This window comes from Xiphophorus couchianus, chromosome 5 (assembly GCF_001444195.1).
Source record: "Xiphophorus couchianus chromosome 5, X_couchianus-1.0, whole genome shotgun sequence".
NCBI lineage: Eukaryota > Metazoa > Chordata > Actinopteri > Cyprinodontiformes > Poeciliidae > Xiphophorus > Xiphophorus couchianus.
Window position 1 is genome coordinate 9,548,127 of NC_040232.1, and position 282,128 is coordinate 9,830,254.

Genomic DNA, 282,128 nt, shown 5'->3' on the forward strand with positions numbered 1-282,128 from the left:
ATCAGTTTTGGAGCAAACCGTTTTGCACTTGGTGAAAAGCAGATCTTCTGTGAAAGAGTTGAACATCATTTAAATCTACTTAAAGAATTGTGATTGTCACTTTTTTATTGTTACTTGGTAGAGATTTTAATGTTTTCTATATGATTGTATTTTATAAATTGATGAAGGATTTTCCTGCACTTATTTTATTTCTTAATATCTTCTATCTGCATTTTAATTGTGTAAAATACACTAAGCCAATTTTTCCTCTAAATGCAGTAATCTGACAGTGGGACTAGTATTTTATTGTCAATATTAAGGAATTATTGACTTAAACAAGCTCCTTTATCTCGCAGAAAAGTTACTTCTAAGTCAGTTTTGTCTTATTTTTAGTGTACTAGAATATTTGCACTGGAAACTGGACTGAAATATTTGGTAAGACTTTGTGTTTTTGCAGTGAAATAACCGTATGTTTCTTTAAAAGTGCCTTAGACACTAAATAGGAACATTACCAAATAAAAGCATTAATAAAATGCTAAGCACACACTTTTCCTCTGTTTTTGTTGCTGTGTTTTGAGTCATATCACAGTGCATCAGCATCAGTATCACAGTATTAACCAACATGCCGAACTCTCCCCGTTCGCCCTGCAGGTTTATGGCTTCACTCCTGGTGAGAATCAGGATTTCGTTTGGTTGGAAGCTTTAACTTCTTCCTCTTCTTCTCCTCCCGTCATTATTCAGTTCGTTCGACTGCGAATTCTCTCGTTTCTTCTTGTATATCTTGTATTTCTAGACGGTAATTTTTTGCCCCCCCCTTTCTGTTTTGTAAAAGGAAAAATAAAGCATAGTCATTGTAACTGTGATGCCGTTCTGTTTTTATTTTTTCCTCTCAACCATCAGACGGATTTAATTGATTACCAAAGACACTAAAAAAACAAGAATTTAGTGACAGTAGCTTGTATTAAAGAGGACGTATTACACAAAGTTAACTTTTTGTACGTATCTGTGTTTATATTTATGTCCCAGCTTGCTTTGAAAACCAGCTCAAACACTAAAAAATGAAAAACTCTTCTTGCTTTGCAAGAAGTCAGTGGTTTTTGCTATTCAAAAAGCCACATTTAACAGGCGCTGTGCCGTTACCTAGCAACCCCAGCAAAGCTACCCTGTTGCCTAGTAACCCAAACTAAATTCCAGGAATGTTTGATCAGCTGGTTTCACCTCTGTATGTGCTGTACAATGGCTGCTGGAACAGAAAAGTGTTTTGTTGATTTACTATCCGGAAACCACTTGCTGCATTCTTGTTCATTGAGCAGGAGGCTCCACTTCTGCTGTTCAAATATGGATGGTTGTATAAATATATTTCATTTTTTGCAGCCATTTTGACTTGAATTTAGACATTGAATTGGGGGCGTGGCCAGCAGCAGCTTATTTGGATTTAAAGTGATAAGAGGCTCAAAATAGAATTGATCAGAATATAATCTCATTATGAAAAGATTATTTTATGCAAAATGTAACAAACATGTTTCGTTTTCCTAGCCAGTTCAATGAAGAACAATATGTCACCTTTAATGTGCAGTAAATATATGCTTGGTACCCACCTGGACATGTCGGGTTGCCATGTTCTACTGAAGATAAACACCATAATCAGGCTGAAATTGTTGGTTTGAATAAAGTTTGAGTCGCACCGTCTCATGAAAATCATCTGTTTTAATTTCATCATAGACACAAAAATAAGCTACAAAAAAGACTAAATTAAGTAACCAGATGAACACAGACCGCCATTCTTTCCCCAAAAAAGCACAATGTAGAAGAATGTCAGCCACAGCTCCGGTCACATGAAGTCACATCAAGGGTCAAGGGTCACACAGACACGCGGTGGGTTCACATGGAAATGTGAGAACAGTCACAGAGGTACAGTCAGACCAGCAGCACCCCATCACAACGAGATACAACACAACAATCTTTGGCGTCTTTCTTGGTGCGGCTGGTCTCTCTCACACACACACACACACACACACACACACACACACGATGGGCAGGGTGGGACAGAGTGAGCAGACAGTCAGGAAGAACGTTTATTTTGTAAACGGAGGTATTCATCTGAGGGAAGGTTTTGCTACCAGTGTTCAGAGAAAGCAAAGTGAAGTTTAATCCTGCGAGCCTCAATAAAAATAAAAATCTAAATAAGACAAATTCGTACCTCATTTAAGGTCAAAGTTCATGATTCAGCAAGACAGACACTTGATTAAAAAAAAAAAAAAAAAAGCGTAGTTAGAAACATTTCAAAGCCGAAAACTTTAGAAAATTAATCTGAAGATTGACCGGACCAAAGCTAAATTTGTTCAAATTGTCTCGTGTTGCATCTGGTTTAAAATTGACAGCTTTGAAAAAATAACAAAAAACTCACAAACTGTGAAATATGTTTGCTTGGGTCCTGAAGTCTGGGCTTCAGGACCCTGAAACCTGGCTTTTATTTGCCAGCAGTGCAGCTGAAACATTCAGATTAATCTAGATGAATCGATTAGAGAAATAATCAACTAATTTAGTCATTGATTAATTGTTAACTGAAGTATTTAGACTCTAAAGGCCATTTGAGCAGCAATAAAGTCAAAACTACAGAATATTATATATATACATTTTGCATTTAAAATAAAGACCTTTGGTTTTCCCGCGAATCAAATAGCATCGTTTAGCTTCACCTGGTTCAAATTCTTACAAATTTATTTTTAAAAACCTGTTCAGTATCTTTTACTATCCAATTAATAACCAGTTAATAAAGTAATTAATGAACCGATCAGTTCTAAACTGTATTACTGTTGAGTCGAGCAGAAATGGTTGGGTTTTTCACATGTTGATGTTAGAAATATTTTTTAACTGCAGATGCATCCTTTACTACAAATGATTAAACGTTCACTAGAGGAACGCTGTTGTTGCATTTTAGGTAATAAAATGTTTATTTTCTTTGCTCTTGTCAGCAAAATATCTGACCTTTAGTCGCCTGTCATGTTACATTTTGATGGACAATAAATTGTCCCAGAAATTATTGCCATATAGGATAATATTGTCATTTTGAAACTATTTTTAGTTTCAAAATTAAATTAGTTATTTCTAACTAATATAGTGATAATAATAATAATAATAATAATAATGGCATATTAATGTGAGTACGCCCTCATAAAGATAAAAATTATTTTAATTTGTAAAGAACATTTAACTGGAAAACATTTTAAATATTCCAAATAAACAAAACAACAATATTAAAATGGATTATGAAGTTTCTGAAACCAAAACTGGATTAAAAAAAACAATTATTCAGTTTCGACAGGGAAAACAGGCAAAAGAGGCAGGCAGTGCAAACCAACGTCTTCACCATTCTCAAAATGCCGACTTTTCCACCATATTAAAAACTAGCATCTCTACCGACTCATTTTAATTTATCATGCGATTAATTGATTTATTGCTTATTGTGACATTAGTTTGCAGCTTAAAGTTCAAGTGTCTTGGGGCTATGCAGTGGTCTAGTCAAAGTCTGGACTTAAATCTGATTGAGATATTGCAGCATGACACAAAGAACACTAATTCCTCCACAACAATCTGATAACACTCATCACCAAGGCAAGATGGCAGGTGTTAGCAGGGTTAGCATGTAGCTAATATATAAACACATGGAGGCTAACTGTTAAAGTATTGAAAAGTTACTTTTAAACTGTAAACTTCACTTTGTTTTCCATGTGAACACGCCAGAAAGAAACAGTGTCGTGTAAAACAATCCCACCGCCGACGAGCTGAGTAGATTGAAAGCCACGCGACGACTTGCACTTTGCATTGAGCTTTTTCAGTCCTGCATAGATCTTTTTCATACTTATTCGATACAAACTAAGGCGTTTTGTTATAGTAAGTTGGTTTGAGTAAGTAAGCAGTGAAACATTAAAAACAAAAGATTCAAGTAGGCTACAATCCTGTTTCCTCCGCGCGCTCACAGGCGTGAACACAAAGAAAAAAAAAACATTTTCCTCCGCTCAGAGAGGATCGTTAAACTTTCTCAATTCAAGTTTTTGTCGTCTTCTTCTTGTTTAGTAATCCAGGAAAAAAAAAAGGTCCAGTGTGACTAAACAGCACCAAAAACACGCTGAGCAAAGAGACGGCCGTCAACCTTCGCTTGCTCGTCACTGTGAAAGGGGAACGAGTCCTTAGATGATAATCTGGATAGAAATTAACAGTATTATATGCTCTTCTTCTATGTACAAACACACATTCAAGTCAACCTCAGCACTCACACTCATGGTTTTGTCCCTGTGAATTAAAAAATAATTTATCAGTATTAATTTAAGCTACTACTTAACAGTCATCAGTGGGAGCAGAGAAACGGACACGACGATTCCCACGATCAACAGAAGAAAAAACAGAAAAACTTACATCATTTCCTGCTCTTCTTGTTTTGTTTTCCTTTGTGATAAGAAGCGTCCTGTAATACTACATATTCCTTAAATATAAATCATAAAATGGAGCGTACCGCTGCTCTACGCCGTTTCACACTCATTCCACAGTGATCGAGGTCAGTCATATGTAAACATGTCGACAAAAATAAAAACTCAACAAAAGGAAGCGCTCTCCTCATTCACTCGGTCTAGGTTCGCCGCCGCCGCCGCCGCCGCCGCCACCGCTCGTAGGGAGGAGAAACTCAACCTCCTTCAGGTTTGTAACCAAGGAGACGCTGGAGCTCCGCCCCCTCCCTTCCTCCTGGCAGTCCATCGGAGCGGAGGCTTCCGATTGGTCAGCATGTGACGTCGCCCATCGCCTCCTGCGCTCTTATTGGTCAGTGGGTTTTCCGCTTCTGGCTTTGGTTCGAGTCTGGGAGGAAGGAGCAAAGATTTTAACTCAGCAGAAACATTAAAGCTGCACTATAAAATTTTATTTTACAATTACATATTGTTTACATATTAAAAGTGTCACCATGTTGTGGGAAAAATAATCTGTGCAAATATTGAACTCCTCCTCCCTGCACTGTTATTGTCGTCTCAAAAAAAATTAACAGCTCCTGGTCAAGAATAACCAATCAGAGGCAGGAGGAGGGGCTTAGCGCTGTCAATCATCCTGATGAACACGCTGCTAATGATGGAGAAACAACTTGCAGTTACAGGAAAACTGTTTATCTGCTTGAAATAAAACAAAGCTAACTTACAAGTAACTTTTCAGCAAGGAATGATCACTTGTTTTAAGCAAATAAATCCTTAATATTAATGAAAAAGTACTAGTTCCATTGGCGGATTATTTTGCTGTTAAAAGCAGAAAAATGTCTTGTTATAAGTGAAATAATTACCTAGTGAAACCAGTACAGTACAAGGTTCATACTGTGTTTTTTCCCACAGTGAAAATCAAACACATTTCAAGCATTTTCAAGGTAAGTTTCAAATTTTTCCAGCACCTCATTTGGAGATAAAAATAATACAAATTAACTACAGAGACAGTTCCAACTCACTATTATATGATATAATTGATTAATAATGCTTTGTGATTGTATTGTACACCAGGTAAACCAAGATCAACTAAAATATTACACTGTGTGTTTCTCTTACCCTGACCGGTTTAATTTAACAACAAAAGAAATCCCACAATTTCAATAACTTTGTTTAACACATAAAATGTAAGATAACCTTTATTTATGTTACACAGGTCAGTAAGTCAGTTATTAGGAATAATAAACATGAATTACTTTGAAACAATACAAACAAATTATGTTAAGGTAAATGACTTTCCTGTTCAAATTAAAAGCTTAAACATTATTCAAAGAAAGTTACAAAAAAAATCTCTAAAGAATATTCTTGCTAAGTTTTCAGACATTTAGAAAATAGAAATCATTTTCGTAATTCCAACTAAGCAAAAACAAAAAGAGTTTCGTCTAATTTAACTTTGGGGAGTGAGAAAAAAAATTTCTGTTTTTATTAAGTGAATAAAAATATCTGGTTTCAACTGTTAAACATTTTCTACATTTAGACTTTTAATCAAGCACTTTCCAACCGAATTGAAATTCAAGCATTTTCAAGGATTTCAAGCACCTGTACGAACTGTGATAAATACTTCTGCAACGTTTAACATGCTGAGAATCAAAACAGCAGCAGGCTGATTCGACACCGACAGACGGGGACCAGAGGTGGTAGGATTAAAAAATAGGAGGCAGATTACCTGAAAAAGCAAGCTGCAAGTGAGGAGGTAGGGCAGCCTGCGACCCTGACTGGAGGCTCTTATACAGATCTGAGGAGGGAAGGGAGGACAAATGAAAAGAAAGAACCACAGCGTGTGAAAGATGAAAACACATTAAACAACATAAAGCTGTGGCTCAAAGCCAGATGGAGTTTAGGGTTGATGTGATAAATGGGTGGAAAGTTGCAGCACAGAGTGGAAGCACTTCTGCAAAAAATAAACGGAGACCGAGAGTATTGTCAAGTTATCAAATATGAAAGTTATTACCATTTTATGACCCAATTCTCAGTTAATTTGAGGTAAACTCAGGTTATTTTATAGGAATAATGCCTCGCAGACGACTAAACATCCTGTTTGATGCTTAACATGACACGTTGCATGTTATTGTTTACATCCGGAAATTTCGCGCATGCGCACAACGCTAAAGGGCAAAAGGACGATTCTCAAAACAACTCCGTCCACTTATTGAAACCTGGAGATGTAGGAGTTACTAATTCAGCGCCTCAGCAAAGACATAAATAATGCAGAAAACCGTTAAAGTAAAACTCAAAACCAATTATTTTCCGCTCTGTGCGTCAGTTACGCTACACGCAGACTCGTTGCCATAGAAACTGACAACAACGCCACTTTATGTATCGGTATTCAACACACACACACACACACACACACAAACAAACACTCAAACACTCAAACATTTCCCACAGAAAGGACATAACATTCAGTACGTTGCAGTATTATGTTTTTCGGCTTGATGTTTATTTTGTGAATATTAATAAGTGATAGTTGTGGTAGATTAGCTACCGCTGCTATTAGCTAACTCGGTAATTAGATTAGCTTCCGCTGCTATTAGCTAACTCGGTAATTAGATTAGCTACCGCTGCTATTAGCTAACTCGGTAATTAAATCAGCTACCGCTGCTATTAGCTAACTCGGTAATTAAATCAGCTACCGCTGCTATTAGCTAACTCTGTAATTAAATTAGCTACCGCTGCTATTAGCTAACTCGGTAATTAGATTAGCTACCGCTGCTATTAGCTAACTCGGTAATTAGATTAGGTTCCGCTGCTATTAGCTAACTCGGTACTTAGATTAGCTTCCGCTGCTATTAGCTAAGCTAACACTGCGGTGGTAGATTAGCCAATTTAAACACCTGCGTTACTGATGATCTGTCAGAGTTGGTGTTTGGGTCGCCTTTTTTAACATTTTGTAAGTGAACCGTAACAAACCGGATTCCACATCGCATCTACATGTTACGGTTGTCAAAATCAAGCTAGTATAACTGAACTACTCCCCTCTTCCTCGCTATTTTTACTTAACTAAAACGTTTTCCTGATCCTCCGTAGTGTTGACAATCAGTAGAAAAAGACGGCGTCCCTTTTTCTTTTATACATAAGGCGGACATTTAAGGTTCACCGTGTTATACTGAGAACTTAACAGCTAAAACCCATTATGCTAATCATCGTTTTTACTCTGCCAGCAGCTTTTTGCCCTCCAGCAGGCGTGACATCACGCAAGACCGAGTATCAAAGGTATTTGGGTTCTGATCTTAAACCGGTACTTGCAGGAAAAACAGATGTTGTCTTTGTTCATCCACCTACTCAGCTGCAGCCGCTCAGTCTGCAGATGGAGCAGCTGCTAACATCAACACATCTACGCTGCTTGTTAAGCAACTAATTAGTCCCACTTATACACATTCTCTGCATTACACCCCCAACTCATGGAAAATTGTACATTTAAAAGCAGAATGTACATCGTTAGTTTCACAGGTATCATCATCATATGGATAATAATTTCTGCTTGTTAAGAAGCGATCATTTAGTCTGTTTTTGATTACATTCATCCATTAGAAACTGAATAATTTGATCAAATTATTGTCAGCAGCAGCAGGACATCAGATTTTGAAAAAGTATTACTGATTAAACGGTAGCTTTATTAGCATAAAGCTACATAATTTTTGACGTTTAATCAGTAATACTTTTATAACAAATTTATGTCAGGTCATGATTTCTTGGTTAATGACAAGTTGTCATAACAAAGACATGCTGAATAATGTCAACTTTGCCCCTGCTGGGCATGTAGAGAACTGCAGATGGCTTTGTTTCTACAGGATCTTCCTTTCTGGACAGATTCGCCCTTAGGAGGATCCTTTATTATGATAATGTCTCCACGCATTTTCATTCATTCATATTTTCAGTAATAGATCCATTTTTATTGACTTTTATCAGCTGAGCATTCACTCACCCATTAGGTCGCTCTGTGCTAGAGGGTATCCTGAGTTGGAGCTGGGGGTTGAGCCCATGCTAGCTGCACTTGCAGCTCCAGGAGCGCTGAAATTTAGTAACGGGGGAAACTGGAAGGGCAGAGAGACGGGAACCAGACCTCCCATCATGCCGAAGCCCAGAGGGAGAGCAGAGTGGTTGGTGAGGAGAGGAGAGCCTGCAGCAGATACCTGGTAGATAAAGAAAAATGTTGTGTGTGTTTGTGTGTATTTCTTTCAATGTAATTTTAAAGGTAACTAATTGTGCTTTTTTGTATAGGTCTGTGGGCTTAAAAAAACATGTTTATAAAATTTTTTTGCACAAAATCATTCTTAAATAAAGAGGTTTTAGTCTGATCAGTTCAGCCTATTTTGAGCTGTTTTAAGGCCTCCTGTCACTTTAAATCCAAGTAAGCTCCTGCCACGCAATTTTTACTCTGAAAATGGATGCAAAGTGCTTTAAAAAGTCATTTTTTGGCAATAAACTAATGTTTTTTGTTGTGTGGAGAATCAGCGGTTTCAAAATCCTACCGATTCAGTCACAATTAGCAGGTACTATGCGATTTCCTAACAAACTAATCTAAGCTCCAGGATGTTCAGTCAGCTGGTTTTTCCGCTGTACAATGGCTGCTGGAAAAGAAAAGTGTTTTGTTGTTGACTTACCATCCACAAACCACTTGCTGAGTTCTCGTTGGTTGTGCAGGAGATTCTACTAATGCTTTGCAAAGATGTACAGTTGTTTAATTGTGCATCTGTTTGCAGCCATTTTCACGTGTAAGCGTCAATGTTAGGGGGCGTGGCCAGCAGCAGATTATTTGGATTTAAAGTGAAAGGAGGCCCTAAAACAGCTCAAAATAGGGATAACTGAGCAGACTGAAACCTCTTTATCTGAGAATGATTTTGTGCAAAAAATGAAATGATCATGTTTTGTTTAAGCCCAAAAACCTCTCCTAACTTGTTCAAGGCAGTATAACAGTATAACTTATTGCCAAAAAATGGCTGGTTGTTTACTTTTTTCATTGCTTCAGCTGGTTTTAGAAGTAGCTTATTCCCAAAAACGTGCAAAAAATGAACTTTAATTATAAAATCAATAAAATATATGAACAACCTTCTAATTTTTTGTCATTTTAATGTTTGACTGGTTTAAAAACTGACCTGTGAGAGATGCGACGTTGTAGCAGACGTAGCCAGAGTGCCTGAAGGTGCCCAGCCATTTCCCGCCTTAGAGCTCTGGATGACCCCGCCCACCGAGACCCTCTGCCTCTGATTGGCCGAGACAGAAGCTGTGGAAGAGGGCGGAGTTTTATCTCCCTTACTGTTGGCGCTGCTGCTGGGCGGCGGCTGAGGCTTCTGGATGAAGCTGCAGCTGACAGGCGGCACCGGCTTCACCGGGCCGCCGCCCGACACGCTGAAGGGAGTCCGGAAGGTTTTGGGGGTTTTGGAAGCGTACTGGTGTTGCTGATGGGAGAGTTGGTGTGACGGCGAGGATGATGGGGACGGGGAGGAAGACGGGGGCGGCGTGGGCACAGGGGGCCGAGGGGTGAGCTTGATGATGGGGGACGAGTTGCTGCTGAGGGACGACTTGGTGAGAGTGGCCTGCATGGGCGTGATGAAGTTGGCCTGGTGGTGATGGTGCGACTGGGGTTTACTCTGGGAGGTGGGGGACGGCGAGGAGGAGGGGGCCGGGGACGGCGGGTGGAACGACTGCGGGACGTGGTGGGATGTAGAGTTGGAGCGCGACAAAGGCGAGGAGGAGGAAGGCGGCTGGACGGGGCCGCTCAGGGTGCCGCCGCCGTTGCTGCTGCTGACGCCGCCGCTGGGTTTGACGGTGCTCTTGGAAACGCCTCCCAGTGTTCCCAATGTTCCCAGTATCCCTGCTGGGCAGGTGAAGCCTTTCTGGTGAGGGGGCAGCAGAGGGGAAGCAGTGGGCGGAGGCCGCTGCTTCGGAGGCGAAGGAGAAGGATGCGGGTGCATCTTCCCCATTGCTGCAGCTGGCCTGTGACTGGGCGTTGCCATGGTAACGTGTCTCTGAGTCTGAGCCAGGCAGCCCTTCACCACCTGCCCATAGTGACAATCTGCAGTCCTGGAGGCCAACGAGAGGCCGGGGGTGTGCAAGCGAACCATGGAGGAGACAACAGGAGGAGTAGAAGAAGAGGAGGAGGTAGAGGAAGATGTTCCTGATACATTCCCAACAGAGGCAGCCGGAGGAGGAGGAAGAGGAGTGGGGTCCGCCTTCACCAGGGAATGCTGCTGCAACGTGGATGCAGCCGAGGTGGCCAACTGGGAGACGGCGGGGTAGTGAGGGGCGACGGGCGGCGGCGAGGAGGTGGGCATCTGGAGGGGGGGCGGTGACATGGGGCTGTCGGCCAGGCCCAGGCCCTTGGAGGCGTTGCTAAGCAACGCCAGAGCGTGGGAGATGGAATCCAGAGACGGAGCGGTCAGGTCCTCGTCCAGAGAGTCCGACAGACATATAGGCTCCGGGGGCGACGCCATGAGGAGGGGCTGGCGGGCAGAGGTCACAGCAAGGTTAGAGGTCATAGTGAGAGGCAGCTTGTTGATCCACAAACCGTCCTACAGGAGAAGGAGAAGAAACTCAAAGCCTGAAGCAGCCAATCAGTCTGAACTGGTCCTTTAAAGTGATGGTGTTAAATGTTTTTCAGCCAAATATAATAATGTTTAGCACAAAAAAATAATTACATTACCTTCAGTTATAAAAATGCCACATATATTAAACATGACTTCATAATTTAACGCCTCTGTCTTTTTATCGCTGAAGTTTGTAACTTTTACATAAATGTATTTTTGACATGTTTGTTGAAACTGTAACCATGTCGTGATGGTACAAAATGAGACAACCAATTAGAGCCAGGAGGCGGGTCTTAGCGCTGTCAATCATGCCTGTGTGACAATGTTCTTCTCCCCACCCTATTTCCCATCATTACGTTCTGCTAGTTAGCATAGCCATCGATGATGACGGATAAACGATTTTCCAGAAACAATAAGTTGCTTCTCTGCCATTTGCACATTGAGCAGCGAGTATATGAGGTTGATTGACAGTGCTAAGGCCCTCCTCCTGGCTCTGATTGGTTGTTTTTGATTGGGAGCGATGCATTTCTTCAGGGAGGACTTGGAGGTGATCAATCTTTTCACAGATCATCTGTCTCAAACTGTCACGACATGGTAAGCGTTTTAACAAATATGTTAAAAAAAATATTTTTACAAAACTTTTACTACGACTTTAAAAATTCCTGCTCTCTCTGAATCTCCGCCTTCAGGAAGTCATCACAACATGGCTCCTCTATCGAGCCTTTAACAACGCTTTTACCAGCGTTTCACCGAGAAGGAGCTTGAGTAATGAGCTGATGTGCAGTTCTTCCCGGTGTTTACTAATTGCTGCTGGCTAGTCTGAAGGAGCTGATCGTTGAAGTTTCCACTCTCAAAGGCGGTGCTAAGTTCACGCAGGTGATTTACACAGGTTGCCATGGAGATTAAAGGATTTCTCAAACATCAATAAAAGAATCAAAGCATCCCTCCAGGTATGTTTTGATGAGGGAATAACATAATTATAACATGAGGTAAAGTTAAAAAAAAAGTTGATTTTACATAGCACTGCCCCTTTAAGGGTCCAACACGGCCAAACCGAAGTCAAACTGTTGCTTTCACACCAACATTTCACGTTTCACAAGAAAACACCGGCGTGATTTGACGTAAAGAGCAGAATGGCCGCTCACCTTGGCTTTGGCCTTGGGTCCTGGCACCACTCTCCTTCTGACTCTACATAAAGAAATAAAAATAAAAACATCAAAGAAGCCTACATTTTTTACTCACACTGTCTGAAGTGACGCAGTGAATACTTACAGGTTTCCAGTGAGGTGACCATGAACTGCAAGGCTTTCCTTGAGCAAAATTCTAAAAAACACAAACAAAAAAGACAAATAAAGCTAAAAAAAGTGAAAAACTTCAAGTTTCACAAAACCTCAAGTTGAAACTAATACAAGAAGATTGACAATTTTCTATAATAGCACCAAAACTTTCAAACAAAATGCCTTTAAATGTTAGGCATCCTCACTTCCTGGTTTTCAGTTTTAAAGGCCTGTTTTAAAAATTAAACCTTTTCTCCGTTGCTCTTTTGTTATTTTTGTTTTATTTTGACTCGTAAATGTTTGTTGGATGTTTGTGTTTTATTCAAAAGTTGTTGTTTTTAAATATGCTTTATAGATCAACTGGATTTGTAAGATAAAATGTAAAAAAAAACCACACGTGACGTGAACATCACAATGAAAATTGGATAAATCTTTTGCTGCTTATTACCAATATAAACTATTTATATCTGATAATTTCCTCCATTTACAGTGAGTTACAGTGTTTTACACTGAAGCACATCTTTATTTGCATCAAAATGAGAAAACTAAATGTTGGAAAGTTAATTTCTTTCTACAACACATTCTCTGAACTGGTCGCTAAGTGGTTGTTAGCACCAGTTGTTGCCATTTTCATGCTTTACCTTAGCATACTGCTAACTTGGAAACTACAGTCATCCAAAATCTGCACTGATTGTGCTTTGAATTAAAAACAACAACAAAGCAACTATGAGGAATAAACAATGAGATTGTAGACAATGACACTTTAACATGGAGAGAAGATTAAACATACCGTCTCAACAAGTGAAGGGACAAAGTTCAAACGGAGATTTGTGGGTTTTTATGTAAAAATAAAAAGCAAGCAGCTAAAACACAGCTTAAGCAGCTGCATGTTTGTCCATTTATCAAATAATTAAAAGTTGTTACAAGTGAAATTATCTACAAAGTAAATTAACCAATAAAACAGAGGAAACATGCTAACATTAGCCTAGCACTTTCATGCTTGAGCAGCATATTATGTCTGACCAGCCAATAAACCGAGCGATCAAAGAAAAAAACAAAAAAACTAATGAAGAAAGTTCAGTGGAAGAAGAATCACACTACTGATGTCGCAAATGTAACACCCAATAAAATGCATTGTGTTAATTAATCAGCACATTTAAAGTAATTTTATAACATCCATGGCAACGACTTTAATGTCGTATCAGTCTGTTTATTGATTCAGATCGTTATCAGGGACAAAAAGTGATCAAGACATCCTTACTACAACTCAGATTGAGTTAAAATAGATTAAAATATGTATTTTGAATATTTACCAGAGCTGTAATTTGTTTGTTTTTAAAGTAAGTCCAAAAAACTGTCAGTAAATTGGTGAAATATCTACCAGGTTAAAGGATTTGCAGAGTTACAAACATGTTAGCATTCGTTTACACGCAGACTTTCAGACCTGGTCTGCATCCAGCCTTTGGGCCACAGTGGTTTGACCTCGTTCTCCAAGAAGGCCTTGAGGTAGTCCTCCACTGACAGAGTGCACTGGTTCTCCATCTCATAGCAGCTCAGCTTGACACGGACCAGGTTGCACAGCAGCGTCCTGCACAAACAAGGCCGTCACATTCAAATCAACGTTCAAGGTTTTAGTTTCATTACATGATGACAGAGGCGGCACAGATTTTCAATGAAGGCAAGGTTCACAAAATGAAAAATTACAATAGAGGTATGAAAACAGGTCAAATTATTTTGTTTTTCCCACTTTATCCACATTCAAATGTTTTGGATTTATAATCACAAAGTCTGCAAATGCTTAAAACAAGCTTACATTAAAAATCTATCGGATAAACGTCAACATTTTTTAAAAAGAAACAGCAAACGGGTGTAAAGGTAAAAAGAGAAGCGCTCGCTGCAAAAACACAAAATCTTATCAAGTATTTTTGGGTGGTTTCTAGTGAAAATATCTTATTACACTTACAATAAAACATAAAACAAAATCTATGAATACACTGCAAAAATACAAAATAGTTAAAAGTACTTTTGTCTAGTTTCTGGTGCAAACATCTTAGCACACTTGCAAAAAAATATGTAACACACAAGCAACTTTTCAGCAAAATATAGAAGCTTGTTTTGAGCAAATAATCCATTAATATTGGTGAAAAAATACCAGTTCCACCAGCAGATTATTTCACTTATAAAATGGGAAAAATGTCTTGTTATAAGTGAAATAATCTGCCAGCGGAACTAGGACTTTTTCCTCAATATTAAAAAATTATTTACTTGAAATAAGCTCCTAAATCTTGTTGAAAAGTTACTTATAAGTTAGATTTGTCCTATTGCAAGTGTGCTAAGATATTTGCACCAGAAACTAGACAAAATACTTGGAAGGATTTTGTGTTTTTGCAGCGTATTCGTGGATTTTTAACTGGAAAACATCAGTTCATAATTTCTGCTTTTCTTTCTTTCCCCACACAGCAGATCTGAATCACATTCATAATGAGCGCAGACGAGACAGATCAGGAAATAGAGGCTGACTAACAAAATGTGGAACAAATAAAGCATAAAGTTAAACGTGGATCAGGACACAGCGGATGTGAGACGATGTCCGATCATTACCTGAGCATGTCGTCCCAGATAAACTTCTTTCTAGGTCCCATCACTCGTTTTCCAGGTTTCTCGTCATCTTCCTCTTCTGAGCCGTTCCTATCCCCCTCCCCCGACTGATGCCTGTAAAACACGGACGGGACAAATTTTTAGCAAGTTGGCTTCAAGAAGGTTTGTTAGAAAAGGCACCTGGTGGGGCTGATGTTACGTTTAAACAGAAAAATAAAATTAAAAAACGCATCACCACTAAGAGGCATCTGTTAATCTGGTAGCCTCCAGTTGCAAAGGACAAATAGTTATTAATGCTTGTAAAAACCATTTAGACGTAGTTTTATGATTTCATTCATGAGCAGAAAACACTAAAATCAGACCAATATAGCAACAAATAATCAAACTTTGTGGAATTATGTAATAGTAATAAATTTAAAATAAATTCATTTGTACTGTTAAGAAAAACAACATAAAGCCTATTCCTTTTCAATCATGAAGTCAGGAATTTCAGAAAAAAAAAATCATAAAAAAATACACCTAAACTGGTGATAGTTGAATTTACACCCATTTCTTACAAAGTGATACAATTAAAGAATTTAATTTCTTTAATTTAGATAACTTAAATTAAAGAATTACATTTAAATAAAATTAGTTTAATTAAATTAAATTAATTTAAATTAAATTAAAAGGCCAGATATACAGTACAGACCAAAAGTTTGGACACACCTTTTAATTCAATGAGTTTCCTTTATTTTCATGACTATTGACATTGTAGATTCACACCGAAGGCATCAAAACTATAAATAACACATGTGGAAATATGCACTAAACAAAAAAGTGTAAAACAACTGAAAATACCCCTTATATTCTAGTTTCTTCAAAGTAGCAACCTTTTGCTGTGATTACTGCTTTGCACATACTCTGCATTTTCTTGATGAGCTTCAAGAGGTAGTCACCTGAAATGGTTTTCACTTCATAGGTCAACCTGCCCTGTCAGGTTAATAAGTGGGATTTCTTGCCTTATAAATAGTCATGAAAATAAAGAAAACCCATTGAATTAGAAGGTGTGTCCAAACTTTTGGTCTGTACTGTATGTGTCTTTTGGATTTTCGTGGCAGTATTTTATGTGTCTGGAGCTGAAAACACTCAAATTATCTCTGAAGTGTTTTGTGTGTGCACAAATAAAAGATTCATCTTAATGCAGTGTCGTGGCCATTTATGCTAAGGTTTTGTAATTTATAATTTCTACCAATTTTGTTTTGTTCTTTGGGTAGTTGGAATATATTTAAGTTAATTTAGAATCAAAATTTGTAATTAATTTTTATATTTGGAATTGTTTAGTTTACTTTGTTAATTGTTAGACCCTCCCACCAATTTGAGTAATTAAGAACACACCGGGTGCTTGGTGCTGGGTGGATTGTTTGGTGGATGTCTGGTTTGGACGGGAGGTTTTGGTAGAATGATTTTTTGACCACTTGAACACTTATTTACACTTGTTTTGTTTACACCTTCAAACATTAAATTGAGATTATTTTTCATTTCAACTAAGTTACAAGACCTTTATTTCTACTTTTGCAATAAATGAATCAAGTCAAAGTGCATACAAATCCCAAGCCACCTGTTACCACCCACAGCCTTTCTTGGAGTTTTATTTTTCGCTTTTTTGGAACGAAAGGCTGCGACATGCAGATTAACAGGAATTCTGAAAGAGATTACAATTCAATATTTCTTAAGCCACAAACCTCAGATTTTTTTTTACAATGAACTAAAAACGGTCAACGCTTTTATTACTATTATTACTTCATTATCAGGAAGAACAATAACATTAAGTTTATATATTAGAGCTCTGACTGGTCCAACAGAACCTATTCCAAACCAGTTGTTCATCTTTTCAAACAGCACAAAATGGAGATTTCTTTCAGTTAAAAGGGAGTTGTTTCTTTCCACCATCACCATGTGCATGTTCAGTAAGAATGACAGCTGGAAAGTCGTCAACTTAGCTTAGCATTATATTAAAATTAGATTCTAATTCAGCTTCATCTCAAATTATTTACACACTTCTTTAAATATATATCTATATATATCACATAAATTACTTTACTATTTATTTTATTTTATTTGTGTAAAACATTTCTTAATCTGGGACCCGAGTCCAAATTGCGTACCACAAACAAGAAAATAAAAAATCCTTGAATCCTTAAATTTAATTAAATTTAATCTACCATTATGATTACATTAATTTAATTAAACAAATTTAATTTGTCAGTCTTGTTTAATCCAGGTTAAACAAGGTGACATTTGAAAACAAAAAAAAGAACTTAACTGAATTAAAATCCCTTAAAACTATGAGAAAATGTGAAATATTAGCAGATATTAAATAAATCAAACAGCAGCAAGTGTTTCCCTGATTTCTTTCAGATTTAAATCTGTTAATAAGCCTCAATTTAGTGGCTTTTAATTGTGTTTTATTTCTGTTTTGAAGCATAAATGATCTAAATTTACTTAATTTAAATGTACTTGTGGATAATTTAAAATATGTCAAAGTCAAAAGCTGATAGAAAATGAGCTGCAGAGGAGTTTTAGCAAAGATAAACAAGAAAATGTAACAAATCAGAAATGTTCAGTAACTTCCCTCCATCAAGCACAAACCCCAATATTTCAGTTCACCTAAATAAAATGCAGTGGAAGTAGAGTAACTCAAAATTGCCCCAGAAAACGAAGTTCCTAAAAAAGGTTTAGTGGCAACAAACCAATGAATGGGATTTACTTCAGCTCAAAATGAATAAAATAAAACTCATGAAGTCGGGGCTGCACATCATCTGAAACCAGAGAGATTTACTTACTTTGCAACTTTGGCCATGCACTCCATGTTATATTTTGCAATCTGTTCAGGCATCGCGCTACAAACAGCCAATTTCAGCTTCAGCAGAGGCGCGCGCAGCCGGTCGTCCTGACATACAGAGAACGAGAGAAAACAGCAAAAGGTGACAAAGGAGAAGCAGAAGGTGCATGGAGGAAGAAAGAGGAAAACTAATGATGCGTTAGGAACGTCGTCATGTAGCCTGGTTGCAGAGCCACTTCCTGCTCCTTACATACAACAAACAGGGAACATGGCGGAGGAGCAGGAAGCTGCACAAAACGGCAACAAGGACGAGGAGAACCGAGAAGTTTGGAATCAGCAGGTACCAAAATAAAGCTGTGGAAAACACTGAAGAGCCCACTGCACTGAATCTGTTATTGAAATTAATCGTCAGCTAATTTAAAAATGTACTAATTGTTAACTAGTGTATACAAAATCAAAAAAGGCTAATTGCTCAAAGAACAACAAGTAATTGAGTCCAAACTGTACAAACAAATATATATACAGCTCTGGAAAAAACTAAGAGACCCCTTAAAATGATCAGTTTCTCTGATTTTACTTTTTATAGGTTTATGTTTGAGTAAACCTCATATTCATTTAGAAACAACAATATTAATGTTTTAACTCAGGAAGAGTTCAGAAATCAATAATTGGTGGAAAAACCAGGAGGCTTTCAATGCTTTTCAGTGCAGTGGACTTTTTTTCAAAACATTTTAAATTTTTTACATTATACATTTTCTATTCAAGTTAGAAAAACAAACTTCTGACTGCAAATATCTTCTCAAGTGGCATCGTTTTGGCTAAAGGAATGGTATACTATTGTATTTTCATTGCATTTTTAATGTTAAATGAAAAATTTGTGGTATGTAGTAAATTATGAACAACCCTGACCATCATCTTCATGAAACTGTCTTCAGTCAGAGGCTTAGATCCATTTGTTGCTGCTTTAAGCAGCAGCAACAAATCTTTTACTTCTACTTATTTTTTCTACGTGACGGCCAAGCTGATTTTATTTTTAAGAATCTGTTAAAACAAAAAATAACTTCAACCAGCTTATTATGACAATTTTCAATATGAGTTTCATTAATACATTTTACTTAAATGCAAAAATGTCATTCAATATGCTCTTATAGCAGCTGCAGTCTTTTTTAATCCAGTTTTTAGACAACACCAGGCTTTCACAAAGGCTGCGGTGTGAACAACCGACTGCTAATCACATTCTGGATCCGAAAATGTCCGGGGACTTTGCACAATCTTCCTTCTGCTCACCTGGATGTTGAGGCTGAGCTTCTTCAGGCGCTTGAGAAGCGCCTCTTTGTTGCACGGCACAAACGCCTCCATGTGCGAATAGATGTCTGAGCGAATCCCAGGAGGCTGCTCCTGGACCTGCAGCTCAATACTGACAGAAAGTCAAGGTGGTTAGAAAGAGAACAAAAACTAAAAAACAGAGAGATGAAGAGGTGGATGAGGGAAGAACGACTGGAGGTGGTAGAGGAGGATGAACGGAGAGACATAATAAGTCATTACCACAGACAATAAGAGACAGAGAGAAAACAAAACACTTGAAGACAGCAGGAGAGGCGGCGGGGGAAATCTGCTGGAAATGACTGAGAGGGACTGATAAAAGGGGAAGGAGAGGAAAGCTGCAATTGGACTCGACGGTGATTTAAAAGCTGTCCTACTCACTCCAGGAGGATGTTATTCATGTCCAGGGTGAAAAATTTCTTCCTGCCCTCCTGATCAAACTGCCGCGAGGCCTGTGGTGGAAAAGCCCGAGTCAGCACACAGCACTACTGTTTACATTTTAAGCACACAGTCGTATCAGGAAACGCGCTTCACGTGACACGTTTCAAATAATGAACCTCTGAATAGTCACCGGTAAAGTGGACAGGCCTTGAGTTTGACACGTGATTAAAACGATCAGATGACTACTATCCCATGAAAATAACTCACTTTTAAGACAATAATTCCTTAACATTGATTAATTAATCTGCCATTAATTAAAGGCAGATTATTTTACTTGTAACATGGAAAAAATTTCGTTATAATCTAAAGAAATTATCGATATAAAATAATCTCCTATATCTAGGTGAAAAGTTACGTAAGTTAGTTATGTCTTATTTCAACTGTACCAAAATATTTATCTTGGTACAATATATATTATTGCACAAATGAATATTTATTTTGGTACAAATATGCATTTATTTTTATTCAGTACTTTAAGTTTCAGATTTCCTCTTGAAATTTTATTTCATTTCTGTATTGTAGTTTCTTAACTCTATCTCAAAAAAGATTTTGTTTTGATTTGCTTTAAAAAATTATTTTTTTTAACTTTATTTAGGAATTTGTTAGGAAAAAACAACACAAGCTTTTTCCGTCTTGTTATTGTTTGTCATTTTAACGTGTTATGTAGACACATATAAACTTTGTCCAAATTCAAACAAAGAAAAAAAGGATAGAAATTTTATGATAAATCAAACTTTGATCAAAAAAGTACCAGTATCAGCAATACTGGCCCTGTATTTACTTGGTAGTGGATCAATACCAAAATATTCTGTGCTTCATGGCTCTTCTGCTGTAACCCCATGTTGATGTTTAGCAGCTTTGTTGATTTATTTAGTGACTTTTCAGAGAGAAAAAATATTAGGTATTAGGGCTGGACAATAAATCAATAACAAATATTGTGAGAGACATGTGATCAATATCAATAGATAATACTTCTGATAGAGTATCAGGAAAATAGAGGGAAGACTTTAGCCGCTCAACCTCTCAAAGTCAGCTAACTAAAGTTAGTGGAATCAACTAAAGCCACTCATTCTTTGGTTACCTAGCAACTCACTCGTTCTTTGGTTGCCTAGCAACAATCTGTTGAGTGACTGACACAGCAGCAGTTTGAGGTTTCGCTTCATAACTGCTTATAAATGAAAAGTGTGGTATGGAGTGAAAACTGTGGATGAAACAGGAAAAGTCACACCACAAGTTTGGGAGTATTTCAGATGCATAAACCGAGAAACTAATCGATAATTATCTATATTGGTTTTTATATCAAGTTTTGTTTTTTCAGCCGCATTGTCTGTATCGGCAGGTGAGATTGTGAGAGGACAAAGACGCAACACTGTTGTGGAATATCTGCAATCATATGGTCCAGTTTCTAAATATAAACGTGGTCGGACAAAGAAAAATAATTGCAATAATGCTATTTATATGAGGAGCACTTTTCCTCTGTAAGCACAAAAGAATTTATAACCAAAACAATGCCGACTGAAAAACTCTGAATTTTTTAATTCGCCCTCCTCGCACCATTTCTTTTTCACCTCTGTCTCTTTTCTCTGTGAATCCTTCGCCTACATCTAAAAAAGGATGCGAGGATCTAGGAGAGAGCATAACTCCTCCGTGAGGCGCAGAGAGTCCTCGCTTAGTTACATAAAACCCCGAAGGGCTTCAGCTTTAAGCCCTATTTTCCTGATACTTCACAGGAGATTATTCCCACTGGAATAAACAGCAACAATGAACATTCTGAGAATCTCTGAGAGCCGAGTGGCATTTCGGTTCAACTCCACAGAGGAGGCTTCATGGGTAATTGCAGCCGCCCACCAGAAGACCGAAGCTGACTCACCGCCCGCAGGTCCTCGATGCGTTTAATTAGAGGAGCAGGAAGTCCGTCAGGCAGCGGAGAAAACAACCCGCCCGAAGACGCCAGGCTTCGTCCTTGGCCGCTTCCTCCCACTGCTTTTGAGGAGGGAACTCCAATACCCATAATGCCGTTCTCCCTGGCTGTCACCACGGCATGCTGCTGGTCAGTGTCCAACAAGCTAAAGTCTAGATCTCCCAGGAGATCCTGCAGCTCCTTCTCGTTGGCGGAGCCCAGCAGTGACATCACGGCGGGGTCAGAGGTGAGGTCAGTGAGCGGTAGGTTGCCGGTGGACGCACCGCCCTGAAGGTGGGTGGAGTTGGAGGCTAACGGGAGTTGGGTGGCGTTGCCGGGGTTTGGGGGTTTGCTGGCAGTACCGGCTGCCAAACGGAGATGATCTATGCTGGGATTTCGCTTCTTTATCTCTTCTTTTTCCCGGGTGAAACGGCGAAGCATGGCCGCCAGGTACAGCGAGTCCTTCATCAGTTTCTTTCTCTTCTTCTTCTCTGGTCGTTGGAGGTTGAGAGTCGTCACTCTGTGAAATTTTAAAAAATGTAAAACGTTGTTTTTAGCAGTATGATAAATAAATTATTTGAGAAAAATACCAACAGATTTTTTCATATTTCATTTTTTTTTTTACATATTTGTTGACACTGTGACCATGTTGTGATAGTATAATTATGAGACTAACAGTCTGTGAAACAAATCAAGTTCTTCCGCCTTATCCCAATGCTAACGAGAAACCAATTAGAGCCAGGAGGCGGGTCTTAACGCCGTCAATCACCCTCTGTGTGTAGCTGCTCATTTTTTTTTCCTTTACTCTATGCTATGTTGCAGCTAGCAGAGACTGCTAGGCTATGCTCAATGCTAGGCTATGCTCAAGGTAGTTAGCATAGCCACCGATGGTGGCGGATAAATGGTAAGTTGTTTCTCCGCCTTCTGTATATTGAGCAGCGAGTACATGAGTTTGATTGACATGGTAATAGTTTTAACAAATATGTATTTTAAAAAAATTTTATTTTATAAACGTTACTGAAGCTTTAAGTGTGCTTTACAATCAGTTTTTCGATAAATAAAATAACACTTGAATGCTTGTGTTTGTAAACCTGTCAATACATTTTTCTGGGCGATAAATTGTCTGAATAATTATTGCGATAAACGATAATATTGTTGTTTTGAGACCATTTTCAAGTATTATATTGATGATTGCATAATAATGCAAGTTCATCCTCTCAAAGACCAGTAAACTTTAAATTTGTAAAGAACACTTAAGACTAGAACTGGAAGATATTTTAAAAATCTCAAATAAAAAAGAAATAAAAACCACACACAACGGAAACCATATTTAATTTTGGCTTTATTTAATTTCAGTAAAATGATCAGTAAAATATTTTTGAATTTGAATAAATAAAGTGGATTACAGCATCTCTTTAAGAAGAATTGCCATTCAAAAAGTACTAATCATCAGAATAGAAATTGAGCTCATTTTAATTTATTGTTCAGTTAATTGATTTCTCATTGTGACAGGCTTACATATTTCCACTAAAGAATACTCTGCTGTTAGTTGCAGCTATCTTTATATTATTAATCAAAACAATAGTTTGGTTGTTTAGGAACTGGTGGCTGTGTTCAACAAAATGCTAAACATAAAAAAAAAAAAACAGTAAAAAAAAAAAAAAAAAAAACAACACTTAAAAGACCATAAAATTAAAGAAGGTAGTTAGTGAAACAGGATAAAAACCATATAACATTAATGGAAATAAAATAAAAAGTATACACTCAAATTAAATTAAATGAAAAGCTAAAGAAACAGTAAAAGTTCAATGCTGCCTAATATGCTGAGGTAACTGATTCTATAATTAAAGTAGCGGAGAGAAAGACACTGTTTTTAGAGAACAAGTGTGATTGTGCTTCAATTGCAAACTGCATATTGCCACCGCAGCTATGAGGAGAGATGTATTTTATTAAACTGGAGTCAACAGCAGGGGAGCTGAAACTTTAACAATCCACAGTATGACAGTATAAAGGTCAAACTGAGGCCTTACACACACAGCTGGGTCTTTATAAAAAACACTTCCACATTGTTTACAATAAAACTAACAGACTGGTTTCAGAAAAGTTTTCTTTGACATGAACTCGCTCATAGACGCACCTCAGCGTTGTGTTAAGCATGCCAAACCCATAGGGGCAGTGTAGCGCAAAGCTAGAAGCTATGTCAGCCAATCAGATTGCTTCAAAACAACCAGAACTTCCTGTTAGGAATTAAACATGATGCCAGGAAGTTTATTTGTGTGGACAGATAAATAGTTTAAACTACTTTTCCCTAGTGTATTAAAATATAAAATTATTAACACATAAGACAATGCCAGTTGGAAAAACACAAAATCTTACCAAGTATTTTTGGTCTAGTTTCTAGTGCAAATATTTTGGTAACTTTGAAATGAGACAAACTAATTTAAAAGTAACTTTTCATCAAGATACAGAGGCTTTTGTTAAGTAAATAATTCATTAAAATTGATGATAAAGTGCTTGATTTATTAGCAGATAAATTAACTTACATATGGGAAAAATGTTAAATAATCTGCCAGTACTTTTTCATTAATATTAATGAATTATTTACTGAAAACAAGCCTCTGTATCTTGCTAAAAAGTTACTTTTCAGGTAGTTTTGTCTTATTTCAAGTGTACTAAGATATTTGCACTAGAAACCAGACTAAAAATACTTGGTAAGATTTTGTGTTTTTGCAGTCTATATCAGCGCATTATTTATTCCAGGCTGTAAAGAAAAAGACCCTGAATCTTAATTTCCCCATCTATAGAGGCAAAGTTTCTCAAATCTTCACTTTGGTCTGAGTTTTTATAAATAATCGTTTTTAGTTATATTAAACTGAGTTTTAGTATGGATGTAAAACCAAAATGCACAGAAATTTTCCCAGATATCTGGCTACACGTAGACAAAGTGTAGAGATTTTTTTAACAAAGAGTCATAATATTAGCAGAATACAGACAATATTGTCAGGATAAATTCATACAAATACAAGAGCTTTATAATAAAATCATATCAATTTTAAACAAACATTTAACTCAAGAGGTAAAAATGCCTCCAGAGAAACTAAACTGTTTCCTACAAAATGTTCCTTTAATGGAAACGCCCGATCTCTCCACCGTGCTTCATGACCTTTTACCATCTCAGCTACTAAAAATATGCTAGCTGTGATGCTATCGGGTGTGAGCATTAAAGGCAGTGAGAGTCCTTCCAACTCACTAAATATACGTGCAGCATGAATGCTTGGCACTTGAAACACAATATCTCTCCAAATACTAAGTCCAACCCATCTTCTTTTGCTTTTGAGATTTTAACAAGACAATTACAAACATTCAGCAGCTATTCAGTGACAGAAACAGATGTGTTATGGTAGCATACAGGCCAGAAGCTGAATGTTTTGGGAAGTTAAAGGCTGTAAACAATGACATGATGAAGCAATGCTAAATCAGATATAGATGAGGTCACACAGATGCTGCAGAAGACGGTGCTGGAAAGTGTTGAGTCTTTAAGTTTTAATTAATTTGAGTTAGTATTTTAAAAAAACGTACATATGGCTGCAACTAACTATTACTTTAGTTATCGATTAATCAATTATTCTGACGATTAATCGGATAAAACAATTTTTTTTCTTTTAACTACTAAAGATAATGTTATACAATATTAGGAATGTGTAAAAATGCAAAATAAATGATTCTTTTTTTAAGGAAGAAAACAAACATTTTACTTTCTAAAATGCTGTATTATTGCATTTAATGTAGGCTTGATCATTTGTAGCATAAAAATACTTCTAAGATCAACATATGAAAAGATTATCTGTTTCTGATTGACTTAATACAGTCAAACAGAAACAGTGTAGGGCTGATCTTTTTTTATTATTTTTGGTAGTAATACTACAAGTATTTTTGGGATTAATACTTAGACCGTTTTAAGTATTAATACTCTGGGTAGAACTTATTTACAGACAAAGATTTTTTTTCTTAAGTTAAATATAAAATGTTTGCACAGTTTTGACTGTGTTATTTCAGAAATTTGTCTTTTTTTGAGTCTGTATTTTCCAGTTAACATTTAATGGATTACTAAATTTGTTGACTGTCATGATTAATCATTTCAGCCCTACTTTTATGCAATATTTTGTTCAAAATTTATGCCTAAACGTGGAGCAGTTGTCTCATTAATTTATGCTGATGTGTTAATTTTTATGTACAAAAGGCAGAAAGCTGTCAAACCGGATCTTAACTCCATTTAAAAAGTTAAGTTTCCTGCTGAAAACACCCACAAGTGAGCAACACCAAGCCCCATTTCAATCCCTGAGCAAACCATGATATCTGAGTGGCTATTGTGAAGTCTGACAACCGAGTTGCTGCAGTTTTCCTTGTGAAATTTTAACAAATACACCAGCTGACCTCAGACGTCCTGATAAGAAAGGAGCGTGTGCACCGAGAACTCAACACGCGCTGACAAAAGCAACCGAGAGGAAAGCAGAGAGCTACTGGGAATGTGGGGGATTAGCGTGCAGCTCGCTTTCAAATATCCATCTCTCTGACACACACATATATAATATCATCTGTTTCATAATGGCACAACCACAATGGCTGCTGCTATTTTTAGAAGATGTTTTCAGAGTGTTGACGTCTCAGAGTATTCAGCATATTTAAGTGTGGATAATAGAGAATTTTCCTGAAGGTGGCTGGCTTGTCACAGCAGCTCAGAGCGAGCCTCAGTCAGCATTCATGAGCGGCAGAGGACCAAGTCAGAGAGCATCGGGTCAAAAGAACCAACCAAAGGAACCATGTGTATCTGCACTGGCCCACATAACATTCAGAGTTTCAAAAAAAATGGTCCATTTAAGGGAAAAAATTAATGATAATGTGAAGCATTCTGAGACAAAAAAAAATAAAAAAACAAACAGTTTTCTAGTTATTTCAACAAGCTGTTTTAGCTAAACAAACATTCTCATTAGGCAAAGGTTTCATAATGTTTCTACTGCAGCTGAAGCAATTAATTGGATTAATTGTGATTTATCAATATTGAAATAATTGTCAACTAAATTAGTAATTAATTAGTTATTAAGTGGACTGTACAGACTCAAAAAATGCCATTTGTTGCAAGAATAACACACTTAGAGCAGTAATTAAGCTAAAACTGTACATATACAGATCTGGAAAAACATTAAAAGATCATTTAAAACTATCAGTTTCTCTGATTTTACTTATTATAGGTTTATGTTTGAGTAAAATGAACTTTGTAGTTTTATTCTATAAACTACTGACAGCATGTCTCTGGAATTTCTAGCAAAAATTTTGTATTTATTAGCAGAAAATTAGAAATGGTCAAAATAATGAAAAAGATGCAGTGCTTTCAGACCTCAAATACTGTAATGCAAAGAAAATAAGCTTATATTCATTTAGAAACAACAATACTAATGTTTTAACTCAGTAAGAGTTCAGAAATCAGTATTTGGTTTAATGACCAGGAGGTTTTCAATGGGGTTCAGTGGAGCGGACTCTTAATTTTTTACAGAGCTGTATACATTTTGCATTTAAGATTTAAAAACTATTTGTAACTGTGTTCAACCAAGAACTCGTATAGTTTTAGCTTCACCTGGTTCAAATTCTGTAAAATAAAAAACAATGTCCTTGTTTTTTGGATTAACCAGTAAATCCAAAAAGCAAACAGATTATCTCCGAACTGTATTGATGTTAAGTTAAATAGAAAGGGCTGCCATGTTCACATGCTGAAAATCTACAAAAACTGATGTTTTCTTAGCTGCAGATCCACCTTTTGCTATAAATGATCAAGAAATTGTTGCCAAAGATAAACCAGACAATTCTCTTCCCGATATCTTGACTTGTTTATTTCAAATTTCCAACCGTGAGAAACCAGAAAATGCTGTGTTCCAGATGTGACCTTAAAATGCATCCACAGGTGTGCCTCCAATTGACTCAAATGCGTCAATTAACCTATCAGAAGTTTCTAAAGTGATGACATCATCATCATCTGGGCTTTCCCTCGCTGTTTAAAGAGACAGCAGTCATTCTGTATATAAACTTCTGGTTCTGAAGAAAGCTACAAAAAATATAGGAAAAAGACATTCTCGTCAAGTTTTCCAGCAATAAAAATAATAATTTTGATAATTCTGACTGACCTAAAACAAGAAAAGTTTGGTTTGATTAAACTTCAGGCAGTGAGAAAAAAAACATGTGCGTCTTTTTATTCTGGACTAATTTTCCAGGCCCTTTTCCACTGTGGCTACATTTGAAGACACAAATCGGCAACAAAAAGAAATAAACTAACTTATGAGATGGTTCACAGACTCCCCAAGCTTCCTTCATTGATTTTTTGATAAACATTATCCCATCACTTATAAGCATTTGTCATTTATAAGACATAAATATAAATTTAAAATGTATATCTAATTTTTTAAACACCAAGAGCATTTGGTCCCTATGATGTCCTGTTTGAACAACACATTAGATAAATAGTTCTTACCCTTGTTTCGTTACTTTATTCATCGTCAGGTTCTTCTCTTCCACACAGTTCACTTCAATCTTCTTCCTCTTCTTCATCGCCTGCTCCTTGTCATTGTTCAGCTTCTGGAACAGATAAATGACATATTTATGTATAGTGAAGAGAAGAAAGTGGAGGATTAAATCTCCACTGTCCTTCTTTTCTTTGACTCGACACAGATGGAAGTGATTCATAACAATATTGAATAAAATGAGTGCAAATCAAATTGCAAACACACTCCAGTCCCCCGTCTTAAAATCTGGGACCACTAACCCAATCTGCCACACAACAGGCCCACAATAACCAGACTTTACGGCTGGGCGATTAATTGATTTTATCTATTAATTTTATCCATTAATCTGGATTTTTTTTTTTTCCACCAATGCTCTCCATGGGTTTCCATAGCTGAGATTGATTACCTTACTGCTATTTATTTGAACTTTCAACTCAAGCCAACTCTACAACAAAGTTTTTTTTTAAGATGTACGATGACAATAAAGTAGAAAAAATACAAGAATACGGTCATAACATTACCATAATAAAAGTTATAATGTTAAGAGAATAAAGATGTAATCAAATGAGAACTCCAAAAATTTAAATAAGGAACGCTGAGCATTTTGTGAATTTTCTTTGTTATAGGTTTTACATTTATTGTAAAACCAGGCATTTATTATATCATTTATCAGGTATTGTGATAAAATTCTTATCCTGATGAGAATTTTGATTTGTTATTGTCCTGATAAACTCCAATTAGTGATATTCTTTTGGTCAAGACAGTTAATTTGATTATTTTTCCACTGTTCATGCAATAAGAGCACCAATAAATGTCAATATATTGAAAATATGATTAAATGCAGTTACTGTGAGCAGTCTAGTGATACAAATCACACAGTTTTTATGTGACTGGTGTCCTAAAGAAGAATATTACAAATGGGAATGTTTTTCTAGAGCAGTTATTTGTGTTTGTGGAGCTTTGTTCGCTGTGACACAGTCATAAACAGTTACCAAAAAAGAAGGAATAAATAGTGCATATCATCATTTTTATTACAATAGAACAGCAAAATATTGTGATTAAAAAAAGAATGAAGCACACAGACAGAGCTGCTTACATCAGACTGTAATATCTACTGAAGCTTTTTTCTAATTAAAACGACATTTTTCCTCTTAATTTAAGATGTTCTTCTTGTAAAATTGCATAATTTTGAGACTATTTTTGTAACTAAACTAAAATTCTCGTTAAATGACCTTAATATTCATTTGTAATTTCTTTTTCAGAAAAGAAGGCAATAAAAAAAGAAAGGGAAATCTAATAAAATCAGATCTTGTATGAAAAAATATGAGATTTTATTTTCGCGCCATGTTGCCCAGACCTAACAGAGTCTTTAGCACATGTGTCAAACTTAAGGCTCAGGGGCCAAATCCGGCCCACCGCTTTTTAAGTGGCCTTTTAGACTCCAAATGACATCAATAAGTTCCTCCATTTTTTTCACAAATCTGCAAAATTCACACAAAATCAACACATGGCCACATTTTTTCTGATTATACTGAAATTTTTCTCAAAATTGGTCAAAAACTTTGGGTTTAAGTGACTGCTGCCTCAGCTCAACTGGATGGCAAGTTATATTCTGTGACCGATACAGCGATTAATAAAACGTTACATATGTAAGCGCAAATATTGTACAAAGTCCTTACAAATATTTCTAAATTAACACCACAAAATCTGTGATTTTGATTGCAGAAAAACCACAACAACAATCGCAAAATCCTGGATGGACTGGTCAGTTTGAAAAGATGTTCAATATTTTACTTTAAGAAACCTTTATTGAATCCTGAAGCAGCTATTTATTTATATTTCAGCAATTTCATGGGTTTTATTTATACATTCTGACACAAAGGGCCCTTTGAGAACATTCAGATTTTTGATACGGCCCAAAATGAAACAGAGTTTGACCCCCCTGATCTACAGCATGCGAGGCTGAACTTCATCCACATCTGGCTTCCTGCCACTGGGCGGCGTTTTAACTACCTCTGCCACAGTGACGCCATCCCACTGCGTCCAATTATATGGCGAAACCCGACAATTAAAACACCATGTACTTCCTTTCACCATTATTTTATTCTCCTGTCACATGCATATCAAACAAACAAACCGGGTTTCCAGAACAACTGCTCTGAATTCTTCACGTACAGCTAAGCTTGTGTTTGACTTGTCTCACCTTGTCCTCCTCTCCCTCTGAGTCAGAGGCCGCTCTGAACTGCAACGTGCCCGTGTTGATGTAAAACCCGCCGAGCTTTGTGGTCAGGGAGGCAGGCACCAGCTCATCATACTGGGAAGAATAACAATGGAAGACAGTTTGTGGCGTTAAGTTCACAGGACTGCAGAAAACAAAACCCCCACTTACACAACAAACACTGAAACGCTGTTTGCAGATTTAAAAACATCGGAGTAACTGATAATGTGTTTTGTTAACATCTCACAAAAGCATCCTCTGCTCCTCTGCTGGTCAGCAAAAATGAATGGAGCAGCAGAGTAAATAAAGATCTGACATGGATTATAACATCTCCAGGCTACATGCAAAAACATTTCCCCCATCATGAATCAGAACAAAGAAAATCTGAGACGAAAAGGTGCTGACAATTTGCGAACGCAGATAAAATACCTAAACAAACCTCATTTAATGGCACAGACTCGATGGATGTGGAATAATTTCAGCTATTACAGCTGAATACTGAGCATAAAACACTGTCAGGGGAAAGAAACATTGTAAATCCATGAAGCATATAGATCTCCAGCGACTGTTTTTAACTTCAGTCTCAGGTTGGTTGTAATAGGGACATCAGGCTATCTTTAGCCTAGCGCTCACTGTCTGTGAACGCAATGTTGTTAAACATCAGGGCAGCATATTTAATAAGAAGCAGGAGGATGCATACCTCAACACAAGAAAGCAGCTGAGCATCCAAAACACAGATTAAGAAGAATTTATAGGGTGTACAATGGCAAAGAGTTGGTTATTATTGTGATGCTGTATGTCCGTTTGTTTTTTTAAAAATGTCATTATTACTATTATCATTAGCCGTAGATTTTTTGTCTTGTTATGAGTGAGTCAGTGCTAAGCTAATTATTTTGTTCTTGGTTAAGTAAGCACATGTTTTCTCTGTCCTACTGATTGCTTGTCTTCTTGTTTTTAAAAACTTGTTTGAAATAAATAAATCAAATCAAGGAAACTGCAAGTGCAGCAGGGGTGTACCAATAACTCGGACAGATTTTCTTAATTTTGCAATATTGGAAGATAATTACATGTGAAATCAATCTAATTCCGAAAAGCTCTAAAAATCAGCCGTTGTCTCCTTTTGCTCTACAGTGAGAGAAGCTGACTGACAGACTCGCCCACCAGGTCACTTTTTCACTTGTGCGGTTAACTATAGTCACCACATTGTTGCCAATTTAGCAACTTTGTCACTACATTTAGCGAGTTTTCAGTTTTCTTTAGCGACTTTTTTTCAAAATAGCAACTAGCAACAAATCTAGCAACTTTTTTTCTTTGGTGCGTTCACATGTTGTCGCTGCTCCATTAACAATCGGATTGCAGTTACAGCAAGACCCTCCCATCTTCAAAGCACGTATATTAGAATAACAGCAGCCATAAATTAAGGAAATCGGGGCCAATCAATTGATCAATCAGTGCACTCCCACAATCAAACTGAATACTGCTTTTCATAAATATAAACAACTCGTGAATTTATAAATACGGCTTGATAATTAGAGTGCACTTGGTTACCCCCTGCTGGCGTGGGGGCCATAAGCAGCTGTTTAATTTGCCAATGCCATGAAGTTGATGGTACTTACAGCTTCAGAGTTGTCTATAAATGGGTCCGTCTCATCATAACCAAACCCAATATCAATCAGATCTTGCATCCGGTCTTTTCTCTTCTTCATACCCGTGTTACCCTGGAAATGTAATATGAAAAAGAAAGATTCGCCAGACAGTATGATGTTTTGTATTTAAAATTCGTGGATTTCAGATTGATGTAAATATGGGATTTTTATTTTTCTTCAGGAAACACAAACATTTGTTTATGGCACCTATTTGACCTTTGTGTTGTGATCGTTTAATATTTTCATTTAAGGTTGTTGTTGGATTATTGTTGGAAAAGCAGAATTTTTTATAATGTAAATAAAGATCCTGTCTAAAGTGTGTAACCCATGTTATATAGATATATATGCAGCTCTGGAAAAAATTAAGAGCCCACTGCACTGAAGCCCATTGAAAACCTCCTGGTTATTCCATCAAATATTGATTTCTGAACTCTTCCTGAGTTAAAACATTAATATTGTTGTTTCTAAATAAATATGAACTTGTTTTCTTTGCATTATATGAGTTCTGAAAGTTCTGCATCTTTTTGTTATCTTGACCATTTCTCATTTTCTGCAAATAAATACTAGATGTTTGCTTGGAATTTCAGACACATGTTGTCAGTAGTTCATAGAATAAAAGAACAATGTTCATTTTACTCAAACATATACCAAAAAAGGTAAGACCAGAGAAACTGATCATTTTAAGTGGTCTCTTAATTTTTAAGAGAGCTGTATGCTCTTTTAAAAAAGAAAGCTGTATGCATGAAAATAGTAGCATTCAATAATTAGCCAATTAAAGTTCATGTTTTGCATGCGAGTATCTGTTACTGTTGAGTCTGTTGCCAAGCAACGACTAAAGTGCTAAAAGAATATTCAAAACATTTTCTATGTTTTGTTTCTTTAGAGTCAAACATTAAAGTATTTCTAACTTTTGAAAACACAGACATGTCCATCTATGCTGGTTAAAACCCAACTTTTCTTCTGTTTCTCTTTGTGTTTTAAAAGTCCAGCCACAACAATCTTACAGAAAGTAAAGAAATTTCAAGATTATCTCCTTTTATATATCAAGTGTATATTATCCCAGAGTGTTCAGGGTTTAATCAACTCTAAAAAGTGCATGAAAGTACATGCAGTTTTCAGGCTCTGATGTACTCAATGATAAAGAAAAAGAATAAGATTTTCCTAAGGTTGATCACGTAAAAGTCAGTCTAAAAAAATCTGGCTGATTTCAATCTGTGGTGGATTAATTGGTGCGTCTGTTAATAATGATAAATAATTACTTACATATTTATTTTCAAACTTTTTTGCCAGGGCTTCGACCTCAAGCCGCTCACGCTCCTCCTCATCATCATTGAGGCGGTTGAGGGAGGAGGTCAGACTTGGAAGATTGCTTTTATTCTGAAATAAACATTGAAAAACGGAAATAGGATGAAGAAACTCAATACCTAAAACAACTAAACTGCAGTCAAATAACGCTTTGGTGTCCAAATAAGCAGCTTCTATTTTGATGTGCACTCATTTGTGAGTAGCAGTCTTTTTATTTATTTATTTTTTTTTAACTCTCATATTAAATAAACTTTATCATCCAGAGCTGCATACAGTTAAAACGTATTTGCGCTCCCAGCTCATCAACAATGCTCCTCCATCTCTGTCTCATCGCTGCCAGAGGGCCAAACTGCATGTGGCATTTCCAAGTGCCATAATGGCTGAGTGACTGGGCTGTTGCTGGGCAAGTCTGAGTGAAAAGGACACAGGTAGCAACATGACATACGCTATATGCGTTAAACAACCAGGAGGAGATAGCGCTGTTATATACACTACAATCTGCAGAGCGCTACTAAAGTTGAAAAGCTGCACAGAGTGGACAGCTGCTGCCTTTGTGTTGAGATTGTACTAATGGTCACTTTCAGCCACGCTATTCCACGGAAGGACAAGGTGCACTTCCCCCCATTTAACTTACTATGACACGTCCATATAAACACTTCCAAGAGGTGTAAAATAACTCCGGCAGTAGTTTCCCATGGTCCGCCAACAGTGAAAGCGGAGGAACCTACCTGGAGGTTCTGAATAAGTTCGCCATAATTAAATTCGGCGGAGGTTCGCTCGTCGGGCTCGGACAGGGACAGGTTGAGCCGCACGGTCGCCCTCCTCTCGGCAGCAGCCTTGTCCCTGTCGCTGGTTTTACCGAGACGACCGTTACTGGCGCTGCCTCCTGCCCCGCCGCCTGCCTCAGCCTCCCCGGCTCTGTCGAAGTTGAAGTCGGCCTCCTCATCCAGCCGGCGTTTCCTAGACTCCGCGGCTGTTCCAGCTGCGAAGGCCGACAGGGTGACAAACTGTACTTTTCTCGGTTCGGCCATTAGGATGAGCTGCCTGCCCGCCTGCCTGAACCTCACTCCGGACAGACAGCGACGCCGAGAAGAGCTACTTCGCGAAACTACTCCAAATTGGTGGATTGAAGAAGGTTCCGCTGTGCTCCGACGGCTGCTCGGGGCCTAGACGGGCGTTAGAGCCTCCTCCGCAGCATACGGATTGAACTCCAGGGGATGCGACGGTCGAGGGAAAGTTGTTTTTTCAGCAGCTACTCTCATCCTCGGTTCGCTATGGGGCTGAGACATTCACAGGAGCCATCTTGGGTTTCGGGAGTAAATAAAATATCAGCGGAGAGGGGTCGCTGCGCATGCGCGTACACACAAAACGGAACCATGTGCCACAGGGGAGTGCATCACGTCCAATCAGCGCGCAGCGGCTCGTAAGCCCGCCCCCCGCCACAACGGGCGATAATAACAACACTCTGAGCTCAAATCTGACCTTTATAAAGTGTCTGCAGGAAGGACAGGCTGTGGGATACGTGGAGTACATGCTTGGCTGTTAATGCCGAGATCAACTGCCTTCATTTGATGCTTTTCTTTTCGTCTAAACATAACGCAGCTGAATGGGACTTTTTTTTCTTAACCTTAAACTCAAATTCCAAAATAAAGAATTAGTAAAGCAATAGTATTTACAGTAACCTCCTGAGGGACACCCCTAACGATGCAATAAACCACGTTCACTTTTACAAATAAAAGTTGGGTTTTCTTGAGGCAGAAACCAAATCGAGATAAACCTGTTGCAAAATCCTAGAGTAAAACTTTTAGTTTATAGTTTAATGTCCAATTAATCCCCAAGTATAAAAAGTAACAAGTCCTCCCAGACTCAATTTTAAATAAAGAAATTCATTTTCAGATTTTACGTAATTGGCTTTATCAAGAAAACACCTATTAAATTTGGATTAGGTGGGCCACTGCACTACCTTAAACGTTTAACATCTGACAGAAATGCAGGAGTGGCCTGTTGTTTCTTTTTTAATTCTTTTTGATGGTTTTAAAATTTCTCTAAATGCTCTCAAATGTTTAACACCGCAACTGCAAAATTATATTATGTTGGAGTCATCTTACTTCTTTTATTCTGGGCACTGTGAAATCAAGAGATTAGATTTTAACATATTTACCCCTAAACTTGATCATAGACAGTCATGTGAAAAAATTAGGACATGTTAAATACTCAGTTTTTTATTAACAAATGTGCACGTATTAAACTCTAATCCTATTTTTTATTTACATATGGAAAATAGAGTAATTTAAACAACAAAAATAATTTTGTTTTATTCATTAAACAAAAGATATGAACAAAAATGTGTATTAACACACTCGGTCGCCAGTCTGAGGAAGATCTTCCTTCCTCCTCTGTTTAAGAGATTTGAGTGTCCATGTTTTCCTGAAAATTAGGTTTGAGCAAGAAAAAACAAACAACAGACACTCATAAAAAAATATTACAGACCAGAAAGATCATTTCAGCAAGTCATATTTCATAAATGATATTACATTAAGGAGAAGAAATAATCAAAGTATTTAATACAAATCACTGCCTTGTAGCAGATAGTGAACCATTTTTCCTTCTGTGATGTGTAGATCCGTTCATGTGACACACTTAGCCTTCCCTCTGTGTCATTAGAGGAGGACTCTGTTGTCTTTGGCCCACTTTCTCAGGATCCTGATAATGTATTCAACCTGAGGGTTTCCTGAATTCTGCAGGAAGACTAAAACCTCCTTGAGCATCTCCCTGCAGAACAAACAGGATATGTAAGGAAACAAGGTTGGATCGAAAATGCATCATGTGTCATGTTTATTTTAAATGACATAACACCCACTCCAGCAAGAGAATAGATGATAAAATCACTGCAGGAGGAAGAGAAAAACATACTTGGGCTCCTTGTTTGCCAGTATGAGCTGAAAGACGCCGACACATGCCCCCCTTTTGCCATCCCAGTAATTGGAGCTTGGGTCCAGCTTCTCCAGGGCATCAAATGCTTTGGCAGAATAGTAGAACTGGCCCATCTGAAACAACACATGGTCACCATGATCTGATCTGCAAAGTCCGGGTTTGGAAACATTTGTATATGGGAATGCTGACAAGTTTTTCCAGAGATGGAAAAACTCCTTGAAAACAATTACACAAGACTAATTTTTTTATTACTTCTGTTTTGTTTTTTGCCTTGTCTTATTTTTCTTTTGGATAGGGATCGGCTATAAGCCAATGTTTCAAACTGATTAATTGAATTGGGCTGTTTTGTATTTTTTGGTAAATACCACTTGTATCTGTTGAGCCCGATGTGCTAAACTACATGTCAAAATTAAAAAATAAAAATGAAAAAAAAGAAGTTATAAAGAAGTTTATATGTAAGCTTAAATTTTGAGTCATCCATCACTTCTTCCTAATTGTCATCCAACGAGAAACGCTGTCGTCAAGTCTTTTGAAGTAAACATTAAAATTCTTCAGGGTTACTGGAAGCTAAATATAAATGCAGAACCAATTCTTTTCAGCAAGTGATTGCAATTCTGCAGATGGCAGCAGGAACACAAGGAGGCGGTAGGTGAGTTTGTTGTTCTCACAGGTTATCTGTCTCATATTACACGGTCACATCTTTTTTTTTAATAAAAGTTACATACTGCAACTTTATATCAGATTGCTGTTATGACCTTAACCATGCTAAAAACCCACTGAAGTGGCTGCAGAAAAATAATTCTGCAAGGAAGAGCGAGCCAACATAAAAGGCTCTTTGCCAATGTTTGATGACCACTGCTGCTGCCAAGGCAGGCAGAACCAGTTATTAGGTTTATGGGGCAATTACTTTTTCACACAAGGCCAGGTTGGCATGTATAGCTTTTTTAAAACCTTAATGAATGAATTCATCAGTTAGAAACAGCATCTTGTATTTCCTAAGGCTATCTGTGCCTGATATTAAAATTGGTTTGGTGTTCAGACACATTTATGTGTGACCAATAAAAATGTGAAGGAGGCCAAACACTGCTCACAACACTGGACACGGGCCAAGGAGATGATGCTGTAATTTAAATTAGTTACGGTCCTGATGAAAATTATGCACCGCTCCGCGAACAAAAAGCTTTGCAACATACCATCAGTAAAGCAATATATTTTTAAAGGGGCAGTACTATGTGTTTTTCAGGCACAAAGTGCCATTTTACAGCACAATTAAGTTCCTGTGTTACCTTCAAAATGTTATATAGTGAAGGGAAATGTTACTTTGTAATTTAATTCCTTAAAATTGGGCCTTTGTCTCTTTAAAAACTCCAGGAAGTCATCACAACATGGCTCCTCTATTAACCCTTTAACAACATTTTTACCAGCGTTTCACTGAGAAGGAGCTTGAATAATGAGCTCAGCAAATGCAGTTCCACCAGGTGTTTGCTAATTACTGCTGGCTAGTCTGAAGGAGCTCAGTGGGGGAGGATTCATCAAATATGTATAAAAGAATCTAGGCAACACTCCAGGTAATTCTTTGAGGAGAAAATAACATCACTAAGCTCAAAAAAGTCATGTCTTTTTGGAAAAATAAAAAAATACAGACTAAAATTGCTAAAAGCAAAAAGAAAAAGCAAAAAAAACCATCGACTTTATATAAAACTGCTCTTCAAACAAAACTTTAGCTGACCTTAAAGAAAATTTCAAGATGATCTCTTATTAAGTTCTCCTTTAGGAATAAGAAAAGGCAAGAAGAAAGAGGAGGGTGTTACCTTGTAGCAGTCGTTGGCAATCAGCTGCAGCATACTGAAGGAATCAGAGGAAGTGCCCATTTTATGATAAAGCTCCCAGGCAAGCTGGCTCTTCTGGTTCATTATGTCTGACAGGAATAAGATCAGTGAGTTCAACAATCTGTCGCTCACAGGCAGCCTCAGCTTATGAAGATTCAAATTTGGGAAATAATGGAGGCCATGAGCAGCTTTTACTGCTGTAAATTAGGCCAAGAGAAGAAGAAAAATGCCCCAGTGAAGATATCCATTCCTTCTGCTGAGTGTAACATCAGCAGAGTGAAAGACAGAGCTTAAATTCGATGCAGGCCTGAGGCTAGAAATCTGGCAGCGATGTTAGATTCAGATCCAAGCCACAGTGAACCCGCACAAAGGAGCTCTCAAATGTGATTCCTCATTCAGTTAAGGTATCTGAGTCAGGCCGCATTCAAAAAGAAAATTTAAAATAATCTGTAAAAATCTGAGCACAAGCAAATCTGAAGTGAATTGACACATTTAAAAGGTTTTTAGTAAAGAAAATGAACTACAATTATTTTCCTTTTCACATCTTTTTATGCTCATTAGTATTTGTAGGGGTTTTATGTGACAGACCAACACAAAGTAGCGCATAACTGTGAAGGGACAATAGTTCAGTCAGATTGGGTGGAGAACGTCTAAGAACATCAATTTTAAAGTCAAACCACAGATTCTCAAATTAATTTAGGTCCAGAATTGACTGGATGCTTTAATCTGAACCAAAGAAAATACACTTTTGCTAAAAAATAAAAACATTTTCTAATCATGTACTACATCATAAGTTTTATTATGAAAGCTAACAAAATTAAACTCGAATTTATTTCTATTTTCTGACAAAAAAAACTAACTATTTTGTAGAATGAGGTGAGCCTTTTCGATAAATAGCATAAAGTAAGTAGCATAGTTTGAAGCTACTTACTTTTAAAAGCCTGCTGTAGATATTAAGAACTTATGAAAAAACTCATAAAATGTCAATTTCTTTCTAGCACTGAATTTTATTTAGCGGTATCTGAGAAAAGGGGCCTATTTGCAAAATGTTCAAAACTCCTTATCTTCCTTTTACTTAACAAGCTTTCTCAGCTTTCTCTTGGTGTATCACAATCAAACACACTGATGTTCAATGCTGTAACATGAAAAGAATGTGAGAAAGCTCTATATATTGCTGATTAAGTGTACCGTCATAAATTTTACTTCTATACTTACAACATCGAGCCAGCCAGCTGAGGTAAACATAGTCATTCTTGATCTTTTCATTCTGAATGAGCAGAAAAACCTGAAAGGGAACAAAAAATAAGCACAAAAAAAGCACAGCAACATCAATTGACGTCTGCAGAAGGCTCAATCAAAGTACCTCCTCTGCTTCTTTGTAGTTTCCGAGCGCCGCTTTAGCTTGAGCATAGTTGAAGTTGAATGTGTCATCGTTGTAGAAGTAACTCTGGAAAAGAAAAAAGCTTAAACTACTGTCGTAAAAAAAAAAAAAACTAACCAGAATAGATTCACTTTCAGCACCACTTATCATTCAAGGTGATGCTTCATAACCAGGTTCTTTTTCCAACTTATAGCAGCACAAAAGCAACACAGATGCTCTACTAACCTTGACAGAGTTGAGATATATGAGAACATCCTCAAACTGTCTCAGGAGAAAAAAGCAGGAGGCCATGCACTGTCTGCCAGGGATAGTATCTGCAAAAAAAAAAAAAAAGAGAGAAAAATCTGTTCACACATTCCGGCTTTCAAAAATAATACTGAAGACAATTTCATCTGGCTTACCGCACTCGCTAGCTGAGCCGCCGACCAACTGAAAAAACTGCTGGGCGATTTTTAGGTGATCCCTCTTCAAAATACAGGAGCATAAAACTTATAGTTATTTCACACGCAAAGCGATCAAATGTACTGGCATGCAAGCGTTTTAAAAAAAATGATCAGAAATACTCACTGATCCGATTTCTAGTCCAAGTGCAGCATTCACAACTCCTTTTAAAATATACTCCTATCACAATTACATTAATATTAGATCGAGCATATGAAGGAGAATTTGTAAAAATAAGAAACAATTATCTTTTTGGGGGGTCTTTCTGATCCATTGATAGTACACTGTAAAACATTTGAAGGTGGTTTAAATTAAAAATAAAAGTCCACCTGCTGCCTTGAAAATGCAATTTAAGGCAGCAGGTGGAAAACTGTTTTAGTTTTGACTCAGAAATTAAAGTTCATGAAGTTGATTTAACAAGAGACAAGTTGTCTAAACATTGTTTTTTTAAGTTCATTAATCTTGAATTGTGAGTTTTAACTTAATGCTGCAATTTAAACTAAATAATTATTTCACAATATGGAAGAAAAAAAAACTGCCCTCACCTGGTTAAAGAGCCACATTTCTCTATTATTTTACTCACATTATCAAGTTAAAATAACTTATTTTACTTTAGAATTATTTAAATTCCTGTTTCAAATTGCACAAACAAAATTTCTGATCTGATAATGAATTTCATTAAACATCACATAAATGTTTTTGTGTACTAAATGTTCACAACATGTAATGTGAACAGGACTTTATTCTCAAGCATTAAAATGAACATTTGCCTTAATAAAACACAGTGTACTAAGATACAATGATGTTTGTTAATTGACTGTATTGAACATCATATTTATAATTTCTTTTGGTTATTTGATATGTTCTTTCCAATAAGAGCTGAGAAAACGATTGGAAAACAAATAGTGCCGTCATTTCTAAGTAACAAGAGACTCAAACGATGAAAAATTTTTGTCACCTGAGGGGTAACGGGATCCAGATCTTGGATGAGGTTGTAAGCCTCCTGGACGTCGTCTAGAAATATAAAAACAGAGAATGTCAGTATCAGACTTCTCTGAGAAAGAGATAGAAAGTCTAAACAAGTTCAAGTCAATTTTATTGCTGTCAAGTTCAAGACAGCAATAATTAAAAATTATTGCAGAGAATTATTTGAATTAACAAAGACTAGCAGAAGATCTTCATGTGTGTACACATGAGGATCTTAAAATCATAAAAAATTAAATAGACAGCTATTTAATTTTTTGTATTTTATATATAAAATACAAAAAATTCAATCTTAATCAAAGGAAAATATTTCAGAAGTAGTTTCACTGAGTTGGTTTGTAGTAAAGACAGAAATATTCAAAATGTGCCAAAATTCAAGAATAGAAATGCAGAATAAAACAATTTATTAATTTATTTTTCCCATATTTGTTCAAGGCATCTAAACAAAGATCTCCCTCTGTGGTGAGTCTTGAAGCACATCAAATTATTTTTATGCAATTTCTTATTTAGTTAAACTCAAATAAAGGTTTAAAAAAACTGCTTTGGTGCTTTAACATTTATCTTTACTTCTAAAATCAAAACAACCAATGCTGGCAAAGAACCTGCAGCAGATTTTTTTCAACCTCTATGTGTTACGGTGGTTAGAAAAATAAACTCTGAATTAGTACTCAAAGTGCAGCCTGATCAGTGCATTTCTAGTGAAAAAAGTTTCTTTATTCCAAACAGAGACACATCCTTGGTTATAATATGTGTGAAGTCAGATGCCAGAACATTTCTAATATTTTTCCCCCTAAACTGTTGATTTCACGTCATTTCTTTTGACGGCTATTTCACATTTTTATTCTGCAGCCGTATTTTAATCTTCCCAAACCATTCATTTTCAACAGCATCTTCCTGTCACATCCTCTAGTCCGCGTCTTCTTCTAAGATGGCTGCGATGTATGTGCACACCTTGTCTCAGATAGTAGATGACCAGGTTGAGTCTAGCCTCGGGAATCACATCGATCAAAGGCGGCAGCACCTGCAGCGCGCCCTCCCCATCCCGGAACACCACCTGCAGCACAAAGTGGTTCAGGGAGACAGGAAGCACCAGCCCTGCTGTATGCCTCCATACAGTCCTCCGCGCTCGCAGCCGGAGATAATGGGAAGCTTACCAGGTTGTGTCGGATAAGCTCCTTAGCGAACTCAAAGGAACAGGAGGAGATGTCAATTAGGTTCTTCAGCTCAGCCTGAGAGCAAAAAGGCAACACAAAATAAAACAGAAGATGTAAACAATTCCAAAAGAACAGCTACTGATTTGGAGCGATTACTTTGTTATTTTGTGTACAATGGTCATTTAATAAAAGATATATAAAGCATGAGGTTTGTGTCCAAACATCCATCCATTTTCTAACACCCTTGTCCCTAGTGGGGTTGGGAGGGGTGTTGGTGCCTATGTCCAGTGAACGTTTCAGACAGACAGGACAAACAACCATACATGCACACCTAGGGAGAATTTAGAGAGATCAATTAACCTGACAGTCATGTTTTTGGACTGTGGAAGGAAGTCGGAGTACCCGGAGAGAACCCACGCATGCATAGGGAGAACATACAAACTCCATGCAGAAAGTCCCGAGGCTGGGAATTGAACCCAGAACCTTCTTGCTGCAAGGCACCACTGTGCAGCCCATGTCCAAACATGTTTTATTTATTTCGAACATGATAGAAGAATAAAATTACACACATGAACAAGGAATGCAAAAGATACATATTTTTGTACTAAAATAATCTTAATATGCTTGAGAACATTTAATAAACTTAAGACAAAATGTAGGAAATTTTTGTTTGGTGAATTTTTTTTCCTTTGAAGTAATAAAACTTGTTAAGTTGGAAAGCTTGTTTATGTCCCTTTAAATGGTGCCACATTTACAGAAAAGTTGAGTATGTTGGTCAGACCCAACATCCTCTCTTTCACAGTTTTTGGTGGAGGGAGTGTTATGCTGCAGCACAAAATCCCTGTCACTGGAAAAACAAGGAAACTGAAGGAAATCTGGAAGGACATTCTGCCACACCAAGCAGATGAAATGCAGGAGGAGGAGTCACATCCTCCTCATTTTTCCTTGTGAGATGGTTAAACATCCTCACTTTTCTTCCAGTTTTGCTCAAAAACTCAATTGTAGCATGCAGTGAGACTGATTTCAGCGTATAGATCTATGTAAGCAAATGATTTGTGGTGTGTTTATTTAAATCTCACACACGTTCGCGCAATACGTATTTCTTATTATGCCACGCGTTAAACTCCAATAAACTCTTTCTCTCCTTCTCATGTATGGAAAGCCAGTAGGGTCAAAAAACATGCAACATTTGATGTGATTTTCACACGCAAAGTAAATTTTTTAACATGCACACAACTGTGATCACAACTTTAAGCCAATCACAGACAGTTTGTTTTCGTCTGGTTAGATGAAAAATCAATCACAACCAACAGAAATTAGAAAATTAAACATTAAGATTTAAGAAAAACAAAAGTTTAATATAATAAAATTGTGGTTAAGTATACAAATAAGTTTACTTTTTACATTGCAGGTAGTATTTCAACATTTCTCAAACTACAATGTAAAATATTTAGTAGTTTTACATCAGATTTTTAGCGATAGACATAGTCAAAGTAGTTCAATCCCTTATCAGTCAACTCATATACCCCACACTTTTGAAAAGCATGCTACGACATTGAGGCTAATATTTTTAGGCACTACTGTGAAGTAAATAATTAAATTGAAAATATGTTTTGTTTCTTTAAACTTAAAGGTATAAGAATAAGATGTTTGGCTTCAGCAGAGAGGATTTGGAAGCAGTAAATGATTTATTACAACCAAGCTTTTCTACAGTAAAGAAATTTTCAACCAAAAGTTAATTTTCCTCACTTCTTTTGCTAAATTTAGTTGCACCTTTAAGCTTCATCAACATTTAGTAGATAAAATATTAGTACCTCTGCTGCTTTGCCGTTGTACAACCTGAAATGGTTGCAGGCTTTGAGGTTGAGAGCTATGGTTGAATCCGGGATGTTCTGCAGGTACACGGCCAGAACCTCCTGAGACACATCATAGTAGTCCAGCTTGTAGTAACACAGAGCCACGTAAACTTTCAGAGCCAGGTAATCTCTGTAATCACAGCATGGAGAGAGAGGGGAAAGAAATATGCTGCTTAGGGAGAAGATAAGATGAAATGCTGATTAAACTTTGAATAATGTCGGATCAAACAGGAATCTAACAGTAAGAAGAAGAAGAAAAAAGCTTATATAAGCTGCAGTGCTCTGTAAAAGTATTCACTTTTTTTTTTCTTTTGGCACCTTAAAGCCACAAACTTCAACATATTTTATTTGGATTTGACATGATGGACCAGCACAATGAACGGCATAATTATGAGGTGGGAGGAAAAGAATGAGCCTCTCCATAGTCTGAGAGGATGGACACGCATGTATGTCATTGCATAGTAAGTTAGCATTTATTGCAATCTGAGCAGTTTTTACAGCATTAATACTGCGTACAATTAATTGTGGTTATGATAAATATCCAATATTTTTTGCGACAGTAATAAAAGTGATAACTAGCACCAGTAAATGAGGATAAATGTGCCACAGTTTCAGACTTTTACTTGTAAGAAGTATTGAAAATATGTATAATTTGTCTGCTGTTTCATAATTTTGCACTACTCTGTGTTGGTCTGCTGTGAAAAATCCCAATGAAGCACATTGAAGTCTGTCACTGTAACAGCAAACCAGGAAAAAGTTCAAGTGGTGTGAATTTAGTTTTGCTCCATAATGTGTGAAGTCCATGAAGCATTAAAACCTCTCATCTGCCACGGTGGTTTTGGAACAGCAGGACTGTGAAGCTAATTTCAGAGTGACAGGACAGATGAAGTTCAGACCTGTTCTGCAGCAGCAGGCGTTTATAGATGTCTATGGCCTCTTGGTAGTGAGAGCGCATGTAGTGGATGGAGGCCAGACTCAGCTGATCCTCTGTCACATCCTCCAGGTTCTGGTGGAAGGCCATCAGTCGCTTTTCGTCCTTAAACTGAAACGCAGCATTACAGGAAGAGATCAAAACACAAAATAAAATACAAATACTGGAGTGAACTGAATACATTTTAAGAAGACTGTTTTATGAAGCCAAAAAGAAGCTATAATTGCTAAACCTTGTGCTCCAGGTGAAACAGCAGCCGGTTTTGGAGGGGGGACATCGGTGCTACAGAGAGCGAGAGGGGACAAGATTATAAAGATTATAAAGAATAAAGACAGGACTCATCAGGAAGCATCACTCTTTTGTTTCCAATAGTCACATTAGAGACTAAGGATCATTTTAAACTCTTCTTATACAGAAATCACAACATCACTGGCAGGTGTTTACCAGCTGGTTACTTCCATTGCTGAGGAAACAAATTGAGCAACTTAGCTAGACATGACATGTAGAAAATAATGGAGAACCGGGTCACAGATAAGAGACTGAAATTGTATTTAGTCAGACTACTTTTTATATTAACTCACACAAATGAAAGGAACTGTTTGCTGACATCTAATGATCAAGTTGTGGATAGCAACTGTCTTTTGTTTTGCTTTTTGTCACATATATAAATGTTTAAGATCATTATTTAAATTTTAATATCAGGCAAAAGTAACTTGTGTAAGTACTAGGGGTGCACCTATTGCAGTTTTCCGGCCCATCTGCAATTACTGATCTTTAAAAAGTCTGACCTGCTGATTCTGATTTTGGCCGAAACCAATTTGTTTTGTCTAAAATGTCCCTAAATATAGCAAGAAAGTTGCTGAGTTGGTAACAGTGGGTGACTACAAACTTGCAGACATGACCTGATGGTCTGGACCTTTGCTGAGGCAGAGAAGATCAGGGGAAAAGATTGGCTTCACATGCAAGTATCGGCCGATCACCAATCTCCCAAAAGTAAGGAAATCGACACCAATAAATCAGCTTGTCGATAAATCGGTGCACCCCTAGTAAGTACTGTAACTGATACGGTTTCATGCCATTCAAACCACAAAGAGGAGTAGAAGATCATTACAAATAAAAGGTTTCAATTATTACATGGCAAATTCACAGATGCTGAAGACATTTATATAAGTGAAAAATGTGCCACAAGAACTTGGATAGAGATATAAATCCAAAAGGAAATTAATTAAATTGAGAAATTAATTAAGAATGAATTTGCTTTGGATATAATGCATCAAAGTATAATGCTCCTAACGTTAGTCTGATTTTTACTAAAGTCAAAAAAGTTAATCATAATCCACCCTGTTGGATAGTGTGTTTAAAGACTGAGAACAGTAGGAGTTTTTAGTTTTGATGCATTTCATTCAAGTAGAAAAACATTTAAATATTTAATTATTTCACAGTTTATACCCATTCAAGAAAAAATTTGTCGATTCCAAACTACCCTTCTCTAGCAACGATAACTATGGAGTTTGCAAGAAGATTAGAAACAAACAAGTACCGGCAAGTAGTAAGGAATGTTTGGAAGAGACGAACAAACCCATGAACGTTTGTCTATCAGCCCTCATCTGATGGTCTAACTCAAAACAGGAGATGAACCGATATAAAGACAAGGAGGCTCCTAATAATCTATTTTACCTTAAATCAAGCTCTCTGAAACTTTAGGTAAAGGAGGGAGGCTGAAGAGTCACCCTCATCATCCAGATGAAAACAGCAAAGTGCCTTAAAGGTAACTTATTATGTTTCCTTCAAACCGGTGAGGATAGGTCTATGCTGAAAACATATTTTGCCCAAACTCATTCTTAGATAATGAGATTTCAGTTTAATCAGTTCTTCCTATTTTCAGTTCCGTTTACACTCTTCCTTCAACTGAAGCAAATTTTTTATAAATCTGACTTGTATGCATTTGGACTGCTGGAGGGAGTCGGAGTACCCAGAGAAAACCCACTAAATCCTTTAAGCCCCGAGTCTGTAGCAACCACAAGATATTCTTGAACATTCCTGGTGTCATGTTCCCATTTCTGAACAGGGAAAACATGCAGCCTCCACACAGAAACTGACTTTATGTTTTATAAATAAGTAATTGCATTGAACATTGTTCTTTATGAGTGTCTACTAAACTAAAAGTATGTGCAGCATTTTCATGCTAAATCGTACATGTACAATAAAAGATCTTAAAAACTAAGCAAAAGTTAACATTATGCTAACGGAGTTTTGCTGAAGTCGGTACCTTTCGATGCTGCCTCCTCAGCTTCTTTATAAAGCCCCAGAAAAAACAGGGCACAGCCCAGATAGACCCACACCTCTGCAGGACAATCCGGCTTCTCGGTCAGAGATTTGTACTCCTGTCAGAACATGGTACACATTTAATACATATGTAGTCAGAGCCGTGAGTAAAATGATATTATATACAAGCATATATCTACTATGTTGTTCACATCTTGTATGCCCTGATAAAAAAAAGTAATTTAGGGGAAAAAAGAATTACCTCCATGGCTCTCTTGTAATCACCAAGGTGAAATGCACAGTAGCAAATCCACAGGTCTGCATTCTCATGTTTTTCTCCAATGCTTCTCTGAAACTAAATATTAAACAGCCTTTCAGATAAAAATAATATTCCATCTCTTCAAAAAACAAAAGATCTCCAATTTCTTGTAATTGTTAAACTAAAACTTTGAGCTTGGCTTATTAGGTTATGTCTTCATGGAGGTTATTTACATTTACCCCTATAAATCTTATACATTTTGCCTAGTTACTTCCACAAACTTCAGTGTGTTTATAGGAGCTGTATGTGACAGATGAAGTCAAACATAAATGTGAAATAGAGGGAAACCACATTTTTTGGCCGTTTTTCTTTGCAAAATAGCTTTGGCTATATAGCTGGATGTTTAAGTCTTGCCACAGATTCTTCAAAGTATTTAGCTTAGATGTAATTAAAAAAGTACAGTTTTGGTTTTATGACAAACTACAAATAATATTTCTTATGCTTTCCTTTCAGCAATGTCTTTGTTTTTGACATATCTCCATACAGGTCAGATTTAGGGAGAACAAAATGAATCGCTGTCCTGTTAACATTCTCCCACCTGAGTTATCAATTTCTATAGTGTGGCTCCTCCAAAGTTACTAAGGGCTTCTGTTTGTCTATCGCATAAAATACTTAAGAAATATATTAAAATGTGTGGTTATTATGTGACAAAGTATCAAGGAGTATGAATATTTCTGCAAAAACGTTTGCAATTTTCTATCTAACCACTGAAATCTTTTCAAATATCTGTTTTATTAATTTTATCACTGAGAGATGCATTACCTCCAACAACGTTAAGGCACCCAGGTAGTCTCTTTGCTGAAGGTACTCCTCCAAACTGGGGACCTTGGTTTTGTTTTTCTTCTTTTTATCACTGATGCTTCCCAGTGTCTCTTCTCCCACAGCTGGCTTCACGCGTGACAGGATCTGACAACATACATATTAATGATGAGCGCATAGTCATCCTCGGATTATTACATGGTGATGTGACAATGCCCAAAAATACTAATTTTATGCCAAGAATAAACCGTCCTCCATGATAGTTACACTCGAACATTAACAGCAAAAACAAGTTTTCTCACCATTTCGAGGTGTATATCTTATCTTGAGGACCTCAGTGTTAGCTAAGTCTTGTTTATCACTAGGGTAACGGAAAACACTCTGCGCCGCTTAAATATATCGCTGTAATTTTGAGTAAGTTATATCTTTTAAAAGAAAATTAAATAAAGCTTTCAAAAATCAAAATATAATCACAAAATTATCGCCATCTTCTAAACACTCCTTTACAGCAGATTTGCTAAATTGTTTCTTAGTAACGTTAGCTCGCTATGAGCTAAGCTGTAACGGCCCCGGCACGAGTTACAGTTTCCGTTGACAATCTTTCAAGCTAAAAGCACGACAAAAATAGTTTAGCATTTAAAGACGTTTTCCAGCTTCACAGTTGCTTGTTGTGTATTATTCCCACTGAGTTAAATTTAGAAAATCCAGCGCAGGTTATACAAACAGCTTAGCGATGAAAATTTAAAAAATCTAATATCTTAACGGGAGTATATTTTGTAGGAAAACCAATATGTCTTGTCTATCTCATGTTGAGCTTCACTTTTCAGTGTTTTAGTCTTAGTTGCTTAGCAACCACGAGCTTCAGTCTTTTTTTTTTTTTTTGCTTCTTTGTTTTGACTTTGGTGTAGATGAAGAAAAAAACGCACCCTACGTCTTACGGACGACATTCAATCCATATATATGTAGGAAACATAGCAATTTCGCCGTGTCTGCTTTGGAGATTCAATTTAAATGTTGTGGTTAAATGTAGGCGGTGCCCCAGTGGCCTAATGGATAAGGCACTGGCCTCCTAAGCCAGGGATTGTGGGTTCGAGTCCCATCTGGGGTGTGTCGTTTTTTTTTAATCTTTCTGATTTGTAGGATATTGTTCTTGTTTCTTCGCATATTAAAATTTCAAGTTCATCCAAACATTTACTTATGTGCAGATGTGATATATTGAAATCCAACGTGATGTAATACATACAAAGTAAGACTTTAAATCCCAATGAGAGATTCAAAGTAGTGTATAAGTTGGAGTGATACACAATTTTCTATTTTTTGTGGCAAATATAAGTTTAAAAAGTATGCTTTTTACGGCGCAATTTCAGAGGAAACCTAATTTTACCTGTGTGTAGAAAGTCATGTTTAAGCTGTGCCACATTGATCATGTAAAGAAGAGAAAAATCTTGAAGAATCCATTCACACGCCACTTATGACCAGGATAATGACATGACTGATGCAAATCATGCAAAAGAGTTTAGAAATCAACCCAACTACTTGCAAAAACAATAGTGTTGTCAGAATGTCTTGGAGAGCTGATTTGAGTAACAAATAAGATTTACTTGGTGAAGAATGAGGGTTTTATTTTTGTTTTGATGCTGTCTTGAATTACAATTTTTTTTCTTTCTCTTGGTTCTTTATTGTACTGTTCATGTTTTGGTTTAAATATGTATTCTAGTATTTGTAGCATTTGTGTTCTGTTCAACCTCTTCTCATCAGCTCTTCTCATTTTTTAAAATTCTTTTTTTAATGGAAATAGTAATTATTTACATTACATTCAATAAATATTAACTTAGAAATGTATTTATCCAACTAAACAAGGGGACTACAGCCTTAACAATCAAAGAGTAATTTGTGTCTTCAGTCCAGGTAAATAAAACTTGTTTAGAGGTTTGAAAATAGACAGCTCTTATTTTTGATAAATATTTACTAAAGAGAATTTAGTAAATATTGTAGCTGCCACAATTTAATTTCCATTTTTGGATTTAATGTTGCAGAAAATGAATAAAGTAATTAATTTTTTATTAGCTGTAATTTGCATAATCTAAACAGGAATACTATTTCTCCTTCTATATTTAAGCACAAATACTTTATCATATTCAGCCATATTCATATTTGCAAGCATTATAAAAGTATAAAATCCTACTATCAAGTTGAAAACATAAGCTCTTTATATTTGGTATTTTAATTCCTGCATATGGCATGAACTCTGTGAGTAAATTTGAATAATTTCTTGGACATTTGGGAGAGAAGCTAAAGACAAAAGTATTAATCTGGGACCAATACTCACCTTTTTATATTGATAATATCAATATTTAGATTAATATGCCCAGCCCTACTCAAGGGGACTGACACAATTTTTTTTAATGACTTTTCAGATTTTTATCTATAGAAATATTTTTTAAATCAAGCCCTGTTTTCCTTCTACTTCACCATTTATATTGGTCTGTCACTCTAAATGCTTATAAAGTTTTCGGTTGTAGAATAAAAAAATGCAAACAACCAATAAATTGCTTGTAAGAAAAACACTTGAATATTGCTTTCCAAATCAAATCTTGTACAGGTAGTCTTACGCCTGAAGTAAAAAAAAACAAACAAAGCTCAGTTTATCCCTCCACTTTGTTTTCTGTAACAAGTGAAAGCTGGTGCTTTTCCTTGACGAAGAAGATGCAAATGCTAGTTTCTTGTTGTTCTGTTTGATTTCTCCTCAGAAGGCAGCCTTTGAAACACTTTGAATATTAACCACGAAATCATTTGTTTCAAAGGCGTGTTTTGCTGCTTTGTTTAAGAACTCATTGATAGTATTTTTTGTGTATGAAAATGTTCTGAATTCTTGTACGTCTGTTAAGGAAAGGGTCAAATCAACGAGTCAGTCAATTGCTCCTGTGCAAAGCCACCGTCAGGATGGAGAGGATCGTCTTCACGCTGCTCATTGCCACAAATGCCTGCTGTTGGTGTGAGAAATACGTGTATGTCCAGGACAACAAAAAATGGCCTGATGCTAGGCAACACTGCCTGAACCACTATACTGACTTTTTGGCTCTCACCAGTGAAGAGGAGGAGCGGGTGTTCAAAATATTTGTGAATGATAACTCATGGGAAGGATGGATCGGCCTCTTCTGGAATGGTACTAGCATCAAGTGGAAATGGTCCGGAGGAGAGTTTGTCACCTACCACAACAATCTAGATGTACCCGCCAATCTGGCTGGGTCAGTCCTGGAACGCATTGCTGAAAATGCCTTTTGGACCAGCCAGGAATGGAAATGGAAATCAGGAGATGACCAGCACAACTTCTTCTGCGTGAACATGGTGCCAGTAGCGGAAAAGAAGACCTGGGAGGACGCTCTGGATCACTGCAGAGAGAAAAACACCAACCTCACCAGCCTGCTCTCTTTGACAGAGAGTTTTATGGCTCAGTCAGAGATCAAGTCGTCCGACTACACCGAGCAGGTGTGGATTGGCCTGCGATACCTTGGGAACAGCTGGATGTGGGTGAACGGAGACCCGCTGCCGTACGAGGCCTGGCCGAATGGAGATCAGGACCACATGTGTCCGATGGTGAGACGCTGCTTGGCTTTGACCAAACAGGGGGCTTGGGAGAGCAGGGACTGCCAGGAGAAACACAGCTTCATCTGTGCCTGAGTCTGGCGAGAATTAGAAAAGTTTCTAAACACTTCACATATCTAATTGCTCCTTTTTAGGCTGCTTCCGTACCAGCCCCGGTTATTCACAATAACAAATTATTATTGTGAAGTTATTGTGATAAAAAATAATGTTGTTTTGAGACTATTTTTAAGCAAAATTTAGTAATGGCAAAATAATAATTCAAGAGCACATTCTAAGAGATCAGTAAACCTTGGATTATAATGAGCATTATATATTAAATGGAAGATGTTTTAAATATAATAAATAAACAACAAATAAAATTAACTTTGAAGTCTTTGTAAACAATATTGTCCTTCAAAATAAGGGCTAGTTGAGACCAAAACACCAAACCTAAGACTTTTATCATCCAGTTTTTGGTAGAAAGAGAGAAAAAAAGAGATAAACGATAAATTATGCGAATGGAAATTATTGAGTTTGTTTAATTTATCATGCAATTAATTGATTTATTGATTATTGTGACATGCCTCTTTAAGAAGCTTCTACTCTTTCCAATGCTCAGCTCGCAGTAAACACTGGTGTAAAACCTTTAGCTGATACATCATACTTCTTCTGTTTTTTGTTTTTTTTGAATGAGGTATAGTTGTTGAGTTTCCATAATGGACTTTTAATGAACATTTAATCAGTGATGTTGCTCTAATCAAATAATTTCATGTAACCTTAAACTTATGTGCATGCCATTCTTACACTGAAATTATTATGGTGCATCTATTTGTAGGCTAATAAAAAGAATGACAATGATTAAAGTAATTTTTTTTCTTAAGGAAAACAACCATTTATATAAAAAAAAGGTTGCTCACAGTCTTTACATGGACTGTTTTTCTGGGTGTTTTTGTTGCTGTGCTGAATAAACTTGTAAGTGAATCAAACAATGACTCTTTCATCTTTGGTGTTTTATTCATACCAGTTCACAACGTATGAACTCAAGAATATGATGTGTGCTCACAAAATCAGATTTCTGAGAACTACGAGTGCATAAAATGTAATACTAACAGTAATCTTTATTGTATCTTTGGCTTCACGTTGTAGTTAAAAACTATAAAACACGATACATAATAAAATCAAGATCACAAACTGACAACAGACTCAACTTCAAGTCTACATAATGAACTGAGGATAAATGAGGCGTAAAAACACAAAGTTCAATCAATAAAGGTTTCAAGATCTATGAATTCATTAACCACTTCATAAAAATGAGAGAAATGCTGACTTATTGACCTATCACGACCAGTTCTTTACTCTTTGCTTTTATTACTTTAATTAGCAAACAAATCACTCGTTTTACACAATTCAATAATTTCAACATTGTGATTAAATAAGCAGATTACTTCACTGCGTGATTTGACTCCTTAAAGCCAATCAGCATTACGTCATCTGCATACAAAGACGGTAATTTGAATTTGTAAGTTGCATCTCTTTTGTGGGGAAATTAAAACGCTGCCAACTTTTTTAAAATTAATTTGTCCCAGTGTGGAAGAATTTTTAAAATAAATTTCAGATCTGCAACTAAATGTTTAGAACAATATCTTTCTAAATAATGTGAGGACTGGATTTGGAACAAACCAGTAAATAGAATCAAGATTTAAAGTTTTTCTAAATGATATCCATGCTGTGTAAATGGCAGTGCAGGAAGTCTAAATTAAAAACAATAAGACTCAGGTCAGCTGACTTCTGAATTTTATTGACAGAAATGTAAAATAACTTTAGGAAGAGTTGAGATTTTGACCAAAAAAAAGAAAAGTGAGGCACAATATATGGAGTGTGAACATGGATGATGAGGAAAATAGGATAGCAATAAAACAGATCCAACTTAAACTTGGCACAGTGAGTTACACATGTTAAACAGCAAACACTCAGGCCGTCATATTTCACCTTAAAAACAGATTTATCTGGGCTCTACAGAGGTCAGTTGGATCCTCTTTCTTTATTTCAATTCCCAACGTTGGAAAGGCTTCTACTAAATCTTCTGTTTTTCATATATTTACATATGAACACAAAAATAAATAAAAGAAACAAGGAAATAAACCCTCTCTAGAAAGATCACAATTTGTGCTTTGTAAATTATTTCTGAGCAGCTGTCATCAGTGTGAAACTAAATAAAATCCACCACTGATATGGACTCTGTGCAAACTTTGTCTGCATAATGCTAAAGCAATGTTTCACTTGAAAAGTTGACATAAAAAGTAATTAAACTGTTTTTTATGTTTTTAAGTGTTTATAAATAATGTTATCAAAATAAAACGTGAATTGCTGAAAGTTTTATTTTAGTTTCCTTTTACTACTGCTGCCACCTGCTGGTCAAGAGAGGAGTTAACACCTTTCAAGCCTTGAAAGTAAAAGAAAAATGGGAGATTTTTTTATACAGATCATTATATCTGCAAATCAATAGTAATTTTGAAATGAATCAAAATTAAAGGCCTGATTTTTTATTTTCTAAATGCTTACATTTTTGTTTCAAAAATATATTTTTTAACAATGTTCTTTTTAACACCTTACAAAGTTCACAAAGACAACAGTTAAATTAAGGAACTTATATTGTGCACACAATTTAATCTGGATCGTTTGTATGACAATCAGCTCAAACATAATCCATAATTTCATAGATGGATGTGACTGGGATGTGTTTAGCCATAAACCAGACCCGCCATCAAGGACGTTACCACGGAAACGAACGACAACTCACATAATACTGCAAAATCCTGCTTTGCTACAACAAAATAAGCCACCTTGAAATACTTTAGATATAAATTTGATTTTTTTTTTTGTCAAAAATGGGCTGTAATTTCTGCTTTCAACCATATGAAGACAAAGGCTTTGATGTGATTATTGAGTTGGCTTAAATTTCCATAGATTAATGCAACTGTAGGAGCGCTTGTGATTGTCTAAAACAAGTAAAATAACCGCAGTATTTAACAAAGTAAGAAACATTGCTCAGTCATATACAGGTTTAATAAATATTTCACTAACCAGAGTGCAGCTCTCTGTAGTAGTAAACGCACATATCAGCTCGCTAAGCACCAAGCGAACCAGTTTATTTATTCTCTTTTTTTTTAGTGGTATTTATCCACTGCTACATCTGAGCAGAAACATTAAGAGGGATAAATTCACTTCACAGCAGAGGGAGAGTCGGTCAAGTGCATCGTCAAAAACAGACATCGTTAACATTTAAACATTTTAACACGACTCTCTCTCTCAACATTTATCCACCTGGTTGCTCTGTTCCTGGCACTGCTGGCTGGTTCCTGCTGTCTCCCTTTTCTTCATCCTTTCCGTTAAAATGTTATTAACCCTTCAAGTTTCATCTCTCGCGTGTTATTGTGCGTTTGCTCAACCGCCCTTCAGGACTTCAGGCCCATGCGAGCCATGAGCTGCTCGTAGACAGTCCAAGCCATGGCGGCCATCAGAGTGCGCCGGAGAGATCTCGGCACTGCGCCGCGGAAAAAACCCGACATGCCCTTCTCCTGAGGAAAAAAGGAAAAGTAAGAGTAATTTTAAAAATCATTTAAAAGAGCCTGATCTATAAGCATTGGAAGGTCAGAACTTAAAAAGATTATAGTCTGTCTGTCTACTGTATTTCAAAGTAGACAAGTAATTTTAAAATCCAAGAAGAGCTTTGGATCTTCTTGGAAAAGAGGAAGCGCTTCCATATAAGGACGATGACATCACCAGCTAAACACAGAGATAGATAAAATGGTTTCCTGAGAGGTGTGACTGCGACACAAAATCTTACCAAGTATTTTTGATCTAATTTCAAGCACAAATATCTTAGTACGCTTGAAATAAGACGAAACTAACTTTCAAGTAACTTTTCAGCAAGATATAGGAGCTTGTTTTAAGTCAATAATTTCTTAAAATGTACTAGTTTTACTGACGTTATTTAACTTTTAACATAGTTCCCATGTTATAAGTGAAATATACTACAGGTTCAAGTTGGATGACGTGGCTGAAAAACATATCATGACATAACTGCTTCATATCAGTCGATATAGATAATTATTCATTAGTTTTTTGTTTTAAATATCTGAAATACTTCCAAACTGGTTGCGGGACGTATCCTGCTTTATCCTCAGTTTTCACTCCGCTCTGTTTTTTATTTTTATTTTTAAGCAGTTATGAAGCACAGTGGTGGAACCTTAAACTGCTGCTGTGGCAGTTACTAAACAGGTTGTTGCTAAGCAACCAGAGTGAGTTGCTAGGTAACCAAAGAAAGAGTGGGTTAGTTGATTCTACTAACTTGCTTAGCTCGCCGTGAGAGGTTGAGCAGTTAAAGGCTTTCCTCTGCCTACATTTCCCAGAATGCTGTGCTGGTCCACATGGGAGATCAGTGAATATTCTATTCTGTCAGACGATCTATTATCTATTGGTATTGATCACGTGTCTCTGGAAATATTGTTATTGATTTATTGTCCAGGCCTATTGCAGGTAATAAAGAGTTAAAGCAGTTTCCTGTTTCAGACAGAAACGCACCGTGTAGATGTAGCGGACAGCGTCTGCTGTCCTCCAGTGGGACGGGCTGACTTGGATGTGAGTCTTCACCACATCCGCAGGCTGCGTGACCACAGAAGCCATGACGCCTGCTACCACTCCACAGCTGAAATTCACCAGCGGCGCGTACGGCGCTGATGTCACTTCTGACGAAGAAGATACCAAATATTAGAATTCAGATGGGTTTTTTTCCCCCTCTTTCTGTAGTTTGTTTATGTTGACTTGCTGCCGGCTTCACCTTGAGGCAGCGCTCGCTTGGCCTGGCTGTAAAACATGACGTAGATGCCGGAGAAAGGAGCGTCTCGCAGCAGCGTGGCGGTCAGCCCCGAGAACAGAGCTCTGACTCCCTCCGTCTCATACATGCTCCTCAGAGCTCCCGGCACGCTCGCATAGTTGTAATATCCGCTCTGTAACAACAACAAATCCAGCATTAAGGCATCTCCATTTTCTGTACTGCTACTTTAGATTTAAGTAAAAATACGGTGCCCTCCTTTACGAGCACCTTTCAAAATAAAAGCACAGTCCCGGTTCATGTTTGAGTTACCAGCAGTAATGAATGTTTAAGACTTTGTGTTTATGCATTTGCAATAGGAAATTATATATTATATGTATATATTATATATTTTTTTTATTTTGAACTGGGTGAAGTTAAAACTAAGCCACTTCAAGAGTTTTGAGTAGAAAAACCCAACTTTATGTTCGCTTTTTATTCTCACATTAATATAAGAAAAATAACCCAGGAGCTTTAAAGATAAAACTAAAAAGGAGATCTTTGCTCGGCTAAAGGAGGAGGCAGTTTTGCAGAACTATAGTCATTATTTTCAGTGGTGACAGCAGAACAAACAGGTATAGAGGAAGCATTTTTACTCATTTAGGACTGGAAAAGACTATCTGAGATCTGCTGGAGGGCATAGATTAACAGCTGTGCACCTCAAAGCGCGTCTTGATGACAGTGAACGGCAGCATGCAGATCCCTGCCACGGTTCTGGCACCGGCTCCGAGCAGAACGGCCTCGCCAGCGTTCGGTGCCCGGTCCTGAAAGAAGTGCTGCTTCAGGGAGTAGAAAGTGCTGAAGTAGATCCCCACTCCGGGAATGCAGCGAACAAATGACTGCAAAGCCAGAAATAACAGCGATTAAAATGAATCACGCGGATAAATGTCATTTATAGCTATAACTTTAGATGCCTCACTGCTCAAACACACCTTAATTTTAAGGAAATTACTGGCTACCAGGCTTCTTGGTGGCCTGGAGAGGAAGTAATTCTATGGGGAAATTTTCTGCCATAATTTGAGAGCACACATTTTCAGTTTGAAAATGTCTTTCTTCTCAAAACTTCTGCTCCCTTTCAAATATTCACTGAGCTTTCTCAAGCCTTTCTCCTCATGCTTAAAACTTGTCTCTGCTCGGATCAAATCTCCGCTTGTAAAACTCTCTGCTCGCTTGCGAATCATTTTCTGCTCACGCTTGGAACAGAAAAGTACCGTTACCTGGCAACCTCTCAGCCAATAGAATGAAAGTGTTGCACTGGGTGCGTTTGTTCCCTTTTAGTGGGTTAAAAATAAGAAAACCAGTTGTGTACCGGTGAAACTCCTTTCCACAGACTGAAGAAATTCTCTGTCCTGATGACCTGAATGAAAACCCGGAACATTCCCACCTTTGGCGTCCTGCAAGAATTTAATTGAAGAATTACTACCAGAGGCATCTTAAAATGGACAAATACACATATCTACATTTAAACACACTACAACTATAAATTTGAAATGTGTTTTTGAAATTTATATAAAGGAAACTGACGGATATTGTATACTTCTGAACATTAGTCTGAACAGAACATGTGAAATGATAATGGCAGTATTTTTGCTGTGAGGGAAAATTCAGAGCAATCCAGGAATAAATTGCCAGGAAGGCAGAAAAAATATTCTGTTCAGACACTTTGTATCTGTGCTTGAGGTGTTTTTAGAGTAACGGGGCAGGTTTTCTAACTCTAGAAGAGCAAAGTGAATAGAAAGATAAGATAAAAAGCTTAAAGCTGTAACTGCATCAAGAGTGATTTGGATATAAATCTGCTTGCCAGATTTTAAACTGTAAATTATGTTAAAAATCAGGAATGTTTTTGCTTCAAAATCACTGTTAGCCACTACTTTGTGCACATAACATGAAGTGAAGTTGAAACATGATGTAAAAGTTCAAGGGGTGAACTCTACATGAAACAATTATGACTGAGGTTTTTTAATGTTTAGCAAACAACCACCACAAAATATTAGCAGGTTGATGCTGCCACTTGTAAAATCATTTAAATTAAAACATACCATTTAAAATCAAATACTCCCAGCACCCGGCTCTGACAATTGCAGTTCCAAAGCCTAACACCATTATGTGTTGCTGGTGTGACTAATTCCTCTATATGGGTCATGAAAACTGACTCAGGCTGCCTCTGATGCCTGAGTTCGTCTTCATCCTTAGAGATTTCAGGTTAAAGACGCGCTTCACCAGAAGGATGCCGATCTGTCTGATGGCATCCAGCTTAAAATGTCATGTTAGTCACACATGAAACGTGTGTGTGTGTGTGTGTGTGTGCGTGTGTGTGCACGCACCCTGGCTTGGCGTTGTTCTGCAGCGTCTGCAGCCGTGTTTTGACCAGATCCAGGGGCTGGAAGAGCAGCGTGGAGCAGGTGCCGCTGAGGGAGCCGCACATGAAGGCTTTCAGAGCGGGGTGAGCCTGAGGAGAAAGACAGAGAGGAAAGGGGCAGAGAGGCGGACATGAAAGGGGACGGAAATGGCGGACAGAAAGCACATTGGGTGGACAAGGACAATGAGATGGGAAGAACGTACAGAAATAGTAATTACAGAAGATGGAGGGAAAAACGGGAGAGTGGAATAAAATATAAAAGATTAGAAAATAAGACACAGTTTATTAAGATTTTAGCTGTTTCTGAAAACAAGCAAAATCACGATTACGTAAGAAATCAGAAAATAATCCTAACAAAGCCATTTCTCAAAAATGTAAGAATAACCACATTTATTTATATTTTACTTTAATCCAAACATGCTGCAGTGACATTTTGTTTGCGTATTTGAAAAAACAAGCCTGTGGCACAAAGGCAGAGGCCAGGTTCACACACAGTGGAGATGATGGAGATGTACAGAGACAGCTTACACACACACACACACACACACACACACACACACACACACACACACACACACACACACACACACACACACACACACACACACACACAGCCATGTTTTCAAGCCTCCTGATGAAACCCTAACCCTTACTGAGATCCTAAATGGTGGGGTCTCCATCAGAGGGTAAATATTCTCACCATGAAACTGAATGAACACATTAAGGTCGCTGCAACATGTGAAACACCGGCTACAGATAAAAACACATGCTGCAGCTGAAGAGTCAAATTGAAGTTGGATTTCATCTGATCATACACAAAAGCTGTAATTTCAGCGCCGTCTGAAGGCAAACTGTAACTGGAAAAGCTCCACACTTGACAGCGACGTAAACAAATCAAACAGTGAGCCGTCTGAAACACGCAAAATGACAAAATCGTTTTTTAAAAAACACAAGTGCCACTTCAAAATGCAAATTGAGCTCCTACCTTCCCCAGAATGCCTGGGGTTCGGTTCTGAGAATCCTGCTTTTCCTGCATTTTGCCCTCTTTCACCTCCCTCTCATCTCCCGGCTATAAATGGGGTAACACCAAATAAACCTGCATCTCTCCTGCAAACCTTTCGTCTCTCGCTTTCCAACGACAAAACGCTCTCCGGCGCTTCTTGTCCTCCCTCCCAACCCCCGTTTCGCAATTGAAGCCTAATCCAGCCAGCGTTTTTCTGAGGGTCTTTATCTTTCAGACACACGCTTACATCTGTACGTAGCTCTGCCCCCGCTAAAAAAAAGCTCTCTGCTAAACTGCATTTTTATCAACGGACATGAGTCATGGGGTGTGAATATAAAATGTGGGTCACAAGAAAAAAAGAACGAATGTATTGGTTGGATTTGCAGCAGTTAATAAGAAGCCCTAATTTAATCCAACCCATGGGTTTCTGTTTAATTTGTACTTTTTTCAAGGTTTTTTGGCTCTAGTGGCTTTTATTCAACAGTAGCCCCCTAATTTCCTCTATTACAGTTACAACAAAAACTATTCACACCCCTTGAGTATTTAAATTTCACGTTATTTTCATCAAACCAACAAATTTGTTTCTGATAGGAAACCTGACAGGCATCTCTGAAGACAATGTAAACAGAGTACCAATAAAGGTAAATCCCTTTATTAAGATTTTAAGACTAAATGGCAAGACAGAAATCATTTATATCTTTCTCAATAACCAAAGGAGAAAGATTTATTGTCAAACAAACCATTCGTATAAGTGCTAACCAGCTTTTTAGATATCACTGATATTTTGATCATTCAAAATCACCCTAATCTTTACACAGATTCACTTCTGATTCAAGACTCCAAAAGTCAATATCACATTCAGTCAGAAAAAACATGAGGGAAAAATTAAAAGGATTTCTTTAAACCCAAATCTGCCAGGGACATAAATAATTTAACTGTATATTTAACACAGGAAAAGCTTATATCCATATCTTTACAGTCTTGCTAGTTCTAATTCATGCAAATTAATGCAACATCTTTATTATGTCAGTAAATAGCATAGACAAGAAGACTTTAACTATGTCTAAGTGTAAGATAGTGAATGTTGTATAGAATCACGATTATCGAGGTTACATAAGGTGTGTTGATCTCTACATTTATTGGGTTTCATCAGTTCATCCTCAATTGTTGTTCGTCATCTTGGTTTTAGTTTGATCTCTTGGGTGCTCATTATACAATATCGTCTTTTTATTCTCAGAACAAGTCTCAAGTTTGTCCTGCATCACAGCAATGTTGTTTATAACATTTATACATAAACAGAATCAGAAAGGAGACATTAGATGACCAGATAATGGCATTAATGTTCCAACATCTGAGCAAGACTGGTTTTATTAGGTTGCTACAAAATAAAAGTGGACCAAATTTACATGCACTGTTAAAAAAAGGAAGAAGATATTTTTATTAATGGCTTTAATACTTTGGATTAAAAAAAGTAATAATTTTTTTATGGGCTTCGTTGTCTATCGGAATAATTTTATGAATATTTGTAATTTATCTGAACTTACAGCAAGTGCTTGGTTACTAACAAGGTAAAGGAAGTTCACTTCAAAATTATTAAAACATATCCAATAAAATATATATAATATTTTTTAAATCATAAAAAGGACAAGGATGAATCTTATCCTATTGAAACAATTTCACATCCTTTCTATTGCATTTATGTTAAATATTTCTGGACTGAAATTTAACATTTAACTGTGTTGTGACATTACAATTAAACTACAATATAAGAACATTTTTTAATAATGAAAAAGTTTTGATCAAAACTCACTCTTATTTTTATATATTAAATTCTACTCATAAAGCGGACTAATAAAACCCATAATATAGCTCCCCTCAAAGTATGAGGTGAAAACAGACATTTTTGAAACTTTTAATAAACAAAAAAACTGCAAAGAGCTATTTTAATATCTTTTTGTTTGTAACCCTCTTTTGTCTTTAAATGTGTTGTTGTAACTAGTTTTCTTTTTCATTATATTTCACTTGCCACACTCTTGAATGTACAGCGGCTATTATTGATAAAGATTTGAAGAAAAAAAGAGAAAAAGGTGGCCATCATGAACATATGTAACACTCACCGCTAACACCTCCATCCCTGAACTGGATGTCGAGCTTGATGAGTCCAGTTTCCCCCTTTACTCTGTTGGGTTTTCGCTGGTTCGGTTCAGCCAAGGTCACTGCGAGATCAAACATAAGTCGAAAACATTTGACAACCCCGGAGTTAGAGCTAGCTGTATGCTAGGCTAGGCTAACCAACTGTCAGACTGAAGGTAGCATGGCGTCAGCATCACCGAAAGACCAGAAGCCTCGCAAATCTAATTTCTACAAACATATTGACCAATTTTTTTTAAAAAAAAAGTCAGTTTTAAAAACATAACTTCACAAGTAATTTGCGTTTGGCAGAGTTACTATCTATATGGTATAGTATCTATATAGTTCCAAGAAGAAGAAGCATGTTGACACATTTGTCAATCGGCTTACTACCAGGAAACCGACTCTTCTTACCTTGTAGTGGCGATGTTAGGGATCCATCGGAATGACCCTTAACTCTTGAACCGCCATCTTTTGATATTTACAGAGGCCAGCTGCAGGCTTTCCTTGGACACGAACTCGCCGGTAACAGAAGTTTACGGCAAGAAGAGTTAGCTCGCTTTAGCTTACCGGCTTTCCGTTCAACCACAAAATGTGGAAATAAACCAATGCACTAATTGTTGCGAGAAGTTGAATTCAGACGTCGTTAAGAGCAGGAGTGAGTAAAAACTGACGCAAGTTGCCGCAGTGCTGCTGAAAAGGCTAGCTTGTAGCTAGCCGTTCTCAGTCCAAAAAGGACAAAGCTGTTACTTATTCCTATAACACCGATAAGTCCTTTACAATAAGGGATTATCGGTCTGGTCTCGAAAACAAAACGTGTGCCAGATCTACAGATGTCTAAAAATGGCACACTTACCCCCGTGTAGAAATACAAACCAGAATGAGAAATATTCTGGTTTGTATTGTATACCATAATAGTATTGAGCCGAGCTGGTGCAATTCCGATACTGGCCTGTAGATGTCGCTGCTCCTCTTAGTCTGGAAACCTGAAGGGTATTTCACCCCAATCACCAGAGATGATTACTCAAGTAAATTTAACTACGGTAGTTAAAAAAATGAGGATACTCTGTCTGGGTAAAAACACTCATTTTTACTTAAGTATCTACTTTTAAAAAAGGTTTGTGGATACCCAATTTGCTTTGCGGACAGCACCGATTGCAGATAAACACATTAAAAAAATTACAATAATTTCACACCTCAAGATCCATACAGCACACTTAAATACCACCACAGTTTGGGCTCATCTCAAATTATTAATGCAGCAGACACTAATGGGGATAACTAAACATTTACACTGTTGCATTTAATCACCATACCTACAAGCAGATGATTAAATGTGACAGTCTAACTTTACTCAAGAATAAACATGTTTTAGTCAAAAATGCACCACACAAACCTACACCTCATCTTAAAGTGAGATCTTTTATTTGTACACAAGGTTTGTCGTTTTCTGTTGAATCCATTGTGACAGTAGGAGGTCAAGTGACTATACAGTAAACAGCCAAAATGGTAATTGGAAGTGGAAAACAGTTTCTAATGCCTGAACTGTTTATCAAATTATGTTATTTGTAATATTTTAGTATTTTACATACCAGAATTTCCACATTTGATGTTTTTGTCCAATTCCATAATTTCTAAATAGAATTTTTTTTTTTTTACTAAATACTCAATTCTTTAGTAATTTCTTGAACAGCTTTTTACTTGAATGAAAATATGTTTAGTGTTCCTGTTGTGTGTAACTTTCTGGGTACCCAGCTATGCCAATTACGGTACAAAATGAACAAGTGATAAATCTGCAATTCTGCATCATTAACAACTTTTCAATGAGGAAGAAAAAACAAAAAGACTTAACTCATATTTAGCCATCAAAGCCAATTTGAGGCTTTTTATTTTAGTGTTTTATTTATCCATCCATCCATTTTCTTACACCTTTGTCCCTAATGGGGTCGGGAGGTGCTGGTAGTGTTTTATTTAATCTCAGTCAATTTAAGAAAAAATATTTGAACAGATACCCAAATCTTGGCCAGAAATCAGATCTCCCTTAAAACAAAAAAAGCAGAAACAAACCCAGTAATTCATGAGAACGTCATTCTAAGTTAAATTTGTAAGAGTCCATACTGAATGCTGCAAATAAAATTTTAAATATAAGACTAATGAACAGAAGAGACAAAGATATGAATGCATTCCTTACTTTATTGCATTAAGGCAGTTCATAAAAACAGATTAGCCTTACAACTACAGAATCAGTAACATGCAAATTAATAACCCATCTGAAAATTTAGTGGCAGGGGATTACACAAAAACACAAAGTTTGAATTAGGAGACAAAAGTACTGGCAGAAAAGCAGGCCGTTATTTTGAAAATAATACAGTGAAGCAATAAAACAACCCATCACCTATAACTAATAACACAGTTGGACATTACAGCATCCAAACAGATGACCGTAGAAAGTGTGTCAATAATTAATTAACTAATGAAAACTTGAACATTTTCCAATCATGTCCGTTTGTTATTGTGTCATTTTTTAATAACAGACTGAGGAGAAACCTACAGTACAGATAGAAATTTGGAGTGAGTATAACCATTACATATCCAGAAAAAAAAAGTTCAAAAAGAAATTTGAGAAATTGTGGTGACATCTTACAAAAACTATGTTTTAACAATACAATATAAACTTTAAGTAGAAAAATAGGCAGGAAAAGTATCTGAAGCATTTCATTAAAAATATACTGCATATTTTTAGAGATATTTTGGCCAGGTGCATGTAAAAAGGTAAATGTAAGGCTAACATTTCATCGCTTTGTTTCCCTTTTGGCCGTCCGGCTCCGCTCAGTCGGCTGCAGGCTCGGTAACTTCGGCTGACGCTTCCACATCGTCGTCTGTGTCGTGAGTGGTGCGAGTCAAACCGACCCGCATGTTGAAGGGCAAATCTCCACGTCTGCAAAGAAAATTAACAGGCTAAATGAGCCGCAGAAACACAGTAGCAGACTAATGTGGCACGATAAATTAAAGCAAGATCAATAATTTTCATTTGCATGATTTATTGTTTCTTGCCAAAAAACTGGATGACAAAAATCTTCAGTCTGGTGCTTTGGTCTCAACTAAGCATTTTTTTTGAAGGACAATGGGTTTACTTAATTTATTTTATTTATGTATTTATTTTGGATATTTAAAATGTCTTCCAGTGTTAAATATTTATTAAAATTTAAAGTTTATTGATCTTTGAGAATGTGTTCTTGCATTATTCTGCCATTACCATAACATTACTTGAAAATGGTCTCAAAACAATATTATTGTTTATCACAATAACTTCTGGGATAATTTATTGTCTAACAAAACTTGTTTTTGTGACAAATCTATGGATGACAAACAATGCAAAGTTTTATAAAATTCTAATTATGAGTGCTGTGATTTGGTCAAATCACAAGTTTATTTTTGTAAAAGCTCCATTCCCAAATATTAAAGTCAGACCTACTCCATCAGAGAGATGCCCTTTGACCCCAATGTCTGAGGAACGGCCGTACCTGAGCTTGCTCTTCAGAGTGCTGACTTCGCGGTTCATGAGGTCAGCCGACTCTGTGGCATCGTCCAGGTCCCTCTGCAGCTTCCTGCGGTAAACGTTGGCCCTCGTCAGCTCCTCCTCCGTTTCCTCGAGCTGCCGCTTCAGTTGACGCATACGGCTGTTCGTCTTCTCCATCTACAGAGAAAGAGATGTTGGTAAAAAATTATGTTTATGTTTTTCTTAAGTGTCACTGTTTAGAAAAGCGCCATAGAATAGTAAAAAAAACAACAACCCAAAACAAACACAAAAAACATTTCTCAGAATGATGACCACACCATGAGTTTCTCCCCTTTCCTGCCCATAGCAGCCAATGACACAGTGGTATTCCTTGCAGCATGACATGGTGCATTGTCATGCATGTAGATGATTTTGCTATGGAAGGTACGGCTCTTCTTTTTTAACCATGAAAGAAAGTGATCAGTCAGAAAGTCCATATACTTTGCTGAGGTCATTTTCACACCTTCAGGGTCTCTGAAGGGGCCGACCAATGATTCTCTCCCCATGATTTCAGCCCACAGCATGACTCCACCACCTCCTTGCTGACGTCACAGCCGTGTTGGGACGTGGTGGCTATCCACCACCAATCCACTACTGCGTCCATCTGGACCATCCAGGGTTGCACAGCAGTCATCAGTGAACAAGTTTGTTTGAAAATTAATCTTCATGCTGGGCATACTGTGACAGTTTCTGCTTGTGAGCTCTGGTTAGGGGCCCAATAGCAGGTTCATGCACCGCAAGCCTCTGGAGGATCCTCCACCTTGAGGTTCCAGAGGCACCAGCAGCTTCAAATAACTGTTTGCTGCTTTGTAAGGGCATTTTAACAGCTGCTCTCTTAATCCGATCAATTTGTCTAACAGAAACCTTCCTCATTATGCCTTTATCTGCACAAACCCATCTTTGTTCTCAATCAGCCACAAATCTCTTCACAGTACAATAACGCTTCAGTTTTTATTATATATCTAATGTTGTCATACGGCACTACACTATCTGATAATTTTTGTCAGCAGAGAGATCCTTTCTCTTTCCCATATTGCTTGAAACCTGTGGCCTGCTTAATAATGTGGAACATCCTTCTTAAGTAGATTTCCTTTAATTGAGTTCACCAGACAAACTAATCAACCCAGCTCTCCGAAATTAATTATAGTGATTCAAAGAGCCCTGACACACAATACCATCTATAAATTTAATAGCACAACAAAAAATGTAATCTTTATGACACTTAAATCCAATTTGTATAATAATTTGGAACACAGTGTATAGATAAAGCTGCAAAAAATTTTAAAATAAATGCATATTTTATTTTGAACAGGAAAACTGACAGAACTTGCCTGGTCTTTGTATTGATCTGTGTTGCGTCGTTCATCATCAACCTGCAACACCACCTCCTTGAGTTTCTTCTCCGTCCTCCTGACCAGCCTGGAGGCCTGCTGACGCTCCCTGAAACACAAGTTATTCACCATGAAGAAGCAAAACGTGTAAAAATAAAAATAATAAAAGATGTTTAACTGCCACTCACTTTGACTCTACATCCAGCTGCTCCTCCAGCTGAGCGATCCTGGCCTCCAGTGAGGTAATGGAGGACTTGTACTTTGACTTGATGGTGACCTCAAGCTCCTGCAACTTCTGTTTCAGCTCCTTGTTCTGGCGGTCAAGCTGGGAGCGAGCGCCCTCTAGCTGCTGGGAGTTGCTGCGCTCCGAAGACAGCTCTGTGGTCAGCTGTTCAGTCTGAGGTCACAGACATCAGGATATTGATTTTTTGGTTATTTTATTTTTTGTTGCTGTTAATTCTATTATCCGGTTATTTATTTTGTATAGCAATACTCCTTTTTGCTTTTTGTTAGTCTGTAATGTACATACAGACACATTGCACATACACCAATGTGTGAAAAAATAAATCAAAAGAAGATTTAAATTTAAAATATAAAACAGTAATAATTTTCCTCCATCTTGTGATCTTACCTGCATCGTCATTCTCTTCACACGATCATTAACCATCTCAGTGTTCAGATGTTCTTCATCCAGTTCCTCCTCCAGCTGAGTGATGCGAGCTTCCAGCCTCCTCTTCTCATCCGTCAGCAGAGAACTGCCAGGAGAAAATTATTTTTAACCATGTGGGCAGAGCACCCCCAAACAGTACTCAAATAAGAGTAGCACCACTTCATCGTATTTTTATGCAAGTAAAAATAATCCTCCAAGAAATTACTCAGGAAAAAAATTTGGTAAAAAGGCTACTGAGTAAATGATTTTTTAAATTATGTCAAATGGATGAAAAAAAAAAAAATAGGTGCAAAGTTTGGTATTTTAAAATAGTACAGTGAAAAATTCAATGAATTACAAAATAATCCAAATGACATTTTAAAATGTAATTAAAGGTACTTTCAGTGGGTAATGTTTACACAATGGAGTATTATAGCCTTGCCAAGAAAAAGAATTACAAGAATAAAGCCAATATTATGAGAATAAAGTCATATTACAACAAACAAGTTTATTCTAACAATATCACGACTTTATTCTTGTAAATTTACATTTCTTAGCATGGCCCTAATACCCAATACGTTGTACGTTTCAACAGGGTAAAGAACTTTTAATGACAAAATATACAGTTTATTGAATTATCAGTTGACCTCCATATGGCACCGAAGGCTCAGTAGATGGAAAAACAAAGCTGGTGTAAAAACAAGAGGTCTCACTCTAACTGTAGGTGTGTCTGGCACATTTTTGGTTAAAACGTGTTCTTTCAGTGATGTTACTCACAGTGCGTCCACGACCCTGAAATTTTTATCAAAAGTAGAAATAATTCATAATAAAATTACTCAACTAAAAGTAAAAAGTATGGTGTCGTAAAACTACTGCTACAATTATATATTTTCCAAAAAGTAAATTTAATTGGTTTTCACAGACCTCTGTTAATGCAGATTAAATCAATTTTCTGTTGTGAATATGTTGCAAAAAAATAAAAGTAATTTAATAAAACCTGTGTCTGTGCTCTTACTTCTTTGTGTTGCTGCTGTTGATCTCATCCTGGAGTTCGTCCCTCTCAGTCTGAAGCTGCTTCTTCAGCCTGTCAGCTGTTGCCAGCTCCTGATGGAAACCAAACACAAAAAGACCTCAGGAGAAAATATTTCATGCTGTACAAGCTGCTGGAGTAAACCAGTACCTGCAGTGTGGTAGTCGATTCTGTCAAAATTAGAGTTTTTTTTAAATATTCCCACCATAACTGCAAAGCTCAAAATGCATCAAAACTTGAGAAACTTTCATTTGGGGGGAAATTTAATGCATAAGAAACTTAAAACAACTTTTTTTTTTTTTGCCAACTGTCCTATTTATGAAATATCTGTTATTGGATCAAATGGGAACAAATTTCTTTGGATTTTTTGTAAAGTGAATGTCTAAGTGAGATAAAATTTACTTTGCCACTAGACTGGACAGGAGCTTGATGAAAACAATGCATGAAATTAGAACGGCTCAGTTTATGAAATCTTTGGTGGCATTGCAATTATCGCAAATTACATTTTTCTGTTCATGCAGCCTTAGCTGATCGTTTAAAGCACATATGTCAGAGTCAAGGCCCGCGGGCCACATCCGGCCCGCGAGAAGGTTTTTTACGGCCCCTGGAATGATCTTGATTTATTATTAGAACCGGCCCGCAGACCGCAGTAAGCCGGCACCCCGTCTGAAAAAAAAATACCTTCCTTATTTGAACTGTAAGTAGTTCTTTAAATGTTCTGTGAGATGATGTACTTACCCATGTATCCATAACAACCGGAACTTTCAATATCCACCAAGTTATTGCCGAAATATACCATCTATTAAAGGAGTGCCCCCCGGATTAATTACACTCTCTGCAGCTGCAGCTGCGAAGTTACAGTATTAACCCGATACTTGCTGGAAAGTGCAACGTCTCCCCTTTCAGAAACCGTTGGAACTTTTCCACTTAGCGCTACGTGTGGCGGAATTACGGTACTGCAAATTTAGATGTGTCGCCGGCGACACGTGTAGAAGGGACAACTGTTTTCTTTGATGAACCTGAACAAAACATCACACAGAAGTCGACTTACTGCTGAACACCTTCACTCAATTCTGAGGATTTCCTCAGAAACATTGAGGAAATCCTCAATGTTTCTGAGGATTTCCGATTTGTTCGGATTTCCGATTTCCGAACATTGATGAACTTGTGGAAAAGATGGGACACCACCAAGTATCACCCTCAACCTCAAACAAGTGAACATTACTGTGCAATCACATATTTAGAGTTTTTACTCAGTTCAAGTTTAAAAGTTAAAGTTTAATATTTGTTTTCACTGCATGTTACTTCTCCTTGATGAAAGTGCTGTTTTTGATTAATAGATTTTTGCACTTTATTTTATTGTATTTCAATCCAATTATATTGTAAAAATATTTCAGTTGTGTCTGTTGAAAATTAAAGATTACTGACAGAGCCATAAGAAAATATTGCTTTATTTATCTGATCATATTGGAATATATTTGTTAGGTTTTCAGTAGGTTCAATTAGGTTCACTAGACTATATGCGTCATTTAAAAAAATTTCAATGAACATTCGATCAGTCCGGCCCTCGGCTTGTAGCTAAATTTTTTATTTGGCCCTCCGTCCATTTGACTTTGACACCCCTGGTTTAAAGCACCATCTATAAACCATTTTGTCAAATAATTTTTAAAAATGCAAACACAAAAATACCAACTGCATCTTCTTATCTTGTCTATTAAGGTTTGATAGTTTAGCTATGTTTAAAGCAATCTGTTTATAAACATTATGCTCAATTACTTATTCCAGAAAAGCATAATACAGATTTATTCTTTTAAAATGAGTAGTTTCTGTAAAACCATCCTATTGTGGAAAAAAAAAAAACTTAGTCAGTCTCTATATATTTAAAGGACATCTTTTACTTTAAAACATGTAGAAAACTTTTAAAATTCCCTTATGGATGATTAAGTAAGGTTTGATTCAAGAGCAGCTAAACATATTAGGAAAGTCATGTTTCATTTTTATGAAAAAATAAAATAAAATAATTAAAATAACATGCAAAGTATTTTTGGTCTTCAAGACATTAATGCTAATTTCTTATCAAACTTGAAATAAGTCAAAAAACTAACTTACAAGTAACTTTAGCCCAATAAATGAACTTGTTTAAAGTAAATATTTCCTTAATATTGATGGAAAAGTACCATAAGTGAAATAATCCGCCAGTGGAAGAAAAAACATTTTCCATATTTTAAACCAAAATGTCTTTGGATTATTAAGGAATTATAAACTTAAATCAAGCTACTATAATTGTTCTGAAAAGTTACTTGAAATAAGACAATTGCACACAAATACTTAATATTTTGTGTTTATCCAGTGCATCAGTTTTGTCCTACTTTGTGTTCATCTTCCATATAAAATTCATCCACCTCCTTGAAGGTTGTGGTTGTAATCTGACTAAAATGTGAAAAAGCTCATGAGGTCTGAATACTTTGTTAAATTGAGTTTAATTTTCAGGTAAGGATTGTCATTTATGACCCGTACCTCCTGGAAGCGCAGGGCGTCGGCCTCCATGGACTTCAGCTTCCTCTCCGTCTCTTTGGCCTCGTTGACGGCCTCGTCTCTGGCCAAACGGAGTTCCTCCAACTCCCTCAGCAGATCTTTCACCTGGGTCTAAATAGAACCATGTCAATCACAGATAGTCAATTTATCCATTTCCAGCTCAGACATTTCTACATCGTCTACCTGGAGCTTCTTCAGCTGCTTCAGAGCGTCATCGCGTCCTTTGTTCGCCTGGTCGATCTGAGCTTCCAGCTCCGCCAGGTCCAGCTCCAGTTTCTTCTTGGCGGAGAGAGCCTGGGAACGCTGCCTGCGTTCGTCCTCCAGCTCCACCTCCATCTCACGCACCTCAAAGAGCAAAACAGGTTTTAATCAAAACGCAACCACAGAGAATAAAGGAATAATTCCACCATTTGTCCCCAGTTTCAGCTCACACGGCAGCAGATTTTTAAATATTTTATCAAAATCTTTCATATGTAGATACGAGATCCAAACTGGGCATAAATTAGGACCTGAAAAATTAAATTCAAGATGGCCGCCATGGTCATCAAGGAAAGTTAATTTTTGCATTAAATTTGCCAATATTTATAACATTACATATAATTAGACACATAAAAAAACATATTTGCTGATAATTTGTTTATTTTTCAAGATGGCCACCATGGTTATAAATTATGATTTCCACTAAAATTTCCAACTAGATGAATGTATTTGGTGGCAAATGATAAACACATACATTTTCTTTATCTTACGTTTTCCTTGTCTGGTGAACATTTTTCAAAATGGCCGTCATGGATATAATTGAGAATATATGTTTGCACTAAAAATGGCAGCAGTTGCCAAAAGTGGATCAGTAACCACTAATTTGTTAACGATTCTTAGCTCTGCTAATGCTAAATTGCTAAACATAAAAATTTGTGGAATCAAGTGCTAAACCACTAAACGAAAAATTTTGCACTAAACATTAAGACGACCGTCTCTCAGTCTACGTCACATCCTTCCAGTTGATGACTGGTGAGAGACTCGCAAACAGAAAAGTTTTCCACTTCTGATTTTGCTATGCATCATTTACTTTAAAGTTGTAAGGATAGGATGACCAAAGTCGAAATTAATGCGAGAAAGTTCATCCAAATCATGAAAATGGGTAACGTTCCACGTCAATGACTGATTTAAAGGGCTCAAAAATGGCAGCCATCTTGAAAAATGACAGTCATCCTGACATTCAAGTGGCTAATGGGAAATATGAAAAAAAGATAGGACTTGAAGGATGAAGTTTTATGCTTGTATCAACATTTTAAAGAAGTTTACAGCTGAAATCTCATGGTTGCACCTGTTTAACAAGTTGTTTCCTCCTCTCCTCTCCCTGCTCGTCTCTGCCCTGAAGGTCTCGGTCAAACTGGGCCTTCATGGCCTGCATGTTGACCTCCAGTCGCAGCTTGGCGTCCTCTGTGAGCTGCAGCTCGTCCTCCAGCTCCTCCAGCTGAAGCTTCATCTCCTCCAGCTGCTGCTCCATGGCGCGTTTCGACTTCTCCAGCTCATGGACCTGCACATTGTTGCCAGTGAGCTCCAACCTCGATGAGAAACGTGGTTGCAGAAGTTCGCGGAGCCAGCTGAACTTACGTTCTTGCCGACATCGTCCTTAGAGGAGACCAGGTTTTCCATCTCTGCTTTCAGCAGCTTGTTTGCGCGGTCCAGCTCGTTCTTCAGGCCCGTCATGGTGTCGAGCTCGCGAGCCAGGTTGAGAGCTCGCGTCTCCTTCTCCCTGGCTTCAGCCTCGGCTTTGTCGCGCTCCTCAGCATACCGAGTGGAGATGGCTTTCTCCTCTGCCAACATCTAAACAGCAAGAAGAATTGGGAGTATGTTTAAATTATTTTTTAAAAATGCACGTCATCCCTTTTTATTCACCCTCCTTTACTCAGACACAAAAAATGAAATCCAGTACAAAAATTTTCAGAAATATCCTCAAAAGTCACCATCTATGTGTGATTTAATCCCAGTACAAATCCAGCTGTTCTGTGGAGTATAAAAGTATGCTTTTTTAAATTAAATTATGGATGTTGTGTAAAATATGGTTTTCCCCATTCTTAAAATGCAACTAAGCTCCAAATCAACTTTTTTTTGCTGTTAAACTGTCTAAATATGTTATTTAGTGTTAGTTACTCTTTAAATGTTTACGTTTCTGCCTTTATCCATTTTCTACCTTTCGTAAAGTTTACTTAAAGAGGTTTTTTCTTCCAGTCAAACATAAATTTTGCTCCTAAAGCCTCACTCGACACATTACCTGGTCAAACTTCTTCTGCTTCTTCTCCAGGTTGGAGACGATCTGCCTCAGATGGTCCTGGTCCACCAGCAGATCGTCCAGCTCCTGCTGCAGACGGGTCTTTGTCTTGTCCAGTTTGTCGTAGGCAGACGTCTTCTCCTCCAGCTGCTGAACGATGTTGTCCATCTCCCTCTGGAGCTTCTTGCGACTTTCCTCAGCTCCCTCCAGCGAAACGGCCTCATGTTCCACCTTCTTCTTCACCTCAGCCAGCTAAAGAATAAGAAAAAATGTTGGTAAGTTTCAGGCCTTTTGTACAGAAGAGGATTAGGGCCACTGAAAAAGAAAAAGACTTAAAATTCTGACTTTTAAGCTCAGAAAATTCAAGTCAGAATTCTGCAACAAAAAAGTCTGAATAATCTCAGAAATTGTCTAGAGTATTTTGTTTCTAAAAAAAAAAAATACTTTTGAGCTCCAAAGGCCAAAAAATGTAAATTTTTTAAGATTAAATTTGACATTTTCTAGAAAAAAAACAGACATTTTCTGAGCTTGAAAAGTCGATTTTTTTTTACCTTTCTACGTTTTTTCTATAAAATATGTAAAATTAATCTCCATTTCTGAACTTTTTGGCAGAAATGTACTTTTCTGCCTACAATATACCACTGCAGAAAGAGGATTAGGGCAACTGAAAAAAATAAAAGCAAAAAATGTAAACATTTTTTTTTGCAGAATTCTGAGTTTTTCTACAATTGGCCTTTTACCCCGTCATATCTTCTGTACTTCTGATCAAGATCATGATGGAGCGGGTCTGTGGACAAACCTGGGTCTGCAGAGAGGCAACCTGCCTCTCCATGTTCTTCTTGCTCTCCTCCTCTTCCTCCAGCATCTCCCGCAGGTTATTCTGCTCGTCCTCCATCTGCTTCAGGCGGGAGGTGAGGGAGAGTTTCTGTCGAGTTTCCTCTTGGAGAAGCCCCTGGAGTTCAGAAAATTAAAGATCACAAGTTCAGAAAACTGAAGATGGGTGAAACCTTTGAGTTTCTTTTACAAGGATTCTACTGATTTTAAATATTCCAGACAAAAGAGATAAATAAAAATGTTCAATTTCAAAACAAGGGTAGAAAAGAAAAATACTAGATAATACCAACAGTACCATCAGCGCCAGGCTAAGGTTTGCCAAGTTTGTCTGCTAAGCAACAAAAGTGTTGCCTTCTTTCAGCCATCTGACAGGAAGTACACAGCAACCCAGTATTTTCTATGGCATCTCCTTAAAAGTATATTTAACTAAAAATAACAGTGATTGAATTTTAAAAACAGCTTAATGATGCTTTAAATGAGAAGTCAGACCTTAGAAACACGTTTTCAGGAACTCAAGCAGTAGCTGTACCTGAGCGTCCTGCAGCTGAGACTCCACTGTAGAAAGGTCTTTGCTGGATTTGATGTTTTTGCCCTCAGCTGCACTCAGAAGCCCGTTGATGCTGTCCAGCTCATGCTGCAAGGAATTAAAAACGTTAAGATCCCTTTTTCTGATTAAAACAAATGTTTGAAGTGCATATTAATTTAATTTTAAGTGTTTTTCAATTGGAGACCAGAGAGTTGGAGGGAACATGAGAAAATAAGGAATCCTATAAATTTTATAATCATGAATTATTTACATTTATGAAAAAAATTAAATGCGTTTTTCAATTATTATTGTAAAGTATAAGTCAAAATAACTTATTGAAGATGTCATGTTGGCGAGTCGAAAGGTGCTAAACTCTTAATTATATATATTATATAGATAAGAAATAACTCTCAGAGACGTGTCCTTTTGCTGCAGGCCACGGCAGGTGGAGATTTATTACACTCTTCCACAGATCATCTTACAGCTTCATCAGTTCAACAACAAAAGTCCCCACAAATCTCTCCGTATTCTTAGGATCAACCAATTACAATTTGTAATTGCGGATAAAAGACAGAAATGGCCTTTATTGTCCCAGAGGGGAAATTTATCAAGTTGCTTTGTTCTGGAATGGAAAACTTTGACAAGAAAAAGAAGGAAAAGTCATTGCCGAAAAACAAAACAAAACAAAAAAACTTGAGATTAAATAAAAACTGATGGAATTAATATGAAAATATTGCATATTCTCTTAGAGGGGATTGTGGTGGAAAATTTTATTTAGTAATATATTGTCCCATTCCTAGAATAATGGTCCAAGAAATTGTTTTTAACCAAAAGTGATTTCTGAAGATAAATAAATAAAAATTCAACGTTCTTTACATATTTTGCAGCATTGTTTGTGCAAGTTTGTGAACCTTTGGTTTAACCTACTTATAGTAAATATCTCGCTCCATCTCAACTCATACCTGCATCTTGGTCATCTTATCGGCGAGCTCCTGCCTCTGTCGCTCACTTTCTCCAAATTTAATCTGCAGCTCCTGGACCTGCGCCTCGGCCTTCTTGCGTCTGTGTTCAGAGTCGCCTTTGCTTTGGGTCAGATTCTTCATCTCGATCTGCAGCTCGTTCCACTCGCTCTCCAGGGCCTGCTTGGCTTTCTCCATCGACATCTTGTTCTGCAGAGAGGAAGAAGCTACTCAGGTTACCGATGTCTGTTTTTGAAATGTTTGGTGGCAGCTTTCCTCCTCGGGCCGCTGTGATTCTTACCTTCTTGGCCTGGTCCAGTTGTTCGTTAAGCTCTTCAAACGCCTGGTTGTGTTTTTGCCTCATGTCGGCCATCTGCTGCTCGTGAGTCTTTGCTTCGTCCTCCAGAGTCTTCTTCAGCTGAGCGACTTCACTCTCACGCTTGGCCCTGAAGAAGGGGTCAAGCTCATTTTCAATTTGGATCAAGATAAATATTCTCAAATGACCGGTTGTACCAAAATGTATATTGTATATTTAAAACTCAAAAAATGTCTAAACTATCTATAAGTACTTCTCAGAATTAAATATGGAATATCATTTCACACCGATCAGCCCTGCCAAGATTTTATGTTCGTATGTGATATTTTTACAATCACAAATGCAGATTTTGTGATGCCAGTTTTGAAATATTTGCACTTATATACGACTGTACATGTGTATCAAATACTGCCACTTGCAGGTGGGAGTTAGTCACTTAAATCCAATGATTTTGACCAGTTTTGTGGAAAATTGGCAATGAACTGACAATTATGGATTAGCTTGAAAATATACATATATATTGTGTAGAGTGGTCTTTTGATTTTACGGGAATTTCCACAATCGCAAAAAAGTTGCAAGTTTTTTTTTTTTTTTAATTGTCACGTTAAAAACCATCACTATTTCATGACGGCATGGTATGAGACAAATCTGAAAAATATTAAGCTCCTCTTCCTTCTCTTGGTGGTTACTACAGAAATCCAAAGATCCTTCTGAAAAACTAATCAGAACCAGGCCTTAGCGCCATCAATCATGCTTGTGTACACACTGTCCGATTACCTGAGCTCCACATGAGCAGCTGTGGTGTCCAGCGTGTCCTCCAGCTCCGTCTTCAGTGCCTCCAGCTCCTCTCCCAGGTCCCGGCGCTGTTTCTCGGCCTTGGATCGGGCCTGCCGCTCCAGCTCCAGGTCCTCCTGCAGCTCGGAGATCTGCGCCTCCAGCTCCCTGATCTTCTTCTGGGCCGTGTTCTTCGCCGCAGCCTCCTCCTCGATTCTGGTGATGTAACGACAAAGCAGGGTTAATTTAAAAAGCTGCAGATTTACAGTTTGCTACAGTGAAAATTTAGGGTCCAACCTGGCTAACGCAGCCAGGAGTTCCTCTTCCTTCTTTGCCAGCTGAGCCCGGAGCTCGGCGATCTGGGCCTGCAGGTCTGCGATCTGGTCATGGAGCTCAGTGGAGTCTCCCTCAAGCTTACGGCGGTTTTTCTCCAGCTCCTGCCGCATTTTCTCCTCTTTCCTCAAACGATCTGAACATAATTAAAAAACAAAACATGACGGAAAACATAAAGCAACTAACAATAAAAAATAAAAAAATCTCTAACTAGAAAGTTTAGTTTATTTGAAAGTTGATTAATCTTAATCAAATCATGATGAATTGACAAGTGGCCAAGAGTTTTAAATCAAGAGATTAATGTCTTTCCATATCATAAAGAGCTAACTTAATCAGATCCCAAATTTTAAAAATAAGTTGCAACATAATTTTGTGTCAGCTGTACTAAATAATGACTGAACAAACATATGTGTGGTATTTACATTATTAAAATTGGACATAAAAACTAGAACAAAAGAAAACAACTTAATTGTTCATGAACAGAGAGCAGTTCACACAGAATACTGTCAGTTTTTGTTCTTAAAGGACATTAAAACTTCACTCCATTAAGTGTTTTAACTCAGAACGATCTTCGAAATCGACCTCAACTTATTGGCATCATGCTGCCCCTCCCCCATCATCACGTTGACATTTTTCTGCATTATTCCAGCTGCTTTTTCGTCATCACGTCAGTAATATTTGGCTGAGAAGTTGACGCTGCTCCGTCATGTAGCGTTCGGCTAAATGAGCGCTAATAAAGTAATAGCTTAAGGAGTTTGTCGAGTGTTTATATCTAATAAATAAATACATAAATCGCATAAAGTGCATTTTACATCCTACAACGGTCTGTTTGGACCGTTTCCTTTTCTCGTTGTGATTTGGCCGCCATTTTCGCCCCGTCTCAGCTAGCTCCGCCTAAGGATGAGCAGTGGCGCCCTCTGCTGGATGGCGACCGAACTACAATAGAAGAAGGTCTAACGGGACTTTATTAGATAATCTATTGGAGCTAATTTTAATCTAATAAACCGTTATTCGACAAATCAATTAATTGTTTGCACCCCAACACTTGCCTTCTAAATCAGTGATCATGGTTTCGTGTTTATTCTTGAGCTTCTGCAAGCTTTTTGACTTCTCCTCCTCCTCAGCCAGATTGATGGTAAACTCAGAGATCCTCTCCTCAAGCAGTTTCTTTTCCTGAAGTTACAAGTAAAAAGAGGTTTCCATTATTCTGTGATTAAAGAAATCATTTTAACTGCCATATTCTCGTGGAAGGAGGCGTTTAGTCAGAAACCTTGTTGAGCTTGCTATTCTGGTCGTCCAGCAGAATGATGTCTTCCTCCATTTTCTTCAGTTTGGCGTCTGTGGTGACTTTCTCCATCTGAAGCTTCTGCCTAGCTGCCTCCTCCTCATCCAGTTGCTGCTCCAGCTCCTGGACGAGCAAAACCAGCAGTAAGGTTAATGCTTAAATACACAAATAGTCAATACACTTTAAATAAACAAGAAATATCAGACAAAAGGAAAAATAAAAATGAGAAAGCTTCCAAAATTAAGAGAAAAAAATATCCTAAACAATCATTTCATTTGTGACAGCACTTTATGTTGTGTTTTGTCTGTTCAAAATCAATTTTAACGTTTACCTCCTTTTTTTGTTGTCCGTTCTATTATTCAACTGGTTATTTGTTATTTTGTAGATCAATATTTCTGTTAGTTTTATATGCACTAATTGGTGAATAAAAAAAAAAAATCACAATGCTGAAACAATTAATCCTGACGAAATTATAGTCAGTTTAGTAATCGATCAATACTTAAGTGGAGTATTGTACAAATGTATACATTTTGGATTCAATAAAACAAATCCTTTATAAATATGCTATATTCAGAACTTTAAGAGGTTTAGTTTTAGCTTAACCTGGTTCAAATTCTGTTAAAAAATAAATCTTTGGTTATGCACCTTTTGCTATCCAATTATCAATCAGTTGATCCAAAATAAACAGATCAGATTTTCACAAGTTGATGTTACAAATATTTTTTAGCTGTAGATGCATCTTTTGTTACAAATGATCAAGTAAACACTATAGGCAATACAATGTTTTTATTTTATAAAGGAGCTCAATTATTTGTTTATTTGCATTGTTTAATGTACCTGTAATATTACATAAAGACTAGAATTGATTCTCAGAATGACTAAAATAATTGTTAATTGCAGCCCTACACATAAAGGGGTAGCATGCATTCCACAGTCGACTGACCGTGATGTTCTGCTGCATCTTTTTCTTCTCCGTTTGCATCTGCGTGACCCTCTCCTCCTCTTCCTCCAGCCGGGACTCCATGTCATGCAGGATCTCCTCCAGCTCCTGCTTCCTGGCGGCCAGGCGGGCTCTCATCTCTTCAGCCTCGGCGCACAGCTCAGTCTCTGCGTGCAGCTGCTCCTGCAGGGCCTGCTTCTCTGCACTCAGCTGCACAAAGCCAAGTCAGACAGACAGCTAAAGGCTCACAAGCTCTTCTGAATTAAAAAATAAACTTCAATCTATTGCAAAGACTCACCTGTTGCTGCTTCGCCTCAAATTCTTTGAGCTGCTCCTCAACTTGAATTTGTTTCTCCTTCACCTTGAGCAGCTCCTCTTCCTTAGCCAGCATCTCCTCCTCCTGCCGAGACACTTGCAGCAGAGGCTTCACCTGGAGAGGAAAATTTAAAACTTTAAAAATTTATAGTTTACGCAATACGGGGTCATAAAAAAAAAATCAGTTTGAGTATTGCACACTTTAAATGTCTAGATTTTTAACACCCAAGCCCTGATCCTAACACGCTTGTTCAGAGCAAAGTGAACTGTATCTATTTCTCATTTTGCTTTTCGTCATCTTCCTAAAACAAACATCCAAGTCAGAGGTGTCCAAAATGTGGTTCAGGGGCCATTTGCAGTACTCAGACCAATTTTGTGTGGTCCTTGATTACTATTCAAGGATAGTCTAAATTAAAAGTTTTTCACTGATGGCAGGCTGTTAAAAAATACTATAAAAATTTAAAAAATGCTAAATGTAAAGTGCAACACAAAGTATTCATCCAGGTTTTTGTTTTCAATTTAATGTAATTTATTAATAGCTACCAAAAACATTCAGTGACTTTTACTAAAATTCAGATGAAGAAATAAAACAAAATCCGTTTCTTGTTGCTGAAAAGACAAAAACACATCTAGTAAAATATCATCAAGCTGGAAAATGTAGGATATGTTTTGTTGTCTTCTTTTAAATTTGGCAAATTTACAAGACCCTTTGTTTAACCTCTACAATAATTTACAAAAATCCGATTGCTTTGCTTATTTCATTAAAATATTGTGAGTTGAGTTTGTCGTTTATTTAGCAGGAAGAAAATTAGTTTTTGCAGTTAAAATCCTAAAGACAAATGATCACAACTGACAAAAAATAAAATATCTTGGACCTTTAAGTGACAATGTGTTGGGTTTTTCTAATATGCCTCATTTTTTCTCCCACATTTTTTCTGACACTAATAAAAACTAAACTGCCTTATAATAAATTTCATTTATGGTTTCAGTTGCTTTTTTCCCATTTAATTGATTGTTTTTGGTTGTTGTATTTAATTTTCTAAACAACCACTAACACTGGAACAGCAAGACATTTTAAACATTCAAAATAAGAGTTTGTTGATCTTTGAGAAAACAAACTTGCATTATTCTACTTGGAAGAAGGTCTCAAAACCAGAATTATCGTTTATCGCAATAATTTCTGGGACAAGTCATCGTCCAGCAAAATCTGCTGCTTATTTTGGATGTTTGATGCACAATTTGAAAAGAGTTTTAAAAACTGCCATAAAGTGGAAGCTGCGGTCCAGATTTCTCTAATGATCCAGATGTTTGGTGATGTGCTGGTTGAATTATATTTTACGGTACTGAACCGTTTCCATTGATCTCACCTTGGTGAAAAGCCTCCACCACTTCCAGTTCCTGAGTTTGAGGTAAGCTGCACAGTTTCGCTGGATGACTTTCATGGCAGTCAGTTGCTGCTGACGCTTAGCGAAGGCTCTGGGATTACAAGCAGAAACATGAAGTTATTGTTCAGTAGAACGTTAGAAAGCAGAAGTGTGCAAAGGGTTACAGTTTAAATATCAATGTTTTCTTACTTCCGGGCTACATATCCTCTGCACCAGGCCTGGAAACTCATGATCACATCAGTGATCTTCAAGTCTCTCTCCTCCTCCAGGTGGGCCAAGACTCCAGCTCGGAAGAACACTTTACTTTGGCCGATTCGGTACAGATTAGGGTCCAGCTCCAAGGCTTTAATCTGTTTGAATCAGGATGCATGGAGCATGAGCTAACTGATGACATTTTAATAAACCGCCGACATCTGAAGCTGAAAACATTACCATGAGCACACAGGCTTGCTTTCCATCCATGAACCCCTTTGGGATGGCATTTGGAGTGAGGATTTCATACCTGAAACACAAAAACAACCAGAATCTTCAAGGAAGCCATTTCAGATGTGCATTTTGATCAATACTAGCATATTTGATAAATTAGTAAAATTTTGGGGGTTTTGAAGATTACATTTTTGGAAAATCTGGATTTTTTTTCCCCCCACCATTGCACTCCCTGGGTTTCCATAGTTCAGAGAGATTTCAGTGTGGCCAGAGCTGCCATCTTGTTTGACAAGCTTCTGTTTTTATTTTGAATTCAGGTCACCTCTATGGCAGAATATTAGGTCAAAACTAAGATTTGTTTTTATTTTTTAATTACAAGAATAAAGTCTTATTACAAGAACATATGGCTGGCCAATAAATCAATATGTATCGAAATAGACATGTGATCAATACCAATAGATAATAGAGAATTTAATAATTTCAACATCTCTCAGCTAGCCACTCACTCTTTGGTTACCTAGCAACTCTCTCACTCCTTGGTTACCTAGAGACCGGTTGAGTAACTTGCTCAGCAGCAGTTTAATGTTTTGCCTCATAACTGCTTAAAAATAACCCGCATGGAGTGAAAACTGGATAAGACAACCACCAATTGGCAGAATTTTATATATTTAAAGCAAAAAATAATTATATATAATTATAGATAAATTGATATGAAATGTTTATATCGTGGCACGTCACTACATTAGGAGAATGAAGTAGTAATTTTATGAAAATTGATGAATGTTTAGCATCTTGTGACATTATACTTTGACCCGTTTCAATAAATAAACAGAAGCTTTATTGTAACCAATACCAGGGTTGGTTTTACAGATAATTATCAGTAGAAAGACTTTGAAATAATTGAAAAAGCAACCATTTCTATTTAATAAAAAAAAAAACCTAACAACAACAATGGACTGAGCTGGTCACATCTGATCTCAAAGTGGTTTCTTTACCCTCATTAATGAGGACTTATAATTTTACCAGAACGTCTTAATTGTATCTTTATTCTGACAATATGATTTTATTCTAGTAATATAAATTCTTAGTCTGGTCCAAATGCCATATTGTCCAGTATTACACCCAATATGCCTCACAGAAGGGGTGATTGAAATAAGTCACTTTTTTGAAAATATTTTGTTTGCAATTGTTTTTGAGGAGGCAAAACATGCAAGAAAAAATATATATTAAAATCAGATATAGTATGAAAAAAATTAATTTTATTTTTAAGTTACATCACACAAACATTCACAACCTAACCCTGAATATACACCAAAACAATAAACATGTCTAATTTAACAGAGTGATAAATGAGTCAAAATATTAAAGTAAATTTACAAAGCATCACCTCTGTCTGAACTCCTGGAAGACGATCCGGTTGGGGAAGCCCTGTCTGCAAATACGAATTCCCTCCAAGACTCCGTTACAACTCAGCTGATCCAGAACCAGGTGAGCGTCCAGTTTACCAGCCTGACAAAACATGAAAATCACAGATCACAACTGGACTTGGATTTGTGCGCAATCACTAGTGCAACACCTGGAGAATTGCAAAAGCGGCAACGTCGTACCTTCTTCTCGTGGTTAGGGATGATGCAGCGCACAAAGTTGGGGTTGGTGTTCCTGAGCGTGGTCATGAGGTTCCCCAGCTGCTCCTTGTACAGCTGGCCAACCGTGCGGAACATGCCTTTACGGGTCTTAAAGGGCCCCGAGTCGGCCATTCCTGCAACCTTATCCAGGCCAACGATGCGGTCCACTGGGAAATCACAAGGACATGCAAAAATATAAATAAATGCAAAGTTTCACTTTCTCTTCCTTACACATTAAGGAATAAAACACCTTTTTTATTTATTTATCCTTTTAAGTGGTTAGTGACAAATGTAGCCATTTTTTCCTGAGTTATTGGAGAGATTAGGAACTTGTGAAGCACTAATTGCTGTGCAGTAACTGACAGATGGTTTTTTTACACAATCGAGTGTATGTGACGTTGTTGTACCAAGTTGTACCGTTGTAACCAATTAGAAAGTTCAACTGCAGTTCCCCCGCCAACCTAATGGGGGCAGCACTGAGAGATTTCAGCCCAACTATTGCAGAATAAACAAATTTACACAAAAATGTCAATTTGCACAGAAATAAAAGATTTTACGCTTAGGGACTAATTTATACATTTTATCTTTAAAAAAAAAAGTCGATATAGGGTTAAGTTAGTATTTAGCTTCCACAAGAACAATTTTTTTTGCATTTAGACATATTTCCAAGCAGTTGAATTTGTCTTTGCTGACTTGCAATGTGCAGCAAAAGGAGACGAGCTAACTTTTTAAAAATTGACCAGTTAACATTTTCAGCATACTCCAGAGTCCTTAAATTAAAAAGTCTGAAGTTCACTTAATGTGCAGCTTTTAAGTCAAAACAATGAGGCGTTTCGCTCAGCTTACCGTCTCTCCAGAGGTCACCAATAAACTTGTCAGTGGACTGGTTTAGCAGGGTGGCCACACACTCATTCAGGGGGTCCATGTTTTTCATCAACCATTCGTTTGCCTTGTAATCCACCTGCAGAGAAAACGTTTGGAGTTAAAAGAGATCATCTTTATCCCTCCAGTCAGTTGCTGACATTAAATCAATAAATCCTCTCTCTGTGGGCGAGAAGTCATGAACGGTTATCAGAATATGCAAAAAAATAAAGGAACTACGAGGATACAGGATAGATCAAGTTTGTCAACCTCTGCAACCAAGAGATCAAATATGTCCGACTTGTTTTTCTGTTTGTACATGAGCTGCAAGGAGACTAATTATTCAACATCTAAATAAAGACTTTGAAAAGAAATCTGTCGACTAAAGTGGTGATGCAGTTCTTGAAGTGTTAAATGTGGGTCAAAGGTGACCTATTATGCTTTCTTGAATAGGTTAGGATAGGTCTATGAGCTAAACAAAATAGATTCATTACATTTTTTGCACAAAATTAGTCTTGGATAATTGGATTTCAGTCTGCTCAGTTCTGCCCATTTTGAAATCCTTTCAGAATGAGCCGTTTTAGGGTCTCATGTCACTTTAAATCTAAATAAGCTGCTGCTGGAAATGCCCCCAACTCAATGTTTTCATTTGCAATTGAAAACAGATGTCTATTATACAACCATCCATCCATGAAAAGCAGAAGTGGAGCCTTCTGCACAACCAACAAGAATGCAGCAAGTGGTTTCTGGATGGCAAGTCGACAACTAAACACTTTTCTTTTCCAGCAACCGTTGTACAGCACGTGCAGCACTAAGACCAGCTGACCAAACGTTCTGGAACTCTGCTTGGTTGCTAGGTGACAGGCTGGCCTTCACTGAGGTTGCTAAGTAATGGCGCAGTGCTCATCATTTGAGACTAAATTGGGAGGTTATCGAAAGGACTCATTTTCCAGGCACTAAAAAACATCTGTTTTCTTGTAGCTGTTTTTAGAAGCAGCTTAAACCGAAGCGGAAAAACAAAAACATGAAAAAAGTGAATTTTGTGCAATACGCCCGTTTTACGCCAATTTGATGAATTTATCTGATCTAAAAAGGTTTATTTTTAGGCTTCTGTGTCAAGTTTGCTCATCTTCAGCTAAATATTTGGTGAAACAAGAACAGATGTATGATCGAACCTTTCCTGCGTAGTGAATAATGCAGAAATCGGCATCATCTTTGAGTTTCTTGGGTTTAACAAACTTCGGATTAGTTCCCTGCTCCTGAGCCAGTTTCTCCACAAACGTCTTGTCGGTGGCTTTAGGGAACCAGCACTCTTCGTCCAACAGGGCCAGGACACCAGGAGGACCATTCTGGGACAAAAACAGAGAGGAATCTTTACCACCGCTATACATGCTGTGATTTCTACTGAAAGCAGCTGTGTAGTTAATTTGATTTCAGGCAGAAAAGTCATACAGGTTTTTCTATGAGGTCGATGCAAGGCTGCAGGTCCAAGCCGAAGTCGATGAAGCTCCACTCGATGCCCTCCCTCTGGTACTCCTCCTGCTCCAGGATGAACATGGTGTGGTTGAAGAGCTGCTGCAGCTTCTCGTTGGTGTAGTTGATGCAGAGCTGCTCGAAGGAATTCAGCTGCAGGAAGGAATTAAGTAGATTATCTCAATTGGGCTGTGGGCTTATAGTACAATAAGAAAAAAATATTTTCCCCATACTTTGTGAAAACAGGTCAATATGAAAGTGAACAGGATTCCTCCTTCTAGGGCTGGGATGATTAATCAGATTAACTTATTTTGATGCGTTCACACCAAACTCGTTGAGCGCATCAAAAATGCGTCCGATGCTTCAAGTTTGTCGCGTCTGCACTTTGAATGCAGACACTTGACATTTTGCTCTACACCTCGTGTTTCACACGTCAGGCGCGTCTGGTTGCGTGTTAAAAATGTCCTATTAAGCACCTTTTGCTGTCCAATTATTTATCGGTTAATAAAAAGGAAAACAAATTAGCCCTCCAATGTGTTGATGTGCAGTCAAACAGAAATAACAACTTTTCACATGTTTATATGAGAAACATTTTTAGCTGCAGATGCATCTTTTGATAAAAATGGTCAAGTGTTCACTAAATGAATGCCATTTTAAATGTTTTATTTTTAAGAATTTAATTGTTTGCATGTTTAAAAAGGTTTAAATGAAAAAACAAATTACAGAACGAGAAACTTTTTTTATCCGATTAATCATCAGAATTGATAGATTAATTAATTACTAAAATAATTGTTAGCTGTGGCCCTACAGCTTTCTGTTCAAGTTTAGACTGCATGAACATTTGTGTCCCACCAAACCACTAAACATGTTTTTTTGTTTTTAATAGATTCAGAAGAAATGAATTAAATGACACCAGATAGTTGAATTTGGGTGAAGATGGTTGAGGTTTTTTTTTTTTATCATGCAGGTTAACAGGCTGCAGTCTTGTTAACATGAAGCCATTTTATCTGACTGAGCTGTGGGAAAACATCTTTAGATCATAAAGCAAATAGGCTTGGCCAAGGCAGTCAAACAACTCCATGTTTAACCAGCATCCAAGTCAAAAGATCAAAGACTTCGACTCATTTTGCATGACCTTCATGTTGATTTACTTCAGTTAAAAAAAAAAAAAAAAAAAGTGCAGCCAATCTAGAAATCTGAAAGTTTGACGTAATGGATTTCCATCTGTAGCAGTTTAAAATAATAGATTTGAGTGCTCTGATTCACTGCAGAGAAATTATCAGAAATTATTTCTTTGTTATTGTTGCACAAAAATGAAGGCTGAAGTCGTTTTTCTTTTCTCCATTACATTGGTAAACAGTTGCTTCAGGGACTGACTTCTGTTGTTTAGGCTGCAGGTGGGAGCAACACCATCTTATTTGCAAATGTTTGTTTATAGTTTGCATGTGAGGCAAGACCTGCATTACAGCTTTGCTGTTACTAAACAAAACATTACGATTACGTTTGGGAAGAATTAAGACAGAGATCCAGTTTTTCGCCATGTGGACCAAAAATTGCCAAGTTGAAAATACTTGCAGGTCATGAATATTCATCCTCCCGAGATTAAAGCATGTAAAAAGGACAATGTTTTCCTGCAAGACAAACTAAGCACATAACATTTAATGATAAATTAGTCTGGTTTTTATAGACAGGAATCTATAAAAAGTCTGAATCTAGAACATTAGTTTATTCAACTTAAATTATTGCTGCACTTAATTAAAGTTGATTAATATGATGCACCCAAATCTGCTTTTGAGTTTGCATTAACGCATATTCATGTTACATTTTCTGTTAAATTGAACTGCAGAAACATTTTGCATTTAGTATGATTTGTTAGTAATAGTTCTACCCTACCTCACATTATGTGAAAACTAAAAAAAATATTCTATTAAGAAGCTTTTTAATCCGCTTAATTGATCAAGCTAAAAACAGAACAGCCCTAATAAGTCAAGTTTTTACCTCCTTTCCTAAAATAATCTGGCATACAAAGGAATGCCATGCTGTTGCATGTAAGGTAAAAAGAAATTTTTATTTTTTCTGCATTTATATTGTTAAATATAGAATAATGTACTAATATCTTTATTCAGATAACTGATTAGTTGCAGCCCTTATTCACACTGACAAAGAAAAATTAAGTGTACTTGTCAGGTAATTACTTCAAAGATCTCAAATCCGGCGATGTCGAGGATGCCGATGAAGGACGCTCCCTGCCTCTTCGTCTTGTCCAGAGCCTTGTTGATCCTCATCACCAGCCAGCGGAACATCCTCTCATACGAAGCTTTGGCCAGCGCCTCAACAGCGAACTCCGCCTGCTCCTGGGTCTGGGCCTTCTGCACATAATCCCTACCAACCTGAAGACAAAACCATAAACCTACGTCACAGAGAGGAACCTCAACGACTCCGTCACGCCGAAGGAAGCTGCAGTGCCGACCTTGATTCTGGGAGACAAGATGGCTCTCGTGAAGTCGGTCACATTGATGCCCAGCAGGTGGCAGACTTTCTGGGCAGCTGGGGGGGAAATAATGGCAGACATGGCAGGATGAGCTTTGAGAATAAAATGGATAAAATCTGGTGAAGGTTGCGGCGTACCGGTGTCGTCAGGCATGGATGCCTGGTCTGAGTTGCGCTCCTTCTTGAACACCATGTTCCCCAGCTGCAGCACGGCGGAAATCACCTTCAGCAGACCTGAGAGCAAAACAACCTACGTGGTAATCCCAACAAAACATCCACTTATACAATCACAATTAAGCAGACACGGGTAGTAAATAGCTACATCTATTTGAGTAACTTTTTGAAAATTATTTGACCTTTATTGTGCCAGTAATATGTAATTTTATTATGAACTAATTAACTAATATATATGAATTTCAGCAATGGCACTTGACAAAATGTAATATCCGTTTTTCACACCTGTTGACTACATAAGTTTATCATGTTTTGATTATGTAAATCACTTTATATAGCACATTTCAACAACAAGGCGGTTTAAATAAACTTGGACTCATTGAGTAACTATTGCTACTTGAGTAAAATTTCTTGATACTCAAATACTTCAATGAAAAGCAAACATTTTAACCATCTCATGCATTAATTATGATCCTTTATGTCAGGATTTTTCCCCCCAAAGTGTTTCTGACAGAAAATAATGTCGTAAAAAAAACTTTGGGGATTTTTTTCTCTAGGTGATCAGTTGTAATTTTCCCCAAATACAAAGTCGTTATTTGGAAACTACATCAGTAGTATTAGCCTTTAGGGGTTACTTGATGTCACAATATTTTTACCTGCGAGAATAGGAGGAGGGACTAAATATTCCCGAGTTGCTTTTTCATCTGTCTGTCATGTTGGATTTAACAAAAATTTGTTGCACTTGCAGTGGATGGCCAGTAGTGGGCAGTGGACACTAACTTCAGTGGTCTGTGTGCATTTATAACATAAAAATGGCTGTTTGATAGCTGTCCACTGCAGTGACCGTTATGCATGAAAGGGTTAAATCAAAGATGTATGAGGCAGTTTTGTTGTTTCATCTGCTGGATCTGTAAATATTACTTTTACGCAAAGTTCAATATTGAAAAGGTGTTGCTTTTGTTTGAAGGCGTCATTTTGTAATCAATATTTGTCTTTAAAATGCCAGAATTTGCACATAGCTCTATGTTTTATCTTTTTGATGACATCTTAAAATATTGGATCAGATTTTATGATCAGTTTCTCAAACTTGAGTAGCTTTTACTCTTAATTTCTTGGGAAGCTACTTTGCACTTTAACTTGAGGAAAAAGAAAAATGTTGAATTAGTGCGACTCATACTACAGTAACATTTCTGGTCACTCTACCCTCTTCTGCAATAAAGTCAGACAATCTGTTGGGTTAAAGGCAAAGACTTTCAAAGCTGACAACTTTAATTGAAATGTCAGTGTAAAAAATAATAAAAATTACTGAAAGTACCATTAATTTCCTCTTCAGGGATGCTCATGATGTTAAAGGCCTCCATGGTTTCGACAAACAATTCCTTGTCCGTCTGCCCCGGGATGGTCACTTTTCCGTTGGACAGGAAACGGTACTTGCTGTAATCCTCCAGACACAAATCAGCTGCAAAGAGAGCAAAGATAAACATCAGCTCATCTCACTTTTATTAAGTGAAAAAGGAATCGAGCGACTATATTCCTAGTCCAAAAAACAGACATGATTCACCTTCTAGAGTTTTAAATCTGGAGATTTAGCCTTTTGAAAGTGCAGCACAGCTTGCATAGAAGGGTTACGTCACACAATTTGCTGCTGATTGCAGCATTATTTCAATACAAATACCTAAAGGGGATCTACGATGAAAAATTACACATTTTTATGCTTATTTTTGGGTCTCAAATGCTTCTAAACACAGCCCAGCTGTTTTCTGGCGTCTGGAAAATGCACCGTTTCAAAAACCTTCCACAGGGCCGTTACCTAGCAACCTCAGTCCACATCACCTAGCAACCCAATTGGAGTCTTAGCATGTTTGGTCAGCTGGTTTTAAAGTTATACAATGGCTACTGGAAAAGACAAGTGTTTTGTTGTCGACTCACTATTCACTTGCTGCATTCTTGTTGGTTGAGCAGGAGGCTCTACTTCTGCTTTTCAAAGATGTACTGTTGCATAATTGAGCATCCGTTTGCAGCTATTTTCATGAGTGAATGTAAACATTGGATTTAAAGTGACAAGAGGAACTAAAACAGCTCAAACTAGGCAGAACTGATCAGACTTAAATCTAATTGTGTGCAAAAAATCCCCCAAAAAACGTAATTTCTTTGCACAGCCCATAGACCCCAACCTGTTCAACGAAGCACCTTAAATTAAAATGCAACCAGAATCTTAATTCTTTTGCCTGTAACTATTTCCTCAGAGTCTTGATCTCATGATTAGCACATTTATGTAACAGTTATTTTGAAACTTCCTCTTCATTTTATTGCACTCCTGCTCTGACGACCAAGTCCTCACATCGCATTTTGTCTCCGGCTCCCGTCAGCATGTAGTAGAAGATGTGGAAGGCCCTCTCCTCTTTAGCTTGTCTGATGGCTCGAGACTTCTCCAGCAAATCTAAAGTTTTAGTTAAGGCACAAACCAGTATGCACCAGTAACCTTTCGGGAAACCATTGCTGTACATTAAGCAAGACATAAGAGAAATGGTGAACTTGCTCCAGCCTTCCATCCAAATCTCACTGAAAAGGATACAAGTTTCTATGTTGGCTCCAACGATGTAGCCGTTGACGTCAAAGTTGATTCTGATGAATTTTCCCTTTTCACAAAAAAAGAAAAAACAAGAAATGCAAACATTGTGATTTTTATTCAGTGCTCAAACAAACAAAAGTAAATACATTGGTATAGAAAAACAAGTTAAAAAAAATAATTTTCATCTCATTATTGGGGAATAAGTCTGAAAACCCAGGTTCCTCCCAATAAATACAGACATAACTAAAATAAAATGTGTCTCATTAACCAACACTTGCAATTTTGTTGATTTGACCAGGATTGTTTGCGTTAAAAGGTTCAAACGAGCACAAACGTGGATTTAACTTAGTGACAGCCATGTGCATCTTTATGCATGCTCACATCTGTGTTTGTGGGACATGAGTAAATAATTTAACAATTGTTTTATACTTATCAGCTAGAGATTTAATAAACCAACCATTAAAACCTTTAAATTATTGCAACATGTTTCAGCATTTGGGTTTTGTTGATACTTTGCTGAGCCTGCTGCTGGCAAGGCTGAGACTGAAACCACATCTCTAATGTATTCAGTCACTTTAACCTTGCTCTTTCATCAACATATAGTTATGTACAGATGTTAAGTTTACAAGCAAAGATTAAGAGCAGCCACAATTAAATGTAGTCTCACTGAAAAATGTCTAAAACTGTATAAATATGAAAATGGTTTTAGGAGATTTTTCTGTGAAATTCAACTAAATCGTTTGAAGAAAATGACCTCATTTGGTTTTTTGCAGCATGTATTAAAATACTCAAACAAAATGCAGCTGAAAGCTGAAATTCCTCAGTACAATGCTACTTCACGCGCTGTTGGCTGGCGTTTTCAAAGTACCCAATTCAGGAGCACCATTTATTTTCCTTGGTCCTGATTGGCTGAAATAAGACTAGATATTAGTTTGTGCTGAAATACAAAGATGGTTCATAAGGTATATTTGCTGTTGCAAAGAATTGAAGCAGACATTTATTAATGTTTTTAGAAGGTTTTGAGTTTTTACACAACTAAACCCTGCGAATAATCTGTGTCCAATGTTTGAGATTTTTTTTTTACTTTTAAAATGTGGAGATAAATCAACAAACAAGAATTAGTTCATACAGTAATTGTGACTTTAGTTGAGTTTTTTAGTGGTAAGCTGTGATCAATTAATTCACAGTTAATCAGTATGAACTAGTTCATCTTCAGGGTGAACTGGTTCAGCTGCATCACATTTCTTTTTATAACTTGGAGGTAAAAGTAGTTAAAATGGCAGCAAACTGATTTAGCAGCCTTCAGGTCATGCTTACGAATCTAGAGGAGTTGTCGTTCTTGACGGTCTTTGCGTTGCCAAAGGCCTCCAGGATGGGGTTGGCCTGCAGCAGCTGCTTCTCCAGCTCCCCCTAATGGAAAAGAGACAGAATTGGACTCGTTTTGTCTCAACTTGAGCAGGAGAAGCTCAAACTCTGCAAAGCTGCACATCCTTTATTGTGAAAAATACATCAAGTGGACTATTCCTGTAACTGATTTCTTGTTCACTTTCAAAAGAAAGACCTCAGGCGATGTTATTGCCCAACAAAGCACACGCAGGCACACGCAATAATACAGATCCTGCACATTCCTGCATGCAGTACATTCCCGCAGAACAGCAAGCCCGCTCAAGCTTCAAGTCCCTGTGAAGCCGACCCTTTCCATGCAGGCACACACAGCACAGGCGACGCCACAACCAGGTTAGCGCAGATGACTTCGCATAATGCAAAACAACAGTACAAAATGACAAAAACAGACTGAATGAGAATAGCTGCTGGGTGGAGTGAGAAACCTGAGCTGCTCTACGGTTCAGCTTGGTTTCTGTTTGGTGGGTAAGCCAGCTAAATGTAGAGCGAGAAACTGGAGCAACCCAGCCACACAGGCAGCAATGCTAAATAAATGGACTTTAAATAAAAAGCAAATTCATTTATGCTTTAGAAAAAAAAACAACTTTGAGGGCTTAAAAAAGACACAGCTGCTTCTTGCAAAAACAAAATCTTACTAAGTATTTTTAATCTAGTTTCTAGCTCTGCATCTTTGTACACCTGAAATAAACTTTTCCAGTGCAAAGAAATATTAGCTTGTCTAGAGCCAATAATTCCTTAATATTGATAAAAAAGTTCAGATTAGTTCACTTATGAAATGGTAAAAATATCTCGTTATAAGTAAAATAATCTGCCAGTAAAACTAGTAGGCCTGTCACAATAAATCAATTAATTGCATAATAAATTAAAAGCAAGCTAAACTTCCATTTGCATGATTTATCGTTTCACTTTTCTCTTTATACCAAAAACTGGACAAAAGGCTTTAGTGCGGTTTCTACTAGCCTTTAAAGGAAAACTTTGTTTATAGTGACTTCATAATTTATTTTAACATTTCAGTTTTGTTTATTGATATGAGATTTAAAATGTCTTCTAGATTAAAATGCTTATTAGAAGTTTATTGATCTTTGAGGATGTGTTCTTCTTGCATCATTATATTACTCGAAAATGGTCTCAAAAACAAGATCATTGTTTATCGTAATAACTTCTGAAATAATTTATCATCCAGTAAAGTTTATCATGACAGGCCTAAGGTCTAGTATGTTTTTATTAATATTAAGGGATTTTTGACTTAAAACAAGCTCCTATATCTTGCTGAAAAGTTACTTGTAAGCCAGTTTGTGTTATTTCAACTGTAATAAAATATTTACACTAAAAGCTAGACCAAAAATACTTGGTAATTTTGTGGTTTTGCAGTGTGCACCACTGACAGGTTGTGGTTTTACAAGGAACTGCATGTCACATACTTCCCTTTCTGTACAAACACAGCAAACATGAGTTTTTCACCAGCAGAAAGTTAGATTTTTCACTGATTAGACTAAAAACCCAATGAAAATAAAATGTCTGAATGACAATCTGATCTGCTTTCATGACAAAGACAAGGGCAGAGGATTTTTATTGTTAGTATGGACACAAATAGAGCCAGAGAGATCAACTCACATGGGACAACACAGCACCGGCCTGGAGGGAAGAAAGAAAATTCAACACTTTAGAAACACATTGTAGGTCAGATATTACATCACAGGAAACCTGGCGGCAGCAAATGGCTGATGGCAAAATGATTTAAGAAACGTTTCATGTCAAGTCTTGTCAAACATCCTAATGTAGAGTAAGTAGCTCATGGATGCGTGTATCAAGATGAGCGTTCTGCTTCGGTTCAGTCACAGGCGTGTCGGGGCCTGAGACAGGAATGCACCACCGTCGCCTGACAGCTCGTTAAGATGCATACCTTCACGGAACTGGACTAAAATGGAAATCTATCAAACACAAGATTGTGGAAAGATCAGGAAGCTGATGAGCTGGAGAACTGGGGCTTTTCCACTCTCACTTATCTCCCACTGTTAGAACAAAACATTAAAAAAAAAACAAAAAACAAAGATGTCTGGGTTTCAAACCAACCTGGTCCTTCTTGAACTTTGAGGATGAAGCAACATGTGCAAGATACTGAATGACCTTCTTTGTATTCTCCGTTTTCCCAGCTCCCGACTCGCCACTGCAGAAAACAAATGCAATTATTTATAAGTAGTCACACCCCAAATGCATTAAAATAGCCATCAAGAAAGTTAAATGAAAAGATACAAGAGGATATGGAAATCTAGAAACAAGAACTTATAATATTAATCATCACCAAACATGAGAGGCTTTTATTGATATTGTTAAACTTGATTCACAAACTGCTTTCAAAGTTCAGTTTTTACTTGGAACTGGACAATAAATCAATATGTTACGATCAATATCAAAAGATAACATGTCTGACAGAATATTCAATAATTTCACTGAACTCTGATCCAGAACCGCACAGCATTCTGGGAGATGTAGGCACAGGAAAGGCTTTAGCTGCTCAACCTCTCAAGGCCAACTGGACAAAGTTGGTGGAATCAATTAACTCACTCTCTGGTTACCTAGCAACTCACTCACTCTTTGGTTACCTAGCAACCTGTTGAGTAACTTGCCTCATAACTGCCTAAAAATAAAAAACAGCGTGAAGCAAAAGCCGTTTTTTTAAAAAAAGGACAAGTCATACATCCAGTTTGGCAGCATTTCAGATATTTAAAACATAAAATGAGCCAATAATTATTGATAGGCTGATATGAAACACTTACATCGTGATACGTTTTTACAGCCATATCAACATATCGTCCAGCCCTATTTTGAAATTTGCAACAAATATTGAAGACATTTTATTGTTGGCAGATATGTTGTTTGATTTATACTCATCTCCTCACAGTGGCAAAGTTGTTTATATTGTTCAATTTCCATAAATTTCATAGCATCGATCTGCTGCATTATATACGTCACAAATGTTAGCGATTGAGTAAAATCAGACCCAATTATTTAAAACTTCAGAGTCCAAGACCCCAGCAAGCAATAGTTTCTCAATAACCGAAGGTCCAGATCCGTTTTACAAAGTAAAGTGTAGAACAAAGGGCTGGTTTTTATTAGGCAAATCGTTTTAACAACAAAGATTTTTCAACAAACGCATAATAGAAATGTATCGTCTCTTTGCAAGTGGAAATGTCTGAGCTTTTTTCAGCAACAGGAGGGGAAAGGGCAGAACTGGAATGCTCTTAAAAATTACCGTATTATGAAGGAGTTAAATGGTACGAATGTTGCAAAATATGCACACACAAAAAAAAACCTTTTTCTTTTACAGGTTTTGGTCCTTTAGGGTTACTGAACTAATACCAACCACTGAATCTGGAGAATCAAGTCTCAACCACAAACAAAAGCTAAATTCATGTCTGTACACTGCAAAAACAAAATCTTTCCAAGTATCTTTTGTCCATTTCTAGTGCAAATATCTTAGTACACTTGAAATAAGACAAAACTACCTTATATGTAACGTTTCAGCAAGATAACGAAGTTTGCTTTAAGTCAATAACTCCTTAGTAATGATGAAAAAAGTACAAGTTCCATTGGCAGATTATTTCACTTATAACAAGAAATTTTTCCAATATCATAAGTGAAATAATCTGCCAACAGAACTGGAATTATTTCATTAGTATTTCTTGCTAAAAGTTACTTGTAATTTAGTTTTGCCTTAATGTCAAGTACTGAGATATTTGCACTAGAAATTAACAAAATTAAAAATTGGTCAAATTTAGCATTTTTGCAGAAAAGGTTCTTTTTTTAACACTAGTCTTATGTTATAAGTTTTACAAAAATAAAGTAAAATCAGAAGATTCAAAGACACCTACGTGCAAAGGATGGACTGATCCTCTCGATCTGTTAGGAAAAAGAATAATGGGTTAAAAAAATATACAAAACTTGATGCAAAGCCAAGTTAACAAGCAGCAACAAAGTGCAGGATTGTACAAGTCTGCAGCTTCTGCCAAGTGCCAACAAACAGACATTGTAGTTTAATAATTACTGCTCATTTAAGCAGGAAAACTTCCAGCTGTGCAGGCGTTCCTTGGCAGCGGCGGCGCTAGCTTTAGCTCCCCAGTCACAAAAAGCTGCGTTTGCATTACAAATGTGTGCAAATCTTTGTCAATTCTGCTAATGTCAAAAAAACGACTTCGCAATTGCGGTGTTTTCATTCAATAAGAAATATACTTAAAAATCACACATTAATAATCTTGTTCAATAAAAATCTTGGCAGAGACGGATGTAAACAGTTATATTAGATGTATTAATTTTTCAGCCACGGTGCTAGCGTTCATCCATCAGCCGTCAGAGGAAATGTCGGTGTCTTATTCAGGCATTGGAGCGACAAACCGCTTATAGGACTGGCTACATATGCGGCGTTTTAGAGAAATTGTAGTCTGCAATTTTAGAAAAGAGTTATGGATTCAACAAGTTCAAATGACCCAAATCTTTTATTTTTGATCAACTGCACTCTGATGGAGCAGCGCCATGTTGTCTTGGGGAAAAAAAAAAAAAAAAAACTACAGAAAATATCACTTCCTGTCGTCGTCTTCATGGTTTTTGGCTGTAGTAACACCAGATGTTGATCACATGACTCAGGTTGATCTGAAAAAAGTGTTTCCATGGTAGCTTTGCGAAACAAATCCATTTTGATACGGCTGAAAAACTACCTCATCCCAGCCGATTATTTTATTCTTTTAATTACCATGTTTCCATTATGCAAATTTATTTTCATAATTTCAATTTGCACAATTTTATGGTCATTGGAAACGCAGCTACAGAAATACAAATGCATCTGGAGAAACATTACAGTGAACTTACTCTAACATTTTATGTTTACATTCTAGACTACATACATATATGTAGGCGTGTCACAATAACAAATTTTGCTGAACGATAAACTGTCCCAGTAATTATTGTGATAAACACTCATATTGTTGTTCTGCAACCATTTTTAATGCAAGAGAACGTTCTCAAAGTTCAATAAACTTTAAATTCAAACAAACATTCATCACTGAAACTGGAAGACATTTTAAATATCCAAAGACTTTCGTCATCCATTATTTGGTAGAAAGAGATTAAAGAGAAAAACGATAAATTGAGCTTGTTTTAAGTCATCATGTGATTAATTGATTTATTGTGTTTTCTGAGTGAACCTCTGTGTGTTGAACATCAGGAACCAATAATCGTTCACATCCTGCTCAGTAAGACGCTCACCCTGCATCATGCTCCTGTAGGCCGTGTCGGTGATGGCGTAGATGTGTGGAGGCATCTCATGCCTCTTCTTGCCCTTGTACATGTTGACGATCTCCTCGCTGTAGATGGGCAGGTTCTTGTACGGGTTGATCACCACGCAGAAGAGACCCGAGTACGTCTGTGGGAGACAGGAAGTGATGTTTAGAGTGAAACCGGAAGCTGCGGAACAATCCCCGCAGACCGTTCCCCACTCACGTAGATGAGTCCCGAGTAGTATCTCTCCTTGAGGTTGTGCAGGACGGAGGCCTCGTTTAGGCAGGTGAGCTCCGCCATGTCCTCCACCTTGCTGAACTTGGGCGGGTTCATTTTCTGGATGTCGTCCTTGTTCACCTTCACCTGAGATTCACAGAGACGAGCGTTACCGACTGCTGTGACATTAGGGATGGGAATCAGTCGATTACTTGGATTCAACAAGCTGCTTGCTCAACGATTCCACTTATTGGTTAAAGCAGGGGTGGGCAACTCCAGGCCTCGAGGGCCGGTCTCCTGCAACTTTTAGATGCATCTCCACTTCAACACACCTGAGTCAAATAATGAGGTCATTAGCAGGACTCTGGAGAACCTGACTGCACTTGGGAGGTGATTCAGCTGCTGGATTGGACCAGGGAGACGTGCAAGAGTTGCAGGACACCGGCCCTCGAGGACCAGGACTGCCCACCCCTGGGTTAAAGTAACGTGACGCATTTCCATGACTACGTATTTTTCTTTAGAATATGTACAAGATGGCGTAGAAATAGGGCTCCAAAACTTGTTTATATCTCACAAAAAAGACGATACTTCTATTGCCAATTTTAACCACAACAAAAGTGATTAAAAGTTAATTTTGGAATAAGCCTCCAAAATCCTCAAACAGATCAACAACCGATTTCTACGAAACCTCTGCAGATGATAATGCAAAGAAGGATTCTCAATAAAAATTAAGAAAATTATGGACAACCCGGACCGTTCTCTTCATCTTTAGTCAGAGGCTTCTTCAGATTCACTCCAATGCTGACTGCTACAGGGGATCTTTCTTTCCAACTGCATCACTATCTGCATACTCTGAAGAATTTGAATTTATACAAGTTGCAACAACATTTAATTTCCCTCCAGGATGAATGAGGCATTTTTTAATTTGAACTTTTTTTGACATTTTTTTGAGTTTGGATTCTCCTCAGGTAACATTAACCTCCTCTGCATCCTGGTTATTTTATTACTGTTAGCGTCACACTGAATAATCTCCATCTCACATTACAGTTATTCATTAAATTAAAATATATTTTTCAACAAAACTCCTTTATTGTATCAAAAGCACCTGCAGAAAAACTGTTGCTGTGCAGAAAGCTGCACTTCATGTTAAAATTTGACAGAGAAATTCTTATCGTTTAAAGCTGCAGAATGCAACTTTTATAAAAAAAATATGCTTCTTACATATTTGTTAAAACTGACAGTAAAATGTGACATAATCTATGAAAAATATTGATCTTCTTCACTTTGTCCCCGAGCTGCTATCGCTGTCTGAAGAAACGCAACGCTTCTGACCAAAAACAACCAATCAGAGCGAGGAGGCGGGTCTTAGCGCTGTCAGTCAACCGCATGTATTGGCTGCTAAATGTGCTAACAGGGAGAAACAACTTACAGGTAAACCATTTATGTGAGGTCATGGCTGGCGACGCTAACTAGACTGAACGCACAGATTGCAATTGACAGCGCTAAGACCCGCCCCCTGGCTCTGATTGGTTGTTTCTAGTTTGCTCAGTTTCATCTGTCTCATAACAAACGGTCACAACATGGTGATAGTTTCAACAAATATCTACAGAAGTTACATACTGCAGGTTTGGGAAAGTTTTCATCTCGTTTGAATCGATTAAGGCGAATATTTTTAATTGGAGTTTATTTCCCAACTCGTTGGACCTTCACCTTCTTGCCAGAGTCGGACAGCTCCACCACACACTCGTCGCCCTTCTCCTCCTTCAGCGACCCGGCCTCATATCCCTGCTTCTCGCTGGGAATCCACACCAGCTTCTTGGAGGCCCAGTCGGCCTGGGCCAGCGGGTCGTTGATGCCGCTCCGGTCCCCGTACAGGAACTTGTCTGCGTCCGTCATGGTGGCTGCAAAACAGGAGATTAAATAAACAGTTTAGAGATTAATTCAAGAAAATGGGTTAAGAAATCATTCAGCACATTTTATTTTCAGGTTTAATATTTAGAATTTTGATTTTACTTTAGTTTTCATACTCCAGTAATTCAATAAAGCATATTTAATATTCAATATGTACATTCAATTTTTAGATTTAACATCTAGATTATTCAAATTCAACATCTAGATGCATTATTCATTTAACATTTAGGTTTAATAAGCAAATTCAGATTTAACAATTAGATTGAATATACACATTTAGGTTTCTTCAAATTTAATATTATGATTTAATTTTCAAATTTATATCAATATTTATGTTCAATTTTTAGATTTATTCAAATTTAATTTTTAGATTATTCAATTTTATATTTGCTAAAATTGTGTGCAAACAGTTTTTTTTAAAGACATTTACATATTAAATGTTATGAAAGTTTGCTAAATGTGAGAAAAGTAATCCAAATATCAAGAAAAAAACATCTGCTGAATATTTCACACTAAAATATTAAATTTCTCGCCCTCAAAACAGAATTTCCCAGTTTTGTGTACGACTGAAACGCAGCATAAACGAGTGCAACTCGTTTATTAGCAATGCAGCAGAAGGAATGTCGCATGCTGCAACATGAAGATACATTTTTTTAAAAAACCTTTCAGTCTAAAAAGAAAAACGGCTGACGGGCCTTTGAGTTGCAGCTTTCAGAAACCGTTATGGCTGCTCTGCATCATCCCAAGTCTGAACTTTGAATAACAGGCTTTTGTTTTTTCCAAACAGCGCCGGTCCAGACACGTCGCTGCTGCAACAGCTGCTTGACGTTCTTCTACTGTATCATTTTGTCTCTTCTGTCATTTATGCCTCTTTATCCTGAACCCACAAAACAATTTACAAAAATAATTTTTTTAAACGATGCCAACTCCCTACTAAGGGACAGCCGTCTGAAAATGCCTCATCAGTAAGAGTACAGGTCAGCTGCCTGATCTTGTCATTTTCTATGTTACTTATATGAATTAGTCATTTAAAGATATTAATGTTTCCAGAGGTCATGGGGGTCAACCAGCCTTGACCCTTAATGTGGGTCAAAGCCACAATCTTTGGAAATCCATGTTTACAAAAAAAGAAAAAACAAATATGGTTTCAATCAACTGTGCTACATTTGTGCACCAAAAAATCGTTTTTTGTTGTTACAATTTTTAAGCTTAAAAAAAAAAAGTTTCCAGAGGTCACCAGAGGTCGACCTGGTGAGTTTCCAGAGGTCACCAGAGGTCGACCTGAGTTGAAATCTGTTTTGCCAACCTCTATCAATTTTGAAACATTTTATGACGTTTTGTAACAAATTAAGATATATTTTCTTTTTAAATCATCCGGTGTCTCTCTGGCCGGTCTGTGTGAATCCCAGACAATATTTCCAGAGGTCAAAGGTCCACACTTACCAAAAAAACTCAATATGGTTTCAATCGACTGTGCTACATTTGTACAACATTTTTTGTTTGTGTGCCTATCATTTTAGAGATAATGTTTCCACAGGTCAAAGGTCAACCAACCAATCCACATTTACAAAAGCAAACTAAATATGGCTTCAATCAAACAAATGTTTTGTTTGTGTTGTTACTTGGCCTGTCGCAATAAACAAATCAATTAATTGTATGATAAATTAAAACAAGATCAATAATTTCCATTTGAATCATTTATGGGTTTTTTCTCAAAGACTGGATTTAAGGTTTTCTGTCTCCACTTCTGTTTTATTTAATATTTAAAATGTTTTCTAGTTAAAGGTACATTAGAATTTAAAGTTTATTGATCTTTGAGAATGTGTTTTGATTGATTTGATTGATTTTGTAAAATACGGCGGCCGCTGGTTGACGCCTGATGACCTCTAAAGGCATCTGGAAACATTTATAAACGTCTGACACCAATTTTGTTTAATTCGAAGAGGACTCGGGTGCTTGCGAAATCTGTTAGATTCCTGAAGGAAGTGATGCTTTGAGGGGAGGAATGTTGGTACAAGTCTGGACAGAGAGAAATATCACATCCTGACCCTGAAGAGAAGGAAAAGATGAGAACGTCCAGAGCCGAGATGTTGACAGAAAAAGACGTGAGCTTCATTAAAACGCATTTAGATGAGCTGCTTGTTCTAGAGTCGACGATCAGAGCGATGAAAGACGGATTGTGTGTGTGTGTGTGTGGGGATCAGAGCGATCTCCTGAGTGTGTGCTTGTTTATCGAGTGAGGGATGAAGGGATAAGCACTCAAGGTGTCACCTGGGTCTCTCCTAAGTGCATTATGAGCTCAGACTGCTGAAGAGGAGCAGCGCTGCCACAGGACAGACGAAATGCTACGCTAGCTGCTGCTGCGGCTGCTTCTGCATATTCTCTGAGCTGCAGTCATGCGTTTGCGGCTTCACTTTCAGAGCCACCCATGGGGCAACTTCTGGAGGAAGTTGCACAAACCGCCTCTGTGCTTCAGCTCAAGCTTCTGCAGTAATTTATCTACATGCAGTCCAGCTGCACAGCTTAATCTTTTGTGTTCAGCATCATCACCTGGCTGCCTGTCAATCTGAGCTTTATCCAGGCTAAGGCCCCGAGCACGAGCCCTGCCACCTGCAGCAACTAATTATTGATTTACTCATCGATTAATCGATTGTTCTGACAGTTAAACATTCAGTCAGCCAATTAATTGATATTATTTTGACGACAAATCGAGTATTCTGGCGATTAATCGCATAAAGAATTGCCACATTCTGCTGAATTTTCATTAAATACTTTCTTATATATATATCAGAAATACACAAAAAGATGCAAAACAATTCATTTTTAAATAAGAAAACATTTCATTGCCTAAAATGCAACAACATAGCATTCCTTTCAGTGCAGCAAAGGAGGCATCTACAGCAAAAAAAAATACTTTTAACATCAATTTGTGAAAAGTTCAGGCAATTCTGCTCGACTTAGTGCAGCGTTTGGCCGGTTTATTGATTAATTTTAGATAACTAAATTAATAATTCATTGAAAAATGCTTAAGAGTTATGAACCAGGTGGAGTTAAAACTGCCACTCGAGTTTTGGGTAAAACAAATGTACAAACTGGTTTTATTTTTATCTAAAATGCAAAATGTTTATATTTTTTCTACAGTTTTGACTCCGATTGTGTCGTTCTTTCAGCAAACAGCCATTTTAAGTCCTGCAAAGTTCATTGATTTATCACAATAAATCTGATTAACACGATCAGAGTACTGTAGATTTTCTTTTAGATGTTCTGGTTTTACGTAGAGCGGGACAGGTGGATTCAGGAAGTAGGGCATATTTTTTAATAAAAACCAAACAGCTGGTTGTTTGAGCCAAAGCAAAAAGAGGAAGGCTGCCATCAGGTTTATCACATCTCTGTTTAAAAGCCTCGCCCAGCTGAGGAAACCTCACATATGCAACTCCTGACAGGCCGACACGTCGCCTCTTTTGTGTGTGTGCAAACCAAATCTGTAGCCTGGAGCTGTTGAACAGCTGTGTGTGCTGCTGCTGCTGCTGCTGCTGCTGCAACACAAACTACACCTGCAGTAATTACAGGCACTCTGAACACTTTACATTTCGGTTTGTACTTTCCAGCTGCTTCTGGTGTCATTTTACACATTTTCTGCTACAATCAACATTTTAACTTCATACACGAGAATCTTTCGTGCTTAATAAATTATTAATAAGTAAGTTTGTACAGATTATGAGTAAATTAGTAAAAAGGTGTTCAGGAACACCTGATCCAGGTGCGAAACTGACCTCTCGTCAGCAAAACTAAACCGATTTAAAGCTTTGATTCTATTTTTAAATTAATTAATAGCTTAAAATGAGCCCAAATACTTCATACAGTTAAGATGAGCTACTTTGTCGTGCATTTTGGAAGCAAAATATAAGTAAATAAAAGAGCCGACCTTGTTTTCAGCAGCAGGTAAGCTGTGTGTCCGTGTCGGTCCCGCTCCACCCTGCGGCGTGTCGCTGATTCTCCTCCCCGGGATGAGGTGCAGTTTGTCGGCTCGCCGCTCAGAGTGCTGGTTCGGACAGGATGGGGCCGAACAGGATCTCAGCTGCGCTGTTTTATTTTTCTCAGGTGACCAAAAGTCCCCGCCCACTTCCCCAGCCACAGCGCGCTGCTGCGCATGGTGCGTTCAGGAGCGCCTGGTTAAAAAACCCCCCAAAAAATCGCTGCTGCAAAAGGCTTAAATCCAAACGCACAATCTGTATGTAATTTAAGAAGAAAGAAGAAAGATGGTTCAGATTATGTCAAAAATCTATTTTCACGTGTTTTGTTTTGGGGCGTTATAGATCAAATTAATTTACATTTCGGGTCATATCCAGATCCAGGGCTTGTTGTGCCAGAATATATTCATAAAACTCATTAATAAACAGTTAAAATATTAATAAATACCTTTATCTCCATTCAATATGTCTTAAAATTAAATATTACACTTATGTAATTTGCAGTATACAGGTAAAAATTGCTTTTATTTGACTGATAAAGTTAAATTTAAGCAGTGACAGACAGACAGAGAGACAAATAAGATTCGTTTGTTGAAAAAAACTAAAAAAACTCAAATTTCTCTTACAATCAACTGAATTTTTGATAGGTTTGAAACACAGATCTTGAACACATCATTTGCCAAAACATGGTGGTGGCAGCGTCATGCTGTGGTGAGGCAGCTCTAAATCTACAGCCAGAGTTACGTCAGATCAAAGCGTATTTAAGCATCAAAATGGCCCAGTCAATGTTCAGAACAAAATATGATTGAAAATCGTAAATACATTTTTAAAAATCAGCAGAGATATTTTACAAAAATCAAACTATAAAGCACTTTTAGGTGGAATTAAAGTCAAATTTTTCTATAAAGCGTTGATTTGAGAGAGCTGAATCCAACACCTAAAAAATTTAAACAAAAAAGGATGGTTATTTGTTATTTAGTTATTAATTAAATTATGTATTACATTTTAAAAAAAGTAAAGTAACAAGCAGCTGTCAAACCACAAAAATGTGTCGCAAAGTTGGTGAGCAGCATTAAACCGCAGGATGTTAAAAATGTGAAATAAAGTTATTTGGAGGACTTTACTGCATATTTCAGTCTTTATTTCTGGTATAAAAATACAAAAATGACATGAAATAAATAAAACAAAGCAGACACCGGAAGCTGAAACATTCATAGCTCAAATATTCAACACATGATGCGTTTGTGTGTTTCTCGCTGCGTCGGAAAGCAGAGTTTCTCTGTTACCTGAACGAGCTGAGCAGGCGTGTGGCAGTTTGATGTGTCTGATGTGGAAACATGAAATAAAACACAGAGCAGAGCGGAAACACCAATATGTCTGTCTGACAGACAAAAGTTTTCATAATTTCTTTATATTTAAAATCCTCGATCTGCAGCAGCGGGTCTCAGACGGGAGTTTCAGGGGAATCAAACCTCCCAAACAAGGTAACACATCTACCTGCACCGTGTCTCCCATCCACCAATGAGGTTTTAGCTGAGTTTCCTACCATATATGGTCAGACAGGAGAAGAAAGAAAGAGAAGAAGACTTGAGGAAAGAGAAGTGAGCGGCTCCCGCCTCGTTTCCTCGGTGTTGGGTTGCTCTGCGTGCCTCGTCATCAGCCCCAGTCATCCTGCGGCTTCACATGGGCCACACATTAAAGATGAACTGATATTAAGAAGAGGCGGCATGCTGCAACAAGAACGAAGCAAGAAAAAAAAGAGCTAACCTTTAAAGTCTCTTCAAATGTGGTTTATTATTGTCGATAAGAACAGTGGAAACTGACATAAGATGATGCATAAACAGAGTAATGTGAATTTAACAGCTGTTAAATTTATTGCATTAAAGTCTAAAGCTGCAGTATGCAACTTTTATTTTTATTTGTTAAAACTCTCACCATGACAGGACATTACTACACATCCTCTCTGAGCTACTATTGCCAACTGAAGAAATAAAAAAACTCGGACAAAAATCAACCAATCAGAGCCAGAAGGCGTGTCTTAGCGCTGTCAATCATCTCCTGAACGCACTGCTAAATGTGCTAATGGCGGAGGAACAACTTAGTTACAGAAAAACCATTTATCCGGTGGCTATGCTAACTAGCCTTAGCATTCACAAAGGGGTCTGCTGATTGGCAGCGCTAAGGCCCACCTTCTGGCTCCGATTGGTTGTTTCTAGTTAGCACTGGGAGAAGCTCAGTTTTCTCACAGATCATCCATCTAATATGATTCTGTTACAACATAGTGACAATTTCAACAAACATGTAAAAATATATTGTTTATAAAAGTTACAAGCTGCAGCTTTATGTGACACATAAACATATTAAAATCAGGTTCAAACAGAGGACACTGCAAAACCCTTTATTTTAATTTATTTATTTTTTGCCACATTACACCCAAAACCTTTACTGTGTTACTGGGATTTAATGTGACAAACCACTGAGTAACGCATAAAACCACAAACCAGTCAATGGGGGGCATGAAGTGAGAGATGCTCTGCATCCTGTTTGCAAAAAAAAAAAGAAGACAGGACAAACGGCCATGCATGCAAATGCTCACGCCTCAGGGAAATGTACAGTTACTGTTATGTTTTTGAATTGTATGAAGATTAACAGGAGAAACCCCTCACATTCATGGAGTTTGCATCTTCTTTCATGAACGAACACGCAAACTTCATGCAGAAACATATAAAACTCATAAAACTCTGTCAATTATTCTGATACCCTGGATTTGGCATCAGCTGATTGTGTCACAAACCTTCAGTGTTTTAGGTTTGGATTTAGATCATATTCTTGTTTATTTGCTTTCCCAGGTTTTGCCACTCAGTTCCTGTGTTGCTCAAAAAGTTTTACCACATTCAGTTCATTAGTATTCCTTTAAAGATCTTATTGTTTCTGTTCTTTCCTTTGTCTTTAGTTTCATTCATTTGTGGAGGTTCATTTTCCAGTTGGACAGCAACCATGATGATGCAGGGAAGATGGAAGATATTCCTCTGCCAGAATGGCCTAGTTAAAGTCCAGACATAAATCAAGTTGAGAATCTGTGGAAAGACTTACCAACGAAGGGTCAGAAATGTTAGTCTGTCATGATGCCATATTAGGGCCATTGAATATAAAGGGAAAAAATCCTGCCAAAAAAAAATTGAAATTATTCTCAGAAATTTTCTTTAACAAAACAAAAAACAAAACATGGAAATTTCTGAGCTCCAAAAGTAAAACATTTGTGAGAAAAAAAAAGAAAGTTCAATCTTAATTTAATAAATGTTGTAGAAAAAAAAATCCGTGGAAATTTCTGAGTTTCAAAAGTTCAAAATTTGCTTTTAAAAAACCCTCAAATTTTGAAACTGATGTCAGAAATTTTCTAGAAAAACTTTCCGTTTCAAAAGTTGAACATTTTTAAAACTTAAAATTTCTTTATTGCAAATTTTCAACTTTTGAAACGGATACTTCCGAGGGTTTTTTGGGGGCAAAAATGTACTACTATTGCCATAATATGTTGTCGTAGTATGTGAATGTTTGTACCTTAAAGAAACATGCTCAAGGATTTGCAATATTACAAAGTATTTACTCAGGTGAGCTAAGTTGCTTTTTAAACTCCCATTGGTAAATATGTGAACAAATTGTGTCCATTTTTTTTCTTCTCTCACTTTTACACGCAACTATTGTTTGAACTTTCACGTAAAATCCAAATCTTTGCAGGGAAATTTAATTTGAATCTCAATCAGATGAAATCTCTACGGCTCATTTTCATCGCCTTGGATCAAATATTCAGCCTGTCGAGTCAAACTCACCTCAGTGTGATTTGTTCTTAATGTGAGTTCAGTAAAAAGTGAATCACGTAAGTTCAAATCTGCACGATTTGTTGCGGAGGTTTTCAGATAAAAGCAGAACCAGTCATGTTCTTTACATGTCATGTCAGGAGCAGCGGCTCATTTAACAGAAGAGCGGAGCAGAAACGACGCTCCAGGAAGAGAAGCGTGACGGTGTTTGGCAGACGGAACAGATTAGATCACTGTATTTCAGCTAAATCAGATACGAACATTTCTAGATGCATTCATTAAAAAGTGAGATTAGATCTGAAAACGTGCAAGAAAGCGTGTAATTAAGAACCGGACAGCTGGACGGATGAATATCTAGATTTAAAACACCGTCAGACAGAAGACGTTTCATAGAAAGACAGAGAAGTTCTCCCTCTTGTGGCCAAAAGTTTGAATTACAAAACGTAGAAGTCAGGATGAGATTTTTACTTCAAAATTGAAGTACACAACGACACAAAAGCTTTTTATGAGTTTTTATTTATTTGATTTTTGAGTGTTTTATTATTTTTCTCAAAAAAAGGAAAAAAAAAAAAAAAAGAAATCCTGAGGTATTCACAATATAATGGCATTTATTCTGTTTGAAATGAGACTACGGTGTTGGGGAGGATAAAACAGCAAAAAAGAGAAAAAGTTAAACAAAAGGGCAGTAAAGCTTTGTCATTTGATAGATCTGTCAAGACAACATATCCATGGTGTGTTTTACATACAGGAGGCCCTTAAACAGAGGGGAGCAACGTCCCAAAACAAACCTGCAAACCAGTGAAGAAGTCATGCAAGAGACAGACGGGATTTTACAGAGACCAAGTAACAAACTTTAGATATTTTAACGAGGGCGTTTACCGCCGACTGCAGGGGAAAAGGGGCTTCACAAGGCAATCAGTTCACTATCATAGCAGTTATCAGTTGAAATATCTATTTAAAAAATAGACAGGTGGAGTGGCATTCAGGACAAACGGGTTAAAAGTCGCCCAGGTTTCAACTGGGAGATGTTAGTAAAGCTAGAGTTGGACTATAAAACGGTTCACCTGGTTAACTGAAAATCAGCAGTTTAACGCTCTTCTTTCTGCTGAGACTTTATAAATAAAAAAAATGGCTGAAAGTTAGTTTGAAGGTTCAATATAATAATAATAATAATCTGCTTTCTGTACACAACAAGTTAAATGCCAAAGAGTCTACTCTTCTCTTCATGTCCTGTTTGCCCTCCATACAAAAAATCATAACCAAAACAAACATAAAAATGACCAATAAATAAATAAGTGAGAAAAATACACTGTCGAATCATTTTCTCGTCGTGTCACAGCTTTATGATTGATAAAATAACTGCTGCGACGTTAAGAAAATGAGGAAAATGTTCTCCTTTCTGCAATAAGAAACCCATCACAAGTGCAACATCGGTCACCACAGTCTCAGCATTAAATAAAAATAAAAATAATAAAAAGCTCAGGCGTTTCACCAGAAGCTCACAACTACAGCATCAGACAAAAGTAACGGGGAAAAATCGGGGTGGTGGAGAATAACAGCATGTAATTTATGACCCATACAAGAAATAAATCAATAAAAATTTATTACCAAAGGAAAAAAATTATATATAATAAGAATAATAAAAATACTAACAGTGGGCAGATTATAGTGGAATGATGAGAAAAGCCATCAATCCACTTCACCACTTAATAAAAAATAAAAAGATGAGTCTGTGTGGGATCAGCCTCTTAATTGTTCAATTTGGTGTCATCATTGCCCTGAATAACAATAATATTAATAATAATAATAAAATTGTAATCATATTATTAAGAATAATAAAATCAAAGGACAAAATTAAAAGCTAATCCCTCTGAATAAAGACATTTGGTAGACAAAGATCACAGCGTCTCCGCTCGCTCACAACCAGGGGAAATAAAATATGACACAAAAACGGGGATTAACAGGATGACCAGACATTTGTTTTTCTACCGTCTGCTGACGAAGGCTCGAGTTCCTCCTCTTCCTCCTGCTGCTCATCAACAAACGAGGGGTTCAAAGCCAAACAGTAAACGGACAGAGAACATGGAGGAAAACAAAATAAAAGGCAAACAAGTGTCTCTTTTCCTAAAGTACACAACAATGTTCAAATACAAAACAAAAAAAGAGGAAAAACAAATACATACTGTAAGTGTAAAAATCATAAATAAAGGATAAAGTTTTGTGCATCCCGTCCCAACCGGCCATTGTCTTGAAAATAAAAAACAAAAAAAAGAGGAAGAAGCAATCTCGAGCAGAAAAACAAAACAATGGCAGTTATAGCGGTTACGATAACAAGCAACTGATGTACTTTACAGCACTGATGTGTCCCACCCACCCCAAACGCACCACACTACAAACCCGGGTCGGCCCACCCCGATACAATCCTTAAATATCTGTCAGCTCATTCAAAACGCGTCTCTTGCTCCGCCGCCGACTTTCATCTGGGACTCTGTATTTACAGGAAGCAAGCCGACATGGTTTGAATGACTGCATAGTGAAAATGATATTTGGTTTACTTACAGATGGACTTAAAGCACACACACACACACACACACACACACACACACACACACACACACACACACACACACACACACACACACTGTGCCAAGGCAGGTAAACGCCTCACATTTGGTGTTTACCTGGCAGGCTAACATACATAAAGCGTCGCTGTGTGGGATGGGATAGTTTATACATTTGGTGAACGTAGACTATCAGCTTTATTCTTACTTTCTCACGCAGTCGCATCACATTTCACGACGGATGAGCCGTCGTCCAATCAGGAGCGGGAAAAGAAAAAACACACTCAGCAACATCGAGGGAGTGTGTGCAATGTGTGCGCTTGGAAAATACACAAAAAAATAAAAATAAAAGTCAGCAGCGGGAGACTGAATCTACCGACTCTGCACTTAAAGAGTCTCCTACATATGAAAACAGCAACAATCCTGGTTTATAACCAACAGGGGGCAGCAGAGAACCAACAGCAGCTGCGTTTCCATTACGAACGTGAGCAAAACGTTTTACATTTTCTGCTAATGTAAAAAAACAAATTGGAATTGCAGTGTTTCTGTTAAAAAAAAACGCAAATAAAAATCATACGTGGATAAGCATATTCACATGATAAGACATTAAAAATTAGCATCCTCCAACCACTTCCTGTCGTCTTCTTCTTTGTGGTTTTCGCCAGTAGAAACATCTGGATGTTGGTCATGTGACTCATGACGCAATAAAAAGGTTTTCAATTCCAATTTTACATTTGAAATAAATTCATTTTAATACAGCTAAAAAAAAAAAAAAGCAGCAAAACTTTTTTTTAACCAAAAAAGTTTTTTTCTAAATTGCCATTAAGCAAATTTATTTTCAATTTGTCAAACTGTCCATTTGTCCATTATATATTCAATGGAAACTCAGATATCAAAGCTTTTACGTGAGAGTGGTTATGTATATATATGTGAAGCATTTTGGAAAAATTGTAGTCTAACTGCGTTTCCAATTGGAAAAACAGTTTCACAAATACAGTGTTTTCATAAAAAAAATGAAATTAAAATCACGTGTAAAAAAAAAAGCTAGTTTACATGATAAGTCATTTAAAAATTCCACAGCGGAGGAAATGTCAGCGACTTATTTAGGCATTGGAGCGATAAACCATTTACAGGGGGGAGAGGCTTCTTCTGCGACGTTTTGGGGAAATTATAGTCTGTGATTTTACTGAAGAGCGATGGAGTTTAACGACAAACTCAACACTTGATGAACTGTGTGATGATGCGAAAGAAGTTTCCATTTCTCATTATTCTAGCGCAAAAAACTATCCAAAGACTTGAGTTTTGTTATTAAAATTTTTGTTTAATTTAAGCAAATATTTTATGGCCAATGGAAACGCAGCTGCAGCTGACGCTCCGCAGTGAGGACAAACCAAGTTGGATCTGGTGAAAATGTTACAGCCGGTCAAGAAGTTCTACATCACATCTGCTCCGGCGACTCAAACGAGAAACAAAACCTTTTGTGTGTGTGTGTGTGTGATTCTTGTTCTGTTCAGATTCCCTGAGCAGATGGTTGAGCGTGTCTGCCCCCTGTTGGTCGTGCACCAGTCTCCCTCTGCACACACACACAGCACTGCTATAATACAGCATCCCCCTCACACACACAATCTTTCCCACTAGTTACAGAGTTTACGCGTATCGCAGCTCGGCGTTACAAATGTTCCTCACAAACGCAGTCATGACAGCTTTGCTCTTGCACGTTAGTCGAGTTGTGGTGGCCTTTGGTGTGGACAGACGGAGGGATGGACGGATGGATGGAGGACTGGATGGACTGGACTGAAAGCTATATGTACACTGTACAGAGCTGTAGTGCGTTGTGGTTATTCAAAAACACTTCCTACTTAGTTTGAGGTGAGGCGTGCGTTTACGTTGTGTGTTAGTTCTTTTTCAGCACTTCCCTTTCACCATCTCTCACTTAACTTTGCTCTCCTCAGACTTGGTGTTTTTGTATTTGGTAAGACATGCAGACATTGCATGATTATTTATTTGGCTTTAAACAAGAAAAATAACAAACGATTAAAGTTTTTTGGACTTTGGGGAAAAGAAGCGACAGCAGCGTCTAAAGCAATCAAAAGTAGCAGCAGTAGAAACACGTCAATAAATAATGCAGTTTGACAGAAAAGAACGCCACACTAACTAAACTCATAATTGGTAAGTTGGTGCAACACCAGGAAAGCTCTTTACAGAAGCCAGCTAGTCTCCGTCTCATCTGTATCCTTCCTGCAACTTTTCTTTATCATGTCGTCACACTTTCTTCACACTCTCCAGCTTCCTTCTCGCCTCAGTCCTCATTTCTCTCCTCATATTCCTGTCGTTTTGATTTCCTCTCATATTTTCTGCTTTTCTCAACAACATCCCTGTGTGTCGCCAACAGTAAACATCCTCCGGTCTGCCGCCGCCGCCGCTCCTCGGTTCTGCGTCTAGCTGTGATTTGGTTCGGTGGGAGTGAAAAGCTGGGCTCTACGTCTAAAGGCTTTGGCCGTGGCAGATGTGCTCTGAACGGTTCTGCTGGACCAACATCTGCTTTCATACAAACGATCCTCCGGGTCGGAGATGTCAACGTAAAACACTTAAGTAGCTTTTAGAAATGAATCGGTCACGTTTCTCATCTCGACTGACCAGTTAGAAACCTGGATAATATATACACTTTAAAAATCACCCTTTTTTAAATTTATGGATATTATTTACGTTTAAAACGAATGAAGTTAGAGGAAATAAAAAGGGGCTTATTTTAAAAATTAACATGTCTGCTGTTCATTCAGAATTTTTATTCTTTTTGAGAATTAAAAAGAATTAAAATTCAGCACAATCAAATTTTAGCTTAAAATTTTTTTAAAAATTAAAAGAAATTCATTACTCAACTCATTTATGGAGTTAATTAGTAAAGGTTTGTGTGTGAAAACAAAGGTTTTATGTTGACAGTCTCTCCCAGAGGCTCAATAAACGCCATAATCGTCACATCTGAAGCTTTCTGCTCCATCCTGAACATCAAACCGCATGCGGACTTTGGTCTGGAAACGATGCTGCCTTGCTCAAGGGCTGAGGCAGACTGAACAGCGGACAAAGAGGAAGAGGTAGTCAAACAGACTGATGTTTGGAATAGGATACTCCACCTACAAAACATCTGCCAACTCCTTGCCTAACTTTCCATTTTCACTCCAACTTCTCTTAAATAAATCTTCTAGCTGCTCTCCACCAATTTGCTTTCCAACTAATCTCTCTTCTTTTTAGGCTCTTCATAAAACATTTCGATAAACACAAAAACAAGAGACAAACATGTCTAAAAACCTACGGTGCAACACTAATTTTTTAGGAACTTTTTTGTTTTTCCAAATATGCAGCTTCTAATTAAAATAACTTGTCTTCTGTTATACTTTGTAGATAAATTAATGTCGCCTAAAGTTGCTACAAACATAAAAATATGAAGAAAAAAAATCCCTTTTTGTGGGTGTCAGCACTGTAGTGTGAAGGTGGTTATGAAATATTTGTTCATTCATATGGAGAATCTACTCTACGCCTGAGAACGTACGATAGTAAAAACACCTGAAGGTTCAGAATTGCACAGTTTTCCTGTCCTTGCCAACGCAGCGTTAGTTTTTTTTAACGTTTTACTCCAGTGTGTAGTGACTACGCTGCTGATTGATCGATGCTGGAAACCGACAAATAGAAGGACAAAAACCTGGAGGAAGTACAGGAGATAGTTTGTGTGATAAGACAAGGAGATCGTCTTGTCTGAATGAACAAAGCTAGCTAAAGTGTGCATCTTTTTCTGGTCCCTCTTCCAGTCCAAATTTTACACGATTAAATATTAAAGTAAGCTATCCATCCATCCATTAGCACACCTCTGTCCATCACTCCATCTGTTCATCATGAGTCCTCTGGTTGGTGGACAGGCAGGATGGGTTCGTCGATGCGAACAGCTAGACTAGATCAGACCGAGCCTGGGCTGAAGCTAAAGCTCGGCCGGTCCGGTCTGGCTTTCGGGCCGAGTGGAGGCCAGGCGGATGCCGAGTTAGGCTACCTGCTGAGCAGCGAGTGGAGCATGTGTTGATGGCTGTAGCACTGGCTGCTGCGAGGCGACTCGGTGCGCTCCATCACCGCCTGAAACCAGCCGGCCACGTCCACCTCCAGAACCTCGTAGCGCCGGATGAAACTGTGCTCCTGTGGCAAAGAGGAGAAACAAGAGAGTGACCAGTTATTCTTTAAAAGTGACCTATTATGATTCCTTAAACAGATTATTTGAGATCTAAGTGCTAAACAAAACATGTTCATTACATTTTTAGCACAAAATTATTCTTAGATAATGAGATTTTAGTCTGTACAGTTCTGCCTATTTGAGTTCCTTCCAGCATAAGTTGTTTTAGGGCGTCTTGTCACTTTAAATCCAAATAAGCTGCTGCTGGCCACGGCCCCAAATCAGAGTTTAAACTCGCATGTGAAAATGGCTGCAAACAGATGCCCAATTACACAACTGTACATCTTTGAAAAGCATTAGAAGAGGCTCCTGCACAACCAAGAAGAATGCAGCAAGTGGTTTCTGAATGGTAAAAAATTTGTTTCCAGCAGCCATTGTACTGAGCATACAGCGGTAAAACCAACTGACCAAAAGTGCTGGAGCTCTGCTTGGTTGCTAGGCAACGGACAAGGCTTTGCTGGAGTTGCTAGGTGAGGGGCAGCATCAGCTGATTTGTGACTTAACAATGGGGAAGTTTTTAAAACGGTTCATTTTTCAGACACTAAAAAACATTAACTTATTTCCAAAAAACGACTCGTTTTTTGTTTAAAGAGCTTGGGTTGTTTTTAGAAGCAGTTGAGACCCAAATGGAAGCACACAAACATGCACAATATGAATCTTGCATAATAGATTCTTTTGAAGTAATCAGAAATTCTGAACTAGTTCACATAAAGTGCAACTTACCAGCAGCTGATGGTATTTTGGCCTTTTTCTGTGATCCTTTGTGAGGCTGTGGGGAAAAACAGGCACAAATCTTTACAACATGATTGGATGTTTTCCTAAAAATGTACATGTTCCAGAAAATAACACCGTGAATAGGGCAGCGTGATATGGCTTATAAATAAACCTCAGATATTTTAATACCAGATTTGCTTTCCAATAATATTTTTTTCCTTGTTTGTTTAAAAAAAAAAAAAAAAAAAAAAGATAAGAAATTACAAATGACAGAAAATATTTTCAAAAAGTGTTTTTTATTTAAATCATTTTGCCTCTGAGATTTAAGTTCTGGCTAAAAAAATTCCTCTTTAATTACGTAATTACGAGAACATAGTCATAATATTAGCAGAAAAAACTCCCTAAATTTAATGTTTTAAAATTTTGAGAAAAAAGCTTGGATAATTCTTTTTTGTTATTTTTCATGTTTGACTTCTCATTAAATTACTACTTCATTCTCTAAATATTACGACTTTATTCTGGCATGATTTTGTCATACGACTTTATATTTGTAAAAAAAGAGAAAAATCTCAGTCTGACCATTACATTTATTTAATAAAATAGATTAATTGCACAGCCCTCCTCTTGAATGTTTTCATTGTCCAACTAGCAAGTCAATATTCTTCAGAAAACATTATTTGAAACCAGTATTGATTTGGTTGTTTGAGGCAGAGTGTGATTTATACTCACCAGTCTTTGACAAAGGACTGGAAGTCGAGAGAGAAACCCATGCTTAGAGGCAACACAGGAGGATCTTCCTGCAGCACTTTGGTCAGAACCTCAAAGTCTGTCTTGCAGTTCTTGTAGGGAAACTGTCCTGTGGCTAGCTCCACCTGGAAACAACAAACAACATCTAAACTAAAAAATATGATTATTCATTCCTTCCTCTTTCTTCGTTTGAGATGCTGAATCCACCCAGCACTAATTTCACTAAAAGTCAAGGAATGTGGTTTAAAATTACACTTTTGTGGAGCCAATCTTTGTTACGTATGCAAATTTATGCTACGCAGGTAGAGCTCAGTCTAACAATATTGAGCAGAAAATTAACTTGCAAATGCTTAAAACAATCCAACTATGCTGCTTTTTTTTTTCTAGAAAAGAAGCAATTAAGATCTGGGTTATTGAGACAGATCTGGGGCCTTCATGTTTCCTCCAGTCTAAGTAAACTTTTGATGTACAAATCTGTGATGATATATATACATATATATATAATTTCTCTCTCAGCGCAGATAGGGAACACAGAGCTTTTTTGTGCTGCTGTAAGTTAGGATTGCTGGGGAAAGTTTCATAATGTTCTGATGGAGGTCTAAATGTTAAAAGAAGAACAAAGAGTCATATAAAAGAGATTAATAAAAAGAAATTGCAATATTTTGATATTTTTTTCTTTGAAAAATGCAGCGCAGTAACGGTTCTGGTTTTTGCTCTAAACAGAGAAAACAAGTCACTTTAGCAACAAGCAGCTTTTGTAAACCCTGGCACACCTTGATACTTGAAATCAACCCATCCCTCCAACATGCATACAAAAAAACCCAAACAGGAATAAGCAGAAAGAAACTCTAAATAATAACAATCAACCGTTTTACCAGAGAAATGCCAAGACTCCACACATCTGCTCGAATATCATAATCAGGTTTGGTGGGGTCTGGAGGGTCTATTCTTTCAGGCTGCAAAAAAAAAAAAAAAAACAGAAAAACTTAGTTCAGAAAATCTGTGGATGTTTCATCTGCACACAAGCATTTCTAAAAAAGATAATGAGTAATGTAGACTTATATAATGTGCTGTTCTCTAACTCGTTAGGGAACTCAAATAATACGTTTATAAACTGGTATATGGACCCATCATCAAATATCAGTGCACAGGATTGGAAAAAGGTTTGCAATAAAACCCACTCAATGTCCATGAATAGCCGTCTTAGAATCCTACAATTTAAATGGCTAATGCAATTAAATAAATATAATAATAACATCCCAGATCTTTGCGTAAAGTGTAATTCTAAAGGGACTCTAATACACTGCATGTGGGAATGCAGACAAATCAATGCATTTTGGACAGAGGTGAAAGATATAATTGAAAAAATTATCTCAAAGCAAATCTCACTGGATCCTGTTAGCTTTATACCCTGAGAAGCATAACTTTAGTAAATCAGAATGGACTTTTATAGATATAAGCTTATTATCTGCAAAAAATGTATTGCTTTGGCTTGGAAAAATGTCAACAGACCTGGTGCCACGCAGTGGTTAAAGCAGATGTCGTCTAATTTGCAGCTACAAAGAATAACATTAGGAAATCCAAACAGTATCTTTTTGAGAGGATTTGGGGTCCTTTAACTAATTTTATTAAGGACTTAGACTTGTCAGAGGTTTTGTTTCAGTTTTGATTTGCTGCAACCTGCAGTGTGCCATGCTGAATAGACATGTACAATTATATCTAACCTGGTAGTAATTTGCTCGAATACCCCTGTTTTTGAGAAGTTGTTTTTTGTTCCTATGTCTGTCTTTTTTTCTTCTTCTTTCTTTCTTTGTTTTTCATTTCTCTGATATGAGAAAGAATACTTACTGTCATGTAATAACTACAAAGAAAACTTGTTCAGTTAGTTACATGATTGTATTTCCAAAGTGGAAAATCTCAATAAAAATATTTTGGCAAAAAACACAAAACAAAAACAGTAATGTAACTCAATTTCTGTTCAATAATTTAACTTTTTTTTAACTTCTTGTTTTTCACACCGTCTATTTCAATGTAATTTATCACATAAAAAACTGGCAATTATAGGGCAGAAGAAATTAATCGTGATGAATTGATTGAAATAATCATCCACTAATTTAGTTACCGATTAATTAACTGAACACTAAAAAAAAGCCATTTGCTAAAAAAAATACTTAGAGCAGTAAATAAACCAAAACTGTACAAAGAAATATATAAACACATTTTGCATTTAAGATTAAATAACATCTTTGTCTATAAATAGTTTTACTCAAAACTCTTCAGGTGATAGTTTTAGCGTCCTGTGATTCAGATTCTGTAAAAGCAAATCTCCTATTAATCACCTTTTGCCATCCTATTATTGTTTTAAAAAAAAAATTCAACAGATCAGTCAACACTGCATTAATGCCAAGTCAAGCAAAAAGGCTGAGATTTTCCATGTTGATGTTAAACATATTTATTTTAGCTGAAAATGCATCCAACACTAAAGGAATGCAAAGTCATTACATTTTAGGCAATGAAATCTTTATTTTTGTATTTAAAAAGGAATTTAAATATTTAGTTATTTGAATATTTTAATTTATTTCTAATGTTGGATAAAAAAAACGCAGAACATGCAGACTTTTTTTTATCCAATTGATCAATAACGAAACTAATCATTAGTTAAAGCCCTAGACAATCATGACACTACAGAGAGATCAAACGAAGACAAATAAATATTTTAGAAAGAGTTTAGATTCCTGACTGGGTGTTTCCTCACCGCCATGTAGGCAGCACAGCCGGCACTGCGAGTCTTCGCCTTTGAATCCACGAGGCGACCGCTGATGCCAAAGTCGCACAGTTTGATCTGACCCTTGGCGTCGATCAGGATGTTTGACGGTTTGACGTCGCGGTGGATGACGCCGTGTTTCTCCTTCAGATACAACAACGCCTTCACTATCTGCAGAACAGAAGCACAAACAACGCTTGGTTAAAGTGAAACGTGCCAGAAGTCAGAGTGTGAATCTGTGACTTACTGCAACGGTCATCTTTCCCAGGATTCGCTCTGGGATTGGGCCTTGGATTCTCTTTTTCAGCTTTTCTGCACAGGTTCCCATCAGCTCCATCGCAATGAAAACATCCGTCTGGACACGCAAACACACACACACTTAATATTGAGCAGCTGAAATCAACACAAACGCATCAACACTAACATTAAGAGGTACTTCAGAGTTACTCACGTTAGTAACTATGGCACCGTAGCACTGAATGATGTAAGGGCAGTCGTGACTCTTCAGCACCACATCCAGGTCCATGAGGATCCGCTTGTTTTCATCCTTGTTTCCCGTACGGCGCATTTGCTGTTGACACAAAACGTACAAAACTTAATATTTCTCGATTACATTACTGCTGGATGAGCCAACAGCTCCTTCAAACTGCTCTGCTGGGTCTGTTTTAGCAAAATGAAAGAGGATTTAAACGGGGAACCAGCTGCTCCTGCTGATTGATGTGCTGTTAAATGTTGTTTGGGGTCATTACTGTCACTGTGTTAGCAAACAACAGTATTTTTAAACTGAACGCTGAGTTGAGAAAATTACAGTACAGCCTGTTAAAGAAAATTAAGCTTAGCAGGAAGTTTCTATTTGGACGAAGTAACAAAATAAACATTTATTTTAAATATATGAGGACATTTTTGACCAGTAAAACACTTCAACTGGAGTATTTAACCAGTACTCTTTAACTGTAAATGACGTAGCAAAGTGTACTGCTCTAAGCTAAAAAGTTTAATTTAATAAAACCAGATGCGTTTCTACACGTCTCAAAAGGTTATATCACTTGTTTTGGTTCTAGATTGTTTCTATATTTCTGCATTCATTTAACAGTGCCAGGATAGTTTGCTCAGATGAGTAAGAGCTAAGCGTCTGGCTCCATGTTTATATTTGATGTCTACGACAAATAATTCAGGAGCGCAACATCAGCTTTTCTGTTAGCAGTCAGATGACCATTTACAGTTTATGTAAGAGCTAAGTAACTTCCATTTTACTGTCAGTCCTGCACTTTATATTTTATATTCATATTTATTTTCATATTTTATACTGTATTTTATTTTATTCTGGAGTAACCTCACAACATTGGAACCTCAAAACACTGTCCTGAGCCGTATGCAACGAAATTTCGTTCTGTATACACCCTGTGCATGCAAAATGACAATAAAGTCAGTCTAAGTCTAAGTCTAAGTCTTACTAGCATTAATCCAGAATTGTTTAGCAACATGAGAATTGTGGCTGCTTCCGCCATTACTTAAAGGTGATCTTCGGTGACCTGGTTTGCAAAGTATATGGGCCATTTATGGTTAATATTAGAAACCTAATCATATGTTCGTTTATCTGTGGGAAGAAACCAATTAGCTGTTGGCCAGATTCAGATATTTTTACCCTTGGATGCAACTAATCTGTGTTTAGACTGTTGAGATCTTGTTTCTGAACAGGGAAAGTATCCGATAAGAGGACTAACAGGTTGATGTGACAGTGTGGAAGCTGTGACTGAGGAAAAACAAGAAAAACAATGGCAGAACATTTTATGTTCTCGGAAATCACATCATGTCCGACTCAGGGAGCCTGGCATGTGGGGCACCACAGGGCTCAGTCTTGGAACCTACTTGCTTTTTTCCTGTAAATTATTATTTCTTTACTGATGATTTTCAGCTCTACTGTTCTTTTAAATCAGCTGAAAAGTTAAAGGTGTCATCATTAATAAACTGCTGTAGTAGCATCAAACATTGGCTCTGTGACAACGACCTGCAGGTGAACTCTGATAAGACAGAGATCCTGATTATTGCGCTGGAAAACCAGGTAACTGAAATCAAGCAACATCTTTGTGTTTTGGCGTCTTCAGTCAAACCAAACCTCTAACATCTTGGTGTTATTCTTTATTCTGTCCTTCACTGGAGCATCATTCCCTTAGGATTAGTCAGAAATTATGTTTTTCAGCCAAGAAATATTCATAAGCGTCAAACATTGTCTTGATTCTGTTGATTCTTCTAAGAAGCAATTAAAGACTAATTTATTCAGAGTAGCTTTTAGCTGATATTTTGCCGTATGATCTTGTATGTATTCTGATTTTATCTTCTGTATTTACTATGTTTGTATTCACTGTAAAGCACTTTGTGGTTTTTGACGTGTGAAATGGTCCTGCATAAATAAACTTAACTCCTTAAAGATATAAATAAGTAAAGGAACAGGAAGCAGAGATTTGTAAGAAGGTAGCTGCTGTTCCTTCAGACACACAGAGTGCTCTTAACCTTGACTGCGATGACATGGCCCGTCTTCTTGAACCGGACTTTGAAGACCTGTCCACACGTCCCGCTGCCGATCTCTCCCTCACTGATGAGGTCAGTTACTTCTGCTGGATACCGCTGTGGAGGTCCGAACGTTTCAGATCATTCAGATCAAGATATCAGGTGATTAAAACTGAAATCATCTGAATAAAGCACCAAAAGTGACGCAGTCTCCTGTTTTCTGATTCATAATCGAACAAATTTTCTTTTAACAAGAATCTGTATGAATATAATTAACTGATTTGTTTTGTTAAAAGGGTACCAAATAACGATAAGCAAAACAAAAGAGTAAAAATATTCAGGTTACATTTCTGAACCATCTAAAAATTCACCTCTTCTGGTTTAAAATCTGTAGGCATAGAAACACGATACACAATGCAAATGCTGAGGTGCAGATTGGTTTAATGAATCTGGATTGTTTTTATGCGTTTCCCTTTTTGCCTCTTTTAGATCAGATCCTACGTGACGTTTTATTAATGAGAACCCTGTTGTGATCTCACCTGTCCGTCGATCTTCAGGTAACCTGTCTGCCTCATGATCTCCTGCAGTTTCTGGTCAATCTCCACACTGAAAACACAAACAGATAAAATAACAGAGTGAGAAAACATTACAGGAAGTATAAACCAACCAGAGCCTCCAACAGCTGGTAGCTTCCTATCCATAGGCCTGTCACAATAATCAATAAGTCAATTAATCGCATGATAAATGAATACAAAAGCAATCATTTCCATTAATATGATTTATTGTTTATCTCTTCTTTTTCTCTTTCTACCAAAAACTGGATGATAAAAGTTTTCAGTTTGGTGCTTTGGTCTCAACTAGCTCTTTTTCTGATGAATAATTTTGCTTACAAAGACTTCAAAATTTATTTTATTTGTATATTTTGGATATTTAAAATGTCTTCCAGTTCCAGTATTAAATGTTCATTAGAATTTAAAATTGATTGATCCTTGACAAAGTGTTCTTGCATTATTATGCCATTATTACTATTATATTACATGAAAGTGGTCTCAAAACAACATTATCATTTATCGCAATAACTTCTGGAATAATTTATCTGCCAGAAAAATTTGTTATCGTACCCATCCACAAATGGGTGCTATGTGCGTTTCCCCGTTCTGTTTCCCAACAGATGTTTATGCTTTTTTTTCATGATATGACATTCAGCACCAATAGCTTCCCATACATGTACATGACAACGTTTTAAAAATCAAACATACTTCTCCAGGCTCTTCTGTAGGCTATAGGGAGGCGTGGGCAGGGTGAGCATGTGTCGTGGGCGGCTCTGGTAAGGGTGGTGCTGAGGCGAGCTCTCTGAGGATGATGAGCGGCTGCCTCCATCGTTGACCAGGGGCAGCTGGAGAGCTGGGTTGAAGTACAACATTGAATATCAGTGAGCGACACATTGACTGCAGTTATATTCTTATTCTGGTGAATTTGGACCATCTGTTGGTGACCGGGATGCAGAAGTTCTGTCTTCAAGAGCTTTTCTAAGCAATTCTTTTAACTCCTTCACATGAGGAACATATGATTGGGTATACAGTGAACCTTCGCAATAACGCGGTTCACCTTTCACGGCCTCGCTGCTTCGCAGAGTTTTTTGTGCAGTTTATTTTTCACAGTGCATTGTGTTCTGCGTCCTGATTGGCTAAACAGTCTCCGCGCTTCTTCTCTACCTGTGTGCCAATAACGTTACGGTATTTAAATATACAGATTGGCAAATTTTGGCAAATATTTTTACCCAGAAGAAAAAAGAGTGACAACAACTACCGATAACTATTTTCTTCTCTCGAAAAAACACACCTGGGAGTCCAGCCGCAGCATCACAGTCAGAGGAACAGTGAAATACGCGAGTTACAATTTGTCCTACTGTACTTCGTATTGATGATTACAATGATTATTTTACTGTAGTTATTTGTAAGAAAGCGTTCTATTTGTTAAAAAAAATGCTTAGGCCTGAAAACAGGTTTTGTTCTTTGGTTTCAATGTAGAGTATTTAATTATGCTGTATAATAATTGTAAAAAAATAAAGGTAACTACTTCACAGATTTCGCCGATCACGGGTTCTTTTCGGAATGCAACCCCCGCGGAAAACGAGGGTTCACTGTAATCTCTTCTGCCGGTTCCCCAGACCCGCCAGAGAAACTGGCCTTGGCCCGGTCAAGGAGTTCTTTCACAGCCACACCCACAAAGTCAAAAGCTTTGTTTTTGTTCTGCTGATGTCCCAACCCAGTGTAAAAACAAACAGGAATGTTATCTCGCAGCAAAACCTCAAAACACTGCTCTCATGGAAAAAAAAAAAAACGAGACGCAGGAAAGAGTGAGCTAACAGGAAACAGTTCTGGGATTAACTCTCATCAAAGCTTTTCTTTTTAAACATCATCCTGGATATTTTAAAATATTGGCAGAATAAAATCCAGCTGAAGAACAAAAATGCAATCTTCAACTGAGGTGTAAAGTATATGCATCTTTGCTGAGTATAATTAGGCAATATCTACTAAAGTTTTGCGAGGTTAAAACCACAAACTTTCTTACATTTCACAGAAATAATGATAGACAAACAGAATAAAATGCATATTGGAGACTTAAAAGGAAAATGACACATGATAGTTTGTGGTGGTAGCACAAAAGTTTTTAAATAAAATTTAGCAAAATCTAATAATCTTTGACTTTTTTTTTTTAAGTTGTGAATTAAAAAAAATAACTTCAGCAGTATAGTTAGAATATTATTTGCAATGGAAAGCAAATTCTGCTTTATTTACAGAAAGTTGAACAATTCTTTTATCCATTTGATGGCTTACCGGACCAAAAAAAAAAAAAACACAAACATTTTAGTCTCTATTTATAGATGAAAATTCAATGTAAATATTCACAACCAGCTTCCAACCATATGATGAGCTCTACATTTGGTATTTTACTCCTATTTTCCTAATTTATAACGGGTTTGCAGCTCCTCCCAGAGCGCCAGAAGACGTCTGCATCCTTTTGTCACCTGGATGGATCAGCCTGTAAGAAGAGAACCAGTTAGTGAAACGAAGGAGGAGTTAGTGTGGAGATTCGGGAAGATTCAGGCAGTCTTTAGCAGTTAGCATCTCCACGGTTTGACCGACTCCAGACAGATTTGGGAGGACAGACAGGCAGACATAGCAGGGAGAAGAGGAGGCGCTGCTCCCCAGCCTCCAGTTCACACAGTGCCACTGCAAAAGGAAACGTAGGGTGCCAGTACACAGAAAACAGACATCCAACAATCCAACGTGTGAGAAAGAGAGAGGAGAAATTCAGCCAAAACGGCGTGGCACAGACTAAGCTCGAAGTCAGACAGTGGTGTCAGACTTGGACAGAAAGCCGGGTCTTCAGTCGGCACGGAAAGAAAAACGCTGAGAGAAAGGAGGCCACAGTTTTCACAGCACTCCTGCAGACGGACCAGAGGGGATGCTGGATTAGAGACCATGTCAAACAGGAAACCCATTCCATCGCATCGTGCAGGAAAGCCACATGCACCGTGATACTCCGTTGCCGCCAGCAAAAAAAAAGTGTTAATCGTCCTGCACACGCGCACACCGACACATATCAACACTGCCCTGCCACTGGCACACACATCCACACACACACGGGGACAGATGGACAGAGGAGGAGGAGAGATGGAAAGACCAGGGGGAATGTGGTGAGTTTACCGGAGGAGTAAATGATGAGCTACGAGGTTTGGTGTCACAGACATGATTTATCCAGCCGTGAAAACAGAAAGGTGGAGGATTAAAGTACTGAGAGATGGCAGTAGCTTTATATTTTATTTATTTCTAGGGCTGAAACTAACAATTATTTTGAGTAAATCGATAATTTTGATGATTAATTGGATAATAAAATTTGGCATATTCTACAGATTTTATATTTTGTACATTATAGTTACACTAAAAATGCAAACGACTTCTTTTCTTTTAAAATATGAAAATAAATATTTTATTAACTAAAATGCAACAACAGCATTTCATTAGTGTATGCAAAGGTTGCATCTGCAGCTTAAAAAATACTTCTAACAGCCACATGTGAAAAGCTCAGTTCTTTATGTTTGACTTCTCAGCGTAAGAATAATCTATTCATTAATTTCTTAATTAAATTAATAATTGAAAAGCAAAAGGTGCTTAACAGGAGATTTTGATTTAATTCATTTATTTACAAAATTTGAAGCTGGTGAAGCAAATTGTTCTGGGAAGAACATATTTACAAATTTATTATTATTATTTATAACCTTATATTATATATATATATATATATTGGACAGTTTGGCGTAATGAGCTTTTTTTGTTAATGACTACCCAATTACTAACTTAGTTGATTATTTCAATAATAAATTAATCATTTCTGCCTTAATATGCCTCTAATATGTAATATTTTCTGCTCAATTATGAACACTAACAGGTCGCTTATACAACACCACACTTCTGTGTGGAAGCTGATATTAAGTGAAGAATAAATTATGATTTGAACGAACGTCAAAAGAGTCGGGAGTTTCTAGGAAGGAGACCGTTTCATCTGGTAACCATAATGAGGATTTATACTTCAGTGGATAACAGGAAGCTGAAGGTTTTACAGCAAAGTTGTTCTGTTTTATCCTTTAGTAAACACTCATCTTGACCAGAACATGCTGGATAAGGAGATATCCCAACCTTTCATCTATTATAAATGGTTTTATCTCAATAAAAGATGATATGGAGTAGATAGAACGATGTGGGAACAGAGGATGAGAGCAGAAACGGGGGGCACAGATGTGACGGGGTGCAGTGGCAGAAGGAGCGATGGATTGAATGATACCTGCACGCTGGGAGGGGGCTGGAGCAGGACTGAGCTGGATCACGATGACTAGACAGAAGAAAGAAAATATACACACACACGGATGTTACTGCACTGTTCTGCTCAGACAATCACATGTGTCCCACATACACAACGTCATAAAACAGAAAAATAAGGTTTCTACCCCTTTACGGTTCACAAAGCCATACCAGAAAATACCAAGATGGAAAATAAGCCAAGGGATTCTCTTAAACAGGTTATTTTAAGAAACAACCAAAAGGAAAGGTAGTCTTTTTTTAATTTGTCTGGAAGATATTTTCACTTGTAAAAACACAAAGTTGGTGCTTCACAGCAGAATTTTAATACAAAGTGTCATGTCAGCTGCTCTGAAGACTCGCTCCGACATAAGCAGAACCGGTCATCAACGTGTTGCATGTTAAAAATCACTGGATTAAAAATAGGGGTGCACCGATTTATCGGTGCCGAGTTCCTTAATTTTGGGAGAACGTTGATTGGCCGATTTTTACATGTGAAGCCAATCTTATTAAGCTTGGCAAAGGTCTAAGAATCAACCACTGCTCTCTTTTTCTGGAACAAACTTCCAGAAAACTGTAAAACAGCTGAAATACTGACTTCCTTTAAATCTCGACTAAAAACCCACCTGTTTAGAGTTGTATTTGAAACGTAATCAATTACAAATTTAATGATGGCACTTGACTTAATGTAATGTTTTGATTGTTGATTCTATGTAGCATGACTTTGTGTTTTTGTGTTTGTTATGACATAAAGCACTTTGAAATGCCTTGCCACTAAAATGTGCTATGCAAATAAAATTTGATTGATTGATTGATTGATTTTACTCCCCGGTGAGAAAAGCTTGATTGACAGACCGGCCCACCATGTTATGTCTGCACGTTTACAATTAACAATAGTTACCCCACTGTTGTCAACTCAACAACTTTTTTCCGATATTAAGCAACATTTCAGACCAAAAAAATTGGTATCGGCTAAAATAGGAATCGGCAGGTTAAGTTTATTAAAAGATTGGTAATCAGCAATCGGCTAGAAAACTGCAATCGGTGCACCCCTAGTTAAAAATCAAAGTTGTTGTTTCTCATGTAAAAACTGTTCTGCTTTGATAAGAAATAACTTTGCTATGGCCATACTTATGCGAGAGTCACCCTGTATACAGATTTGACTTATGTGGAGCTGACTGTCATATTTCTGACGTTTGGACTGGAATTAGAGGTCTGCAGCAGCAGACCGTTTGTTCATTTCAGATTGTATTGAACAAAAACAATTTATTTTTCTCCATATCACCCAGTTTCAGTATCACACAAACCAAAACTTTGTGTAAACTATTTTTTTAAATACCGTAGTTGTTTTTTTTCTACTCTTATTTTGCGTCTGCAAAGTTTGTTTAGTTGCTTTAGCAAAGTCTAAGACCAGCAAATTTCTTTGTTGAGCAATTCTGGCTGTTGTGTTGAGTCACCCCCTCCCCTCAAACATCCATAATTACAACTTGAGCAGCTCCTGTCAAGTCAGGCCTTTTAATTTGTGTACAACATTTGAAACAAGACATACAAAGCATCCAGAAAGTATTCACAGCACTTCCCTTTCCCTATGTTTTGTCATATAACAGCCTCTTTTAAATTGTATTAAATTAATATATTTCCTCACAATTCTGCACACAAATAAACCATTATGATAATGTGGGTTTATTCATTTATTTGTAGCAAACTTATTAAAAATAGAAAACCAAGAAATCACATTTACATCTGTATTCACAGCTTTAAAACTTTTGTAATGTTGGTCAGGCCATTGAGGTCATTGGGACCTTCAAGGCAGCAGAAATTGTTCTTTATCCTTCCCCAGATTTGAGCCTCAAGACAATCCTCTCTCAGAGGTCAACTGCGTGACCTTAAATAGACAGGTGTATGCCTTTCTAAATCCAGTCCTATCAACTGAATTTACCACAGGCTCACTTCATTTAAGCTGTGGAAACAAATACATTTGGAGCTTCATTGTGAATACTTACCTAAATGTGATTTCTTGGTTTTCCATTTTCAGTACACTTGCAAAAAACTCAAAAACCGCTTCCCATATTGTCATAATGGGGTATTTGTTTATTAATTTTTCAGGAAAGAGATTAATACAATTTGGAATAAAACTGTAACATAAAATGTGGGGTAAAAATGAAGCGCTGTGACAAAACAGAGAGGAACGTTCAATGTGTAATAAGTAAAGCATATTTCACACCTTGATCTAAAGACATAGTGCCACCTTATCTACAACAAAAGTAAGTCTTTCCCCGTTTAATTGGAGCTTAAACCACTGCTCAACCAGTAACCACCGCCAGCTAACCTGCGGTGGCTTCAACTAATTACCGTCTGTGTGGTCAAGGATCCAAAATCCTACCAGGAACTGGCATAAACACGAAGCCTCAACCAAATATACCGCTTGCTTAAAAATATTAACAGACACATCTATTAGGAATAAATGACACGGCGTTAGCCTCACAATAATAAAGGGAAAATTACAAACTTTTCATATTGACGTTGGGCCTGTCACAAACCGTGTAGCCTGCTAACCTAGCATGTTTGACAGAACTAGTGTTAAATTGATTCAGCAACAAGAATGTCAGGCAGAACTACCGCGATCATGTTTTAGGTTTTAAGCTCGGCACTACGTTAGCTATACTGCCAGCTGTCCTAGTCGTTATGTTAACTATTTGACATGACAACCAAGGTGGGTGAGTGTTTGTTTACGTAGATAGTCTGTTAGCAACGCAGCTAACTGCTAGGAGCAGCAGAACACCCCCCGCTTCTTCTCTCCGCCTCTTGGGTCTTTCCTGGTGCGATTCTGACCGTTACTAACACCCCGGACCCTCTTCGGTAGATACTCACTAGGCCTCGGACGTGGCCGCTGCGGACTCATGTCGATGTTGAGGTCGATTCTCCGCCGAGCTTCTTCATTTTCTTGCTTTAGCTTCTCTTCGATTCGCGACAACCTCTGTTCCAGCGACGACATCTTGAAAAATTCAGCACCATGTATCTGCCCGCAGAGCTCGCGCCTCCCCTCCCTGGTAGGCAGTCAGGCAGGGCTTATGGCAAACCGATTATACATTTAATAGCACAGGATGGTCTCTGATGTACGTAAGCATTTAAAATGTAATTCTTCTTAGTAAAAATTTGCATTTTAAATAGTATTCTAACTAACCAGATTTAACATTTAACATATTACGCTAGAATTACGCTGCTCATTGTGGCACTATGTTGGACTGGGTAGGTAGTTTAATTCATTTTTTGTTTAGGCTTTGCACGTTAGAGCAATTATTCCCTCTGGTGTTGGATACTGTACATCTGCAATGATTTTTGCGCTTACATTTTTACTTTTGGGTAGTAATTATGACGCATAACCTTGGCAACATGGTATAGATATATATTTTTTGCAACTGATTGGCATGTCAAAAGCTCAAATTATACCTGAACTACGACCTCAAATCCTAAAGGAGCTTGAAAAGGAGGATTTGTGGATGCAGAGCAGGATGAAAGAGCAGAGGGAGAAGGAGGAAGTTCAAACCATTTTTTCCATCAATGACAATAAATATGGATTATATCCCCAACTCCAACATCTCTCACAACGGCTTTCTAGCGATACTGCCAAATAGATTTAAAGAGGTGCTGCAGAATCAAATGAGATGGATAAGCAGTGCTTACCAATAACTGATAGTCATCCAGGACAAAATATTTCTATCCTTACTGTAAAATATTGAATGATCCAGAAGTGTTTATGTTCTGATTATTTCTGGGTTGTGTATTATTGCTGTAAATTTATTATTTATTCCTCAGCGTTGAGCTTCATCATACTAACAAGAGATTTCAGTTTGTTTCTGCTTTTACTCTCAATAAAGACATTTAAATATTAAAAATAAAAGTGAAAATGATGAAACCAATAAACAGACATATTGTTCCCTGCAGGATTTCTTTATAAAAGATGTAATTTTATTTGTTTTATGGTACTTCTTCATTGTACGCAAGGAAAATCCACACAATCATACAGTTTCAAAACAAACTACTCCTGTACTCTAAATGTCTTTTATAAAATGGGATCAATTGTTGTTAGTACAAGTATTCCTCTGTTGTACTCTCATGGGGCCATTTATGAAGAAATGTATTATAGCGACGTCTGCTGCACAAAGAAAAGGTTTGTTATCCTTATGACTATGATATCAACTAGTCTTATCCTGGGAAAAAACAAGTGTGCAACCATTGAGCTTAAAGATTTAATGCTCCTGGATGAAATGGCTTATTTTATGTAAAACAGGGGTGTCCAAACATTTGCAACATGAGCCAGAATCCCAAAATTGATCTTACATTTTCCTGACTTGAAGCGCAAAATAAGTAAATTTTTTTTATATGCTCAACAAATTAAACATTAATTAAACAAAGTGGCAACTTTTTGTCATAATAAATGGTGGATAGTTTCTGAAATTTTTGGCTTACTGGACCGAGAAACATTTGTTTTGTTTTTTTACAGTAAAAAGTTGCTGGATGTTTACAGCTACTTACGATGAAATAAAAATTTAAAATAAAATATGGCTAGTAAAATAACAATTCTTTCTGTCCAACATTTTCAATTAAAGACAAATTAAATTTGTGAAGGATTAAAAATGAATGAATGAAAAATTAATTAACAATGTGCTAAAAAATGACAAAAAGTTCCCACTAGAGGGTCAGGTTTGTTGCGTTCTCAGAGGGCCATACAAAATGGTTCCATGGGCCATAGATGGCCCTCGAGCCACACTTTGGACACCCCTGATGTAGAAGACACTTTGGTAAAATGTAGTTTATAGGTAACAACATGATGCATTACAGTTTAGTGTTTTCCTTTGCTAACCTGTGTGCAGTATAGCTTTAATGCTGACTTCTGAGTGTTTTTCTGCTACACTTTTAAATTACATCTACCGATCAAAGTACGTAATTAAAAAAAAAAAGAAAAATGTGCTGGATGCTGAATAATGCACAAATGAAGCATTAAATACAACTTATTTGCAAATTACAGACATAAAATCAAAGCAGCACAGTTTTAAAAAGATGTTTGTGGACATCAGAATAATCCACTGCAGTGGTTTTCTTTATACCCCATAAATCACCAAATTTTGAGCACAGACTCTCTGTTTTTCTTTTACCACTGCACACTTTTTAAATCAGTTTACAAAGGGTGACAAAACACACACAAGTAAAAATGTAAGGCATTGGTTTGAGAGGCCACGGAGAAAACCCTAAACAGTCAATGGTACACAAACCAATCAGAGGCCAGCGTTTTCTTTCTGGTGTACGCCGACTGATGAAGATTTTTACGTTTATGTTTCTTTGTTGTAACGAAGCGTCTAAGCCCAACAACTACCTGCCCTGGCTCTGATTTAGTCAGATCACTATCTTTAAAAAGCAGACACACCAAACTCTCCTCAGTCTCTTCGTTCATTCACAGTGTAATTAATAGCAGACGAGAGCTCGTATCGTCTGGCGGGAGGCTGAATCTTCGACGAAGCCTTTAAAAATACCCAACATTCCTTCCTCAGAGGCCCACGGTTTCGGTAAATTAGCAGAGGTCCGAGACGTAATCGAAGTCTCTGAAGCTCTCCTGGTCTCTGCGGGAGAGCGAGCGTGCCTCGCGGGGCGGCGTCAGCGCCGGAGGCTCCGTGGTGAACTCCTCGTCGAAGTTGCTGACGTCTTCCTTGCTGCGAATAGACGGGACGAAGGGAGGGGGAACCTTCCTCTGCAGCAGCGCCTCCCAGTCCACGTTCTGGATGGACAGGAACACAGAAATGATCTGTTTTTGGTTGTTTTTTTGTTTTTTTAAAAAGGCAGACTGGATGTGATTTCAAACGATTTTTAAATGGTAAATGGATTGAACTCGTATAGAGTTTTTTCAATCATTTTGACCACCCAAAGTGCTTTACAGTAGTCACATTCACACACACATTTACACACCGATATGCAGTTCGGTAGGCAATTTGGGGTTAAGTGCTTCGCCCAGGGGCACATCGACACGTGGCAGGAAGAAGCTGGAATCGAACCTACAACCTTAAGATCATAAGATAACCACTCCACCCACAGATCCACAGTCACCAGGATTTGTACACTTTTCCCCACAGTAAAATCAGAGAGGCACCAATCCCATATCAATATCTGTATCAGTTCTGATATTGGAAAACAAAATCTAGACCGATCCATAAGGGCAGATCTATTCAATCTAATTCTATGCTTTGTGCTCTGAGTGACATCATGCTTTATTATTAATTGTCCATCTGGTTTGCTGCAGTTAATTTTTTACATAGTTGACCAAAGTAGTCAACATATTGTTTTTGTCAGTTTCAGCTTCTTTATTATTTACTTCATATAAATAATACTCCTGGTTGCACTGAATTAACAAGTTAAAACTGAGTTGTTTTTACATATTTGGACAAGTTTCTGAAGCTATTACTGTATTTAAATGTGTTCTGGTGCAAAGTCAAAGAAATTTCTAATTCAGTATATTTATGTCTGCGTTTAAAAACGAAGCGTTCAAAGTTAATTCAGCGATGTTTCTCTGTCTCAGATCAGTACCAATCCGATACCAAATCTAAGGTATCTGTATCATTATCGAAAGTGAAAAAAGTGGGTCGATGTAAACCACCGTAAAATTTGAGAACTTTTCAAGCATTTTCAAGGTAAGTTTTCAAATTTTGGCAGCACCATAGTTTGGAGATGGAAACAATACAAACGAATTAAAAAAAGACAGTTTCAATCCACTGTTATGTGGCAAAATGTATTACTAATATCAATGTCTTGTGACAGTATTCTACATTAGACAGCAGGGATAAAATAAAATATAACTAAATTTATGTTTTGAAATATCTCTCACATCTTACAAACCTGACAGGCCAAAGAACAAAAAACCCCTCACTAATTTAACAAAGAAATCCCCCAATTTTAGTAACATTGTTAAACGCATAAAATATAAGCCGACCATTATTTCAGTTACACAGATCAATAAGTAACAGAGATTAGGACCAATAAAAATTTATTTCATTGTAACAATTCAAACAAATCATGTTAAGGTAAATTACCTTCCTGCTTAAATTAAATATAATAGACAAAGGAAGTCACAAAAAACTCTAAAATATTTTCTTGGTAAGTTTTCTGGCAAATAAAATGTAATTATTTTTGGTAATTCCAACTGATCTAAAACAAGAAAAGTTTAATCTAATTTAACTTCAGACAGTGAAGAAATTTTTTTGTCTTTTTATTAAGTAACCGAGACAAACTGTATTTTAGTGACGACTCAATCGTACTTACTCTAAAAAACGGCTGCTTCTTCACCTCCTCTGCATCCTTCTCTCCAGATCCCAGCCTTCTGTCTGGATTCCTCCTCAACAGCTGCACACAAACACCAACAAATTACCAGGAGTTTATTCCACTAATCAGCTGTGCTAATCCATGTAGCTTACATATGTTGTCATGCGGCAACTAGAAACTTTTAACGCATTTTATTGGGATTCTATGAAACAGATCAACACAAAGTAAAGTAGTGCAGCATTATTAAGGGTTGATATTTGCTGTACGTTCTAAAATATGCTTCGAAGAGCATCTGTGTGTAAATTTCCAAGTCGTTTGCAGCTAATGCACTTGAATATTTTATGCAATCCCCTTTATCTACCTCAAAACAGTCAGCCCCTCCAGAATTTAGAGATTTTTGTGATTTTTTTGCAATTTCTGACCTATTATACAAATATTAGCAAGAAATGTTCCTTTAAATCCCTGTTAAAATCAACAAATAAAAGAAAAAAACCTGAGGAAAAAAAACAAGTAGGTTGGACACAAATATTTATATTTTTAAAGAACTTAAATTTCCAGAGTTTTATTACTCACCACATCAATCACCAACCATAAGAGGCATCATGGCTGAGACAGCAGTGTAGTAAAAGTTAAAGTAAGTCACTTAATGTTTTTTTTGGTTTTTTTTAACCATTTCTGCAAAAAAAAAAGAAATTGCAATAAACCATGCTTTATTTATTTTAATTGCAATATTTACTCTATAAATTTATATATATTTTTGGTTTTGCTGTTGGTACTTGTAGATAATATTTTGCTATATTTACAAGCTAATGTTATATTTTTCACTTTTAGTCTCTTTTATAAAGTAGCATTCATGCAGACAGCGAAGTAAGTTTTTCAGGGAAACATGTTTTTATTGTGAACATGACAAATACTGAACCTGAGATTTTTGACTTTAACAGGATTTTGGAAAACACACATTGCCCTTCATCTTTACAATTGTTTACACCTAAATATTCTATATAAAACGCTAAGATTTTTGGGTGTAATGTGAAAAATTAAAGGCTCTAAACACTTTTATGAGACACTCAGCTTTTTGTATGGAAATAAAGTCTTTATTGTGTATGCCGAAGACGACAGGAACAATATTCTTACTCGTCTCATGATGCCAATGGCCTCAGTGGAGAGGAAGCGGGGGTAGCGGACTTCATCATTCACAATGCTGTCGAACACCTCCTCTTCATCATCACCAGGGAAGGGAGACTACAGAACAAACACAAATACTGTGAAACAATTTATGTCCAATCCATCTAAGAGATTTGGGACAAAATGTGCAAAATTTCAAGACAGTTCTGGAAAACAGTTAAATAAATTTGGTTAAAAAAAATAAAAAATTTTAAAAAAGCATCTAGGACAAAAATGACTCCAAGTTCCTAGCAGTGGCACTAAATGCTAAGCTATGATAAATCAAAGTGACTCCATGAATAAAGCTTTCAGATCTGAGAGGAAAAAAAACTGGTCAGAACTCAGCAGCAGGAAATATCACTAATTCAGGACTTGATGTCGATAATTTAAGCAGCTGGACCCGATCATCAAAAAAGTCAAAGTCAAAAGCCTTTTATTGTCATTGAGGCTACAGAACAACGAGATGCACACATGTAAAATAAGCCTATCAGACGCCAATCTAAGAATATGTTCACACTGCAGCCTGAAGTGACCCAAATCCGATTTTCTTTTTTTTTTTTTTTTTTTACCTTAATGCAACCTGGATCTGATCTTTTTATGGCAGTTTGAACAACACAAATAAAAAATTTTTTAATGCGACCCAGTCTACTTTGATATGTGGTCCTAAATCCAATAGTTATCTGAACGTCATTGATGCTCGACAAATTTCACTATTCCGTTTCCTGAAACGCGCTAGCGCGAAGAAAAAAACAACAACCTTGTCAGGTTTTTCTGACGATTAAGATGCTAATGTGCTGGTTCCGGTCGTACGACAACCTCAAAATAGCAAGATACGCTCCACCATTAGCATCGACGTGTACTTCCGCAAACTCAGCACTTCTTCTTCTGCTACTTTTTTTTTATGGCGGTTGGCAAAACAATAAGCACGCTCTCTATGTGTCACTGGCGTTATTGCGCCCTCTGCTGCTCACGCAGGACACTTTCATGTCATTTGCAGTTTACACGGGAGATCACAAACATCCGCGCAAATAATAAACAAACAAGTAAATAAATAAATAAAATTTTGCAAAAAAGAGAAAAAAAATTAGATTTTTATCACTGATATGGAAAGACTCTTGTTAAAAATCTATAAGTTTGGTTCTAAATACCGACTGAAATCCTTTAGGCAGCCATTTTTCTGCCTTTATAAATCTGTGAAACACAACCCCAGTCCTCACCTCTCCCACCAACATTTCATAGATGAGAACCCCGAGTCCCCACCAGTCCACGGCTCTGGTGTAAGACGTATCCGTGAGGACCTCTGGGGCCAAAAACTCAGGGGTCCCACAGAACGTGCTTGTGCGGTCCCCGTAGCCCATTCCTGCCAAAAGAAGCAAACAAAACAAACGGTTTCTGTGAGCCGGCGAAAAGTAAGAACCTACCACTCTGCATCATCTATACCCACCTTCTTTGCAAAGCCCAAAGTCAGCAATCTTTACGTAACCATCCATGTCTAGCAGCAGGTTGTCGAGCTTGAGGTCTCTGCGAGCAACAAGAAATGTAAGTGAGATGCGTCTTTACCATCATAAAGTACGTAAAAATATTTCAGAGTATGTTTTCATTCTGGCACTTTAACTTAGGCCTGTCCAAATTTTTTGCAATGAGCCAGAATCTCAAAGTTGAAAACACACTTATATTTGTGTCCGTTCCCTTCTTCCCTGCTCAGTGCGAGTATCAAAGCTTTGTATTTATTTTTAAACTGGTTGATGCGTGGGCATTGTTTTAGTTCCACATTCATTTCATTCCATTGTCCAGTTACAGTGATACAAAAGCTTTTAATAGTTGTTCGGACGCTACATATTTTGAAATTCAGAGTTCCCCTTAAGTTGTACCCACCCCCTCTTTCATAAAACATTTCCTGAAGATGTTTAGGTAACAGATCATAACGAATTATATACATGAATAGTAGAGGTGTGCCGATCGATCGGCCACCGATCATAATCGGCCAATTTCCATGAAAAAGTGTATGATCGGTGATCGCCGATCACCGTCTCTTGTTGCCGATCACCAAAACAATCACCTGTATCTCACTTCGCAGCCTGCGTGTGCAGCTGATCTCTTCTTTCCTTCACACTGCGCAAGCGCGCAGCAACAAATCCTGTCGTGTGGAACTTTAACGCTCTGAGAGTGAATGGGGACGTTTGCGTGTTGCAGCGGAAAATTACCTCGGGGGTGAAGCGTGTCAAAATGCATCAACACAACCAATCTAATATGACATTTATAAAACAAGCACTTGACAGAGTTTGGCTACATCAAGGTTTAACGCAAGGAAAAAATTACATCTGGAGCAGCCAGATAGCAGGTAAAGCAGTATGCAACTACAAACATTCACCCGGATTAGCATCACGGTCAGAAAGCTAAAAAAAAAAAAAGACCCGACAAATAATTCAAGTCTTCGAGCTGGCGGTGTAAGACGCTGTTACTGCTGTCACTCGTGAACCGCCGCTACGCGCTACTGGTAGTAATATTTCACAGATCGGTCAACCTCCACCAGAGAGTGAACTCTTACACCGAATGTCTGCTTAAAGCTGCAGCAGGTAACTTAAAAAAAATGTTTAGATATGTATTAAAATATGTCTATTATGTCTAAATTAGGTGAACTTATAGCCAGATAATCTTTCCATTTTGCCAGATAACATAGTATCATTTATATCTAAACCGAAAAATTAACAGCCATTCCAAGTGATCAGCAAAGATCGGTGATCGGCATCATGGATGATCGTTATCGGAATCGGCAGCAAAAAACCTGATTGGAGCATCCTTAATGAATAGTACAGTTCGATATTTCACAATGTCCTACAATTTTAAGAAATTGGACTTAAAAGATTTATGTGTGTAAGAAAACGAGCATCGTGTATTACTCTGACGGCTCTCTTTAGAAGTACTGTTAGTGGTTGTAATTAGAACTGATTTAGAGACGGAAGATACTTCGTGGACAATGCTGCAGGTGTTAGAAGAGTCAGTAGCTCATGTTCTCACCAATGTAAAGATCAAATGTCTGTTTGAGTGACTTTCACTCACCTGTACACAATCTTATGGTCATGAAGGAACTGAAGTCCAAGTACCACACAGGCAGCGTAAAATCTGAAACCAAAGGAGCAACGTAAGGAACTGAGATGAAATCTTTAAAGAATGGAAGTCAGTCACCATACTTTCTGCATGATCGGACACACAACTGCAACAAACAATTATTTTAGTAGCTGATTATTTTGGCGATTAATTGATTAATCGTATGTAGAAATTGACACATTCTACTGATTTTTCACTGAACCACTAAAGTTTTGTTTATGAAATATTTAAAATACATGAAAAGATGCAAATGAACAAATACTTAAATATCTTTTCAATGTAAGAAAATAAATATTTTGTTGCCTAAAATGCAATAACATAGTATTCTATTAGTGGATATAATTTTGAAATCTTAAATGCAAAATGTTAATTTGTTTTTGTAAACTTTTGGCTTAATTACTGCTCTGTATTGTTCTTTCGGCAAAATACCTTTTTTGAGTCTAGTTAGTGATTAATCGATTACTAAATTAGTTGCTTATTTTTCATTTAGATTCAATCTAAAATCTATAAAAACAGGATAAGAGACTGTACAGTAAATATACAAGAAAAATATTTTGTAGTTATTAAAATTATTTAACATTAACACCTATGGTCTATGTTAAGTTTATCTTAGCAAAAGCAAAAATATTTAATTTATTCATATAAATGAGGTCTGAATTCTTAGTTTGTCCCTAATTAAGAGGATTAAAATATTATCATTTTGTAATTAATAATATTTTTTACTCCCTCCTTCAAAATATGTTGTTGCGGTATTGGAAAATGGTATCAGGTGTTGAATATTTTTGCTCTGCATCGGTATCATGACAGCCCTAGTTTACAGTAAAGATATTTTTTCTGGTTGACTCGAAATAAAAAAAGAGAACTAGCTGCATGTTTTGTGTTTATGTTAATCAGTTCTGGCTAAAGCTCCTAAGCAGATCCACAGACTATAAAACAGTTTCTACAAAGCAGTGATTATTAGAACTTTATCTGTAGAAAGCTTTGTGGTCTAATATGTAAAATATACAATACTCCAATGCAATACTCTGTATCCATTCCTTCTTTAAAATGTGGGTAATGCCTTTTTTCAGTTAAATAAGTCAACAAAATGTGGAATATTGCACTAAAATACCAGAAACAACTTAATTCTGGTTGGAAAGCAGGTTTGTCTTTCTGAAACAAACACACACACGCACACACACAGGCATCACGTACACGGCTCTCGGCTCTGTGAAGACGTCGGTGTGGATGTGCATCATCAGGTCGCCTCCCGCCGTGTACTCCATGACGAAGCAAACATGCTCCGGCGTTTGGAAGCATGCAAACAGGTTGACCAGGAAGGGATGGTGAGACATGTTCACGATCTCAAAGATGCGCTTCTCACACATCAGGCTGGCAGCGAAAAAAAACGAAAGGGATTAAAACAATAGGAGAAAGTTGAATTACACAAAGAATTACAGAGAACTGCTTTATTTTGGTCGATGAGATTCTGAGACTCAGATGAAAGATGAGCTGTTTTTATTAAGTCAGGACAAAGCACACAGAGCTGTGTGTCTAAAGGAGATCTAAACCTTTTTGATCAAACACAACTGGCACATTGTCACGGTTGAGGCATAAACACACCACACACACACCTTTCCACCTCATCCCGAGCGATTATGTCTCCTTTCTTCAGGGCTTTGATGGCGTACATTGTGCCTGTCTTCCTGTACTCTGACAGCAGCACCTGCAGACACACAAACACATTTTGTTTCATGGGAGGAACACCAAAAAAACTTTCAACTAATCCTGTTTGTAGGTTTATGTATTCTGATGATTCTCATAGGTTTCATTAAATGTTAATAGAGATTTTTGAACAATAAATGTCTCATTTGCATTTTAAAAACAAACAACTGCCAAATAATGTCCTAAATTTTTGTGGAGTAGATAAATAGTCTGTTAATTAAGCAGAAATATATCCATGCAAATCTTCTGCATTTTTCTTCTCAGATGGACATTAATTTAATTTATTATGACAAAAAGTTTGATTTATTGTGTCATGGTAAAATTCCGTTGTTGATGGTAAGTAAAAACCAAAACTGACAATATCATTGGAAATTTTATTTTTCTGATTTACTCTATTGTTCCACAAATGTGTGTATAAATATCAGTAAATTTAGAAATATGATTAAATGCAGTGACTGTGAGATGTTTTCGGCACACAGTAAATAAGATGCACACAATAACTGCATTTAATTAACTCATAAATTTCAGAATTTATAACGTTTTTTTAAATGGAAAAATTAATAACATTTCAAATTAAATGCATTTAGTGACACAAATAACACATTTTCTTAAATAAGTGACATCTTGAAGAAGCCTGTTTCAAATTAAAACTTTCAAGAATATTTGAGCTTGTACTATAAATGCTGTGCCATAGCATTACCTAAAAATGAAGCAATAAGGAAATTTTCATTCAAATTCTTTATTGTTATCACAATAGTACAAGAAAAAAAGTAAATCTCCATGTAAAAAACCCAATAAAATTGAGATTAATCTCAGAAAAAAACCATGTAATTTTTTTAAATTAACAAGTCAAACATTTTTGACTTTTCAAACTCAGAAATTTCCAAAAGTAAAAATTTACGATGTTTTTTCTAAAAAATTTCTGATTCTTTTGGCATAAATTAACTCCTCCTTCTATTTCTATCTCCAATACGCCGTCGTACAATAGTACCACAAAATATCACAATGAAATTCTGAGTCCATATAGCCATACCTTTAAGCTAAAGAAAGAGAAAGAAAAGTACATTTGTGACGCTGTACCTTCCCAAAGTGTCCCCTTCCCAGCACAGCAATGAGCTTGAAGTCCTGAATGGACAGAGGTCCTTTCTTTTGCCTAAGAACAACAAATGGAAAAAATTTAAAACACAAGGCTGCAAGAAAGCACAAACTCCACTGCACGTAAAAGAAACAAACCAAACATCCACTTTGGAAACTGCAGCTCATATTAAAGAGTTAAATGCACCCCGGGTTGTGTTTTAGTGTGTTTGTACCTGCTAGCAGGTGGGGTTCGGGCAGGGGACTCGGGGATTTGGTCTTGGGGAGAGAGGGACTCGATGACTGCCGGGTGATCCTTTAGGAGAACGTTAGGAAACAGACATAAAGGACAAAAAACATGCCAAGACAGAGGTGAGAACGCACAATGGAAGACGAGGGACAAGGCTCGGAGGTAACTGTGCTGCGTTTGCATCCACACTGAGTGTTTATCAGTTGGTGGAGGGACAGCCTTTGTTTTGTTTTCTAAATCATAAAATAAGACTGAAAGTGCAAATTTTAGAAATCCCTGATCACACACCTCCCCTACATCCCGGTTTTCCTCTTTCTCTGCCTGCCTCACTGGAGTGAGAGTGTCCGTTTCTCTCTTGAAATCTCCTCTTATCGGAGAGTCGTTGTCCAGACTCAATTTCTCCACTGAGATCTCCCTGAAAGTTTCACACGGACATGACGACAAGCCGACAGGATGTTGGCATGACAACGGACAGACACGGAACAAAACACAACAGGAGCATTAGACACAGGGCCGTGAAAGCATCGCAATCAGTCACAGGAGAAAGGATCAAGGAAAGGTTTCATGTCCGCATCGAGCCGCAGCCGTCTGGAGCGTCTGACCTGAATGGTGAACAGAAATATGGAAAACTCTCGTCTCACCCAGAGCTCAGAGTCAGGCTGTGAGCATTGGGACTGTAGGTTCCCGAGTTGTTCACGGTGGGAATTGCGTTTCGGAGCAACCTGACCCAGGTCCCGATGTCCACGTTCATCTGACGCGCCCGGAGGAACGCCTTGCCTGGAGGAACAAACAGGAAGAGCCATTATCGTCTCACAAATTGTAATGTTTGAACATGTCTGGGAAATAAAATTACATTAAATTACTTTAGTTTTCATTTTATTCAGCTTTGAATATCTTTTCTGTAACTCAGTTAGCATTTTATTTTTGTTTGATACATCCATATGAACCCATCATTTTGAAATGGTAAGAAATTTACAAGTGACTTTTCATTAAGGTGCTCTGGTCATGTAAATCTTAAAACAAACACACACAAAAATTACATATTACCCTGAACACACCATCTCTGTTGTGAAACATGGTGGTGGCAGCATCATGCTGTGGGGATGATGCTAAATAAAGGGGAGCCTGAGAAGAAAACCCTTCATAAGCTATAGTAGACTTAAAACAGGGCCGGATCCTGTCGCAATAAGTAATTAATCACTTAATCACATGATAAATTGAAATGTTCTTGATAATTTCCATTCTAATTAATATTTCTTGAGGGAAGATTTTATTCAAGAGACATAATAATCCACTTAATTTATGGTTTCAGGTGTGAGTGGGATTTATTTTTGTATTTATTGTTTTTTATTTTGGATATTTAAAATATCTTCTAGTTCCAGTGTAAAGTGATCTTTATTAAATCAAAGTTTATTGGTGTTTGAGAAGCCGAATTTCCATTATTATGCCGTAATCAACTAAAAATGGTCTCACAACAATATAATTGTTTATAATTGCAATAGTTACAGGGACAGTTTATTGTCCAGCAAAATTTGTGACAGGCCTGCGAGCAGGGTTTTCCTTCCAGAAGGAGAACAACTGCTGCAGAGGATAAATACAAATGCACTCCATACTTGTGGAGTATTATGGTCACTGTATATAAAATATATAAAATATATTGGCCATGTAGAAGCAAGTTTCTACCTAAAAACTCAGAAATTTCTACTTTAATTTAGCATTCAAACAAGACAAAAAATGATGACAAAGTCTTAAAAATTGTTAGAACTTTACAATTTAGTTTTAATATTGAAATGTTGTTGTTTTTTTAAATCATGGAAAATTATATTTTTTCTTGCAAATTTATGACTTGTCCACATAAGAGCATAGCCAATATTTTTCTTGTTTGTAAATATGTGAAATTAATCTATAAACTTTCAGATTTTTGGCAGAAATTTACTCCTCCGTGACTGAATTTTTCGCCTCTAAATCTATAATGGTCTTGACACTTTGTGGTAGAACAACAGTTAAAACTCCAGTAAAATCCACTGATGTTTGTAAAGTGTTTTATAAAGTGTAAAATGGTTTAATGGGTCTGAATACTTTTGAAAGGTGCTTTAAACCAGAAGAAAAACCACACAACCTCTCTAAATGAGCATTGCATGACTTCAACACTAGAGGGTGCTGTGGCACCAAAGAGAACAAAACTAACAGTTCTAGTGGCTGTGAGGCCACGTGTGTGACTCTCCTTCAACTTTTCACAGCTTTAAAACAAATAATAATTTTAAAAAAAACATACACCTTGCCGATGTTTTAAAAACACTTTTTCATGTTCTATTTTTATTTTTGCAACAAAGTGCTGTTAGAATTATAAGCACAAAATGCTACAGAGATCCAACAAATCAACTCTTCAATATAAAATTTAAGACATTTCACGAGTTGGTGGACTATTTTCTGCAAGTTATATTTAAAACACAAAAAGGTATATTACAAACACATTTGCAAAAAAGATTTATTAAAAGAGATGACATTTGTAGTCAGAAATTTGAGATTTTGTAGATTAAAATAAAGTTAGAACAGACAAATGGAACATGTTTGTGTTTGGGGAAAAATCTGTTTGAAATCAAAGAGATTACATACATTTTAACTTCTAAGAAAATAATTAATTATTCTATCTAAGTATAAGGACAGTAACATAATATATCTTTTTTGTTTCTTTATGTGGTGTTTTTTGTTTAAGGATGTATCTACGGCTCTGGAAAAAACCCCCAAAAAACTCCTGGTTATTCCTCCAAATATTGATTTCTGAACTCTTCCTGATTGAAACATTAATATTGTTGTTTCTAAATTAATATGAACTTGTTTTCTTTGCATTATTAGATGTCTGAAAGCACTGCATCTTTTTTGTTATTGTGACCTTTTTTCATTTTCTGCAAAGACATGTCAGTAGTTCATAAAATAAAAGAACAATGTTTATTTTACTCAATCATGTACCTATAAAGAATCAAAGAAACTCATCATTTTAAGTTACCTCTTAATTTTTCCCAGAGCTGTAGATGGATGGTTGATATTTATGGTACATAGGGTGACCATATTTTACTTTGGGAAAATCAGGACAACCTGCAGCGGGGGGGTCTAAAAGCGGGGAAACTCCATACATTTGCGCTTTGGCATGTTGTTGGCGTACTGACAGCCACGCTATCTATCTTCTGATTAAGAACAGGGCTGTCCGCACTGACGCGGCTCAGGGATTACGTGACACGCAGCGCCGTGCGCAGTGCCCTAGTGCCTGTAAATTTAATGGTCCAATGAAGGAAATTTTAAAAAACCGGACATTTCCTCACTTTCTAAAAAAAACCGGGACGCCCGGGAGAGGACGTGAAATACGGAAATGTCCCGGGAAATACGGACGTTTGGTCACCCTAATGGTACAATGACTTTTGGGAGAAGGGTTAGTCTCTCAAAAGAGTATTTTTTCTTCCAACTACTCCTTTTCATTCAAAACTTTTGTTTATATCAACATGCGACATGTTCATTTTAAGCTGTATTTGAATGAAATGGACAAATAAATTAATGTTGAGTCTTTTCTCCCACCTTGCTGCTTTGAAAAGATTTTCTTTTGTCTTTGTAGGCGAGGAACTCTCTCAATGACCGGGTTAAAGAAGGTCACCTGCAAACGGTGGACGAACATAGACAGCATAGATGACAGCTTGTAGGTAATTAGCACTGGATAGGTTTTGGTAATCAGAGCATGAAGGCAATGATGGGCGTACCTCGGCCAGCAGCAGGCCCTGAGGCTCCAGCTCCAGCTGGACTCGGTGTTTCTGGTTGTCCAGGAACTCCTCCAGCTTCAGGTACTTCAGGGCACAAAGTGAGCGATAATCCTTCCAGTAAACTGCGATCTCCAACTCTCTTGACTAAAACATACATACTTGTTTTACTTATTGCTACTTTTACGGTTTATATGCTCATGTACAGACTTTTGGAAGTGTGTGTGTGTGTGTGTGTGTGTGTGTGTGTGTGTGTGCTGACCCTTTCCAGCTCTACAGTGAAGGTCTGATCCCAGGCCTGCTCTCCTACAGTCCTCCACGCCGTCTGTCCGACCACGGTATTGTCCAACTTCAGCACCGCGCTCACCTCAGCTATGAACAACAGAAATTATTTGTTCTATGAGACAAATTATATATTGGTTTTAAGAAAACTTGCACCTAACTTTGCCTCCATTGGTGGAAATGGCATAAAAATGGGCCACATTGTGTATTTTGTGGCAAATTTTAGTTTTATTATAGCTAAAGAGAGCAAACTGAGTCCCTTAGGCCTTTTTCATCCCTATTTCCCCGATTATAACACATTAATAAATATAAAGCTGCAAGTAACGATTATTTTAGTCATCAATTAATCTATTCTGATGATTAATTGAGTAAAAAAAAACTGGCACATTCCACCGATTTTTAGAAATACAGTATATTAAAAGCTGCAAACAAGTAATTAAATTCCCTTTTTAAATAATAAAATAAACATTATATCGCTTAAAATGCAATAACAGCATTCCCTTGGTGAAAGTTTGATCAAAAGAAGCATCTGTAGCTAAAATATACTCCAAACATCAACATGTAAAAAGCTTGTACCTTAGTACAATAAAGACAAAACTAACATACAAATACCTTTTCTGAAAGAATTGGAAGCTTTTTTTTAGTAAATAATTCCTCAATATTGATGAAAAAGTGCTAGTTATAAGCGAAATAATCTGCCAGTGGAACAAAATATTTTCCCATATTATAAGTTAAAATGTCTTGATATCACTTAGAACTTGTACTTAAAGAATTATTGACTTAAAACAAGCCTGCTCTAATTAATAGCATTAATTTGAAGAATGGAAAGAACATGTTAATTAGTTGGAGCAGGAAATGAAGGTTAAAACTATCATTTTAAAAATATTTTGGAACAAATATCTCCCTGCAGACATTGCAGCATCTGGATTAAAGCATAAAACACCTCCTGAAATCAAGAGTAATGCTTACAGGAGAGTTCCTCCGTCTTGCTGGGCGTCTTTCCGCTGACAGAGCCGCTGCGTCCGTACAGTCCCTTGCTGCCTCTCATGAAGGACTTGGTGTCTCCAGGGCTGTAGCACGGCAGCGTGACAGATGTCCCTTTACTGCGACCTGGGACAACCTCCAACAATCCAACGCAGCCCAGCAGCTGCACCTGCAGGGTGCCTGAGGACAGAGAGAAAACAGCACAGGTAACAAACGACTACAGGTCAGAGCACAGCAGGTCAAACAAACAATCATGCTAGTCCCAACTGGTAGCTTTTTATTCACATAGACAAGCATGTGAACTGCAAATTGGATTTCTCCATTTTTTCACACAACTGTGGTTTTTATAGACTCCAATTTAATGTTAACTTGGACAGATTTTGGGGGACTGTTATGGAGGCGAGTCAGTGCCTCTGTAGATACAAGAAAATCAGCCGCTGAGTACTTGCTTGATGAGGGCATTTGAGAAATTATAATATCTATTGATTGTCACATAACTGATGACTGTATGTCGCTTATATTAGGGATGCACTGATTGCAATTCTTTGGCTGATCACAGGTTACCGATCTTTTAAAAAGCCAAATCTGGCCAAAATCTGCCAACACCAATTTTGGCCAATAATTTTTTTTGTCTGAATTGTTGTTCAATATAGTAAGAAAGTTGTTGAAGTAGCAACAGAATGGCAACTATTGTTAACTGCAAACGCGCAGAAATGACCTGGCGGGCCAGTCTATCAATAAAACCTTTCTCATGGCAGATCAGAGGACAGTGGTTGATTGCAAAAGTAGATACAATCTACTTCTGTAAAGTAAGAATCGTCCGATCACCCAAAATAAAAAAATAACTAAAATGAAAAAATCAACATTGATAAATCGGCTGGCCAATAAATCGGCGCAACCCTAGTTTTTATGATTTAATGCACTTTTAAACTGCCCTGCTGCTGAAATGTGCTATAAAATATACTTGACTTAAATTTCCACTAAAAAACTCAGGAATTTCTACGTTAATTTAGCGTATGTATAAGAAACATGGACATTCTTTGATGTCAAAAAGGTGTAAATTTGCAAGAAATAAATGTAAATTTTCCACCAATATTTTTACCAAATTAACATCAACAAATTATCCGACACTGTAAAGTCAGAAATTTGCATAATTTTTTTAAAATTAAGATTATAATGTCAGAAATTTACAACATAATTGGTCACGAGATGCGCATCTGGATATTTTCCAAAGTGGTCCATCTGGGCTCTTTTCCTGTATCAGAACTACATTTCCTGGGTCCAGACCCGCCATAAACGCCTCTAATAGGAACCAGAATGCACGCCTGAGACAAGAGAAGAAGAAGCTCTAACATGGCCGCATCGGGTCAGCACCCTGGACGACGAGATCAAGAGCCTGGATTCAAACATTTTTACCGGAAAACATCCAGATGTTAAGCTCCTGAATTTACCACTTTAACCTTGGAGGACTTCTGGCAGTTTTGGTCAAAAATATTTGACTTTATAATGTAAAAAAATATTCCACTTATAATACTGTAAGTTTTTATTGTTATTCATAAAAAAATTATTTTTACAACATGAAAGGATATCCAAAATTTTAGTCATAAATGTGTGAAAACAACCAAGATATTTCTGAATTATTTTGGTGAAAATGTACTCCTCCATGATCAGATTTTTTTAATTATCTACATCGGCTCTAATAATCCATAGTAGGATCTTGGAATTTCACTTTCCAAATGGAAAAACCCTCAATGTCCCTGTATTTATTAAGTGTTTGCCTACCAGTGAGAGGAGAGGGCTTGTTCAGGGTGCTATATTGGTTCTGCAGATAGGGGGCGCCGTGGCGGGAGCTGAAGGCCGGTGAGGAGGCCAGAACCAGTTCCTCCTTGATGATGCTGGCCTTTGGATGGTCCTCTGGCAGTTCTGCTAAGCGCTGGTCCAAGGAGTCCCTGAGGAGGTCCAGCCGCTGAGATGCTTCACTGAGACGGGACTGAGCCTGGAATCAGCACAGTACCAAATGTCAGAACTCTAGCTTGTTAGGCAATGAAGGTGGCATTCACACCGGCCTTGCTTAGTCCGCTTTAATCAAACTCTAGGTTGTTTCCTTAGAAAGTCCAGTTCGTTTGGGGAGGTGTGAATGCGCAGCTGAACTCTGATGGAACAAACAAGTGAACTCTTATGCTCCTAAAAACCTCGGTTTCGGTTCGGTTCACATGAAATCTGGCACAGTTCAAATGCAAATGCCATCCGATCTAAAAGCAGCAAGCGGACTAGAGCGCACGGCATCCTGGATAAATAAAAACTAAACAAACGTGCAAATCTAGCACTAGCAGGAGAAACAGCTCGTGTTTTTTGGTCAAAAACAAAAGAGAAATTCTACAACTATAACAGTGTTTTAGGGCCATCGAAGATAGAAAAAAAGGAGGAGTAAATTTCTGCCATATACTAGAAAAAGACTAAGATTTTGAGATTAATTTCTGTAATTTTCTAGAGAAAAACTTGGAAATTTCTGAGGTTGAAAAGTCTCACGTTTGCTAGAAAAAAATTAGAATATTCAAAAACCTGCTAAAAAAAAGTCCCTCAAATTTCAAGGTTGATGTCAGAAATTTCTAGGAAAACAAAGGGAAATTTCTAAGTTTCAAAAGTAAAATAACTAAATCTGCAAAAGAACTTGTTTAATTAGTTTGGATTGTTTGACACAGTGCAGTGACAAATGTAGCCAATGTAACAAATGTTTCAATTCTGGTTTCCAATCATAACGAGTCCACCAGGTGTGAAAACACCCTAAATGGCCTTTCAGGTGGTAAGGTCCATTACATAATAGTATCAAAAACAGAAATGATCTAAATAAACACCTGAAGAGACAAATTAACACATTTAAAAAACCTTAAAACACAAGATGGAAGAGTGCAGAGCATGTTTTCTTTGAAGGAACCAATGCAAAGACTTGAAACTGTGTCAGCTACACGTCACAGACGCAGCTCAGCGCAGAGCTAGCTTTGATGTGTGCGAGCTGAAACTCTTTGGTCCCACCTCAGACATCGCCTTCTTGTCCTGAACCTTGTTGGCCCCGAGGAGACGCAGGACGTTTTTGGCCCCCTCGGCGACAGCGTGCTCCACCCTGTAGTGATGTCTCAGCTCTTCGATGCGCAGCTCCACCCCACAGAGGTCGTGGCTACCTGTGAGACCAAACAGCAGTGACAACAGTCACCAACTTCAGTTTCACATGAGGCGCCTCATCAGTCGGATGTTCAAGGCTCTCTGCATTGCAGTGAACTCCCCTGTGGATCCCGAGTTTGGTTAATGGCTTAATGCATGTTGTACATTACATGAGAGTAAGAGAGCAAAGACATTAAGGCGTCTGATGGAACATAACCAACATTAAACTCCAACCACTAATTGCTAAGAGAAGCACAACTTAAACAGCAAATGGAGCAACTAAAACCCTCTCATGTCTCTACAACTCCAGTATTGTGTAACTGAATAATTGTGACAAAACATGAAGGATTTGATCATTTATTTAAACAACTTGGTTCTATTAAAAAAATGTAACATCTCAAAAATATAATTCACTCTAAACCAGAGGTCTGCAACCCGTGGCTCCACAGTCGCATGTGACCCTCCACGGTGACTCCTCTTGATTAATCAGAATCCTAAAATGTAATGGTAATTTTAAAAATAGTGTCCTTAGGAGCTTAAAACCAAATTTTAAAGTGAAAATCCAGAGGGGAAAAAAAAATCTGAATTTTGAGAATAAATTTACAATTCTGATATTAAAGTCAGAATTAAAATTTTTAATTCTGTTCTGAGTAAAGAATTCTCAGAATTTCTTTCTCAGCATTCTGTGCCAAAAGTCCTGATTCTGTGAAAAAGTCTGAATTTCGCAATTAAAACAAAAATTCAGAGGCTCAAGTCTGAATTCTGAGATAACAAACTTTGTAATTCTTAGAATAAAGAGAAAATTCTGAGCAAAAAAGTCCAAATTCTGAGATTCAAGTCCAAATTCTGATAGAAAAAATGTTGGAATTCTGAGATTAAAGAGAAAATTTTGAGCAAAAAAGTCACATTTCTGAGATTCAAGTCCAAATTCCGAGAAAAAAAAGAGTCAGATTTAAAAAAAATTTTTATTTGGGTCTCTAATCCTCTTCCATAGTATGTAGCAAATTTGCTTTTGTAGTATTTTAGTGTATTTTTTACCCCAACTGTTCCAGAAGAAGGCAAAGTATTGCAGTTGTCATGCAGAGCAGGGCATTTCCATTTACCCCTGACTCTGAGCCACTGGCTATTTATTTCACCACAGGGATGTAATGAAGTACTAATGGAAGCCCGGGTAATGCAGAAATGAGGAGTGGCGCTCTCAGGTGCACAGTCAAAACACTGTTGTGCACCTTCACTTGAGAAACAGACACAGGATCAGATCCAATCGCACCCATGAAGCAAATTCCCAGCTAAGTGGAAAGCTTAATGGCACAACAGGCAATAAACTCAATGGAGCAGAAGAAAGGTGGGAGATAAGCAACAAACAGGGTAATTAACCTATAACAAGGTGAGTTTGACTTTCAAAATCCAGATTAGGTTTCTGAAGATCAGCTTTTCAAAGCCTTGTCAGAGACGAGACAAGAGAGGAAGGAGAGAAGGTGGTAGAGGAAAGCAATGTGGGTCCTTTCATCTCCAAATAAGGTGTTGCGCCTGGAGCTCAGACCCGGCTAGACGGGGTGTGGTGCCTGAAAACGGTGTGTGTACTGCACACAACTCAGGCCCAGGATGGTGTAAATACGACAGACAGAACCTGCCTCTCCAGCTAGAGGAAAAACAAAAAAATTTTAATGCAATGTTGCCAAATCCCACAGAAGTTTCTGATGTGTGAAAAGTATTTGAGGTCAAACATGGAGGTCTTTCTCTCTCTAGTGAGCGTGCCACACACACAGAATGACCTCTAAGTAGAGCAGGAAAGTGTCTCATACAAGTGTTCACACCCCAGTCTTTATTTCAGACCAACACAAACCTCAATGTATTTTAATGGAATAAATCGAAACGATTACTCGTGATTAATCGCTTATTGAAATAATCGTCAACTAAATTATGAATCAATTAATCATTAACTGGAGTATACAGACTCAAAAAATGTCCAAATGCTTAAACTACATTCTGACAGCAACAATTAACCAAATAAATTACAAAAATATATATGTTTTGCACTTAAGATAAAAACCCAAAACTCCTCAAGTAGCATAGTTTTAGTTTCACCTGGTTCAGATTCTGTAAAAATAAAAATTTAAAAATAATCTTATTATGCACCCTTTGCTATCCATTAATTGGTTAATCCAAAAATAAACAGATTAACAAACCTACAATGTATTGATGTTAAGTCAAGCAAAAATGGTTGAGCTTTTCACATGTTTATGTTAGATATATTTTTTAGCTGCAGATGCAGTGTTTGCTACAAATTATGAAGGATTATTACATTTTAAGCAAAGAAAAGTACATTTTCTTCCTTTTTTAAAAAGAAAATTTATATACCGGTATTTATTTATTTGTATCTTTTACTTCATTTCAAAACTTTTATAAAATAGGATTAAATAAATAAAAATTCAGACTGTGACAATTTTTAAAAATCCGATTAACTGATTAATGCGTCAGAATAATCGATTACTAAAATAATTGTTAGTTGCAGCCCTATGGTAAACCCACACAAAGCAAAATGGAAGAAAACTTTAACAAAGGCATTCCCACTGATTAACTTCAGACAGTGAGAAAAAAAAAGTTTTTTATTGGATGCATGAAAATATCTGGTTTCAAATTTAGACTTTTAATCAAGCATTTTATTACAAAACTGTGCAGTTTGAATATAAACACATTTCAACAACTTGATACACAAATCAAGCACTTTCCAAACCTTGAAAACACCTATTTGAAATTAAAATATGAATCCTAGAGTTCAATGATCTTAACTACACATTAATTCAAAAGGAAAACCGGTAAACAAATTCCTTCAAATACTCAGATTACCCAGATTGTTCAATATTAGAGAACAACGCTAAAGATGAAACAAAATATCTGTTCAACTCTGCCCTGCAGAAATGGAAATAATTCCTCACATCATCAAAAACCCTGCAGGTTTTCCACATGAAGGACATGGATGAATAAAGCATGCCCTTAAAAGGCCTCCAGTAATCTCTACTTGCACCTAAAAAGACACTCTCAGCAGCCGTCGGCTCCCTCACTCTGACATCAGCAGAAAAGTCCAGATTCCCCGTAAAATCTGGGATTTTTCTCCTTTTCTGTCCTGTTTTATTCTCTAAAAACCTCCTGGGTTCTGGATGACCCTCATCAATCTTCTCTTATTTCCAGCAGAAGGACTTAAATGTCCATCGGCTTCCTCTTGCCAGCAGTGAACAGTCGTATTAAGTTTTTTACATGCTAAAGGGTAAAATCAGAAGGATATAATGGTTCAGACCCTGATTAATGTGCCAGGTGGGCGGCTTTTTGTTTTGCTCACTTCCATTTAAGGCCCACCTCACCTTCACGCAGAGCGAACGCTCTGCTGTGCCTCAACCTGAGCCCTCCTCTTCATCTTCCTCCGCACACACAACCAGCAGAGCCATGTGAGGACAGAGAGCGGGCCTCTTTTCATTGATCTGTTTATGCTGCTGTGTGTTCGCCGTGCTCAGGACGGAGCTGAAGAAAGCCAGGCTCCGGATCAAATGAGAAAATGAAGGTGAAAAAATAAAGAAATAAAAAAGAGCTGACCCGTCTCTGCCAGCTGACAACCGTCAGAAAGCAAAAACACTGAATTTACAAACCTATACAGCCTTGCAAATGTAATGCTGCTAAATATATTTGGTTTAAAACTGTTTTTGTTCAGCCACCTTTACAGCTGCTAGTTTTTTTTTGTTTGCGGCATGTTTTTAACAACTTCAAACATTTAGAGACTGAAATTTTTCTCCTGTTGTTTGAAAGCGGTTCAAGCTCAGTTTAGATTTATAGCCAGACCAGAAATATGGGCCGACTCGGGCCAAAATAATTTGTTGATGGTCGAATTCGTGCTTCTGTGGAAGACCAAACGAGAATGCACAACATAAAGTTGTGTTGATTTATTCATTATAGTCTAAATAAGAGTTGGCAGCTCATCCTCCTGAGGAAAGAAAGAAAGTACCGAGCAGAAGTTAACGCACCTCCAACCGGCTCCGTTCCCATCAATCACACATCCCAGAGGATTTACACAAGACTCACCCTGAGGTTGCAACGAGCGACAAAATGGAGCTTAAAGTTGTTAAAAGCTAAAAACAGGAAAAGCTACACATACTTTGCTTACTGAAATGATGGTCTAAAAATTAAATGAAAGAAGCAAAATTCTAATTAAAATAATTATTGAGGTTTATTTTCGGTTCACAATGTTTTAAGGCTCGATCTAAACTCTATTGAGATTGAGCAGAGAGTGTATGAACAGCAGCTCAAAGTGGTGCACAGATTGCTAATTTAATTTAGGTCTGAACTTTGACTAGGCCATTCTGACAGATAAATGTGTTTTGGTCTAAACCAGCACAGTTACAACTGGATGGTTGGCGTTATTCTCCTTCAGGAAGGTCAACCTCTGACCTCTGAGGATTGCTTTCTTTTAGTTTTCTTTCATTCATCGTGAGTTTAATGACTGATTTGTAAAGTATCAGAGTGTCCTATCTAAGTCTGATGTCATTTTTTAAAATTTGTCTCATCAAACCAGAGAGCATTTTTCGACATGTTGGTTGTGAAACAGGAGTTCTTGCTCTGAAAATGCACTCTTCCTTCTTTATTTAGGGGTGTCAGAATACAAACGGCACCCCTCCTTATCAAAATGTTACCTTCCTTTTCCTTCTACTTCATAATCTTATCCTCTCTAGTGTTGATCTAGCATGTAAAATCTAAATTAAACTGCAATATAAAAACTGTAGAAAGGTCCAAAGGTAAAAGTAATGAACTCTGTCTACATTAGATGCCATTAAGCAATGAGATTTCCTGATTTCATGTGTAGAATGAATGAATGAAGTGTATTAATTTCTTGTCACTTGTCCTGCAAACAGTGAACTGAAAAACCAACAAGCCGGCATAAAAATTAAACGCATTTTCCCCACATATTGTATATGTTTGGTGTCCGATCCAGAACTTTTGCACTGGTGAGTTTACCACAAAAAAACCAATAAAGTTCAGAGCATCTGCAGAACAAAAACCCCTCAAACAACAGCAGAGGAGGATAAAGAGGTGTAATTTCTTTAGACTCACCCTGTGTGTCCTCGGTGTGCTCTGTGGCCTGAACGGCTTTCCGTATTTGCATCCGGATGATGTCGATTTTGGTCTTGCTGTCCTGCAGCATTTGCTGGGCTGTCTGCAACATTTTCTTATCCTGAAAACAGAAACAAGAAGAAAGTCACATGAAACGGTTCAGACTAAATCACAGAGTTTACCGTTACATGTCAGTTACAAAAGCTGTGAGGGAAGCAGAAGTATAACAGTGACATCAAAACTAAAAACAAAAACCAAAGCTGTATGAAAAGGCAAGTGAGAAAAAGATGGAAAAGGATTTAGTCACCTGGAGAGACAATGTGATGGATGTGTCCTTTATCCTACTGAACGTAACACTGCAACTTTAGCATGTATGGGTGTGTGTGCTTGTAATACCTTGTGGGGTCCCCACAGGAAGCAGACGGTCCCCACAACGTAGTATATATATCAGGAAAATGGTCCCCACAAGGTATTACAAACAAACGTGTGTGCAAGTGTGTGTGTGCACGTTTGTTTGTAATACCTTGTGGGGACCATTTTCCTGATATATATACTACGTTGTGGGGACCGTCTGCTTCCTGTGGGGACCGGAGCCTGGTCCCCACAAGGTGAAACGCTGTTTTTGGATCACGGGTTAGATTTAGGACTAAGGTGTCAATTGAGTTTTGGATAATGTTAGGGTTAGGTATGTAATGGTTAGGGTTAGGATAAGTGTAAGGGTAAGGTTTAGGCTGTAGAAATGAATGGAAGTCAATGGAAAGTCCCCACAAAGATAGTCACTCAAACATGTGTGTGTGGTGTATCAAGGGAAACATTCCTCTACCTTTGTTGATCCGTTGGCGTAGATGGGGATCATATTCTCCACCCCCTGTTTGACTTTGAGCTCGATGTTGAGCTGCCTTTCCAGGGCGGCGATGCGCTCCTTGTGGGCTGACGTGCGACTCTCCGCCCCCGGAGACCCGGGACATTCATCTGTGGAAAGACGGCAAGGTTCGAGACGATAAAATAAGGAACAGGATGGTGGTTCACACGGTGGGGGGAAAAAGGGGAAATTACTCCTCTGGGAATTCAATGGAGCATCTAATAATATGAGGCTATACTTGGGTAACAAAAGCAACATTTGACATTTTCAAAAAGAATCATTGTGATAATAAATCTGAAGACGTCAGTAGTAAATATGTACGTGCAGTTAAAATTCTCCAAGGCTTTGGGTTATTATTAAAAAAATTTCAAAATTTTGTTTTGTAAAAAAATAAAGTTGCATTTATTAATCAAGATTAGAGAGATGAAGGAGTTTTGGATTTGCTTCCCTATTCATAATTTAAGTTAAAGTTGTCGTTGACATTTTTTTAGCCTCACACACAAATACTTGTTTTTACCATGTCCATTATTTGAACTACTATAAAAAAAGGTGAATAAAGGAAACAATTTCACTAAAATTAGAACAAAAAAACTTGTATGCAACATGCATAGCTGATAAATATGAACAAAAATGCATTTGTGGACAAATGAGCCAATTGAGAAAAAATTTAACAAAATAAAAATCTACAGACTTGGACAAATTTGTTGGCATCCTTGGTATAGATATATATGAACAACTTGACAACAAATTAATCTCCTCTTACAGTAGCATAATCTCACATGGAAACATTTTCTTAGAAACATCCAACTTTTATTTTAAATAAATTAATACACTGCAGGAAAAAAAACATGTTAAACAATTGTTCCTAAACAAAAAGACTTTTGCCCATAATTATTTCTTTAAAACATACATTAATAGAATCGATTTTTTGCATACTTCACTTTAAGTTGAAGTTTTTTCTACAAACTTTTAAATATGAATCCATGACTTTGTGTTGCAATAAGTTGCAAATATGACGCAACACAAACGTAAACGGTTTAACATCCAGTTAAAGACTCTGTAGAGTTTACTAAAGTTTATAGGGTCTTTAAATAGAACCGTGAAATTTGGTCAGATGAAAGTAAGGGTGATTTCATACTTAGTTCGGTAGACTTTGATCGATTGCGGACCAAAATTTGCAATATTTGTTATGTTTTCAGCTGGTGTGGTTCACTTTCACACTACACTGTGTTAAACAAACCAACGACTTTGAAAAATCTGTTCACCTTTTCACCTGTGGAGGCGCTGCAGCAAGAAATACTGAAGGAAACGACATGAAAACTTCCGAAGACACTGAGCGCAACTTTTTTCTTTTCAAAATGTAAACAAGAATGGAGTGGGAATTTTAGGATTTTTCTTTTGCCTTCTGTAAAAGACCATGAGCCGTTTCTCCCTTTAGCGCTAGGCTAATCCAGAATTCCCTGCACTGTAGTTTGCTTCCTGCTTTTGGAGCAGTCTCCGGTCCACTTGGCATTCACATATGCATTCAAACCGCACCAGAGTTCACTTCAACCAAACCAAGGCTTTCACTTTAGGCGGATCAGAGTTTGCTCTTTTGTTTCACATCAGAGTTCGATTGCCCTTTCACTTCCCCAAACGAACCAAACTTTCTATGCTAACAAACTCGAGTTCTATTGAAGCGGGGTTGGCGTCAATGCACCCTAAGATTTAGTTTCTCGCAAGCAAACGCTTAAGGTAGGTTTGGTATGAAACAAAGGATGAACATGTGGAAAGAGCCTCAGGTCCAATGTGAAGCATAGTGGTGGATCTATGGGCCCTGTCAGAGTGCATGGCATCATAAACTCTTTAAAATACCAGGAAATTTTAACTCAAAATCTATTGGACTCTCAGAAAATGTGCTATTACTGTTTCACCAAACACAAAATCTGCTTTACTTTGTGGCTATCTCAGTCCTGAATCCTACCTGCAATTTGTTGATTCACAATAATCTTAAAAATACACAAAATAATGTAAGCTAAAGCATTTTTTTTTTTTTTTACAAAAATGGAGGGAAATAATGAAGTGATGATTAAAAAAGAAGCGATTGTAGCAGTGGTAGCTGTACCTTTGCTCTCCTCTCCTCCCTTCACCACGATATGAGCATCCAGCTCCTGCAGCTGTGCATGCAGATTGTCCAGCTTTCGGTTTGAAGAGCGCAGCTGACTGTCGACCTAAAGGCAAAAAAAGAAGAAACAGCATGAAGTAATTCATTTATTTATAGATATAAGACATCATTCAGCATTACTTCCTCTATCAGAGTATAACTCAAATTAAGGAATCATCTGTTTGAAATATGCAGTCTTAAACAAGAAGCAGAAAATAAAAAAAGTTTCGTTTTATGTAATTGTTTTTAGAAATATATTTGTTTTAACAAGTTTTGCTGGATTTAAGTTTTCATCATGGTACCCATCAAACTACCAAAGGAATAATTAATCCAAAGTGAAGAACCATTTCATTCTGCAGGGGACATAATTCTCTCCTCACTCTAATCCTACATATTTAGCTAAAAGCTTTTGGGCTTCTCCATCATTAATCCTAAATTTGACCTAATTGGATGCCTTCACACCCACCTTAAAAATCTATTAGTCGATAGAATAACAAATAACTCAAAATGTAAACAGCACAGGGCCTTAAAAAAGCATTAATAAGACTTAAACATCCACATTTTGTCACATTATAACTAAAATCTTAAACCACACATTCCTACTTTAATTTCTTGACAACTGAATTTAAACATATTCTTCCTCCTGAGCTGTGGATTTAAACCATTTTAGGCTAATGGCTACACTTTGGCAAGTTTGAAGCTATGGCATACTCTCTTTTTGGTGACACTGGTTGTTTAATGTTGCATAAAAATAACAAAAAGTAAAGAGATTGGAATGTAACTGAGAATTTGTTTTTGTTGCCAAAGCCAAAGATTATAAGAATGTTGCATCACCCCCCAAAAAGCTGGATAAAGTCCTTCAGTGAACTCAAAGCAGGACATTATCATTGTTCACATATTTGATTATTTATTGGAAGTCATATTATTAAATTCATCTAGAGTATCACAGGTTTTATTAATGTTATGCAGCTCTAATTCACACTCAAAATGTTGGGGCTACGTTCACAAAGCAGGTGATCAATTCTGATTTTTTTTTTTGCAGAAATCTAATTATTTGTGTGTGGTATCAGGTTAGGTCGCATTATTAAATGCGACCTGATATGGAGCTGTTAGCTCATCATGAGACCATGATGATACAGCAACAGTCTTCAGTCAGAAGCCCTGTCAGATTAGTTGACTTTTGATTAGGGAAGCACGATATATCAGAACTGACATCAGTGTCGACTGATATCTGTCATTTTATAATGTATCGGTATTGCTTTGATAAATAAAACTGGGCTGATATTAATAACCAATATTTATTTCTGTCTTGTTGTCATTTGCTTCTAAATGGGGAGTGGAGGAAGTTAGTTATGTGACGGTGATGCAGAAGAGGATTGTGGGTATTTTAACCGAAGTAGTGGTTAAGTTAGCGTGTGGTTGTTTCTTTCAAGGCGTCGAAAAGGTAGCGAAATGTATGTATGTATATAATATAAGTTATCAGCCATTACAGCAATACTAATATCCGACATTGGCCCATATTTTCATATTGGTGCATCCCTGATTTTTTTTTTCTATTTATAAATTTTGACATGTAGTTTGACAAACAAGTTAAGATACAAGTGGTATTCAAAAATAAAAATATATATATATAATTATTTGCCCAATTCCAACCATCAGTTTGAAACCAATCCCTACCCCAGACAGAAATAAGACAAAACACAAAACAAAACAGGAACAAAAGAACCATGAAACTTGTATTTAGTTTGGTGTAATTGTCTTCAAGGAAATAAAGTAGTGGATAAATGATTGAAAAACGTGTCAGTCTAAACTTGATTTTTTCTAGTTTTAAAAAAATAAATTACATCCTTTAGATAGAGGACCACCACCGGTGAGTGAGGATCTTTCCAGGACAGTAAAATTCTGCGTTGAGCAGATAACGAAGTAAAGGAAAGGTGCTTCCCTGATTTTGACGAGTCTTTTGCAAGCGTTCGTTCTCACCTGATGTGCGTTCCTCTTGTCAGTCGTGGCGCGACGCAAGTTCTCCGCACCCTCCTTGATCTTCAGCTCCTTCCGGATCTCCCTGCGGATCCTCTCCCGCTGCTCGTCCAGGAGCTGCTGAACGCTCGAGTCGGAGAAGTCGGAGTTCTGGTCCAAACCGAGCTGCTCCAGAACAGACAGCCCGCCTGGGTCACTCTGCAAGAGAAGGAACAGAAGGGAAGGGCGGGAAAAACAAGGGAAAATGGGGGACAAAGGAAACGGTGGTTAAAACGTGTGATTGTTAACACTATAAAAACAAAAGAAGAATCATTAATGTTGATTAATCCTGAATTAATCCTCTTTAACCTGTTAATGTGTGGAGCTGAGAGTGAGGAGGAGCGAAGAGAAAGAGATGGTCAGCCTGATAAGGCAGTAATGGGAGGAAAGGCAGAGAGATAGTGATGGGGGAAGGAGAGGAAAAGGCCAGTTAGGTAAAAATGAGAAACCATAGAAACTAAGCGTAAATGGAAAAAAAATCCATTTCAACTGGTTTTTATAGTATTTCAAATTTAAAAAGTATTTGTTATGTTGCCTTATCGGCCAAAAGGGTGAACAACGGTCCAGGCTGTCAATTGTTCTCAGATTTTTCCTCTGATTTTGTCTCTATCGGGTTAATCAGACTGGTCTTCCCAGTGAAATATACATCCCAAGTCGTCTTTTTGGGCAAAAAGAAAAAAATAATCAAAATGTGGAGAGTCATCAAGGCAGGAACACACAAAAACTTAGTCCAAATCATCATTGAGCAGAAATCAGACCAACCTCGGAGCTGTCCTCATCCTCCTCGTCCCCATGCCAACACATAACCGACTCAGATCTGACGAGTCCACAAAGTTACAAAAGGGGGACGAATGTCTGCGGTTCGATTCCACGCTCAGGCGGGCGGTTTATGCCGCACCAAGAGCAAAATGTGATGGCGGAGGGTGACACGATAAAAAGAGATAAAGAGAGGGAGAGTTAAGTGAGAGAGGAGGGGAACGCCTCCAAAAGAGGATATCCGTCCCAACACCAAGCTGCTCAGGCCTTTCCTGTTTCCTCTGCGATTTCTGCTGCTGTCAGTGGCGAGTCAGATAAAGAGAATGCAGCCGTTCGCTCTCCATTATAGGATTTGGTAATCATTCTTGGAATTAATGCATCAGGCCTGTTTGTGTTCAAACTGTGACCTTTCCTGTGCTCTCACTTGAGACGCTGATATTATCTTAAGGGCAGAAACAACAGAAGGATGAGTCTTCCAAGCACTGGATCAAAGCCAGACAGTAATATTGGGACACATAAATGTTGCTAGTTGGATTACTTGTTTCCTCTTATATACAAGCTTCCACTTCTGCAGAAAGATGAAAAAGCATGATAAAATCTCTACCGGAGTAGGTGGAGCAAAATGCCTATTAATGGGTTCCTATGTTCTTAAAAGTATGGATGCACTGATTCACTTTTTCCACTTCTAATACCGATATCTGAGGTTTAGAATCAGCTGATACCGATCCGAAAAACAGTGAACTGACTTAAAACGTTTCTTTACAAACGTAAATGTGCTGAATTACAAATTTATTTGATATCTCTGCAGCAGCACACATAAATATACCAATAGCTTCACAAGCTTGGTCAAACGAGCAAAAACAGCAACTTTAATTTTTTCCAGCGGTGCACCGATTGCAGTTTTTATCTGATCGCAGAATACCAATTTAAAAAAAACAACAACAATCTGCTGATTTCGATTTTGTCCTATACCAATTTCTTTTGTCTAAAATGTCGCTAAATATAGCAAGAAAGTCGCTGAGTTGGTAACAGTGGGGTGAGTGTTGTTAACTTGCAAACATGCATACATGACCTGGTGGGCCGGTTAACACTACACATCAGTCTATCAGTCTCACAGGAGAGCAGAAGAGAACAGTGGTGGCAGATGACTGGGAGATAAGATCGGCTTTGCATGCAAGTATCGGCCGACCACCAATCTCAAAATGAAGGAAATTGGCACCGTTAAATCGGTGCACCGCTAATTTATTTAGTTAGTGCAATTAGGAGTTTAATGGTCAATGTAAAAATAACTAAAGAAACTGGTAGCTGAAATATCTTGATGCAATCGTACTTGACATCCTTGTGGCTGTAGTTTGCAGGAGGGTTGGGCATTTATTGTATCGTTTATCATTTATTGTGACTAATTTATTCTCATGATAGGAATTCTGATTTATCGTTGTCACAATAAATTCCAATTAATAATTTAAACTCACCCAAAGCTGTCCATATTGTCTGGATAGTTAGCTTTACTATTTTCTCCACTGTTTGTTCAATGATAGTTGCAATAAATTTGAAAATATATAATAAAGCAGTCACGGTGCTATATAAATCACACTTTTTTGAGTGACTGGTGTCCCAAAGAATCATATTACAAATGGGGATGTTTTTCAAAAGCAGTATTTGTGTTTGTGGGGCTATGACTCCTCTATCATGCTACTTTTAGTTCTTATTGTCATTGTTATCATTACAAAATAGTACTATAATGTATTGTGACAAAACATATCACCCACCTCACCATCTTACTCACTGCATGAGGCCGCAGGATAAACGCGGTTTAAATCTCAATAAAATGCTGTTCAAACTCACCAGAAAGCCATGGATTATGGATTAGAAATTCCCAGGAACTGATTAATTTAAATATAACTAGAAAAAAAGCTTATGTCACATACACCACCTGTTTAAAAAAAGAAGTAGCCACCTGGATTTAACAAAGCAAATATGCATAAAGTTTATCTTTTGGATAATTAATGCAAAACTTTAAATATTAGAGTGACATTTTATTTTTTTGGTGCCGACTTTGTTGTTCTTTGCTAGGCTACAAACTAAAAATAATGGGTGAATTAAAAATTATCCAGTTAAAGACAAAAAAAAAGTTTTATTGAAAGTAAAAATGAACAGATCAGCCATTTTCTGACCACAACTTCGATATATCGAACAAAATAATATAGATCATTACTGACAGCTTACCAGAGAAGCCTTCATCATTACAAACAAGAGTCTATGTGATGTCTGATATGTGGTTTCACCTGATGAAGGAATAAAAGCAAAACATATCCATCATGAAAATGGGAAGTTCTTTGACAGTAAACCAACTTTAGCGCTTTGCAAAAGCTGGCTGTTGAAAACGTTCACCACTGCAGCAGTGGATAAAGACAGGACTAATCATTTCCCTTTGAGCCTCAGTGACACAGAATAAACTATAAGACTACTTCCTGTAATCTAAAAAAGTTCAAGGCAACTACTGGCTCGGTACATTTAAGGCCATGAGGTGGCTTCAGACAGAAAATCAGCTTCTTTTAGCTGTTGTGGTAAAAATGTTACAATGACAAAATGCCTTGCACTAAAACCAGTGCATTTGTTGCTTAATGATACACAGAGGAAATGGCAACTTCAAATATAGCAATGTGTTGCTTAGGCTTTTAAATAAAGTTTATTTGGGCTGTCATATTTCAGGTTAAGTCATCAAATTATTCAATGTAGTGACATTTTACTGTAATTTATGCTAAGACAAATTAGACTGAGAAAATACAGTAGTTCTTAAACTCTTAAGTTGGTTGTTACTTGTACTTAGTAGCCTGCTAAGTGTTGTGTTACATTAAAGAAAGTGATGGATTATGCTTGTTTGACAACATCACTGTTTTTTTTAAATAAAAGTATTTCCACACTGCTGAATTTATCCATCTTTTAAGTAGGGAGAAAGTGCGGTTGCCTTTTACAATCCAGCTGTCTCTGCTGAAAGGACCTCAGACCTTAGGAAGAATAAATGACTTCAGCTGTTTTATAAATGCATCTTGATGTAAATATTCACCAAAAAAGTTGTACATTCAAATTACGACTTATCAATGCAAGCTGGATTTTTGAAGACTCTTACTGGAGCGCATGTTTTACACCAACCCTCAAATGGGCCCGCCAAGTTACTCAGATATTAACACAGCCTTTAAAAAACAAAACATAAATAGAAAGTAAATTTAAAAAATGTTTTTTAAAATAAAAATTAATAAAATAAAAATACTTAAAAATAAAACAATAAATGAAGGATTAAAATGAAGAAATAAATATAGCCGTTAAAAAAAAACAAAAATGAAAAATTGAGGAATTTTAAAAAGGAAATAAATAAAAGAATAAAACAAAAGAAATGGCCATTTAAAATACAAAATTAAAAAGATACTTCTAAATGAAAAACAATAAATGAATGATTAAAATTACTTAATAAATACAGCTGTTAAAGGAAACAAAAATGCCAAATTAAATTAAAAAAACAATTATTTGAAAAAAGCAAAAACAATAATATAATGAAATAAAAGAAATGGTCATTTAAAACTACAAAATTAAAAAATACATTTCTAGATAAAATAAAAAAACAAAAAAAGAAACAAAAATGCAAAAAAATCTAACTTCAATAATTAAAATAAAAAATGAAATAAAAACATAAAAATTGAAACAGAAATAAATACAGGACTATGTTCAGTTCAACAGGCTAAAATCGTCCAGTTGGTGGGAACATGCCTCCTGTCACTTCCACAACCCATTTGCTACAGACGTGTCGGCAGCAGCAGATGTTTGTGATCCGACACAAGATGCAACAAGGCAAGGAGACCAAATCACTAACCGAGTCACATCGGTGGTTGTGACAGCGAAGCTTTACTCTGCACCAAATTTGCTTCCCCTGTTGTAAAAGTGTAAAACTTCAAGTTCATTTCAAGACGTGGAAGACAAAGATGGCAAAATCCACCGGGCATGAATAGCTAATCTCAATCTCATGCATCTTGTTAGTAAGTTTGCCCAGGGAAGAACATTCAGCCATAGTGTTCAGGGAGGCCATGACAGGCTAATTCAATAGATAAAAGCACCAAGAGAGTGTAATTCAATCAGACTGTGTGTGGCGTAGTGAAGCCTGGGGCCGGACAGAGCGGAACGACGTGTAAAGTGAAATATTTGAATATTTTTCTTTCTGATGCACCCCAACTGGGCTGACCACAGAGTTCAGATCCCCACAAAGAGGTCACAGAGTTGTGCAAGCGCGCAAACGGACAAAAATAGGAGAGGAGATATTCACTTTTAATTAACACGAACACAAAGCCCCTCTCAGTTTCCAGTGAAACGTGAGAACATGTCACTGGGAGAGCAAGGCCGCTGAGCATGGCACGCTTGGAGGACTGCGATCTGCGCCTCTTGTGACGACAAGTGAAAATGCCCTCAGAGCAGCGATGGGATGCCTTTAACGTGACAGCGGAAGGACAGAAGACCTTTGTCTGAGTTAGAAGTCGCAGCCCGTATCAGACAGAGGAGGAAGAAGAAAGAGGAGGAAGAAAAGAGAAGTGGTTTGGGGTATAGATTAAATGTCTTCAGTTACTATGTGCTTGAAATTCAACTAAGACAGAAAGGTGTCCTAGCCACAAACAATTTGGGTTTATGTTGGAGAAAATAACTGCAGTGACTCTGCCTGATTTCACAACATGTTTACAACATGGCGGCACAAAAAACAGCTAGTCCTCCGATTTCCATTTTTGCTCCCTCCTCCCCCAAACAAATGTTTCAGATCAAACAAAATTATGATTTCAAATATATCCTGAGTTAATGCAAAAGCAGAGTTTCAATAGTCAATTATGCTTATAAAAAATTCACTAAAAAGACCCACTTGTTAAGAGTCACTTTTGAACCATAATAGATGGAATACTGACCAACATATGTGAGGCGTATTGATGATTTTAACAATGGTACTTGACAAAATTAGATGTCTGTTATTGGTTATTGACTGTATGAGCTGTTTATGTTTTTTTGTGTGCATTTTCACAATGTAAAGCACTTTGAACTATTATGTTTCTGAAATGTGCGATACAAATAAACCTGATTGATTAATGGGGGAACAAAGCTATCCAAACCAATCTGATATTATGTGAAAAAGTAACCGTCGGCACCCGGGAGCAGCCATCATTGTTTGGCCACTTTCATTACAGGATTTCTTTAAGTCTCCACAGTGGGAAGTTTTCACGCATTGATATTCTGTTTCTGGCCACAAAAAAGAATCTTTATTTCAATTTGGACTTTGACAAGCCCACTCTAAAATCCTAATTTAGTTGTTTGGTTTTTTTTTTAAACTTATATAATAGTGGACTTATTTGTGTGTTTGGGTGCACTAGTGTATAATCCAAGCACCTTCCATCTTAAGGTCACAAACTGATGTTTAGAGATTTCCCTTTTATGATTTATTTAAGTCATGACCAGAACTTACTGGTCCATTAATTAATATAAATATTAATGATATAAATATATCCCAAGACAATCCCAACAAGTTTGACTCTGGGAATAAAGTTTGTTTTTCAAAAATGGTGCTATTTTTACACCATATGTTAATGGGGACACAGGCCTCCCACAACTTTCCAAAATCTTAGACCAACGTTCTAAGATTGTTGGAAGGGGAAAAATAGGAGCAAAAAGTCATGTAGTGTGAACTATTGCATCAGGTAGTCGATGTGCCCATCTTCTCCATTTAAATCTAATTATTACTGAAGGGCAACATAATATACAGACTTCACAATCTGCAGTCTTTAGGTTGAATGCAGTATTTATTTCCACTTTGGCTTTATGTTGTTTAGTTTTTTTTCCAGTACATTTTTTGTTAATGGAGACTGAGAATCCATTTTATTTTTGTTTTGGTTGTTTTGTTTATTTTGTTTATCAGTTCCAGTGTTTAGTGTTCTTTTGAAAATAAAGTGCATCTATCTTTGGCAGGAAATCGCATGCATTATTACGTCATTTCCATTAAATCAGTGTAAAAAGATCTTCAAACAATATTATCGTTTATCGCAATAATTTTTGAGACAATTAATCGTTCAGCAAAATTTGCTATCGTGACAGGCCTAGTCATACAATAAATAATCCAACAAGAGGCAGCAACTTTCTAATGCAGGACCAGATTGATTTGGATAGCCTTTTGTATTTAACCATGTCATCTTTACCTGATATAAACATTTGTTTAATCTGAAGGTTTAAAGTGTCACAGAAGTTCAAAAACAGAAGAAATTTGATGAGGCACAGTATGTTTATATATATTTGTTCTCTATTTATATTTCTATTAGTATTTTCACTGAGGAAGGGAATGAGAGGCAGAGGTTTTACAGTTTCACCCTGATTTTGGAGGATGTTTGTGGAATGTATCAAAATTATATTTACCAAATAATTTGATTAAAAAAAGAGAGACTAAGAACTTTTAAATGATTTGGATTAAAATTAAATGAAAATTAACCAAAACAGAAATTGATGTAGAACCCCCCCCCCCCACAATATACCTGGGATACCTACAAAATATATAAAACAAGAAATTAAAGTGGATTGAATTTTCCCAACTTGATAACACATATTCAATGAAATGTTCTGAATGATTAAAACAGCATTTGCAAAGTATAACTGGCTTTTCAGAACAATTGAGGTTATGGTGACCAATAAGAATATTTTACATTTTAATTCCATGAAAGAAGCAAGTTTGTTCCAACCATCAGTTTGGTTAGAAAGTTTGAGCAAAGAACAAATACTAAAATACAGTATTACAAATACAATAACTGGAGGAGAAATGACCTTCTCATGCACAGATTATGTATCATATTATGGTTACGAGATATACTGAACCAACAGAGCATTTTGTCTTCAAAGTCAACGGGTTAAAGCAGTAAAAAACGGGCAGCTGTAAGGATTTGAGTCAAGTCAGATATGAGAGGGTTACATTGTCTCCAAAGCCTCAGCTGTTGCGGGATATTCCCAGTCTGCAGCGGGCAGGAACAACCAGAAGTGATCCAAGAAAAGAAGCAGGGGTGAACCACCAACAGGGTCAAAGTGCGTCAAAGCCTAATGATGCATGTCGAGCTGCAGCCGCTCAGATTACTGAAGAGGTTCTGATAAGAAGGTACCAGAATCCAAATGCATTGTAGTTTGTTGCGACCCATGCAGGGCAACGGGCTGTCTAAAGCTTCACAGATACTCCCAGATATCTGTTCTTTCAGAATGATGCTTATGAAGCAACTCAGTCATTTGTTGTAAAGTCTCTTTATTTCATCAAACTGGGCTATTCGGTTAATATTCTGTTAATATTTGTTTACCGCAGTCTTTGAGGTATACACCACATACTGTAAATATCTTTACCAATGCCATTCCCAATTGTTGTAATGGTTATATTATTTTTTTATCAGCTGCAAAGATTTAATAATTCACAAATTTCCCTTAACTAGGAAAAGCTGTTTTCTAAAGTAGTCTGCTGGCAAAAAGCAGACTTCTCGTTAGGGATGCACTGACAAAACTCTGGGCCAAAATCGATATCAGACCAGCAGGGGACAGATAATGCAAAATTCACTTTTTGCACATTTTTTGTACTTCTAGAAACAGTCCAAGTGGCAACAAAAACACCTAGTCATTTTCTGGCAATAACTTAATGTTTTTTGGTGTCTGGAAAACAAGCCGTTTCAAAAATCTTCCAACATCGAGCTCATAATCTCCAAGCCCTGCCCATTGCCTAGCAACCGAAGAGTAGCTCCGCCCACTTCATTATTAGTAGACAAGCATGTTCGGTCAGCTACATGTTTTGTTGTTGGCTACAATGAACAACATGAGTGAGTCCATGCACATTTTCTTCTTCTGCTTCTGACTCAGGGCCATAAATGTGCAGTTATGCAATTGCGCATCTGTTCGCAGTCACTTTCACGTGTACAGAGTGGAATATTGAGTTAGGTTGCAAGGCCAGCAGCAGCTGTTTTGGATTTAAAGTGACAAGACGACCTAAAACATCTAATTCTGGAAGGAGCTCAAAATAGGCAGAACTGGTCAGATTAAAATCTCATGGACTAAGAATGATTTTGTGCAAAATAAAATGTAATTAGATAACGTACAGACATATTTCCCAAATGTTTCAATTTATAAAGCAAGAATTAGACTAATCTAAAGTCATCTCACCATAACATCTTGTAACTTTTAATTCCAGCTACAGGAGAACTTAGCTATTTTTGCCGTTTTGTCCCAAAGGCAATGACATCAGCAGAAGAAAACTCAACCTAATTTATTTACTGGAACTTGTAGGTCATTTCCTGCAGACGTCTTCAGTTCCCAGTCATTTTCTTGAAAAGTCAAACCAACGGGAAACACAACTTCCTGTTCTTGTCAAGTAAACTGTCTGGATGGGGAGAAGAAAATAAAAATATAAAATAAAAACTGCCTCAAAGCATAAACCCATTGGCTCATTATTTTTAAATGTACAAGAGCAACGGGACGCGTGTCCAGTCACTCATGACAAAAAGAAAGAGGCTGAAGCGCAGAGCTGAAGAGAGAGCAATGTGAGGACAGGAAGAGGGGGGGAGAGAGGCAGAACAAGACAGAAAACAACAATGAATCAGCAGCCACACAGAGGCTGCAATATAGGGCAAGAGTGGACAGAAACTGTCCTCCACAACTTCATAAGGAAGACAGACCAACCAGACCAAATGTTGAGTTTTTCAAGAATTTACTTTGCAATGGGGGACATAAACAATCCCTTCCAGGTCAAAGGAACCCACTGAAAATGTCACTGTCTGAACAGAGGAGCTGGACTCAGAAACAAACAGCATCTGCCTCATGGAGAGCTGAGTGGAATCTGGAGTAAAAGGCAAGAGCAAAAGACAAACAAACCTCTGTTTACTGCATATAGCTGCCAAATGGATGAAATGCCCAGGGGAAGAACATGAGATGGGTATATTTCATAAGCATCCCTCCTCCTTCTATAAGGCATATCCTCCCCTGCTGTGTCAATAAGCAGTTTTCTTGTGCAAACATCCAGGAGGAGGACTTGAATCTCACCTGAATTAAAGCTTGAACACCACAAATTAAGTCAACTGAGAAACAATCATGAGGCCAGACTGAAATTTTTATTCCATTATTAATGTTTATTGATTCGGTTCCATCAGAACAAATGCAACAGTTTTTGTTGGTTTGCTTTGAAGGACTTATTTTAGGCCAACCAAACACAGATGGACAAATTGAACCAAATCCCAGGGACTTTTTGTCGAAGCATTGCGACATCCGTGCTTTGAAGCTTTGTCTGGGTCACACCCATCACATGTTGCACTGGATCTGTCATTCCAGTTGAAGAAAGCAGACTGGAAACGTCACCGCATGTTTTGGTGAGGACCAGTTTTATCACGTTTCTTCAGAGAAGTGGATAAAAAAAATGTCTGTTTCAATAAAAACATATTTATTGTAGTCTTATTAGCTACAATACAAAAGAAACTGCTAATTCGTTGCTCTTTATTGATTTAGTGTGTCTTGAACAGTCAGGGTTTCCTAAGAAGTGAATGCTCATTTATTTGCGGTTCAATATTCACAGATTCACCTATTTTTGGATTTTTCTGTGACGACTCCAAATTATTCTTAGAAAATTTGCAGATTTCTTTCCTAGAGCGTATCTAAAATATTTCAAACAAACTGCAACTTGAGAAACTGAGATAGGCTATTGGTTATTGTTTGGCAGACAGCCAATCCTAGAGCACCATTTACTTTTGTTGCTGCTGATTGCCTGAACCCTCAAGATTGGAAATAAAGAAGACAATTTGTTTCCGAAATAGTGCTAAGACAGTTTCCAATGTGCGTATTAATGCACTTAAAGGTATATTTGGTTTTCGAACTTTTAAAAGGTATAAGCACTTCTATAGTTAATATCAGGTATTCGAGGATTCTAGCTGTTCACAGGCAGCTCCTATCCTCCAGTAGCAGGGGTCTACTGTAGTTTCATGTTTTACTGTAACAACGACTTGAAAAGGAAATGTTTGTCTTTCGTTTCACCTCCAAACCATTCTGTTTTGTTAAAATAATAAATAACAGCAGCTGAAAATCTTCATTCTAAAAACAGCTTCAGTTCAAATACTTTAAGTTTTATCTGGTGAAAAATGACAGAAACCTGGTGAGATACCGTTTCTCTAAAAATGTGCCCTATGAATTTGGACTGGCTTTACAAATTACTACAGATTTAACTAAATCATTCTATTTTTGACCTGTATATACCCTGATTGTTTTTAAATTAAAACAAAGATAGAAAAAATTATGTTTCCAGTGAGCTCTGCTAACTCTGCTAGCTGCTAATACAAGATACTGATATAATGTTGTATTCAAATAATCGTAACATCGAGTTTTATGGCGCTTGTGATCTAATACAGTGTATCGTCGTCACCTGTCTACATGATATATGTAAAAAACCCTATGTTTTAGTGCTTGAGCGATCTTTATTCAAGTTATTAAAAATAACATTTCAGCAGATCAAAGTTTTCTAAAAACTGGAAAAGGGAAAATCATTCAAACCAGTTGGTGCATCTCTAGTTAAAGAAAAGCACCTTGGTAATGACTCAGCCAGGAGACCAAGAGAAACTGAGGATGGTGACGACCTGCTTTAAACTTTAATAAAAGTAAAATAAAATAAAAACAAGAACCACATGGAGCCAAATATTAGGAGTGGAAGCAATTTTAGAATAATCTTTGAGGAAGGTTAAAGTCACATTGAGACTGGGGGGCCGATTGAGGCAAAAAGAGACCCCCTTTCTTTTCTATTATCCAATGACAATAAACCTGCTGAGGCTGGCATTCTCACCAGCCCTATCGATTCCTCCTCAGCAGCAAGAAGAGAGGGTTCAGCACAGCAGGCACCCCGTCCATCAGCGTCTGCACCAGACGTGTTCAGTGAACAGAGCCGACACCCATCAGTCAACGTCCAATCCCCGCTGAGCCGCCGACAACCTCCACTGCTGTCAGTCAGCCTCAATACACTCCCCAAAAAAATGCACCACACTGTGTGTTATACATGTATAACATGACCAGAAATATTGAATAGTTGATTGGTCTCTACCTGCCCTTGATCGATGCCATAAGTAAATTTTTGGAATACTAAAGTGAAGAGAAAATAGAGGTGAAAATTAGGGTGCACATATTGCAATTTTCTGGCCGATTGCCAATTACTGATCTTTTAAAAAAAAACAACCTGCTGATTCCAATTTTGGCCGATAACATTTTTTTTTGTCTGAAGTGTTGCTCAATATATCAAGAAAGTTGCTGAATTGGCAGCAATGGGGTGACTATTGTTAACTGTAAATAGGCAGATATGACCTGATCGGCCGGTTTATCAGTCAAACCTCTCTCACAGGAGAAAAGAAAAGCATGGTGGTTAATTTTTAGACCTTTGCTGAGGTTGATAACATCGGTGGATAAGATCGGCTTCACATGTAAAAATTGGCCGATCACTGATCTCCCAAAATTAAGGAAATGGGCACCGATAAATCAGCTGGCCAATAAAACGGTGTACCCCTAGTGAAAATGCAATGATGGAAAAATTGTCAATACGACTGCGTGCAAAACTGTCAATATTCCACTAATGTTGAAAGAACAATTTCACAATTGTGGTGTTTCCATTAACTAGGAAACATAATTAAAATCACATGTGAAAAACAAACCATGCCCTGACTAACTACTTCCTGTAGTTTTCTTCTTCATGGTTTGAACCAGTAGTGACATCTGTTTGCTGATTATGTGACTTGTGTGTTACAAAAAAAAAGTGTTCCCGATGCAGTTTTGCAAAATAAAGCACCTCATCCTTGCACAATGATTTAGTTTTTTTGAGATTGTCAAGTTTTCATGAAGTCAATTTATTTTCAAAATTTCAACCTGCGCAATTATATGGCCAATGGAAACGAAGCTAATGATGTCATATTACATCAATATTCTGAAATGGTATATGATTGATATGTTTTCCTTAAACTGTGAAGACTTCATAGAAAAATATGCAATCATGAGAAGGACAGCTCAGGTTATAGTCAATAATACCCTTCACAGGGAGGGAACGCCACAAAAAGTCATTAATAAAGGAATTAGCTCTTCAGAAGCTGTTTCCAAACAGTTTCTCTGATTTTACTTTTTATAGGTACAGTATATGTTTGAGTAAAATGAACTACTCAACATGTCTCCAAAATTCCAAGCAAAAATTTAGTGTTTATTAGCAGAAAACGAGAAATGGTCAAAATAACAAAAACGATGCAGTTCTTTCAGACCTCAAATAATGCAAAGAAAACAAGTTCATGTTCATTTAGAAATAAAAATACTAATGTTTTAACTCAGGAAGAGTTCAGAGATCAATATTTGGTAGAATAAACAGGAGATTTTCAATTGGGTTCAGTGCAGTGGTCTCTTATTTTTTCAGGGACTGTACAGTGTTTATAGAAAGTATTCAACCTTTTGGATGTTTCACTAAAAAAATAAAAAAATTTTAATAAAAAAAAAGTGAAACAAATTTCTATAAATTAATGACAATTAGATAATATTTAACATTGACTTTTTACAGTCACTGTACATTTGAAATACATAATGGTGCAGCTAGTACATAATTTAGTTTTTGAGTGAAATAAGTGAAATAAATTACTTATGAACATTGTTTTGCAAGCTTTAGGCGGCCATTTCTGTGGTGACGTTTTAAATTAAGCTTAGCCAGCTTAGCCAGTTTGTAGGTGTGATTACTTACAGTGTTACAGGAATAAAATACATAGATTATTTTAGAGGGTAAGATAAAAACTAAATCCCAAACAGGTCATGATACAAACTAGTGCAGAACTATCAGCTCAGTTGAGTTTTCCTGCTTCAGATTTTGCGTCTGCATGTTCTGCCTTCAGAAGAGATGTTTGTGTAATCGCTCTGACAGGTCTGGGGTACGTCGAAAGATAAGCTTCAAAGAAACGCAGCTCTCCAGATCTGCACACACCATCTAATACAACTGCATTTCCCCTCTGCGCTCAAGTGTCTTAGTGGCGCACCAGAAATGGGTTGTTACTGAAGAAAGCTGCAGTTCTGAACCAATGTTGATAGGCGATCTAGTTTTGTGACAGCCTGTTAAAAAAGTGCATTATCTTTAGAGATTCTGTTCTTATATCTGTGCACTTAACAGCTAAGTCCAAACTGTTCCTGAGTGCTGCTGTTTATGAACACAGGATAGGAATGAGTTTGGCTGAGTCAGAGAAAACATCTGGAGGCATTCCTGAGACGCCTGAGCGGTGACAGCAGCCAACCTGGCAGGAACTACGGGGAGGAAAGACAAGGCAAGACCTCAGGCTGTGATACGATAAGGAAAGACGAGTTAGGTCTTTAATGCTGACCCGCTTCTATATAAGGAAATATTCTAGTTAAAGTGTTTAAATGAAGGTCGTATATGGAAAACGCTGTTCACAATCACCTTTTGCATGTCAGAGATTAGAATGATCACTGATTTTAATCACATTACCCCAAACCAGGGGTGTCCAAAGTGTGGTATTGAACTTAACTGTTAATGCAGCCAGCATTTGCATAGTTATAAAAAAAGATGTACAATGGTTTCATTGTCAGAGTTCATACTCGCAGTTAAGCAAACCTTACACTTAACAGAATACAGCTAATATTTGTTACTCATCTGCATGTGAGGAACCTCTGAGGAAGTAGGTTTGTGCTTAGCAGCAGCATAAAGCTATATATTAATTTATTTTTCATCAATAAAACCTCGAGACAACGCTGTGCATACATTCAAAAGAACTAATTTGTGAGGCAATCAATTTTTTTAATAACTTTGACGTAAGTGATGTTTATGATGATGTTTATTACATGAAGCACTCACAGTGAGTGCAGCTCATCCTGATGTCACTAATAATGATCTTTTCTGGTGAGATCTAAACCAGACTAGGGAGAAAACGTTAGGTAATTTTATGCAGGGAAGGTGTGCAACATTTCCCTCCAAGGTGAGACTGTGATGACAGCTGAGCAGTTACGGACACACCAATCACTTTCACCTTGACAAAGTTTTTATGCATTAACGGTTTTGTTGATACTTGACAGGAAAGCAGAGATGAGCACATGATTTAAACTGTGAGTTAAAGTATTTAATCACTTCTAACTTTTCTCTCAGATCGTCACGCAGGTTTGTAGCTAAAATAAGATCTGTTTAATTTACGTAGTTGAACATTTTAGTTCGGTTTTGGGAATTCAGCTGTAATAACATACAGTCTATGTGGGACAAAGTAAAACAGATGGTTAAAAAAGAAAAGGCAAAGGTACAAATGATCCATTCCCAATTCAATCTTCAGCAAAGCCAGGCTGCTATGAATGTTTTAGAGATAATTTCCTCATATTTAGACCAACATAATATGTTCATTTAGACAGACAAACATACATGGAAAGACAGGAAACATCATACACTAGCTTAAAAATCATCCTGAAACTATAAAACGACCCCCTACTTTTACTTTTTTGGTGTATGAAAAAACATTCAATAAAAATATTCAATTTGTGACAAACAAAAACATCTATTTCTTATGAAATTAGTCTAAATAAAAATCAAACTTCTTTCATCTTAACTTCTCTGGTCTCCTCTGGTTGTTTTCTTTCAACCCAGCTTCCTTGCTGACACATCTTTTCATTTTTTCCTGCAAACAGAGGGAGGGATGAGAAGAGAAGAGCCAAACAACTCCCTTCCCCATGAGGCAGACAAAGGCCAAAGAAGCCTCTGAGCAGAGAGAGACTGACTGACTGGAGGAGGTGGACAGCTAGGGAGAAAGAGACAGCAGGGAGGGACGGAAGAGAAAGAAGGAATGCCAAAAAATTATAAAGAAACAGGTGGAGGAGGGAGGGAGGCCGGTTGGGCCACAAAGCAGGAGGCGACCGATGGATAAAAGAGCAGGCGAGAGCACGCTGGGAGGCCCGACTCGCTGCCAAAGAGACGGGAAATCAGAGACACCGAGGGGACGAGGTCGCAACGAAGCTCAAGTTCACGGGTGGAGAACAGTTCACTCTGATCGCTTTTGGCAAAGTGTCTGACATTCATGACTCAGGGCAGCAAATTTAAAACCCTAAACGTCACCAAACCAAATATAATCATAAGCTGCAGGAGTTGCTTCATGTGTTGATGTTGGAATGGTCTGCGGCACACATCTACTCGGTGCATTTCAAAACGTGTTCGCTCTGAAAACAGCGCAAGGCCTCTGCACATCCTGCAGCCCTCAGGCAAAAGCCAGTCACACCATATATGTGACTGCAAGAGAGGGAAGAGAGAATGAGGCTGAGGGTTCACAGCCGTGACAAACCGCAGAACGCATCAGGCGTTTCTGGTGCCCCAAAGTTTAAAGTTAAATATAAGAACAGAAGCCGAGTGAAATGAAAGAGTCCCTTGAGTAGCTTTGAGTGGCAAATGTACACAATTTAGCAATGTTTTAAACTACTGCTGTAGATAGAGTTTTTGTGTTTCTCTTTGTATAAAATTTTCAATGACAAATTTATATTTTGGGACAAAACCAATGTTTTACTTTTATTTTAATGACGTAGTAAGTAGAACCACAAAACTCCAGTGACTTTTCACACAGAAATCGGCTTAGTCACAGTTCCTTTTTGTTGCTGGGAATAAACTGAAATTGAAATGTTGACTGACAAGTTAGGAAACTGTACAACTTTGAGACTGTTTCTCACACACCTGACTGGTTTCAGAACAGAACACTAATTTAACAAAAAACAAAAAATCAATTTCAATAACTTGACATAAAACCATAGGATAACCTTTATTTCAATTACACTGATCATCAAGTCACATAAGCCACTAGGAATAATAAATATTCTTGAAAGCTGCACTGCATCTTTTTTCTTATTTGGATCATTTCTCATTTTCTGCTAATAAAAAATAAATTTGTGCTTTGAGTTTTGGAGACATGTTGTCAGTAGTTCATAGAATAAAAGAACAATGTTCATCTTACTCAAACATAAACCTATAAAGACTAAAATCAGAGAAACTGGTAACTTAAATTTGTCTCAATTTTTTCCCGAATTGTAAAAAAAAAGCTGCAAAAAAAAAAAAATTCTCTATAAAAATGTTCTCGCTGAGTTTTCTGGCATTTAGCAAACATAAATAATTTATGTAATTCTAATTTACCTAAAAACAAGATAAGTTTGGTCTGATTTAACTCCAAACTGAGAAAAAAGATTTTTTCTTTTTATTAGGCATTTGAAAATACGTGGTTTCATCTGTAAATTCCATATTTAGACTTTTGTTTTCACATTTGATAATAGACCCTGTTCTAGGAATGGAAATTCCCACCAATAAAATTGAACACTGTTGTATTTTGACCAAGACATGTCCAAGATGTTTCAATCCAATCTGAAGTAACTCTTCCTCAGTAGGCTGGAATGGAAATAAAGTTTTAGGTTGATACTTACTCTCCACAGTATGTCTGGAGATGAATAAACAATGAAACTAACCAGTTTCGATCGCTTTCTAATACAACTTCTGTTGCTTCAGCAGAGCCATGACTAACAGCTGACTCCAAGCAAGTCACGCTGCAAGTTTCATCATGTGAAACTAGTATATGTGTGTGTGTGTGTGTGTGTGTGTGTGTGTGTGTGTGTTGGGAAAGATGCGTGCGATGGAGCGCATTGCATTTGTGCTCCAAGAGCAGTTGTGAGCAACTGCTAGCTTGCGGCTCAGTGTGGGGCATTCAACGGAAGAACATGACAGAAAAGTCCATGTTGATGTGCCGCAACGACGCCTTTGGGAATCCTCTGCTTTGAGTGTGTGTGTGTGTGTGTGTGTGTGTGTGTGTGTGTGTCACTGCATACACAGTGATGACAGTTGGCCTCAGGTGTGGCAGCAGAAGCAGAGAGCAGCAAGTCTGCCTGTTTGTATTTTAGAGACCTGCTGGGACAAGCTGAGAACGCACCGGTGATTATTTGGCCACAGAGATGCTACTGGCTCATGGTGGGAATTTGTTTTTATCCCATCTTTTAAGATATAATCAGAACTGACAATGCTAAACTACACCTTAAGTCAAGGATGAACTTTTAATTGCTGCTGAAGGTTGGAAATCAAAACAATTTGATAGTAAAATTTTAATTTTATAACATATTTCTGCTAGTAATAGCAGTTGTTGCAACTTAACAATAGCATGTAACATGCATAACAAATGATCTTCCAGTGACTGAAAATCAACATAAGAAAAATATGGAGATGTTAATTCATCTGTACTCCACAATCATAATAAAGTTACCATTGACTTTATTAAATTAATACTCATGATTCAATGTTTGATGGTAATATAACCGAGCCTTAGTATCTGTCATCTTGGGCGCTAGCATCTAGAAATGCTGTAATGAGATTTTATACAAGATAATAAATGAGCCATTTTATTGGCCCATATTAGGCAATTTAGATAAAAACAGAAACATCTAATTCATATACTTTACTGACAAGCGAAGTTATACACAACAAATATTGTATTGTAAAAAAAACATTTTGTCACTTATGTAAGCAAATACATTGTAGTGACATATTGAGTAGACTTTCTAAACTCGGCATGAGTCTATTTTTGCTGAATTCATGTTTAATTCTAGGTTTTCTAAGATATCAAAAGCACAACAAATATTGTGGCCTGAAGACTCTAAAATAACCATAAATTACCTGAGATGTCTGCAAGTCATTTTTGTCAAGTCAGATCTCAAATCTTTGAGTTATTCTCAGTATTGTAAGTGATTGAATTGGCATGATTTTGATGAGAGAAAACATTTCAATCATTGTTTTATAGGAATGTGATGCCAAAAAATGGCTTAAATGAACACAAAGTCTGAAGTCTTTGTTCTTCTGTGCAACTTGAGTCATTCTTCAATCATAATAGAAAAGAAAATGTTTTGTTGCAGTTGTTGTGGTCCAGATTATAATTGCTTATTGTTCTGAATCTTCTGGTGCAACTCTGGGACTAACAGGTAGATATAAATTAAGTGTGTTATGTAGAAAATAAATATTATTTTGTTGATTTGTAAACTTTATGGTTTCATTTATGTATAATTTTTTAATTCTTATATAATAAAAGAAAAACACCAGCAGATATCAGGGCAGTTAGATTAGAGTTGGCTAGCCTGCAGTCTGTTGCTTAACATGTTTTTCTATGTTTGCTTGCAAAATGTATTTCAAGAAAGCCTAATTTTACAGACAGTAAAGGGAAATGCTCAGTTTTGCAATTATGACTTTCTTTTTTTTTTTAAAGAGCAAACTTTCAGTTTTGCAAAAGGGACCAAGTCTAAAAGCGACTGGCGCACCAACATACATCAGTAACTGTGTTCATGAAGTGTGTCTTTCATTTCATTAACAGTACTTTGAATTGTAGCAACAATGCCATGGAAATGTTTGAATTAATTTCTTAAACTGGGGTGCAACTTGATGACATTAACTGGAGCAGATCTTTTAGAGAATAATTAAAACCATTCGTGAATTAAACTTACTTTGTCTTGATTTTAATTGTACAGCACTTATCACCAGTCACAGTTACTCATCAGGCACAGAAATGAAGCTGCTATCAAACTCACAACCTTATGATTGCAAGCAGTTTCTCTCTGGACACAGACAGCCATCAGCTTCCAGCTGATAAAAAGAACAAAAATCCAACATCACCTTTGTTGTGCAAGAGCCATTTTCGTCACAAGGAACAAAAAGTCATCCAGGCTTAACCTATTACATCATTTGCTCCTAATCTGAATATCCCAACATTTAATATTGTTAAAAGCATTTTGCTTTTCACCGTCTCACACGGAGCAATCCACAATGACTTAAAGATAATATAAAACGAGAATTTTAGCTAGGAAATATTGCGACAGGAATAAAATGAACAAGTTGGTTTCATGGTAGATGGGAAGCGAATGTGATCCTCTTTAAATTAAATGATTCATGTTATTTTTTGTTGGTTTAAGTCAGGTTATTTAATAGATCTGGGAATGATGACTGAGTAATAACAGCTTAATTACGTGTAAAGGAGAGAAGCATTTCAGTTCAATCTCTAATCACGCAGCCCACACTTCATTTTTCACTTTAATTAGAGCTTCAAACAAAGTGGAGACATACAAATGGTGTCAGCAGGGAAAACACTGTTTGTCACCATAGTTGCATGTGAAGAGGAGACAAACACCAAAACTACCTTCGACTTTAGATGAGATAACACCTTGTGGTGGTTCTGATACAATATCATCATTTGCTCAACACGCTACAGTGAGGCTTGTTGATTAATGCTTAGATGATGGAGGCTGACTAAAACCAGATGGCATGCATACTTTGTGCTAAATAAAGGAACCGGTGCAGGAGAACATCTGATTTCTGACTGCAGAAATGGCATGTTGCTGTGGGAAAGTCTCATAAATGATCACAAACAGAATCAAGGCCTCACACAGGCTTGTGTATTCACGTTATGAGTTCATATTGTTTAGTTATTTACACTGAAATGTGGGCATATGCGGAAAATCATTAAGCAGCACGTTGTTTTATCTGAAAACACCTGCTGTTCAAAGAGCTCTGACTCAATTTGTTTTTCTTAACCTCCACCTTTTCTGGCAAACATCTGGCAAATATCTCTGGTAAAGACACAATCACACCCTCCTGTAAGCAATTGGAACAGTTTTCGGAACATTTTCTTCATGATTTAGTTACATCCTGTTTTCAGCCTCTTTATCTGTGACATCATGACAACGCCGACAAATTGATTCCGGCGGCTATAAAACTTTTATGAAGATGCTTTCAGTAACACTTTACTCGGCAGGATCCGAATCCTTTGATGTCAACAAAACACACGCAGACCAAAACAACCCAAAACACATTGAACTAATTATGAGAAGCCCTGGCAAATCAGAAAAGGTTTGATCACCCTTGAGTGGTCTAATTACCATATTTTCCAGACTATAGAGTCCAGCTTACTATAAGCCGCATCTACAAAGTTTTTTTTTTTAAAAACAGGAAACGTACATATATAAGCCATACCGGGCTATAAGCCGCTAGTATCTCCGCCGCTTTCGGTTTGCCACAAGGACGCCCTTAACAAACGGAGCCCTGCGTCTCCAACGCTGAACCATGGATTCGTTCACGCTGAGCTTACGTGCAGCAGCTATCGATCTGTACTGCCAGATCGGTAGCCTTCAACTTAAAAGCTGCATCATATGAACGTCTTCGTGTTGTTTCCATGATGAGGGAGTATGAGTTTGAAAACATTTCTCTGTCATGTCTGCTGCTAGCATGTGCTTGTTCTAAATGAAAATTAATTTCTTCTTTGATTTCCAATTTTGACTTCCAATGATTCACTTCCTGCTAAAGAGCTCCCTTGTGGTTGAAAAAAAAATCCACAGAAAAGCTGCATGGTTCAAAGAGTGGGAAAAAAGTAGCGGCTTATAGTCCGAAAAAATACGGTAAATCAAATTTCCAGAAGGACTTGATCTGTCATTTCAAGCCAGATTCATAAGTTAGCTTATTACAGTTCGGTTCAATTGGCTGAGCAACCGCTTTCTTTATTTACGCACCAACATCTCAAACATAAACATCACCCAAACTCGGGAATAATAAATATTTGTCATTGACTGGTAGGTGGGGGACACCCTGGACATGTCACCAGTCCATCACTGGCCAACATAGAGACAGACAGGACAAACAACCATGCACACACACACTCACCTAATGGCAATTTAGAGTGAACAATTGACCCAACAGTCATGATTTTGAACTGTGGGAGACAGCCAGAGTACACAAATAGAGCGCACACATTCAAACGTCATGCAGAAAAACCCCAGGGATTCAAATCCAGGATGTTCCTGCTGCAAGGCACCAGTCCGATCAACTGTTGAACTCACTAGTTTAGGGTCCAGGGCAAAACATGCAAGATAAAATTGTACAATATGTCTAAAAATGTGATAAAGTCATTTGAACTTCATGAAACTTTGACACCACTCAAGAAAAACCACTTGCTCAGATTTTCACACTACTCCATCTGGCAGGTGATAAATAATTAAACAACTTATGACTGGCAAGAGAAAAGACTTATCTTAACACATCAAGGACTTGAAATAATGCAGAAATGCTAACATTTTTACAGCTCATCCATAATGTATTTTCCAGAAAGGAAAAAAAGTTGCTATATGACAGTGGTTCCCAAAGTGTGTGGGGGGGGGGGGCAGGAAGCAGTATGGATGAAAAAATAAAAATAAAAAACAGTTACACAAAAGTGTTTCACTGTAAAGATAGTTTGTAGTGTGTTTTGTTGCAACCTGAAGTGTGAAATAAATTTCAGTGGAGTTTGAAAACAAAATATGTGTATAGGTTTATGTCTGGCTGAACGATGTGTGTGCCCAGTTGATTTTTTTTTCTTTTTGGGGGGGATTTTATTGTTGTCTACGGGGGGGCCAGAAAATCTTTGGGAACCACTTCTATATGATCACATTTTGAGCTATATTAAATAGTATAATAAGAGTAAAGGGATTGTCTTTATGGAAGGCTGAGAAGAATAATTGATACAGATAAAAACAAATTTTGCTAGATGATAAATTGCGATAATGTTGTTTTGAGACCATTTTCAAGTTTGTTTGACCTATAATAGTGCAAGTTTGACGTTTCAAGGGCAAATAAAGTTTAATTTTGTAAAAAAAACACTTCACACTGGAACTGGAAGACATTTTAAACATTTTTAAATAACCAAAATAAAACATGCCAACCAAAAACAATAAATAAAAAGAAAACAAAAACCACACACAACCAAAACCATTAATAAAAAGGATTACGTAGCATCTATAAACAAAAAATATCAGAATGGAAATTGTCAAGCTCAGTTTAATTCATCATGCGATTAATTGTTTAATTGTTTCAGGCTTAGATGCAGATAAGGGTCTTTGAGTTAATTTTCCCATTTCCAGTGAAACAGATGTGTTCAAATCAAATTATCCTTGAGCATTTCCATTAAGATACAAGACGATAAGATGCATTTCCATTTAGTTTACTTACATTCATTACATTCAAAACTATTTATTACATTAGAACATTATTTTAAGCGTCAAATCCAAATATTTAGGTATTCCTGTGTGATGAGTTGATTTAATTGCATGTGATCAGACTTGCAGCTCCACCCAGCTATCTAACCATCCGTTCGTTTAGGCCTGAGTTTAGTTATCAGCACAACTGGATCTCCAGCCTATTGTAATGTGCTGGATTGTTTGTGAAGGGGACGTTAATAACTCCCATACCCTATTTATAACCTATAAGCCACCGTGCCCGCTTATGACGCAAACAAAACGGCCTAAGACAAGCACACACCCTTCAAGACAAACTTTTATAAAGGACGCCTGCACTGCTGTCAAAGATCTCAGAATACTTCTTACTCTCTTTTCAAAAAGTATGTTTTAAAATATAAAATAATAGAGCTAAAAAAAAAAACACCATTAAATTACAACTGAATTTATCACTAGTCGCTTTTAATCAACAAATGTTTAGTCAACATGAAGTGAAAAAAGTCTGCCTTGTAAATATTCCCACTGGAGAACGGCTCCAGAGGTCCGACCAGCCAAAGTGGTAAACATGGAGAAGAGGTCTGCAGAGGCAGCAGGGACAGAGAGCAGCTGCTGCACAGCCTGGACAGCAGGAGGAGAGAAAGCAAGAGAGGCCACAAGAGAAAGGAGGGGAGGGAAAGATAACAGACGGACAACATGGTGGATCACTTTACACTCACAACTGTAGATGAACAACTGAGAGTGACTGACAACCCCCTTTTCAGATCATTGTCCGGTAATAAACAACCACTCAACCTCCATTACGGATCATTTTTATCATTCACATCTTTGCAGGCTGATCTGATAAAATCACAAGAGGTTTGCGCTCTCTGACGATGTAGCTGGGATTGTGGAACCAAAGGGGCGTGGCCTACAACTTTCAGCATTCACCTGAAGCAATGTGCCAAATTTGTTGGGGGGGATTTCCCACACTGTGTTCAGTGTTAACATACTCATACTTGCTCTCAAAATGCTCTCCGTGCTTTGTCTATCTTAAAAATGCATCCATACCATGTTAGTTTCTGCATCAGATTCCTCTAATCAAAAACCGGAGCCTCGTTCTGTCCCTGGTTGATCACAGCCACCATCTTTTCACATTTTAAAGTAGATAAATATTAAAGGCAACAAATTTAGTTTGCCAAAACGTAAAGCTCTGGTATCATGTATTTTCCAGGTACTTGGTACCATTTTATAGCACCATTAACTATGTTACCTTCAATTGTCATAAAAATGCTGTATACATAAAACATGCCTTCAGTGGAACATGACTTTGCATTTGAGGCTTTGAAATTGGGCCGCCGTCCCTTTAAGACAGTCCTACTCTATCTGACACTCTGCCTCCAACACAACAACGTTTCTCCTTTATGCAGTTTACGATCTTTCTTGGGCGCATTGAGCTGAAAAGTAATTCATGTGATGAGCTCAGCAGATGCGCAGTTCCACCAGTTATTTGACTGCCACTAGTCTGAAGGGGCTGGGTGGAAATAATCTGCGCTTCTTTATTGACAGAGAGTTATGGAAGCACAGATAAGAAAGAATGAATTAAGAAAAATAATCATATCTCAAATTATAGTTATCACAATATTTACCTAAAATAATATAATGCAGTTCTAGGCCATTTTGCTGGACAATAAATTCATTGGATTTCTGTTTCAAGTTAAAAGAGTAAAAAAAAAAAAAAAAAACTTCACTGCTTAAACGATTTATAAACTTGAAATGTTTATGCTCTCGTGTCATGGTTGAGAAAAAAGAAACGTCATGGTTTCTCATACCATCAATTATGTCAACTACTTCTGGAAATAATTCAGAACATTTTAACTAAAATCAATAAACACTCAAACAGCCATTCTTGAGTTAAAAAGAGGCTGTTAGTTGGTACTTTCTGCTTTCTGTTAAACAAATTAGGCCTAGTTAAATCCATTAAGGGTTCTGGTGCTGCTTTGTTAATGAGGTGTTTACCAGCTAACCCCCTGCTGAGGGGGAACAGTCATGACTGAAACACTACAATGTGGGGAGAATAATGGGAACACAAGCTGGCATGGTGGGAGGTGGACACAAAACTCAACGCTTCCTTTAATCCTGCAGTCAGACCACAAATACTTGACATAAAATCCAACTGGGAACATGCCAAATCCCAATCATTACGGTTATCAAGACTCTAAAACTGCAAGAACTTCCGTAAAATCTCAATTTTGAGTCCAATTTGATGGCGTGATAAAGCTTAATGCTATTAACTAATTTTCACTCAAAAATGCATTGAAAGTCAAGCAACTATCCAATCAGAAATCTTCCCATCCATAATGTTAGGTGGGTTTGTGGCAGATATCAGACTTTCTAAAGACATTTAAAGCTGTGGCTCCCCAACAGCTTCACAAAGCATCAACTTAACCGAGTGGCTGTTTAAACTGGACGGCCGAACTGGGCGATGAAGGATGGGATCGATGCATGTTGCCCCGGGCCGCTTGGCACCGGCATAATGAGGATGAGGGCTAAAAGAAAAGCGAGGGAGAGGGACTTACTGTGTTTATATGTACACAGGGTTCCTACACATCCTGGAAATTTGTGTCTGTCTGAGAAAATTGACACGTGGAATACTGTATTTTCCATATGTACAGCGCTCAAGAGTGCAAGTCGTTACATGAAGAGGAAAAACAATCCTAAAGACGCACTGCAGTACAAGTCGCATTTATTTAGAAATTGTTAAAGTGTTATGGAAAATTTACATCTTACATGTTTTTATACTTCCAAATGAGTCTTCACTGCTTCTAAAAAACAGTCCAAAACGCTTACAAAAAAAACCCACTGACCGATTGTTTTGGCGTTAAGTTCATGTTTTTTGGGTGAAAATGAGACGTTAGAAAAACCTCTGGAATGTTATATAAAAGGTCAGCAGGCGCAACCCCTCACTTAGCTAGGTTATTACCTCGCAAACTGTTACCAGCCTGTCACCTATAAGCCCAAGCTAATCTCCAGCACATTTGGTCAGCTGGTTTTACTGCTCTGTGTGCTTACAATGGCTGCTGGAAAAGACTAATGTTTCGTTGATGACATACCATTTACGAATCAGTTATTACATTCTTCTTGGTTCCGCAGGAGGCACTACTTCTGCTTTTCAAAGATGTACGCTTGTATAATTGCAAATTTGACAGCACAAAGAAGTGGTACTGTAGGAAAATCTGACAAGGTAGCACAGGTCATGTGTACCCAGCTGTGGAATTGTTTCTTCAGCTCTGACCTTCTAGCTTTCAGTCCGCAGATAGTAATGTTTAATCTTTGGTTCATGTCCATCAGTATAAATTAATATTTAACGCATTAGTAAAAAAATGTGTCATGAACAGAAAAAAACCCATAAGTGAGTCGCTCTTGACTACAAGACCAGCTAAACTATAACAAAAAGGGCAAATTATAGTCTGAAAAATATGGTAATATTTGTACTTCCAGACTTTATTCCACGCTGCCTTTTCTTTAACACTGTGTCCATGCTTCTTTCCTTCTGTCCTACTCTCCTCCCAATCCTTGTGTCCTTTCTCCCTTATTTTCTTGCTTTTTTCCTCGACTTTTCTTGCCATATTTTCGACCTTTCCTTCCTTATTATCCAAAAACTGGTCTCCACTTCATACCTTGCACATGTACATAACTAAATAACTTCTATTTTACTGTCATTCCTGCACTTTATATTTTATATTTATATTTATATTCCGGAGTAACCTCATAACATTGGAACCTCAAAACATTGTTCTGAGCCGTATGCAACGAAATTTCGTTCTGTATACACCCTGTGCATGCAAAATGATAATAAAATCGGTCTAAGTCTAAGTCTTATCTTTCCTCATCTCCTGCTTTCCTTTCCTGCCTGGTATTCCTTAATGGTTTTCCTCCTGGCATAATTCCTTTTCCTTTTTTCCATCTCTGTCCTTGTGTACTTCCATTCTCTCTTCTTTGAGTCATTGCTTTCATCCATTCTTCTCTGTCCTACCTTCCTTCCTTCTTTCTTTCTTTCCTCCCTTGTGCTCTGTATAGATGAATCTGGAAAAATTTGGACTTTTTATGAGTAACGCATTTACAGTAAAACTTCCAGCAGCAAAAAGCTACTATGTCCAGCTATAAAGACAAAACTTCAGCATGTAAAACCCAAATCCCCTTCTGGGATTAAAAAACCCAAACAGATGACATTTTTGGAAAATGTCTGGTTGGGTGACGCACCCTGACCCATTTGCTCTCCTCCATCCTCCTCGTCTGCTGGTTTCCGATGGTGATACAGGAGGATGTTGTATCACGTTATATTTTTGGGTTCTGTATATGTCTGGGGCGAAGGAAGCAGAGGGGCGTGCATCTGAAACTGGAATGCTACGGTATGTGGCTATGAGGTCATGGGAATTTTCAAGTAAGGGAAAGATGTGAATTGCAAAATAAAAACAACAAAAAGCTTATGGAGACTGACCAATGACAACAAAAACATAAAATCAACACAAGATTTTCACCAGTATCTAGATAGTCTAATGGGATTTACAACCGTGACAACGCTGGGAGCTGGGTTGGCTTTTGAGGGTGTGGTCACCAACATGACACAGACAGGAAGAGGAAAATGAACTCACAGTGAACTAAATGTGATCTGGGCTTTTGCTATCAGACAATACCAACTATTCTGCTCCTGCGCCTGTAGGGCCTCATCGTCGGCATAGCGGCCTCCGTCACCCCCACCATCGCCCCCCGAATCAATACGTCTCTCATCTGAGCTGTAATCATCTGACAACAGTGCTGCTTTTCAAGAAGTTAACCAGGCAAAATGTGTGAGGTATCGACGGATAAATATCTCCTGAAACATCCAGGTGTCTGACAAACAAAGCCGCCCTATTAGTTTGTGCAGGAATGCTTGGATTAAAGGTGTCATCCATCTTCAGAATCATGCATCAACATTGATTTATAAGTTGATGCTAATGCTTCATTTTGGTAAATCTCCAGTTCACACTGGTAAAATATGCTCTATTACTCTTTTCTTACAAACATATTGTCAGCTAGCCGGTTGAAGCTACTCCACAATAGGTTAAGCAGCTGACCAAAAAACAGAGGGAAACTTTAGAAATAAAATAAAATCTGCACTTAGATTCACAAGAGATTAAAGAAAGTTTTATTGAGTTCCAAAGTTGGGTCTTGTTTGTTTTTCTTCAATTTTGCTGTCCTTGACATAGCCACAAAAAATATGCCTGACTATATTAGGAAAAATAACATTGTGATATTATTGTGTAATTCTGAAAAGGCAATAACCACTATTTTTTACCAAACAATGTGAATACAAATTTTCATAAGAGGCTTAAGAATGAGCCAATTTTTTTTATCCCATTAATCGAATCGATTATTTTAAAAAAAAATTTAAAAAAAGACATACAGGCAGGAGTGCGTTTTTTTTATCTTTAATGTAAATGCATATAATATTTGTACAGTTTGGGCTTAATTACTGCTCCGAGTATGTTATTCTTTCAGCAAATCGCCTTTTGAGTCTGTATACTCCAGTTAATAATTATTAAATTAGTTAATGATTATTTAAGCAAACAATAAATCACGATTAATCATTAATTACGATTAATCGTTTCGCCCCTTGTTGAAACGACGTCCAACGATTTGAAGAGATCAAAAGAAATGTCGAGTTTGTCACAAAAATTAATAAAAATGCAGAATAAAAGCCTTTTTTTAGCTTTGTTCTTTAAATTTTCTTGAATGTTAATATTAATGTCTCATCTTGTCCTTGTGAAGTCAATGTTGCGTTTCATCTTGAAAGTTTCAGGTATCGTTACACACCTGATAATGATGCACATTTATTCTGTATGTTTTATAAGCCAAAATGATTATGTGTTTATTAAACTGAGAAGACCAAGTTGACAGTGAGGAATGTATTTGCTGTCTGGTCTCCCTCACAGGTTTTTTGATCTATTACTTTGGATCGTCTGCCAACATGGCCGGCCTTGAGGCAGCAGTGAGAAACCCCACTTTGTGTGCATAACTGTGTCTTTACGTCATGGTGAGGCTTATGGGAAATATTCCTATGGACTCCCAGGAGTATCCGACTCTGTATGTGTATAACGCTCGTTATATTAGTAGGAGGCAAAAATGTGATACGTTTCACGAAATCTCTCAACTCTTGAAAGCGACAACTTTCACTGAGGCGCTCTCATACTTCATGATTTAAAAAAAAAAAAAAGTAAAAAAGGGAAATCTGTCTTCTCCATTCCATTCCTGTCTGCCCTTTGACCTTTCTGAGGAAGTGTGACGCAGTCAGGCTCTATTGGGGGCTATTTAATGTTGAAGGGGCAAATAAATGGTCTTTCTCTGCCTGCTTCATGTTTAAATGCTCCAAGAAGCTACCCACTAGTTACAGAGCTGTGAAAAAGTATTTGCTCCCCTTACAGATTTATTCTTAAATAATTTAACAAAATCAATGGAGGAGATTCAAAATCACATTTACTACTACTGATTTTATTTATGAACCTTTTCAAATCAGACTGATCATGTGTGAAATTGCAGTAACTTGGTAATTTTAAGGCGTTCTGGTAAAATTCCATCTTTATTCTGCTAATATAATGACTATATTCTCATAACTAAGAACTCCATTGTACAACTCACAGAAGGAACGATTAAATTAAAGGTCAGTTTTTGAAAATGTTTTCCTTCATTTGTAATTTCTTTTAGAAAAAAAACAAGAAAATAAAATCTGGTATGAAAAAAATATTAGATTAAATTTTTATGCCATAATCGCACAGCCCTAGTTAATATAATTACACAATCCCTTGAGGCTTTCACAAGGTAGAAAACTGTCAAACACAACCACACAGGCAAGCCCAAAATTATCTCAGTCACAGCGCTGCTGCCCAGTCTGATCAGAACTGGTCCAACGAGAAAATGTCACTTCCTCATCAGCCTGGTGTTGGCACTCAAATGCAAAATAACACCAGCACCCTGGAGCCTTCAGAACCCCAGTTTATATTATGACAACAAACCTTTAAACATATTGCAATAATATTATAAGAGCCAAAGAGGTAGAGGTGATTATTTATTGTATCGTTTATCATTTATTGTGATAAATTCCTTATCATGGTAAGAATTTTGTTATGATAAATTCCAATTAAAAACAGTCCATATTGTCAGGATTGTTAGTTTTATGTTTCCACTGTTTATCCAATGAAAGCATGGATAAATCTCAGTAAATTTGAAAATACGATTTAATTCAGGTATGATTTGCAGTTCAATGATATAAGTCATACTTAGGTTTGTTAATAGTGTCCTAAGTTAACGTCTCACAAATATGAATGTTTTTAAATAACAGTATTTGTGTTTGTGAAGCCATTATTGCTGTGACACATAGGCCTGTCACAATAAGCAATAAATCATTTAATCGCATGATAAATTAAAATGAGCCCAATAATTTTCAATTGGAAAACAATCGTTAGAGAAGCTCCCCTTATATAATTAAGCTCCCCTTATTATATATATATATATATATATATATATATATGTATATATATATATAAACACTGCAAACATTTGATACCCAGCATGAAATAGTTAGTTTGGACTTTTATTATTTTATTTTTTTAGCAACAATCCAGACTGCTACTTTTGCCTGTTTTCCCTGTCTAAGCTCAATGATAATTTTTTCAAATGCAATTTCGGTTACAGAGACTCAATAATATATTTCACTTAAGTTGTATGTTTAAAATATCTTCCACTTCCAGTCTTAAAAACTGTTTAGAAATTAAACGTTTTTTTTCTTTTTACTTTGAGTGGGTGTAGGTGAATTAACATAAAACTTGTTCTAGTTCCAGTGATAAATATTCTTTAGATGTCATTTTTTTATATATATTTGAGTGTGTATAATTGCATTAATATACCATTATTATTGTTACATTAGTTGAAATTTGACTCAAAATGACAATATTTATTGTAATAATATCCGGGACAATTTGTTCACCAAAATTTGTCATTATGTGGCACATAGTCTGTCATATAGTTACCTAAAAAATAAGCATTAAATTGTTCTCATTGTCACTTATATCGTTATCACAGTAGTAACACAAAATATTGTGATAAAACATCAAACCATATCCCCAACCCCTAAAAAGAGATGTCTTGTTACGTGAAGTCATATCTTTATTGCATGGCAAGGCACACATTGAGACTTTGATATAAAGATGTGGCTAAAGGAGAAGGTAAGTATAGAGTGGCTGTATCAGCTTGGCGAATACTTTCCATCTCAGTTGTTTTCCGTATGAGGAGCTCTGACAACAGGCACAATTCCACTTTTACATCAAGGCATCAAATCCGGAACTGAGCCTTTAAAAGCTTTTCAAAGCAGCTATATAACATACCGCACTAAAGGCAGGCCAATAAACAAGGAGAGCTGTTTTATCACTGACATATGTTTGTGTTTGTAGCTGAAAACTAAATTAAATCTTTCTGAATGAAAGGGTTTTCAACAGAGTAGTTAAGACATCAAAGACGAGACAGGATCGGCTGTAATGCTGGAAAGATAAGGTGTATGTGAACTAACTAAAGTGAGCAAACAACTGTTGTGTTTAGTCAACATTTGGTGACGCAATAACTCTGCACACACACCACGCGCCGCCGATCCACCCAGCACACCAGCAGAGTGACTCCGTGCTGCAGCCGACATCACTTTGTTCCCTCTTCTGCATTTTTCGCACGTTTCCCCTTTCCACAATGGGCTGCTTCTAATAATAGAAAACACAAAGGCCAACTTGCCTCCTGCTTCATTCAGCTAAGCAGCATTGATGCTCGTGAACTACACACAGAAACGCATGACTGCAGAGTAAACCTGCAACACCTGCATGATGCCTCAGCAAAACATGCGTCTGGATATGCAGATCCAGATATCTAAATGTTGCTGAGCTGTTTTTGGAGAAGCATGGTTGTCTTTAATTATTGGAAGATGAACTCAAAGTGAACTGTGGCTGAAACTTGAGTGGTTTCACCGCAAATACCAGTATTGTGCCTGCCTTTAACCTCTGCATCAGTACACAGAAAACCTTAAGAGCACAAAGAGAATGGGAAGGCAGCATTACAGCATGAGCAACACAGGACAACACCAAGGTGACTCTGTTCAGCCCACTGCACAATCTGAGTGGGCTTGAAATGGGAGATGTGGCTAAAAAATTAAATATCAATTGTTTTTATAATAGATTTTATTATATTTTTTGCTCTATTTCTTTTCCAAAAAGGAAATTATAGAAATCAAACAACCCTTCTCTGAGTTGTACAACAGAGTATCAGGGACAGGTTGCAAGAATGTTTGTTTATCTAGGAGAAGAGTCATGTTATTAGCAGAAAAAGATTCATTTTTACCAGGAACAAAAGTTGTTTTAATGACAAAAAAGCTTAAATAGACAAAAGAATTTGAAGTAACCAGTTCAGTTTATGTTGATCTTTCTTCGAGAGATTCAGTCATTTGCACAATCGTTTTAAAGTTCTGATAATTTGATGCCAAGTATTTCAATTTTTTACTAAGTATTATCTTCACAAGATGATCAACATCCCTCATTTTAACAATTATTATTTGTGTTGGAGTTCTCATAACTGAATGGTAACATTCTGACTTTATTCTGGTAATACTATAACTTTATTTTCATAAATTAAAATATATATATATATTTGCCCAGCCCTAACAATTCACTGTACAGTTGACCTGAATTCAAAGTCCAAATAAATAGAAGCTGTAAAAACGCTTGTCAAATAGGATGATAGGCACTGGGAGTGCTGACATCACTCTGAACTATGGAAACCAAAGGAGTGCACTGATGGGGGAAAATAAAAATCTAAATTTTCCAAAAATTAAATCTTTAAAAACCAAAAATTCAATTAAATTAATTCAATTAATCATGCAGGTTCTTGAACTGTGGTACAAGTACCACGGACAATTCTCAGGCTGCTTTAGTGGTACTCAAATTCTGGGATTATTTAGTTGCAAAGTAAATACAAACATTAAATATAATTCAATGGAATTAGTTTGTAGTCGCACTAGTATGACTGGCCATGGAAATGCTCTCCTGAATACGAACCATAAAATAGTGTACTGAACCACACCGACCCATGCAGTACTCAGGGTTTCCCACAGAAAACATGCTAAGCCCAGTGGTAGGGGTGGCGTGTTTTTGTGTTAATTTTTTTTTAAGGTTGACAGGAAATTTGAAAATATGCTTCCAACCGTGTCACCAAAGGGACTCCTTAACCTGTCTTTGTAGCACTTTTACTGGTGTAAATAAAATAAAAACTATAATATAATAATAAACTTTGCCATTTTCTTAGCCTGTTGGGGGTGTAAGTAAAGCCTAAGTAAAGTCAGATGGCTTATAGTACTCTGAGGGAGACCCAGAGTACTGGTCAGTAGAATCAAGTTTTATTAGCCAGGCGGCCATATTGGATTTTGAGATCAGGAGTGGGGAGAAAGCTCTAAAACTCCAACTTGAAACATACATTTCTAGGGATATTTCTGGTAAATGTTCAATACTTAGACTCAATTTCCAAGGCAAAAAATATACCACTGATACTGCAATGCAACTGGACCCACCGTATTGTTCACCTAAGATAATAAGTCAGAACAAAATCAAAAGGATGTGGTTTCAATCTGTTTTTGCCATTTAGACCATGTCAACTGAAGATGAAGCTGATCAATTGATCGTTTTACTGCTGCGAATCAGATGCAAGGTCGCAGGACACTTAACCCTGTTGGTGTGAACTTACTTGGACCGAGTCGTTCGCCATGGTTGCTGTCCCTGTAGAGTCTTGTCTAGTCTCCACGCAGATTCACAGAGTTCCCGTGCACGTGTGAGGATTACAGCCCCCCACGGTGTGACACGGTGTCTACTCTCCGAGACAATGAACGGAGCAGCAGAGTGGCTGTTCGTCCCGCGAGTTTTTTATCTGAAACTTTCTGCAGTGTGAGCACACAAAGGCGAACAGTCAGGAGGTAATCCGCATTGTTGGCTCGCCTGGCCGCGCCTGAGCTGCTCCTTCCCGGTGTGTTTGACCAGCGTTTAGCCGCCACCTCACAAAAAAACAAAAACAAAAACCCCAAAAGCAACTGTCAGTGCGGGGTTAAAAAATAATTCACGTCACAACGTTAAGATAAAGCTTTTCAGCTCCAGACTCAATGTCCATCCTGTTTTTAACGTGTCTGCCACGCAACAGCTAGCTAGTGCCCCGAGAAAAACCAGCTCTCCTCCGGTGAGGCGCATCCACAATGAAAGAAAAGCCTCCTTCCTCCTCCTGTTCTCCCGGTAACATCCGTGAAACACGCCTCAGTCTCCTGGATGTATCACATACCTCCAAAGAAGAAGAAGAGGGAAAAGGGGGGAAAGAAGCCGCCTGTCAGCCCCTTCACAAGCCGCTCACTCAAGCAAAATGAGGGGAAACAAAAAGCAAGAGTGTCCGTCAAATGTCACACGGGATCCGGTTAAAGTCGGGCAGCACGGAGGGCGCTTTTCTTTGTTTTGGAGCAGGAAGACCCGGACTGTGAGGCACAACACTTTCCAACCTTATAGCAGCCTGTGAGCGACTGTGTGTGAGGAGAGGAGGGCTGCAACACGGAGCTAACGCACTCGCGCGCGCTCCCGACGGTAGACTGAACCGTAAGCTGTAGACTGATTGGTCCAAAGAGGGGTGGCGGGAACGCGCCCGGGTGTGTCAGGTGACCCGGAGGAGCGACCGTTGCCAACGGCAACCTTTATGCGAGCAACTGTTGAGCGTGACAGGACACTCAAAATATACAGCCATGAAATATGTACGGAAGAAGATTGCAGCCTTTTTTCCTCGGAATTCTGATTTTATCATTTTATTTATTTATTTTAACCAAAGTCATAATTCCTTATTCTCTTGGATTTTTTTTTGTTTTAATTTTGAGAAATATGTTTTTCTCTCAGAAGTCGTATTCTTTCAACAATTTTTTTTCTATTTGGAATTCTGACTCTTCCCGACAAAAGTCAGAATTCTGAGATTAAATTCAGAATTTTTTCTCGGAACTGTGACTATGGTCAAACAAGTCTGAGATAAAAGTAAAATTTTTCTTGTTGCCTCCTAATCCTCTTCCATAAATACTCCTTTTTTGTGCAGCATAAAAAATAAGATAAAACCATTTTTCACTTCCAATGACCCTGTACAGGTTCACTAAAATTAAAACAAGCTAGTTTGAAGTAAAAAAAACAAACAAACAAAACGTTAATAAAAAGGTGTGAGAGGTGACAGAATGGTTTTCAAACCCAATTAACTGTTTTTAATAGAATAAATTAAGTTGAGGCAAAAAAAAAAAACTAAACAAAACAACACACAATTAATCACAAAAAATAATGCATATGGTGTAGGGATTAATAAATTATTTGTGTTTGGTGTGGACGTTTATAGAAGAGTGGATGTGTTTTTAAAAACAAAACTTTATTTAAGCTTCTAAGCTGATCTGTCAAGCCAGACAGACCAAAATCCCAGTTTTAACCCAAAATTTCCAGATTCGACCCAAAATCTGGGTTGTAACTAATTTCATCCACCTTGACAAATATTTAATCCCTGAAGATGATGCGGTCGCCTCCATGTTTCACTGTTTGGTATTGATTTTGCAATGGTTGAAATTCAACCATTTATTCAGAAGTGGGAACTGGCAGCTCCAAGGGAAGCCTATCATGTGTCAACATTGTGATACAAAATGATGCAGTGACATTTCAAGGCCTTACTTCTCCTTTACAAAAATGCACGAGTGCCATGCAGACCAGGTTCTACTTTAATTCATTTAATTTTAATTTAGGTTCTCCAAAATGTTTCCTTTTTTTATTGTTATTATGTCAACTGGTTAAAAAATAATAAGAACCATACAATCATGTTTGCTGAGAAAATCTCTCAAAATTTGTTGGAATAAAATTGAGAACAGACTCAACAACTGAAATAGCAAAACAGGAACTGAGGGAGGATAAATTGCAGTTGCTGAAATTTAAATAAATTTAGGTGATATGAATATACATTAAATGATAGAATTTAGGTCAGTGTTGAAAAGTAATGGACTGAAGCATAAACAAAATATTATAGCTAAGATAAAAACCCCTCTATAATCTGTTTGTGTTTCAGTCGCTGATAAAATTTTATTTCCTGTTGCAAACCAAATTAAATGACAAGAAAGCCTGATTGCAACATTTTCAGCATTTCGTATTTTAGGACAGGCATGCTGAATAAACTGATACTGCTGTTGATTTTACTGATAAGTTTCTTAGAAAATGTTTGAAATATCAATAAAAGGCCAAACCAGCTGCAGCAGGCTTGGCTTATTTAAAGTTTGCTAAAATTGTTTTGACTCACTGTGCAGTTGTTTACAGTCTGAGTAAAGACTGTAAATATTCTGAAATTATAACAATTATTTTCCCTGTTCAGCAGTTTCATATCGACTTGCTTGTGTTTGTGCTAATTTATATGCTTGGTGTTGTTTATCATTATTTTACTTCTCCTTCCAGTCGCATGACTTCCCCAAATAAATTATTTCAAATAAATCTCACATTAAAGAAATAATCAAATTGTAGTGCAAAGGAACAGTGAGGGAAACTGTATTTGTTTTATGAATCTCTGCTGAATATACATTTTTGTCAACGTAAGACTGTCAAATTGAAAAATGACAGCTGAGGTAACAGATTAAATTTACACCACTGAAGCCAGAGTGCAAAAGGCAGATAAAGGAAGTGCTAGCAGTTTGAAATGGATGAAGTGAAGCACATTTGAATAACTGATTTGCAAAATGAAAATTGAGCAGGAGGGAAGCAGGAAGCAGAAACAGAGCAACCTGACACTCTGCTGTAAAAACACATCCTGTAAACGTCATAAAAACTGTGTTACCAAATGGAAATCAAATGCATATAGCTTGGCTTGGTTTTACAGACAGCGCATTCATTTATTACACTTTTATTTGACATCATTATAAAATGTCAAACACAATAGAAAAATGTATTAAAACACATATGAAGAGGGAGTTGTGATGTAAAAGAAAATGTGCCTCAGATTGCTGTTGGCATAGTTCACAAAGCAGTGTTCATGTTTTATATGAGTAATATGGCTCACTGCTCAGGGCGGCACAGACACGTGAGCGGCACAAGAAATCTAAACGAAATAAGTTATCTGTAGGTTGTGCCCTGAAAAAGTGTTTTTACTCCTTATTCCACAAAGAAGAGCACAATTATGAAGTAGGACAAAAACAATTTAAGGTGTATTATAAAAATCTAAAAGTTGTTATTTTCTAACTAAAAATGAATCATAAAAAGAATAAGGTGAGAACATTTTCAAGATTTGAAAGTGCCAGAAAAATAGTGCAGAAATGATAAACACTAAATCAGCGTCAAACTTCTTAAGCTTGGAACTAATATTATAGTAATTGTATTCTATAATCATATTTCAGCTTATCAAAACATTTCAAAATATCAGTGTTCAACAATTAATCAAAGCCTGCATAAAAGGATTTGGTTGCATGAAAAAAAATATGACAACACAGCATGTGACATTTCTCTCATTGGCAGGGTAATTTGCATGTAGTTCCTCTGCATTGTGGTTTGAGTGTTATTTTAAACTAAAGAAAGGCCAAACTTTCTTACAGGCGGATCTTCTGCTGTTTCACATTTAGTTGGGTCCTTTTTTCCTATCAGACAAGAACTTGTGTTACATTTTGATAAACAATTATAGTCAAATTTAATATTTTTCTCACCAGTGGAGCAAGAAAGAACATGTACACAGTAGTAAACTAAAGTATTCCCATCACATTAATCTTTTCACATTTTATCATATTAGTGTACTTAAGTGTATTTTATTTTAATTTTATCCTTTTCACTTAAGGTCACCACGTCATACAGGATGAAAGGTTTCCAGTTTGTTTTTTTTCTTGCAGAAAACATGTAGTAGACACAACAAACATGTGGAAAAAGTTTGTCTGATCAGATGAGACCAAAACCAAGCCTTTCGGTGTACAAGCAAAACAATTCATGTATGGACAAATCCAGCCAAAATATGACAATCCCTCTCTGAAACTGAGCAAAGCACTATGACTTTGCATCAAAAATGTGCTCATATATATTTTAAAAAGATGCTAATAAAAAGCACCAGCAACATCACAGCTTAAAACAAATATTTCTTACATATCCACGAAGTGCAAGGTGTGTTCAGTGACAATTACAACTGTCATACAAATGGCAGCAAATAAACCACTTCTGCTAGAAAAGACTGATGTTCTGAAAAGAATATGTGCCCCAAAATGGAGCCCTGAGGTATCCCACAAGTTAAAGGAAACACAGAGGAAGAATAGGTCAATAAGTGAACATAGGGGTCACCAGGATTTCATTATCCAGAATTTATTAAAAAATATTTATATGCTTGTAAATATTAGCTTTTCACAAAATCTTTGTAGTGCTTTAGTGAATGTTTATTATACCACAGAAATATATACCAACGTTTTCACACCTCCCTCCAAAAATTTGTATTTGTGCCACTTCCAAACGTGGTACTAAATTTGATATGAATCTCATTGTTTTCAAAGCATCCACAGTCAGAATGGCCATGTTGCATTTTATTCGACTTTTATGTCATTGATGTGAGACATGCATTCTGCACCAGAAGATGTAAAGAATGGCTACAACAAGCAGTGCTGACACTTTGGACATTTGTTTTTTTTCTCTGCCTACTTTATCTTCTCATGATCTTATGACTACTTTAAAATCGATCCATAGACAGCAGCAGGGGCTCCATTATTATTTCTGTAAACAGTGCACTGTTGTGTGACATCTACACTCTTTATCTGTGTGAGTGGGTCACTTTAGGGCAGGGGTCTCAAACTCCAGTCCTCGAGGGCCGCAGACCTGGAACTTTTAGATGTGCCTCTGCTGCACCACACCTGAACAGAATAATTAGGTCATTAAGGCTCTGGAAAACTGATCTACACAAGGAGGAGGTCATTAAGCCATTTCATTCCAGTGGTTTGTACCTGTGGCACATCTAAAAACTGCAGGACTGCGGCCCTCGAGGACTGGAGTTTGAGACCCCTGGTCTAGGGTCATAAACCGTTCACAAAGAAGTCTAATGGCAGTCACATATGATAGGTATGAACACTCACACACAACCTCCCCCTCCTCCAATAATAAATAAAAAATTAGGGTGTTGCACTTTTAACTTCAACCACATTGCGATAGGAACAAAATTTTCATCTGGTACATCAGGAGTCAGCAACCTGCTGCAGTGGAGCCTCAAGTGACTCTTTGACTCCCTTGATAGATTAAATGTAAAATATTTCCCTGTTTTATTATTATTTCCTTTTGTTTTGTTCTTTTGTACTACGCTTCCATGAAAAAATAAACAAACAAATAAACAAAAAAATATCTCTGCCACTCTCCGGTAAATTTTGACCTAGAACCGTCATTGAAGAATTGACATTTGTAACTTCCAAGCAATTAGCTCTGCCCGTATTAAAATATATTCGAATGAATATGAAAATTAAACTAAGACAAATAATTGTGAATATCAAGTAATTATTCTAAATAAATAATGAAGTGTCGTTATTTATGATTAAAAACTTTGAAGCGCAGTGACCTTTGACCTTCGACCCACGAAAAGGAGGAAAAGGTTAGCAACGAACGTAACGTCATTTGATGATTTTGGAACTAGCAGTCTACTTTGTGAATAGACACTTACTACACGTGTAATAGGGGTATAAAATATTTCTTAAATATTATTACTAATTAATCCACCTAGTATATTTGTGGCATTGTTTGTGTTGCCTTTTGTTTTCTTCTCGTTTTTGTTGTTAGCAAGCTAGCTAACGAGCTTGCTATCTTTAATTAGCACGAAGTTACAGAGGTTTAATTTTCGACGGAGCTTTTTTGCTAACACCCGACAGACAATATGACAGATAGCGAAGACGAGCTGGTGGTTCTGACGGACATCTCGTCTCCGTCCCTGGATGCGTTCAAAGACCTGCTTCGAGAAGACGGGGTCGGAGAAGCGCCGGAGTTCGCGGAGGGACATCAAAACCCTGAGCTCCGAGGTTTGCTCACATCACCTGTAGAACCACATGCTGTTGTTAATGCATCTGTCATTTCAGGTGAAACACATTAAAAACTGTCCAGTTGTTTCTGTGTTAATAATAACTGTTAAAAAATATTGGTAACTGTACAGTTTGCATACTTCAGAAAAAAACATAATAAAGCATAACGATCACAAGAGTTAGGTAGAGTAGCCCCCCAAAGTTGTATGTAGTCTGCAGCTCTACTTCAACATATTTTTACTCAAGTAAAAGTAAAAAAGTAAACGTCCAAGAAATGACTGAAGTAAGAGTAAAAAAGTATTTGATGAAAAGGCTACTCAAGTACTGAGAAACTGATCAAAACTTAAATCATTTAATATTTAAAAATGACATCAGATGAATCAAAATATACAGTTGGAAATGTTGGTATTTTAAAAGACCAAAATACAAATAATTTATGTAAATATAACATAATTACAAAATCAGGCAAAAGAAAAAACATTTCAGGTTCTTTTTTTTTCAGTAGAAAACTTTTACAAAAACTGCAAGTGTGTTTATATCTGGCGATTTTTTTTGGTTATAACAAGCTTGTTTTTCATTCAGTGAAATTACTCACAATGGGTAGAGTATCCAGAAATTTTACTCGAGTCGCCATACTTTATAATAAAGTTACTCAGCTAAAGATGAAAGGTGCAGCACAGAACCTTTCACCTATTGTTGCCATGTTCATATCGTTTACCTTATGAACATGAGAACAGTTATAACTACAACAGAAAGCTAAAGGCTTGTGTTGTTATGTTTGAATGAAGGACCCAAGTAAACTTAAGTAAAAGTAAAAGTAAACTTACAGTGAAATGACTGCTGGAAGACAGAGAAAAAGGAGCAAGGACCAGGAAACAGAATAACGGAAGGAACCAGTGATATGAACAATGAGAATAGGAAGCTACTGTATATGTGCTGCAACCTGAAAGCCTTATAAAATGGAAATAGAAACAGCTGAGGGAGAGTTCCATCATAAGAGAATAAATCATTATAGTTTCATTTTAATGCCACATTACAGTTGAATTAAGTGTTCAGTTTCAGTCTAAATATTTGGAATAGAAATAACCCGTATTGTCCCTCATTGAGGAAATAGGCAAACGGCCGGGCAATTGAAGAGACGTTGATTCACACAAAGATAAAAATATAAAAGACTAGTTGTGGGTTTAAATAGCGTTTCACTGGCGATGTTTTCCAGTAACATATAATTACCCAGTAATATTTTTACTTTTCCTGTCTACTTAACATCTTTTAATACAAAAACATGGTGGTTCCTCGGCGCCTCGACCACCAGGCTTGGCAAGTTTTCTGGGGGAATCCCTGATGTCCATAGTTATTATTGCAATAAAGTTGATAACAAGGAGTTTAAAGACAAGGAATCACACATCTGAAAATTTTATCTACTTTTTTAAAATCCAAAATATTAATGCCATAAATAAGAATGTCCATCCATCCATTTTCTAATACCTTTGTCCCTAGTGGGGTCGGGAAGGGTGCTGGTACCTATCTCCAGCTAAGGTTCCAGGCGAGAGGTGGGGTTAAATAAGAACGTCTTTTTTAGTTTTGTATATTTACTTGGTTCTCTTCTGTTTTGTGACAGCTGGCAAATAAAATGAGGCAGAATCACATCAGAAACTACACTGTGCTCTCTCAAAGATGTTGGCACATTAATAGTTCCCAAAAAGTTAATTAATGTCATAAATAATATTCTGTTTCCATGTAGAGGACGAGCCGTTGGCGCTGTTGGCTGACGTTGCTCTGGCGCCATCTTGCGGCAGGTCTGTGTCCTTCAGCTGCCCAGAGGTCAGTGGGGTGACGGGGAACTTGCATTCATTCCAGCTGCAGCTCCAGTTCTTTTTAAGCAGAGTGGACGAGTTGCAGGATAGCCTCGTTAGTGGGTAAGTGTCGGAGTGATGATGGTGATAGACTGATTTAATTTGTCTAGTTTTCTCACTTCATTGGGTTTTTGTTCTGGCAGGAATCGCCATCTAGACAGAGAGGCTCTTGCTGCTGCAGTTTCCAGCCTGCTGTACTCCTGTCAGCCTTATTTTAACCACCTGGAGTCCACAGGTCGGAGCTCAGTGTCACTGTGCGCCCATAACCCAGCTGAATTTTGTTCAAAGGTAAAATGTTTCCTGGAAAATCCTAATTTTATTTTATGTTGCTATTGAGAACAGCATAATAATTTCAGTTTATTTAGCTATTTTTTCTCTATGAACTATGTCCACTTTAGATTTTTTGTGAATAGGTTACATTCTACTTTATGTTGGTCTTTTCCATTAAAAATTCAAACTTGGAGCTGTTTTCTAGTCTTGTATATGCAGGGTCGGCACAAGACTTTTTGGAACCCTAAGTAGACTTTCATTTGGGGCCCCCCCATATCACCAGATCAGCACCAGATGCTTCATCATTTATTATATGTGTACCAACTATAAAAATAATATAGAAATTGTTTTTTCATGTATATTGCCATTTAGTTTGCATCATCTAATGTTTTCACTAAAAAAAACAACAAACAAAAAAAACATCCCCAGTGGTGTGGGGATCCTAAGCAGGCACTAAGCTTAGATTTGTTTGGCTGGCACTGCCTGTATAAGCAAATATTAATTTAATTTCTCCCAATTGAAGTGTCTAAAATAATTTCTTTAATAAGAAACTTTAATTTAGTCAAATTGATTAATTAAGCTAGATTAAATAAGATGTATTTAACAAAATTAATAATAAATAACAATTGTATTGACTATTTGTCCAAAAACCCAAAATCCAAAAACTTGAGACCTCAGTGTGATCAAAGCAAAAGTGAATTCAACTCAAACAGCCACTTGAGGCACCGTGGCTTTCTGGCTTATGCAGTTCTAAAAAAGATCAAAGGTCAGAAATGCAGTTCTTTGTCTGTTTATTGCATAGTTGCAGGTAAAACATGGTGCAAACTTCACAGGAGCCCTATTGTTTGGCTACCTGATTGTCTGACCAGGTGACTGACGACTGACTGACTGGATAGACTGACTGTCAATGTAACTGGTAAAAAACCATGTGACCCCCCACGTGCATAAAGACCTACCCAATCCCTTTGTATTTATACTGTGAAACACTCATGTCCCAAACTGAAATGAATTAACTAATTAAACAAGTTACTAGCAAAAAAACCTATTATAAATAACTAATATTAAACAAAAGTTCTAATTCTAAATGAACCAGAAAGTAAGTAAATAAAAATAAACTAAATCATCAAAATTCTAAGATTTAACTAAAAATAGAGAAATGGCTCCTATGATAATAAATAAACTGATTAAATAGTATAATTATATAGTAATTATTATTGGTATTACTATAATTATAATTTAACTTACAATCAAATTATTGGCTTTAATTAATAATTTATTACAATTAATTGATCATTGGAGTTAATAATTGCTAATAATAACATTAATTATTATTATTAGTAGTAATAATTATTATTGCAGTATTAATTATTATTGCAATAATTATTTGTAATGAATTGTATGAATTAATTTATTATAATTTAATAATAATCTGTGGATTAAAATCAGTCGTTTCAGAGTGAAACATGTCGACTTTGCATCGCTGCTCTTTCTGCTTGCAGCTGTTGAGCTTCTCTCAGCAGCTGTGTGACAGGTTGGAGCAGCTGTTGCTGACCTACGCCAGCCATGATCTCATCAGTTTGGATGAGGCCGAACCCAACAGGTAGATTTGAAATCTGCTCGATTTTCTATGTCTGTGACCACCTAAGGCCATTTAACCCTTCGTGCTCCTTTGTCTGCCTCCCTCCAGCATATCTCATTTCTGCGTTGGCCAGGTTCAGCTGGGCCAGATGAAGGTGATCACCTTCCGTTACTGCAAGCCGACACCGTATCTGTCCCGCGTTGACACTGGAGTTTACAAACGCATGCGCTGGAATGTGGAGAGACGCCAAGAGGATCATCGGAGAGGAGAGGACAGCGAGGAAGAAGAAGAGATCCAGACTGATTAGTGAGTCTGGAAAGTTTATTTGATGTGTGTTTATTTGTCACTTAAAGGAGACCTTTTATGCAAAATTCACATTTTGCTTGTTTTTATACCCCGCATTTGGATCGCAACTGCTTCTTAAAAAAAAGTCCATAAAAAAAACACCAAGATGTTTTATGGCAGCTAGTTAATATTTTTTGGTGTCTGGAAAATGAGCCGTTTCAAATACCACCTTATTATTAAGTCACATTCCACTGGTCCTCCACCGTTACCTAGCAACCCCAGCAGAGCCCAGCCGGTAACTTGGCAACCCAAGCGGAACTCCCGGCCTAAGGGGCGTGGCCAACAGCAGTTTATTTGGATTTAAAGAGACAAGAGGCTCTAAAACAACTCATTGGGAAAGGAGATCAAAACAGGCTGAATTGACTAGACCAAAATCTCATTATCGAAGAATGATTTTGTGGCGAAAATGTAATGAGCATGTTTTCTTAAGTCCGTAAGCCAATCCTAACCTGTTCAATAAAGTATAATAGGTGACTTTTACTATGTGTTCAAACTGCCTCTTTCAGCTACTTCCTGTGTTATGAGGACATCCATAACACACATGCTGACCCAGACTCAGAGAGCGAAGACGCCTCTAACAATAACGTGGTGAGGATGTGGTCCATCGGTCAGTGGGTGCAGGTGAAGCCAGAACGGACTACAGACAATTTATACGACTGGTAAAGCTGAAATCCATCAATATGCAAATTTTTCTTCATGCCTACTTTGAGAAAAAAAAATTTTTCCCATTTTTTTTCTCCGAAGAGTTTTTGCGGCGCTAGTGGCTCGCATTTTTTGTACAGTAGGCAGACAGGAGGGGGGAAGACATGCGGTAAAGGTAATCGGGACCGGGAGTCGAACCCGCGACGTCCGAGTCGAGGACTAAAGCCTCCAAACGTGGGGCGTGCTAACCCCCTGCGCCACCACAGCACGCCCCGAGAATTTTTTTTTAAGAAACCACAATTTCAGGGTTCATTGAAATCGTGGAAATGCTTGAATTTCAAGGTTTGGAAAGTGCTTGATTTCTGTATGAAATCCTTGTGAATACATGACATTTTCGTAAAAAAAAAAAAAAAAAAAAAATAAGTGCAATCTAACGTCTGAAGCTTGAATTTGGAAAATGTTATTTACGGTTGAACCGGGTGCATTTTTTTCTCGATGTCTAAAGTTAAATCACGCTAAGCTATTATTGATTCAGGTTAGTTAGAATGATCTAAATGATTTCTTTTTGCTAAATGGCAGAAAACTTAGCAGGAACATTTTTAGAAATATTTTGTATATTGCGTTTAAGCATTTGATTTGAGCTTTAAGGTACTTTTGCCTTAACACAATTTATTTGGATTGTTCCAAAGTAATAGGTTCCTGCCATGCAAAGCAATGGCAGGAACCTATTACTATTCTCCCAATTCTTTATTTTTCATCCGTAACCGTTAATGCGGCTCATACCGCTGCGTGCACACCTACAAATGAGGTATCAAAACATGCAGAAAATTCACGCCATTGTTGCTATTACTTTTGGTGGGATTTGGGGTTAACATGGCGACATAATTCGCAAAAAACTACGAAAAAAACCCCATTATAAGTCAATGGGAAAAATCCTACAAATACCCTATTTTTGAGGATTTTCTGTGTCGTCACGAATTCACGTAGAAATGCCATTCAAATTTCATTTTGTAGATACGTCCGTGATCTCTTCAAAAGTGAAGACGGCTCGTCGATACCAATTACGGTTTGTCCACAATTTGTCTCTAAGCGACCCAAAGTTTTTTATTTTTCCTAAAATTAGAGTGAGTCTTAGTGATTGCAGCTCTGCTAGAGTGAGAAATGAAGAGAATTTTTCACCCCAAAATAATTTTGAAATCGCCATCACGCCCACAAATATCGCACGATTGGTATCAAAATCGGTCCTGACATTGATACGCCTGTCTGCTCCGGTAAAATGTTTTCGAAATTTATCTAGATCGTACGGTTTTCTGTCACGGTGCTTCAGAGCAAAGTCATGCGACAGGATTTTCTGAGGCTGCCTCAGGCTTTCTCCCATATATTTCTCAAACATTTCAGATCTGGGCAAACCATTTCTTTCTCTCATCGCTGTTAATGCTGTGAGTGACGTAGAGATATGAATCTCGGGACTATCGCAGAAGACACATAGGCCTCTCATACGCTTCAAACGGTTTTTGAATATGTATTACGGTTCCCGAACGGAAAGGATTTGTTCCCAATGCTTTTTTTCAGTAAAATTGGCTGGCTCAAAGAGAGTATTCTCTGCCCCAGCATCTCTCACTAACAGCTCACACTTTGCTGAGAAAATTATTTACCATAGCAACGGAACTCAGGAGGCTATTGGCTGCTGCTTAGGACTACAGATACGCATCACTGTAGTTCTATCTATCCTCAGTTGAAACAGATCAGGACTGAACTGCCTTTAGAACTACTTGCTGCTATGGGCTGTATATAACTGATTTAACTCAGTCACTGTTACACATGGGATTAGTTTGGAACTTTAAAATGAAGTATACTGAAAATTTCAAAATAAAAGCCTTGAATATTTTTAAATCAGGTATTTGCTGTTTTGAGCATTATATAACTGATTTAACCAAATGACTGTTATACATGGGATTAGTTTGGCCATTTGAAATGAAGTTTAACAAAATTGATGCTAATTGCTAGCATCAGAACGCCGGGCCCAAACCGACGGGCACACTTTGGCAGGCCCCTGTTAAATTTCTTCAGGAATTTTCTAGTAAATATTTACCATTTCTAATGGCCTCAATTACTTATTAATCTGTAATTAAAACAAAAGTTTCTTATATTTTATATGTCAAACAACGTTATTGAAACTGCAGGGAATTGAAACAGTTTTTTTTAATATACTTGGATTGTTTTTATCTCCAATGTGCTTGAAAACTTACCTTGAAAATGCTTGAAAAATACTAGATTTTTACTGAGGGAACAGTGTGTGAACCCAGTAAGTTTGTGCTTCGTGACGTCTCGCTGTGGTTTTGTTCCAGGATCTTGTGCGAAGTCCCCGAGGCCAGCTATCGCAGGCTGCTGTTCCTGGGCCGCAACGAGCCGTCCAGCTGCACGGCGACGGACTATCTGCAGCAGCTGCTGCTGACGTGCCACGCTGACTGAGCTCAGGCCTGCAGGAGGAGGACACACACGTTAGTTAATGCACGGCAGCAGCTGTAGCTAGGATAAAACCTGGAGTGTCAGGATGTAGCTTTGAAGGTATCAGGCTAAACTGATACATATGGTGCTGATCAGAAGTTTCATCTGAATAGTACATAATTTAGGGCTTGGAAATACAGATTTGGAAGGATTTTCTTTTCCCTGGATTGAAGATACAACTTAAAGGATTTTATAAATCTAACATTGTGCGGAAATATATCGATATATAAAGTGTAGATTTATATCGTTTTTGTAGCCATTAAAATTGGCCCTGGCTTCATTTTTGACCTGTTCTCATCATTGGAAATAAGATTATTCATTCAAATTGTTTGGTTTCCTGGAAAGGACTCAGGTTTGAATCATCTCACAGCAAAAACACAAACTTAAAGTATTTCTAGTGAAAATATCTTAGTACACTTGAAATAAGGCAAAACTAACTTACAAGAAACTTTGAAGCAGGCGATAGGAGCTTGTTTAAGTCATTAATTTGTTAATATTGATAAAAAAGTTCCAGATTATTTCACTTATAACATTTTTATAAGTAAAATAACCTGCTAGTGGAACTAGAACTTTCTTATATTCAATATTAATGAATTATTGACTTAAAAAAAAGCTAATATCTTGCTGAAAAGTTACTTTTGAGTTAGTTTTCTCTTATTTCAAGGGTACTGAGATATTTGGACTAGAGGCTAGACGAACAAATACCTGGTAAGATTTTGTGTTTTTCAGAAATGTTTTACAATGTTGAAGCCTAAAGCGTTTATGAAGCTTAATATTAGTCGGATAAAATCCTTACCAAACCAGTTGCAATGTTTTGGGAATCTTTGTTCTGCCGAAACACTCAGTGTCAATCATCTAGCTGCGGATAAGAAGGTAGGTTGAAGAGTTTCTAAGTTGTCCTCTTCATTTCTTCCTCCATGTTGTGCCATCAGTATCCTCAGCATGATGCTGACATTCATTTAGGTTTTGTAATTTTTCTAACCTGAAGTTAAAAAGCAGCACCAATGTTGAGCGAAAGTAAATTTCTTTTTACAAATGTTTTTTTTACTGCTTTACTGTCATGTTTGCTGCTAAACCTGTTCTTTACTGATTTGTAAAAAATATAACTGTTCTCTGTTTGTAGATTGTTTATAGCTGTTTTTAAGAGTTGCTGTTTGGTGCAAATAAGTCCAGACATGTTATTAAAAAAAAAAAAGTATTTTATTTACACGAAACATTGCATTGAAATGATTACAATCACACATTTTCTCAAAAAACAAACAGAAAATATCACAATTTAAACGAGCTGCCATCATTTGGGTCCTGGAGGAAATTGTCCCGTTTACTTTGCTTCAACAGGTTGGTTTTAATAAACAGGCCAAATTTGATGTTTTAATAAATTAACATCTGAGTGAAGAAAATAACTCTGATCCTGAGAAACAACTGCAGTCCTTTTCGGGCCACTTCTATTTTCCTTAAACTATTAAAAACTCATCGCTTCTACACGGACAATTGAAGGCAATTTAAGTATAAAGAATAACACCTATAAATCATTTTAGTAGCTACTCAATAAAATCTATATAGAAATCTGCTGCTATACTCCTAAAACTCTGACGTAGAAAAGTAAAGTAGAGACTTTGCTCAATACAGTGATCAGTCTTTAAACAACTACAGTTACAGGAAACGCTACATAAACCTGGCTGAGCGTCTTGGATCAGGAGTCTGCAACCTTCACAAAATCAAGAGCCGCAAATGTAACAAAACCTTCACAAAAAAAAAAAGTTTTTCATGAATGAAAATTTGTCATTTTTAAACTTCCCCGTTTTATTTCTGTGTTTAGATTTTAAAATAAAAACATTTGCAAAAAATAAGGTGGAAACATTTCCTTATGTAAGATGTTGAAATTTTAAGTGGAAAAGTCTTTTAGTGGAACTAATACTTTTTAATCGATCTAAAGATGAACTTAAAACTTTTGGTAAGTATCTACTTCAGGAAACTTGTTGCCATTTTTAAAGATCCTGATTTTATTTCTGTTTTTAGAGCTTAAAATAAATAAAGACAAAACATTTGCAGAAAAGAAACTTCTGGAAACATGATTTCCAACTTACTGACAGAAATAATAGATCTAAAACAATATCACAATATTTTAGTGCCATTCTGTTGTGGATTCAATTTATTACATAAAAAAACTGTAATCATAATTTATTAAATGTATTTTTAAAACGTAGGTTGATTTTTAAAAATCAATGGAAGCCAGATTTTTAAAGAGCCACTGAAGGTCTAAAAGCGCTGTAGGTTGCAGACATTAGTGACATTATCCCCAGAGGGAAAAAGGAAAGAAAGCTGGAAATAGTTTTTGTCCAGTTAAAGTCAAATCAGTGAATTTCTAGACTGATTGACCAATTAAAAAGTTCCACGTTTAACATGAGCACAGACTGACAGACACGCAACAGGACAGTCCAACATGAAGAGATAAACCGCCGCACAGGCCATGCGCTCTGCAGCTTTTCACAGTTTTAACAACAATCAGAAGACTTGGAAAGTTTCGGCTCATCTTCAGAGCAAAAGCCATAAAAAGGGAAAACAAAAAAACCAGAAATCTGGAAAACTCTTTCCTGAACATGAGGACTGCGTCAAGCTTTTAAACGACGACGAGCCGTTTGTTTGTGCTTTGTTTCCTGAAGAGATCCAAACACTGCAAAAACACAAAATATTCTGACAGTACAAAGTATTTTTGTCTGCTTTCTTGTGCAAATATCTTAGTGTACTTTTAATATAAAACTAAACTGACTTACAAGTTAACAACATTTAAGCAAGATACAGGTGGTTGCAAGGCAGTAATTCCTTAATGTTGATGAAAAAGTACCAGCTCAACTGTTAGATTATTTCACTTATAACATGGAAAAAATATCGTATTATAAGTGAAGTAATCTGCCAGTGGAATTAGTACTTTCTTAAAATTAATATTAAGGAATTATTTACTTAAAACAAACTCCTATATCTTGCTGAAAAGTTACTTGTACGTTGATTTGCACCATGTGCTAAAATCGCCAGGTTGAAAATACTTTTTGTATATTTTTCCAGTTAAAACAGGAAAATAATTTTATTGTGAATTTTTTCCTTTTTACCTGCTCGGAAAGATTAACATGTAATATTTTATATATAAAATATCATTAAAAGGGTCTCAAAGGTGGACAGTTTCCTAAATTGTTGGTTAAGACGTCATGTTTTAGTTTATTCCCAGCAACAAAAATGAGAACAGTCTTTGACAATAGTTTATTTTAATTATTTGATGAAACTAAATCTGTTTTTGAGTAAAAAGTTATTGGGAGATTTGTGACCCTACCTACTATGAACACTAAAATGAAAGCAACAAAAAATAACATGGCTAATAAAAGAAAAACGCTTGTTTTGTACCTAAAACTTTCTACATAAGATGTAAATTTATCATTGAAAATCTCATAAAAAAGAAAAATTCTCCCTCTGTGTCAGCTCATTTTGCTGAAGTACCATTTAAACCATTGATAGGCTTCACCCAGGACCACTCCTAAATACTCAAAGGGGCTTAAACGGCCCCTGGACCGCACTTTTGACACCCCTTCACAAGAAACTAGACAAAAACACTGGTAAGATTTTGGGTTTTTGCAGTGCACCAACTTTCGCTCTGAAAGGTCAAGCTAAGGACGTCTGATCCACCAGAGTTTTCTTTTTCAAACCAGAGCAGCACAATGAAAAATAAAACCTCTCCAAAATTAACTTTAAATTGCATTTATACAGCGACAGATCTGAAAACAGAAGAATTAAGGCCTTATCAGAGCCGTGCTCCAGTGTTTCATCAAAAAGCTAATATGCAGATTGAGATCAAACATTGTTTGTTTTCTTTAATCTAAAAAATAATCTACACCAGTGGGTTGTGATCAACAGGAAGTCCCTTATACCCGCCTGATTTGGTCTGATATATTTAGATATATTTAAACAACTTCAAGAGTTTAAGTGCAATCTGCTACAAGACCAGTAAACTAAGGATTCAAACAGTCTCGCCTTTCATTTGATGAGGAACCGAACCGGTTAGCTCGGTTCGGTCGTATCCAGTGTCCAGTGTTGATGAGCAACACCTTCCTATTGTGATCTCACAACCCGATGAGGCATCCAGTGAGAAAACGAGCGAGTGGCGCCACGATGCGTTCGTGCGCGCTCATATTTCTGAGTGAAACATGAAGCCCGATGAGTTGGACACTAAGCAGAGGCAGTTTGTGGAGCTGAAGAAATCACTTTTAGAGCAGAGTTTCAGTCTGTTCACATCAAATATGAAGCTTTCAATTAAAAAAATGAACCCAAACTTAACTGATTTTTATATCCTGAAATCTGCCAACAATTATGCCTCTTTTTCCAGAGCTGAATCACCACCTACACTGCAAAAACACAAAGTCTTACCAAATGTTTTTGGTCCAGTTTCTAATGCAAATATCTCAGAACACAGGAAACAAGACAAAACTATCAAGTAACTTCACAGCAAGATATAAGAGCTTGTTTTAAATAATTAATTCCTTTAATATTGATGGAAAAAGTTCTAGTTCCACTTATAACATGGGGAAATGTTTTGTATAAGTGAAATAATCTAATGGAACTAATACTTTTTCATCAATATTAAGGAATTATTGACTTAAAACAAACAAACTCCCATATTTTTGATAAGTTACTTGTGAGTTTAGTTTTGTCTTATTCCAAGTTTACTAATATATTTGCACTAAACACCAGACCAGAGTACTTGGTAATATTTTGTGTTTTTGCAGTTTAAGAGCCTTTATTGGGTGTAAGAAAACCCCAATCCCATCCACATTGGGCCTAATCCAGGATTAGCTCACAGCAGCTGAACGCGCCGCTGCTTTAACAGGTGTTGTGGCGTTTACGATGCCTTTAAGTGCCTTCATAAATATACACAAATGTTTGGATTGGAAGCTCTCAACAGGCAGAAGGTGATTAAAAAAAAGGGACAGATTTAATTTTTTAGTGTATAATTAACTTATACAATAAATAAAGGCTAAGTAGAAAAATGTTGACACTTTTTTTACTCTTCTGGGTAATTTTTTGCTGAATTAAAGTCAGATTTTCTCTCAGGCAGAGTCTGGTCTCCAGTTTTTTGTAAAGGTATGCAGCATTTTTCACCGTCAAAACCTTTAAATCCAAACAGCGACAAAATGAACACTTGTTATTCACTGCAAAAACACAAAATCTGAATCTGTTTTGTCTCGTTTCTAGTGCAAACATTTCATTAAACTTGTAATAAGACAAATATAACTTTCAAGTAACTTCAGCAAGCTTGTTTTAAGTTAGTAATTCTTGAATATTTAATCTATTCCACTGGCAGATTACCTAACCTACGATGTGAGAAAATTGTCTTGTTACAAGTGAAAAAATCCGCCGGCAGAATTAGTACTTTTTATAAATATTCAAGAATTATTGACTATAGATTGCTAAAAAGTTACTTGTTATTTTTGTCTTATTTGAAGTGTCAAACTGCATTTGCCCCAGAAATTAGATCAGGAATCTGCAACATTTACAACCTTGAGCCAAATTTACCTTTAGTTCAACTAAATAAGAGCTGCAAATATTGCATGATCTTAAAAAGAAAGAAAGAAAAAAAACTTGAAACTTTTTAGAAATATCCACTTCAGAAAATTTGTAATTTAAAAGAAACTTCATTCTATGTTTGTTTTTAGATTTTAAATTAAAAAGAGAAAAAGGAAGACCGGTACGTTTCCTTCTATGGGATTGTTAAATTTATGGAAAATGAAAAACAAAACATGATTTCCAACTTAAAAAAATAGTACATCTAAAACGATCGCTGGTGTTTTTAGTGTCATTATGTTGTGGAAAATGAATTTACTGGTACTACATGAAAACAGCTGTTTAAACCAACATTTGTGATTAATTTTATATTTTAAATCATTAGTTGGTTCTTTATTAATTTAAGAGATTTATTAAGAGCCATTGTTGAAGGTCCAAAGTTGCAGACGCCTGAACTAGACAAATACTGGGTAAGATTTTGTTTTTTGCAGTGTGTGTACTCCACAACTACCCCTTAAAGCTGCAGTATGTAACTTTTATTTTAAAAAAAGAAAGAAAACGGTTTTTTTGTTACATATTTGTTAAAACTTTCACTATGTCGTGATGCTGCTTTTCCTTCTCCCAATGCTAACTAGAGACAACCAGTCAGAGTCAAGTGCAGGGTCTTAGTGCTGTCAATCAAGCTTGTGTACGTGCTGTTTACATTCTCCCCCTTTCTCTCTGTTATGCTACAGTTGGTTCACCACAACAAATCCTGTCATGAATGCTCAGACTGGTGGATAAACGATTTTCCTGGAATGTTAAGTTGTTTCCGCACCTTTAGCACATTTAGCAGCACACACATCAAGTAGATTGACAGCGCTAGGACCCTCCTAATGGCTCTGATTGGCTGATTTTGACCAGGAGCAGTGCATTTCTTCAGACAATTGTAGCTAAGGAAGGAGCTAGATTAATTCTCACAGATTATCCATCTCATGACATATCGTCACCGCATGTGGATCGTTTAAAATGTAAAGACTTTTCTACATTCTTATTGAAACTGTCACCATGTCGTGAAACGGATAATCTAAAACGAAAAAAAAAAAAATTTTTTTAGCTTCTCTGCTAGAATCGAATCATAGCTAGGAGGATGGTATTAGCGCCGTCAATCAATTTGTGTATGCCGTGCTGAATAAACTAATGGTGAGAAACAACATTCCAGAAAAAACGGTCATCTACCAACATCGGTGGCCATGCTAACTAGCCTTAGCTAGTCTAATCCCCTGTTACTCTCTGCTACGCTACAACTAGCACAGCCTGTCATGAATGCTCAGGCTAGTTAGCATGGCCACCGATGATGGCAGATAAACATTTTTCTGCAAGGGTAAGTTGTTTCTCAATGAGCAATAAAGACATGAGGATGGTGGACAGCGCTAAGACCCTCCTCCTGGCTCTGACTGGTTGTTTTTTCCACAGATTATCCATCTCATATTTCACCATCATGACGTCTGAATAGGTTTAATAAATATGTAAACATTCTTTCTAAAAGTTACACACTGTAGCCTCAGTGATGCGTCTCCAGCTCCACCACCGTCCACTCGCCCTGCGGCGAGCTGCCGGTGGCCTCAGGGGAGAAGCTGCTGACGGAGGTGACGGTGGCGGACTGAGGGGTGAGCGGGGGCAGCAGACTGGGCCAGAGGCTGCTCTCCAGGGGGCTCAGGGTGCCCCCCGCCCCTCCAGGCAGCAGCAGCAGGGAGGAGCACCCGTCCCCGTTGAGCAGCAGCGTCTGGTTGATCAGTTGCTGGACGATGTCCACCTTCTTCCCCCAGTCCAAATCGAGGGGCGGCGGTCGCTCCGGAGACGGTCGGTCAGAGTCGCAGCTGGGACACATCTGTTGGTGTGGATCCGGTTCAGGTTGGGTCGGGTCTGGATCCGGGTTCTGCTCCAGCGTTTCTTCGTCTTCGCTGCTCTCCAAAGCTTCATATATGGTGCACAGTCCAGACGAAGGGGACAGCAGTGCAGTCTGGGATTTGTTGGACTGCTGCAGCTCTTGCTGCCACTGCATTATCTGCTGCCTCTGCTGCAGCTCCTGCTGTTGCTGCTGCAGCTGCCGCTCCAGACCTCTCCTCTGCTGCAGCTCCTCCTCTTCCTCCTTCTTCCTCCTCTCCTCATCTGCCTTATTCCTCTTTATTTCTTCTTCTGCCTCGTCTTTCTTCTTCCTCTGCTCCTCCTCCACCCTCCTCTTCCTCTCCTGCTCGGCCTCCTCCAGCGGCCGGCTCTGCTGCGCCCGGCGCTGCTGCAGCTCCTGCAGCTGCCTCTGGTGCTGCTCCAGCCTGCGGAGCTGCGGGCTCAGCGCCTGCTGCCCGAGGCTCCGGGGCGGCAGGTCGGTGCAGGTCAGCTTGGGTGAAGCGGCGGCGCTGATGACGGGTTTGACGAGGTCGCAGAAAGTTCTGGGGTAGGACGAGTGATCGCGGCGGTGAGGGTGTGGGATCGCCGCAAAGCCTGTTAGTGGCAGGAAGCAGAAAACGCCTCAGAGACGGAACTCAATGACAGAAAAATGTGTTATCAGTAATCCAATTCAAAAAGTCAAACTCTTTCATAACAGGGAGCAAAATGTTTGTTAGTGAGACGGTGAATTCTGAAATTCACCATCTCAGAAAAGTCTATATAACAATACACTGCAAAAACAAACAAAAAATCTTAGTCTGGTTGATATTACAATTATTTTAGTATACTTAAATTAAGACAAAAACATAAAAGTTTGTCAGCAAAATATAAAAAGTTTGTCAGCAAAATATAAGAACTTTATTATTGAAAACAGTTTTTAAAAATACTAGCCATCAGAGTATTTAAATTAAAATAAGAAAAATATCTTCTTATAAGTTAAATAATCTGTCAGTGGAACTAGTAATTTTGAAAATAAATATTCAAGGTCAAAACAAGCTCTAAAATATTACTGAAAACTTACCTTGAAGTTATTTTTATTCTAAATCAAGTGGACTCAAATGTTTTCAGAACAAACTAGACAAAATACTTGGAAAAAGTTTGTATTTTTGCAGTGCAGGGACAATGAGTCAAACACTCAAAATGCAAAACCTTACCAAGTCTTTTTGTCTAGTTTCTAGTGCAAATATGTTAGTACACTTGAATTAGGACAAAAATAAGTTCAAAATAATAAGATATAAGAGCTTATTTTAAGGGAATAATTTCTTTATTTCACTTTGACCTTTTGTAAGTGTTATAAGTGAAATAATCTTCCAATGGAAAAAGTACGTTTTCATCAATATTGTTAGTTTTGTCTTATTTCAAGTGTACTCAGATATTTACACTAGAAACTAGACAAATGGTTAGGATTGTGCTTTTGCAGTGTGCACATGGTTCTTTACACTGCAAAAACTCAAATATATTTGTACAATTGAAATATGCGTTTCACTTTTTGAACTAAATTGCTGAAATAAATTATTCATACTGTAGAGAAACATCTGTTGAGCAGCATAGAGACAGACCACAGCTGTGTGAGGAGGAGCAGAAGAATGCACTGCAAAAAAATATATATATCACCAAGAATTCTTGTCTAGTTTCCAGTGCAAATATGTTTAAAATAAGACAAAAATAACTTGAGCTTCAGCTGGATAAATATGTTTAAGTCGACAATTCTTTAATATAGACAAAAAAGTATTAGAACCACTAGTAGATTTTTCAAAAGTCTGCCAGTACTTTACCTATATTAGATCTTTTTTCTTTTACAGAAAAAAAAAGCTTATCTTGCTGGAATGTAACTTCTGTCTTACTTTAGATGTAGTAATATATTTGCAGATGAAACTAGACAAAAATACTTGGTAATATTTTGTGTTTTTGCAATGTGAAATAAAGAAGGGTGGTCCTCATACCAGAGGAATAGTGAAAGGATTGTGAAGCCAAGCTCAAGAGTTTTTCCAGTTGCCTACAGCCCGGAAACAACCAGCAGTAAGCCGTATTGGTTTTTTTTTAAATAAACTTATATGAACAGAAAACTGTATTTTTGTGCAGCAGTGACAGAACAAGCTCATTATTTATACAGAGACAAAGTGAGGTGATTGGGGGGGGGGTCCAAGTGTTGGGGAAATTTGTGCATAGAGCAAAAGTGCAAACCCATTTTCTTTTCTCAGAAATGAGACCCAGAAAAGAAAGACTTTAGTGCAAAAAAAAGAAAAAAGAAGCCGATCTTCCTGTATATGCAATCAGCCCGGTGAGACATGGACACCCACAGAGACGCTCTCAACCAGCTCAACAACAAATCACCCGTGTATAAAGTTCAGTTAGTCCACCTTCGATGCATGCAAAAGCTCCCCCATGCATTTACAGACATACAGGGAAGCACAAACAGCTTGGCTTTAGCTGGGAAACATTCACAGCTGGATTTCATTTCTACACAAGGAGCCCCAGAGCCGAGCTATTTGGCTGACCCTGAATGCATCATCCCATAAACATGAGGTGCAACTCATTGTGCAGCGGTGACATGCAGAAGCTCAGTGCAGCAAAACCCCCCAAACAAACAAACCAACAAGGAGGCATAACAGCAACAGACCCGAAGGGAGGGAAATTACAGTTCTTGAGTTCTGTAACGTAGCCGGGTGGTTCCCGAGGCGACCCGGTCCGGTGGAGCGAAGGGTCAGCTGCGTTCTTCTGGTCGAGTTCACAGATCGATGGCGTCTTTGTTGTGGTCAACGGTTTTGATCTTCAAGGTTTTACAGGAAAGTCACAACTTGTGGAAACGAACATGAATACAAGTCGACATGCAGCAGCATTTGTTCAAGACGTTTTATTCAGCAGAGGATATTTTAATTTATTTATTGTAGAAATGCTTTTTAGTATTTTATAAAGAAAACCGTTCAGGCACCAACAGGTGAAGAGTTTTGACTTTGGGGGATTTTCATGTAGAAAATGCCAAACCAAATATTTAACTTAACCTAATCGGTTTAGATTCTGTAAAAATCACCTATTGCTTCACTGTACTGAAGAGTACAAGTACAAGTTAAGAAGAGATGAACTTTTCACATGTTAGACGCATCAAACAATGATCAAGCATAAACTAAAGGAATGCCGTTATGGCATTTTAGGAAATAAAGTTTACATTTTTATTTAAAGGAACTGAGTTGTTCATTTGAATATTTTAATGTGTTTCTAATATTGTAGAAAAAGGCTTAAATGTAAATGTGACTACACACTGCTGGTCAGCTGGCTGATATGCCACTGCATTTTCCCCCTCGCAAGACCAAAATACGTGGTTTTTAGTGAACAATGACGTAGAAAATAACTTATTAAAAGGGTAAGAATGTTTTAAAGACTGAAGAAAGAAAACTTTAAGTAGCAGGAACAATTGTTGCTTTTATGCTTTAATTCAAGGGTGTCCAAAGTGTGGCCCGGGGGCCATTTGCAGCCCCTGAGCTGATTTATGTGGTCCCAATTGCAAGCTAAACAAAACACACATCTGGCCCGCCAGCACAGAAGGCTGATGCAGATAGACTTTTTGTATAATTAAAGAATAATTATTAACTTTAAATGTTCTTACAATCATCTTTGTTTATTAAAACCAAATTGGCTGCAGAATTTGCAAACTGTGGATCTTAATTTGAATTAGACAAATGTGCAAAACCTCTTTTTTCAGTTTTGGATTTACAATACAAAAGAAATGTGACATGTGTGTTTAAAAATTATCTCATTTTCACTTTTTAATATTTCATTTTGTCCTGCAAGTACTTTTAAGTTAAATAATAAATAAAAGCATGTAATTATTTTAAAGATTTGGTTCTGAAATACTTTGACTTTGTTGTATTTTCACTTCATTAACAAACCTCTATGATCCCACATGAACAAATTCATGCAGTGCAATTTGCTCATTTCAATAACGGTACAGTAAGAATACATGATGGTAAAAAAATCTAATCTTTATTTAAAGCTTTAATGTTCATTATTCCAAAGGAAAAGGAGGGAAGAAGTTGATACAATCATAAGTGCAAAAAGACTTAGTTAAAGAAAAGTACCTATGTCTAGTAAGAGCAGCTTCAAAACAGCAAACAGTCTCATTAGTTCTGCTTATTAAAAAACGTACAATGATAAATGTGCATGGAAACGTGTTAAACAATTCATTCCACAGTTGTTTTGATATGTTTTCACTGTAAACAGATGAGTCACATACATGCAACATGATTCTGCATCAGATAAAACAGACACCAAAAACCCAGCGCACGTCGATTAAAGGTAGACGCACCAAGCTATTGCACATACAGGAGTTACTTAAGACAAATGCTCCGAGTTTAAATATGACAGAGGAAGTGCCAATGCGGTCTGCGTTTTCCTTTTTTTTTGCTCTCTGATTTTCATCGATTCAGGTTTGAATACATCCACCCCCAGAGGTTTATACAGACAGGAACTATCACTACGGTGAAGAGAGGAAGCTGAGGGGTCAAAGGTGAGTTAGCGAGCTCTGCTACTATACATTACCTGCAAAAGAGTCCTCAGTCTTTTCACAGATAGTCGAATAGTACGGGGGCTGGATGTCTTCTGCGATTTCCTCCGGCTTTGCTGTGGCATCTTCAGACCCAGGCAGTTCCGTCTCGACACGCTCGGCCGCCTCCGCTTCCTGCTGCTTCCCACACTCGATGTACTCGGCGGCGCAGCGCTGCGCGTCAGGCTCCGGGTTGAGGCACGGCTCCTTGGCCTCCTCCGAAAGCTCCTCCAGGGAGAAGATGCCGGGGCTCTTGATGCAGCTCTCGCCGGTGGACTGGGCGTTGGAGTTGGAAGCTGTGGTTACAGAGTCGAAGTTGTAGGACGCCAGTGAAGCCGCTGAAGGTGGAGTGGCTTCGTCGGCGAGGAAACTTTCCACCTCCTCTCCCTCTTCCACGGTGGACAGGCAGCGCTGGGGCAGCGGAGACTGCATGTCGAAAGTCAGGTTGGAGACTGGCGGGCACTTCAGCGATTCGTCCAGCTGAGCTTCTCCCTCCGTGTCGCTCGCCTCATCTTCCGTTACAGAGGAAGAGGAGGGGTTGGACGTTGGCGCCGTCGAGGGGCCGCCAAGAACTTCGTCAGCAGGCAGAGTTTCAGGTTCAGCCTCTTCCTCCTCCTAGGGATGCAAGTTATCGATTACTTAAAGAATCCTGACTTCACTTAATTGATAAGTTTTATTAAAGAGTCTTCTTTTGTACAAAGAAAGTTTACTGTCTTTCCAATAACATGAAGGGTTAAGATGAAGTTTTAACAACAGGTGCATCGATTACAGTTTTTTGGCTGATCTTTAAAAAGCTTGGCCTGCTGACTCTGATTTTGGCCGGTACCATTTTTTACATTTTTTTTTTGTCTGAAATGTTGTTACATATAGCAAGAAATGTTGGGAACAGTTGTTAACTGCAAACGTACTGATGCATGACCTGGTGGGCGGGTCTCTTAGTCAAACCTCTCCAACGGGAGAGCAGACGAGGACAGTGGATAATTTTTAGACCTTTGCTGACATCGATAAGATCAATAGATAAAATTAGCTTCACCTGAAGGCATCGGCCTATCATCAGTCTCCCAAAATTGAGGAAATTGGCAACGATAAATCTGCACCTCTAGATTTTACATCATTTTGTGTCAGGTATATAAAACACTGACTGAAAAAAAAAGAACATTGTGGTTCTCACATTAAACTTAGACATATTTATAAAATGTAACAAAACGAGCATCTCTTAGCCTACTGAATGGAAAAATTAAAGTTGGAAAAATGTGAAACAATTGCCCATGAACAGAAATATTCATATAGAAGTACAGTCTTTGTGTTTGAAATAAAAGAATGTTAAATATGGCGACCGCCCTCAAAAATCAACTTTGCTAATAGGCACATTTTGTTTCCATAATGTTAAATTTTTTTTTGTATTACGTCAGCTGCATTTTCGTCATCATACAAGTAAATTTTAAATTATAAGTTGCTCTGCCATAAAGCTGGGCTGAATGAGTGATATTAAGGTAATAACTTAATGAGCTTGTGAAGTGTTTGTATTTAAAAAAAAAAAAAAAAAACCGCATAAAGTGCATTTTATATCCCAAACCGGACTCTGTTTTGACCGTTTCTCTATCCCCGCCATCTTTGATTCTCCATCAGCTGGCTCTGCTTAACGATCAACAGCGGTGCCTTGTGAGGCCAAACTACAACACTGAAAGAATGTCTAAACGGACGTTATTAGTAAATCGATTTTAACAAATTTTAATCTAAAACAGTTAATCAACAACATCCCTACCTCCTCCTCCTGCTGCTCTCCTCTCTCCGCCTGAGCATCCTGGCAGTCTCCGTCCGGCTGTGAGGAATGTGCCGAAGTTTCAAAAACGTGAGCTGGGAGCTTCCCTTCCTGCTTCCGGTCACCCTGGTCTCCAGGTAGGGCCGTTTCCGGGGCTGGACCCGCTGGTTCCACGTTCTGAGGTTCATTTGGCAACGATGAATGATGGCAGACATCTTGTCGTTCCAGAGCAGAAGGTGCAGATCCGACGTCCAGCCAGGTCTGCGCTGCGGATTGAGCTAAAGCGTCGCAGTTTGCAGAGGCTTTAGATTCTCCTGGAATGTATGATTGCGGCGGTTCTTCCCACGGAGAAGCGAACGGGTTGGGTTGGTCCCACTGGGCCGCTGGGGCGGAGGGCAGCACCGGTGGTGGCGGCAGCGGCTGCAGAACTCGGTTCAAGTTATCCAAGTTATCCTCGGCAAAGTCATCCTCATCCGCGTTTCCGTAGCTTTCCAGTCCACTCTCAGTCACGCCTTCGCTCGCCATCTCCACGTCATCATCGTCCTCATCTTCGTCCACGTCGTTGTCATGCCTCAGTCTGCGCGGCTCGTCGGTCCGCTCCGAGCCCACTTCCATGTCGCACACCCGGTCGCTGTCGTCCTCATCTTCGTCTTCGTTGGCGGGAATGTCGGGAACCTTCTCGAAGTCGGGGGAACCCACCGAGGCCAACTCTATGTCGATGGCTCCTTTGAGGCTGCCGTCTCCGAGGTCGTCCGTGCTCTCCGTGCCCTCCAGGACGCCGGGTGCGCTCAGCTCCGACGCTCCCTGCTGGCTCCCGCTCACATCCTCGGAGTCCAATTCCGAGAGCAAGGCACCTCCGGCTTTCCAGGCGGCCCTGCCGACTGGCCCGCCTGACCCGGGACGGGACTCTTCAGTCGGCTGTGTGGTTCCGCTCATTTCCGACACAGACACCAACTGGCTTCCCTCGCGCTCCTCCTCATCTTCCTCTTCATTTAGATTAATAATAGCAGCCTCCGTCTGTGCAGCGGTGCTTGGTTCTGTTGGGTTGACCGCAGGTGTAGAGGCGGTTTGATCCGCTTCCTGAGGGAGGCGAGCAGAAGAAGAGGCCACGGTTGGTGATGAAGGCTTGGCTGGGGAAGAGAGCTGCTCTGGCTCAGGAAGTGGCGCGGCACAGTCCTCAGATTGTTCCCGAAAAGGAGGAGATGTTGGTGGCGATGTCGTGTTGATGAGATGGGCCACCTCCTCTGGTTCTGCATCTCTTTGGACCTGGGTTTGGACCTTCTCGACAGCAGAAACTACAGCCGCTGTCGTAACCTCGGTTACGGTGTCTGCTACCTGAACAGATTCAGCTGCTGTCGCTGGAGGAGCTGCAATCTGCGGTTCGGGAAAAGGTATCGCAACTTTCGCAGCTTTCGGTACGAAAGGCGAGACGGTCTGAGTCGGTTTGTTGGTTCCGCGTTTTGCTGCGGGGGTCAAAGGTCTGCCTGCTGGAGAACAGGGTGGAGTTTGGCCAAGCGGCGGTCTGGTCGACAGAGGGAAGCGAACCGTGGCTGCAGGTTTCTTCGCTTGGGTCGGTTTTGCCACGGATTTAACTTTGCCCAGCGATGCTTTAGGTTCGGCTGCCTTGGTTGCCGTTTGAGCAGAGTTTGGTTTCACTGTAGTTGTAGTTCTTGATGTTTCCTTCTTTTTGGCCACAGGTGATGCTGATGGTGTTGTTGGTAGGGGTTTCTTGGCAGCTGCAGCAGAAGGTGGTCGACTAATATCTGGAGTAAAAAAGGCAAAACAATTTTATATTTGCAGAAAAAACATTAACACTGTATATAAATACACGTACAGTTGTTTTATATTAATAAATTGGAAAGCATTAATTTAAATTAATAAGATGGTAAAATATTTTCTTTATTAAGGTGGAACTGTTTGGCCATATTGATCATAGTTACATTTGGAGGAAAAACTGATGCAATGTATGTAAACTTCTGACTTCAAGACATTAAAAGACGTCTCATTATTATGGCATTTCGTAAATAGAAATAATTGTGCTAGTTCTAACTAAACTAAAACAAGATTGGTCTGATTTAACTTTAGACAGAAAACAATTTGCAAGTACAATTATGGTTTACTTAAAAAGTCATTTTTTATGAATGATTCACATTCCCCTCTAGTCATTTAATAGACAAATGGTGATAAATATTTTAAGCTTTTCTTATTTTACCAATTTATTTACTGACTTATTGCAGTATTTTCCCCATTTACCACATAAATCAAAAGCAAATCACTAAAGCAAAGAAAAACCTGCTCCACATGGTAATGACCTTCCCACCTTTATTAGCAGGATTTTTATTCAGCTGTGCTCCTGCACTCCTGCCAGCAGATGGCGCTGCAGTGGCTCTTGAAGAAGCAACTCTTGAAGTTACAGTGGTGGAAATCTTTGTCGTTGATGCAGCAGCCGGCTTTGAAAAGGTGGATGTTGCTCGAGATGTTGAAGGACCTGCAGCAAGCCTGAAAGGAAATAATTTTTTTTTTTTAGAAAGGATGTAACATTTTTTAAAAATGTCCACCTGCAAACTCCAGTGAGATGAAGAATAAAGAGAACTGAAAAAGAAAAACAGGTGAAAGGATAACATCTGAAGTATCATTTTGTCTGAAGTAAATCAAAAGAAAGCAGGTGGAGTAGAAAACATTAACAGGCCTTAAAATCTATCCAGTCCTGAAAAATAATAAAAATCAAACTCTAAGCTTTAGAACTGCATGGAAACGATGCTTTTCACTGCATTTTATTACCAAGTCTGACATCATCGAGTTGCTAAGGTAAATAAAAATAAACTGACCGCTACCAGTTCCAGTCCTCAAAAAGCAGTCCCATATATTTCAGACATTTTCTGGTTTAACGCACCTGATGCAAAGTAATGGTTTATTACTAAGCCTCTGCAAAAGCTGGCACGCTGCGGAGGAAAATGCTGTAACCTATAAAAATTATATTTGCAGTCTTTATTACCTTTTGGCTAAAAGGCTTTAAGACTTTTGTTCTTTGGAGTATAACTCTGAACAGAGTTATTTCTTATTACCATATAAAAAAAAAAGTTATTTGACTTCTTGAAAATGCAACTTTTTAAAATCTATAAATACATCAACAGGAGAGCCAAATGTATTCACTTTTGACGTGCTGGAGGAAACGAACTCTTATTAAAAAAAACACAAATAAAAGTTTTTTGGTAGAACAATTGTCTAGAATTGATTATTTGAATAATTAGTTAATTGGAAAATAGCTCAAAGTTGTAAGCAGAAGTTCAACTTTCCATGGGATATTTGCTGAAAAAAAACAAAACAAACAAAAACAAAAAAAACCCCACACACACACAACAAAAAAGACATTTTGAATATTGTCAGGACTTTTTTGATGCATCCACTCAAAAAAAAAAAACAACAAAAAGGTCCTGTATCCAGGAATGAAAGTTCATTATCAAAAACATTTGTGTCTCATACTGATGAGATTGACTGTCTAGCAAATGTAGGTTGCCCTCTTTTTGAATTAGAAGATGATAAAGAAAAAGTTTCCAGAAAACTTCAACCAACTTTAAACCTTCTCCCATTTGTCATCAGGAAGTAATAGGCCTGCAAGTAATATCCATGGCATCATTTTCCAACCAAGTGCACCAAGTTTGCTTCAGAAATTGAGTGATCAAATCAACGACAATAATCTGCATTACGTTTCCTTTGACTTTGTCCGCTGATGTGGAAGTTGCAGCAGTAATAATCTGGGACAACACTGACTTTTAGCGGGGCAGCATGCCTGCACAGAGATGCCGCTCCCACATTACAATCAACCGTTACAATAACCATTTGTTCCTCCAAGATCAGACAACCACTGTACAGACATGAAGTCAGAGCGGCAGCATGTTCTAATTGGCTCCCATTAGACCGTAGAACCGGACTTTAGTTTGGCCAAAACCGCTCAAAGCCAGTCTGATACGCAGCTGACCTCGGCCTGCAGCCAAGGAAATAGAGAGACAATAAAACAAACTCAATAAGGAAGAAAGAGCTTTAAAGAAAGTGGAACCATTTATGTCCGTCACATTTGATTCTCTTCCGAGAGACAAAACTGTGATATAAAGGGGATGTAAATAAATATAAACGCAATAAAAAGGTAAAGGTGGCATTACTCACTGTAATTAGTGATGCCTTCCTCGAATTCTACCCAAACAAAAATGCATTTACTCTGAACTTAATCTCTCCAGGATGGCAGTTTAGTGCATTTCCAGCTGTTTTTAGAAAATTTGCCCACCAATTGCAAGAAGATCACTCCAAATTTAGACACTATCTGTGTGAGTTGCTCTGTCAGAGAAAGATGCACCAAAGCCATTATAGGTTTTTGAAAATTTCAAGTATGCTTTGTGTAGCAGGAGTACTATTTATCATTTGGACCAGTTTCAATGTGTTCTTGTAAAAGTGAAGACATATATACCCATCAAAGGTCTTGGGGTAAAGAAAAAACGAAAAGTGATTTATGTGCTTTAGCTGCATGTTTGTCTGAATCACTCTTCTCTCCATCAACTCCAAACTGCCCAGAATCCTGCAGCTCAGCTTAGGTGGCACTAAAAAACACGAACACACTCCAATCCCATCATCTCTCCATTGACTTCCCATTTGTTTACTAATTAAAATGGACTTTTAAAACTTTTAATTGGTCTGGCCCAGTCTTCTTATTTAACTGATCTCAGCATTCAAAGAGCCGTAAGGAGCACTGCCAAATACTGCAGTCATTACCTAAAGTAAAAATGTTAGTGTGCTCCCGACTCGACACGTTGAGTAAAGCACACAGGATGTTTTGGGATCAAGATAAAGGCAAAAACATGATCAATAAAAGAAAACCACCTCTGTTGTACTTGATATTGACAATTTTAAGATGATATTTAGTCAAAAAATATCATCATTTTTATTTCCCCCCCCATTGGTGGAAACAAACAAACCAAACGCATCTGTGCTGGTGTGTCCATTTTGTAGTATTTTTTTAAATATGGCCTCAACTCAGTTACACTTTGAAACAGATTCAAAGTCCTTCCAACTTTCAACAGAAAGTGCAACATTAACAGGCGTTTACTGAATTAAGCTAGGCTGCTTCACACAAAAACAGTGGTGTGCACACTTCTGCTAATCTGCTAATAGCAGAGCTAATCTTTCCATTTAGCACCTTAGCTAACTTTGAAAACATTTGGTACACTTTGCTTCCCCTAAACTATTTTTTTTCTGGATAAATTTTAAAGCACTAATTTACAACCTTTCAGTTGAATAAAGGTCAACATCTGGGTTCAATTTGTCAAGCAGTTGGATATTTATAGTCATGCTCTTATTTTGAAGTGGGTGAAAATGCAGCAGTTCCATTTCCTCGACTCAGAGTTTCTTCCCTCCCCCAACTATAATTAAGATATTAATAGATATAATTTCTAAGGGGATTATAGAGCACAAACTAAAATTTATTTATACTGGAGGGTTAGTCTATGAGAGGCAGATTTAATTTGAATTCAAATTAGCTTCAACATTTACTTCTGCCAATTACTTTGTTGGTGAACTGCTTTAGCATTAGCATAGCTAATGTTTATGATTAGTGTTTCAGGGTTAGCGGTAATTAATTAGCGGTGCTAAGCACTACACAACAACACAACCAATGCTGCCACCCTGTTTTTTTGGCATCTGTGGTTTTTATTTATGTTTTGGAACATAAATGGCTGCAATATTTAGTAAAAACAATTATGTTTAAAAAGGAGAAAAACATAAAATGGGGACAACATGAACCATTTGTACATATTTTGATCTGCCAATTTTCTTTACGTGATTGATTTAAAGCTGACTGTATTGTGGCGAAAGAGTGTTGATTATTTTTTATTTCCCCCCCCATTGGTGGAAACAAACAAAACAAAGATTTACTTGAGTCTTGTTGGACGGTTGAAAGCAGAGATCTGCAAGTAAAAATCCTGGTACAATGTAAAAGAAAATTTTAAACTAGAACGACTTAAAACAAAAAAAGTGTTAAGATTTAACCAATAAGAAATCAAATAGTTTAGACTGTCACAAATTGCCACGGTTTTTTAAAATTTTTAGCCCATCATCTCCTTTTACTAAATAGAAACAAGATGGCCGCCACAAAACTAACCCCTGACTTCTGGAAGGACCCTGTTCTTTGGTGAACATGAAGGCAAAGGCATCAAGTTATCGCTTCATGAGGAGAAATCATTCAAAGCCTTAATCTGACTGATGGCAGCGAGGAAAGACTCGCTAATGCCGGCTGTCCGCACGCGGCCTGCGGGTGTTGACTGGCGCTTGTGTTTTAGTATAGATTACATTTCCTGCCAGCAGAAGATTCAAATCATTACAAACCACCACTAAAAGGAACATGATCAGCCTCACACAGTCATCTATGAAACTTTAATGATAAACAGCAGGTCCTGAATGACCAACACTGTTGACAGAAAAAAGTCGTATGATTTGTCAGGTTGAGTGTGTTTACAAGAGATGACACTTCTATTGTTCACAAAACAAAGCTACCACATGAATTTGGTTGCCAATTATTAAACGCAGAAGGAGCATTTTAAAAGCTAAAAACCATTCGTCTGTGACTGCTATGGTTTTTTTACCTACTGGAAGGAAATAAACCAGTTAATTAGTTTTCCAAACTATTAAACGCCTCATAAATTAAAAGCATAAAATATATTTTTTGCTTTGCAAATATACCGTTTTCCCATGGTTCAGTGCATGCTAGATATTCAAGTGTAACGCAGAGCCTTGTTTTGCTTGTAAAGTGTCCAAAACCAGCAGATTTACTCTGTCCTGAGAGCAGCACACATTCTTGACGCTTGTGTGGGTGATCTGTCATCTCCTCCACAAAGACCGAATGCCTAAAGCGGCTCAGTGGAGAGTTCAGAGGAAGCTCTGCAGCCTAGCAGCCGCCAGGCACTCTGGGTTGGCTCTGCAGCCGTCACAGAGCACACTGGACTTCTCACAGGGAGAAACTACATTTTCAGAGAAAATGTAAAACAGAGGAAAAATCCAAAATATACTGCTGTGGTTTGGTTGAATTTACACTGTTCATTAAAAAAAAAAGAACTACTAATGATTAGGGCTGCAGCTAATTATTGTAATAATTGACTATTCAAGGATATGAAAAATTGGCACTCATTTTTAATACTTAACCTTTTATATGCATGCATTTTTAAAAAATCCAAATAATTGAATTTAACTGCATGGATTTACTGGTATGCTGTAATTATCTAGAAGTATCTGGGTTATAGAGCATTATTATTTTATGTGCGTAGAGTTTGTTAGTGTTAATTTGCATAATCTTTTTCTTTTATTTTCTTATTTACTCCAGTTTAGCATGCATTAGCTTGTGCTATGTTAAGTGTGGAACTGTACTATGTATTTTTGATGAAAAATTGATGAAGTTCAATTCATAAAAAAAAATGCTAATAAATAAATTTTTCTTTCAAATAGGAAATATCTTTGTCTGAAATGCAATGATAGCATTCCTGTAGTGAACGTTTGGTAATTTGTAGCAAAAGATGCATCTGCAGATAAAAACAAAAAATAAAATCATGTTGTAAGATCAAGATGTAAAAAACTTAACCCTTTTCTGCTTCACATAATACTGTGAGGGCTAACATGTTGAAAAGCTACTTAATCGGAGATGTATTTATTTTGCAGAATTTGAAACTCGTGAAGCTACAACTGATATTAGAGAAGTTCTGGGTAAAATATGTACAAAGGATGTTTTTCATCTTAAATACTAAATGTATGCGCTGACTTGTTCTTTCGTGTATATTCTGGTTAATTAATAAACTACTGAACTAGTTGACGATTTCGATAACCGATTGTTCCAGCCCTAATATTGAAGCTGAACTTGATCAGTGTAAACATTTATCACAACAAACATTTAATAACTTCTGTAATTCCAATACATTATGCTTGTTAGAGTTCAGGGTCTTAAATTGGATTGAAGGAACAAATCAGGATCCATCCATCCAGTTCTACACTTATTAAATCTGAAGTAGGATTTTAGGTTTTGTCCTCCTTCAAATGAATTTCTCAGTTAAAGCAGCTCTGCCCTGCAAGGGAGATTGGAGCGTAGATTGGTTTGTTGTATCAGTCCAATCTAAGGCATGACTGAGACTGATGCAGAGCAAAGTAAAAACAAAGCCCTGAAATATTCAGCTGACTGATGCATGATTGGATGAAAATATTATCTTTTCTAAAGTTCTTTGTTCCTGGAATCCTCTCCATTCAAAAGCACAAACCCCACTGGTTATATATGAACCATCTGGCATAGCAGGTTAAATATGGAACTAAACTGGGGCCATAAAGTTAGAAAAAAGAAACTGAAACTGAGAAAAAAGATTTAAAAGTTGAAAGTAAAATTGTTAAGAAATGGATAATATTTTTTAGATTTAGAGTTTGATACCCTTCCCAGCAGGTTCCTAGTTGATGTGCGCTCCTGAGCAACATAACAACAACAACAACAAAAAATAAAAACAAACTACAAGCTATAGCAGCTGAAGAAAAATAACAAGAAGCCTGGTATTATCAGCAGAGTTCCGCACTACTTGCTAAATGTAGTTTAATTCTGCAACACTTTACTTGACATTTTGTAATTTTCAACACACATTTGAAAATATTCAAGCTTCCAAATACAGATTAAGTAAAGCTCCCCCACCCCGCCGGAAATATTGCATATGCCTCTCTTCATATCTCAGAATCCAACTAACTTCAAGTTTTTTCTCCGACAAAGAGAGATGAAACAGAAACCGGTGCAATAAGTTCACATTTCTGTCTGATATCAAGAAAGAAATTCATGACATCAATAGCAAGGATTACCGAGGGTGTCTGAGTGACCAAACGGTTCTGATCTGTTCGCTCTTATTCAGATCCCAACTGGAAATTGATTGGCATCAAGCATCATAAATACAAAAACCAGAAATACCATCCTCAAAAAAAAAGAAAAAAGGGCATCAGCTGGAACAGTTTATAATCTTGTCCTTTAACGTCTCTTGTCCAAATACAGTTACCGTTCCTCGTCACAGTCATCTACTTTCCATGTTACAGATCTACGTAGAATGTGTTGTTGAGGAGAACATAATGAGCATTTTTAAAAGACAGCAATGGCTTGAAGGAAAATGGGAATCAAGTGACCCTGTGCTGGGAAGACGGCAGGATTTAATCAAGTTTCAACACAGAACATTACATTCTGTGGAAAACCGACGCTTTAATGTAATAGAAATTACATCTACAAGACAACAAAAAAAACAAATTAAGGAAAACATGCAGCAAACAAAACTATTAAATTTTACAGCCACTTCTAAAAACAACTTCCTGTGTAAAATGGATAAAAAAAACCCAACAGAATTCAAAAAGAAGTCCAAGAGTATTGGCCCACTATGAGGGGTTTTATGATCCAAGTCAACAGCTCTCTGCCCCGGGGAGGTAGGTCTGGTTCTGCCAGGGGGGTTATTAGGGACAAAGCATTGGTTCTTCGGTTTCACATGCTGTGTTAAGGCTCTCTGTCTCAGGTCATTCCTGCTGATGTGACTCATGTAGCTGAAGAGAATCCGATTCATTAAGACTCCAGCAGATGTCCATCACAGGTCTTTTTTTCCATCGCATAAAGACGAAGCATTCATAAAGTCTAGACAATAAAAATGTCCAAGGAAGCCCTAAAAAACCTGTTCTTCAGACAAACTCACAAAGTGTTAATGAAGCGTTCTTATGGGTTGAACGTACTACTCGATTCTTTTGCTTCTTTCACGTCAACAAGTCGCAATCACGCAACAAAACTGATTTACTCAAGAAAATGAAAATCTAGGCGAGTTTGTCGTCAATGTTACAAAAACATAGAGACAACAGGTCAAAAGCTTGGCGCTGATCAGTTGGATGGATGAAAAAGAGCCAGACACCAGGCCATGTCTTGTTTCGACAGCCTTTGTCACAGTTTGCAGTGCCACCTTGGTAAATTACTTTATATTTTTATACAATTCAAATCTGGACACAGATTAAGAAACGTTCTGGGGATCTGACAATCTTTCCCTACTTGCTGTCCAGAGCCACCAGAGCAGCCGGCTACACCTTGAGGGAGAGCCGCCTGGAGCAGCAGGTGGGTGAATCAAAGGTGATCCGTTTACGATAAGTTTAGTTTATAAAGTTAAAATGTCTGCAATTGTGGTCAATTTAACTCCTATAGATGCAGCAGCTGTCCAAGATTATAATATACCCATCAGTAACCACCAGAGTTTGAGGAAAAACAGTCGGACTCTAGTTTGTGCAACTTTTCAGACCACAGCAGCAGAAGTTCAGCGCTCTGCTCCTTTGCATACAGGGTCTCAGCAATTGGGTAAAATTTAAAGCTTCAGAGTCCACGCCTCCGGGAAGAAATTGTTTCTCAATTGCTAACGTTTGGCTATTTAATGGGCCATATCGATGCTGTAAAGTGTATCAGAAACAGTCTGCGCTGTAAAGAACCGTCTTTCTGCAAAGAGAGAAATATTGAGCCGAACTAGATGGATGTTAAAGTTGATTCAATATTTGGAAGCGTGGCAAACACGGACTCGACAGCTTCTTCACTTCCTCCTCTGCCATGAGTAAAACAACAGACACACTATGATTCTAAAACAACGCAGAGAATCAACGTCGTTCAGAACTTCTTCTGTTTGCTAACTGTTCTTGCTGAAATTCAATGGGAGAAAGCCCATTCACTGAGCTGGAAGTGAGTTTAGAATCAGGCAGAGTTTTACAGGAAGACAACGGCCAGGCTATCTGCAGCTGGAAAGTCCAGAAAAATGTTTTGTTCCTTTTTTACTCTGTATAAAAAACTTCTGTCTGGCTGAAGAGGGGAAATAAAGCCTCTAAGTTGCTGTGAAGCGATTTCTCTTGCGTTTCTAAGATGTTACATTCACTAGTCGATTCAACTTTTATCATGTTGACCTCGACTTTAAACGATATGAAGTCGTCCATCTGCCTACTGGAAAATATGACCCATACCTTGTTCTTGATGAGACTGAAGCAACAGGTTTCGTTGTGGTTGATGCGTTTGTTTTTGGAGCAGCTGAAGCAACCGGTCTATTAGTAGCAGCTACACACACAAAAAAAAGCCAATGAAGCAATGATCATATCACAAACCTTTGATTTTATTTTATTGAGAACACTTGCCTGTGGTTTTTGGTCTGGCTCCATTAGCAGCCTCAGCTGCTGGTTTCCTACTAATGCCATTGGGTGGCACTCTCAGTTTGGTACCATTGGTTACTGTTGCATCAGCAGTCTTCACGGGTCCAACTGGCTTCCTGTCAAGAGCTCTGGATTGGTTTTTAGCTGTGGATGAAACTGCTGGCACACCTACTGGTCTTTTAGGCACAGCTCCTGCAGCAGAGGGTTTTGATGCTGCAACTCCTCCTGCTGCTGCTGCTGCTGCTGCTTTCCTCCCTGCAGAGGAAGATTTAATATCCCTCTCTGTGCGGTGTGAAGCAGTTCCCGGCCGTGAGGTGGACCCAGCAGCGCCAGCACAGGATGTTGGTTGGATTTTACTTCCAGCTGCTTTTGGTTTGACTTTGGGATCCACTGCTAAGGGCTTCCCATTGGCCTTTTGAGTCTCTGCAGGTGCTGCTGCTTCCGGTTGAATTTGGGCTTCCTCGTTTATGTTTTCCTGAGATGAGCGCTCCGCTACAGCAGCAGCTTCACCGAGCTCTGGGGTCATGTGGTCAGGTGGCATAACTTTAGCTCCATCCGGCTTCATCCCCTTCGCAGGTTGGTATGTTCAGTGTGGAGCGTCACACCGGCCAGTTCCTGTAACACTTTAGTGCCCTGAAGAGAGAGGAAAGGAAATAATCTTTAAGTTATCCAAAATACAACAATACTCCATAAAGTACTGCTCTGAACTTGGAAGGAATTTATGCACCAAACAGCCTAAAAACAATCTAAAGGAAAGACCAAATATGGTCAAGAGTTCTCAGAGTGTGGGAGAGAAAGAAAGCAAAGCAGGAAGTGAGCCGAACAAGTTGGCAGCAAATAACTGCAACAGCTTGCCCACTGTGACACTCCAACATGTAATCGTAAGACAATAATGAACAAAAATTCCTAATAAACATACATTCCTAACCCTAAAACATCTGGAGGCATCTGGAAACTAAAAGAGGAAAAAAAAACTGGATTGTGTGCTGAAAGCAAAGAGGCAGAACTTCAGTGCATTAATCGTCCACAATGCAAAAAATAAATACCAAGTATTTTTGGTCTACTTTGTGGTACAGGTATCTTGAAATAAGTCAAAACTAACTTACAAGTAACTTTTCAACACAACATAAGAGTTTAAGTATATAATTGCTTAGTATTGATGGTAACATACAAGTTCCTGTGGCAGATTTAAATTCTAAACAGATATTTCCTCATAAGTGAAGTCCGCCAGTGGAAGTCGGACTTTTAAAATCAATATTAAGGGATTATTTACTTACAAGCTCCCACATCTTGTTAAAAAGTTACCTCTAAGTTGGTACATTTGAAAGAAGAGAAAAGTAAAATATTTTCACATGAAACCAGACCAAAAATACTTAGTAAGATTTTGTTTCTGCAGTGCAACTTACATTTCAATTTGTTGAAATGTAAATAGACATCTTCCTATCGTTTCTTTAACTGATTGTTCAGAAAAACAGGGATAAAACTAGAACTGGAAGAAAAATGCACTTAGAGGAAGCTGCAGTGAAGAATTTATGTGAGCATAATCACAAAATACATTTCATAAGAGTTTATTCAAGTAAAGCCTAGTCAGAGCTATGTTATGTTTGTGTAATTTCTTGTGTCTTGAATTTGTTCTTTAATTAAAAAAAAAAAAAAAGCCTGGTTAAGCTGAGAAAGGTTGAGTCAATCATTTAACACACATTATGTAACTTTATTCTCTTGATTTTTCCTCATCAGTCTAAGCTTTAGCATCTTGGCTACTAAAAAAAAAAAGTCAGACGTAGAAATTGAACACAGATTCATCCAATGACGATACGAGGGCGTTGCAGCGGCAGAAACAAGCTGAAGCTGCCCAGTGTCTTTGACAAGAAGCGCAGAAACCCTGTAAAGTTAATTTTGACCATGGAAAAATCACTTTGTTTCCTCAACAAATTAGTCAACCATTTGTACTCTGAAGCAACTGTGGCTGCATGCCAACCTTTAAATTTACAGATAGAAAGAAACATAGAGGAAGACGGAAAAGAAACCATGATAAAGAACTAAATAAATTTAATGTTGGCGGTCCCCCAGCTGACGAGGAAAATAACGTATGAAGAGATTCTGATGCTTCTTGTATAATCTAACATTATATAAAATAACTGTAATCCAGGTTTCAAGGAAATGCTGTGGCTCTTTATCAATCTTCTTCTCAAACGTTCAGAGAAACTGGTTTTAGTCGATGCAACAATTCTCTAAATGCCAACAAGCATTTATTTTCTTGCCAGGTAGTTTCATTTACAGCCACCCAAAAGAAGTGCCCTTTAAGAAGGTATTAAACTTGCTTCATTAAACCTAGTTTAATGAACTAAATGTACATTTTTATTGGTGTAATTAGAAAATGATCATCCATCCAGCCATTTTCTTACACCCTTGTCCCTTACAGGGGTCGGGAGGTGCTGGTGCCTATCTCCAGCTAACGTTCTGGGCGAGAGGCGGGGTTCACCCTGGACAGGTCGCCAGTCTGTCGCAGGGCAACACAGAGACAGACAGGACACACAACCATGCACACACACTCAGACCTAGGGAGAATTTAGAGAGACCAATTTACCTCACAGTCATGTTTTTGGGCTGTGTACTTGGAGAGAACCCACACATGCAAACTCCATGCAGAAAGACCCCGGGCCGGGAATCGAACCCAGGACCTTCTTGCTGCAAGGCAACAATGCTACCTACTGCGCCACTGTGCAGCCCACTGATCATATAATCATAATTATCAGAAACAAAGAGATGCAAACATCTGTCTGTGTGTTTCGGTTTGTGATAATGTTAATGAAATAAAAGGATTTTCAGTAATATTCTAAATATTCTAATTTACTGAACAGGTCTGTACCCATTTTGCACTTTTGGGAAAAAAAAACAAACAAACAAACAAACAAAAAAACTTTAAAAAGCTACAGATTCACGGTTCCATTTTGGGCATTTCAGAAGCCGGCAGTCCAGTGTAAAACAGGACCCTTCGTTCCCAGACCCGGACCAACTCGTTAGGACGGCTCAGTTCAAACCTGAGCAGTTCTACAGAAACTCTCTGCAGCAATCCTTGTTCTGTTGGAGCAGCAAATGTCTGGAGTGGTTGTGATACAAGATCATCTGTAGAGACTCTGGGCCAACTCACATTCCTCATGCAATCACCACAAGAAAAACCCAACCAGCTGACAATATGGTGCAACAAAGGGGCAGTAATTCATCAAATGTCCTTTCACACTAATAAACTGATTGCTTAATTACATAAGGGAAAAACAATCAACTTTTATCTCATCAGATTACACCTTGGTAACACCCTTTTAATTTAGGCCTTAGGGCAGCAACTAAATTATTTTACTAATCAATTATTTGGATTAAGAATCACACACTGTGAAGATTATTCTTTTAAGTGCTTGAGCTTATTTTATACAGTGTTAGAAATGCATAAGAAAATGCAGAATAAAAGTTAACAGAATTTAAACCTGGTGACAAAATTGGCCACTTGAGTTAAATGCAAACTGTATACATTTTGCATTTAATACAAACTGTACATTTGTATACAAATGTACAGTTTTTGTTTAATAACTGCTCTCTTTTTTTCAGAAAACTGTCTTGTTTGAGTCTCCAGTTACAGATTAATTCATCACTAACTTAATGGACAATTATTTCAATAGCATCAATCATTTCAGCCCCATTAGGCATCAAAAACAAACTGAAAACTGAATAAGTACAGGAGTCAAAACAAAAGCATTTCCCCTACCTTTTACTCAAACATTTAAATGCAAATCCAATTGACATCTTTATCAAAAATCTATTTAAAAACAGTCAAAGACTAGAAAAAACAGCCTGTTTATATTGAATAAATATAAAATTGACAAATCCGTTACATTCCATCTTTAACAGATTTATTGTCTTCAAATCTTACAGCCGTCTGCAGTTTAGTTTCATCTGCCCTTCCACTGCATGTTAAGGTGCTGGATTGTGTGCGCTTGATAAAATGGGTCAGTTTTAATGCTGCGTTTATCATAGGCAGAGATTACGCTGTGTTGCAGCCACAGGAGGAGTTAGGAAAGCACCGAGCAGACGGAAAGGAGGAGGAGGAGGAAGAAGAGGGGTTTGTTGGTTTGTAGGTGAACCAAGAATCACAAGCTAACATTTCAAACAGACTGAGGTCACGTCTGACTCGATATTCTGGGGAGCTGAAGCTTAAAGATGATCTTCTATGCTTCCTTGAACAGGTTAGGATGGATCACAAAACATGTCAACAATTTTCTTAAATAATGATATTTTAGTCTGCTCATTTCTGATCATTTTAAGCTCCTTCCAGAATGAGGTGTTTCAGGGCCTCTTGTCACTTTAAATCCAAATAAGCTGCTGCTGGCCACGCTTTCTCAACTCGACATTAATACTCCATGAAAATGGCTGCAAACAAATGTGCAAAATTACAACCATACATCTTTGAAAAGCAAAAGTGGAGCTTCCTGCACAAAACAACAAGAATGCAGCAAGCGGTTTCTGGATGACAAGTCCACAACAAAACGTGTGTCTTTTCCAGCAGCCATTGTACACAGCGATAAAACCAACTGAGCAAACATGCTGGAGCTCCTCTTTGGTTGCTAGGTAATGGACAGTAGGTTTCTAAAACGGCTCAACATAAACTTATTGCCAAAAAAAAACAAACAGCCTGGTGTTTTTTTTTAAGCATTGGGCCATCTTTAAAAGCATTAGAGACCCAAATGGAAAAAATATTCTAAAAAACCAAATTTTGCATAATAGATCCCCTTTGAGATTATTTAAGTCCAACTAAGAGGAAAGTACTGCCTCAGTTTTCAAATGTTTTTGGCATTTACTTTTGCTACGGTTAGGAAATCTGGAATAAACTCAAAAATCGAGTTATTTTCCAAAAGTGATGTCCGGTCTACATACCAGCCCAGCTGGGTGTTGTGCTGAAAAGCCCGTATTGCATGACAGCTTAATGGCCAGTAAAAGTTTCCCAAACTGAAACAACTTGGACTCAGACACAGTCATGACTGGCACGCATTTGCCATCCAAAAATCAACTGGTTCCAATTAGTGACAGATGCTTTTATTTGAGGATTGAAGCCATTGCAGCGACTGAAGGAAGTCAACGAGTTCAGCATCGGCAGCAGTAAACACACGTCTGACCCACCTACATTCCAGCTCTTATGAGGAATCCTAAGGCAGAGACATCTGGCTCATGCATGTGTGCAGCAAATTATATCTCAGAGAGGTCAGACGGACCTACACATACGAGTGAGTGATAAGTTAATGGATGAGAAGCAGCATGTCGAGGAGTGACTGGACAATCAATGGCTGCCATGAAGAGGTGGAATCCACTTCCTTCATGCTCCTAATTCCACCACCACACACGACTGATCTTTACATTACAGAACCACACATTCCCTCTTTACAAGCTCAGAAAGTAAAACAAAAGCAACACTTCCTGCTGCTGTAAATTCAACCCAACTGTAAATCCCAGTGAAAGTGTTTCAAATGGTCAAAGAGTTGACGGGAACCAGGTGGCATAACTTTATGCTTCGGGAGGGGGGGGACCAAAAGGGAAAGGAAGGGGTTTTCCCCACTTCCTGTGGAGAAAATTCAGCAACACAGGATGCAAAAGAACTGCTTTCTTGTGGCCTTTTTAGATTCTCACAGGCAACTTTTATTGAAGACTTTTAAAGTAAACTGATGCTGGCTCTAGTAACTTCAGTCGGCTCCTACAAATGAGAAGCTGTGTGTAGATTCCTGCTGCTCAGACTGACCATACAAGGAAGTGGCGTTTCTGTTGTCAGTATGAGGACTTGTCTCTCTCTCTCTCTCTCTCTCTCACACACACACACACACCGATGGATGGATGGAGGAGAGCAAAGGATAAGAAACTTAATTCAAGTTCGGACAAATAAGTCATCACACAGACCTGGCACAATAAATTCAGCTGGGTGATAAATTGTCCCAATATTTATTGCGATAAATAGGCCTGTCACGATAGCAAATTTTGCTCAGCGATTAATTGTCTCAAAAATTATTGCGATAAACGATAATATTGTTTGAAAACCTTTTTACACTGATTTAATGGAAATGACATAATAATGCATGCGATTTCTTGCCAAAGATAGATACACTTTATTTTCAAAAGAACACTAAACACTGGAACTGATAAACAAAATGAACAAAAACGAAAATAAAATATATTCTTAGTCTCCATTAACAAAAAATGCACTTGAAAAAAAAAACTAAACAACATAAAGTAAAAGTGGAAATAAATACTGCATTCAACCAAAAGAGTGCAGATTATGAAGTCTGTATACTATGTTGCCCTTCAATAATAATTAGATTTAAATAGAGAAGATGGGCACATCGACTACCTGATGCAATAGTTCACACTACATGATTTTTTGCTCCTATTTTTCCCCTTACGACAATCTTAGAAGATTGTTGTTTACGATTTCATAACCGATCATCCTGTAGTGTGTGGTGTGTTATGGTAGATCATCGTTGCCGCTCCGACACAAATCAGGACTGGGATCTTAACGCAGCCTGTTGAATGTGACAGGTAGCCAATCAGAAAGCGCGGATTCTCCTCAGTGCTTTCTGAGGGTAAATTACGGAGGGGAATCCCAAACAGCTGACACGGAGCAACCCGAAGTCCAGCGGACATTGGAGATGATATGTGGAAACAACATTAATGTTTATTCAACATGCAAAGAATATAGAAATGACAAGAGGAGGAGTTGGAGCGAAACGTTCTTCGTTAACGTGACGTAAATAGGTTCTAATGATTTTCATTCAGTCAGGACTTTACGCTGACACTAGCCACATGCATTGCAGGTAGATTGTAGTAAAGCATTGATTAATGCCTGGTTTTAAAATTAGTTCACTGAACTTGTAGCCATTATTTTGTGCCCATTGTTGGACACCACACGGCAGGACCGAACCCGATCGAACCGTTATACCTAGGATTTCTGTCGGCTAATGTGTGGTCTGTCAGGTTTTAAAAATGGGCCGACAATCGGCCGACAGCTCTAAGATCGTTTCGTGTGCGCTGGGCTTTACACTGAGGAAATGAGGAAGGGAGGAGTCAGTGGAGAGCACCGGAGCAGAGCCTTTTTTCATTCAGTGTCATTAACAGAAAGAGAAAAAGGCCGGAAGAGACGATAATGCCGATAATTAAAATGACCTCGATAGTTTTAATTTATCGTATGATTAATCGATTTATTGTTTATCGCAACAGGCCTAGCGATAAATAATAACATTGTTGTTGCAAGACTAATTTCAAGTAATATATTAATAATGGCATAATAATGCAAGTTCTCACTCTCTTATCCAATAAACATTACTTTTGTAAAGAACACTTACCGCTGGAAGACATTTTAACTGTCTAAAATAAAAAACAAAATGAGTTTTGTCACTAAACAAAATTTCCCACAAAAAAAATTAATCGGTTTGATCGAATTAATACATTTTAATTTTTAATATGGCAGATCATTTCACATATGAAGTATTTTTTTCTTAAATATTAAGCAATTATTGACTTAAAACAAGACCCTATTTCTTACAGAAAGGATTCTCAATGTTTCCCAATATATTGACACCTGAAATGTAACCAAAAATACTTGTAAGATTGTGTTTTTATATTATATTTTTACATTTTTGTTAAGTACATAAAGCAATGAGGGGAGAAAAAAAAATCTTATCTGGTATAAAAAAAATCTCATTTTATTTTCAATCCATATCCTCCAGTGTGCTGATTATAAGATTCAACTATAAACAGCCTTACTGTAGCATGATAATATCTAAAAAGTGGATTGGAGAATAAAATACCAAACATTACAATCTGTAAAGTTCTGCCTTTGTCTCATCTGTGCCACAGTAAGGTGAGCAAACTGTTAGAGACTCTTTACTTAATCAAATCTACACAAGACGATGTGTTAAGTGAATGTTAGCGTCTCGTTAAAGCCTTTCTAAAGCAGGTGGCTGAGTGAAGCTACGAGTTGAACAGACGAAGCCAGCAAGTCTTAAAGGGAGTGGCTGTCAAAACGCCAGGTAACCCCGGCTACTGGCAGAGCGGCGGCCCCAAAACGCTACAGAGAACTGGGTTACAATCTGTCCTAAACCCGGCAAACAAACACCCAACGTTGGCAACATCACAGGCTGACCACAGCCAAGTTAAACACTGAACACAAATAATTGTATTTTTAATAATCTCAGAATAAGTCCATCTATTCTCATCGTTAGTATGTAAATATTTGATATGGATGAAGTCATCAGAGAATGGTAGACCAGCAGCTCTATTGTCTGGCTTTGCATCAAAGATCCAGCCTCGGGCCGGTGCTGGGAGGTGTGGGGGTGGGTGACGACTGGATTAACTGGTGCAAAAAAGAGAGGAGGAGCAGCTGGCACAAAAAATAAAGAAAAAAAATCCTGGGACAGCAAACATGTTTTTGTAAAACTGGGTCCAAGACCGATTGCTCTCCTGTGAATTGGCCGCTTCGCGATAAACAAGCCAACAGTTCGTCAATAAAACACTGGATATCCTCTGGGCCGGATCCGTTACCGTCCCAGTGAGCGGGCAGGGTGAGCCGAGGCCAGATGGGCAGCGGCTGCATTCGCTGCCACACCTCAAAACGTTACGCTTTTAAAAAACTGCACAAGAAGCAGCAAAATTTATTCATAACGATGAGCTTCCAGAGAACTGAAAGTAAACAGACCGGCTTTTAGAGGGCCAAATTACCCGTTAAATAATTACAGAGCACTGGTCCCAGTTTCAGTCTCAGACTGGGTTCCTGAAACTGCAGCGTTAGCAGCTACCACTTTATCCTAATAGGCAGGAAAGTACCAGTCTGTAAACCAGTGATGAGAAATGCAGCAGGGCATCATTATTTCATCCCACAACTTAAAAAACAACAACAACAAAAAAACTTTCAGAGTTAATGATTTTATTCTTAAATGCTCTCTAAAAAGATACAGAGAGCCAGGAGAGAGTTTGCTTTCAGTTTGCAGAGGTTGGGTTCTGGAACTGGCAGAGCAAACATCCAAACCCATGCAAATCCTTTCTGGTGTGCGAGAAGAAGAGTGATTCAGAAGTAAAAAGAGGAATGAAGGTTGAGGAAATGATTGATCGACCATCAAAATAATCTAATGTAATAATTGTCTAACCTTTTAACTGGAGTATTCATACTCTAAAAGTTACCATTTGCTAAAAGAACACCACACCCAAGACAGCAATAAAACCAAAACTGTACAAACAAGGTGCACATTTTGCTTTCAAGGTGAAAAATCTGCTTTGTCTATAAATATCTTCCACCCAGATCTCTTCAAACGGCAGCGTTAGCTTCACCTGGTCCACATTCTGTGAAAAACAATTTAAAAAATCCTCCTAATAAGCACCTCTTGGTATAAAATTATTATAAAGAAAACCAATTAGTAGACAGCATTTTTTTAGCTGTGGATACAGCAAATGATCAGGAGTATACAAAAATAATTGTGTCTTAATTTATTCCAGGAAATAAAAACATTTTCTCATTTTAAACATTTCAATTTGCTTACTTGTATCTTTTGTTTCTAACTCATGTAAAAGAAATCTTAGGCGGTTAAATGAAAAGTCTGCAGAATGTGATGATTTTTTTAACCGATTACCAAAATAATCCAAATTAAGGGCTCCAAGAAATTTTGATTTTTATTTCCAGCATCTAACATGCAAAACATAACTGTGATTCTTTCTCCAATCCAGTTAAAAAATTTTTTACCAGCATTCTCATGTTGAAAATGGACTGAAATGAAAGTTATCAGCAAGTTTCAGCGTTTCTCACCGAGAGAAACATTATGCTGGTCTAGCAAAGTGAAGCATAACATATCAAAAGCAAGAGGCGGTTAAGAAGAATTCCCCTTCCTGGTGTTTTCATGGAGGTAGATTAGAATCAGGTACATTGTGTGTTCGATAGTACAAAGTACTCCAGTATGCAAACAATGAGGACATCAGTGTTAAATGTACCTCAACTAACCAGAGATCTGGTACTTTCATGGTAAACTCCTGCAGTTTACCTAGAAGTATGCAACATTTCAAATGCAGGAGGGAAAAATACTAATGGGTAAAAGTAGGAAACTTGAGCTTTGTATAAATGTAGCGGCAGCTTTTACACTCAATGTTACAACATTTAGCCAATCCCAACTTGATAAACTCCAAACCAGAAAGAAACTCAAAAATCTAATCTGTCCAAGCTTAATCAAACACTACCAAGGCATTGCACCAACACTGCTACAAGGTTTCCCCCAGAAAACTTGCTGAGCCCGGTGGTTGGGCGCTCAGGCAGTCATTCATCCAGCGGTCCGCCATGTTTTTGAGTGAAAAAAATGTTCAAAGGTGACAGGAAATTTGAAAATATCACTTGGTAATTATGTGTTATTAAAGGATTGGAAGATTAATATCTGAACACCAACTACAAAGTCTTAAAAAATGCAAACTTTTAGAAAATAAAACTTAAATGAATAAGCAATGCTTAGCCTGGTGTGGGCACAAGTAAAGCCTGGTGGCCCGCCAGGCTTATAATAACCTGGGGGAAACCCTGTCTTGGGTGCTGAAGCCACTACTGAGGGAGAAAGCCCAAAGTTAGTCCCTTTATGTGTCGTTTAAAAGGAAACCCGTCTTTTCTACATGTTTGCTGTTCACTCAGGCTGGAAGAGGCTTTCAGGAGATAAGAGGACGGCTGAAACGAGTAAAATAAATTTGCTGTTTTATCATTTTAGCTTTCAAGCCCTTTGTCTACACAGGACGGATTTGTAAATGTTACCAACCTTTGAAATTCAAGTCAAGGAAGATTTGTATTCTATAGGGAATGTCCATTACTGCATTAAATACATTGTCAACTAATTTAGTAACTGAATAATACTTTAATGGCGTAATGGTGTATACAGACACAAAAAATTTAATAGTTGAAAGAAAGCAGAGTAGCAATTAAGCCAAAGGTTGTACAAATATATACATTTTGCATTTATGGCTATAAAAAAAAAAAAAGCATCCACTACAGGAATGCCATGTTATTGCATTTTACGCAACAAAATTTTTTTGCTATAAAACTGCAGAAGGTGCCAATTATTAAATCCAACTGATTAATCGATTGCTAAAGACCAGTAGAACCCCTAAAATGAACACGAACCTTCAATCAGAGACACATAACTTACATTTATTCCTTAATTTCAAAAAGTACTACATTAGAAAAAGTCAGAGCAAAATGACTGAGTTATCACCATTTACTTTTCATTTTCCTAATGTAAACTAAATCAGTGAGAACCGTAAAGTTCAGCAGATTTTCTGAATAAAAGAAAAATGTTTCCTTAGCTCCTCTGCGGTGCTGTGACATCAGGAAAAGGAAAGAGGGAAACGGAAACAGAGGTGTTGAAAGGAAAAGTTGCGATGAAGTAAAACATACAGCTGAACACGCCAAACAAAAAACAGAGCCTGCTCATCGTTAAATATTAAAACTAAAATCCGTTATAGAAAGTTAGAATTTAGACATTACTTTAAAACGTCAATACAAGTTATTTATTCATGCTTAAAGAGAGTTTAACACCCGAGTGAGGTTGCCTCATCCACGTTCCAATTGAAATTTGTGCAGCCATCATTTTAAAAGATATTAATAAATATTTCCAGGGGTCAAAGGTCAAAGAAAACTAACTGTCAATCAACTGTGCTACAAAGAGTTTAAATTTAACTTCACAAAGCAGCACAATTAATTCGTATCAATTTGGTTTGAGTTTGTTAATGTGGGAAGGGCAGGTTGATCTTTGACTTCTTTAAAATATTAAAATTTACAACAGCACAAACCAAATTTAGCACCATTTTGTAAATGTGGGTTATTGGTTGAATTTTGAAAACAATATCTTTTAAAATTATAGCAGCACGAACAAAGATTTTTGCTGAACCAATGTTTGATTCCAATTTCACGTCCAGAAATACAAACCTGTCTTTTATGGACCCAAAAGTTTTAGATTAATACATTATCACCTTCCTAAAATAATGACCCAAGTCTTTTTTTTTTTTTTTTTGCCAAAAGTGATTTAGGGAAAAAAAATGAACTGGTTTTGACAAAAAAAAAGAAAAAGAGACTCGGGTCATTATTTTAGGAAAGTGGTGATAAATGAATTTGAAATGATGCTTCTAAAGTGAATCTTTGGAAATTCATCAAGCAATCAGAATAACCACAAAGAGGATGCAATTCACACCCTGGGGGAGGCGAGTAAAGTTTTAGGTGAAGAGAGAAGACATCCCACGCCCGGCTGAGGGTTTCTCCTGTCAAACACTCTAAAGCCGGAGGAGAAGTGCAGCTCGTCACATCTAAACCCTGCCAACCACACCCAGCCATGTCCACAACACTGATTATGTAATGCAGGCTGCAGCCAAACCAGCATCTCTCCATCACTGAGATTTGTACTCACTGCCCTGAACAGTCAACAATGATGCAAATATGAAAAACAGATTTAATCTTAGCAGGGAGTTATGAGGAAAGGTACACTTTTCCCAAAAAGATTTGCCATTAAAAACACTCAATACAGGGCGTTTAATCCCTAATTACAAAATAAATACAAATATTTTAAAAGCAGGTCGTTGAGGGACGCATACTGCACTAATGGGACCCCAAAAGGGGCCTCAGTGTGGCCCCAGGAGGCCGATTGTTTATGATTTTTTTAAAGGGGGGGCTGAAGTGGAGCTTTAATAACGCCATTTGTTTCTGAAAACAAAAAATACCAAACCTCCCCTCCCTGGTTTAGCAGAATAAAAAGAGGACGGTCCAGCCTTGACAGAACAATAGCAATAATGCGCAAAGGGAGCCTGCAGGGTGAAGCTCATGAGATTAGTCAATAAACTGAAAGCAAAGCAACCTCAGACGACTCTTTTACCGCCGGAGACGGTCACCAATGTCCTTTTTGGGGAGGAAAAGCTACTCTAACCACGGCCCAGCCGAACCCAAGCCGTCTGGCTACAAGCCGGCTACTCCAATAACGCAAACAAACGTAACACAAAAACAAAAACAGCCTCTTCAAACACAACATACACTTTATTTTAGCAGAGAAAACAAAGACGACAAGGTGCCGAGACGTGACTCAAATTAAATCACCCTGAACAGAAACGACAAAAGCGTCACTAAAGGAGATTTTACCTTCTGGACCGAGCGACGTTGCTCTTCAGCACCACTTGAAGATGAGAGCAGCTCCTCCGGACCGGAACCAGCCCTGAAGCAAATAATGTCGACACAAACCGGCACCAAATTAACAATGGAGCCGCGCGCCCTGATGCGAGCGTCCCGCCGCGTGCCCTTCCCTCCACGTTTCAACGGCGACAGGCGGTTCTGCTTCTTGAAGGATGGACCCGGGTGAGGAGGGGCGAGGAAGAGGAGGACGGAGGCAGTGACAAAGCGTCCAGCTGCAGAACAACGAAGAAGCGTGGTCTGCACAGATTAAGAAAACACACACACACACACACACAGAGATATGGAGTTAAAATCATGTAAACGGTCCAATCAAAGTCGCCAAACGGTGGTGGTTATGCAAAACAAAGGTGACGTCAAAATAAGACTCGAGCTCCATGTCAGGAAGCTCCGCCCAGTCAGAGGGGGGCCTCCATGCACTGCCTGGATGCTAAAGGATATTAGTGGTTCACTGAAACAGAGGCGGATTATTTCATAACAAGGCCCGGGGTGGGCAGAGTACCCAAAGTTATACTCAAGAAGAGTAGAAATATTTCAACATATTTTTACTCAAGTAAAAGTACAAAGTAGCCAACCAAGAAAATACTCAAGCAAGAGTAAAAAGGTATTTGGTAAAAAGTTGTCTGAAGTACTGAGAAAGTGATCAAATTAATCATTTAATATTTAAAAATGACATAACTAAATATAGAGTTAAGTAGAAAATTTGGTAAAAATGACAATAATTCATATAAGTAACAAAAAATAACAAAATCAGGTAAAATATTTTTTTCAATAAAAAATGTATGAAACCTTATAAAAAAACTGCAAAAACATGTTTGTTTTTCATTCGGTGAAGTTAGTCGCAATACTTCATAATGAAATTACTCTAGTAGAAGAAAAAAGTACAATGTCGTAAAAAATACTCCTAAAAGTAATTTTTTTCAAAAAATTTACTGTAACTAGTTACTACCCAACACAGAGGTAAGGGTAGCAATACTTCAGCATATTTTTTTACTCAAGTAAAAGTAAAAAGTAGCCATCCAAGAAATTTCCCCTGACAGACTCTTGACATTTCTCACCCCAGAAGAGAATCTAAATAGCCAATCGTGTGTGGTTGCTAGGGAAAAAGAAGAACTCTTGACCAATCAGGATCACTAAATTTAAAGTCTTTGGGGTTCTCGGAATTCCGCCGCTGCCATAGAAACTGCCGGAAAGTTTTGCGTTGCTATGGTGATAAAGTTAATGATGGCAAGCTGTCAAGAATCTATTTCACCAGTCGCCACTGATTCCCACTTCTAGTAAAAGTTAATGTTTCAGTTGGGTCTTCAGGAGTAAAACTGCATCCACCAGTTTTGTTTTTAAATCTTTTTGAAGACTGAACTTTTCCAAAACTTCTGTGCACTTTGGTAAATCAGTGAATCTCCACACTAACTCCTCCCTGCTGGGTTTTTTCCCCACTCCACCATTGTGTTTAATTCCTGCTTTAAACAACAACAAAAAAATCCAAGACACTAAACTGCAAGAGCTGAATAAAGGAGTGTCTGTTTTCTGAAATTTGGATAGTTGAAACTTGAGCCATGGGAAAGTCTCTGTAAGGTTTACATTGTTCATTTCCTGTTCCCAAAGTTTCCTATAGTTTTCTCTCTCCTATGGTACAAGCTTTGAATGGACGAAGGCTAAATGCTTTTTCTGTGAATGCTGATTCTTCAACATGCAGCTGCAGCAAAACACAAGCACAGAATAGAAAACAGAGACAAAGGGGGAACACGCAGCTCCCTGGAAAGACTTTTAGGGTGAAAAGATTCAGACATCAACTCTTGTTTTCTGCATTAAAATGCTGAGAAAGAAGAACAAAGACATTTAACGTAAAAAGAAAGGGATGATTGGAAATCGGAGTGACTGGTAACCAGTGGTTATCTGTCATGGTGAAACCATGACAGATAACAGTCAAAGAAACCTTTTCCACTTTTTGTCACATTACAACAAACTTCCATGTATTTAAATCTGATCTCATGCTAACACAAAATACAACATAATTGTGAAATAGAAGGAAATACCTGTGGTTTTTACAAACTGAAAAGTGTGGTAAAATTAAGTGTTGGAAAAGATATATTTTTAGGAATTAAGAAAAGAATTACTGACTTAAAACAAGCTCTGATATCTTGCTGAAAAGTTGCTTTTAAGATCGTTTTGTCTTACTTCAAGTGTAATGAGATATTTGCATTTGAAAAATACTTTGTAAGAGTCTGTGTTTTTCCTGTGCAATTCCTCATAAAGCCTGACACTAATGGGCTCCATCCATTTCAGATAGCTTCATAATGTTGCTACATAATGTTGTTACCCAGAGGTGTGGCTCAGAACCGGGCTCTTCCAATCCTAAACAGAACCACGACTGGCTGAAAACTCAAAAGCCTCTTCTAGAGAGACCTGCTTCTTTTAGATCTTCCTATTCTTTTGTGCGTGGGCTGCAGGACACCCCACAGCTCAGACAGCTGCACGGTAAAAGACACTCAGGTGCCTGCAGAGTTTATTATTTCAGCCCACAAATACAGCAGGAAGAGGAAAGGCTTGCTGGTGCAGGCACCTACTTTTGATCTGAGGCGCTTTGTTGGTATAAAGGCCTTGCAGTTCAAACACCGAGTCACAATTGAGCAAATGGAGCATATTTCAATTCAAACCGAGATCAAACTGGGAATCAACAAAGGATCTTACATTAGCACACAGAAGCAACAGCTGGCAGACCATTAGTTGCTTCTGAATTAGCTACTTCCTCTGCGCTTTCAGTCTGCATTAAAGTCACTGAGGAAATTCTGTATGTCCACGCATGGGGAGAGATAGATGAGTCGGGTTTGTGGGATGCATAAAACTGAGAAACATTTCCTTTGGTCTCTCACAGACCCATTAACATGAGGTAAAGCCGGAGTAGTACATAATGGGAGATGATATTAGCTTAAGTGGGTGAGAAGCTGTGATATCTCTGCTCCTAAGTCTGCTGGGGAAGTAACCAGGAAATGGAACCAATCATAGAGGAATCAATCTGAGAGAAAAGAAGATGTTTCATTCACCTTCCCAGAAAGATCCCAGTTGCAGAGTTGGAGCAAAATATTTTATTTTTTTTAGTCAACAATGGTGAGGAAAAAAATTCACTTTATCTGTAAAAACATTTTACTTAACCTCATTTTGAGTCAAATGTCCCCAAAAAAGAAGTTATATCTCATAAATTAGTTTGTGTTTCGTCAGATTAAAATAACCTTTAAGTTGATTTTAAACATACCTTTTATTAACTTCACATTTCTGTATTAAAATGTTTTTTTTCCCAAATGTTCTGATGTAATTTTCTGATCTTAAATCTTGTTTATTAGCTGTAAGCACAACATCACCAAAATTTACAGAAATAAAGGCCAGAAAACACCAGTTTTTATGTAATTAATCTACATATCATATTTCAGTTCATGAATTGAGTTGCTAAAATAAATGAACGTTTTAATAATATTCTAATTTATACTGAACATGACTACAGCTCAAAAGTTTAAAATCTCAATTTTATGGTAGCTTCTTTCTAAAAATTAAACTCATTATATGGATTTATTAGAGGGAAATATTTTAAGCCTTTATTTCCTGTAATTTCCATGATTATTGCTTACAGATAATGAAAATCCAAAACTGTGTGCCTCATATGTTTAGAATAATACACAAAAATAAAAGTATCAGAAAATGAAGACATCTGAAAAGTATGTTAATTTCTATTCTGCTACTATGGAACTTTTATTTGAAAAAAGTCAATAAAATGTTGTGCATAGTTTTTGTATGAAATAGTAAAAAACTACTTAAACACCCTCTAATTTATGCAAGCAGAAATCTGATCCCAGAATAGCGTTGCATGTACTTATTGCTCCCCCTGCTGGTAACACAGGAGAACTACAGCAACATTCAGGCGACAAATAACTTGAACAAGAAAACGGCAGAAATCACAGGTGACCCAGAAAGTTTAATTTATAATTGAGGAACTAGACGATGATCAACAGATACTGTATATGACACAAAACAGATAACTGAACAGCAATTCAAACAGTGTTTCTCTGAGGTACAGTACAGGCACATCAACACTGAAACTCAACATAAAACACTAAAGTCAAGCAGAAAAACATCTTAGTAATAAACGACAGTAATGGATCCTTAATTTAAAGCCATTGATAAAACAGGCACTTTTAAAATATATTTTTAAAATCTATTATTGTACAGCACAATTAACTTAAAAAATGATTCAGCTGATATGTTGAACACGAGCGGAAAAACTTCTGTCCTTTTTTTGGACCAAACGTCTTCATCCTGAGACTCTTCAGACTTTTGTGCGTACAAGAAAAGAAGAAATCTAGTTAGTTCAGGACTCCAACAGAGCAACTGTTTCAGACAAGACAACTTTATGTTAACGGGAAGTAACAAGGAAAAGAACTGAGTCACAATGAGAAGGCATTTTTAGCCGTCGTTTTCCATCATTGTTTCCTAATCAGAGTCCGGCTATTCAAGTCAGATCCAATTTCTTAATGGCCATCAGTGTTGTCTCTCTCTACAGCGATGAGGGTGGAGGGGATTTGCAAACATTTTAACTTATACACAATGAAGTATCACAATCTCCATAATGTTTTGGCATCATTTAAAAGAAAAGTGCACACAGCTTTGGAGGACAAACCAACTGCAACACAGTCCGAGTACGTAGTGAGTGTGTCTGCAACACATGGTACACACACTGTGCTGCAACAGGAAATGCTGTAGGAAAATTATACTGAAGCTGCATTAACCTGATCATAATTACACAGAAGCTTTGTTATCTTCATTTTAGTTAAATATCTCATGAATTTTACTAAATAAAACTGGACTTGTTATGGTCTTCAATCTGAAATTTTCTAAAATAGAAAAAAAAAAATCAAGTAAAAATATAAAAAAATAAAAACAATCAGTACCAGTTTCCGTAACATTTTTGCACCAGCAGCTTGTGCTGCTTCTGCAGCAGTAATGCAGAATCACAAACACAGAAAAAAAAAAATACTGAGTTTTGTTCTAAAAACAATAAAAACTAACAGAAATGTTTGTGTGGTAGTCGTCAGCGATGCTACACTGTAATGCTCCTTTAGAAAAGTTCAGTCCTTCAGTTCTCAACGAACAGAAAGCTCCAGCAGGAAGAGTGTAGATCCTTCAGTAGATCCAGCCGAGGCGGACCCCTTCTTCAGTACCGACTGCTTGAGCCACAGGAACGCTGCTGATGTGTGCAATACACACCGCTGGACAGCAGGGGGGGCTGGTGAGCACTCAGATTATTAAGGTCATCCTCAGTTCACCAGCAGGACGTCTTCATATGTTGTTGTTCTGAGGAGTCAAAGCGTAAAAGAGGTTTCATACCTTAAACTAAACAACAAAACGTTATTTAAGACTCAGAAAGTTATTTTAATCCTGATTCATGTACTTAAACTCCATATTTTAAAATGTTTTTTGTCACCTGATGTAACAAGAAATTACAGAAAAAAAAGATTGAGAAAAAACGTTATTATTTTTTACATGCATTCCCTATTTTGTGTTTAAAGACATATCTATACATATCTGGATGGTTGATTGTGGTATAGCAAATATTACTTTGGAGATAAGATTTTTTTCTCTCTTCCAACGACTCCTTTTCATTCAAACATTTTGTTCATTTCAAATTGTATATAAATTAAATAAACCAATAAATAAATATAAACGCAGAGTTGAAGAATGTTTGGTACTATTTCTCTCTCTTTGATGGTATTTTTTCTGATACCAAATGAAAAAGTAAATTGAAATTGAAAACTGTCATATTTTAGAGATACTATTTTATTTTCTAATATCTAATATCCTTGGTCTCCCAACAAAAGTAATATTGATAATGTTTACCTTTTAGTGAAGCAGGGTTAGGAAGTATGTTTACATATGCTGATCTTATTTGGTTTCCAAAGATACATTTTAAGTGTAAGATTTTGTTTGGCGCATCTTAAAAGACGTTTTTTATTTTAGTATTTTCCGGGGTTTGAGTGATGCGCTCACCTGTCACAGCAGCAGAAGAAGGAGCAGGGAGACGTCTCCACTCCCCTGAACTTGCCAGATGTTGGTGCATCTGTACACTCAGCTATGAAGGCGTGCAGATCTGTGATGTGAATCGGTTCCTGGGTTTGGTGCTGGGGAAATCAATGACAACACGCTTCTGTTATGTATAGATTTCACTCTTCCCAGTCGCACTGTACTCTACTGTGTACCACTGATGCGCTATATTTATCTCACAGAGATAAATCAGATGTACAGTTGACACCAGAAGTTTATGTACACCAAATGAAGACACACCAACTCTTGTTTTATTATAAAAATTACCTAAATTATTTCTATTTGCTAAATGCCACAATAATGAGTAGAAATATGTCAGAGATTTACATAGTAATGTCTTCAAGATCATACATTTACCTACGGATTATCTCTTGTTACAGTTGTTTTTTATGTTTAAGCAGTAATGAGGCACAGTGAAGAAACCAGAAACTGCTGCTGCGCCAGTTACTCAACAGGTTATTGCTAGGTAACCAAAGAGTGAGTGAGTTGCTAGGTAACCAAAAATTAAGTTAGTTTGTTGATTTCACCAACCTTATTTAGCTGGCTGTGAGAGGTTAAGCAGCTAATTAAGCCGAGATGATGATGTCATTGCTTTGGTAACTTTTGATAGGTTAACTGACACATTGAAGTTCATTTGAGGTTTAAATACATTAAATAAACAAGGCGCCTTTCATTATTGTGCCAAAATTATTTCTATTTAGCAAATAGAACTAATTTTGGTAATCCTAATGGACCTAAAACAAGAGACGTTTGGTCTGATTTAACTTCAAACAATGAGAAAAAAAGGTTTATGTGTCTTTTTTATTCAGTGCAGTAAAATTCTGGTTTCAGTTCTAACCAGATTAACATTATGCAGAAATACAATGTGTTTGCTACAGTTTTCAGAAAAAGCAATCTCTTACATTATCAGTACACTGATTTTGGTTTCCGTTCTTGTTCTGAATGGATAAGTGTCTCACCTTAATGGTCTCGTAGGCCCCAGTGATGAGAGCGATGAACAGAGACAAGACCATGTAGATGAACAGGGAGATGAAAGTGTAGAGGTAGAGCTGGCTGAACGTCCAAACCAGAGTGCTGCTCTCCTGCATCTCCGAGAACGTCACAAACATGTCGTCCCCATTAATGAGGGAGAACAGGCACTCTGACACCATCGACAGAGAGCGAAACTGTGGAGGGCAAAAAAACAGAGCTGAAGATTGTTTACACACACGTAGTTTGACGAAAGCTGAGTCGATGGGGGAAATTAAAAGTCGAACAATGTGCTCAGGTCAGATGAAAACAAAATTACAGGCGTACAGCTACCTAAAAAAGACGTAATAAGCATTTTTTAAAAAATCATAATGTTTATCGTTAACACAATCAAGTCAGAAATGTTTGTTTTACTCACCTTCACGTGGTACGGTCCAAGTACGATCCAGCCACAGAAGCAGTAACCCAGGTAGATGACGGCTACGCAGCAGCAGAAGCGAATCACGTTGGGGAACGCTACTCGAAGTGTGATGATGAGAATCTGTGAAAAGAGAGCAAAGATCAGGCAAATTAAATGTCTAAAGGAACGATCTCTTACAGAAGAACCAGAAGATCCATGACTTACGTTGTACTTTTGGAAAAACGTGAGGTAGCGAATGACTCCCACCCACACCAAAAGGGTGGAGGTCCCCAACAGGATGGCACAGATGTCATAGGACGACATAGTCTGTCAGGAGAAAAACAAGATGGACGACACATTTTTAACATAAGAAGCACCTAAATTTATAGATCAAAATCCTGTGTTGAAGAAAGATAACACCTTACGTAATCCTAAAGGAACACAATAAACATAAAGCTGATGTAAGGCAACGTAATTTTATTTATATTGCACATTTTCAGCAACAAGGCAGTTCGAAGTGCTTTACATGAATTAGAAGGAAATACAATCAAAGCAACAAAACCAAAGACAAAAAGGTAAAAGTATAAAACTACATAATGTTTGATAAGAATAATAGTCCATAATTTAGAAACCAGTAGAGGTTTCTCTGGATTCTTGTTCTGATAAAACTAAATGTTAGTTCTCCAGGTCTGATTCTTGTTCTGGGTTGTTAAATAGATGGTATTTTCTAAGTTTGTTGTAAACTAAGAGGAGTTTCTCTAGGTCTGATATGAAAAGTATGAAAATGTTAGTCTAAAGTATTAAGTACTCCACAGTTTATAAAAGTAGCTACATCTTGACCTTATATAATGAGGTACTCCACTCTATTCATTTTCATTAAAAGTAATCAACTAAGCAGTTTTCTGTTTTAAATGTTGGTCTAAAGTAATAAATACTCCACAGTTTAAAAAAGTAATACTCTAAAAAGTATAAAGCTGAAGGACCTTTGATTCAATGCCGATTTTGATGATGCTGCCTGTGATGGTAAAGATGTCACTGATGATGAGAAGAATATACCAGCCGTTGATAAACTCAAGCCGATCCGCCCAACACACTTTACGATCCAGAGTCTCCCTGAAGTACTGAACAAACTCCTGTAGAGAAATTCAAACATTTAAACCGTCAGATTACTTTACGTTTATGCAAACATACACATACACAACACCATTCAGGTTTTCTGTTTGTGCTTTTGGTTTTATGTGACATTCATGAAGCAGTTCTCTTGAGGTTCTCTTGGTGTTTTTGTTTTGGTTATAACGAAACTCTCCTACCTGTTGCAGGATGATGCCTCGCAGCAGGGAGCGTCCACAAAGGATCAGAGACAGCAGGCACACCAGTGAAACGATCACGTCGAACGTTACACGTGTGAAGCTCTCAGCTGTGTTTAAAAGAAAAGAAAAACAACACTAATAGTGATATTTTACATCATTTTGGTTTTCCAAAATGTGTAGACACTTGTTCTACCCTAGAACAAGTGTCTACAACCTGAGGATTCAAAGCAGCAAATGGCTTTTTGCTAACTAATGATTTTAAATATAATTATAAATTCAGTTTTTAGCTGATTTTTTATTGAATCATTTTGTTGAATTTCCACAACAGAGTGGTATTACAAATATCAATAATATATTTTTGATCTATTTTTCTTTTCATCAGTTTAGAACATGTTTGCTTTTTATTTAAATACCATTTTCCATAAATATCATTATCCCATAGCAAAAATGTAATGTCTCATTAAAAAGTTTTGTTTTTTCTATTTGAAACCAAACTATTTGAAAATTGAAGTCCAATTTTAGTTCTTCACAAATGACAATTTAATACATCAGAAACCATAAGTTGTCTTTTTTTGAAAAAATATTTGATATTTGGCTCTAAACAAGTTTATTTAGCTGGACAGAAAGCAAAAATGGCTCTTTGAATTATAAGGGTTGCAGGAAGACTCCTGCTTTAGTAATGCTAACCATGCTTACTGCACTTATCACTAACACAAACTGCAAAGACAAAGTTTAAAATCCAAACACTAGAATTATTTTGTATGTTTTGAAGAAATAGTAAAACCCAGCTATACATTTACTGTTCTCTTACAAAGTGTCTCTAATTTGAAATGATCCCTCACAAAAGAAAACATGAAAATTAATATTTTGAATGCTTTTCTTTCATAGTCTTCTACTTAAGTTCTTAAAGACTAACTGGAATCTGCCAAAACTGAAGTAGGCAGGTCAAAGCTTCACAAAAACAAAAATTGGCCAAAATTTTTGTTTATTTCTAGCTGAAATCAGTAAATATTTTCTTTCAAAGAAGCAATTGCACATATGAAATGATCAGAAATGAGAGGCTTAGTGACTTACCATGTCCAGAGACACTTGGGTCTTTACATTCCCTTATCATCGCCTCGTTTTCTAACCAGATCTTCACTTTTCCACTGTGAGCCTTGTTGTCCATCACTATCTGAAAGGAAGAATCAGCAATATGCAAATTTTATTATATTACACCAACTTTATGGCTAACAATACCACAGGAAATACAACAGATTTCTACTCCTAATAAAGCGAGTTCTCTTTACTATGAAACATTTCAGCAACTTGTAACTATGATTTCCTTTATTTACCAGTTAAAGCTTATGTTTTACCAGGTTTATCATGAATGCATTATTTCCAGCCAGGAGATTTGATCTGTTTTTTATTTGTTTCTTGAAATCCAGTTCATGACTCTTCTTTTGCATCATGATGTTACCCTTAAACCAGGATAAACTAGATCATTGTTTTAGCGTCATTATGTTGGAAAGATCAGAACTGCTTCAAAAGCACAGGAAAATATTTGTTAGCAGTCCAGTAAAATTAGCACCACAATGACTAAATCTTTTGGAAATGTCAAAAAAATGATAATATGTTGGGAAATAATATTTAAGAAAGTACTACGACCACTGGTGATGAATACTTTCTTCGCTACTGGTGGCAGCAAAGAAAGTATTCAGGCCCTGTAAAAAGGAAACAAAACAAACAAAATCTCAATGGATGACAATTGTGTAAGAAATATTTTTTCAGAGAAAAATTAACCCACATACTGAAGCTAAAAGAAGCACAACTGTGGGGAAAATTGGAAAATTTGGCTTCTGTAAAACCTTAAACAAAGACAATATGAAAAAAAACGAGGACTAAAATAATGATGAATATTGTAATCTGCAGTTTCCATAAACAACTCTTTGTCCAATTTCTTTGTTTTATTTTGTTTTTAAGTTGAAAAAAACAATAAGTGACCAAAAAAATGAACATCACATTGGTAAAATATTTTGTAAACTTACTATTTTGATTTGCTGATCATTGAAGAACAGAAACACATTTCTGGTCTTACATCAATGCTTTTATGTAAACTCAGCAAGTGTCATGATCACAGTAAAATATCTGCCTATCTCTATGTTATTTCTATGCACATAGAGACAGCATGCCTTTTGAAAAGTGGCCTCGTCTCATGACAAACTCCAAAATAATAATAATTTTTATCCTTATTTTTATGCAGTTTACTGTATTATTTGACATCTCTTAATCCCTAAAACTACTTAGAAAAGTGATTTGTCTTTTTTCTTATACTGACACCAGAGTTTTTGTGTTACTCCTCCAGTCACCTTTGAATTAAAAATGTTTGTTTGTTTCCAGTGCAAACTTACTGTAATGTGAAAAGTGTAGCAGTCTGGGATCTCATTGTTGATGATAGTTTGTATGTTGATGGCCTTCAGTTGGAACTGTATGGTTACATTAATCAACCTTAAAAAACAAAACAAATATTCACATCACTAGGCAAAATAAGAATTGTCTCAAAACATGCATGAAGTAAAAGTTATTCACAGCGCCGTGTGTTTACACCAATCGCTGTTGAGTCAGTGTTACTGAAGACATCTTAAAGCATGCTGTGTGCTGTTTATGCAGGCCAGATAAATTACTTGGTGAATGTCACCATCAGATACAGAAATCCAAAGATAACTTTGATAAAGTCGGCAGACGCAATGAGAAAAATGAAGTCTTACTTGTGGAACTTGAGTGTGAAGTTCTTGTAGCTGCTGGTGAGCAGATTGGGGGGGGCAGACATAGGATTCACGCCGATGCAGTCTGAAATCAAGACAGCAAGCAGGGAAGGACACTTTTAAGTAATGTGGATTATCATAGTCGCCCAAATGTGTTAAAATAACTATAAAATGTTTAATGATTCAGTTAAATCTTAAGTAAATGTTTCATATGCTTGTTCATGCAAGAGGTGATGTTATGTTCTGGTCATTTCTGACTCATTATATGAGGAAGTCAGAAACTTTAAGCTCATTTAATACTTTCTCTAAATGGATGTTTTAAAAAGAATCAGTTAGATTAGGGAAAATCTTAGTGGTAAAGAGAAACCTACTGAATTTTTTCAAGAGCATTAAATATATGTTTAATACTTTTTATGTAACAGATGTTTTATTTTAACAATACAACAGATGTGAAGCTTCTCAAAATGTGTTTATTTATTCATTGAGTTTGGTTTATTTAGTCAACAAGTTGTTTCTCCAGACATTTACTGGTGTGGTACGTTCTTCTGCGTTGCTCTTGACAGTTGGTGGTTACCATAACAACCAGTAAGTGACAGCTCCTCCCCCTTTTTTTCTGTTGCTGTCGGTAACTGTGGTATGTATTAGAATCAGCTCGGTGTAACTATCGTATTAAAATTTAATACTTTACATTTTAATACTTTACATGTAAAGTATTAAATATGTAAAGTTTAATACTTTAAAGTATGTAAAGTACTTTACATACTTTACATGTAAAGTATGTAAAGTAACATACTTTACATGTAAAGTATGTTAATACTTTACATGTAAAGTATTAAACATGTAAATACTTTACATGTTTAATACATGTAAAGTATTGTCATCATACAACATTGCTGTATGCTTGTGACTCTCCACATGCAATTGAGTACATTGTAGCTTACTTTAGCAATGATACTAATTTTTAGCATCTGAATGCCGGGTTCCAACTGACAGGCACACTTTCGCAGGTCTCATTTAAATTTCTTCAGAAATTTTCTAGTTGAGAGCTATTGCTTTGCAGTTTGTTTGGGTTATTTATTGTATTTTATTTACTGTACATGGACAGAAGCTGCTTAATGTTCTCTTTTGTCAGAATACATACAATGAAGCTGAATGTGACTGTTGTGAAGTCAACCAACTGGACCTTGTCAGTTCACAAGCAACTTCAATAATTATTTGTTCTAACATAAAGATGCATTATATTCTATCTGGTCACATGTAAAAAGCACAAGCAGAAAATTCCTGCCGCTTCCTGGCAACCTACATAACTAGTTTGTGTCATTTTCAACAGATTCTGGAGAAAAGTTTTGGTTTTGCACTGAAACAGACTTGATACTGATATTAAAGTAAAATATCGATTGAAGTATCGATTTAAGGCATCATATAACCTGGCATTTCACTTTTAGAGCCATTGTTTTATAGGCATGTTGCAAGATAAGACTTCACACATGTATAATCTTAGTTTTCATTTTAATGTTTAAAATAAAAAGCAGACTAATAATTCTCTGAGTATATTTCTCCAAGTCAGGTGGTGACAGAACTGCTTGGGTAATTTCCTTGAAAAACAGATTGTTTAGCAAAAGGCTTCATTTGGTCAGTAAAACTTTATTAATTCTCAGGAAAATAAATCAGTATGTTTGCGACTCACACTTTGAAGTTTGTGTTACCTGTGACAATGTGAGGGTCTATGTTGAACGTATCATTGACTGGATCGATATGCCCCTTCTTGTAGTACTGTTGGCAGAGGGAGAGGGCGCTGTTGTTCACTCCGATGTCGTAGACGTAGGCGTAGTGCCCCACTGTGTTATCCGGTAAGGTGAGATACTGAAGTGGAAGGAAATGAGGAAATATTCTGAATAACCCAGACCTTTGTCAAAAAACGCAAAAAATGATCTATCATTGTGAATTATTACATCCGAGTTTAATTAAACTTCTGCTACAATTTTTTATAGAGTTCAGCTCAGTTCAGTAGGAGATGGCAATATTTTCATTCAGTGTTTGCCGTTTAAACCAGAAAAAAAGTCAAATAAAATGGTCTTTGTGGTACTTTACATCTTCTTACCTTTTCTATCGCATAAAACATGTGGTCATAGACGTCCTGCTGGGTGTAAACAGCGAAGGAGTCATCTGAGGATTGATTGTAGTCTTTGAGGAAGAGGTGCTTGAACGTCATTGTGTTCTCCTCCTTGAAGGTGACGGCCACCTGGTTACTGATGCCAAACACGGCCAACTGCAGAGATGAAGGTGCAAAATTTTAAAAGTTGAAGGACAGAGAAAGCAGATGTTGGAATCTAAACTAAACTAAACTAAAACAATCTTTTAAATTACCTGAACTAATGTTAATGGACCAGAACATTTATATATGAAGCTGATCTTATTTATCAATCTTATCTACCTGAGCAAAAGCCTAAAAATCAACCACTGTCCTCTTCCATTCTCCCATGAGAGAGGTTTGAGTGATAGACTGGCCCACCAGGTCATGTCTACACATTTGCAGTATTGCCCACTCAGTGACTTTCTTGCTATATTTATCAACATTTCAGACAAAAAAAATTGGTCATATATCTGGTCAGGATTTTTATAGATAGGAAATTGGCCAAAAAACTGCCATCGGTGCACCCCTAACAATAATAATAGTGTCAAACCAAGAAGTGCCAGCTTGGTTTGGAAACTGAAACAATAATTTGACAACTGCTTTTTGCATTTGTTCAGGTTACATTTGTCTAATATTATCTTTATAATCTGAATTATTCACATGTAAAAGCAAAACACATACAAAAGAAGTCTGTAAGGAAGGAAATATTTTTTACGGCTGCATTACAAAGAAAATAACTCTTAGAGTCCCATAGTTTAAGCACTTAATAATGTCCCAGGATGTCTTGCTAACTGCTGCACATGGACCATAGTGTGCCCTCTCCATTTGCCTATTTTAAAAACTTGATGATGATTAAAAAACCTGCTGCAAAACAGAGTAGAGAAGTAAACGGCGGAAATTTTTGATGTACCTGAGCTGTGACAATAAATATCTTCAGCACCTGCAGGACCAGTTTGAAGGGTTTGCGTCCTTTGGCGTGATATTTATCACATGGACTCATGAAGAAGTACTTCAGCTTCCTGCGAATGGCCTCCTCCTCTTGATCGGCCCCGACCCAGTGACCTGCTGCTGCTGTGGGAAAGTTCTGCTTGTTGTGGTTGCTGTCGTTGCTGTTTGCTTGATGGTCGCTGCAGTTTTCTGTGGAGCCATAGTGGGTCACTGAGGAGAACAGGCCTGTATGCTCTGCTGGGGCAAAAGAAATATTTGTTTACATTTTCAGAAACAATATCTATTTTAACAAAAGACTCGTATGTCATCCTAAAAGGATTTAAAGAAAAATACAGAGAAACTACTTCAAATCAAAAGTACTGGTTCACTAAATGTTTATTAAACATAGACACAAAGTCTTGCTAAAAATTAAAATATCTCAAATAAATGCATTATTTATGGAAATGTATTTACCCATATGGAAAAGATGTATATAATTCTTACACTATATACATAGTGTATATAGTGTAACACTATATACACTATATATATAGTGTATATATACACTATATATAGTGTATATATACACTATATACGCTATAGTGTATTATTACAGGCCTTTTTTATTAATAAGGCCTAATAAAAAAGGCCTTATTAAAAAAAGGCCTTTTTTTAAATATGTTTTTTCTATTTCTTTTCCATATGGGTAATATCCATGTTTTTTTCTGTTTCTGTTCCTAAACTCCTCTGTTGAGACTAAGGAAAGTGTGTATACTTCTTGAGCTTTCCCACATTTCATCACATATAACAAATGTTAGCGTATGTTGTTGACGTTTGATGACATAGAGCAAAAAAGTAGCACGCAATTGTGAACTTTGTATTTTCTTATTGACCTGTACAGCACTTTGGTTGCCTTTGGTTTTTAAAGTGCTTTATAAATAAATAAATGAATGAATTCAAATTTGAAAATATGCATGTTGTACTTGTTAAGGCTGAATACGAATGAACAAAAAAATGATAACAATTCAGGTTTTGCCTTACAGTTGTGCACAAGTTGCAGCCTGTTCAAACACACAAAAAAATCCCAACACAAACATTGAAGTTTGTGTTACAAGTTGAACTGCTTAAGGTTGTATTAAGACGAATGACACAAGGAGGAATAGGATTATTTTAGATTTTAAATTAGGGATGTCAGATTAAGTTTTTGGTCAAGGATTACCTGTTATACATGAAAAACACAATTTATAGATAAGGGTGGGTCATATGGACTTTGTGGTGCTACTGTGATTATATTCTGGACATGTGTTGACATGTCAAGTTTAATGCAATGATTGGACTTCTTCAGCCTTTTTGGCTCAATTTATAATGTGTGGTATTATTGTAAACTACAGAGGTGTGAACAAACAGCCAACTCACTCACACAAAACCAAAAAATAGAGAAGTACCATTCAGTTTTTATGCTCCTCCAATCTGGAACAAACTTCCAGAAAACTGTAAAACTGCTGAAACACTGAATCCCTGTAAATAATGGTTAAAAAACCATTTGAGCTATACAAATAAACTTGACATGTTGGCACATGTCCAAAGCTAAACAGAAAGTAAAAATTAAAATACGATGGTGTTGGCCAATGCTGGGCCGTTACAGCATTAATTAATGTCAACAAACTGGCAACTTTACAAGAGTTTCATATCGTATCAGTGGTGTAAATCCTGAAGATCAGCCTTGCCAAGTCAGTCTCTGCTATTTAAAACCAACAAACACATCATTGTAACAATTCAAACAGGTTTCAATTTGCATCCAAAATAGTGTTGGTAAAAGAAATGGGAAGGAAAGTGTAGAGAATCCATCCAGAAATTATGCATGTCGAAAACGATTTAAACATATATTTTTGTCAAAGGCGTGCCATCTACTTTACAGACCAGCGTCAATAACAAGCTTTCAAGTTTTATCACTCTAACCTCACTCTGATACCTCCTATGTTGATGTCTGTGTGCAGCTCTTCTGCATGACATCAAAAATCCAACATTGCAACGACTCTTACTGTGTACTTTAGAGGAGAAATCCTCTGAAGTATCAAAAAAAAAATGCTGTTTTCTACCTTAACTAACTGGAAGAGCTGCAAAAGTGGAACTTATCCCTTCAGTGTGCAATAACACACATCAGCAACACTGAAGGGGAACTATCTTGTAAAGAACCTGCCGTGTGTGAGCCCATATCTAGAAGTATAAATGTGACAGATTCCTTAAATAGTTGAGAGCTGAAGAAAAATCAATGTTTTTTTCATTATTACTTTTTCAGTAAAAGAACAGCCAGAGACAGGACTCAACTCAGCTGAAGCATTTATTCAGTAAAAATATATCGTTATAACTTCAGGATACGATTGGACAAAATGGCTGAAAAACATGTCAGGATATAAGCATTTCATGTCAGTAGATATCAATATTATTGATTTCTGTTTTAAATATCTGAAATACTGCCAAACTGGTAGAGTTTTATCCACAGTTTTCACTCTGATTTTTATGCAGCTATGAAGAACAGAGGTGAAACCTCAGCAGGGTTACCAGCATGCATGCTGCTGTGCAAGTTATTCAACAGGTTGTTGCTAGGTAACCAAAATACTGGAATAAAGTATAAAAAGCATTAAGCTAAGCACCTTTGTATGAATAGAAATTTTTAAAGATTTTCTAAAAAAAGATGCTGCCTCAAACCTGTACATGTTTCAGCTAAACTGTCAATTTTATCTTATGAATTTGTCTCAGTATTTGCTTTTATTGCTTTATGACCTCAACAGCATTACTAATGTTGAAGTGTAAACATGTGCTGCTTGATCTTCCTATTTGTTCTTCCCTCCTGTTTGGTTGACATTGTAAATAATATTCTGTTCTTAATAACTCACCTGGGTAAAGGTTAAATCAATTTTAAAAAAAGCAAAACTGGTAGTCAATCTGAGAACTGCTGGTCAGTATATGGTGTTGACTACTTTATTATTCCTCAAAAACAGCCCATGACTTCCTGGAGTTTTAACGATATGTCTCTAAACAGTTGAATTTGTCTCTCTTGTAAGCGAGGGAAATTTGTGGTCTGTGCAAAACAAAAGTGAACAAGAGAATCCAGATGTTCTGAAAAGAAATGTAAGACAAGTAGACATGTTCTTCTTGGTAAATCTGTGGTACAGATAACAGAGCAGCCAGTTTATGATTGGAAACAGGAAAACCACTCAGCACAGAGTGGGCTTATTATTCCTAATACTTGTCACATGTTTTTTTCCCCTCTCATGGTCAAGCTGTTGGAAAGAAGACAAGAACATTCAGTTTGTTCAACTACAATTTGACCCCAGCTTTTGGTTTTAAACTCCAAAGTAGGTCAAGCTTTTGAACAAGTGATGATGACATGAGGGAAATTTATTAAAGTTCCCATTAACGAAGAAGAGTCATTAACTAAGAGTCAGTGATCTGTCAGAATTCGAGAAAGTCAGCAGATAAAGTCAGCAGGGTTACCAGCATGCATGTTGCAAATGGGAAGTGAAATGGGAACAGATGAGCTGCTTTGGGTTCAGTATCACTCAGCATAAACTTTACTTGAGATGAAAGTTAAACGTGTGAACATGGCAGTGGAAATGTTTGAGATGCTGTCAATTATTCTGAGTCACCGTCTATCAGGTGGAACCGCAGTTTGTTTCCTTCAGAGGGTTTATAAAGCAGCAGAGGTAAAAATAAAAGAAAAGACAGTTTATTATTTTAGGAGAGACATCTCTGAAGTCTGGACTTTTTCTGACAATTAATCGGATCAAAAAATAATTAATTTAAGTCTATTTTATATACTATATACTGTATATGATATTAGAAATAAATTAAAGATGCAAACAAATACCTAAATTCCTTTTTAAAATTAGAAAATAGGTATTTTATTGCCTAAAATGCAACAACAAAATGTTCCTTATAGCAAATAATGCATCTGCGGCAAAAAAATAACTTCTAACATCAACATGTGAAAAGCTCAGCCATTTCTGCTTAACTTCAATAAATTGTAGGGCTAATCTGTTGATTATTGTTGGATTAAACAATAATTGTATTCAACAGGTAGTTAATAAAAGATTTATTTACAGAACTTGAACCAGGTGAAGCGAAAACTATGCCACTTGAGAAGATTTGGGTGGAACATATTAAGTTATCTGCGACAGACTGGCGACCTGTCCAGGGTGTACCCCGCCTCTCGCCCGGAACGTAGCTGGAGATGGGCACCAGCAACCCTCCCGACCCCATTAGGGACGAGGGTGCACAGAAAATGGATGGATGGATGGATATTCAGTTATTCAAAAAAAAAGTTTTTTTTAAATCTGAAATGCAAAATGTATATTCTTTTTGTATAGTTTTTGCTTGATTACTGCTGTGAGTGTATTGTTCTTTTAGTACATAGGATTATTTTGAGTCTGTATAATCCACTTATGAATTAATTGATTATTAAATTAGTTTATGATTATTTCAATAACTGATTTGTCAGGAATCTTCTCAAACCTTGTGTACACACAGCTATCATTCTGAAATACAACATATGATGCAGGCTGAAGCTAGAGTGTGGTTATTGCAGTAATATAAATAAAAATAATAATAATAAGAATGCTATTCTGTGAAAACATAATAAATATATATATCAAAAACAATTTATTTTTCAAAATATGTCCACTTTGAAAAGCCATTTTAAGTTTTTATGTAAGGAAAATGACATGTGTGGTATATGTTTACCACACATGTACCACACTTGGATTCCAGCAATATATCAAAACCAAATTTAAAGGGTCACTTCCCGTGTCGACACCTGACAAAATTTAGACAGAAATACAAACTGAAAAACCTGACAAACGAGCATCTGGGCTGGAGTTTATTAATCTGCTTTACGTTCAAAATAAACTCAGGTGTAAAGGCAGCAGGTACTGCATGCTCACCACGCCAAAAGAATCTAACACGCCTCATATCTGCAATCAGAAGAGTGTGTCAATCGTCACGGCAGATAGCCATCAGTCAAAGAAAAACGGGGGCAGATTTCTAGACTGTGCCACCAGGTTTGATACGAAAGACGCACAGACATTTGAACCAAGCGAATCTCTGACAGTATCCGGTTCTTCTGGTTCACTATCTGCTTTACAGATAAAATGATGGAGCTGTCAGTCAATCAGGAAACGATGGAAACGATGATAGCTCAGTGCTCGCATCTAATCTGCTCATCCAAAAGCAAAAGGCACCCCACAGGTTGGCAGCTCAAAACTTCTGCATATACTAAAGCTAGAGAACTTAAAACACAAAAATCTGATCTGTAGATTTAGAGATATACATTCCCAAACATTGAAAGACATTCTTTACTTTTCAGCAACATGTAGCTGCTGGAAAGTGAAAGCTCTAACCCAAGAGAAACATTAAAGTTTTAGCAGAGCCCAGGTGTACTAAAAGATGCTTTTATATAGGGATTGTTACTGAGAGAAGATTCAAATGTATATATTTTCTTTATTATCTTGTTGACGCAGACAGGATTTGGTTTGTTTTTCTTTTTTTTTGCATTTCCTTTCCTGCATTTTTTTTCCACAAAAGATTAAATGTTTTTTAAAACATTGGAGGAAGGGCATTTTTTGACAATTGTACAACCATAAAAAGTAAAACTATTTCTGCTGGTATTTGTAAATCTCAGGTTTTATGTCATACATTACATATATTATCATGTACTGGTGACTCTAATGCAAAAGTACATATTTTGCACATTTGTGAAAAAAAGAAAATCCTATTTTGTTGCTCATTCCTTGAATCTAAGGATTCCATTTTTGATAACTGTACAGTATCTAATATCACAATCTGAGCCTTACTGGACAATATATTTCTTAATGTTTTTATATATTTGAATACTTTTATATTTGTGTGAATCCACATGAGTCAATGCACTGTCTTTTCTGCTGTTAACGCCTGGATTTTTCCACTGTGGGACAACAAAGGATACATCTTCTTCTTTTGATTTAAAATAATATTAAAACCCTGATTTAAAGCAACTGCTCTCTCTCACATGGTGTATTGAGCTGCTCCTAGTTATGGCAGCTCATGGCAGGAAAGCCAAAAAAATAATTGAAAAGTTACTAACTGTTCTTTTTAGAGAATAATTGAATCAGCTAAAATCGGCAGCAGGAGGCCAAAGCCTCACAAACAGCAGAGATCAGGAAAGATCTGATAAGTGCCTCTCTAGGTGTGCTTATGGTTTTCAACCACACCTCACAGTCTGAAATAAATATTATGCACAATTCAACAGTGTCTAAAGAAAACGGAGAAGGAAGCTCCAGCTGGAAAACCCAACTCTAGCCACCATCAAGACTCTTTAACAGAACTGCACAGTCAACCATGCATGTAAGAAGCTTATGACCTGGAAAGTGATTATTCTGCATGAAAACATTCACATGTTGGGATATGGATGATCCAACAGCCTGACCTAACAAAAAGAAAAGACCACAGAAACATTCTGCAACCTCAGACATGACACACAGGAGTGGTTGTTATTACACCAGGTGATCCAATAATTACACTGTGCTTTAAATCTGACACTAATATGTAGATATAAAGCAGTATGACCTAACTTTGTGCTAACTATTTTATCTAACATTCCTTTTATCTGGCTCTCTTATTATCTCTGACTGGGAAATTTACTGCAGTGTTTTCAGCTATGATGACCTCATGATAACTGTTTTCCAGCTAAACACGCAGTCAACAAAACCAAAACACACAAACGCTACTGTCTGCAGCTGCCTGTTAGCAGAAAAACTGACATAACTAATATTTTTTTAACATACTTGTTCCATTTCAGATGCCAAAACTAGCTAAAACTGCCCTACCTTATCTAAACAGAAAACCAAACTGCGTAAAAACACACATGGGTTTCTGTACAGATAAGGGAAACATTGCAGAGTAACGGAAAAACACATTTAAAAAAGAACATTAACACTTTACCATAGGAGTCCTGCCGACTTGTCGCTGCCATTAGGGTTAAAATAAAGCCAAAAATATAAAAAACACAATATAAACACTAAAACGAAAGCTGCTGTGATAGAAATTCCCCTTTAACGCCGAACTGCCGAGCGACTCCAGCAGCTCTACCTCGACGTTTGCTCAATAGCACTTCCGGTCGGCCAGGTCACGTGACTGACGAAACGTGAACAGCTGACTCAGAGAAGGCTGGACCAGCGCGAATGTTTTCTTTCTTTCTTTCTTTCTTTCTTTCTTTCTTTCTTTCTTTCTTTCTTTCCGTAAATGGAGCAGTATTATGTATTTTTATGTAGTAACGTTTCATAGCACAATCAAGTAATTTTGTTACCCTCAGCTATACAACAGCTATATTTATCAAACATAACATAAGATAAATTTGACTTAGCAATTTAATGCCTTTAAATTGGGTCTCTGTCTCTTTAAGAAGCTCCTGGTCTTTCCGACACAGCATGCCATCACAACAAGGGTTCTCCATTAAGCCTTCAACAACATTGTTAGGGGTGTTGGTGTTTGTATGATAATACATCGTTCCACCAGGTGTTTCCTAATTGCTGCTGCAACTAGCTTGAAGGAGCAGATTTTAAAAAAATATATTTTTATTTTTACAATGGCAGTTTCTGAAAAATATTTGAGAATTTTGCACACAAATGTTTAATCTAATTTAAATTAGAAGTCAATAATATGTCAAAATAATACTGACATATTATTTTGTAATAAAATAAGCGATTTACTTTTCTTAGTAACATTTTAACACATCATTGAATTCCTGATTACGGTCTCATCAAACTTCATGTGACAGTGAATTTGGACTTTGGTGAGGAAACTGCTGAGGATGAGGACGGCCTCCATGATGTCACTTGTGAAGACTGCCCAGTTGAAGCCATTGTTTTCCTTGAGGACTGAGATGAAGGTGTTGATAAAGGGTTCACTCTCAATGATATAGAAGGTCCTGTCATCGTGGTTAGTCTGGTCAAGCTTAACTCTCTCCACACAACCACCTTGGAGATACAGAATCATAGTGGAAGATAGGAAATAAATATTTATTTCTGTTTAATTTCTCATAGTTTGATGTCCAAAAAAGAGACCCTGAAAACTAAAGCATCTGCCCAGTGCCATATGATGCCTGATTGAATATGCAGGAAATCTGGAACAAAAAAAAAAAAGATATAGTTCTCCAATCCCTGTATTTCTCATATTTGCATCAGTCACAGAGATAAGCTAACATATGTTCTCAGACAAAGATAAAAATGAAAATAGTTAATCTAAAACTAAGTAAAAATTGAAATTTGAAAGCACAAAGAGATGACCAATGTTAGATATAAAAAAAGAAACAATCAGTTTTGTGGTGGTCCCATTCTGAGTGTCGGTGAGCTGACCCAGTTCTGACAGCAGGTGGCGATACGAGCCACACACACAGCGGTTTGTATTAGGACTTTGTATGGATTTACATTCATTTTAGTAGCTACATTTATGCCTCACAGAAACACTTTACTAGTCTATTCCTAACCCCAACCCTTAACCAAAACTTACACAATACCTCTAAATCAGTGGAACTGAAAAAACGTTCTTACCTTAATTGACCTTCCCTTTAAGGTAATTTAAGGTGACCTTAAAAGGTGAAAAGTGGTCCTTTATATGTACGATATGCAAGTAAATTTTGAGTGTTGTGCAGAAATAGATGGTTAGCAACTAATTTATGAGGTTTTTCTTATTACAACAACGTTTTCCTTCTTTCCAACAAAGTAAAACTGGTGTGCATCCATTTTTATTTAAATTTAACTCAAATCACAGTTTCTGCAAAGGATTTATTTAAGGTTAACAGCCAAAACACACAAATCATTTTAAAATTTATATTAAAAAAGCTTCTTTAGAAATAGCTTTAAGTTTATTTCAAAATTCAGTGGACATGGAAATGAAAAGGGAAATGAAAAATCAAAAATGGATGATAGGATGAAGGATGAGGAGAATAAAAGAAAATATTCTAGAAGTCTGCACCTGCAGAAAGAGAAGTGAGAAACCACAGAGATTTTCACAGAGGGAAATGGGCCCCAGAACTCTGAGTTTGTATCTATATCTAACTTAACTATATTAGCAACAGCACAAAAACTAAGGTAAAACTTTAAAGATATACCCTTTTAAAAAAGTGCATTACAAATGTAGTTTCAGCTCTTACAGCATTTTATTTTCTATTATTTTATTTTTACCCAGATTATTTTGAAGATTGAATCCTAAAACATTATATAAACAGATTTAAACATGACAAAAAATATAAATTTTTTTGGTTTCACAGTTTCATTTTGGGTGTACAGAACTTGGCAAATAATGTCATAAAATTAATTGAACACTAATGATACCAATGTTTGTTTCTAATTCCAGATTTCCAGTAGGCCTACTTCGCCTTTCCAGGAACTCTGGATTATATTTGAGCTGGGTTAAAGTGTAAAATAAATAGCTGGGTGGAGTTCAGATTGGATCCTTAGCCCATTCTTCCTCAAACCTGATTTGATTTAATAAAACAGGGTTTGGTTACAGATTAGAGAGGTCACTTTACCTGATATGCATGTTTCTGAACTGTGGGATTAAGTGAGAATAAACCCACAAAATCACAGGGAGAACGGACAAACTCCACACAGAAAGGCAAAATCTAGGTTTTGACCACATAATTAGAATATTATTAAAAAGTCCACTTATTTCAGGCTCTTTATCACTTATAATTACACATAGAAGGATATTCAAAAGCCTTTAAACATGAAAAAGAACGAGCTGCTTGGCAGGATTTCTGAAAATAAAAATAATCCTCCTGCAAGCAAGGTTTTCTAAACTTGTTTTTTTCCCACAAATCCAACGTTCAGTTAACTGGTCATGATGAGCAGTGACTAAGATGTTTCATCACTCTGGTTGCAGTCAGCAGTTAGATGGTAAACAGTAACTCTACATGTGCTTTATTTTTCACATCGGTTGCATTCAAGCAAACACACAGAAGAAGCCATGAATGGATCTGCTTGTAAGGCCAACAATGACATGACGGGAAAGTCAGATCTTATTTAAAAAAAAAAAGAAAAACAAACCTTCATCATAGCTGTTTTTATTTACCAGGAGAAGCAGACTTTGCTGCTTGACTGTAGGCTAAATCAATATTTGAACCAATGAGTACGCAAATAGTACTATTGGGACAGGACATTGCAGTCAAGCATGTACACCCACACACAAAAAGAAACGTACACAAAACCCTCAGAAGCCCCTCCAGACTCTTACTGTGGAGGAGAATTTTTTTTATGACAACTGATAGAGGGCAAAACAAGAGATTCCTCAAATCTTAGATGTATCCTGTTATCTTATTTAATCAAAAACTGGACATTAAAAGCTAACAACCAGGAAATGCAACATGATTTTTTTTCGATTTACATTTTTGGTTCTTGCTTTAAACTTTTTAACCGTCTACAACAGGCCAGCAGGTAAGCTCATTAAGTTAAAAGACAATTAACCTTTATAACTGAATACTGTCTTTCTAGAGCATTTATCCACAGATAATTTTTACAGAGCTAAGTGTGTTAATATCATCCTAGAAGAAAAAGGCACCTAATCTGAAGAGGTTAATATGGAAGAAGATACTTTACACAGAAATGTGACAATATTCATTTACTTAACACTTTAAACACAGACATGAGAAACGTTTGTAAGAAAATTCACATTTTAAAACTTTGCTGGGATAAAAAAAATGTATTGTAGTTGATGCATATTTGTAATTGTAAGCATAAATGTTTGTTTTGGATGCATTATTAAAAACACATGACAGGCGTACTGTGGTGGCGTAGGGGATAGCGCGACCCACATTTGGAGGCCTTGACGTGGCCGTCGTGGGTTCGATTCCCAGACCCGACGATATTTGCCGCATGTCTGCTCCCCTTTCCTGTCAGTCTACTTTCATATAAGGGACACTAGAGCCCACAAAAGACCTGCTGGAGGGGAGAGAAAAAAACACATAACAAAATTAAACATAGTCTTTTAACATTGTTAGGATCACATTCATTTTTGTCCTGTTTGTTGAAACTCCAAAGCCTTACGATATCTGCACGGTTGGGCTGAAATCAGTTTCTCCAGCATCTCCTCTGCCATGTCATTAAAAGAATCCATGTCTTCACAGAAAAAATATTTGCTTTCTCTTTAAATGGGACCTATTGTTCAAAATGTACATGTTGCACATTTTTATATTTCCATTTGGGTCTCAAGTGCTTCTAAAAACAGCCGTTGCTCTTAAAAAAACACCCAGGTATTTTTTGGGTAGTTTTTGGTTCTTGCTTTAAACTAAAGCAGGAACTTATTTTTTGGCAATAAGTTCCTGTTTTTGGTGTCCAGAACAGTTTCAGAAACCTCCTGGTTGTTGAGTCACATTGACGGGCATTACACCGTTACCTAGGAAACCCAGCCCATCACCTTAGCAACCCAAGCGGAGCTCCAGCACATTTAGTCAGCTGGTTTTACCGCTTGCATATGCTGTACAATGGCTGCTGACAAAACACTTGCAGGAGGCTCCATTTCTGCTTTTCAAAGATGTGTGGTTGTATAATTGCGCATCTGTTGACTGTTGACCATTTTCAGATGCAAGTGTAAACGTTGAGTTGGGGGGCGTGGCCAGAAGCAGATTAATTGGATTTAAAGTGACAAGATGTCCTAAAACAGCTCAAAATAGGCAGAACTGACCAGACTGAAATCTTATTGTCTAAGAATGATTTTGTGCAAAAAGATTTGATGAACATTTTTTGTATTGTCTATAGACCTATTCTAACCTGTTCAAGGAAGCATAATAGGTAATCTTTAAAGCAGTTTTTTATTGAGTCCAACATTCATTTTAGTTTAAGGCTTGTAATTAAGACTCAATCTCAAATGCCACAAGTGAACGTCCATAAAGTGAGTGGCTTTCTGGGTCAATGACTTTACTGATCTATAATAAACATCCATCATATTTCTTTCAGGCGTCAACTTGCGTAACATGGAGAGCTTCATCCAAGCTGTGCAGCAGGTTGAAGACTCCAACCCTGGTCTGTCGCCCTTGGCTCTGGTTAGAGCTTTGCGGAGGACGGCTGGCCATGATGATCTGATGACCATCCATTTCTTAGGCGCGTCGCACAATCTTAGTGACACAGAGGGTTTGGAGGGATCAATCCTAAATGCAACATCCTTCAGCTTTTTTGATAAGGCTATCCACCACATTGTGACTGACAACGGTGAGGAGCGCGGGGTGGTCCTCGCTCCGGACGGGACCACGGTTGCTCTTGCACCCCTACTGTTAGGGATTGAATCAGGACTGAAAGCCACGATGGAAGGAACAGAAGCTCTTGGGATCTTTCCTCTGTCCCTCGGCAGGACGTTGGGCCTGTCATTTCTAAGCCTTCAGGACATCCCACCATCCATGCGTCTGGGTCCCAACGGGTGCTGGGACAATGTGGAGCAGCCAAAGGTGTTTAAGTTATCTCGGCCTGCCACTCTGGCCACAGATGCTGTTATAAATGGTGGCATGGATGGACTTCTACTGGGCATGCATCTGAGCAAGTTGCCAGCATCTGAGCAGCCTCTGGCCCTCAGTGAGATCTTAAGGGGATACTATAATTTCACTCTGACTGAGAAACAAGGCATCGATGCTGTGACAAGCTACATTAGCCCGAAGAGAAGGCAACTTTCAAGGCAACTTCTGGAGCCACTTGATCTTCACACTGAAGTGATGACGACACTAACATTGGTCTGGAAGCTGGAGAAGACAGAATGGATTGCTCAGGACTCTGGTTTGGGAAAGGCGGTGCAGGAAGGATTAAATACATTTATGCACAGATACCTGGGTGAGTAATGTTATTATGTCGGAGGTATTTAAGCATAAAATAAGGCTGCAGGTAAAACCTGATCTTAAAAGATAAACTTTCAAAATCAGTCTTTACTTGCTCTTGCTAGACAAACTGTACTTTTGTTTATTTTAGATTTTGATGTCATCTGGTGATATTATGATATATTTGTAAAGAGGCGAAAGAGCAACTTACAAAAATGTTCACATTCCTTGAACATTTTTAAACATTTGTACCAAGTTTCTCATGCTACAAACAACCTTCAATGTATTTTATTGGGATTTTATGTGATAAATCAACACAACAAAGTGCATGGATTTCTATTAAGTCTGAACACTAGAGAACTGTGATAGTGGCAGCATCATGCTGTGTAGAGATGCTTGTCTTTTGCAGAGGCAAAGAAGTGGGTCAGATTATGAAGAAATGATGAATTAGTTAAATACTGAACCATACCACCTAGCATAGCATAGAATAGCATAGCATAGCTTAGCATATCAAACCATAGCATAGCAAAGATTAAATTAGCATAACATATCAAACCATACCACACAGCATAGAATAGCATAGCATAGTAAACTGTAGCATAGCAAGAAGCACTTTAAAATTTGAAGAATGTTGATTAACGTGCTGCAAAAAAATGTAGGATTAAAAGAAAAGGCAGACTATTGGTTACAAATATAGAAAACCTCAAGATGAAAAGTTATAAATTTAGCAAAGAAATAAAACAATCATAGACAAAGTCTCACTTTGTTTTGAAGGGTAGGAAGCACAAAAATACTTTGGCATTGTACAATAAACTGACATATATATAAATGATGGTGTTAATTAACGGTGTCCTCCTGAATGCAGATTGCCCTCAGATCATCCCTCGCTGCCAGTGGGGGGCAAAAGCTTCACGGGATACACCGATTCCACTCTCCCTCCCACTCAAGTTTCTCTATGTTCACCATACTTACGAGCCTTCGGTGCCTTGTTTATCTTTCTCAAGATGCTCCCGTAACATGAGGTCCATGCAACGTTTTCACCAAGAAGACCGTGGATGGAACGACATTGGATATAGGTAATCAAGTTTTGAAAGTTCCACTTTGTTGCAGAATTGGATATGAAGATCGAAGCCTATACTATTGAATTAAAAATGTGATCATATGTTATTTTTTCTTTGACTAAATTTGTTGTATGAGGGTTCACAAAGTTGAATAGTTCTGATAACCATGAGCCTGTTTTATTTGTTTCAAATTGCATGAACAAAATTTCTGATCTGATAATGAATTTTATTAAACATCACAATGAATTCAGCTCAGAAACATTTAGTGTGAACAGGACATTATCCTCAAGCTTTAAAATAAACATTTGCCTTAATAAAACACAAGAGTCAGATCAATGTAATGTAGTTCCATCTCAGGATACAAAATCAAGCCGCTAAGCATTCTGGGAAATAGTTCTCACTCTTGTCTTTTACTTCTTTTAGTTTTTTTTAAGTGCTAACCTAAAAACTCTAGTTTCTTCAACTCTTGGAGGTTTGACAAAATTAATAAAAACTTACTGCTGTACCTTTATCTTTCACAAACTTACATTTAGGTTCAAAATCTAAAACTTTACATTTATTTAGAGAGTAGAAGAAAGTAGACACAAATACTAAATGTGGCTCAAATGTTTTACAGTGTATGGGAACCAGCTGCTAAAACGTATCACAACTCATGTCATGATTTCTGATAAGTTGAATTATCTATCTTGTACCTTTGTTTTCAGCTTCGTGGTCGGATCTGATGGTTACGTCTATGAAGGACGGGGTTGGAACCACGTCGGCAGACACACCAGGGGACACAACGCCTTGGGCTACGGCGTGTCCATCATTGGAAACTACACGGCCACACTGCCGTCTCGCCACGCCATGGACCTGCTGCAGAACCACCTGGCGCTCTGCGCTGTGAATGGAGGAGGCCTGACAGGAAACTACACCATCCAAGGCCACAGGCAGGTGGTGAACTACACCTCCTGTCCTGGAGATTCCTTGTTTTCAGAAATAAGAAGCTGGGAACATTTTAGAGGATGACACAAGATTCCTAAATCTAATTTTGACCTCTGATGTAGTTTGATTAATGTGAATTGGTTAATTTATCCAACGAAGAAGCTTCAATTAAGACCCATGTGGTTGCTATCAGATTTTGTTAAACAGATTAACTAAGAAGTTATTATGCTTTTCTTTCCCAGACTAGTTTAAAGAATACTAAAGTAACAAATTACTTTAATAGAGTAATGGAGTAGAGATGGCAAAATGTTCCCTAAAGCAATGTCACTTTTCAGCTGCAGAAGAATAAAAGAAAATTTCACCACATTTGACTGTTTTTGAGATCTAGTTCACTCTCTATCTTACCAACAAAAAACATCACGAAAAACAAACTGGAGCTGTTAAAAATAATAACAAAAAGTTGTGATTTTCTTATATTTCTCAATAAAATCTCTACATAACCACATTCCATTCAACATCTGAATTTGAGTCAACGCCATAATAATCCTCGCCAGACAACAGAAAGCATCCTAGATGACTGTAAAACACTAAATATTTGTATTTTAAGACTTTATTTTCAGCACAACAACATTCATCCACATGTTCTGCTTTCATACAGCAAATGATGTACTGGAAATGAACGAGCATTATCACTCTTGGTGTAAAAATCTGGTTTCCTATATTCAAAATGCACACAATCACTCCAACGGTCAGAATGGGACTTTTCATGCACAATTTCCTGTGTTGCACTGAGTGTGATAACACAGACGAAAGTAACAAGGTTATAACAGATTGTCCTGCACCCACTGCGTTTAAACCCCAGACGGCAGGACAGTGAACAGATCTTCCACTTCAGCTCCAAGTGAACATCAGCAAGAGAAACTGCAACAATGAGTGAGTACTTTTATTGTTTATATGATGTATTTTGTCCAGCCAAATTCTGCTGTAACATTTAAAAGAAACAGAAGTATTCACTTTATCTCCTTAAATATAAAATATTTTATTTATTACGTAAAAAATAAACATTATTTCAGACATAGCTTGCTCAAAATGTGGTACTGGGTTTACCATCAGAACGTCAGTTTCCAAAACCACACACACACACAAATGTGGAAAAGCTCACGTGGGATTAGTACAACCTCACCAGACAGGGCACAGAGTAAAACACGTATGAGGTCCAAATGACCCCAACGCTTAAAACCGCTGGAGGGTCAATAAACAATTAGTAGCAGAGGAATCAACAGAGTTTATTCCTTGCAGACAATTCAGAGGTGATTGTGCTTCCTGTCTCCACCCTGTTGCTCTTCCTGTTTGGTGAAATGGACTCATGCTGTGTGGGGAAAGTCTCAAAATTAGGGTGTGCATGACTGCAGACAGAATTCTGAGAAATGAGAAAAAGTCAAAGTTCTGAGGAAAAATACAGACTTATGAGAAAAAAGTCAAAATTCTAAGAAAAACATTCAGAATTTTGTGGAAAAAGTCAGAATTTGAAAAAAAGTTAAAATTCTCAGAATTCTGACTTTTTACCTCAGAAGATTTAATTATTTTATTTTTCCTCTGTCCATAGTCGCGTTCTGTAGTTTTCATTTGTACTCTGCAAAGTTATATCAATGTAATGATGTTCGGTATTATTTAACTTTAAGAAGTACTCATCGAGTGCAGACGTGTTACGCCCCTTATGAGTAAGGAGGGGAATAATGAAAACACGGACACGATGTCCGTGTTTGACTTTGACTTTGGAGACGAAAGCAGTGTAATGGAGGAGCAGAGGCGTCGCGTTCCTCTACATCCGATCCGACAAAACCAATCGAAACTCGAATGATTAAACTCTCATAACTTAAAGTCTAAAAGGTTGAACTTTTCAAGAATTATAAACAAACATAGCCGGAAAAGTAACATTAAAGAAAAATACATTGTTTTTAAACGTCATTAAACTTAGGCTACCTTTTACTGTATCTGTCTGTAGCACTGAACCTGAAAGACCAAACTAATCGATCGCAGATCACTAGATCTTGTTTTCCCTTTTGGTTGTCTAAAATAGTTTTATGACCACTACAGAGGCAGCTGTTTAGTTATATTTTAGAGGTTTATTAATGAATTTCATCAATACATTTTACCACAACCGGCCCTTTGAGGACATTCATAATCCTGATTTGGCCCAAAATAAAACTGAGTTTCGCATCTTTGGCCTGAAGGCATACTATCGCCACTAACTGGATGAAATTATGATGCCTGTACAACGTAATTATCACGTTTGTATAATTTAATTATGATGTTTATACAATACTTCATTACGTTTGTGCAATTTAATTAGCACATCATATGATAAAAGTACCATGTTTATGAAAGTTAATTGTTACGTTTGAATAATATAATTTTATTGTAATGTAGTGTGTAGTGTGTGTGGTTGTGTTTAAAAGCTTGACAATAATACACTTCTGTACTACACCGCCTGGTTTGATAGGTTTTTATTTGTCTGAGTCAATCTGTAGTCTTAAGGAGAAATTAATGTTCTGTGCACTATGTCCTGCATTTATCAAAAAGGGCAGAATAAGTTTGTGTAAAAGGAAGTAAAATTAGTAAATCAATAAATAAATGACACTCTGACACAATAATTAAGCTAGCGAGTGATATCTTTTTAAAAAAACGAAAACGCCCGTCTAATCGGGCGTGGCTCTTGGGAAACTTTTTTCTTTGGGTGCGTCTCCCTCCTCTGTAAACAACTGACGTTGAGTGTCAAAGCACAGATAAACGCGAAACAGAAACTAAAACCAACTGCAGGATGTCAGAATGAAAGCGAAACGTGAAAGGAAAAAGGGTATAAAAGACTGTCCTGCATCCAGCACGTTTCTAGTCCACTCCTGACTGCTGAACAGGGAGCAGATCTTACACTTCAGCTTAAAGTGAACCTCAGCAAGAGAAACTGCAACGATGAGTGAGTATTTTATTGTTTATACGATGCATGATGTCTGGTCAGATGCTGATGTCAGACTTAAAAGTAAGAGACTTTTTTTTTTGGCCTTAAATCTAAAATATTTCATTAAGTAGGCAAAAATCAAGTATCATTTCAGACAGTGTAGCTGGAGGTGTGGTTAAAGAAAGCATTTGATTTTATGTAAAGATTTGTCTATTTCATGCACTTTATGTAAATGCTGATATGTTTACAGGTTATGGAGACATCAACAGAGTTGAAGCTTCAGGTGCTTCTGAGAAGACCTCTCAGCAGGACAGACTGGGTTATTTTGGTAAATACTAAAGATAGCATATGACTGAACTGAAAATGTTGATCTATTGTGCTGAAAAAGAACAAACTTGTGAAATTGTAACTTCTCCAAACAGGGGTGAGGGCATCAGAAACCATGGCCCAAACGGATTCTGGAAGAATGAATAAGTACAAATCAAAAATCAACAGAGTGGGAAGTCAGTCTGGTATCGATCCCGCCCTTATTGCTGCCATCATCTCCAGAGAGTCCAGAGCTGGAAACGTCCTGCATGACGGTTGGGGGGATCACGGTAACGCCTGGGGACTCATGCAGGTCGACAAATACTATTTAGGTCTAACGTGCAAAATCTTGGCAATTGATTCCAAAAGAAAGATTTACAACTATTTCAATTTCCAAAAACATGTAGGTGGATATTAGACATCACCGTAAGGAAGGAGACTGGGACAGCGAGGAGCATCTCCGCCAAGCTACAGGGATCCTTGTTCATTTCATCAAAAGGATTCAGAACAAGTTCCCGAACTGGAGCAAAGAGCAGCAGCTGAAAGGTTTGTTTCTCACAATAGCCTCTTTGAGAAAATACTCTTGAGCAATTGTCTGAAAAGTCTTCCAACTGCCTTTCTTTCACGTGTGAGAAAACTCAAGATTGGGGTGAATTGAAACTTTGGTAATTATATGTCGATGTTATGCAATACCAGGTTCAACGTCTTCTTCCCTCTTACATAAATTATTCATATCTACAAATCCGCTCTGTTGAAACATGAACATTTGAGGCTGTGGCTCACCTCTCTGACTGAACATTTAACTATTGCATTGCACATTTTGAGAGGCTTACCGCCGCTCTATAGCTAATAAAGCGCCCCCTGCTGTTCAGCATTCAAATTGACTCTGTGTAGCATTCATTGGCAAGTTCACATCTTTGCTGTTCAAATGAATAAATAGTTTAAATATTACATGTGCCATTGTTGATCACTTTACTCTGGTATATATTTTTTCTTCAGCAGGCTCTAGGATAAGTTGGTGAACTAATAAAAAATATTTAAAAAGCACATTGGCATTCCGGTTGTTATAGTTTGATCATTATGACTTTTCTTTTCTCTGCAGGGGGAATAGCGGCCTACAACACGGGGGATGGTAATGTCCATTCGTATGAAAATGTGGATGAAAAAACGACTGGCAAAGATTACTCCAATGATGTTGTTGCCAGAGCCAAGTGGTACAAAAGAAACGGTTTCTAAAGTCTGCGGCTGATAAGCCAGAGTGTATTCAGCGAAAAAGAAAAAAATACTTTCATGCATGCAACCGTTTTAGATTACTATATGCTTGATCTACTGTATGTCTCCACAGTGAAATAAATACCTTCAATAAAATTCAATCCATTTGTTTAATACACAGATTACACAGTTATCTGTGTATTGAATAGATTTTTATTTAGTCGGAGCTAAACTGGTGGAAAAGTCATGTTTAGAATCAACAGCGTCCATTATTCCCACAGTGTTAAATCTGATGCGTAAAGAGAAATTCATGTTTTGTGCAGAATGTTTTGCATTTGTAATCAAATACTGCTGAATAAATTTTGATAAAATGGTAAACACTAATTATTGAAATAAATGTAACAAAATGCATAATTTTCTCATGTTGCAACCAAATGCAATTAACTGAAAACTGCAACATTTTCATGGTAACGGTTTATTTGTTGACTTTAGGCTTGATGACTTCACAAAAGACTTGGGATTCAATTTGCCACTAATATCTTCACTCAAACTTGAGCCTCTTGACCTGAAAACAGCTGATATCTTACACCAAACAGAAAGTACGTCATTTAAGGGAAACTGACTCTCTCTTGTACTTTAAATAATAAACTCATGTTAATTTTCTTTGTTTCCTGTTAGTTTGCACTGATTACCCAGAACCTGCAGGTCTGAACCCCACATGCAATCAAGTGTAAATGAGGTAAAGAGGTTCAGTGAGATAACTGTGTACCAATTAGAGAAAAATCATGTTCGTGGTAATTTCATTTGTTCACCCAGGCGTTCGGGAGGTAATAATGTCCAACAAGTTAAAAACTAAAGTGGAGTATGACCAGTGTCTTATATTATTGCTTGCTTGTTAAATCCATTAAGTGTTTATTACGTTCCTACTCAGATGTAAAGCCAAGAAGCTGTGACAAATTGGCTTTTGATGCAGAAGGTAGTACTCTGCTATCCTTGCAGCGCTGATAATGTAACATCACATAACTAATGCTGCCTTCATTGAAACATCTGGTAACTTACACTAATTAGGCCGAACTGTAAGCCTGATTTCAACCCCATTCAGTCCATCTAATGTCATGTTTTGAGGCTTTTGAGGAGAAAGTTGCAGATGGATTGATGGTGAATTTAATGATGAGCTTACAAAACTCAGAAATTAGGGTGACAGGAACAGAAGATTGTGACAGAATGAAGCCAAGGAGTTTAAATACTGTGGAGACATGATTGTGGCATGGGAAACAGGTGAGTACGATAAACAAAATGAAGAGCAGCAGGGGAGAATCTAACTGAGGCAGGAAGAAAAAAATGGAAACAGAAAACCATTAGAATAAGACAGAATACACATAACACCAAAATTATTTCCATAAAACTTACCTAATCAAGACCAGTTGTACTTTGGGGGAACAAAGTCTGGTTTTAATTTGATGAAATGTTGTTTTATGAGTTAGAGCTACTGTATAACATGGGGAAGGACTAGAAGTGGAGTTTGCCCAAACTCAAAATTCATTCCATCCATCCATCCATCCATCCATCCATCCATCTTCTTCCGCTTATCCGGGGTCGGGTCGCGGGGGTAGCAGCTTCAGAAGGGAGGCCCAGACTTCCCTCTCCCCAGCCACTTCTTCCAGCTCCTCCGGGGGAATCCCGAGGCGTTCCCAGGCCAGCCGAGAGACATAGTCCCTCCAGCGTGTCCTGGGTCTTCCCCGGGGCCTCCTCCCGGTGGGACGTGCCCGGAACACCTCACCAGGGAGGCGTCCAGGAGGCATCCTGACCAGATGCCCAAGCCACCTCAACTGGCTCCTCTCGATGTGAAGGAGCAGCGGCTCTACTCTGAGTCCATCCCGGATGACTGAGCTTCTCACCCTATCTCTAAGGGAGAGCCCAGCCACCCTACGGAGAAAACCCATTTCGGCCGCTTGTATCCGCGATCTCGTTCTTTCGGTCATGATCCAAAGCTCATGACCATAGATGAGGGTGGGAACGTAGATCGACCGGTAAATCGAGAGCTTCGCTTTTTGGCTCAGCTCTCTCTTCACCACGACGGACCGGTACAGCGCCCGCTTGACAGCAGACGCTGCGCCAATCCGCCTGTCGATCTCCCGCTCCCTTCTTCCCCCATTCGTGAACAAGATCCCGAGATACTTGAACTCCTCCACTTGGGGCAGGACACCCCCCCTGACCCGGAGAAGGCACTCTACCCTTTTCCGGCTCAAGACCATGGCCTCGGATTTGGAGGCACTGATCCCCATCCCGGCCGCTTCACACTCGGCTGCGAACCGATCCAGCGAGAGCTGCAGATCACGATCTGATGAAGCCAAAAGGACCACATCGTCTGCGAAAAGCAGAGATGAGATCCTGAGGCCACCAAATCGGATCCCCTCAACACCTTGGCTGCGCCTAGAAATTCTGTCCATGAAAGTGATGAACAGAATCGGTGACAAAGGGCAGCCCTGGCGGAGTCCAACTCTCACCGGAAACGAGCCCGACTTACTGCCGGCAATGCGGACCAGACTCTGACACCGGTCATACAGGGACCTGACAGCCCGTATCAAAGGGCCCGGTACCCCATACTCCCGGAGAACCCCCCACAGGGCTCCCCGAGGGACACGGTCGAACGCCTTCTCCAAGTCCACAAAACACATGTAGACTGGTTGGGCGAACTCCCATGCACCCTCCAGGACCCTGCTGAGGGTGTAGAGCTGGTCCAGTGTTCCACGACCAGGACGAAAACCACACTGCTCTTCCTGAATCCGAGGTTCGACTATCCGACGGACCCTCCTCTCCAGGACCCCTGAATAGACCTTGCCAGGGAGGCTTAAGAGTGTGACCCCTCTATAATTGGAGCACACCCTCCGGTCCCCCTTTTTGAACAGGGGGACCACCACCCCAGTCTGCCAATCCAGGGGAACTGCCCCCGATGTCCATGCGATATTGCAGAGTCGCGTCAACCAACACAACCCTACAACATCCAGAGCCTTAAGGAACTCCGGGCGGATCTCATCCACCCCCGGGGCCTTGCCACCGAGGAGCTTTTTAACCACCTCGGCGACCTCGCCCCCAGAGATTGGAGAGCCCAACCCAGAGTCCCCAGGCTCCGCTTCCTCAGTGGAAGGCATGTTGGTGGGATTGAGGAGGTCTTCGAAGTACTCTGCCCACCGGCCCACAACGTCCCGAGTAGAGGTCAGCAGCACACCATCCCCACTATAAACAGTGTTGGTGCTGCACCGCTTCCCCCCCCTGAGACGCCGGATGGTGGACCAGAATCGCCTCGAAGCCGTGCGGAAGTCTTTCTCCATGGCCTCTCCAAACTCCTCCCACACCCGAGTTTTTGCCTCAGCAACCGCCCGAGCCGCATGCCGCTTCGCCCGCCGGTACCCATCAGCTGCTTCCGGAGTCCCACAGGCCAAAAAGGCTCGATAGGACTCCTTCTTCAGCCTGACGGCATCCCTCACCGAAGGTGTCCACCAACGGGTTCGAGGGTTGCCGCCGCGACAGGCACCGACAACCTTGCGGCCACAGCTCCGATCGGCCGCCTCGACAATGGAGGCACGGAACACGGTCCACTCAGACTCCATGTCCCCCACCTCCCCCGGGACGTGTTCGAAGTTTTGCCGGAGATGGGAGTTAAAGCTCCGTCTCACAGGGGATTCCGCCAGACGTTCCCAGCAGACCCTCACAACACGTTTGGGCCTGCCAGGTCTGACCGGCTTTCGCCCCCGCCACCGGAGCCAACTCACCACCAGGTAGTGGTCAGTGGACAGCTCCGCACCTCTCTTCACCCGAGTGTCCAAGACATACGGCCGCAGATCCGATGAAACGATGACAAAGTCGATCATCGAACTGCGGCCTAGGGTGTCCTGGTGCCAAGTGCACATATGGACACCCTTATGCTTGAACATGGTGTTCGTTATGGACAATCCATGGCGAGCACAGAAGTCCAGCAACAGAACACCGCTCGAGTTCAGGTCGGGTGGGCCGTTCCTCCCAACCACGCCCCTCCAGGTCTCACTGTCGTTGCCCACGTGAGCGTTGAAGTCCCCCAGCAGAACAAGGGAGTCCCCAGGAGGAGCACTCTCCAGTACCCCCTCTAAGGACTCCAAAAAGGGTGGGTAATCTGAACTGTCGTTCGGCCCGTAAGCACAAACAACAGTCAGAACCCGTCCCCCCACCCGTAGGCGGAGGGATCCTACCCTCTCGTTCACCGGGGTAAACCCCAACGTACAGGCGCCGAGATGGGGAGCAACAAGTATGCCCACTCCTGCCCGACGTCTCTCTCCCTGGGCAACTCCAGAGTGGAAGTATGTCCAGCCCCTCTCAAGGAGACTGGTTCCAGAACCAGAGCCATGCGTCGAGGTGAGACCGACTATTTCTAGCCGGAACCTCTCGACCTCACGCACTAGCTCCGGCTCCTTCCCCACCAGAGAGGTGACATTCCACGTCCCAAGAGCCAGTTTCTGCAACCGAGGATCGGACCGCCAGGGTCCCCTCCCT

General features: G+C 37.6%; 11 protein-coding genes and 1 non-coding gene across 21 annotated transcripts; 4 read left to right on the top strand and 8 right to left on the bottom strand.

The window, feature by feature from the left end:
* Nucleotides 1–1,666: 1,666 nt before the first annotated feature.
* LOC114144380 (ubinuclein-2-like) lies at nt 1,667–35,186 on the bottom strand. Of its 3 annotated transcripts, none has more exons than XM_028017133.1 (17): nt 33,835–35,186; nt 33,065–33,178; nt 31,772–31,873; nt 30,141–30,251; nt 27,907–28,010; nt 21,357–21,906; nt 19,427–19,497; nt 19,010–19,139; nt 17,724–17,830; nt 14,902–15,012; nt 13,745–13,888; nt 12,296–12,346; nt 12,169–12,211; nt 9,593–10,939; nt 8,422–8,629; nt 6,163–6,231; nt 1,667–4,830 (listed from the first exon to the last, which is right to left on the bottom strand). In XM_028017133.1, the coding sequence occupies exons 1-17, from the start codon at nt 34,135–34,137 to the stop codon at nt 4,796–4,798; spliced, it is 3,600 nt and encodes a 1,199-aa protein (XP_027872934.1). In that variant the 5' UTR covers nt 34,138–35,186; the 3' UTR covers nt 1,667–4,795. The 3 variants fall into 3 exon arrangements, with proteins under 3 accessions (XP_027872934.1, XP_027872933.1, XP_027872935.1); XM_028017132.1 differs by having other exon boundaries at nt 9,593–11,008; XM_028017134.1 differs by lacking the exon at nt 31,772–31,873 and having other exon boundaries at nt 9,593–11,008.
* Nucleotides 35,187–35,395: 209 nt separating this feature from the next.
* Nucleotides 35,396–48,737, bottom strand: ift56 (intraflagellar transport 56). 2 transcript variants are annotated; one of them, XM_028017136.1, is made up of 18 exons: nt 48,262–48,714; nt 47,963–48,106; nt 47,144–47,236; nt 46,886–47,000; nt 44,849–44,898; nt 44,582–44,727; nt 43,644–43,815; nt 41,830–41,904; nt 41,627–41,729; nt 40,650–40,705; nt 39,818–39,871; nt 39,652–39,715; nt 39,476–39,564; nt 39,233–39,316; nt 39,085–39,154; nt 37,852–37,958; nt 36,020–36,153; nt 35,396–35,878 (listed from the first exon to the last, which is right to left on the bottom strand). In XM_028017136.1, the coding sequence occupies exons 1-18, from the start codon at nt 48,262–48,264 to the stop codon at nt 35,767–35,769; spliced, it is 1,671 nt and encodes a 556-aa protein (XP_027872937.1). In that variant the 5' UTR covers nt 48,265–48,714; the 3' UTR covers nt 35,396–35,766. The 2 variants fall into 2 exon arrangements, with proteins under 2 accessions (XP_027872937.1, XP_027872938.1); XM_028017137.1 differs by lacking the exons at nt 35,396–35,878; nt 36,020–36,153; nt 37,852–37,958; ... (3 more) ...; nt 39,652–39,715; nt 39,818–39,871 and adding an exon at nt 40,310–40,521 and having other exon boundaries at nt 40,552–40,705; nt 48,262–48,737.
* A 257-nt stretch (nt 48,738–48,994) lies between these two features.
* On the top strand, nt 48,995–49,067 carry trnar-ccu (transfer RNA arginine (anticodon CCU)). The gene has a single exon. It is a non-coding gene; the product is annotated as a tRNA-Arg (tRNA).
* Nucleotides 49,068–53,321: 4,254 nt separating this feature from the next.
* Nucleotides 53,322–62,866, bottom strand: slc25a38b (solute carrier family 25 member 38b). 2 transcript variants are annotated; one of them, XM_028017141.1, is made up of 8 exons: nt 62,324–62,866; nt 61,897–61,995; nt 58,742–58,866; nt 57,727–57,811; nt 57,077–57,256; nt 56,385–56,553; nt 56,129–56,292; nt 53,322–55,122 (listed from the first exon to the last, which is right to left on the bottom strand). In XM_028017141.1, the coding sequence occupies exons 2-8, from the start codon at nt 61,909–61,911 to the stop codon at nt 55,000–55,002; spliced, it is 861 nt and encodes a 286-aa protein (XP_027872942.1). In that variant the 5' UTR covers nt 61,912–61,995; nt 62,324–62,866; the 3' UTR covers nt 53,322–54,999. The 2 variants fall into 2 exon arrangements, with proteins under 2 accessions (XP_027872942.1, XP_027872941.1); XM_028017140.1 differs by lacking the exons at nt 61,897–61,995; nt 62,324–62,866 and adding an exon at nt 59,762–61,880.
* A 1,216-nt stretch (nt 62,867–64,082) lies between these two features.
* LOC114144378 (myosin-9-like) lies at nt 64,083–103,457 on the bottom strand. The gene is made up of 43 exons (XM_028017131.1): nt 103,304–103,457; nt 99,178–99,368; nt 97,474–97,614; nt 97,240–97,396; nt 95,853–95,880; nt 94,054–94,147; nt 93,595–93,615; nt 91,894–91,986; nt 90,580–90,643; nt 90,346–90,444; nt 89,320–89,463; nt 87,969–88,064; nt 87,811–87,887; nt 87,536–87,730; nt 85,320–85,493; nt 85,043–85,216; nt 83,853–83,967; nt 82,989–83,173; nt 82,769–82,890; nt 81,388–81,457; nt 81,145–81,305; nt 80,938–81,046; nt 79,554–79,685; nt 79,259–79,465; nt 78,301–78,438; nt 78,080–78,203; nt 76,995–77,166; nt 76,701–76,913; nt 75,909–76,053; nt 75,611–75,817; nt 74,652–74,756; nt 74,088–74,240; nt 73,292–73,540; nt 72,631–72,843; nt 72,341–72,553; nt 71,197–71,358; nt 70,996–71,124; nt 68,464–68,552; nt 67,431–67,554; nt 66,988–67,196; nt 66,800–66,908; nt 65,434–65,606; nt 64,083–64,847 (listed from the first exon to the last, which is right to left on the bottom strand). Exons 2-43 carry the CDS (start codon nt 99,361–99,363, stop codon nt 64,739–64,741), a joined length of 5,880 nt encoding a protein of 1,959 aa, XP_027872932.1. The 5' UTR covers nt 99,364–99,368; nt 103,304–103,457; the 3' UTR covers nt 64,083–64,738.
* Nucleotides 103,458–111,201: 7,744 nt separating this feature from the next.
* On the bottom strand, nt 111,202–128,589 carry map2k7 (mitogen-activated protein kinase kinase 7). Of its 2 annotated transcripts, XM_028017138.1 has the most exons (12): nt 128,405–128,589; nt 125,520–125,567; nt 121,931–122,075; nt 121,211–121,277; nt 120,675–120,788; nt 118,615–118,734; nt 118,411–118,518; nt 118,155–118,334; nt 116,275–116,355; nt 115,382–115,524; nt 114,662–114,707; nt 111,202–113,904 (listed from the first exon to the last, which is right to left on the bottom strand). In XM_028017138.1, the coding sequence occupies exons 1-12, from the start codon at nt 128,526–128,528 to the stop codon at nt 113,761–113,763; spliced, it is 1,320 nt and encodes a 439-aa protein (XP_027872939.1). In that variant the 5' UTR covers nt 128,529–128,589; the 3' UTR covers nt 111,202–113,760. The 2 variants fall into 2 exon arrangements, with proteins under 2 accessions (XP_027872939.1, XP_027872940.1); XM_028017139.1 differs by lacking the exon at nt 125,520–125,567 and having other exon boundaries at nt 128,405–128,588.
* Nucleotides 128,590–129,480: 891 nt separating this feature from the next.
* pkn1a (protein kinase N1a) lies at nt 129,481–192,889 on the bottom strand. 2 transcript variants are annotated; one of them, XM_028017913.1, is made up of 23 exons: nt 192,034–192,889; nt 158,398–158,592; nt 156,379–156,484; nt 154,236–154,384; nt 153,413–153,533; nt 148,187–148,332; nt 146,936–147,149; nt 145,139–145,333; nt 144,150–144,259; nt 143,891–144,034; nt 143,712–143,787; nt 140,783–140,918; nt 140,430–140,556; nt 140,128–140,207; nt 139,898–139,970; nt 138,727–138,818; nt 138,308–138,484; nt 137,066–137,128; nt 135,450–135,526; nt 135,223–135,365; nt 133,976–134,083; nt 132,842–132,922; nt 129,481–131,306 (listed from the first exon to the last, which is right to left on the bottom strand). In XM_028017913.1, exons 1-23 carry the CDS (start codon nt 192,052–192,054, stop codon nt 131,103–131,105), a joined length of 2,838 nt encoding a protein of 945 aa, XP_027873714.1. In that variant the 5' UTR covers nt 192,055–192,889; the 3' UTR covers nt 129,481–131,102. The 2 variants fall into 2 exon arrangements, with proteins under 2 accessions (XP_027873714.1, XP_027873713.1); XM_028017912.1 differs by lacking the exon at nt 192,034–192,889 and adding an exon at nt 159,196–159,321.
* A 4,945-nt stretch (nt 192,890–197,834) lies between these two features.
* Nucleotides 197,835–205,997, top strand: c5h19orf67 (chromosome 5 C19orf67 homolog). Its single transcript, XM_028016670.1, has 7 exons — nt 197,835–198,340; nt 200,082–200,256; nt 200,337–200,481; nt 201,963–202,063; nt 202,151–202,348; nt 202,894–203,046; nt 205,378–205,997. Exons 1-7 carry the CDS (start codon nt 198,199–198,201, stop codon nt 205,499–205,501), a joined length of 1,038 nt encoding a protein of 345 aa, XP_027872471.1. The 5' UTR covers nt 197,835–198,198; the 3' UTR covers nt 205,502–205,997.
* Nucleotides 205,998–212,627: 6,630 nt separating this feature from the next.
* prr36a (proline rich 36a) lies at nt 212,628–244,046 on the bottom strand. The gene is made up of 8 exons (XM_028018473.1): nt 243,689–244,046; nt 230,500–231,147; nt 230,332–230,422; nt 221,633–221,811; nt 219,316–221,075; nt 217,547–218,165; nt 213,240–213,565; nt 212,628–213,086 (listed from the first exon to the last, which is right to left on the bottom strand). Exons 2-8 carry the CDS (start codon nt 231,077–231,079, stop codon nt 212,628–212,630), a joined length of 4,014 nt encoding a protein of 1,337 aa, XP_027874274.1. The 5' UTR covers nt 231,080–231,147; nt 243,689–244,046.
* Nucleotides 244,047–247,683: 3,637 nt separating this feature from the next.
* On the bottom strand, nt 247,684–265,460 carry LOC114145463 (mucolipin-1-like). 2 transcript variants are annotated; one of them, XM_028019053.1, is made up of 14 exons: nt 265,289–265,460; nt 258,294–258,565; nt 257,351–257,518; nt 256,956–257,112; nt 255,253–255,334; nt 254,896–254,992; nt 253,580–253,679; nt 252,506–252,612; nt 252,179–252,328; nt 251,421–251,522; nt 251,214–251,336; nt 250,786–250,992; nt 249,773–249,903; nt 247,684–249,079 (listed from the first exon to the last, which is right to left on the bottom strand). In XM_028019053.1, exons 1-14 carry the CDS (start codon nt 265,317–265,319, stop codon nt 249,043–249,045), a joined length of 1,764 nt encoding a protein of 587 aa, XP_027874854.1. In that variant the 5' UTR covers nt 265,320–265,460; the 3' UTR covers nt 247,684–249,042. The 2 variants fall into 2 exon arrangements, with proteins under 2 accessions (XP_027874854.1, XP_027874853.1); XM_028019052.1 differs by having other exon boundaries at nt 251,214–251,522.
* A 3,074-nt stretch (nt 265,461–268,534) lies between these two features.
* Nucleotides 268,535–273,493, top strand: LOC114145433 (N-acetylmuramoyl-L-alanine amidase). Its single transcript, XM_028018991.1, has 4 exons — nt 268,535–268,779; nt 270,298–271,158; nt 272,008–272,218; nt 272,908–273,493. The coding sequence occupies exons 1-4, from the start codon at nt 268,710–268,712 to the stop codon at nt 273,209–273,211; spliced, it is 1,446 nt and encodes a 481-aa protein (XP_027874792.1). The 5' UTR covers nt 268,535–268,709; the 3' UTR covers nt 273,212–273,493.
* Nucleotides 273,494–273,984: 491 nt separating this feature from the next.
* LOC114145434 (lysozyme g-like) lies at nt 273,985–278,264 on the top strand. 3 transcript variants are annotated; one of them, XM_028018994.1, is made up of 5 exons: nt 273,985–274,060; nt 276,334–276,411; nt 276,506–276,702; nt 276,797–276,935; nt 277,492–278,264. In XM_028018994.1, exons 1-5 carry the CDS (start codon nt 274,057–274,059, stop codon nt 277,623–277,625), a joined length of 552 nt encoding a protein of 183 aa, XP_027874795.1. In that variant the 5' UTR covers nt 273,985–274,056; the 3' UTR covers nt 277,626–278,264. The 3 variants fall into 3 exon arrangements, with proteins under 3 accessions (XP_027874795.1, XP_027874794.1, XP_027874793.1); XM_028018993.1 differs by lacking the exon at nt 273,985–274,060 and adding an exon at nt 275,868–276,101; XM_028018992.1 differs by lacking the exon at nt 273,985–274,060 and having other exon boundaries at nt 276,324–276,411.
* Nucleotides 278,265–282,128: the final 3,864 nt, after the last annotated feature.

What these genes read in the sequence shown, in the direction of transcription:
- c5h19orf67 (XM_028016670.1), top strand. Translation starts at nt 198,199, where the DNA reads ATGACAGATAGCGAAGACGAGCTGGTGGTTCTGACGGACATCTCGTCT. An exon ending in TCAAAACCCTGAGCTCCGAG is followed by an intron (nt 198,341 to 200,081) that starts GTTTGCTCACAT and finishes GTTTCCATGTAG; the next exon opens with AGGACGAGCCGTTGGCGCTG. An exon ending in ACAGACAATTTATACGACTG is followed by an intron (nt 203,047 to 205,377) that starts GTAAAGCTGAAA and finishes GTTTTGTTCCAG; the next exon opens with GATCTTGTGCGAAGTCCCCG.
- LOC114145433 (XM_028018991.1), top strand. Translation starts at nt 268,710, where the DNA reads ATGATTTTTTTTCGATTTACATTTTTGGTTCTTGCTTTAAACTTTTTA. An exon ending in CGTCTACAACAGGCCAGCAG is followed by an intron (nt 268,780 to 270,297) that starts GTAAGCTCATTA and finishes TATTTCTTTCAG; the next exon opens with GCGTCAACTTGCGTAACATG. An exon ending in ATTTATGCACAGATACCTGG is followed by an intron (nt 271,159 to 272,007) that starts GTGAGTAATGTT and finishes TCCTGAATGCAG; the next exon opens with ATTGCCCTCAGATCATCCCT.
- LOC114145463 (XM_028019052.1), bottom strand. Translation starts at nt 265,319, where the DNA reads ATGGCAGCGACAAGTCGGCAGGACTCCTATG. An exon ending in AAGTCGGCAGGACTCCTATG is followed by an intron (nt 258,566 to 265,288) that starts GTAAAGTGTTAA and finishes TTGCCCCAGCAG; the next exon opens with AGCATACAGGCCTGTTCTCC. An exon ending in TTCTTCTGCTGCTGTGACAG is followed by an intron (nt 249,080 to 249,772) that starts GTGAGCGCATCA and finishes TTGACTCCTCAG; the next exon opens with AACAACAACATATGAAGACG.
- slc25a38b (XM_028017140.1), bottom strand. Translation starts at nt 59,812, where the DNA reads ATGCAGGAAAAGCAGGATTCTCAGAACCGAACCCCAGGCATTCTGGGG. An exon ending in CCCCAGGCATTCTGGGGAAG is followed by an intron (nt 58,867 to 59,761) that starts GTAGGAGCTCAA and finishes CTTTCTCCTCAG; the next exon opens with GCTCACCCCGCTCTGAAAGC. An exon ending in CAAGCGAGCGCTGCCTCAAG is followed by an intron (nt 56,293 to 56,384) that starts GTGAAGCCGGCA and finishes CTTCTTCGTCAG; the next exon opens with AAGTGACATCAGCGCCGTAC.
- pkn1a (XM_028017912.1), bottom strand. Translation starts at nt 159,237, where the DNA reads ATGTGTTGGCATGGGGACGAGGAGGATGAGGACAGCTCCGAG. An exon ending in AGCCTGACTCTGAGCTCTGG is followed by an intron (nt 140,557 to 140,782) that starts GTGAGACGAGAG and finishes TGAAACTTTCAG; the next exon opens with GGAGATCTCAGTGGAGAAAT. An exon ending in TTCACAGAGCCGAGAGCCGT is followed by an intron (nt 137,129 to 138,307) that starts GTACGTGATGCC and finishes CTTTGGTTTCAG; the next exon opens with ATTTTACGCTGCCTGTGTGG.
- LOC114144378 (XM_028017131.1), bottom strand. Translation starts at nt 99,363, where the DNA reads ATGACGGACGCAGACAAGTTCCTGTACGGGGACCGGAGCGGCATCAAC. An exon ending in TGAAGAGAATGACGATGCAG is followed by an intron (nt 67,197 to 67,430) that starts GTAAGATCACAA and finishes CTGTGACCTCAG; the next exon opens with ACTGAACAGCTGACCACAGA. An exon ending in ACTCTGAAGAGCAAGCTCAG is followed by an intron (nt 64,848 to 65,433) that starts GTACGGCCGTTC and finishes TTTTCTTTGCAG; the next exon opens with ACGTGGAGATTTGCCCTTCA.
- map2k7 (XM_028017138.1), bottom strand. Translation starts at nt 128,528, where the DNA reads ATGTCGTCGCTGGAACAGAGGTTGTCGCGAATCGAAGAGAAGCTAAAG. An exon ending in GCGGCCACGTCCGAGGCCTA is followed by an intron (nt 125,568 to 128,404) that starts GTGAGTATCTAC and finishes TCTTCTGTCTAG; the next exon opens with TCATCGTGATCCAGCTCAGT. An exon ending in CTACAGAAGAGCCTGGAGAA is followed by an intron (nt 121,278 to 121,930) that starts GTATGTTTGATT and finishes TTGTGTTTTCAG; the next exon opens with TGTGGAGATTGACCAGAAAC.
- LOC114145434 (XM_028018992.1), top strand. Translation starts at nt 276,324, where the DNA reads ATGTTTACAGGTTATGGAGACATCAACAGAGTTGAAGCTTCAGGTGCT. An exon ending in ACGCCTGGGGACTCATGCAG is followed by an intron (nt 276,703 to 276,796) that starts GTCGACAAATAC and finishes AAAAACATGTAG; the next exon opens with GTGGATATTAGACATCACCG. An exon ending in CAAAGAGCAGCAGCTGAAAG is followed by an intron (nt 276,936 to 277,491) that starts GTTTGTTTCTCA and finishes TTTTCTCTGCAG; the next exon opens with GGGGAATAGCGGCCTACAAC.
- prr36a (XM_028018473.1), bottom strand. Translation starts at nt 231,079, where the DNA reads ATGAAGCCGGATGGAGCTAAAGTTATGCCACCTGACCACATGACCCCA. An exon ending in AGCCAGACCAAAAACCACAG is followed by an intron (nt 230,423 to 230,499) that starts GCAAGTGTTCTC and finishes TTGTGTGTGTAG; the next exon opens with CTGCTACTAATAGACCGGTT. An exon ending in TCAGTCTCATCAAGAACAAG is followed by an intron (nt 221,812 to 230,331) that starts GTATGGGTCATA and finishes ATTTCCTTTCAG; the next exon opens with GCTTGCTGCAGGTCCTTCAA.
- ift56 (XM_028017136.1), bottom strand. An exon ending in TTGGACTAGAAATCGGATCA is followed by an intron (nt 39,716 to 39,817) that starts GTGAGTATTTCT and finishes TGTATTTTGAAG; the next exon opens with AGGGATCACCTAAAAATCGC. An exon ending in CAGCTGGCTGGCTCGATGTT is followed by an intron (nt 37,959 to 39,084) that starts GTAAGTATAGAA and finishes TATTCCTGTCAG; the next exon opens with ACATAATGAACCAGAAGAGC.
- LOC114144380 (XM_028017132.1), bottom strand. Translation starts at nt 34,137, where the DNA reads ATGGCCGAACCGAGAAAAGTACAGTTTGTCACCCTGTCGGCCTTCGCA. An exon ending in AAAAGTTTGAAAATAAATAT is followed by an intron (nt 31,874 to 33,064) that starts GTAAGTAATTAT and finishes TTACATTTCCAG; the next exon opens with GGTAACACGGGTATGAAGAA. An exon ending in ATGAATAACATCCTCCTGGA is followed by an intron (nt 19,140 to 19,426) that starts GTGAGTAGGACA and finishes ACTTTCTGTCAG; the next exon opens with TATTGAGCTGCAGGTCCAGG.